General features: G+C 45.7%; 1 protein-coding gene across 1 annotated transcript; it reads left to right on the top strand.

Annotated features, from left to right (window-relative positions):
• The first annotated feature begins 99,283 nt into the window (after positions 1-99,283).
• Positions 99,284-250,581, top strand: LOC138302026 (lectin). The gene is made up of 5 exons (XM_069242443.1): positions 99,284-99,347; positions 124,477-124,586; positions 139,505-139,645; positions 192,145-192,256; positions 250,502-250,581. Exons 1-5 carry the CDS (start codon positions 99,284-99,286, stop codon positions 250,579-250,581), a joined length of 507 nt encoding a protein of 168 aa, XP_069098544.1.
• The last annotated feature ends 37,777 nt before the right edge of the window (positions 250,582-288,358 follow it).

Here is a 288,358-nt window from a genome sequence, read left to right as displayed (position 1 = left end):
CAATCCATCCACACCACCCCAGCCCATTCCACTCAATAGGATCTACCCTAATCCAACCTACACCAGTCCAATTCACCTCCCTCCAAACCACAATATTCTAACCCTCTTCAATCCAATCTACCCTTCTCCAATCAATCTACCCCTCACCAATTAAATCCACCACACACTAATCCAAACCAATGCACCCGACTCCAATTCAATCCACCCCACTCCAATCCAACCTAAGAACACAATCTACCTCACTTCATTCCAATCCTCCACAATCCACTCAACTCCAATCCTTCCGCCACTCCAATCCACCCCATCCCAATCCCATCCAATCCACCCCATTCCAATTCAGTCCACCCTATGACCCTGCAATCCACCCCAATCCAATCCATCACAGTTAATCCAATCGTCCCCACCCTCATCCACCCACTTAATCCAGTATACCCCACTCAATCCAATTCACATGACTCCAGTTCCATCCACTCCACTCCACACCACCCCAATCAGATACACCCCAATCTGATCCACCCTACTTCTGTCTACCCCACTCCTCTCCGCCCTACTCCAATCTATCATACCCCAATCCACCCCACCACAATCCAATCCACCCCACCCCACCCCAATCCAGTACACCCATCCAGTCCACCCCACCCTATTACAATCTGAACCACCCACACCAATACACCCCAATCTACCCACTCCACTACCCTAATCTAGCCCACCCCATCCCAGTTCAGTCTTCCACACTTCGATCCAATCCAGCCAGTTTATCACACTCCAAACAAATCCACCCCACTCCAATCCACTATACTCTATTTCACCCCACTCCAATCCACCCACCCCCACCCCAGTTCAGTCCAACCCACTCCAATCTAATCTATCCACCCACCACACTCCAATTCTCTCTTCCTCAATGCAATGCATCCCACTCCAATCCACCCCAATCCACATCAATCCAACAAACCTTACTCTACTCCAATCCACCCACTCTCTTACAATCTACCCCACTCACTTCAATTTACCACACCTTAATCCAATCCATCCACCCTATCCCAATCCAATCCACCCTCTCAAATCCAGTGAAACCAATCCACCCCATTCCAATTAAATCCACCCCAGTCCAGTCCAATCTAATTCTCCTCACTCCACTCAACACCAATCCAATCCAATCCACCACAACTTCATACCAATTCACTCTACCCCAGCTATGTTACTCCAATCCAAACGGCCCACCCCAATCCAATCTAATCCAAGCCAGTCAAAATCACTCAAATCCCATCCAACTCATCCCATTTCAGTCCACCCCCTCCAATTCTATCTACCCTAGTTAACTCAATCCACCCACTCAACCCCAATCCAATCCAACCCAGTCCACTCCAATCCAACCCAACCCACCTCACTACCTCAATACACTCTAACCCACCCTAATCTATTCCATCCCACTCCACTCTACAAAACACTTTCTGCCTCTGAACAACTGAACTCTACTCCCCTTTACTCAACTCTATGACACTCTACTCCTCCTACTCCACTTTATGACATTCGAACAAATCCACTTAGCAACACTCTATTCCCCCACTCCATGCCACTAACTTTTAGCTATGCTTAACAGCAGCAACACTAGTGTGCAACATGGCAAACATATTGCCAAAGCCAATAGTTCTAGTATAGTCAAAACCTATAGGCTTTGACAATGTTTGTTTGTTACTGAAGCTCGTGTCTTCTAACTTTATGGCAACCTTTGTTCAGTGGAAAAATGTTGTTGTGGAAGGCAGCATGGCTGGTTCATGATCGCAGAATGGATCCTCCAGCAGTTGAGGTCTCCCAGGCAGATCAGATTCCCAGTGGTAAGGTGAAAATATTGTTTGATGCAGGCAGTAGGAGATTTAAAAAATATTCAAGAGAATATATTTCTCTCACTGACTTGACTATTGAAGAGATGGCGATTTCAGATGAGAGCAGGGCCATAGCCACTGGAGGAGGAGAGACATTTAAGGGTTGAGCCATCCCATATTTATTTCTGCCTCCCAAAATGACCAAAGCAGCTGGCTGAGTATTTCTGAAAAAAAAAAACACTGCATTCACAGTTGAATGGATGCAGTGTAAAAGTAAAAGAAACAGCTGATTTTCAGAAGGTAAAGACTCAAGAAAAAATCCTTTTTTATCTTGTTACAATTTCTGCAAGGTCAAAGAATGAGTTTAAATGACAGGCTATGTATTCTGAAAAAAATTAAATGTGGAGATGTTGTATACCTTTCTTTCTCTGACTGCAAAGTGAGAGGATATTGTAAAGTAACCCATGTGAGCAAGCATGGGCAATAGAATTATGTGACAGGGGAGGCCCAAATTATTCAGCAAGGTTGACTAAATTATGCATCAAGAAATCACAAATTATGCGGTTCAATGCAGCACACTTTGTGATTTGTTGACATTATCTTGTATGTCAGCACTGTCTGGCCAAAAGTTTCACTTCATTAGTATCAGTTCTATTTAAAAATCTAAGAAAAAGTAACTGAAAGGTGACCAGTCAATCTGGGTGACAGATTTCTCAACTGCGCAGTAGCATGTTACATAATTTTTTGTTTGTAACTTTTAGTCCTTTCATACAAGAAAAAACATTTTTTAGGTTAAAGTATACAGATTATGTGGCAATTTATTCATGCAGCGAGTCGCATAATTTCAGTGACCCCGCTTACAGAGAGTGCATAAAGAAAAACTGTAGGATTTGAATTTGTTTCTAATATACAAAAAGTGTGAGAGTGTGAGAACCTGTAAATGAACTGTACAAATATTTAAACAAACATCAGTTATGAAAGCACAAATGAAGCACATTTTGTTTTATAATTCTAAAGTATGATGGAAACAATGAATTTCATAGAATCAAAACAAATGCAACATATTGCATTTTATTGTAATGAGCATTTGTATACCACTTACTACAATATGTATGGTCCTTAAGCGCTTAGGTGCAGCAGACTACGCCAGGTAGGATGGTATATGGTTGGAAAGGTGTTGTCTTTCTTTTTCATGTTTTTTCATGTTGTGTGTATTTACCACTGAGGTGGGATTATCGTGTTATGGGCCGCAGCACATAGCAGTGTGGTGGATGATAAGGTGTGAGAGACACATACATATAGTTTATGGTTTTTCAGTATTCAGGCAGCTTTTAACAGCTCTGCAGGGCTTGTTATGCTATTTCTTATGAATATAGTCTTCTTATATAGTTTCTGCAACGGTTGTTTAATCAGAATTTTTGTATGTAGTCTTGGGATTGAGCTGGCTTTGTTTTAAGGGAGACAGAAGTGGAGGGATCTGCTGTGATGTACATTTTTACTATCATCCCATATCTTAGTGCCATTGTGAGATGTAAAGAAGTGATCACAATGTATATACATATATTTGGAACCTGCAGTTGTGGACTATATGGAATTCTTATAATTGACCCACCATGTGTGACAGATCTCTTCAGTTATTCATTGCGTGCTCGTTTAGTGATGGCTGGTTTATTGACTGCACAAAACCAGTGATAACCAACTCTCATATCAGATATGTCTTATGTCTATGTAAGAGGTGTAAGTTACAGTTGGCTGTCAATCTGTGAGTGTTATGGTATTAATATTAGTGTGGGACAGAAATGTTATATATGAAAATATATAATTATATAATACTCAGTGCCCCCTTAAATTATCTACCTATTAAAAGTAGTTTGCTGGTTGGGTTGTTTCCAATCTGTTGATTGTCAGTTGAAGACTGAAGACTGAGCTTCAGGGTGTGACTGTCTTTCAAGGTGCAGATTGTATAGTGCTGCAACCTTCTTCTGAAGTGTATATGCATGTGGATGCTTTGAATGTTGGCTGGTAGTGAGTTCTAGAGCATGGCAGATTGTACTGAGAAAGCAGTGCCTCCTAGGGATTTAATATGGTAAGGTGGAATAGTAAGTTTTGCAGGTCTGAAGCTGAGTGCCTTCTCCTGTTTGTATTGACTGAATTTAGTGAATAGGTATAGCAGTCATTTTTCTTGGATGTTCTATGGACAATGCAAAGTACCTTGACCATTTCCCTTTTTGCTATAGGTAACCAATGGAGTGTTTGCAAGACTTGAGTCATGTTTTCTCTTGGGGTGAATGCAGAGAAGAAGTCTTGCAGGAGCATTTTGGATGAGTTGTAGTTTGTGTATGAATAACATGGGTGTGCCAGGGTATAGGCTGTTGGCATAGTCAAGCTTGGAAATTACAAGTGTAAAGATGGCCTGCAGTTTCTGTTGGTATCCAAGGTATAGGAGGATGCAACCTAATGTTTTCATTGAGAAGAAGGTACTCTGACATTGTTAACGTGGTATGATACAGGGGTCTGAATCCATAGCTACGCCTAGGTTTCTGACATTGCATGATATTGTTGAAGGGGCCTCATGTTTTTTAGGCCATATTGCAGTAGGCAAGCATTTTTGCCATTGTTGGCTGGCTGATAATAATCTCTGTCTTTAAGCTACTTAGGTCCTAATTATGGCATTGGCGGTAAATGCCGCTTACCGCCACACTGACGACTGCCTACATACTGCGCAGTGGCAGATATCCATTATCCATTTCATGACACACACATACCAATCTGACAGAATACTGTCACACACACAAATCCACCAGGCCAGAGGTCAGTGTTAAAGTGATGGTACCAATACCCATGCCGTTATGCCAACAAAACAACGCCCACCACATTATGACAGACAAATCACCAAGGCGGACATTCAATGGCGCTAAAACATTGGCAGTACATACCGCTGCGCTCAGAATGGACACCCAGAGACAAAACAACACTACATTGGCCAATACTAAAAACACCCACCTGACATTCATACACACACCACACCCATGCACCCACACAATGATGAAACACACACCCACATTACCCACAACCCTTTGCCAACTCCAAAACACTGCTAGAGTTAGCCAACGACATCACAAAGACAACTACACACACACCACTGACATCCATACATCCCTCACACACCCCACATCACACACCCCACCACATTACTTAACACACTCTCACCAACACACAACATACAACACCCATGGCATCACAAAGGCACCCCCGTTTCACTGAGGAGGAGTTAAGGGTCATGGTGGAGGAAATCGTCAGGGTAGTGCCACCGCTGTTTAATGCACAGGTACAGCAGATTTCCATTGCCCGGAAGATGGAGCTATGGCGTAGAATCGTGGGCAGGGTAAACGTCGTGGGACAGCACCCAAGAACAAGGGACGACATCAGGAAGAGGGGGAACGACCTACTTGGGAAGGTATGTTCCATAGCAGCAAGGCACCAGCTCGCCATACAGGGAACTGGTGGTGGACCCCCACCTCCTCCCCCACATCTCACAGCATGAGAGGAGCAAGTACTGGCATTACTGCATCCTGAGGAACTCGTTTGAGTAGCCGGAGGACTGGACACTGGTAAGTCAACATTTACTACCTATCACCACCCATACCTGCATGCCATCTCACGCCCTCACCCTCACTCCTATCACTTAGTTCCATCCCAAACACTGCAACTACACATATGACTAACCCCAATGCCAACCTCTGCATGCTATACCAATGCATGGACACCCCTCCCAGCCCTGAATGGACACCCATCACCAACGCATGCACAGCATAGGGAAACTAACAATCCCACAATTTATCACCATACACAAACAAAAGGTGGCAGGGCAAGAGCAACCACAGAGGGGAAGCCAGGGAAGTACAATATGTCATTCACAAGAAGAAGAATACATCACTTACATCCCCCCAAGTACCCTTGAGTAGGAAAGTACCACCTTGCCTGGCATGTTACCCCCAATTTTACTGTATGTATGTTTGTTTTTGCCTGTGTCAAAGGGATCCTGCTAGCCAGGACCCAAGTGCTCAAAAAGTATGCCCTGTATGTGTTCCCTCTGTGGTGCCTAACTGTATCACTGAGGCTCTGCTAACCAGAACCTCAGTGTTTATGCTCTCCCTGCTTTTAAAATTGTCACTGCAGGCTAGTGACTAATTTTACCAATTCTCATTGGCACACTGGAACACCATTATAATTCCCTACTATATGGTACCTAGGTACCCAGGGTATTGGGGTTCAAGGAGATCTTGAATCCTTGAAGAAGTGCACAGAAGCCGGAGCAGCTGCAAATCATGCAGTACACAGGTTTGCAGTCTAGCGTGGGGAGGGAAGGACTTACCTACACCAAACTTGGACTGAAGGATCACTGGACTGTGGGGGTCACTTGGATCTAGCTCCCGTGTTTCAGGGACCATGCTCGTGAGGATGAGAGGGGACCCAGAGGACCAGTGATGCAGTCTTTTGGTGCCTGCATTAGCAGGAGGAAGATTCCGTCGACCCACTGGAGATTTCTTCTTGGCTTCCAGTGCAGGGTGAAGGCAGACAGCCCTCAGAGCATGCACCAACAGGAAACAGTCGAGAAAGTCGGCAGGATGAGGCGCTACAATGTTGCTGGTAGTCATCTTGCTACTTTGTTGTGGTTTTGCAGGCGTCCTGGAGCAGTCAGCGGTCGATCCTTGGCAGAAATCGAATAGGGAAGTGCAGAGGAACTCTGGTGAGCTCTTGCATTCGTTATCTGAAGAATACCCCAGAGGAGAGACCCTAAATAGCCAGAAAAGAAGGTTTGGCTACCAACAAAGGAGGATTGGCTACCAAGAGAGGTAAGAGCCTATCAGAGGGGGTCTCTGACGTCACCTGCTGACACTGGCCACTCAGAGCAGTCCATTGTGCCCCCAACACCTCTATATCCAAGGTGGCAGAGGTCTGGGATACACTGGAGGAGCTTTGGGCACCTTCCCTGGGAGGTGCTGGTCAGGGGAGTTGTCAATCCCCTTTCCTTTGTCCAGTTTTGCGCCAAAGCAGGGCTGGGGGATCCCTGAACCGGTGTAGACAAAGCATTTCCAGAGGCTGGGGGAGGCTACTCCTCCCCAGCCCTTCACACCTATTTCCAAAGGGAGAGGGTGTAACACCCTCTCTCAGAGGAAATCCTTTTTTCTGCCTTCCTGGGCCAGGGCTGCCCAGACCCCAGGAGGGCAGAATCCTGTCTGAGGGGTTGCAAGCAGCTGCAGTGGAAACCCTGGAAAGGCAGTTTGGCAGTACCCGGGTTCTGTGCTAGAGACCTGGGGGATCAATTCCATAATCTTAGACATGTTACATGGCCATGTTCGGAGTTACCATTGTGACGCTATACATAGGTCGTGACCTATGTATAGTGCACGTGTGTAATGGTGTCCCTGCACTCACAAAGTCTGGGGAAATTTCCCTGAACGATGTCGGGCACCTTGGCTAGTGCCAGGGTGCCCACACACTAAGTACCTTGGAACCGAACCTTCACCAGGTGAAGGTTAGACATATAGGTGACTTATAAGTTACTTATGTGCAGTGAAATATGGTTGTGAAATAACGTGGACGTTATTTCACTCAGGCTGCAGTGGCAGGCCTGTGAAAAAATTGCCTGAGCTTCTAATGGGTGGAAAAAGAAATGCTGCAGCCCATAGGGATCTCCAGGAACCCCAATACCCTGGATACCTAAGTACCATATACAAGGGAATTATATGGGTGTACCTGTGTGCCAATGAGAATTGGTAAATTTAGTCACTAGCCTGCAGTGACAAATTTAGAAAGCAGAGAGAGCATAAACACTGAGGTTCTGGTTAGCAGAGCCTCAGTTATACAGTTAGGCACCACACAGGGAACACATACAGGGCACATACTGTGAGCACTGGGGTCCTGCCTAGCAGGATCCCAGTGACACAAGAGCAAAAACAAACATACATACAGTGAAAATGGGGGTAACATGCCAGGCAAGATGGTACTTTCCTACATGCAGTACATCCCACTGCAATTCACTCCAATCTCCCCATGTTGCCCCATACCAATCCACCCCATTCCAATATAAACCACTCACCCTAATTCAGTCAAACCCACCCCACTCCATACTCCCAACCAAACCCACTCCACTCTAATCCACCCCACTCCAATTTGCCCCGTTCTAATCCAAAACAATCTGCAGCACTCCAAAACAATGTGGCCACTCTACTTCAAAACAACTTTCCCCACCCCAATTCAAAACAATATGCCCAAATCCAATCTAAAAAATATACCCCACTCCCATCTACCCTATTCAATATGCACCACTCCAATAGAAAACAATTTGCCCCACGCCAACCCAAAACAATCTATCCCAATTCAATCTGCCCCAATCCAAAAAAGTCTGTCCCACTGCAATCTGCTGCACTCCAAAAATGGGGGTAACATGCCCGGAAGATGGTACTTTCCTACAGTAGGGTAACTTTACTCCTACTTTTCAGGGTCTTGGGGTGCGGTATCTTGGACACCCATAGTGTTTTCTTACACTCCCAGCGACCCTCTACACACTACACTAGGCCTGGGGTCCATTCGTGGTTTGCATTCCACTTTTGGAGTATATGGTTTGTGTTGCCCCTAGGCCTATTTCCCCCTATTGAATTGTATTGTGTTTTACAGTGTTTGCACTACTTTTCTAACTGTTTCTTACCTGATTTGATTTGTGTGTGTATATTTTGTGTATATTACTTACCTCCTAAGGGAGTATATCCTCTGAGATACTTTTGGCAAATTGTCACTAAAATAAAGTACCTTTATTTTTAGTAACTCTGAGTATTGTGTTTTCTCATGATATAGTGCTAAGTGATATAAGTGGTATAGTAGGAGCTTCGCATGTCTCCAAGTTCAGCCTAAGCTGCTCTGCTAAAGCTACCTCTATCAGCCTAAGCTGCTAGAACACCTCTAATCTACTAATAAGGGATAACCGGACCTGGCACAAGGTGTAAGTACCACAAGGTACCCACTATAAGCCAGGCCAGCCTCCTACACCGAGTCAATGTCAGTGTAGAGGAGGTGCCACAACTATCCAGTCACCAAAAGAAGATGCCCCCAGTGATGACAGTAACTCTGGACCTCTAAATCTGGATGACCTACCTGGCCCATCAGGGACCACTGGTCACCCAGGCCCACTCACAGACCACCACAGGTCCTCCCCATAACAATCCAACACCACAGCACCCACCTACCCAGCGTACCCCCATCTGTGTCCCCAGGACACGTCAATCAGCAGTGTGCCACCTGTACAAGGACCCCAGGCCACACCTTGCCCCCTAGGCAATCAGGGACCTGGGGTCAGTGGCAGTGGGCACATCATTCAGGGGACAGAGGCACAGGTCAACAGTGACACTGGGAGGACTGCTGTGTACCAGGGGGAGGACAGGAGCAGAGAACCGACTCTCCAGGAGGCACTCTCTGACATCCTGGGACCAACATTCCCAGGACACAATGGGCCAGATCCTAGACAACGTGCAGGAGGACAGGAGGCTGCAGGATGGACAGTATCATGGGATCAGGGAGGACTTGCAGGCAATCAACACCACCCTGATTTCCATAGCAGGGATGCTGGCAGACATGGCCAACATCATGAGGGAGGCATCAGCACGCCAGCGCCCCCCTACCACTAGCCAATCCATCGACCAGACCTCCACTTGTGCTGCCGCTAGTGGGCAGGAGGGCCAACCACATGACCCACAGGCCACCAGCATCCCTCTTCCTGCAGTAGGTGAACCACCTCACAAATGTTCCCTGCGATCTAGACAGAAGCCAGAGACACTTGCCAAGACCACCGCCAGGAAATGAGACTCCCCTGATTGTCCCCCTTGTTTCCCACCCAGTCACCTTGTCCACTTTGAACTGCCATTGCTCCCCTTCCTATGGCCCCTTGGACATTGGACCTCTGCTACAAACCCACTGGAACAATAACCTGGACTTTCCTCCATCTTCACCCCTTTCCATTGCACTTTCCCATCAATTTCTTAGCACTACAATAAACACCCTTGGATACAACTCGGCTACTTGTATGTCATGTGTTGAAAATGTGTATTTGTGGGAACAGTTACATCCATTTCAAATGTACTGTACATTGTGAGAGCATAGAAATAACGACCTGCAGCTGACTGTAGTCAGCACATCAGTACACAGTTGTAATATCACAAACATCTGCAAAATGACAAAGGTGGCAGTAAGTAGAAGTAAAAGGAAGTGAATGCCATCATGCCACAACCACACAGAATACACCAATAGTCATAGAAATGTTTATCTGCACTGTCTCACATGTGTGTCATTGAAAGTACTGATGGATAACTGATGTTTGTTTTCCTCATCCTCAGCCTCTTCATCCTCACTATCAGCAGGGTCTACTGCTGCCACAGGAGCATGTCCAGTCTCCTCCTCCTGCAGAAAAGGTACATGGCATCTGAGGACCAGGTTGTGCAACATGCAGCATGCCACTACTATCTGGCAGACCTTCTCGGGTGAGATGCACAGGGATCCACCTGTCAGATGGTGGCACCTGAACCTGGCCTTCAGGAAGCCGAAGGTCCTCTCGATGATCTGTCTGGTACGCCCATGTGCCTCATTATAACATTCTTCAGTCCTCGTCCTGGCAGTTCTCACAGGGGTCAGCAGCCACAATAGGTTTGGGTAGCCAGAGTCACCTGCAAGTATTGCAGGACAACATTTAGCCACACAAAATCCTATGAGGTTGACACCAGAGGCATACACTAACAAATAATGGGTGGGGACCAAGGCTCAGCTATTGAACACACCCTGTGCCTCTGTAGGTGGCCCATCACTTTTGGGATGCTGATATTCCTCAGAACAAAGGCATCATGCACCGACCCAGGAAACTTAGCATTGACGTGGGAGATGTACTGGTCTAGGCATCTCATCTGCACATTCATTGAGTGGAAACTCTTATGATTCCTGAATACCTGTTCATTCTGGTGGGGTGGACAAACTCAATATGTGTCCCATCAATCGCACCAATAATACTGGGGATATGTCCCATTGCATAAAATCCGGCCTTCACAGTGGCCAAATCTTCCATCTGGGGAAAGCTAGGTAGCTGCACTTGTGTTTTACCAGGGCAAGCAAAACTCTTGCCAGCACAATAGAAAACATTGGCTGTGACGTTCCTGTTGCCAAGCCCACTGTCACTTGGAAAGAATCATTTACCAAAAAATGGATCACTGATAGAACTTGCACAAGAGGGGGGATCCCAGTGGGAAGACGGATAGCTGATATCAGGTCAGGCTCCAACTGGGCACACAGCTCTGTGATTGTGGCCCTGTCCAGTGTATAGATGAGTATTATGTGCCTGTCCTCCAGTGTAGCCAAGTCCACCAGAGGTCTGTACACCAAGGTATGTCACCACCTCGTACTCATCTGCTGCGGTAGGTATCAAAGGGACACAAGAGTGAGTAGGGTGTCACAATTGGAACAACAAAACCACAACTGCAGACCACATGGTGCACTTATGTATTGAGACAGTGTAAATGGTGAAGGATGTGTCAATCTAATCTGTAACTCAGTAATTGTCAATAGGTCTGTTTCACCCCCCAGAAATGGTGACCACCTGTCCTGCATGGAGGGACAAGTGGAAGTGAGGTAATTCAGCTGATGTTGATGTTGTGATGGAAGGCGGTCTTGCACCGCCATGCAATTCCTCATTGGATAATATGGGGCTCTATGGACTACAGTGGCCAATGTGGATCTACGCCGGTTGTGCCGGTGTACACCGCCGCAGACGTGACCGCCATTTTCCATCTGATTTCTCACGTGTTTCCTTACCTTCAACATGAGAACACCTACACTGCGTGTGCTGCTGTGATCTGTCTGGAACTTACCATGGCCCGTGTGACTGGGGAAAGGGCCCCAGCCTTCACTTCAGAGGAGTTGGAGCGACTGGTGGATAGGGTCCTACCCCAGTAAGGACAGCTGTATGGGCCTCCAGACCAACAGGTTAGTACACTTTGGGCACAATGCATGTTGGAAGGATGCACAGATATGTGTGTGCAAGCATCGTGTAAGGGTGGGTGGGGGTGGGGAGAATGTCTAGTGGCAGTGTACATGTTGTGCGCTGCGATAGGTGTTTGCCAATGGTGATGGGAACGGGTATGGTGGGGCATTTGTGTGACAGGCTGGACTCTTTGTCTAATGATGTTCTCCTGTCTGTATTGCCTCTGCAGGTCAGCGCCCATCAACAGAAGGGAATATGGCGTGCCATCGCCAAGGACATCCGGACCCTGGAGGTCTACTGCAGGTAGAGCACCCACTGTCGGAAATGGTGGGAGGAACTGAGACGCTGGGCACGGAAGACCTCGGAAGCCCCGCTGGGATGGCCTCCCAACAAGGAAGGGGTGCCCGTCGGACCCTGACCCCCCTGATGGCCTGCATACTGGTGGTGACCTACCATGAGCTGGATGGGCGCTTGAGGGAATCACAGCAGCCAAAAGGGGGTGAGTACAGTGGGTATCAATACATATTTTGGCTGGTCGGGTTGTATCCGGGTGGTGGATGTGTGTTAGTGGGTGCCCCTAAGGCCGGCCAGACATTTCAGCGTGGGTCAACTGAAGGGTAATGGGTGCATGGCAAATACAGGTAACCTAGTTTGTTAGCAGTCCATTTTAGACAGGGCATCGTGGATCCCAGGAGTGCTGCAGTTGGCGGTGTGTGGTCCTCATCATGCCATAGTAAATAGCCATGTCACTGGTAGTACAATGCATAGTTCTTAAGCCTGTTCCCTGTTGTGACGGTGATGTGCATGCCAATAGTGGTGTTGGTGCAGTCATTAACCCAGTGTATCATTTGTCTCCCCCCTTTCTTGTTTTGTCAACCTGTCCTTGTGTGCATTAGCATCATCTGGCGGAGGAGCAGGGGTACCAGTGACAGAGGGAGCTGCATCCCACAGGACCCAGGAGGCAGACTCCACCGACGCCGAGGTAACCAGTGGGATTGAGGGCAAGGGGAGCACCATGGCGGAGACTGAAGGAGACAACACAGACTCAGATACCTCCTCCGATGAAAGCTCCCTGGTGGTGGCAGACACCTCTGTAACCACCCCAGCTGCAGGTCCAGTCGCCACCCCCGTACCAGCACTGCCCTCCCAGTAGCCCCTCAGTGAGTTGCCCGTGCCCACTCACACAGGAGGTTGGGCATCTCCTTCACCCCAGGCAGCTGAGGCCCTGCCCCAGTGAGCCCTGCTGCCTGAGTGAGGAGGCTATTGACATCCTGAGATTCTTCTCCGTAGGGCAATCAACCATTGTGAATGACATCCAGGGGCTGGCACCCCAGATGCAGCAATGCAATGCATTCCTGGTGGGCATTCACTGTGGATTGGCGGCCCAACAGTGATCGATTCAGACTAGGGCCTCCTCTCTGATGGCAGACATTGCTCTGGTTTCTACCATCCCCCCTCCAACTAATATTTCCCAGTCCCATTCTCCTCCACCCCAACCAATCCCAGGCACACATACAGATGAGCATGCACACAAGACAATACCCAAGAGTGTCACAGGCAGACACAAGCTCCACACTTCATCCCGCAAGCACTCACACAAACACCATACAATAGCAGACACAACCACATCCATTACCTCCACTGCCTCCCCTTCTCCTCCACCTCCCTCCCAGTCACGTCCACACTCACACCTGCAGGCACTGCCTCAACATCCACCATCAGACATCTCTACAACATCCATCTACTTTTCCCCTGTGTCCTCTCCCACCGTGTCTGTACTCCCCTCCTAAAGGACCCAAACGCAAGCGCTCAGACACCCAACAGCCATCCACCTCACACAGACACACACTGCCCATGCTCCTGCAACCAAGTCCAACAGACGTACACCTCCAACAACCACTCCTTTAACCTCCACTCTCATCCCTCCTCCTACCCCACTGTCCCTAAGAAGCTTTTCCTTCCCCAACTTGAACTCTTCCCTCCCCCTCATCCTCCGTCCTGCCCATACTACCAGGGTGCCAACCAGCCAGCCCAGCACCTCAGCCAGACAGTCCATGGGGACAGTGGAGGCACCTCCTAGTCATGGAGACAGGACTGTGAGGGATTCCACTCCACCACCCAGAGAGGGGAATGAGCCCACAACACCTACAGCCAGGAAGGGGAAGGAGCCCACAACACCCTACAACACCTACAGCCAGGAAGGGGATGGATCCCACAACACCTACAGCCAGGAAGGGGAAGGAGACCACAACACCTACAGCCAGGAAGGGGAAGGAGCCCCCAGCACCTACAGTCAGGAAGGGGAAGGTGCCCGCACCTCCTTCCATGGACAGAATGAAGCCCTCAACTCCATCAGAGGCTCAGAGCATGAAACCACCACCACCACCGCCACCACCTGTGGTCACGGGGTGCCCTCACTGCCAGCAGAGGCATGTCAGGAGGCACCATCACCTGTTGCCACAGAGCAGCACTCAGTATCAGTTGAGGTAGTGCAGCTATCACTGCCAGCAGAGGCAGGCCAGGAGGCACCATCACCTGTTGCCACAGAGCAGCCCTCACCACCAGCTGAGGCAGTGCAGCTATCACCCCCAGCAGAGGCAGGCCAGGAGGCACCATCACCTGTTTCCACAGAGCAGCACTCACCACCAGCTGAGGCAGTGCAGCTATCACCACCAGTGGGGGACATCTAGGCCACCCTCCAGGGACTGCTGCACAAGGGACCCCCTCAAGAACCAGTGGGTATGTTCCCCAGATCAGAGACTGTGACCTTGCACTCCCCAGCTAAGACAAATAGGCATGGAGCCCCCTCCAGAACCAGTGGGCCTGTTCCCCACCTGAGAGACTGTGGCCTTGCACTCCCCAGCAAAGACAAATGGGCATGGACCCCCCCGCAGAACCAATGGGTTTGTTCCCCACCTCAGAGACTGTAGCCTTGCACTCCCCAGCAAAGTCAAATGGGTATGTAGCCCACTCCAGAAGCAGTGGGGAAGTTTCTGTATTCATCTGAGGTGCCCCCATTCCCCCGAGGTGCCTGCCCACTTGCAAACTGATGCGCCTGCAGTGTTCTCTCAGGATGATGTCAGGATACAAGTTGGGCCTTGGATGGTGCCCTGTGGCCCTGTGTACCCTTATGACTTTGGACTGGGCATTGGTCCTTTGTGAACATTTGTATATATTTGGTTCATGTGGTGGGTTTTGCTATGCTAATACATTTTCTTTACATCAGCACTTTGGTCATTGTGTTATTCTGCCGTGTGTTGTGTGCTATTGGTTTACATCTGTAGCTGGTTGTGTGTATGGAGTGTGTGTGAATGGTGTGAGTTGTGCGTGTGTGTGTGTCACTCTCGTTTTCCTCCCTCCCTCTATTGTGTGCTACGCAGCTGCACTCACCGTCATCGTCTTTTTCGGCATTGATGTTCCAGGTGGAGCATAAAGTAGAAGATCATTGGTAAGACTTGCAGTTCGGGTTCCATGGCGGCGTTGTTCTTCCCTCAGTCTCCGATGATGAGTCCTTTCGCTTCTGAGCTCTTTTTCCACCAGGCTTTTGATGGTGTTGATACCGCTCCAGAAAATGAGGCAGATTTGTGTGTCATGATATGGTGGGCGGTACTTTGTCTTCCGCCTGGCTGTTGATGGCTACCTCCATGGTGAGTGTTGTTTCCGCCCTGGCAGTTGGTGTGGTACACTGGCTGTCTATGGTAATTATCACTGCATGGTCATAATTTGGAGGTAATTACCACCAGCCTGTTGGCGGTATTACCACCACTTTATCACTCACCGCCAGGGTCATAATGAGGGCCTTAGTTTTAGGTGGTTATTCACCATGCGTTTATCGCACAAAGGCAGTCAATCAGGTTTTACATTATAAAGGTCTTCCAGACCATCCGTTCTCCAAATGGTTTGGGTGTCATCTGCATAGCTGGTATAGGGGAAAGGGAATGATTTAATCAGATTTGGTATAGGGATTAGGTAGATGTTGAATAATAGAGGTGACATGATGGATCCCTGAGGGTTGCCACAGCATTTTGTATGAGAAGCTGATATCAAAAGTAATGCAAGCAATAGTTCAAAGTCACAGCTGAAGGGTCATACATTCAATGGCATTAGCTGAACTCCATCTCTCCTCTCACACAGTATGTCAAACAATAATTTGCTATGTGAAAAGATTGAACTGTACAGGATATCCAGTCATGTTGTTCTTAAACCAGCAATTCTTAGGACCTTTCTCATTCCTGATACATAATACCAGTCAGCACCTATACCTACAAACCATTCAGAAGCAGTGTCCACTCAGGAAAAGGCACATTCCAATATGACATAGTGATTTGATCAGACTACTGGGCTAGGGCAGATCATCAAAAATCAGGCACAACTTACATTAGACAGTTAGTGGTCCAAACTACACCTGGTGTAAAATTGAGCCTTGCGAGATAATGTGACTGCGCTAGAAATCTTCATTGTGTTTGCAGGAGCCAGATAATTTGTTAGGTTAGTGTGCCTCCTGCAAAGGGGTCTAAAAATACCATTACTAGCAGTAGTGTGAGTCTGAAATAACCCAACATTGTCTGTCATGTCACAAAGGGCTGGCTAGCTATCTTTCTAAAATAGATGAATATCTAGATAGCCCTGCTAGGGTCAGCACACTGAGGATTCACCTGCTTGAACCAAATATTGTGGAAATAATAATCAGGGCATTTGTATTATAATTGTCCTCTATCTCTAGTCATTCCCACAGAACAAAGATTAACATTTTCAGAATTGTATGTATTGTAATTTAAAATCTGTGTACAATGAATTTGCTTTTTGAAATGTATTGACTCTTTAGAAATTCTGTTTTATCTAATCCAGCTCAGCTTTTTTTGCAAATAAATTGCTGTTTTGAAGTCCTATGCAATTAATGCCCTAAATCTATAATACGTGGTGAACATCTGGATTAGAGTTTTTATTGGAAGAAGTGTGGGAACAATGGATGGTAGAAGTTTGATGGATCATCATAGATACTGGAATCTTCCTTCATAGAAATATGATGGAGATTTGTGATTTAGCAAACATTTGGGGCCATATTTATACTTTTTGACGCAAAACTGCGCTATCGGAGTTTTGCGCCAAAAAAATTAGCGCCGGCTAACGCCATTCTGAAGCGCCATGCGGGCGCCGTATTTATTGAATGGCGTTAGCCGGCGCTAGCAGACCGGCGCTGCCTGGTGTGTGTGGAAAAAAACCACGTACACCAGGCAGCGCCGGCGTTGGGGAAAATGGCGTTAGGGCGTCTTAAAATGGTGCAAGTCAGGTTGACGCCAAAAAATCGCCTCCACCCGATTTGCGCCATTTTTAACGACGCCCAGATGCCATTTACATGACTCCTGTCTTAGTAAAGACAGGAGTCATGCCCCCTTGCCCAATGGCCATGCCCAGGGGACTTATGTCCCCTGGGCATGGTCATTGGGCATTGAGGCATGTAGGGGGGCACAAATCAGGCCCCCCTATGCCAATTTATTTTTTAAAAAAAATACAAAATTATACTTACCTGAACTTACCTGAATGTCCCTGGGATGGGTCCCTCCATCCTTGGGTGTCCTCCTGGGGTGGGCAAGGGTGGCAGGGGGGGTCCCTGGGTGCATGGGAGGGCAGCTGTGGGCTCATTTTGAGCCCACAGGTCCCTTAACGCCTGCCCTGACCCAGACGTTAAAATCCGGCGCAAATGAGGGGTTTTTTGCCCCGCCCACTCCCGGGCGTGATTTTTGCCCGGGAGTATAAATACGACGCATTTGCGTCGCAGTCATTTTTTTAGACGGGAACGCCTACCTTGCATCTCATTAACGCAAGGAAGGCGTTCACGCAAAAAAATGACACTCTTTCCTCATACTTTGGCGCTAGACGCGTCTAACGCCAAAGTATAAATATGGCGTTAGTTTTGCGCCGAATTTGCGTCGCGTAAACGGAGTATAAATATGCCCCTTGATGTTTGCAGGGCACTCTGGGTAAGAAGAGATATTAGGATCCATGGAAGCCACACCACATCAGACTACCCCAGGTGCTTTGTTTTAAAAAATATCTGGGCTTGACGGGTTTCTCTGGGTGCCAACCGAGCCCTGACCTAAATAAGGGAGCACTCCATATCACCAAAATGGGTCATTTTGCAGGGCTAAAGTCTTGGCATTTCCATGTGTCTTAGGAGGATTAGGGAGCTTTTATTTTCATGGGCCATAGCCAAGTCACACAAGTGGGGCACTATTGCTATCGAGAGAAGTGTAGGAAGGCTTGTGGTAGGACATTTGTTGATTCCTGAAGATTCCATCACTCTGGCCTGCTATCACCTTTGTTTTGCTCTGTAACATCAGCCTGCTGCACAATACAGCAAAACAAAATATCAGACTAGAGGGAAGCATTACACTCATGTCTCAACTTTGATTTTGGAAAACAAAATGTTTCTGGTATTTTTACCAGAATCATTTTCTTTTGCAATACTGTGGAACATGAGTTGCAGTCCACCCTGTTGTGAAGGTAGTGTGGTGGACGTCAATGAGTCATCTGCCTTGAAGCATGTAAAACTCACCAAATCCATACAGTTTGATATTCTGTCTAACAAGAACTGACAACAAGCTGCAGGGATATGATGGCCATATTTCAATAACATTTTTGTTCCATGATTGTAGGGGCCTTCTCCAGGTCCAGATGGTCGCAGGATGGTGGGCCTCTGGTACTGAGAACCAGCAAAAAGCACAGTCGGCAAAGAAAGGTGGCAGGTGCTGCTTTGGCCAATCACAGTCAAGAGAATGTTTTAGTTGCTATACATTGTCTATCGAGAATAGGGCTAACAAGAGAAATGCTGTGATGGTTGAGAGAATGAAAGGTGAGTAAATAGAAAAAGCCAGCGAGCAGGAGAATTGGGGATTAAAATGTAGATGGAGCAGCAAACAGAACAGGGGTAGCGGGGAAAAGGTTGCAAGAGGCAGTCGGGGCACATGATCAGCATCAGGAGAAAACAGAGGAATTAAGAGAGAGAGATAAAAGGAGCAAAATAACAGCTAGGTACACATGAAGAAAAGGGGATTAGAGATTTCAAGTGATATGCATAATTTATCATGTTTTAGCCAATACACCTGTCCTAATGTGACTTAACTGCACAATTTTGCCCTTTAGCCATTGTTACTTGATCCACATTGTGTTTTGCAAATTGCTTAACAGTGGCACCCCTTGTTGTCTGTTACTATATGCTCCTGGTGAGATGTGCTTATGTCTTCTCTTTTAATGCATATCAACCATCTGTACATTTGCTGGTATAGACACTGAAAAGTACAACCTAGTTGCTGAGAAGCTCAAGTTCTACCAAGTAGGTGAACTGGCTTTCTAGTGTACATTTAAATATGGCAGTCTCTAAACTGTTTCATAACAAGAAGCTTGACTTTTATTTTCATCTGTCATAATGGCAAAACAATCCTGCTGCAAGTAAATATTTTCAGTTTCTAGGAAACGTCTGGCTTCCATGTTTTCTACATTCCCCACTCTGAAAAGTATGTGCTCAGCCAAGCAATATTTGTCACATAAAGGGTGCCACCTGAAGGCTTATATGCAAAGAGTCTACTGCATGTGAAAGAGTGGAGAATGTCCATAGTTATGGACGTAGAGGACTGTCAAGCATCCAAATGGGATGTACCATGTAAGCAGCATCAGTGAAAGATGTTACCACGGTATACTAGGTGCAAACCTTAAAACCACAACTCAGAGCTTTAGAGGGAGTGCTGCTGCCTGCCCATCTACGTCTCCTGTAACTGGAGATGAAACTAATGTCCTCAGCCAGGGCACAGGCTTGAAATGAACCAATCCCAAGTTCACACAGCCAACTTTCCATTACCATGCCCACCTGTCTACTGGTCGATGTCTAATAATGGTCTCCTTTTGTGCATCATCTTTCATACAACATCCTTGTAAGTATGAGGGGTGTATGGCAATGCCAGAGTCTGCTTCAAGTCCATGCCGTTTTGACTGGTGGTTTTGATGAAATATAATTGAACTATCCATCTTTTTTCACCACCTGACAGTGTAATTCATTGTGGGATCTTCCCTTGTAAAATTACATCTAAATTATATTTGTTTTTCACCATTGTTATAGCCCTAACATGTTTAAGACACACCGTTCACTGCTAATTTCCCAAAATGTTCTTGATAGATATGCTCCAAGCTCTCTATAAAGTTATTTTAAATTAACAGTGAGTTCAATTAAAACTTCACTTATGAAGCTCAGCGAAATTGGTTAATTCCATACATTATATAGCAGATTAAGGCCCTCATTACAACTTTGGTGGTCTTTCACCAAGACCGCCAAGGCTGCGAGCGCCAGTATACCGCCAGTGCTGGCGGTATATCTGGCTCCCTATTATGACTTTTCCGCTGGGCCAGCGGACAGTAACAGTGTTTCCGTCCGCTGGCCCAACGGAAAAGTCACATCAACATTGCCGCCGGCTTATAATTGAGGGGCACCCCAAGTCTCTCCCTTACCGCCAGCCTTTCCATGGTGGTGTTTATCGCCATGGACAGACTGGCGGTTGAGGACTCATAATCCCCAGGGCAGCGGTGCTTGCATCACTGCCCTGGGATTATTACCGCCAGGCGGAAACCTGGTGGTATGTTGGAGGGACCGGCAGTATGGCCGTGGCTATTGCGCCACGGTCATAATAGCTGGCGGAATACCGCCAGCCCGTTGGCGGTGTTACCGCCAGCTTACTGCATGCCGCCAGGGTCGTAATGAGGCCCTAAGTTTCCTAACATTAAGTGAGGAAAGTTTTGTGCTTTTGAACCTTCTAGGTGTGATGATTTCCATATGGAGAATGTTCCTGGTAGGACATCCTCCATTAAAAAATGTTGAGGTCAGCAGCTGCACTTCCAACACCTGTGTTATGGGTTGTAGTAGGGAGGGAGGGCTCTGAGCTGAAGTCAGCTTTTTTTGTTTTTAAACACAGAACTTAATAAGTTTTTCATTTGACAAAGCTTGAGCAGTTTAGAAATTTGTGAGAAGATTTTATTAAAGGCAACTTCAAAGATGTATTCTTGCAGAACCACCAGCATGCTTTATCGCTTAGAAACCTACCATAATAGGCACCTAGCAAGGGCCCAGTGAGCACGTAGTGCAGGTGTTCCCAGTACATCTCAATATGCAAGGGTGGCACCTGGTAACCCTATTTCTACCTACATACAGTAACAGCTCACCAATAGAGCACTGAATTAAAGAAGATAGCAGTTTCTGCTGTGAATGCCTTTTCCAGTTGCCATTTTAGTTTTGAAAAGAAAAAAAATACAAAATACAACTTTAAAAAATTCTAAAAAAAGTTTCAGAAAACAAAACATCTGAACAGCCTTTCACGCTTAAAAAAAGGTAAACTATATCTATTTATGAATGTATAAGAGAAAGTGCTTTCAAAAGTAAATGAAATGTAAGAGTATGTGAGTGGCTACATGTGATTGAGTGTGTTAGTACCTGCAGAACTCAGTAAGTGCTTGCATGAGTAGAGTATGGATGATGGAACACGTATGATAGAATGTATGTATGAGTGAGTGAGTGACTGCACAACTGATGCATGGGTAACTGACTGAGTGATGAGTGCATCAGTGAGGCAGTGAGTGCTTGAGTGGGGTATGAGTAATTGACTGAGTGCTTGAGTAGTGGATGGGTGATTGAGTATATGAGAGGTGTATAGTTGACCAAGTACATAAGTGGTGTATGGGTATGTGTATGAGGGCATGAGTGCATATATGGGTGAGTTACTGATTGCAATTATGGCTGGTTGACTGCATGAGTACATATATGTATATTGACTGAGTGTATGAATACTGTATGAATGATTGGCAGAGTATGAGTGCATGCTTGGGTGATTGACTAAGTGAATGAGTGAATGCATAGATGATTGACTGTGTACATGAATGTATGTTTTGAATAGTGAGTGCATGAGTGCTTGTATGGGTGACTGAGTACATGTATGGGTTTATGACTTAGGCCCTCATTTCAACCCTGGCGGATGGTGTTAAGTTGGCGGTAGCACCGCCAACAGGCTGGGCGTAATTACTGCTAAATTATGACATTGGCGGTTTGGCACATGCCAAACCTCCAATGTACCACACCGTAGTGGTAGTGACCGCCAGGCTGGAGACAACGGTCAACCCAGCATCCATCACTAGTCTGCCGGCGGTATAATGACCCCGCATACCGCCATGGTTTTCGTGGTTTCTGTACCGCCACAAAAACCATGGTGGTAGGCACTATCAGTGACAGGGAATTCCTTCCCTGGCAGTGATTGGGGTCTCCCCTGAGTCCTCCCAGCAGATACGAACCCCCCTACCACCCCACAACGGTGGTAGGGCCCCTTCCCATCCCCCGCCCGAACCCCATGGGCCCCCCCAGACATTCCCCCACCTCTCCATTCATGCATGCACACACCACTCAGACTCAAACATGCGCACACACATGCACACATGCACACACACATACATGATACACCCCGACACACATCACACCCCCTGCATACATACACGCACTCACACACACCCTCTAAACACTCACAGTCACACCCCCATTCACACACACACCACACAACATACCCTACCCCCCTCCCCTGTCAGACGATCACCTTACCTGCCTCGGTGGACATCCGGGAGGGAACGGGTTCCATGGGGCCTGCTCCGCCACCAGCACCCCGTCACCAGAACACTGCCACGCCGAATAATGAAACGTAATTTGGTGGGCAGTGTTCTGATGATGTGGTGGTCGCAGAGGAGCAACCTCCACTGCACCGCCGACCGGCAGTGTGGCTGCTGGCGGCTCTCCGACCAATATATGGCCGAGGGTCGCCAGCAGTCATAATATGGTTGGCGGAAGACGACCAACACTGGCGGTCTTCAGTCTGGCAGAACCTCAGCGGTCTTCTCTGAAGACCACCAAGGTCATAATGAGGGCCATATTGCATAAGTGCATGTATGGATTTATGACTGAGTGCTGGAGTGCATGTATGAGTGATTGAGTGAGTGCAAGGGCATGTGAAATTGTGAGTGAGAATATGAGTATTGTACAGGTGCGTGACTAAGTGCATTAGACTATGGGCCTGATTATGACCCTGGCGGACGGCGGAGGCCGTCCGCCAAGGTACCGCCGCTGAATGACCGCACCGCCATGGGGGATTCTAAGGGCAGCGGTAAACCGGCGGGAGACCGCCGGTTTGCCTCTTCTGACCGCGGCCGAACCGCCGCGGTCAGAATGCCCTGCGGGGCACCGCCGGCCTGTCGGCGGTGCTCCCGCCGACCCTGGCCCCGGCGGTCTTAGACCGCCGGGGTCAGAATGACCCCCTATGTATGGTAATTGAGTGAGTGCATGAGTGCTTTATGGTTGATTGACTGTGTGCCTGAATTCATGTATAGGTGATATCCTGTACATTTATCTAAAAGGACTCAAACCACTGAAGTTCTGTCACATATTGAACATTAAAGCAAATTATATAATCCTGAAGACATTCTCTGATCTAATTTATGTTCAATTTGGTGTACCACTTGGGATAAATGGAGCAGCACATTGACAACAAATTTTGCTTATCAGTTGACACCTGAACTGTTTTCGAACTGGTAATCAACATTTTCACCATCTTTTTCCAGTTTTCTCTTCTTAGCACTCTCTGTGTTCTCTTTTCATCCTTTCTTTTCTTGATGGTCTGTAGACTGCTTTGTAATCTATCGCTTTGGGCAGAATATCTGATCCTCATAAATAGGATACAGGCCAAATTGAGGAGCATATAAAGTTCTTAAGCAATTTTAACTCTCTTACACATCTTACATCAGCAGTAACTTTTGTCTCATCAAAGTCAATCGAAAACACACTGGTCAAGGTTTGAATTCGCGACAATGTTATATGTGGTGTTCCTTTTTTAAATATACAACTTCTAATAATAACTAAAGTTGCATCTACACTTAAACCTTGTGATTTATTGATCGCTACAGCATATGCTAAAAACAGAGAAAACTGTTGTTGTCAGATATATAAGTCATTTACAAGCAAAAAAAATACCTACCAATATTTTTCAAATCAGCTACGTGATCAAACCTTATAGCCAAATATTCTACCTCACCTCTATTTGAAAAATGAATGAAAAACATTACATTTACCTATTGCACCATTAGCTAAGCCTTCCTTATCATTAAAATTGTGTTGTAAAATAACTTGACAATTTTTTCAGAAATGTAAATGCTTTTCTAATCTACTGATTCCACCAAAGAATCCAATTTGGCTTGTAGTTCATCTGTCAGTAGTATTGTGACTCCGTCATATTCCATTTTATCAAGAGCTGTAATTGCCAACATTTTTCCAGTTGTAGTAATTTTTCATTACATTATGAGCACTCTTGAAGTGTTGGCACTAAACACACATAGAGTTTTCCTCTTTAATTAAATTGAACATTAGTAGTGGTGCAGTAATCTCAGATGGTAATAGACTGTTGATTAGGAAAGTTTCCAAAGCAGGTTTCCCCTCCTTTGTGAGGAATCCTGCTCTAAAGTCTCTCAATATCTCTCCATACTCTATATCAGTGGCTTGACACATGTATTCTTTACTAATACTTTGCATTCAAGGTTTAACCTAAAAATCACATTACCAATACTTCCTAGAGAATTCCTTGTTTCATTGTGCAAAAGTGTTTATAAAATTGGTTGTCCTGTTGTAGGGGTAAGTTGGAGTAGGTCTCCAAAGACAATTGAATGCTTTCCTCCAAAAAGTACATCCTAGCCTGTTCTTAAAATCTGTTACATTCTGAAGTGTATGAAAGCAAGCATTATGTTTGATACCATGCTAACTTCATCAATAATCAAAAGTGTCATTCTTTTCAATACTCTTGATACTTCATGGCAAGCATCACCAGATAACTTCCGATATTCTACTTTATTGTCATATTCAACAGGTAGCATTAGTAGTCACTGGAGGGCAATTCCTTTAATGTTATGTGCAGTTAATCCTCTTCTTGATCTAACTACACATGAAAAAGTTGAATCTGTAGTTGTCTGCAGGTAACTGGGTAAGAACTTTAGTAAGTAAGCTTTGGAAGTACCAGATGTCCACTGATGAACAGTATTAGTGGTTTATATATAGAACATTCACATAGTTTTTTCTCATGCAGAAATCTATACTCTACTTAAGTTTTAAATTTGTTGTAAATATATCTCTGTTCATTATTCAGATGTTCCAGAAACTGTTCATAGTCCACAGTTTCCTCTCTTGGTTGCTGCATAGAAATCTCCACCTCATTCATAGTTATAGCTGCTTTATTTTGAATTACTGGTTCTCCAAGAGGATCTTGACTTGCGTGTTCATAACATTGGCTGCTTTGAGAACTCTCACTGGCTATTAGGTAGCAATGGTTTCTTCCTGTTGAATCTCATCTTTCAACATCTGCAAGTACGTTGGAAATATAGAGCACTTTTACAGTGTTGAATGAGTCTTCATAACAATCATACTGTCCAAGAAAATCTGATTCACTACGCCAAGACATGAAGAGTTGCAAAGGTGCCAACTAGAAAAATGCTCTTCTCTCTTTGGCAAGCAAGCTTTCAGTGGTTAATTAGGTTTCTTTAGTTGTGTCTCACCAATCATCACATCCAATGTCTGTAATCCTTCCTTCTTCTATAATTTCAGTTGTATTACCTCTATATTTATAATGCTGAAGTATTTCATTAAGACATATGTTTTGAAGATGATGACTGATAAGTAGATAGTATGGATCAAGCATATTATTTTTTAGGATGTCTGTACTCTTGGGATCAACTTCTACAATGTACTGTAGTTCTGGGAAAGACTTCAATACTCTATTATGACTGCTTGCAAGGCATACTCACCCAGTTCCCTAGACATGGAGAACACATTTGCAGAACTTAATTTGTCTGCAAATTCATAAAATCCACTTTCTCTTTGGGAAAGCATTTTCAACCTAAAACTGTTCAATTTCTTTGTCAGACTCTTTTCTGCAGAAATGTCCTCCCACATCTCTTTCATCTCTGTCTTTTCTGGAAGTCACATATCTAACAACATCAATAGAGTTATCTTCTTCAAATTGAACATCAATATTTGCATTCCACATCTTCAGAATAACAGGGTTGTAGTCATGCTTCTGCGCTTTTGAGATTGTTAGCATTTTTTTGTGATTTCCTTGTTATAGTGTGTCTCACTGCTGACAAAAATCTGTTCACTATTCCCTCTGAAATTACATGTTATTGGAATCCAAAATGACATATTGGGGGTCATTCCGACGCCGGGGCCGGGGTCGGCGGGAGCACCGCCAACAGGCTGGCGGTGCCCCGCAGGGCATTCTGACCGCAGCGGTTTGGCCGCGGTCAGAACAGGAAAACCGGCGGTCTCCCGCCGGTTTTCCGCTGCCCTCTGGAATCCTCCATGGCGGCGCAGCTTGCTGCGCCGCCATAGGGATTCCGACACCCCATACCACCATCCTGTTCCTGGCGGTTCGCCCGCCAGGAACAGGATGGCGGTATGGGGTGTAGTGGGGCCCCTGGGGGCCCCTGCAGTGCCCATGCCAATGGCATGGACACTGCAGGGGCCCCTGTAAGAGGGCCCCACAAAGAATTTCAGTGTCTGCTGAGCAGACACTGAAATTCGCGATGGGTGCAACTGCACCCGTCGCACCTTCCCACTCCGCCGGCTCCATTCGGAGCCGGCTTCCTCGTGGGAAGGGGTTTCCCGCTGGGCTGGCGGGCGGCCTCCTGGCGGTCGCGCGCCAGCCCAGCAGGAAACACAGAATCACTGCAGCGGTCTTCAGACCGCGGAGCAGTGTTTTGTCGGGGGAACTCTGGCGGGCGGCCTCCGCCGCCCGCCAGAGTTAGAATGACCCCCATTGTGTGGAATTGTGCTTTAGATCTTTATTTTGGACAACAGTAGTTACCACAAATTGTAGAACTTGTTGACATCTGTTGGGATGGCACATTACATACTATTCTGTGAAAGACATTCCAAACTCGTCAGAGTCTGGGCCATCTTTTACACATAACAGCATGTGAATATGTGGAGCATCTCTAGCTTAGTACTCTTTGCACTAAAATAAATCGATCACTTCGCCAAGAGGAGGATTAGTTTTGTTGCAGATAAAAGCCTTCTTTGCTTGAAACTTGTGGTTCAAACATCTGCACACATTTGCTGGATCCAATGAGCAGAGTTCCCCAAGTGTCTTTAGATTGATGTCTTTTATATTCAAATGTGCTTCTCTTAAGAAATCAAGCAGATCATCCCATTTATACTTAGTACAACTCAGTGTTAGAAACCAAATAGGTGCTCCTAGGTTTCTGAACGTGTACTTAATGTCTCATTGGTATCAAGTTGACATGCCATCAAATTAATTAAGTTGTATTTCAGATTATCAGAGAGAGAATATTATTAAATGTGTCATATAAGCCAGACAAATCACTCTCAAATAGCAGATATATAGGAAATACACTGTCAAAATCTTGGGTCCTCTGAGTAAAGTCTGGTTGATCTGTACTCTGCTGCTGGTATTTGTATATTCAGCTTATCATATCTTCCACCTACTCCAGTAGGAAAAAGTTGTGGGACACATGTTAGCTTGTAAGGCTTCTTCCTACACTTTAAAGGGAGCATCTTTCACTTTTTTTTATCTGAAAGTGATCAATAGCATCTCCAATAACTATTTGGAATGTAGAGGATGGCTACTGTAGTGTTAATAAATTTCTTCTCATATTGTTCAAACTATCTTTTCAATTTGACGTCTTGATGAAATTATGGCATTCTCCAGGTGTGTAATATCTTGACAATCATCTATATTTCTATAGTAAATATTAGTTTGTACCAGATATAATGTAGTTTTCTTTACTTTACTAACATTGACTAACTCTTGCCATATCTTTTTACTCTTGGTTGGGACACCATTGACTAGAATTACAAGTCCTTCTTCCAACTCATTCTGCACCCCTACAGTTTCAATATTCTGTTTGAAATCTTATGGTAAATACACAATTCTACCTTCAAGACTTTTCTGGAGCTTTCTTTACTTTACTAACATTGACTAACTCTTGCCATATCTTCTTACTCTTGGTTGGGACACCATTGACTAGAATTACAAGTCCTTCTTCCAACTCATTCTGCACCCCTACAGTTTCAATATTCTGCTTGAAATCTAATGGTAAGTACACAACTCTACCTTCAAGACTTTTCTGGAGCAGAGTTTGAGGTAACTTTCCAGTCCTTGGTTCGATAAGGACCACAGCTTGAAGTAGATGTACTCATTGTATAAAAAATAGTCTGATAAACATTCAAATCTTGAGGCTCCTCTGGAACTGAAATTAGTTGCAATTTGTTTTACAATGCTCTAGCAGGAATTTTACTGTCCTCTAACAAATTATAACAATAGTTACATATAGTTTGATGTATAAAACAATCAAAGTGTTTTTCTTCAAACAAATAAGCTGCATATTCTTGCCACGTATCTCCATTCTCTTCTTCAGTTTTTTAACCCCTTCGCTGCCAGGCCTTTTCCCCCTCCTGTGCCAGGCCTTTTTTTGCCTATTTGGGGCAGTTCGCGCTTAGGCCCGCATAACTTTTTGTCCACATAAGCTAACCAAGCCAAATTTGCGTCCTTTTTTTCCAATATCCTAGGGATTCTGGAGGTACCCAGATTTTGTGGGTTCCCCTGAAAGAGGCCAAGAAATTTGTCAAAATACCGGGGAAATTTTGTTTTTTTCAAAAAAAAATTGAAAAAGTGGCTGCAGAAGAAGGCTTGTGGTTTTTCCCCTGAAAATGGCATCAACAAAGGGTTTGCGGTGCTAAACTCAGCAGCTTCCCAGCTTTCAGGAACAGGCAGACTTGAATCAGAAAACCCAATTTTTCAACACAATTTTGGCATTTTTCTGGGACATACCCCATTTTTGCAATTTTTTGTGCTTTCAGCCTCCTTCCAGTCAATGACAGAAATGGGCATGAAACCAATGCTGGATCCCAGAGACCTAAACATTTCTGAAACGTAGAGAAAATTCTGAATTCAGCAAGGGGTCATTTGTGTAGATCCTACAAGGGTTTCCTACAGAAAATAACAACTGAAAAAGAAAAATATTGAAATTTAGGTGAAAAAAACATAAATGTTTCTCTACGTTTTACTCTGTAAATTTTCCCTGCAATGTCAGATTATCGAAAGCAATATACCGTTACGTCTGCTGGACTCCTCTGGTTGCGGGGATATATAGGGCTTGTAGGTTCATCAAGAACCCGAGGAACCCAGAGCCAATAAATGAGCTGCACCCTGACGTGCGTTTTCATTCTATACCGGGTATACAGCAATTAATTTGCTGAAATATAAAGAGTAAAAAATTGCTATCAAGAAAACCTTTGTATTTCCAAAAAGGGCACAAGATAAGGTGTTGAGGAGCAGTGGTTATTTGCACATCTCTGAATTCCGGGGTGACCATACTAGCATGTGAATTACAGGGCTTTTCTCAAATAGATGTCTTTTTTACACACTCTCCTATATTTGGAAGGAAAAATCGTAGAGAAAGACAAGGGGCAATAACACTTGTTTTGCTAATCTATGTTCCCCCAAGTCTCCCGATAAAAATGATACCTCACTTGTGTGGGTAGGCCTAGCGCCCGCGACAGGAAACGCCCCAAAGCGCAACGTGGACACATCCAAATTTTTGGAAGACAACAGAGGTGTTTTTTGCGAAGTGCCTACCTGTAGATTTTGGCCTCTAGCTCAGCCGGCACCTAGGGAAACCTACCAAACCTGTGCATTTCTGAAAACTAGAGACCTAGGGAAATCCAAGGAGGGGTGACTTGCGGGGCTCGGACCAGGTTCTGTTACCCAGAATCCTTTGCAAACCTCAAAATTTGGCTAAAAAAACACATGTTCCTCACATTTCTGTGGCAGAAAGATCTGGAATCTGAGAGGAGCCACAAATTTCCTTTCACCCAGCGTTCCCACAAGTCTCCCGATAAAAATGATACCTCACTTGTGTGGGTAGGCCTAGCGCCCGCGACAGGAAACGCCCCAAAGCGCAACGTGATCACATCCAAATTTTTGGAAGACAACAGAGGTGATTTTTGCGAAGTGCCTACCTGTAGATTTTGGCCTCTAGCTCAGCCGGCACCTAGGGAAACCTACCAAACCTGTGCATTTCTAAAAACTAGAGACCTAGGGGAATCCAAGGAGGGGTGACTTGCGGGGCTCGGACCAGGTTCTGTTACCCAGAATCCTTTGCAAACCTCAAAATTTGGCTAAAAAAACACATGTTCCTCACATTTCTGTGGCAGAAAGATCTGGAATCTGAGAGGAACCAACAATTTCCTTTTACCCAGCGTTCCCCCTAGTCTCCCGATAAAAATGATACCTCACTTGTGTGGGTAGGCCTAGCGCCCGCGACAGGAAACGCCCCAAAGCGCAACGTGGACACATCCAAATTTTTGGAAGACAACAGAGGTGATTTTTGCGAAGTGCCTACCTGTAGATTTTGGCCTCTAGCTCAGCCGGCACCTAGGGAAACCTACCAAACATGTGCATTTCTGAAAACTAGAGACCTAGGGGAATCCAAGGAGGGGTGACTTGCGGGGCTCGGACCACGTTCTGTTACCCAGAATCCTTTGCAAACCTCAAAATTTGGCTAAAAAAACACATGTTCCTCACATTTCTGTGGCAGAAAGTTCTGGAATCTGAGAGGAGCTACAAATTTCCTTCCACCCAGCGTTCCCCCAAGTCTCCCGATAAAAATGATACCTCACTTGCGTGGGTAGGCCTAGCGCCCGCGACAGGAAACGCCCCAAAGCGCAACGTGAACACATCCAAATTTTTGGAAGACAACAGAGGTGATTTTTGCGAAGTGCCTACCTGTAGATTTTGGCCTCTAGCTCAGCCGGCACCTAGGGAAACCTACCAAACCTGTGCATTTCTGAAAACTAGAGACCTAGGGGAATCCAAGGAGGGGTGACTTGCGGGGCTCGGACCAGGTTCTGTTACCCAGAATCCTTTGCAAACCTCAAAATTTGGCTAAAAAAACACATGTTCCTCACATTTCTGTGGCAGAAAGATCTGGAATCTGAGAGGAGCCAACAATTTCCTTTTACCCAGCGTTCCCCCAAGTCTCCCGATAAAAATGATACCTCACTTGTGTGGGTAGGCCTAGCGCCCGCGACAGGAAACGCCCCAAAGCGCAACGTGGACACATCCAAATTTTTGGAAGACAACAGAGGTGATTTTTGCGAAGTGCCTACCTGTAGATTTTGGCCTCTAGCTCAGCCGGCACCTAGGGAAACCTACCAAACATGTGCATTTCTGAAAACTAGAGACCTAGGGGAATCCAAGGAGGGGTGACTTGCAGGGCTCGGACCAGGTTCTGTTACCCAGAATCCTTTGCAAACCTCAAAATTTGGCTAAAAAAACACATGTTCCTCACATTTCTGTGGCAGAAAGTTCTGGAATCTGAGAGGAGCTACAAATTTCCTTCCACCCAGCGTTCCCCCAAGTCTCCCGATAAAAATGATACCTCACTTGCGTGGGTAGGCCTAGCGCCCGCGACAGGAAACGCCCCAAAGCGCAACGTGAACACATCCAAATTTTTGGAAGACAACAGAGGTGATTTTTGCGAAGTGCCTACCTGTAGATTTTGGCCTCTAGCTCAGCCGGCACCTAGGGAAACCTACCAAACCTGTGCATTTCTGAAAACTAGAGACCTAGGGGAATCCAAGGAGGGGTGACTTGCGGGGCTCGGACCAGGTTCTGTTACCCAGAATCCTTTGCAAACCTCAAAATTTGGCTAAAAAAACACATGTTCCTCACATTTCTGTGGCAGAAAGATCTGGAATCTGAGAGGAGCCAACAATTTCCTTTTACCCAGCGTTCCCCCAAGTCTCCCGATAAAAATGATACCTCACTTGTGTGGGTAGGCCTAGCGCCCGCGACAGGAAACGCCCCAAAGCGCAACGTGGACACATCCAAATTTTTGGAAGACAACAGAGGTGATTTTTGCGAAGTGCCTACCTGTAGATTTTGGCCTCTAGCTCAGCCGGCACCTAGGGAAACCTACCAAACATGTGCATTTCTGAAAACTAGAGACCTAGGGGAATCCAAGGAGGGGTGACTTGCAGGGCTCGGACCAGGTTCTGTTACCCAGAATCCTTTGCAAACCTCAAAATTTGGCTAAAAAAACACATGTTCCTCACATTTCTGTGGCAGAAAGTTCTGGAATCTGAGAGGAGCTACAAATTTCCTTCCACCCAGCGTTCCCCCAAGTCTCCCGATAAAAATGATACCTCACTTGCGTGGGTAGGCCTAGCGCCCGCGACAGGAAACGCCCCAAAGCGCAACGTGAACACATCCAAATTTTTGGAAGACAACAGAGGTGATTTTTGCGAAGTGCCTACCTGTAGATTTTGGCCTCTAGCTCAGCCGGCACCTAGGGAAACCTACCAAACCTGTGCATTTCTGAAAACTAGAGACCTAGGGGAATCCAAGGAGGGGTGACTTGCGGGGCTCGGACCAGGTTCTGTTACCCAGAATCCTTTGCAAACCTCAAAATGTGGCTAAAAAAACACATGTTCCTCACATTTCTGTGGCAGAAAGTTCTGGAATCTGAGAGGAGCTACAAATTTCCTTCCACCCAGCGTTCCCCCAAGTCTCCCGATAAAAATGATACCTCACTTGCGTGGGTAGGCCTAGCGCCGGCGACAGGAAACACCCCAAAGCGCAACGTGGACACATCCTAAATTTTGGAAAAAAACAGATGTGTTTTTTGCGAAGTGCCTACCTGTAGATTTTGGCCTCTAGCTCAGCCGGCACCTAGGGAAACCTACCAAACCTGTGCATTTCTGAAAACTAGAGACCTAGGGGAATCCAAGGAGGGGTGACTTGCGGGGCTCGGACCAGGTTCTGTTACCCAGAATCCTTTGCAAACCTCAAAATTTGGCTAAAAAAACACATGTTCCTCACATTTCTGTGGCAGAAAGTTCTGGAATCTGAGAGGAGCTACAAATTTCCTTCCACCCAGCGTTCCCCCAAGTCTCCCGATAAAAATGATACCTCACTTGCATGGGTAGGCCTAGCGCCGGCGACAGGAAACACCCCAAAGCGCAACGTGGACACATCCTAAATTTTGGAAAAAAACAGAGGTGTTTTTTGCGAAGTGCCTAACTGTAGATTTTGGCCTCTAGCTCAGCCGGCACCTAGGGAAACCTACCAAACCTGTGCATTTCTGAAAACTAGAGACCTAGGGGAATCCAAGGAGGGGTGACTTGCGGGGCTCGGACCAGGTTCTGTTACCCAGAATCCTTTGCAAACCTCAAAATTTGGCTAAAAAAACACATGTTCCTCACATTTCTGTGGTAGAAAGTTCTGGAATCTGAGAGGAGCTACAAATTTCCTTCCACCCAGCGTTCCCCCAAGTCTCCCGATAAAAATGATACCTCACTTGCGTGGGTAGGCCTAGCGCCCGCGACAGGAAACGCCCCAAAGCGCAACGTGAACACATCCAAATTTTTGGAAGACAACAGAGGTGATTTTTGCGAAGTGCCTACCTGTAGATTTTGGCCTCTAGCTCAGCCGGCACCTAGGGAAACCTACCAAACCTGTGCATTTCTGAAAACTAGAGACCTAGGGGAATCCAAGGAGGGGTGACTTGCGGGGCTCGGACCAGGTTCTGTTACCCAGAATCCTTTGCAAACCTCAAAATTTGGCTAAAAAAACACATGTTCCTCACATTTCTGTGCCCGAAAGTTCTGGAATCTGAGAGGAGCCACAAATTTCCTTCCACCCAGCGTTCCCCCAAGTCTCCCGATAAAAATGATACCTCACTTGTGTGGGTAGGCCTAGTGCCGGCGACAGGAAACACCCCAAAGCGCAATGTGGACACATCCTAAATTTTGGAAAAAAACAGAGGTGTTTTTTGCGAAGTGCCTACCTGTAGATTTTGGCCTCTAGCTCAGCCGGCACCTAGGAAAACCTACCAAACATGTGCATTTCTGAAAACTAGAGACCTAGGGGAATCCAAGGATGGGTGACTTGCGGGGCTCGGACCAGGTTCTGTTACCCAGAATCCTTTGCAAACCTCAAAATTTGGCTAATAAAACACATGTTCCTCACATTTCGGTGACAGAAAGTTCTGGAATCTAAGAGGAGCCACAAATTTCCTTCCACCCAGCGTTCCCCCAAGTCTCCCGATAAAAATGATACCTCACTTGTGTGGGTAGGCCTAGCGCCCGCGACAGGAAATGGCCCAAAACACAACCTGGACACATCACATTTTTTCATAGAAAACAGGGCCTACCTGTGGATTTTGGCCTCTAGCTCAGCCGGCACCTGGGGAAACCTAGCAAACCAGCGCATTTTTGAAAACTAGAAACCCAGGGGAATCCAAGATGGGGTGAATTGTGGGGCTCTGACCAGGTTCTGTTACCCAGAATCCTTTGCAAACCTCAGATTTTAGCTAAAAAAACATGTTTTCCTCACATTTCAGTGACAGAAAGTTCTGGAATCTGAGAGGAGCCACAAATTTCCTTCCACCTAGCGTTCCCCCAAGTCTCCCGATAAAAATGATACCTCACTGGTGTGGGTAGGCCTAGCGCCCGCGACAGGAAATGGCCCAAAACACAACGTGGACACATCACATTTTTTCATAGAAAACAGTGCCTACCTGTGGATTTTGGCCTCTAGCTCAGCCGGGCCCAGGGGGGGCAGAAATGGCCTAAAATAAATTTGTCCCCCACCCCCCAACCCCCCTGCCCCCCCGGGAGTGACCCTTGCCTATGGGGTCGCCCCCCCTTGCGTGACATTGGTGCCAAAAAAAAAATCCCCGGTGCCTAGTGGTTTCTGCCCCCCTTGGGGGCAGATTGACCTACAATCGGCCAATCTGCCCGCAAGGGGGGCAGAAAAGGACTAAATACAATTTGCCCCCCAGGGGAGCGACCCTTGCCTAATGGGTCGCTCCCCATCTCTACAAAAACAAACAAACAAACAAAAAAAAACACAAAAAAAACAATTTGCCCTGGCGCCTAGAGGTTTCTGCCCCCCCCGGGGGCAGATCGGCCTAATACCAATAGGCCGATCTGCCCCCAGGGGGGGCAGAAATGGCCTAAAATAAATTTGCCCCCCCAACCCCCCCGGGGAGCGACCCTTGCCTGCAAGGTCGCTCCCCTTGCGTGACGGCGCAAAAAAAAGATCCCTGCTGCCTAGTGGTTTCTGCCCCCCTTGGGGGCAGATTGACCTACAATCGGCCAATCTGCCTCCAAGGGGGGCAGAAATGGTCTAAATACAATTTGCCCCCCAGGGGAGCGACCCTTGCCTAATGCGTCGCTCCCCATCTCTAAAAAAACAAACAAACAAAAAAAAACCCACACAAAAAAAAATGTGCCCTGGCGCCTAAAGGTTTCTGCCCCCCCCGGTGGCAGATCGGCCTAATACCACTAGGCCGATCTGCCCCCAGGGGGGCAGAAATGGGCTAAAATAAATTTGCCCCCCCACACCCCCCGGGGAGCGACCCTTGCCGGCAAGGTTGCTCCCCTTGCGTGACGGCGCAAAAAAAAGATCCCTGGTGCCTAGTGGTTTCTGCCCCCATTGGGGGCAGATTGACCTACAATCGGCCAATCTGCCCCCAAAGGGGGCAGAAATGGTCTAAATACAATTTGCCCCCCAGGGGAGCGACCCTTGCCTAATGCGTCGCTCCCCATCTCTAAAAAAACAAACAAACAAAAAAAAAAACACAAAAAAACTATTTGCCCAGGCGCCTAGAGGTTTCTGCCCCCCCTGTGGGCAGATCGGCCTAATACCAATAGGCCGATCTGCCCCCAGGGGGGGCAGAAATGGCCTAAAATAAATTTGCCCCCCTCCCCCCCCCCCGGGGTGCGACCCTTGCCTACAAGGTCGCTCCCCTTGCGTGACGGCGCAAAAAAAAGATCCCTGGTGCCTAGTGGTTTCTGCCCCCCTTGGGGGCAGATTGACCTACAATCGGCCAATCTGCCCCCAAGGGGGGCAGAAATGGTCTAAATACAATTTGCTCCCCAGGGGAGCGACCCTTCCCTAATGGGTCGCTCCCCATCTCTACAAAAACAAACAAACAAACAAAAAAAAACCACAAAAAAAACAATTTGCCCTGGCGCCTAGAGGTTTCTGCCCCCCCTGGGGGCAGATCGGCCTAATACCAATAGGCCGATCTGCCCCCAGGGGGGCAGAAATGGCCTAAAATAAATTTGCCCCCCCAACCCCTCCGGGGAGCGACCCTTGCCTGCAAGGTCGCTCCCCTTGCGTGACGGCGCAAAAAAAAGATCCCTGGTGCCTAGTGGTTTCTGCCCCCCTTGGGGGCAGATTGACCTACAATCGGCCAATCTGCCTCCAAGGGGGGCAGAAATGGTCTAAATACAATTTGCCCCCCAGGGGAGCGACCTTTGCCTAATGCGTCGCTCCCCATCTCTAAAAAAACAAACAAACAAAAAAAAAAACCACACAAAAAAAAATGTGCCCTGGCGCCTAAAGGTTTCTGCCCCCCCCGGGGGCAGATCGGCCTAATACCAATAGGCCGATCTGCCCCCAGGGGGGCAGAAATGGCCTAAAATAAATTTGCCCCCCCACCCCCCCCGGGGAGCGACCCTTGCCTGCAAGGTCGCTCCCCTTGCGTGACGGCGCAAAAAAAAGATCCCTGGTGCCTAGTGGTTTCTGCCCCCATTGGGGGCAGATTGACCTACAATCGGCCAATCTGCCCCCAAAGGGGGCAGAAATGGTCTAAATACAATTTGCCCCCCAGGGGAGCGACCCTTGCCTAATGCGTCGCTCCCCATCTCTAAAAAAACAAACAAACAAAAAAAAAACACAAAAAAACTATTTGCCCAGGCGCCTAGAGGTTTCTGCCCCCCCTGTGGGCAGATCAGCCTAATACCAATAGGCCGATCTGCCCCCAGGGGGGGCAGAAATGGCCTAAAATAAATTTGCCCCCCTCCCCCCCCCCCCCGGGGTGCGACCCTTGCCTACAAGGTCGCTCCCCTTGCGTGACGGCGCAAAAAAAAGATCCCTGGTGCCTAGTGGTTTCTGCCCCCCTTGGGGGCAGATTGACCTACAATCGGCCAATCTGCCCCCAAGGGGGGCAGAAATGGTCTAAATACAATTTGCCCCCCAGGGGAGCGACCCTTGCCTAATGCGTCGCTCCCCATCTCTAAAAAAACAAACAAACAAAAAAAAAACACAAAAAAACTATTTGCCCAGGCGCCTAGAGGTTTCTGCCCCCCCTGTGGGCAGATCGGCCTAATACTAATAGGCCGATCTGCCCCCAGGGGGGGCAGAAATGGCCTAAAATAAATTTGCCCCCCTCACCCCTCCCCCGGGGAGCGACCCTTGCCTACAAGGTCGCTCCCCTTGCGTGACGGCGCAAAAAAAAGATCCCTGGTGCCTAGTGGTTTCTGCCCCCCTTGGGGGCAGATTGACCTCAAATCGGCCGATCTGCCCCCAAAGCGGGCAGAAATGGCCTAAATACAATTTGCCCCTCCAGGGGAGCGACCCTTGCCTAAGGGGACGCTCCCCATCTGTAAAACACAACAACAACAAAAATCCCTGGTGCCTAGTGGTTTCTGCCCCCCGTGGGGGCAGATCGGCCTAATAAAAATAGGCTGATCTGCCCCCATGGGGGGCAGAAATGGCCTAAAATAAATTTGCCCACCATGGGAACGACCCTTGCCTAAGGGGTCGCTCCCCTTACGTGAAAAACAAACAAACAAAAAAGACTCCCTGGTGTCTAGTGGTTTCTGCCCCCCTTGGGGGCAGATTGGCCTCATAAAAATAAGCCAATCTGCCTCCAAAGGGGGCAGAAATGGCCTAAATATAATTTCCCCCCTATGGGAGCGACCCTTGCCTAAGGGGTCGCATCCCACACCTAAAACACAAAAGAAAACAAATAAAAAAAAAAAAGTATCCCTGGTGTCTAGAGGTTTCTGCCCCCCCTGGGGGCAGATCGGCCTATTATTAGGCCGATCTGCCCCCAGGGGGGGCAGAAAAGGCCTTAAAAAAAAATGACCCCCTGGGAGCGACCCTTGCCCAAGGGGTCGCTCCCTTCTGTCAATTACATCTAAAAAAAAAAAAATCCCTGGTGTCTAGTGGGGTTTCAAAAGCCGGATTGTAAGCAATCCGGCTTTTGAAACCCTCGGAGAGACTTCAAAGGGAAGGAAATACATTTCCTTCCCTTTGAAGCCACTCCGGGCCTCCCCCACGTGATCGAAAGAGAAATGCTGAGCATTTCTCTTTCGATCGCGCTGGAAGCTCTGCTGTGTGAGGTCACAGGGGGGGTGGGGGGGTCGGGGTTGAAGCGGAAGGGATTCCCCTGTCAGCCCTGACCTAGGGGGGTGGGGGGGCGGCCCTCGGGAGGAGCGCTAGCGCTTCTCCCGAGGGCAGCATTCAGGACGTAATGGTTACGTCCATGGCGCCACATGGGCGCTGCCATGGACGTAACCATTACGTCCGTGGCGGGGAAGGGGTTAAAGACACAATAACATAACAAATGTGTTTCCTCCCCAGTATGTTAGGGGTCAATCTGGAGGATGACATTCAGAGAGTCCATCGTGATCCTTTCAAGAAAAATCCAGGAAGGAAAAACCCCAGGAGGATTTTGATAAATTTCAACACATACTCTATTAAGGAAAGAATCTTGTCCGAAGCTCTCAAGGTTGGGGCTTTTCCCAAAGGGGAATGGTCTCTTAGGATAAGATCTGATGTGTCTAAGGCAACGTTAGATAGGCAGTGGGAGCTGGGAAGTTTTATGCGTGAGCTCCGTGAGCTAGGGGCGACGGTCCAACTAAGGTTCCCGGCAGCTCTCCGTATAATGTGGAAGAATAAAATGTACAATATGAGAGATCATGGGGAGGTCAGTATATTTATAGAGCAGATTAAGGCGTCTCAATAAGATCTAGTGGGAAGCCCCCGTCCGGCGTGGGGTTCGAATATAGGATAACAGGATGGTTATCCCAGTAGAAAAAGGGAGGGTTCCTCTGGGGGGGGAATGGGGTTTGGGGGGCACGTTGGTGGTGGTGGTGGGTGTAGGGGTGGGTGACACGGGGAGTCTGGGTTTGTTTTGGGTTTGGTGGGTTGAAAGGGATAAAATAAGAAAGTCCTCATATGTTGCTAATATAGGTCGGGGGGTTGCTGTTCTCCCTTTGTTTTCCTTCTCGCTATGAATGAGCATGCAGGGTATTGAAAAGTTGAGATTTATCTCATGGAATGTGAATGGGTTAAGGGTGTCTGGTAGGAGGAGGAAGATCTTTGAGTACTTACGTTTAGTTGAAGAGGAGATTATTATATTGCAGGAAACCCATCTTCACCAAACTGAATGGGAGACCTGGCTTAAACAGCTGAATTGGGTTGCGTTTAGCGTATGCTCTTCTCAAACTAGTACAATAAAAGGTGTGGCAGTTTTGATTAAGAAACCCATGAGGTTCAGGGTAGGAATAGTACATGCTGATCCTAGAGGGAGGTGGGTAGTGGTAGAGCTGTGTGTAGGTGGTCATTGGATTACAGTGTCGGGTTACTACGGGCCGAATATTGACGACCCATCGCCATTTCAAGACTTATTTAATATTCTACTCTCAGCTAGGTACCCAGTGGTGTTGGGTGGGGATTTTAATATACTGCTAGACCCTGTACAGGATAAGTCAACCCCTAGGGGTACGGTTAATTCACCCAAAACAAGGGCAGTAGTGAAGCAAGCAATGCAGGATTTAGGCTTGGTAGATGTCTGGCACTGGAGAAGGGGTGAAGGAGATAGATATACATTCCACAATAAAAAATATGGGCATAGATCTAGAATAGATTTTTTTTTAATTCATAAAAGTTTATGCCCGGAGGTAAGAAGGGTAGCTCACAACACAGCACACTTGTCAGACCATTCTGCAGTAATACTACATTTAGATATTAGGGTGAGTAACAGGACAATTAGGAGCACGATCAATCGTGCTCTATTTTTAGACGACGCATCAGTAGAAGTGTTAAAAAAAGATACTAGAGAATTTTTCCAGTTGAATCAAGGAACAGCAAGTTTGGGGTGTGTTTGGGATGCGTTCAAGGCTTTTATAAGAGGGAGGCTAGTTAACCTTGCAGCTTATAAGTATCGTGAAGAGCGGGAAAAGTTGGGAAACATGGAGTTGTCATTGAAAACCTTGCAGGTTGCAAGGTATAATGCGCAGTTAGAAGGGAAAACGGATTTAGTAATGGAGCTGTCTTGTCAAGAGGAAAAGGTCCGGTCTAATCTAGATGCTTTTTTGGAAAACCGCTGTAGGTTAAAATGGGAAAGTAGTCAATATGCTCATTTTGATTATGGAGAAGGCTGCAGTAAACTGTTAGCGTGGAAGGTTAAGTCAGACTTTTCCAAAAGGCACATTTTATCAGTCAAATTAGAGCCTGCGAATCAGGTCTGTACGGAGCAAGAGGAGATTGAGGGGGCATTCGTATCTTTCTTTCAGGAGATATATTCAGAAAGTTCGGTTAACTTAGAAGAGCCGGTAAGAGAATTTTTAGATAATGTAGATCTTCCAGTTTTAGAGGAGTCGAAGAGGCTCCTACTGAATGATAAGTTAAATGAGGCTGAGTTGGCGGAAGGTCTAAAGGCACTAAAAAAAGGTAAGGCAGCGGGGCCAGATAGTCTCCCTAACGAATTATATAGGGCTTTGGGGGAGGAACTTATCCCTTTTTTATTAGAGTTATTCAACTCTATGTTGATAGAAGGGACCCAAATTCCCAATTCCTGGAGAGAGGCGACAATTTGCTTATTGCTAAAGCCGGGTAAGGATTCCACGTCTTGTTCCTCCTATAGGCCCATCTCTTTGCTGAACGTAGACTATAAACTTTATTCAGGACTTTTAGCCAAGAGACTGGGGAGAGTTGCTGGCAATCTAATCCATTCGGACCAAAAGGGCTTTATGAAGGGGAGGCAGCTTCACGAGATAACTCACGAGTTATTTGCTGCAATTGATTTGGCGGTTCACGAGAAGGCGCCTCTGGCGATCTTGTCTTTTGATGCGGCCAAGGCCTTTGACCGTGTTAATTGGTTGTTTCTAAAGGTGGTTCTGGAAAAAGCGGGCTTGGGAATCCCTTTTATCAGGGCAATAGGAGAACTGTATAGATGTCCTCTTGCGAGAATTCTGGTAAATGGCCATTTAACACAAGAATTTAGGATTTGGCGAGGTACGAGACAGGGATGCCCCCTATCTCCTTTGCTTTTTAATTTATACATTGAACCCTTGGCAACTTTACTCCGGTCTTCTAAAGAGATTATCCCATTTCGAACTGGGGGATGGGAAAAAAAACTGGCTTTATACGCAGATGATTTGATGATATATACGAGTGATGTTAGCTCTACTCTACCTAAGGTCACTGCTTTGATGGAACAATTTGGAAGACTTTCTGGGTACAGCATAAATGCAGAAAAGACAGAAATAATGTGTTGGAATTTGATGTATGCTTCCCCTTTAGTTAAACAAGAGATCAGATATTTGGGTATTCGGTTAACAGCTGCTTTTAACGAGGTAGCTAAATTGAACTTTGATATAGTATATAGGGAAACCAAAAAACTGTTAAAAGCGTGGGCTGCTCTTCCTCTTACGATAATTGGGAGATCTAATATTTTGAAGATGTGTATCCTTCCAAAATTTACTTTTTTGTTCAACACTATCCCATTAGAGTTTGAGAAGAGTTGGTTTAAAAAACTACAAGGGGAGTTATCCTCATTTATATGGGCTTCCAAGGGAGTTAGGATTGCTTGGAAGAAGTTGAGTAGAAAAAGGGAATGGGGAGGTATTGCGTCTCCAGACCTTTTTAAGTACTATTTGGCTTTTCACCTAAAAAATATTAGAGTTTTATTGAATAAAAGGACTGAGCACGATTCAGTCTGGGGAGCATTAACGGCTCACCTTGAAGAAGGAGCAGATCACTTTTTATATAAATTTGGACACCCCAGTTACTTCAAGAAAGTTCGCTTGAAACTCCCCAGACATGCATGTAAAGTTTGGATGCATTTTCGGAGGGCGTTAGAGATACCTTATTTTTGTAGCTCAGCTCCCATTTGGGATTCGCCTGGCACTCCGGAATGCCTCATAGACAAACTATCAACTCCTTTGAGATCAAGTGGGGTGGAAAGATGGGGCCAATTGATGGAAGGAGATGAAGTGTTAAGCTGGGGCGCATTCCAGGAAGGTACTGGCAGGACAGTTTCTAGATTTAAGTATCTTCAAATATCTAGTTGGGTAAAGTCCCGTCGAATTGGGGAAATAGGGAGGAGTATATGGGAAGGGAAGCTAAATCAGGGAGCTATCAACAAAGAGGTTGCATTGTGGTACCACGCTCTGTTAGAATCATCAGATGATAGCGCTTCCCTCCCCTTGTCGAAGTGGGGAGCAACTTTCCCAACTTTAGATGTTAAAACATTGTGGCAAAAGTCTTGTTCAATACTGTGGCTTACTACTAGTCCTGCAGGGCTGAAGAAAAATCATTTGTTCACACTCCATAGGGTTTACTGGACTCCGGCCAAATTAACAGCTATTGGGAAATCTCAGAAAAATTGTCCAAGGTGCGGGGATGATAAGGCGGATGATATCCATATGTTTTGGCATTGCACTAAGTTGTTGAATTATTGGGGGGACATAGACAGTATTTTTAAAATAATTTTTAATGTAAACTTAGTTGTAAATCCAGCATTGGTGGTGTTTGGGGTGTGGAACCAGGATACAAATTATCAGAAATTGTCAGTTCAGCAAGAGCATTTGCTGTTCATATTAATTCTTCTAGCTAGGCGAGAAATTTGTCGTAAATGGATTGATCCTCTGCCTCCTCGGGTGTTGGATTGGCAGATAGCTGTAAATCGAATCTGTACTTTGGAACAATGGGGCCCCTTGTCTAGAAAAGATAATTTTTGGTTATATTGGGAAAATGTGTATCAATAACATATTATTATTTTTTTTTTTTGTTGTGTCATATAAACTTCGTATACTTTAAAAAAAAAAAAATAATAATAATAATTTAAAGTCCAATGATTAAGATCTCCCCCTCGTTCTCTGGAGGTGCTGCTTTGGCTACGATTGAAAGTGATAACTTTGGATCAATGACTCCCGTACGAGAAAGTACAATCAGTAGATTAGAGGGGATGATCTACTGAGGTTTGGTGGCATGTTGTCGTTTGTTGTGTCATTGCCTTTTTTTACTTAACCAAAGCACGGGGGATGAATATGAGGAAAAAAAAAAAAAAAAAACACATCAAATTGCTAATTTTATTTGCTAATTAACTAGCAGATATCGCGTATTAGCCAGAAAATAAATTTAACACACTGTGAAAAAAAATAAAATAAAATAAAATAAAATAAAAATAACAAATGTGTTTTTTTATAGTGAGTGCGTCTACAGCATTTACAAACAAAGTCTGATTTCTCAGAGGAGACTGTGTTAAACTTTTTTATCTCGTCATGAAATTTATCAACAGTAATTCCTATTTCCTGTTCTGCTACACCTGTATATTCCCAGTGTTCCTTGTTTCTGTATTCTTTTTCAAGTCAAAGAAAGAAAACACATCATCACAAACCTTTTGTACCTCTGCCACTGTTCCATGCAAAGAGCTGTATTAATTTCTTGTAAACATAGCGCAGGACTTTTCACATGATAAAACCTCCTAAGTAATGTTTACATTTGCTAGTGGTGTACAGCTAACATTCTAAAATGATGAAAGGTGCTTTGGTACACTTTCTTCGATAAGCATGCTAGTTACGGTTCCTGTAAATTTGTATATTTTCTTACTTTGTCTGGATCTAATCTTTGCAAAATGGTAATTTTCTGTTTAAGACTTTTGCAAGTAAACTTACAGAAAACATTTCTGTGTGTCAGTTGATTGCTGACGAATGCTACAAATACTGCTACTAGTCCACTCATATACAGGAGCCTGTCTACACCTTCCCTGTACCTCTTCAACTAGAGGTTCCTCAACATTTCTCGCTACCATAACCTCTTTTTCAAAAGAAAAAACATCTTTCATCTCATAACACTATCCAGATTCATCAAATGCATGACCTAGTCTGTTCTCTTCCAAGCAGCTTTCTTCAATAAAGATAGGCTAGTACTAGAAGTATGTCTCCATTTCCCACTAAAAACTTTGCAGACGTTAGTACTGTTTATAAGTCTTTTCTTTTGGCTTTTTCTCCTCAAACTCAACACTATTGTTTTTAGTGTTTTCATTTTGTTTACAAAGAAAATAAATAGCTTCCATTTCAAAACAAAAGCCTTATTACCTATACCCTCTATACATTCCTTTTGTATGACAGTTTCTCTACTTCTTCATAGTACTCATTAAATTTTTGATTATGCTGCTTCAGAACATTATAACTCTCATTTCCTTGAACTAGTGCTGCCTTCTACTTAACCCCTCATGTGCCTTGGATGCAATGGTTACGTTCAAGTAGGGGTCCTTGGGGGGAAGCACTAGCGCTCCCCCTGGGGGCCTCTTACCCCCTCCCCTCCCCTGGGCAGAGATGGAAGGGGAATTGCTTCCCCTTCTACCCCGCCCACCTGACCCCCCGTGGCATCTGATGACGATGAGCTTTCAGCGCGGATCGGACGAGAAATTTCAAAAGCATTTCTCCTCAGATCACGTGGAGGGGCCGAGAAAGGCATCAAAGGAAACAAATGCCTTTCCTTTCCTTTGATGTATCTCTCTGCATTTTTGTTGCCCGATTGGGATGCGATCGGGCAGCAGAAATACCCACTAGACACAAGGGAATAGTTTTTTATACCATTGAATGAGGGGAGCGGCCCCTTGGACAAAGGCCGCTCCCAGGGGGGCAATTTATTTTTAGGCCATTTATCACCCCCCTGGCGGCAGATCGGCCTTTTATAATTAGTCTAATCTGCCCCCGTGGGGAAGAAACAGCTAGACACCAGGGATCCATTTTTGTAATTCTTTTTTTTTTATATATGTGGGGAGTGACCCATTAGGCAAGGGTCGCTCCCTTGGGGGGAAATGTACTTTTAGGCCATTTTTGCCCCCCTTGGAGGCAGATCGGCCTATTTTTATTAGGCCAATCTGCCCCAAGGGGAGCAGAAACCAGTAGACACTAGGGAGTTTTGTTTTTTATTTATATTTAAACTTAAGGACAGCAGCCCCTTGGGCAGGGGCCGCTCCCCAGTGAGGTAATATATCTTTAGGCCTTTTCTGCCCCGCCTGGGGGCAGATTGGCCTATTATAATTAGGCCGATCTGCCCCGGGGGGGGTAGAAACCACTAAACACTAGGGATATATTTTTTTATGTTTACTTTATTTTTTTTATATATCAGGAGTGCCCCCTTAGGCAAGGGTCACTCCCCTGGGGGGCACATTTGTTGTAGGCCATTTCTGCCCCCAGGGGGGGAAGAGAACCCTAGACACCAGTGATTTTGTTTTTTTGTTTATTTAATTTTTTTTATATGTGGGGAGTGACCCCTTAGGCAACGGCCGCTCCACTGTGGGCAAATTGTCTTTAGGCCATTTCTGCCGCCCTTGGGGGCAGATTGGCCTATTTTTATTAGGCCAATCTTCCCCCAAGGAGAGCAGAAACCACTAGACACCAGGGTGTTTTTTTAATTTGCGTCTATTTCACGCAAGGGGAGCGACCCCTTAGGTAAGGGTCATTCCCCTCAGGGGCACATTTATTTTAGTCCATTTCTGCTCCCCTTGGAGAGCAGATCGGCCTATTTCTATTAGGCCGATCTGCCACACTGGGGGGTGGGCAGAAACCACTTAGGCACCAGGGATTGATGTGTGTGTATGTGTGTGTTTTGTTTGGGGGGCAACCCCTTGGACAAGGGTCACTTCCATTGGGGGCACATTACTGTTGGCCATATCTGCACAAGGGGCAGATCAGCCTATTTTTGGAAGGTCCAGTTACCCCCAAAGGAGGCAGAAAGCCCATGAGAGACCAGGGAAGATTTCATTTTCAAAATAAGACGGTGGGGGTATGGCCATATCCCCACCCCAAATAAATGGGGCAAAAGTTGTTCTGCTCACCAGATGGGGCAATTACCCCCAATCTACACCCCAGGAGGGGGGCAGAAAGTCTACTATATGCCAGGGAATTAAAAAAAAAAAAATAGTGGGGAGGTGGCTACCAACCAGTATGGGCCTGGTTATACCCCCCACCCCAAATGAAGGGGGTAACAGTCTTTCAGCTCTCCCCCCACACACTAAAACATCCTATCCCACGGCAAGCAAGAGGTCATTTGATTATTTTGGGTTTTGGTTTTACATTTGGGCCATGAGAGCTTGGCTAACTCTCAAAATCGTCCCAATTGGAATGGTGAGGGCTGTACTTTTTGGACTGTCATGTAGAAAAATCCACAAGACCTAGACACATCTGAAAACTAAACATCTAGGTGATTCCAGGGTGGTGTGCTTCACATGCACTCCACCATTTTCTTACCCACAATGCCCTACACACTCCAACTTTGCTGGAAATTACACATTTTTCCCATATTTTTGTGATTGAACCTTCGGGAATCTGCAGGAAATCACAAAATTCCTACCACCCAGAATTGTCTCTTCTATACCGATAAAAATTCTGCTCCACTTTTCAGACTAAAAATTTTGTTTTTCACACTGTCCTTGTGGACCCGCTTTGGTTCCCCCTCACTTTTGACATGTTTTTGGCTCTTCCCTGTCACAGGCACTTGGCCCACCTACACAAGTGAGGTATCATTTTTACCAGGAGACTGAGGGGAAAGTTGGGTGGTAGGAAAAGTGTCCCGGTGCAGTGATCCCACACAGGAAGATGGGAAAAATTCGATTTTTTTGCTAAAGTTGTGGTTTGCTGAGAATTCTGAGTAAGAAAACATTGGGGGATCGACGCAAGTCACACCTCCTTGGATTCCCTCAGGGGTCTAGCTTTTAGATATGTTTGAATTTGGTAAGTTTCCCTATATGACTGCTGATCCCAGGGCCAAAAACGCAGGTCCCCACCCCTCCCAAAAACAGGTAGTTTAGTATTTGATAATTTTGATGTGTCCACATAGTGTTTTGGGGCATTTCCTTTCGCGGGCGCTAGGCCCACCCACACAAGTGAGATACCATTTTCATCGAGAGACTCAGAAGAAAGCTGGGTGGAAGGAAATGTGTAGCTTCTCTAAGATTACAGAACTTTATGTCACCTAAATGTGATGAAAAGGTGTTTTTTGACCAACTTTTGAGGTTTGCAAAGGATTATGGGTAAAAGAATGTGGTGCGAGCCCCACAAGTCACCTCAGACTTATGGTCTGCATCATTTATTTTGCCACCCATAAGGAGATCCAACAAACCATTCCACAGGCCTGCCATTGCAGCCTGCGTGAAATAGTGCACACACTAGTTCAGAGCCATTTTCACTGCACTTAAGTAACTTATAAGTCAACTATATGACTAACCTTCATTTACTGAAAGTTAGGTGCAAAGTTACTAAGTGTGAGGGTACCCTTGCACTAGGAAAGCTGCCGCCGCATAGTTCAGGGCCACTTCCCGGGACTTTGTAGGTGAGGGGACACAATTACACGCGTGCACTACATATAGGTCAATACCTATATGTAGCTTCATAGTGGTAACTCCGAATATGGCCATGTAAGGTGTCTATGATCATGGAATTGTCCCCATTCCAAATCTGGTATTGGGGAACCAATTCCATGCATCCTGGGGGCTCCACCATGAACCCCCAGTACTGCCAAACCAGCTCTGTGAGTCTTGCAATGCAGCTGCAGCTGCTGCCACCTCACAGACAGGGTTCTGCCCTCCTGGAGTCTGAGCAGTTCAGTCTCAGGAAGGCAGAACCAAATATTTCCTTTGGGAGTAGGGTGTTACACCCTCTCCCTTTAGGGATAGATGTTACAGGCTGGGGAGGGATAGCCTCTGCCAGCCTCTGGAAATGCTTTGAAGAGCACAGATGGTGCCCTCCTTGCATAAGCCAGTCTACACTGGTTCAGGGACCTCAAGTCCCTTCTCTGGCGTGAAACTAGACAAAGAAAAGGGGAGTGACCACTCCCCTGTCCATAACCACCCCAAGGGTGGTACCCAGAGCTCCTCCAGTGTGTCCCAGACTTAAGCCATCTTGTTTTTGAAGGTGTGGGGACACTCTGGAGGCCTGAGTGGCCAGTGCCAGCAGGTGATGTCAGAGACCCCTCCTAACAAGTCCATACCTCATAAGGGAGCCAATCCCCCTCTCAGGGCTATTTAGGGTAGCTCCTGTGGATTTCTCTTAAGATTCTACTTGCAAGTTTCCAGCAGGAATACAACTACTACTTCATCCACTGACCTTGGATCAACCACAGACTGCTCCAGGAACCGCTATAACAGCAACAAAGTATACAAAAGGGGTACTTTTCCTCTGCAACTTCAGCTCCAGCCAGCAACTGCAATAGTTTCACAGTGTGCACACTCTGGGGACTCCCGGTGTTCACCCTGCACCAGAAGGACCGAAGAAATCTCCAGTGGAGTGACGGAGTCACTTCTCTGCTCACACAGGCACCGTCTAAGTCGACAACTAGTTCTTTTGGACTCCTCTCCTGGCGACAAGTGTGCTCCTTGGAACACAGGTAGTAGACCCCTTTTACAGTGACTGTCCTGATGTCCTGCTGTCCCAATTTGGAGAAGGTAAGACCTTTCCTTCCCTGAGTACGACAGTACCCCGGTGCACAGCATCTTCTTCACCTCCTGAGGCCTCTGTGTACTGTTTGCAAAATTCCTTTGTGCACAGCCTGGCCCAGGTCCCCAGCACTCTATCCTCTGATGCTCAGCTCGCTGAGTTGACCTCCGGTGCCGTGGGACCTTCCTTTATAGTGCTGCACCAACTGCATTTTGCACCTCCTTTGTCCCAGAATCCTGGGATTCCTGTGGGTGCTGTCTGCTGTTCTGAGGGTTCTCTAAAGTGCTGAGAACCCCCTGTTCCTCCTCATACAGAGTTGAGCCCCCCATGTCCCTCCTGGGTCGAGATAGCACCATTTTGACTTAAAATGCGACTTTGCTGGAACCAAGGCTTGTTGGACGAAGCCAGTGCCAAAACTCACCCGCATCCAACATCTCTTCGTGGGACATCCATTGCATCATGCAGCAACCCGCTGACATCTTCCTTGGGTGCATTCCTGCAGTATTCGTTCAACTGGGGACTCTTCTTTTACACCCTCTTCTGGGTTGGCAGGGGCTCCTGTCCTTCCTCGAACTTCTTCCAACTTGTGGACTTGGTCTCCTTCCTTTGCAGGTCTTCAGGTCCAGGAATCCATCATTTGTTGTTTGTAGTCTTGCTTGGTTCTTGCTGTAATTTACTCCTACTTTCCTGGGCTCTGGGGAGGGTAATCTACTTACCTTTACTGTATTTGTTCTCTCCCACCGATTCTCTAAATGCCACACTTGTCTAGGGGGGAATTTGTGATTCTCATTCCACTTTCTTAGTATATGGTTTGGGTATTGGGTTTGGTATTTTTCTTCCATTGCATTCTATAGCATTTACTATTGTTTGCAATATCCTATGTCAAGTTACTTCCCTTATTTTGGTGTTTAGTGTATATATTGTATATAGTACTTACATCCAGAAGGAGTATTGCCATTAAGATATTTTTGATCTTGTGTCACCCAAATAAACTACCTTTATTTTTGGTAACACTGAGTATTGTCTTTACATGGGTATAAGTTCTGTTTAACTATAAGTGGTATTGCAGGAGCTTTGCATGTCTCGTAGTTTAGAATAAGCTGCTCTGCTATAGCTACCTCTACCAGCCGAAGCTGCTAGAACACAACTATATTTCACTAATATGGGATAACTGGAGCTGGTATAAGGTGTAAGTACCCAAGGTACCCACTATAAACCAGGCCAGCTTCCTACATTGGTAGTGCAGCGGTGGGATAAGAACTTGCAATTGCTTTACCACTTTGTTACTAGTGCCTTTCACAAGAAAAGCTTGCTCCAATACTTAGAGCTATACATAATCTATGCCTATAATTAATTTCTAACTTTCTAAAAAGTTATTTAAACTTTGAAAAAAGTTTTACAAAGTTTTTGAAAAGTTTTCTTCTTTTCTCTTAAAAGTTAGCTCTGTTAGTCTACTAACTTTTTACTCACTTTCCTAAACTTTTTCTCTTTCAATATGTCTTCTGTAGAAGCTACCCCTAGAGTTGTGAAAACAACCTATGAGAATCTTAACTTTAAAGGTTTGAGGGGTCTCTGTACTGAAATACGTTTTTGGATTGGGAAGAACCCCAATAAAGAGTTGCTCTTAAACCTTCTCCTGAAGGATGACCAGGGACTTAGCACTGGTCCAGATCAGCCAGATAGGGGAGTAGAGGAAGATTCCTATCAGGCAGGTTCAGAGGTGCACACTGATAATCCTGGGGAGGGTCCTTCCACTGATCTTTCTGTTAACAGGCCCCTTAGTACAACTGGGAGTGGGAAGGGTTCCCACACTAGTAGGACTCCCTTCACACCTACTTGCCAGGTCACTAGGGTAGCTCAAGTTAGGGAAATGTTACTTTTGTCTCAGATATATCCCACAATTATAACCCTGAGGACCAGTCCCTAGCTAGGGAACTCAGAAAGCTGAGTTTAGAGGAGGCCAGACTGAGGCTACAGCAGCAACAGTTGGCCTTAGACAGGGCTGTTGGCTATGGAAAAGGAAAGGCAGGGTTTGGGGTTAGTTCCCCATGGTGGCAGCAGCAATTTCAGGTATTCTAATGCTAGAGAACCCTCATTTGATTCCAGAAATCTGCATAAAGTTGTCCCTCCTTACAAGGATGGAGATGAAGGATGGTTTGCTGCCCTTGAGAGGGCCTGTAAAGATCAGAGGGTCCCTCAAGTTCAGTGGGCTGCTATCCTGTGGCTATCTTTCACTGGCAAGGAGAGAGAAAGACTCCTTATTGTCAGGGAGGATGATGCAGATAACTACTACATTCTTCAGACTGCACTTTAAGATGGTCTGGGATTAACCACTGAACAATACAGGATAAAGTTGAGAGAGACCAGAAAGGAGTCATCACAGGTTTGGATAGATTTTGTAAACTGTTCAGTGAAGGCCCTAGAAGGTTGGTTAAATGGAAGTAAGGTGACTGATTAGGAAAGCCTATATAACTTAATTCTGAAGGAGCATATGTTGAATAATTGTGTGTCTCATTTGTTGCATCAGTATCTTGTGGACTCGGATCTGACCTCTTCACAAGAATTGGGAAAGAAGACAGACAAATGGGTGAGGACAAAGATGAACAGAAAGGTTCATACAGGGGGTGAAAAAGACAGCAAGATGAAGGATGGTAAGTCACATGACAAGGGTGGGGACAAAGATAAAAAATCTTCTGAGTCTTCATCAGGTCCACAAAAATCCTTTGGGGGTGGTGGGCACAAATCCTCTTCTCACAATCATAAAACGCCATGGTGTTATCTCTGTAAAGCCAAAGGTTATGGGGTGAGTGATCCCACTTGTCCAAAAAATCCCACCAAACCTCCCACCAACACAACCCCAACTGCTTCCACTAGTGCCCCTAGTAATAGCAGTGGTGGTGGGGAGAGCACAACTAATAGCTAGTCAAAGGGTGTAATGGGGCTCACCACTGGTAATGGAGTGGGGTTTGGTCTAGTTAGGGAGACCACTGAGGCTGTTTTAGTCTCTGATGGTGGCATTGACCTTGCCACCTTAGTTGCTTGTCCCCTTAATGTGGATAAGTACAAGCAACTACCCCTAATAAATGGTATTCAGGTTGAGAGCTACTGGGACACAGGTGCCAGTGTCACTATTGTGATGGAGAAACTGGTTGCCCCTGAGCAGCACCTACTTGGTAATCAGTACAAAGTGACAGACACCATTAGCAACACTGTTAGCCACCTAATGGCTGTTGTGAATCTCAACTGGGGGGGGGGTTACTGGTCCAAATAAAGTTGTGGTTGCCACTGACTTACCTGTAGAATGGCTGCTAGGAAATGATTTGGAGGCTTCAGCTTGGGCTGAGGTGGAATGGAGGCCCATGCAGCATTGCTGGGCATTCCTGGGCATATCTTTGCTCTTTCTAGGGCTCAGGCCAAGAAGCAAATAGGACAGGGAGACTTGGATCCTGGAAAAATGGACCAAGTGCTCCCAAAAACTAGGGATAGGAAGGGCAAACCCTTGTCCACTATCTCTCCTCTCCAGTTGATTCCTCTTTTGAGGACGAGGAATCCTCTCCCTGTGCAGAACCTACACCAGAGGAGCTGGAAGACAATACAGCTGAGCTTTTAGGTGCAGGGGGGACTGCCAGGGAAGAACTGAGTGTGGCACAGTAGACCTGTCCCACACTAGAGGGTCTGAGACAGCAAGCTGTCAAACAGTAGAATGGGGATGTCAATAACAGCCACAGAGTTTTCCGGGAGAATAATCTCCTCTATACTGAAGCAAGGGACCCTAAACCTGGTGCCACCAGGAGACTGGTCATCCCCCTCCAGTATAGGGAATTCCACCTAGCTCTACCTCATGACATTCCCTTGGTTGGGAATTTAGGCCAGAGTAAAACATGAGACAGACTTGTTCCACATTTTCACTGGCCCCATATCTCAGAAGACAGAAAGGAGTTTTGTTGCTACTGTGTCACCTGCCAAGCCAGTGGCAAGACTAGTGGCCCCGCAAAGGCCCCCTTAATCCCACTGATAGTGGTTGGGGTGCCCTTTGAAAGGGTAGGGGTTGACATAGTTGGCCCCCTTGACCATCCAACAGCTTCTGGCAATTGATTCATCCTTGTGGTAGTGGGCCATGCAACAATGTATACAGAAGCTATCCCCTAAGACCACTACAGCACCTGCAGTGGCAAAAACCCTCCTGGTAATCTTTTTCAGGGTGGGTTTCCCAAAGGAAGTTGTATCAGACAGAAGTAGTAACCTCATGTCTGCATACCTCAAGGCAATGTGGAAAGAGTATGGTGTTACCTACAAGTTCACCACCCGTTATCATCCACAAACAAATAGACTGGATGAGAGGTTTAAAACTCTCAAAGGCATGATCATGGGACTCTCAGGGAAACTCAAAAGGAGATGGGAGGTCCTCTTGCCATGCCTCCTTTTCACCTACAGGGAGGTACCCTAAAAAGGAGTGGGCTGCAGCCCCTTTGAACTCCTATTTGGTCACCCTGTTAGGGGACACTTTGCTATTGTTAAGGAGAATTGGGAACAACCTTTAAAACCTCCAAAGCAAGACATTGTGGACTATGTACTTGGCCTAAGATCTAGAATGGCTGAGTACATCAAAAAAGGCCACAAAAAACTTTCAGGCCAGCCAAGAGCTCCAAAAGCAATGGCATGAACAGAAGGCTATCCTGACAGAGTACCACCCAGGACAGAAGATGTGGGTATTGGAGCCTGTGGCACCAACAGCACTCCAGGACAAATGTAGTGGTCCCCATTTTATTGTGGAGAAGAAAGGTGAGGTCACCTATCTGGTGGATCTGGGCACTGCCAGAAGCCCCCTTAGGGTGCTTCATGTCAATCGCCTGAAACCTTCTATGACAGGGCTGACTAATCCCTGCTGATGGCCACAGATGAGGGACAGGAAGAAGAGAGTGACCCTCTCCCTGAGCTCTTCTTCAACACTGAAGCTGATGGCTTAGTGGAAGGAGTAGTTCTTGCAGACTGCCTCACTGCTGAGCAAAGGGAGGACTGCAAAAATCTACTAGGACAGTTTTCTGACCTCTTTTCTCTCATACCTGGTACAACTACCTGGTGTGAACATACAATTGATACTGGAGACCGTTTACCTGTGAAGAGTAAGATTTACCGGCAGCTTTACCATGTCAGAGATTGCATAAAAACTGAGGTCCAGAAAATGTTAGATCTAGGTGTTATTGAGGCTTCTGATAGCCCCTGGGCCAGCCCAGTGGTGCTTGTCCCCAAACCGCCTAGCAAAGAAGGAAAGAGAGAAATGTGGTTTTATGTGAACTATAGGGGTCTTAATAGTGTACCAAAAACTGATGCTCACCCTATACCCAGGGCAGATGAGCTAATAGATACACTGGCTTATGCCAAGTATCTAAGCACATTTGATTTGACTGCAGGGTATTGGCAGATCAAATTGTCAGAGGATGCTAACGCAAAAACTGCTGTTTCCTCCATAGGAGGGCATTATCAATTCAATGTTATGCCCTTAGGTTTGAAAAATGCACCTGCCACTTTTCAGTGGCTGGTGAATACAGTCCTTGAAGGTTTGGAAGCTTTCAGTGCAATATACTTATATAGTATTGCTGTCTTTAGCTCCACCTGGGATGACCACCTGGTCCAGCTCTGGAAAGTTTTGGAGACCCTGCAAAAAGCAGGCCTAACTATCAAGGGTTCAAAGATAGGGCATGGGAAAGTGGTTTACCTGGGCCACCTGGTAGGTGGAGAACAGATTGAACCACTACAGGGGAAGATTCAGACCATTTTGGACTAGGCTCCCCCTACTATGCAGACCAATGCCAGAGCCTTCTTAGGTCTCACTCGGTATGATAGGAGGTTCACTAAGAACTATGGCAACATTGTTGCCCCTCTTAATGACCTCACTTCAAAGAAAATGCCTAAAAAGGTATTATGGACAGCTAGCTGTCAGAAAGCTTTTGAGGAGCTTCAGCAAACAATGTGCTCTGCACCTGTCTTGACGAGCCCAAACTGCTCCAAACAAATTCATTGTCCAAACAGATGCTTCTGAATTAGGGGTATGGGCTGTACTATCACAACTTAAATTAGAGGGCCAGGATCAACCTGTTGCTTTTATTAGCAGGATGTTGACCCCTAAAGAATAGCGTTGGTCTGCCATAGAGAGGGAGGCCTTTGCTGTGGTCTCGGCATTGAAGAAGCTAAGACCCTACTTGTTTGAGAGTCACTTCATTGTTCAAACAGACCACAAATCTCTATTATGGCTTAAACAAATAAAAGGTGAAAACCCTAAATTGTTGAGGAGGTCCATCTCTCTACAGGGTGTGGACTTTACAGTGGAACATAGACCTGGGAGTACCCATTCCAATGCAGATGGACTCTCCAGATAGTTCCACTTAGACAATGAAGACTCATCTGGGCAAGGTTAGCATTATTGTCCCTCGTTTGAGGGTGGGTTGTGTAGGAAAGTTGCACCCTCTCCCTTCGCCAATAGGTGTTACAGACTGGAGAGGGGTAGCTTTCCCCAGCCTCTGGAAATTCTTTGAAGGGCACAGGTGGTGTCCTCCTTGCATAAGCCAGTCTACACCGGTTCAGGGACCTCCAGTCCCTGCTCTGGCGTGAAACTGGACAAAGGAAAGGAGAGTGACCACTCTCCTGTCCATCATCACCCCAGGGGTGATGCCCAGAGCTCCTCCAGTGTATTCCAGACTTCAGCCATCTTATTTTTCAAGGTGCGGGGACACTCTGGAAGCCTCTGAGTGGCCAGTGCCAGCAGGTGACGTCAAAGACCCCTCCTGATATGTCCGTACCTGATAAGGTAGCCAATCCCCCTCTCAGGGCTATTTAGGGTCTCTCCCGTGGGTTTCACTTCAGATTCTACTTGCAAGTTTCCAGCAGGAACCCTCTGCAACTATTACTTCATTCTTTGACCTCAGATCGACTGCAGACTGCTATAGGAACTGCTGTAACAGCAACAAAGTATCCAGAAGGGCTACTTTTCCTCTGCAACTTCAGCTCCAGCCAGCAACTGTGTGCATGCTCTGGGGACTCCCTGTCTTCACCCTGCACCAGAAGTACCGAAGAAATGTCCAGTGGAGTTACTTCCCTGCTCACGCAGGCACCTTCTAAGTCAACAGTTCTCCTGGACTCCTCTCCTGGAGACAAGCTTGCTCCTTGGAACACAGGTGGTGGACCACTTTGACACAGACTGTCCTGAGGTCCTGCTGACCCAATTTGGAAGAGTTAAGACCTTGCCTTCCCCGAGTACGACAGTACCCCTGTGCACCATATCTTCTTCAGCTCCTGAGGCCTCTGGGAACTATTTGCAAAATTCCTTTGTGCACAGCCTGGCCTAGGTCCCTGGCACTCTATCCTGCGATGCTCAACTCACTGACTTGACCACCAGCGGCGTGGGACCTTCTTTTGTAGTGCTGCACCAACCTCATTTTGCACCTCCTTTGTCCCGGTGTGCTGGGACTCCCGTGGGTGTTGTCTGGTGTTCTGAGGGCTCTCCAAAGTGCTGAGAGCCCCCTTCTCCTCCTCACACAGTGTTGAGGCCCCCAGGTTCCTCCTGGGTCCAGATAGCGCCATTTTGATGCAAAATGCGACTTTGCCGGAACCAAGGCTTGTTGGACGAATCCAGCGGCAAAACTCGCCTGCATCCAACATCTCTTCTTGGGACATCCATTGCATCATGGAGGAACCCATTGACATCTTCCTTGGGTGCATTTCAAGTGTCTTCATCCAACTGGGGACTCTTCTTATGCACTCTCTTCTGGGTTGACAGGGGCTCCTGTCCTTCCTGGAACTTCTTCTGACTTCTGGACTTGGTCTCCTTCCTTGCAGGTCTTCAGGTCCAGGAATCCAACATTTGTTGTTTGTAGTCTTGCTTGGTGTTTGCAATAACTCTAATCACGACTTGCAGTGTGTCCTAAGGAAACTTGCAGTACTTTACTCCTATTTTCCTGGGCTCTGGAGTGGGGCAATTTACTTACCTTTACTGTACTCTTACTCTCCCAGCGATTCTCTACACACTACTCCTGTCTAGGGGGTAATTTGTGATTCCCATTCCACTTTCTTAATATATGGTTTCTGTTGACCCTAGACCCATTTTTTCCCATTGCATTCTATAGCATTCCCTATTGTTTGCACTATCCTATGTCTAATTACACTGAGTATTGTCTTTACTTGTGTATAAGTACTGTGCAACTATAAGTGGTATTGCAGGAGCTTTGCATTTCTCATAGTTCAGCCTAAGCTGCTCTGCTATAGCTACCTCTGTCAGCCTAAGCTCCTAGAACACTAATACATTTCACTAATAAGGGATAACTGGCCCTGGTGTAAGGCGTAAGTAGCGAAGATACCCACTGCAAACCAGCCCAGCCTCCTACAGGCGGCCAGCCCCTTGGGCAAGGTGTAGGAAAGTAAAATCTTGCCTGGTGTGTTACCCCCATTTTTAATGTATGTATGTTTGTTTTTGCCTATGTGTCACTGGGATCCTGCTAGCCAGGACCCCAGTGCTCATAAAGTATGCCCTGTATGTGTTCCCTGTGTGGTGCCTAACTGTATCACTGAGGCTCTGCTGACCAGAACCTCAGTGTTTATGCTCTCTCTGCTTTTTAAATTGTCACTGCAGGCTAGTGACTAATTTTACTAATTCTGATTGGCACACTGCAACACCCTTATAATTCCCTAGTATATGGTACCTAGGTACCCAGGGTATTGGGGTTCCAGGAGATCCCTATGGGCTGCAGCATTTCTTTTGCCACACACAGGGAGCTCAGACAATTCTTACACAGGACTGCCACTGCAGCCTGAGTGAAATAACGTCCACGTTATTTCACAGCCATTTTTCACTGCACTTAAGTAACTTATAGGTCACCTATATGTCTAACCCTCACTTGGTGAAGGTTAGGTGCAAAGTTACTTAGGCCCTCATTACAACCCTGGCGGTAAATCCTGCTTACCGCTGTGCAGAAGACCGCCAACATACCGCTGCGGCCGCGGAATTCCGCTACAGATATTACGACCCACAGCTCGGAATCCGCCACAATACAGACACCCACACAAGTCCGCCACAACAAAGGTCAATGATAAACTGGCGATAACAAAACCGACAACGTCACGCCAACAAGAATACGCCCACACTATCACGACCCACGAATCAACGCGGCGGTCTTTCAACCATGGTAAACCATTGGCAGTACACACCGCCGCACTCAAAATACACACACATATACAAAACACCACCACATTGGACAATTTGAAATACACACACATGATACACATACACACACCACACCCAATCCAATATAAAACACACACCCACATTACCCACAAACCCTTACTAACAGAAATTTGAAAGCAGGCCAGAGAGAGACACTACCCTAAATGATACCAGCATCCACAGAAACACAACACCATCACTTACACAATATCCACGCACCTCAAACAACACACAAGAACACATCCCCTCACACATCACAACACACACCATCTCACACATCACCCACACCACATCATGGCACCTAAACGACACCCCAGGTTCTCTGAGGAGGAGCTCAGGGTCATGGTGGAGGAAATCGTCCGGGTAGAGCCCCAGCTATTCGGATCACAGGTGCAGGAAACATCCATTGCAAGGAAGAGGGAGCTATTGCGCAGAATTGTCGACAGGGTCAACGCAGTGGGACAACATCCAAGAATTAGGGATGACATCAGGAAGAGGTGGAACGACCTATGGGGGAAGGTACGTTCCGTGGTCTCCAGACACCAGATTGTAGTACAGAGGACTGGCGGTGGACCCCCACCTTCTCCCCCACAACTAACAACATGGGAGGAGCAAGTCTTGGCAATACTGCATCCTGAGGGCCTTGCCGGAGTAGCAGGAGGACTGGACTCTGGTAAGTCAAATCTTTACTACTTTTATCCCCCACCCTACCTGCATGCCATCACATACCATACCCTTACCCTCACACCCATCACCCCAACAACCCACAGATACCCCACCAACACAACCCACACATCCCAAAAACAAGCCCTGCATGTAACACCAATGCATGGACACCCATCACCAAAGCATGTCCTGTATAGATACCCACACAGACCCCAAACCAACTATCACACAAGGACCAAGCCAGGAATGCAAGCACTGGAGTAGAGGGTCACTCACCCATTGCAAATGATGGCACACACAGATGCAATAATCATTCTTTTACACCCCTACAGGACCCCTACCCAATGTCACCAGACAGAAGGTGCCAGACATATCCAGTCCCCCCACAGAAGAGACCCACAGTGATGACAGCAGCTCTGCACAACTGGATCAAGATGACCAGCCCAGCCCATCAGTTCCCCTGACACAGTCACAAGCCGCCACAGACCCTCCCCCCTCAGGAAACACCAGCACAGCACCCACCCAGAGGGCCCATCCCTCTGTCCCCAGGACACGTCAATCAGCAGTGTGTCCACCACTACAGGGAACCCAGGCAACCCCACTAACACAGGACGATCAGGGATCTGTGGGCAGTGGTAGTGGGCACATGGTTCAAGGGACAGAGGCACAGGACAACAGGGAAGCCTGGAGGAATGCTGAGCGACAGGGGGAGGACAGGTCCAGGGAACCCACTCTCCACGAGGCCCTCTCCAGCATGATGGGAGCATACCATAATTCCCAGGAGACAATGGCAGCGGTAATGGCCAAGTCTCAGGAGACCCAGCGGCTGCAGGAGGAACACTACCTTGGGATCAGGGAGGACTTGAAGTCCATTAACAACACCCTGGTCACCATTGCAAGAACTTGTCAACACCAGGAGGGACACAGTGGCACAACAAGGGGCCCCTGACACTAGCCTGGTCGATGAACAGCCCTCCACCTCCGCCGGCACTAATGGACAAGAGGCACCGCCACAGGAACATGACATCAGCACCCCACCCCCTGCAGATGTAGAACTACCCCCCAAATGGTCCCTGAGATCCAGGAACAAGACAGAGAACATTGCCAAGACCCCCACCAGGAAATGAGACCCCCGGAATGTCACCCTGCTGTCCCACTTTGTCACCCTGTCCATCCTTCAACTGCCATTGCTCCACTTCCTATGCCCCCATGGACAATGCACCTGTGAAACAAATAGACTTGACTCTGCAATGGACATTCCTCCACCATCCCCCCAACACATTTTACAACCCCCTCCACTTAGTAGCACAGAAATAAACACACTTCAATCACAAACAATCTGGAGTCAGTCTGTGCTTTCACAAATGTGTAATTGCAATAACCATGGAATATAGCAATGTCAATTTACTTGTGCACATACTGATGTAACACAGCTGTAGGCCAGGAGGAAATATAGCAGAGGGCACAAAGTGGGATCCACATCTGTGAAATGGAAAGGCAAAGTGACAAGTCAGGGTCCATACACTGAGTGAAAATGACAGACTTATGCTAGCTCCAACAATTGTATGAGATGTGGGAGGCAGTGACATCTTCTTACCTGTGTCTCACTGGAAGTATTGCATGATTATGTTGTTTCAGCTGTTGATATCCTCTTCTTCTGCCTGCTCTTCTTCACTGTCCACAGGCTCCACAGCTTCCACAAGACCACCAGCTGGCCCATCCTCGTGCAGAAAAGGCACCTGCCGTCGCAATGCCAGGTTGTGCAGCATACAGCAGGCCACGTTGATCTGGCACACCTTCTTTGGTGAGTAGTAGAGGGAAGCACCTGTCATATGGAGGCACCGGAATCTGGACTTCAGGAGGCCACAGGTGCGTTCGATCACCCTCCTAGTTCACCCATGTGCCTCATTGTAGCGTTCCTCTGCCCTTGTCCTGGGATTCCTCACTGGGGTCAGTAGCCATGACAAGTTGGGGTAACCAGAGTCACCTGCAAATATCGAGGGACAACTGTTAGACACACACTAACCCTTAGGGACAACCCCATACCCAGACACCTATTCCCACTGTATTGGGTCCTTGGCCTCACCTATTAGCCACACACGGTGCCTCTCGAGTTGCCCCATCACATAAGGGATGCTGCTATTCCTCCAAATGTATGCGTCATGCACTGAGCCAGGAAACTTGGCATTCACATGGGAGATGTACTGGTCTGCCAAACACACCATCTGCACATTCATCGAATGGTAGCTCTTCCTTTTTCTGTACACCTGTTTACTCCTGCGTGGGGGTACAAATGCCACATGTGTCCGATCAATGGCACCAATGATGTTGTTTGGGGATATGTCCCAGGGCATAGAAGTCACCTTTCACTGTGGGCAAATCCTCCACCTGAGGGAACATGATGTAGCTGCGCATGTTTTTTTCAGCAGGGCAGACAACACTCTGGACAAGACGTTAGAGAACATTGGCTGGGACATCCCTGATTCAATGGCCACTGTTGTTTGAAAGGAACCACTTGCAATGAAATGGAGTACTGACAGGACCTGCACTAGAGGGGGTATCCCTGTGGGATGGTGGATAGCTGACATAAGATTTAGCTCCAACTGGGCACACAGTTCCTGGATTGTTGCACGATCAAGTCTGCATGTGACTATGATGTGTCTCTCTTCCATTGTCGACAGGTCCACCAGGGGTCTGTACACCGGAGGATGCCACCATCTCATCACCTGCCCCAGCAGACGTGCCCTATGGACGAGAACAGCGAGCAGAGAGTCAGCCAACACTGAGGTATCACAAAATGTAATTTGCAGAAATGTATTGATCCGTAATGTGCCTGTAACTGTGTGAATTCCAGGCCTCGATAGGTGTGACGCAGTTATTATTAATGCCATGTGGCCCCCTGAAATGGCGGCTACCTGACCTGTAAGGTGGGACAAGGAGATATGAGGTAACTACAGTGGCTTTGTACACCGTTGCAGTGGGCGGTCGAAGACCGTGGCACAATTCAGCATTGGTTAACATTGGGCCCTATGGGTCCGAGGAGCTAATGACGATGTATGCCGGCGGTGACGGTACGCACCGCCGCGGACGTGACCGCCATTTTCTGTCTGTTCACTCACTTGATACCTTACCTTCAACAGGAGAGGACCTACACTGCAAGTGCTGCTGTGACCTGTGTCTGGAAGCGACAATGGCTACAGTGTCTGGGGAAAGGGCCCCTGCCTTCACTATGGAGGAGCTGTAGAAACTAGTGGATGGGGTCCTCCTCCGTTACACTCAACTGTACGGTCCTCCAGACAAACAGGTGAGTACACTGTAAGCATAGTGAATGGGCAATGTCTGGTTTGAGTGGTGTGGCTGGAAGATACATGGGGGGTGGCTGAGGCCTACATGTGCAGATGGTGAGTGTATGTGCAGCATGGCATGGGTGGAAACTGGTGGGCAATGAGTATGACGGTCCGGCCGGGTGAGTAATGTCCTTTCCTCCTGTGTCATTCCTCTAGGTCAGCGCCCACCAGAAAAAGGGTTTTTGGCGTGCCATCACCAAGGATGTCCGGACCCTGGGGGTCTACCACAGACGGAGCACCCACTGCTGGAAAAGATGGGAGGACCTGCGCTGCTGTAGCAAGAAGACGGTGGAGGCCCACCTGGGGATGGCCTCCCAACGTGGGAGGGGTGCCCATCGCACCATGACCCCCCTGATGTTCCGGATCCTGGTGGTGGCCTATCCAGAGTTGGATGGGCGCTTGAGGGCATCACAGCAGCCTCAAGGGAGTGAGTACACTCTCATTCAGCTGACTCTGCACGCATTACGAGATGTCTGGGCAGGGGAGCTGGGCAGTGGGTTCCCCTAAGCCAGGGTGATCTTGGTAGGCAAGGTCCCCTGTGAGGCAGGCTATGTGGCACCCCAACCCCACTAGTGGTAAGAGCCATCTACACCTAGTCAGGCTCCTGTGACTTCCAGGTGTGCAGCATTGGCCTCGTACCCCATGGGCATGTGAAAAATCTAGGAACTATAAGTGCATGGCGTAGCCAGAGGGCTGCTCACTGTCTGTTGTGTCTGCCAACAGTAGTGGTGTTGCATGCACTGAACATGTCTTTCTTCTGTCTCCCCCCCACCTTTTTATGGTCTCCCTGTTCTTGTGTGCAATAGCATCATCAGGCGGAGGAGCATTGGCACCGGAGCAGGCAGGAGCTGCATCCCACTTGGCCCTGGAGGGTGAAGCTACGGAGTCTGAAGCCACCAGTGGGACGGAGGGCGAGGGGAGCTACATGGTGGGGACAGGAGCAGACCAGCCACATCGACTCCTCCTCTGATGGGAGCTCCCTTGCAGTGGCTGGCCCCTCTGTGCCCACCGCATCAACAGGTACAGCCACCACCTCACCTACCAGCACCGCCCTACCAGCAGCCATTGTACTTGTGTCCAGCCTCCCCCCTCCAACCTCCTCCACCCAGACCCAATCCCCTATACCTCAGCCTATCCCAAGCACACCATCACACCAGCATGTACACACATCAACACACAAGAGTGGCTAAGGCAAACATAAGCATCACACATCCCACAGGCACTCATACAAGCAACATACCCATGCACACATACCACCATCTACTTCCTCCACTGTGTCCCCCTCCTCCACGTCTCCCTCCTCCCTCCCAGTCTCGTCTCCACTCACACCTGCATGCACTACATCCTCAGCCACTACCTCCATCACCAGCACGCCCATTACCACACACCGCTCATGTGCAATCACCACCCCCACTACCATTCACACATCCCCAGTGTCCTCTCCCACTGTGTCTGTGAGCCCTCCTCCCAAAGTACAGAAATGCAGGCACACACCCACCCAACAGCCATCCACCTCACAACAGCCTCCAGCCCATGCACCATCACCCGAATTCAGACGTACACCTCCGACAACCACTACCTCTTCCTCCACTCCCAAACCCCCTCCATCTACCCGTCCCAGTGTGTCTAAAAAACTTTTCCTGGCTAACATTGACCTCTTCCCTACATCTCCCCCCCCCCGTCCTGCCCCTTTCCAGGTCCCAGCCCAGCACCTCAGCCACCACATCCCCAGGCACAGTAGTGCCAGCAACAGCGGGGTCATGGAGTGCGCCAACCATCAGGGCTGCCAGTGTGCCACGTAAGGATTGCAAGGACATTCTGCCACCTGCCAAGGTGAAAAAGGTGCCCACATCCCGGAGGGAGAAGCCAAAACCACCAGCCACGAAGGGGTCAGCATAAATGAAAGGGGATAGTGACAAGTCAACTGCACCCCCATCAAAGGTGGGGAAGGGCCAAAAACAGAAGGGCAGGTCAGGAGAGGGCATGGTGGCACAGACTGAGGGACCAGTGTCACACCTTCTGTCCACGTCCACGCCAACATGTATGGCGGCGAACACCGCCACCTGCACCACCACCTGTACCGCCACCTGCACCGCCACCAGCACCGCCTCTGGCACGTCTACAGCCGCTGCGACAATCCCCGGCCACTTCCCCGGTGGGCAGCCGCCCGAGGCTGCAGGAGGCATCCTGCTTTCTCCCTCAGCAGGTGCTGACACATGCCCCGCCGCCAAACCCGCCACCACAGACCCCGCCGCCAGCACTGCCACCATAGACCCCGCCGCCAGCACCGCCAGCACCGTCCACTACAGACCCCGCCACCAGCACCGCCACCACAGACCCCACCGCCAGCACTACCGCCGCCAGCACCGCCACCACAAACACTGCCGCGAGGACAACCAGCGGCCCCTCAATGTCCTCGGACAGTGGATCCACTGCAGACATGCCTACCATCCCCAGTGGTCAGTCGTCCGAGACTGGTGGTGAGTTCCAGGACCCTGGGCAGCTTCCATGAAGCATTACTGTCATCACTGTTGGCGACCTGCCAGGTGGAATGCAAAAGCACAGTAGTGTGGGGTATGTTGCTGCCTCCATGGCATATCATGCGACCTGTACCTCGCCAATGTTGTGCCACGCACACCCAAGTGAGTGAATTGTACCGGCCACACTGCACATGGAGCACTCTGGGCACCAGGCCCGCTCCAGAACCAGTGGAGAATGACATCCACTACCTCAGTCCTTGGCAGGATGAAGCACTCTGGGCACCAGGCCCCCTCCAGAACCAGTGGAGAATGACATCCACTACCTCAGTCCTTGGCAGAATGAAGCACTCTGGGCACCTGGCCCCCTCCAGAACCAGTGGAGAATGACATCCACTACCTCAGTCCTTGGCAGGATGAAGCACTCTGGGCACCTGGCCCCCTCCAGAACCAGTGGAGAGAAACATCCACTAACTCAGTCCTTGGCAGGATGAAGTACTCTGGGCACCAGGTCCCCTCCAGAACCAGTGGAGAATGACATCCACTTGAGAGACTGTTGCTTTGCACTCCTCTGAATAAAGCAGTGGGCAAACCACCCACTGAAGAGACTTGAGAGACTGTGGCTTTGCACTCCCCAGGATAAAGCAGTGGCCAACCCACCCACTGGAGAGACTTGAGAGATTGTGGCTTTGCACTCCCCAGGATTAAGCAGTGGGCAACACACCCACTGGAGAGACTTGAGAGACTGTGGCTTTGCACTCCCCAGGATAAATCAGTGGGCAACCCACCCACAGGAGAGACTTGAGAGACTGTGGCTTTGCACTCCCCAGGATAAAGCAGTGGCAAAACACCCACTGGGGAGACTTGAGAGACTGTGGCTTTGCACTCCCCAGAATAAAGCAGTGGGCAAACCACCCACTGGAGAGACTTGAGAGACTGTGGCTTTGCACTCCTCAGGATAAAGCAGTGGGCAACCCACCCACTGGAGAGACTTGAGAGACTGTTGCTTTGCACTCCCCAGGATAAAGCAATGGGCATGGAGCTCCCTCGTGCAGCAGTGGCGTCATGCGTTCATCTGGCTGAGGTGCCCCCCCTTACCCCCCCCCTGAGGTGCCTGTTTCATTTTGATCTGATGCCCCTCCAGTGTTCTCTCCGTTTCCAGTCAGGTATCATGTGTGGGCTTCGCCCATGCATTTTGGGCCCAGTGGTCCACGGACAATGATTGGTGCACTATCCGGACTTGTGTAGCTGGTGTACATAATTGAATTTTACTAGATTTCGAACTTTGAAAATGAGATTTCACATGATTACATGCGTTCAAATCATTTCCTTTTGTCCTGGCGTGCTTCCAGGGGTTGGCGGGGGGGTGTATGTGTACTGTTGCTGCATGTATTTGTGTGTATGGTGTTGTGTGTGAGGGTGGAGGTGTTGCATGTTGCATGTGTGTGTCACTCTCTTTTCCCTTCCCCCGCCCCTGTATTGTAGGTGCAGTACTCACTGTGGTCGTCGCTGCCGTCTTTGGTGCTCCTGCTAGAAGATAAGGAAGACCAGAATTGGCAGTATCTGCAATTCAGGCTCTATGGTGTCCTGGTTCCTCGTGGGGTGTGGAGAAGTGAGTGTTTTCCCTTCTGTGTACTGTTTACGCCGTGTTTTTGTACACACTGGTTCCATCCCGGAAAAGGTGGCGGATAGGCATCTTGTGATAGGGTGGGCGGTGCATAGTCTTCCGCTTGTCTGTTGGCGGTTACCGCCGCTGTGTTTGTTTCTACCGCCGTGGCGGTCGGAGTGTTAAAGTGGCTGTCTACGTTGGCGGTATCTGCCATGGTCATGATTCCATTTATTTTACCGCCGGCCTGTTTGAGGTATTTCCGCCGCTTTAACACCAACCGCCAGGGTTGTAATGAGGACCTTAGTGTGTGGGCACACTGGCACTAGCCAAGGTGTCCCCACATTGTTCAGGGCAATTTCCCCGGACTTTGCGAGTGCAGGGACACCATTAAACCCGTGCACTACATATAGTTCAATACCTATATGTAGCGTCACAATGGTAACTCCGAACATAGCCATGTAACATGTCTAGGATCATGGAATTGTCACCCCAATACCATTCTGGTATTGGGGGGACAATTCCAAGCATCCCTGCGTCTCCAGCATAGAGCCCGAGTACTGCCAAACTAACAATCCGGGGTCTCCTCTGCAGCTACCACTGCTGCCAACCCCTCACACAGGTTTCTGCCCCCCTGGGGCCTGGGCAGCCCAGTCCCAGGAAGGCAGAACAAAGGATTTCCTCTGAGAGACGGGGTTACACCCTCTCCCTTTGGAAATAGGTGTGAAGGGCCTGAGACGAGTAGCCTCTCCTGGCCTCTGGAAATGCTTTCAAGGGCACAGATGGTGCCCTCCTTGCATAAGCCAGTCTACACCGGTTCAGGGATCCCCCCCAACCTGCTCTGGCACAAAACTGGACAAAGGGAAGGGGAGTGACCACTCCCCTGACCAGCACCTCCCAGGGGAGGTGCCCAGAGCTCCTCCAGTGTGTCCCAGATGTCTGCAAATCTTGGATGCAGAGGTGTGAGAGCACAATGGACAGCTCTGAGTGGCCAGTGCCAGCAGGTGACGTCAGAGACCCCTCCTGATAGGTGCTTACCTTTCTCTGTAGCCAATCCTCCTCTGTGCGCTATTCAGGGTCTCTCATGTGGGTATCTCACCAGATAACGAATGCAAGAGATCACCAGAGTTCCTCTGCACTTCCCTCTTCGACTTCTGCCAAGGATCGACCTCTGACTGATCCAGGACGCCTGCATAACTGCAACAAAGTAGCAAGAAGACTACCAGCAACATTGTAGCGCCTCATCCTGCCAGCTTTCTCGACTGTTTACTGGTTGTGCATGTTCTGACGGTTGTCTGCCTTCACCCTGCACTGGAAGCCAAGAAGAAATATCCTGTGGGGCGAAAGAATCTTCACGCTGCTAACGCAGGTACCAAACTTCTGCATCACCGGTCCTCTAGTTCCCCTCTCATCCTGACGAGCGTGGCCCCTGGAACACAGGAGCTGGGTCCAAGTGTCTTCGACAGTCCAGTGGCCCGTCTGTCCAAATTTGGTGGAGGTAAGTCCTTGCTTCCCCACGCCAGACAGTAATCCTGTGTTCTGCGTGAACTGCAGCTGCTCGGGCTTCTGTGCATTTTTGCAAGACTTCCTTTGTGCACAGCCTAGCCCAGGTCCCCAGCACTCCGTCCTGCATTGCCCAACTAGCTGACTTGGACTCCGACGTCGTGGGACCCTCTTTTGTTGCTCTGAGTTGACCGTCGTCTTCAGATCTTCCAAGTGCCTGTTCAGGTACTTCTGTGGGTGCTGCCTGCTTCTGAGTGGGCTCTCCATGTTGCTAAGCACCCAAAATCCTCAATTAAGGCTCTTGCAGCTATCAAGGCTTGTTTGCGGTCTTTCTGTGTGGAAACAACTCTGCATCCTCCAGCACACCGTGGGACATCTTCCAACCAAAGGAGAAGTTCCTGGCATCTTCCACTGTTGCAGAATATTCGGCTTCTTCCACCCAGAGGCAGCCCTTTTGCACCTTCATCCGGGGTTTAGTGGGCTCCTGTCCCCCCTGGACACTTGCATGACTCTTGGACTTGGTCCCCTTCCTTTACAGGTCCTCAGGTCCAGGAATCCATCTTCAGTGCTTTGCAGTCAGTTGTTGTCCTTGCAGAATCCCCTATCTCGACTTTACTGTCTCTCTGGGGCAGTAGGGTAACTTTACTCCTAGCAGGATCCCAGTGACACATATCAAACACACTGACAACATAGGGTTTCCAGTATGAGCACTGGGGCCCTGGCTAGCAGGATCCCAGTGAGACAGTAAAGACACCATGGCATATACTCACAAACAGGCCAAAAGTGGGGGAACAAGGCTAGAAAGAGGCTACCTTCCTACAGGTATTTTGGACACCCTTAGTGTTTTCTTACACTCCCAGCGACCCTCTACTCACTACACTAGGCCTGGGGTCCATTAGTGGTTCGCATTCCACTTTTGGAGTATATGGTTTGTGTTGCCCCTAGGCCTATTTCTCCCTATTGCATTCTATTGTGATTCTACATTTTGTGCACTTGTTTTCTAACTGTTACTTACCTGATTTTGGTTTGTGTGTATATATTTTGTGTATATAATTTACCTCCTAATGGAGTATATCCTCTGAGATACTTTTGGCATATTGCCACTAAAATAAAGTACCTTTATTTTTAGTAACTCTGAGAATTGTGTTTTCTCATGATATAGTGCTAAGTGATGTAAGTGGTATAGTAGGAGCTTTGCATGTCTCCTAGTTCAGCCTAAGCTGCTCTGCTATAGCTACCTCTATCAGCCTAAGCTGCTAGAACACCTCTAATCTATTAATAAGGGCTAACTGGACCTGGCACAAGGTGTAAGTACCACAAGGTACCCACTATAAGCCAGGCCAGCCTCCTACATTGGTGGTGCAGCGGTGGGATAAGTACTTGTAACTGCTTTACCACTTTGTCATTGGTGCTCCTCATGACAAAAAACATATACCAAATACTTCAAGATATACACATTGAACCAAACTGTTTAACTGTCCTTCTCTAAAACTTTCTAAAAAGTTTCTGAAAAGTTCTGAAAACTTTTTAAAGTTTTCTAAAGTTTTGAAAAAGTTTTTTCTCTGTGCTTTCAAAAGTTCTAAAACTGTTTCTCTCTCTGTCCTAAACCTTTTCTATCATGTCTGCAGTAGATCTCACTCCCAAAATTGTTCAGGCAAACTATGAGAGTTTAAACTTTAAAAGTTTGAGGGGTCTCTGCATAGAAAGAGGTGTAAGCATTGGCAAGAATCCTCCCAATGACTTTTTCTTTAACCTTCTCCTTTGATCAGAATCAGTCTGGCCCATCCCAAGAACAGGAGGTAGGAGGGGAGGGTGCCCAGTCAGACTCAGAGGAGTTCCCTGAAGAGACTGGGGAGGGTTCTTCCAAAGACCTGCCAACTAGCAGGCCACCTAGTGACACTGCTAGTGGCAGGGGGTCACACATTAGTAAGGCACCTTTCACTCCTAAAGGCCAGGCTACTAGGGTCCAGCCAGTTAGGGACAGGTCTCTCTCTGTCAATTCCCATATTTCCTCTGTGTCTCACAATTCCCAAGGCTCCCACCCTGAGGATAACTTAATGGAAAGGGAACTCAGAAAGCTGAGGTTGGAAGAGGCCAGGCTGAAGCTTAAACAGCAGCAGCTGGCCTTAGACAGTGAATCTCTGGATGTAGAGAGGGAAAGGCAGGTGTTGGGGTTAGTTCCCCATGGTGGCAGCAGCAGTGTTTTTGATAGCAATCCTGTTAGAGAGCAAGATTCCAGAAACTTGCATAAGATAGTCCCCCCTTACAAGGAGGGGGATGACATTAACAAGTGGTTTGCTGCACTTGAGAGGGCCTGTATGGTACAGTTGGTCCCTCAAAGGCAGTGGGTTGCTATCTTGTGGCTATCTTTCACTGGTAATGGTAGGGATAGGCTCCTTATTGTTGTGGAAGTGGAATTAGAGGGGCCTTTGGAGTGACACCAGTCTTGCCACTGGCTTGGCAGGTCATACAAGATTTACAAAAGTCTTTTGTGTCCTCTGGCATATGGGGCCAGTAAAACAAGGGGACAAGTCTTTCCCAAGTTTTCGTCTGGTCCAAATGCCCAGCCAAAGGAATGTCATGTGCTAGGGTGAGAAAATGCTCTCTGTACTGCAGGGGAATGGCCAATCTCCTGGCAGCTCCAGGTCTTTGGTCCCTTGACTCTGTGTACAAGAGGTTGTCTTCCCAGTATATACCCATTCTGCTGTTTGAAAGATTGCTGCCTGATACCCTCTAATGTGGGACAGGTTTGCTGTGCCGCACTCAGTTCTTCCCTGGCAGGCCCCCTCCACCCAAAAGCTCAGCAGTGTCTGCTGCCACCTCCTCTGGTGTAGGTTCTGCAAAGGGAGAGAATTCCTCTTCCTCAAAAGGGGAATCATCTGTAGAGGGAGGGATGGTGGGTAGGGATTTACCCTTGCTACCCTAGCTTTAGGGAGCACTTGGTCCATTGTTCCAGGATCCAAGTTACCCTGTCCTTTTTGCTTCTTGGTAGAAGTCAAAGAGGGAAGTGCAGAGGAACTCTGGTGAGCTCTTGCATTTGTTATCTGAGGAATAGCCCAGAGGAGAGACCCTAAATAGCCAGAAAAGGAGGTTTGGCTACCAAGAAAGGAGGATTGGCTACCAAGAAAGGTAAGAGCCTATCAGAGGGGTCTCTGACGTCACCTGCTGGCACTGGCCACTCAGAGCAGTCCAGTGTGCCCCCAACACCTCTGTTTCCAAGATGGCAGAGGTCTGGGACACACTGGAGGAGCTCTGGGCACCTCCCCTGGGAGGTACTGGTCGGGGGAGTGGTCACTCCCCTTTCCTTTGTCCAGTTTCGTGCCAGAGAAGGGCTGGGGGATCCCTGAACTGGTGTAGACGGGCTTATGCAGAGATGGGAACCATCTGTGCCCATCAAAGCATTTCCAGAGGCTGGGGGAGGCTACTCCTCCCCAGCCCTTCACATCTATTTTCAAAGGGGGAGGGTGTAACGCCCTCTCTCAGAGGAAATCCTTTGTTCTGCCTTCCTGGGCCTGGGCTGCCCAGACCCCAGGTGGGCAGAATCCTGTCTGAGGGGTAGGCAGCAGCAGCAGCTGCAGTGGAAACCCTGGAAAAGGCAGTTTGGCAGTACCCGGGTTCTGTGCTAGAGACCCGGGGGATCATGGAATTGTCCCCCCAATACCAGAATGATATTGGAGTGACAATTCTATGATCTTAGACATGTTTCATGGCCATGTTCAGAGTTACCATTGTGACGCTATACTTAGTTAGTGAACTATGCATAGTGCACGAATGTAATGGTGTCCCCGCACTCACAAAGTCAGGGGAATTTGCTCTGAATGATGAGGGGGCACCTTGGCTAGTGCCAGGGTGCCCACACACTAAGGGCCAGATGTAGGAAGCCTTTTGCGCCTCGCAAACTGCTAAAAATGCAGTTTGCGAGGCGCAAAAGGCTTAACGTGATGCACAACCTCAAATTGCGAGTCGGTACAGACTCGCACTTTGAGGCTGCGACTCGCAAATAGGAAGGGGTGTTCCCTTCCTATTTGTGACCGCATCGCCATGCTGAGTTGGTTTGTGACCGCGAATGCGGTCGCAAACCAACTCGCAGTTACCATCCACTTGAAGTGGATGGTAACTCATTCGCAAAAGAGAAGGGGTCCCCATGGGACCCCTTCCCCTTTGTGAATGCCCCAAAAAATATTTTTCAGAGCAGGCTGTGGTCCTATGGACCACTGCCTACTCTGAAAAAAACGAAACTAAATGGTTTCGGTATTTTTTCTTTTTGCAGCTCGTTTTCCTTTAAGGAAAACGGGCTGCAAAAAGAAAAAAAAAAACTGCTTTATTAAAAAAGCAGTCACGGACATGGTGGTCTGCTGTCTCCAGCAGGCCACCATCCCTATGAGTGCCTTGACTCGCTATGGGGTCGCAACACCTTTCTGCATTTGGTTTTGCGAGTTGCAATTTGCGAGTCGCTATGACTCGCACATTGCAAGTCGCAAAACTATACTTACCTACATCTGGCCCTAAATAACTTGGCACCCAACCTTCACCAAGTGAGGGTTAGACATATAGGTGACTTATAAGTTACTTATGTGCACTGAAAAATGGCTGTGAAATAACGTGGACGTTATTTTACTCAGGCTGCAGTGGTAGGCCTGTGTAAGACTTGCCTGAGCTCCCTATGGGTGGCAAAAGAAATGCTGCAGCCCATAGGGATCTCCTGGAACCCCAATACCCTAGGTACCTAAGTACCATATACAAGGGAATTATATGGGTTTACCAGTGTGCCAATGAGAATTGGTAAAATTAGTCACTAGCCTGCAGTGACAAATTTATAAAACAGAGAGAGCATAAACACTGAGGTTCTGGTTAGCAGAGCCTTAGTGATACAGTTAGGCACCACACAGGGAACACATATAGGCCACAAACTTATGAGCACTGTGGTCCTGGCTAGCAGGATCCCAGTGACACATATCAAACATACTAGCAACATAGGGTTTTCACTATGAGCACTGGGCCCTGGCTAGCAGGATCCCAGTGAGACAGTGAAAAGACCCTGGCATATACTCACAAACAGGCCACATTTGGGGGTAACAAGGCTAGAAAGAGTCTACCTTCGTACACAACCCCCCCCCCAAACGAAGGACAATAAGGCTAACCTTGGCCAGCTGAGTCTTTATTGGCTAAGTGGTGATAAGTAGAGAGTAGCTCTGCAATAGCTTGGTTACTCCCTTTATCATCCACTATATGGTTACTTCCCTGTGGGGATGTAAACCACCCTGTTTGAAGTTTCTTAGGTAGCCAACAATGTGAAGTCATATTTTCAGAGTTCCTATTAGTATGTTTTAGTTTGGAGCAGTGGGAATTATCTACTGGACCTATATCAAATGATGAGGATGCCAGACAGGGATGCTGTGTCAGTAAAGCCATAGCTGGGCAAACACTTTGTCCATATGGCTGTAAGAGAGAACAGGGTTGCTGTTTCTCTTGAGTTGTAGCAGGGCAGGGATGCTGTCTTATGAGCTCCACACTAGGGCAGGGCTGCTGTCCTAAGTGTTGTGAGGCAGTGCAGTTTTGCTGCACTAAAGTTTCTCTGGGAGGGTTAGAGGGATGCTCCATATTAACTAAAATGGTGCACTTTTTCTCACCAATATTAGTTATCCCACAGAGAGGTACTTCTACCTCAGGGAGTACAGCTGTGATAGCTGATGTTTCCCTTGGTACAGGTGCCACCCCAGGAGAGGTTTCTCCTACGACAGGAATGGTATCCTGAATAGCAGGGTGGGCAGGGGATACTGTGATGCCCTTTTTACCTGTTGTTGCAGAAGGATCCTGAGTTTTCAGGCCTTTTTCTCTCCTTTGCTTTTTTATTTCAGCTGAAACAAGAGGAAGCAATTCCTCAGGGATATCCAGCATGGCTGCATGGGTCTTAAACTCTACCTCAGCCCAACCTGAGGCCTCTAGGTTATTACCTAAGAACAGTCTACAGGTAAGCTAGGTGATACTACCACCTGCTTACGGCCAGTAACTCCACCCCAACTAAGCTGAACTGTAGCTAAGGGAAGAAACTTAGTGGAGTTATGGACATCAATAATCTTGTGCTGTTGTCCGATGATGTGTTGTTCAGGAGACACTAGGTTTTCAGTCACCAAAGTGATACTGGCACCTGTGTCCCTGTAGGCCTGAGCCTCAACACCATTTATTGAAACTGTCTGCCTGTACTTATCCATTTTAAGGGGACAAGCAGCCAGTGTGGCAAGGCCAGTGCCACCAGGTGTGACAGAAACTGTCTTGGGACTGACTATCCCAGTTTCTATGATGGACCGATAAGTGAACACAACTACACCCTTATTTTGACTGTTGCCAGCAGTCCCACCACTATCAACACTACTGCTAGGGGCACTAGAGGTTGATGTATTAGTGGTGGTAGGCTCAGGGGGATTACCTGGACAGGACTTATCCACTGGCCTATGGCCTTTATTTTTACATACAAAGCACCAAGGCTTTTTATTGTGTGTGGGTTGTGAGGAAGAGGAAGAATTTGATTTAGCCCCACCCCCGGGAAAGTGTTTAGGATTTGAAGAAGGATCTTTGGTTTTACCCTTATCCCCATGCTTATCCTGAGATTTCTCACCATCTTTCTTCTTACCATCCTTGTCACCTCCTGTATGAACTTTTCTGTGCACTCTTGCTCTAACCCATTGACTGCCTTCTTTCCCACTTCTTGGGGAGAGGTCAGATCTGAGTCTATCAAGTACTGGTGTAACAAATCAGACACACAATTGTTAAGAATATGCTGTCTCAGAATAATATTGTACAGGCTTTCATAGTAAGAAACTTTACTTATATGCAACCACCCTTCCAAGGCCTTCACTGAACAGTCCACAAAACCTGTCCAGTCTTGAGAAGACTCTTTTCTGGTGTCTCTGAACTTAGTCCTGTATTGTTCAGTGGTTAAGCCAAATCCATCCAAGAGTGCATCTTTCAAAACTTTGTAGTTATTGGCTTCACTTTCTCTAACAGTAAGGAGCCTATCCCTACCCTTTCCAGTGAAAGATAGCCATAAAATATCAGCCCACTGCCTTTGAGGGACCAACTGTACCATACAGGCCATCTCAAGTGCAGCAAACCACTTATTAATGTCATCCCCATCCTTGTAAGGGGGGACTATCTTGTGCAGATTCCTGGAATCTTGCTCTCGAACATGATTGCTAACAGGAATACTGCTGCTGCCACCATGGGGAACTAACCCCAACCTCTGTCTTTCCCTCTCTATGTCTAGGGATTCCCTATCTATGGCCAGCTGCTGCTGTTTAAGCTTCAGTCTGGTCTGTTCAGCCCTCAACGTTTTGAGTTTCCTTTCTAACAAGTTATCCTCAGGGTGGGTGGGTTGGGAATGCTTTGACACAGAGGAAATGTGGGATGTTTCAGAGGGGGACCTGTCCCTAACTGTCTGGACCCTAGTAACCTGGCCTCTAGGGATAAAGGATGCCCTACTGTTATGGGAACCTCTATCACTACCAGGATCACTAGGTGCCCTGCTGGAGGGCAGAACCTTGTAAGAACCCTCCCCAGCTTCTCCAGGGGACTCCTCTGAATCAGACTGGGAAGCTTCTCTCTTTTCTAACCTCTCCTGAGATGGGCCAGGCTGGTTCTGGTCATCTACAATGAGCATGTTAAAGAGAAACTCTTTTGTAGGGTTCTTTCCTATACTCAAACCTCTATCCAGGCAGAGACCCCTCAAACATTTATAGCTTAAACTCTCATATGTTGCATTAACAGTTTTGGGAATGGGCTCTACAACAGACATGATAGTATAGGTTTAAGGATAGCGAGAAAGAAAAATATTTTAGAACTTTAGAAAGCACAGAAAAAAACTTTTTCAAACTTTGGGAAAACTTTTAGAAGTTTTCAAAAACTTTTCAGAACTTTGTTAGAAGTTTTAGAATAGAAAAGTATACTTTGTTGGTTAAGTGTACATATACTGAACTATTTGGTATATGATTCTCTTATGAAAAGTACAACATGACAAAGTGGTAAAGCAGTTGCAAGTACTTATCCCACCGCTGCACCTCAAATGTAGGGGGCTGGCCTGGCTTATAGTGGGTACCCTGTGGTACTTACACCCTGGGCCAGGTCCAGTTATCCCTTATTAGTAGAATAGAGGTGTTTCTAACAGCTTAGGCTGATAGAAGGTAGCTATGGCAAAGCTCCTTAGGCTGAACTAGGAGACATGCAAAGCTCCTACTATACCACTCATAACATATAGCACAATATCATAAGAAAACACAATACTCAGAGTTACTAAAAATAAATGTATTTTATTTTTATGACAATATGCCAAAGGTATCTCAGTGAGTACCCTCAGTTAGAAGGTAAGTAATATACTCAAGTTATATCTACACAAATCCAAAACAGGTAAGTAAGAGTGAGAAAAGTAATGCAAACAGTGTAGAATTACAATAGGATGCAATAGGTGAACATAGGTCTAGAGGCAACACAAACCATATACTCGAAAAGTGGAATGCAAATCACGAATGGACCCCAGACCTATGGGAGCTTGTAGAGGGTCGCTGGGACTGTAAGAAAACAGTCAGGGTGTCCAAGATACCCCACCCCAAGACCCTGAAAAGTAGGAGTAAAGTACACCTACTGCCCCAAAAGAACACAATAATTGTGATAGGGGGATTCTGCAAGAACCACAAACAGCAGCAACACACTGAAGATGGATTCCTGGACCTGAGGACCTGCAAGGCAAGGGGACCAAGTCCAAGAGTTGCGATAGTGTCCGGGGGGCAGGAGCCCAGGAAACCCCAGATGAAGATGCAAGGAAGTTGCCTCCAGATGGTAGAAGCTTAAGATTCTGCAACAACGAAGAGAGCTAGGAACTTCTCCTTTGGATGGAAGATGTCCCACGGCGTGATGAACGTTGCAAAAGTGTTCCCACGCAGAAATACCGCAATCAAGCTTTGCTAGCTGCAAGGGTCATGGCAGAGGTTTTTGGGTGCTTCTGGGGACCAGGAAGGACCAGGATTTCGCCCCTTGGAGGAGTAGATAGAGGGGGCAATCAGCAACTCAGAGAGCCCCCACAGAAGCAGGCAGCACCCGCAGAAGTACCCGAACAGGCACTTGGAAGATTTGTGAACCAGAGCTGGCTCAGAGTCACAAAGGAGGGTCCCACGACGCCAGAGGCCAACTCAGAGGGTTGAGCACTGTAGGATGGAGTGCTTGGGACCCTGGCTAGGTTGTGCATGAAGGAAATCCTTGAAGAGTGCACAGGAGCCGGAGCAGCTGCAAATCACGCAGTACACAGGTTTGCAGTCTTGCATGGGGAGGCAAGGACTTACCTCCACCGAACTTGGACAAAAGGATCACTGTACTGTGGGAGTCACTTGGATAGAGTTCCTGTGTTCCAGGAACCACGCTCGTCAGGATGAGAAGGGACCCAGAGGACCGGTGATGCAATCTTTTGGTGCCTGTGTTAGCAGAGGGAAGGTTCCGTTCACCCACTGGAGATTTCTTCTTGGCTTCCAGTGCAGGGTGAAGGCAGGTGACCCCCAGAGCATGTATCACCAGGAAACAATCAAGAAAGCTGGCAGGATTAGGCGCTACAATGTTGCTGGTAGTCGTCTTGCTACTCTGTTGCGGTTTTGCAGGCGTCCTGGAGCAGTCAGCGGTCGATCCTTGGTAGAAGTCAAAGAGGGAAGTGCAGAGGAACTCTGGTGAGCTCTTGCATTCGTTATCTGAAGAATACCCCAGAGGAGAGACCCTAAATAGCCAGAAAAGGAGGTTTGGCTACCAAGAAAGGAGGATTGGCTACCAAGAAAGGTAAGAGCCTATCAGAGGGGGTCTCTGACTTCACCTGCTGGCATTGCCCACTCAGAGCAGTCCAGTGTGCCCCCAACACCTCTGTTTCCAAGATGGCAGAGGTCTGGGACACACTGGAGGAGCTCCGGGCTCCTCCCCTGGGAGGTACAGGTCAGGGGAGTGGTCACTGCCCTTTCCTTTGTCCAGTTTCACGCCAGAGCAGGGCTGGGGGATCCCTGAACCGGTGTAGATTGGCTTATGCAGAGATGGGCACCATCTGTGCCCATCAAAGCATTTCCAGAGGCTGGGGGAGGCTACGCCTCCCCAGCCCTTCACACCTATTTCCAAAGGGAGAGGGTGTAACACCATCTCTCAGAGGAAATCCTTTGTTCTGCCTTCCTGGGCTGCCCAGACCCCAGGGGGGCAGAATCCTGTCTGAGGGGTTGGCAGCAGCAGCATCTGCAGTGGAAACCCCGGAAAGGCAGTTTGGCAGTACCCGGGTTCTGTGCTAGAGACCCGGGGGATCATGGAATTGTCCCCCCAATACCATATTGGTATTGGGGGGGTATTGGGGTGACAATTCCATGATCTTAGACATGTTACATGGCCATGTTCAGAGTTACCATGGTGACGCTATACATAGGTAGTGACCTGTGTATACTGCACGTGTGTAATGGTGTCCCTGCACTTGTTCTGAGTCGACAGTCTTCCTCAGATCTTCTAAGTGCCTGTGTCAGGTGCTTCTGTGGGTGCTGCCTGCTTCTGTGTGGGCTCTCTGTATTGCTGAGCGCCCCCTCTGTCTCCTCCGCCAAGGGGCGACCTCCTGGTACTTCCGAGGCCCTGGAAGCACCCAGAATCCTCATTGCGACTCTTGCAGCTAGCAAGGCTTGTTTGCGGTCTTTCTGCATGGAAACAACTCTGCATCCTCCAGCACGCTGTGGGACATCTTTTGAGCAAAGGAGAAGTTCCTGGCACCTTCTGTTGTTGCAGAATCTTTGGCTTCTTCCACCCGGAGGCAGCCCTTTTGCACCTTCATCCGGGATTTAGTGGGCTCCTGCCCCCCCTGGACACTTGCGTGACTCTTGGACTTGGTCCCCTTCCTTTACAGGTCCTCAGGTCCAGGAATCCGTCTTCAGTGCTTTGCAGTCAGTTGTTGTCCTTGCAGAATCCCCTATCTCGACTTTACTGTCTTTCTGGGGTAGTAGGGTAACTTTATTCCTACTTTTCAGGGTCTTGGGGTGGGGTATCTTGGACACCCTTAGTGTTTTCTTACACTCCCAGTGACCCTCTACACAATACACTAGGCCTGGGGTCCATTTGTGGTTCGCATTCCACTTTTGGAGTAAATGGTTTGTGTTGTCCCTAAGCCTATTTCTCCCTATTGCAATCTATTGTGTTCTACATTGTTTGCACTACTTTTCTAACTACTACTTACCTGATTTTGGTTTGTGTATATATATTTTGTGTATATTACTTACCTCCTAAGGGAGTATTTCATCTGAGATACTTTTGGCATATTGTCACTAAAATAAAGTACCTTTATTTTTAGTAGCTTTGAGTATTGTGTTTTTATATGATATAGTGCTATATGATATAAGTGGTATAGTAGGAGCTTTGCATGTGTCCTAGTTCAGCCTAAGCTGCTCTACTATAGCTACCTCTATCGGCCTAAGCTGCTAGAACACCTCTAATCTACTAATAAGGGATAATTGGACCTGGCACAAGGTGTAAGTACCACTAGGTACCCGCTATAAGCCAGGCCAGCCTCCTACATTGATGGTGCAGCGGTGGGATAGGTACTTGTAACTGCTTTACCACTTTGTCATTGGTGCTTTTTATGAGAAAAACGTATACCAAATATTTCAATATATACACATTGAACCAAACAATCTAACTGTTCTGTTCTAAATCTTTTTACAAAGTTTCTGAAAAGTTCTGAAAACTTTTTAAAGTTTTCAAAAAGTTTGAAAAAGTTTTTTCTCTGTACTTTCAAAAGTTCTAAAACTTTTTCTCTCTCTGTCCTAAACCTTTTCTATCATGTCTGCAGTATAACTCACTCCCAAAATTGTTCAAGCAACCTATGAGAGTTTAAACTTTAAAAGTTTGATGGTTCTCTACATAGAAAGAGGTTTAAGCATTGGCAAGAATCCTCCCAAATACTTTTTCTTTAACCTTCTCCTAGAAAGTGACCAGAACCAGTCTGGCCCATCCCAGGAACAGGAGGTAGGAGGGGAGGAAGCCCAGTCAGACTCAGAGGAGTTTCCTGAAGAGAGTGGGGAGGGTTCTTCCAAATACCTGCCACCTAGCAGGCCACCTTGTGACACTGGTAGTGGGAGGGGGTCACACATTTGTAGGACACCTTTCACTCCTAAAGACCAGGTTACTAGGGTCCAACCAGTTAGGGACAGGTCTCTCTCTGCCAATTCCCAAATTTCCTCTGTATCTCACCATTCCCAAGCCTCCCACCCTGAGGATAACTTAATGGAAAGGGAACTCAGAAAGCTGAGGTTGGAAGAGGCCAGGCTGAAGCTTAAACAGCAGCATCTGGCCTTAGACAGTGAATCTCTGGATGTAGAGAGGGAAAGGCAGAGATTGGGGTTAATTCCCCATGGTGGCAGCAGCAATGTTTTTGATAGCAATCCTGTTAGAGAGCAAGATTCCAGAAACCTGCATAAGATAGTCCCCCCTTACAAATAGGGGGATGACATTAACAAGTGGTTTGCTGCACTTGAGAGGGCCTGTAAGGTACAGTTGGTCCCTCAAAGTCAGTGGGCTGCTATCTGCAAAACATAATTTTGCCAGAACCAAGGCTTGTTGGAGAAATCCAGCACCAAAAGTCGCCTGCTTCCAACTTCATGTCATGGGACATCCTTTGCATCATGCAGGAACCCTCTGGCATCTTTCTAGGGTGCATTTCGGTAGTCTTCATCCAACTGGGGACTCTTCTTTTGCATCCTCTTCTGGGTTGGCAGGGGCTCCTGTCCTCCCTGGAACTTCTTTCGACTTCTGGACTTGGTATCCTTCCTTTGCAGGTCTTCAGGTCCAGGAATCCACCATTTGTTGTTTGCAGACTTGGTTGGTTCTTGCAGTGACTCTAAGCACGACTTGTAGAGTGTCCTAAGGAAACTTGCAGTACTTTGCTCCTGCTTTTCTGGGCTCTGGGGTGGAGCAATTTACTTACCTTTGCTGTATTCTTACTCTCCCAGCGATTCTGCACACACTACACTTGTCTATGGGGGAATTTGTGATTTGCATTCCACTTTCTTAGTATATGGTTTGTGTTGCCCCTCAACTTATTTTCTCCCTTTGCATTCTATAGCATTTCTTATTTCTTATTGTTTGCACTATCCTATGTCTAATTACTTGCCTTGTTTTGGTGTCTAGTGTATTTATTGTGTATACCACTTAATTCCAGAATGAGTATTGCCTCTAAGATATTTTTGGTACTGTGTCACCCAAATAAACTACCTTTATTTTTGGTAACACTGACTATTGTCTTTACTTGTGTATAAGTACTTTGTGACCATAAGTGGTATTGCAAGAGCTTTGCATGTCTCCTAGTTCAACTAAGCTGCTCTGCTATAGCAACCTCTATCAGCCTAAGCTACTAGAACACTACTACATTTAATTTCACTAATAAGGGATAACTGGACCTGGTACCCAAGGTACCCACTACAAACCTGGCCAGCCTCCTACTTTGGCATAGAAAAACATTTGGATGGGACAATAGTGGGATATCCATAAGCCTGGGGCACAGGCTGGGAGAGTGTATATTAGAATGGGAACAGAGGTGTATGGAACCATGAAGGTAGCTGGCTAATGGAGTGCAGGAGGAGGGCATGAGTACAGGACATACGTTATGGGATGGAACTGTCTACCTGAGTGATTACAAGCAGGAAGGCAGAAATTGGGCAACACAAGGACAGCAATAAACTTGTAACTGTTCTTTCTCCTTTTCTCTTTCCATGCGGTCCTTTTCATGCCCTCCATTGTCTGTATATCTCCTCTCTCTCAGCATAGACTACTCTGAGTCGAATACCTGTCTGCCTTGTTCTCTATTACTGAGTGTCTGCAAACTTCCCACACATTATTTAATAAAACATGTCTCCTTTGAAACCATATCCCTGCAATCTAACAGTGCCTAAGCTCCCCGAGGCTAGCTACTAATCTCATCAACAACTTGCATGTACTCATATAGCCGAAACAAGTGGTCAACTCCTAACTTCTATTAATTTAATCAACCTTAAAGAAATTGGAGTAAATGCTTGGAATGATTTCCTTTGGAGCATAGGGCTAATTCCAATACCCATTGGATTAACCACTAACCCTTGCTTCTGAAGTAGCATGGTACTCACATAAAGTTCTTCAACTCCTTGCCAGGAGAAGTAAGTCCTATTTAAAAGCATTTACAATGCATCATCTACTAAGATGTTGCTCTGTTGCTCTCTCCTCCTAAATTAGCCTACTTTAGGCTACTATGTTCCACTCAAACACCCTTGAAACATATTGTTTGACTGTGGATCTGATTTTTAGCATTGGGCTTGTAGTGGAAGGGTACCTTTTCAGTACAAAAGTCTATGTTTAGACATAGTTTCAACATAGTCTAAAATGTTTCTAAGTTGATATGTGAAATGTACAATTCAGCACAGAGGCAAAGTTGGAAAAGTTCAGAGGAAAGAAAACATTTCTACAACTTGAGGAGGCATACTTTCTTTCATTTTACATAAACACCAGTGTTTTACCCATGTGACGCCCCTTGATGCAAAGACCCACAAAGTAGTGCAATGCTCTGTTTTTTTTCTGTTGGTCCACTTTTCAGCTCAAATCAGGATTTGTGCTGCATAGTAAATAGTATATCATCAGTTCGCACTGGTTTGTATCACATTTTTTGACTTTATACTGCCGGATAGGCTTGATAAATCTGAACCAAAGTAAACAGTGAACTTTACTACAGGATTGTAGAAAGTGAGAATGATAAAGGTTAGGTTATTACTAGAGGATGGTAAAATATTCAGGTAAACTTTGAAAAAGGCAAAATGTTCCCATAGAAATGAAAGAAAAGGAAAAGAATGTGTGCGTACCATTATCATAGAAATCTGTCTGAAAGCAAACATAGGATAAGACTTGCAGGTGAAAATGAACAAAGAGAATAGAAGGGAGCCTTAAAGAACACCTCACGTACAAAAATACCAAGCAAAGGCACCAACACAGTGTGGGCTGAACAACAAGAGTGAGCCCCATGAAGTTCCCTGATGTCTCCAAGATAGAAAATGAAATTGCACGGAGAAGGAAATGGACCAGTGTGTTGAGATCTGCAGGTGAGTGCAGAAGACATGCAATACCGGATAGAAACTGAAGGCACCAGCAAAGGGCCTAGGTCACCTTGTAAAGCACGAGACAGACCTGTGGTGCAATGTGTTTCTTGTGTATCAGCGCTCAAATAGCATGCCTGGCTGGGTCCACATCCTTAGATCTTGCAGAAAACAATGGATAATATACAATGGTTCACAGTATAATGACAAATGTCTGCGTCCAGCAAGCGCTCCAGGACTCCTTAACCCAGCCCTACACTCCCATTGCTGATGATTAATTTGATTGAGTATACATCTCTTTCACGTTTCAAGTCAAGTCCTTGGCATTGTCCATAGGCGCAAGCATGTAACTTAAATAAAACCTTTTCCAATAACGCAATATAAGCTGTATCTGAGTGCAAGAATAATAGAAGTGGTTTCTCATCTACGTTTCACTTAGGTGCACAAACACCTATATTTAAGGGCAAGTTAGCATTCCTGATTCAAACACCCTGCAAAAGTGGGAAGATGTACTATAGATGTGATTTAGAACATGAAACCCTGCCAGTACAGTGAATTTTCACTGTGAACAATTCGGGTATTAGAAGCCAGTTTCTACATGCCCTGAGATGGACAAAAACCAACAGTTGTAATTCTAGGTCCAATTCTTCTGGTAATCGCTAATATTGCTTCAACTAAATGTTTAGCAGCCAGTATCTCCACGAAGACACTAAACAGATCCATGTTATTCTTGATGGGGTAGGTATCTGTAATTACCAATCCCTTCACAATTAGAGGCCACTCATAAAGGGAGCCTTAATCGAATCTTTAATATCTTAACTAACTTAGGGGCATATTTATACTTCTTTTGCGCTGAATTTTCTTAATTTTTGTTTACGCTAATTCACTGCAAAACTAACTCCATATTTATACTTTGGTGTTAGACCCGTCTAGCGCCAAATTTATGGAGCTACAGACTCCAGGTACGCCATATTTAACCCCTGTGCTAAAATCATGCATGGAAGGGAGGATTGCACCATTTTTTAATGGCTAGGTCAGGGTAGGCATTAGGGGACCTGTGGGCCTATTTCCATGGTGTAACACCATGGAATAAGCCCACAGATGCCCTACACAGGGACACCCCTACCCACACCAGAGGGACTGTGAAGAGTGGGGGACCCCAACCCAGGTAAGTATAGGTATGTACAGGGAAGTCTTTTTTTTTTAAAGTGCCATTGAAGTCCCTGGAATTGGCCCTCTACATGGCACTGGGTGCAATGGCCATGCCCAGGGGTCCCTGGTACCCTGTGATGGCCATTGGGTTGGTGGGCATGACTTCTGTCTTTTCTAAGACAGGAGTCATGTGGAATGGATGTTGTTGCATCAGAAAATGACTCTAGGCAGGTTAGAGTCATTTTCTTTTTACCCTAACCTGCCTAATGTCATTTTTTGGTGTAAAACCACCTTCTTCCATACCGCCTGCCCCACCCACTAATGCCATTCTTTTTTACGCTATTCTACCCTTTGCCCAGCTTGCACCATTCCATAAATATGGTGCCCGGCTGGTGCACAGAAATGGTGAAAGCCGATGCTAAACATTTTGGTGCAAAACTGTGTTAGTGCAGTTTTGCACCAAAAAGTATAAATCAGGGCCTTAGGTCCTCATTATGAGTGTGGCAGTCTGAGGACCACCACACTCGCGTCGACTGTCAGACCGCCTTATCTTTGGCGGCCTGACCGTCCAATTACAACCCCGGGGGGCCTACTCGCCAGGGGACCGCCGTCCCCGCTGGGAGCATGGTTCCCAATGACATGACGGCCATCAGAGTTGTGCTCAGCCAGGGCAGTGCTGAACTCAGCACCGCCTGACTGATTACACCAATATGGAAAGGTTGGTGGTGAGGGTGTGCTGGGGGACCCCCTGGCCAGCAAAATTTGCAGACAGTGCGTATTCTGCGGGTGCTGGTTGGCAAAGTGGGGTGTTTGGTGCTTGCGTGGTGTATAATGGTGCAAACAGGCTTCTTGACAGTCAAGCATAGGGAATTGTTTTCCCGTCAAAGCTAAAACTGGAGTTAAAAGAGGGGGGGAACAAAATCTAGTACAAATAATTCTGATAAATCATTTGAAATTAGTAGTGTCAATATCAGCACATAAATACAAGTCAATGGATAACTATTTTTTAAATAAAACATAGAATTAATTCATTTCACAACTGTGTTGCTAATTAGCAAACAAAAAAGAAGAAAGGAGACAGCCTCAAGTATAGTCCCAGCTTTCAAATTTTTTAATTTCTTACCCAGTTTAATTTCTTAATCAGTAAACACAACCATCGTAGTAATAAATAGGTTTTTCCTTGTCTGTCCTGATTGCTGTAACGTTTTCTCTATTCCCTATTACATAAGCAACAAAAGTGGTGCAAGTGGATTTGCAATTTTTCGCACTACACAGTATAGTCCTTAGACTGCTGCTGATTTTGGAGCATGACAACCAGATTGTAGCAATGACAGTGTGGCTAATGGAATTATAGCTGAGCAGTACCCTTTTTTAGGTGAAAAAAAGTTTTCTTAAATAAGAATTAATATAGAGAATAGCATCAAGATATAGGGAGTAACAATACAATTGATTGGACACAGTAACAGCAAACACAAAATCAATAACTTGCAAGCAGAGGAAAATTGAAATAACAAATGTTAAATCAATATAATAACAATATGAGATGACTCTAATATAAAGGTAAATGTAAGGGTGTGAGCAGTATCCGTTGGCAAGCTTTTTTAATCGAAGTCTGTAGCCTCAACGAGATGGATATCTTAAACAGTATTAATTTAACTGACTGCAGAACAGGTCAACCAGTCTTCTTAACCACATATTTATTTTAAACTATGGACTGCATGAGCTTGGAGGATCAAATTACTAAGGGACTGATTATGATACTGGATGCTAGACCACCAGCCTGCAGCGCGGCAGTCAGGTGGACGTCGCCAAGCCGACGGCCTTCCGACTGCTGCATCATGACTTACCTGCAGGGCTGGTGGCGCAGTCACTGCAGTCATTCAGCATTGGCTCTGGCTGTAAAAGCATGCTGACACCAACCGACTGCACTAGCTGTGCAGCCAACAATTCAGGCACACTGTTGCAATGCACCATGTCATGCATGGAAAACCGCGCCTGCACCGACAATGCTGGCAGGGTTGCCAATACAATGTCCAAAAAACAAGCATATTCATCCTGAGACCCATCCTATGGCCCTTTCCCTGCCTTTCCACCAACCTTTTCATGGCAGTGATCCTACCATGAAAAGATCAGCAGAAAGGCAGGCCACAATATGCACAGCTGTGTCACTGCCAGCACCACCTCCAATGTCCACCGCCATCCTTACTGTCGCTGCCGCGGTGGGTCAGGAGTCGGTGGTGGCAGAGGTCTTGTGGTGGTCTGACCTCTACCATGCTAATCAGGCAGTCAGACTGCCATCATTGGCACAGCAGACTACAGTACTCGTAAGCAGGACCTTAGCAATGGCTCCGATGCCAAGGGAGAGTTATACTTGCCCCTTGATATATAAGACCACAGGACTATAGTAAATCCTACAGGATCTCTGATGTTTGATGTAGTTGATTACATGGCTCCCATTACTTACCAGATACCATGTTAATTGTGACCCAGCAAAGCGTGCCTACCTGTGATACAAGTGTAGACCAGCAAACAAAATGGAAAGGTTACGTTTCTCAAAGTGGACCATTTTAATTGGACTTTTATGGGCCAATTGATCTACTTAAAAACAATCATACACCTTGTTATCTTGAGTTTTTCTCTGGTCCCTCTGTCCAAACGCAATCTTTAGCCAGGAAATAAGTCTAATTTTTTAATGTTTTTTAACAGACATATGACTTTGAAGAAAGCCAAAAACGAGGGGGCGTGGCCGGGCCACAAAGCAAGATGGCCACCTAGAGTGCGAGCTCCGTGCCGCGGCGATTCCAAGGGGGTGTCGGGGGTGCGGAGACAGCTGAAGAAACTACCGTACCCAGCGCTAACCTGTTCTACAGCTGCCGTGCTCCCGACCCTTGCCAGGAGAATCTCTAAATGCGAGTCTGAGGGCCTGTAACTTGCGACTCGTCCCCTGCAGAGAAGGCCTGCCCGGGGGGCGGAGTCGCGCTACCTGAAAGCCGATGAACGAAGCGAGGGCAGAGGCTTCATTGGAGAGGTGGGGCCGCGCCTCTTGAGCCTGAGGCAGAGAAGCCTTTCCAGCGAGAGAAAACCATCGGCAGTTCAGATATGGCTCCCCCCCTCCTTCTCAGCGACGAGAGACACTGTACCACACTGCTGATAATCCCTCCATTGGGATATTGAGTCAAACCCCCCTCCTTCCCTCCCACAAAGCAGACAATACCAACAAAGAAGAAGGAGAGAGGGGAAGAACAGGGGAGGAGGAAGGTAGAGAGGAACGGAGGGGAAGAAAGGAGAGGAGACGGGGAAACAGAGAGAGAGAAAGACCAAAGGGGGTGGAGGGAGCGGGAGGAGAGAGGAGAGAGGTGAACAGAAGGAGCTGGAGGAGCAGAGGGACAGGAGGGCGAGGAAAAGAAGAAGAAGTAAATTAACCGCATCCAGAGAGGGGCGAACATCCTATACCCCTCTCCCCACAGGACATATCGGAGGGAGGCGAGGAAAGAAGGAGTACGACAATGAAGCTATAATTAGAAATAAAAAGAGGGGGAAAAAAAGGAAAAGAAAGAACAGGAGGAAAAGAGGGAAAAAAGGGGGGACCAGAGGACAACGGGAGTGTACCAAAAATGCCCAAAGTTAAGATGGAATAACAACAAAAGAAAGATGAGGCAAGCTACGCAAGGGGCAGGTGATCCAAGCTAGAACACCGAGGTGGGCCTCATCATCACTTACCTCTCTCCTCCCACCCAGGACACTTAGGCCCAGAAGCAGGAGCTAACGCCTTCACCGCAACCCACACACGTCAGGGGGATACCGGCGACGACGGATGGAGAGCACAGTCATACATACCCTCAACCAGGTTGGACAACTGGCAAAAGACTTGGAGAAAGGTACGTCCACCCCTCCTCCTAATGCTCCCCACAATCCACCCCAATCTCAGGAGAGTTACACACGGCGAATAGAGGACATAGCCTTCTTAACACTCTAGGCTACAGCAGGCCTTCCACCGACTCCACTACAGCGGAGCCTTTATTGCCGTAACCTCTCCCCCTGCCTGATGACAATGACAGATTGCCACAACCCGCAACAGACGCTATGTGGATATAAATAAAGGGGGAAAAGGAAAGAGGGGAACAATAAATAAATAGGCGGAAACAGATACAAAAGGGGAAAAAAAAGGAGAGACGGAATAGAAACAAGAAATGGCTGACACAGAAAACTTATGCCCCTATCGGACCTTGAGGAAGGAAAACCTTTAATTGGCAGCCTCTGCAGACCGCTGAGGCGATGCCCGGTAGCAAACCGAATCATAAACCCACCAGCAAACCGGCACGACAGCTATTATTTTCAGAAGCGCTCCATCACAAACGCCTAACCCCTACAACAACAGGCCCTCACATATCGCCACCTCCAACTGAGCCTACCACGATGTCTGACAAAGACCAATCCACAACTATGGACCGGATACTATAGGAGATCACCACTGTCAGTCTCCGCATAGAGGGTATGGACGCCTCTATAACTTTACTAACACTGGAGACCAAATCCATGAGATCTGACATTGCAGGCTTCCAATCTAGAGTTACGGGACTGGAACAACGCATTGGATCACTAGAAGCACTGGCTACCATGTCTCAGGACCGAGAACAAGACCTCCTCTACCTTAGGAGTAAACTAACGGACATGGAGGACAGAAGTCGAAGAGATAACATCCGCCAACTTGGGATCCCGGAAAACGAAGAAGGCACAGATATGCAGGCCTTTTTGAGCTCCACCATCTCAAAACTGATCTCATTGGACTTCGACCCACAGTTAGAATTCCAACGGGCACATAGGGTAGGACCAAAACGCTCCGTCAACACCTCAAGGCCCCGATCAATCATCGCCTGCCTGCTACAGCATAACCAAACCCTTCAAATACTTCAAGCGGCGCGCAGCCATGGTCCTTTCCGAGTAGATCAGCATGACATCCGAATAACTGCCGACTATTCCAAGGAGACCAATGAACGCAGAAAGGCCTTTCTAGCCCTACGACCCCGGCTTCGCCAGCTGGAGATGAAATATGGCCTCTTCGACCCTGCAAGAATGTGGGTTACCAAAAACGGAGTATCCAAGGACTTTTACAATCCCGAAGAATTGAGAATCTTCCTTGACTCCTTCCAATCCCAACCTACGGACTCCACTAGCACAAACTGCCCGCACGATATCGCAGGGGACAATGAAGGTAATAGAACCTTCCCCTCAGGAAACGAGAAAGCGAATACGGCCCTAAATGACACTGAAGTCAGTCAAAGAGGCAGAGACATGGAGAGGCTGGCCAGATCGCATGATGACAGGGGTCAGGTCTTACATGCCGTAGCAACCCACACTCAGCTATTAGAAAGAGACAAATCTCACTCCCCTTTAAAACCGACGACTGCATCTTCTTGAGAAGGCGACGCAATGTTGTGTATGTGAGAGACAATTGCTTAAATATCGAAATACAGCCGGCGCCGAGGACGGATGAGTACCTATTCAGATCATATATGTGTATTTTTCCCATAACTGTTTAAGGTCGTTGGTGTCGTTGTTAAATTCAGGCGATTAACAAGCCCATGTTCTCCATAATACGATATAAGGTCTTATAATATGAAACTATCAAGTAAATTGTAATTTGTTTTTAGTGTAAGACAGAGTACGCACACCAATGCATGGACTAGACTCCACCGTCTCCCGTAAGCTGCATAAGAGTCAAGACCTGGCTTTACAATACTGCACAAGGGTTATCAAATAACTATTATAGAGACTGACACGCTCCCACCGTACTACAGAATACCCCATAGCAGCAAGCAATACAGTACAACCTAAACTTGCCCCAACATGCAACACATAAGATTAATGCCAATACCGGAACTAATTAACCTCCATAGCTATCCCAGAGGCCGATATCAGGTCAAACAAAGATAAACTAACCCAAACTCTGGGGTACACAACACAACACGACCCAATGTACATTAGTACCCCCTCTAATATAATATAATATAATATAATATAACATAATATAATATGATGTACCATACTACGATATCACAACATAAATTGTTAATTACCCCCATCGACCACACGCACCCGTCCCCAGACTAACTATCGCTGACACCCGTAATCCCCATACAGGACAGGACGATCATGATGGTATCACATGCTAAACTAGTAAATTGCCAATATCTGAATACATTCTACCTTATAGCATTATGATGTAATAATACATAACATGGTATTTATAATGGAGTGAGAGACACACATTGCCCTCGCATAGCCTAGGCCTCGACAGCCCTCATTACCCACTCTGCGATAAATAGCCTGACACCTAGTTTAACAGTTAATAGTATAACAGTGTGATAAGGCATTAGGACATATTATGTTATTAGAATTAACAGGTTACAGAAATGTTGTAGTATGTGATAAAGCCACGTTATAGATGAAAAGAAGTATTCAGGATGTACCATCTGCACTTCTAGGTACCTTCGCCAGTACTAGAATTATATTGCCCCACCCACCTCCTTCCTCCCCCTCTCCAACCTCCCCCACCTGTCTATCCTCTTCTTTCCATTTACTCTGTCCTTACCTTACAATACTACCTTACAATCCCACAACACACTCCACACACCCTGCACCATCATGCATTAAGCATCACACATTAAACATCAACCTCTTCCCCCTCCTCTCTCACCAACTCTCCCGCACAGCCAATAATACCTCACGAAAGTATCACCCAGGCGCGACAACGACCCTCTATCTCAAACCGGTAAACACCTTAGTTATATAAACACTACAATTGTCATAATTCGTCGTCGAATAGACCCATCTCTATACACAATCATGAACCCTCCACTTCTCCTCATCATCGTCATATTGATAGCCGGCTGCCTGTTACCCCCCCCCTCAACTCCCCGGCAAGGACCACCCCAAGTTGCAAGAGGAACAGGACCTGCCATTTACAGATCTAATTAAGGAGGCTGGACTCCTAGCTTCCCCATCCCTCTCTTCCTTATTTCCTCTTTCAGCACCCTTTCTCGTTATTTCATTAATCTTAATATATATATCGATCTTTACACTCCCCTTCCTTCTCTTTGCTTTTCTTCTCCTTTCTTCTCTAATCTTTTCTCCTTTTTCCTCTACATTCCCCCCGGCTCTTTCTCTACCTGTTCTGTTTTCTCTTCCTTTACTCCTGCCTCCCTCACTTCCCCTTTTCTAGAGAGCACTCCCGGCCTCCGCCAGCTGCCCCCCCCCACAAGCCATTGTACCATAACAAACATAACCCCTACCCTAACAGCTGAGGTAACCCTCCCTCCCGCCAGCGCAAACCCGAAACAAGTGTGATTCTACACAACCACCCAGAATGTCGTGGAACGTCTCCCAAGCGACACGACCATTACGGATTCTCTCCTGGAATGTACATGGCTTGACGAGTTATGTTAAACGGAAAAAGATATTGTCCTATCTTCAATCCAAAAAAGCAGATATCGCCCTGATCCAGGAAACCCACCTTGACATTCTGGAATCCAGTAAACTTAAACGGGAATGCATAGGGAAGGTTGCTTTTAGCTGCTGCCCAGTGAACCAAGAGCCTGGAAACAGCGCGCCCCGCAAATGCGGAGTGGCGATACTAACGCGCAAATCCCTTCCGATCACAATCATTAAAACATGGAATGTTGCAGAAGGAAGATATATATTTGCCAAACTAAATCTGGGGAATACCTTCTTATGCATGGGCTCCGTTTACGCACCAACCTGCTCAAAACGCCCATTCCTCCTACAACTAAATCGCCTCCTGACAGAAATCGGAAATACTCGTTATGTAATTGGGGGAGACTGGAATCTCGCCCAAGACGCCATAATGGACAGGACAGGCCCCATTGATGTAGGCAACATGACAGGGCACTTCTGACAGACTTAACTACAGATGTCGGTCTAGTTGACTGCTGGAGAATATAACACCCGAAAGATAAGGAATATACTTTTCTATCTTCTGTCCATGGCACCCAATCGCACCTGGACTATTTTTTGGTATCACACACTGTAATCCCTCACATGCTGGACACCTGTATCCTAGACAGTGGTCTCTCAGACCACTCCCCAATACTAATTCTGGTCCAGGTAGGTTTATCCCCCCCTGGCCGAAAACCATGGCGCCTCGCCGTACACAGATACTGCTCTCCCCTAAGGAAGGAGCAATTAAGAGCCCACGTGTCCACATGCATGGCAGAGAATACGAGTACTGTAACCTCCTAAAGGTTTCTATGGGCAGCGGCAAAGGCAACCCTGAGAGGGAATATGATGTGACACATGGCACTAGCCCACAGGGACAGAATAGCCCGTCAAACTACCTTAGAAACCACAATTCAGACCCTCACTAAACAATATACTGACCAACCGTCTCCCAGGCTGTGCTGTTCCTTGGAACAGGCCCAAATGGCACACAATGAACTCTATACATCTAAGGCGGAATACGCACTGCAAAAATTACGCGACCGCCATTACGAACAAGGAGACAAAGCAGGACGTCTCCTAGCGGCTCAGCTCCGACAAAGAGAGGCTGCCTCTGCCATCCGGGCCATAACATCTTCCTCAGGTGCAGTACTGACCCGCCCGCAAGACACTGTGAACGAATTTTCCATGTACTACCGACATCTCTATAGCCGTTAAACTGCGATTGATCAGACACAGACGGAGGCATTGCTTAATGCGGCTAACCTACCTCATTTGTCGGAGGCAGGTAGAGCCCTCCTCGTCGGCGATATAAGCAGGAAAGAAATAACGCAAGTCATAACAAACTTCCCCTACCATAAATCTCTGGGAGAAGACGGATTCCCTGCGGAATTTTATAGATGGGCCGGGGAAGAGGCAATCACGGCAGTACACGAAGCACTAACGGAAGCATGTCAGGAAGGCTCCCTGGGCGCTTTGTCCAACAAGGCCGCGATTGTCGTCCTGCCCAAGCCAGGGAGGGATCCCCTTCTCTGTGGCAGCTATCGTCCTATCTCCCTTCTGAATGGAGATGTTAAACTCCTAGCCAGTGTCCTAGCAGCACGCCTACGCAAGGTGATACCGTCTTTGATCCACAATACCCAGGTGGGGTTCGTACCGGGCTGCAATTCCAGAAACCATATGCGTACTCTCTGCCATACACTACTGGAATCTCTACAATTACCTGAAGAAGCCCTAGCCCTATCTCTAGGTGCGAAGAAAGCATTCGACCGCATCGAATGGTCCTATCTGTTTACTACCATGAAGCACTTTGGCCTTGGAGAACAATTTATTTCAAAGTATGTCTATTGTAGGACTACCCCACGGCACAGGTTAATTGTGGGGGCTTTTTATCAGATCCATTCCCCATCGGAAGAGGCACACGCCAGGGCTGTCACCGCTCCTATTCCTATTGGCCATGGAACCCCTGGCAGCTACCATACGGAACTCCTAACAGATAAAAGGTATCCATATAACCGGGGGCTTATCCAAAATTTATCCTGTCCGAGCTAGAAACCTCCCTACCCGCACTGCTCTCTACCATAGAGGGCTGCTCACCCCTATCCGGATATCACGTAAACTGGGACAAAAGCGAAGCACTACCACTATCCCGCATAACTACGAGAGCCGCAATACATGGTCTCCCATTTAAATGGACCCCGACCCGCCTTAAATACCTAGGAACATTTATTAATTGAGGCCTGGAACACATGGTCAGGGACAACCTAGACCCCCTTATATCCAAGATGAAACAGGACTTTGTCAAATGGTCGCTATTAGGCCTGTCCAAGTGGGGCAGGACACAGGCGGTCAGAATGGTTACCCTACCATGCTTTACATATGTATTAGGCATGCTTCCCTTACTGGTACCCATCTCTTTGCTCCGCTTGTTTGATGCATCCATAAGGACCTTCGTCTGGTGTTCCTTACGCTCAAGGTTGAAACCTGCAACAATCCTGGCACGACGACCCTATGGAGGCCTAGGCCTACCCTCAGTAGAACAATACTCATTAGCCTTATAACTGTCACAGCTAGTGTATACGCTCCCAGATACACCAGACCCACCGCAATGGGTAGCCACAGAGAAACTCCTAAGAGGACAGTATACAGAGATGGGAGGGATATACGCTGATCACCCCCCCTTATCTAACCCCATCCTCACGGCCGCAAACACAGCATGGCACAGAGCCCACCGCTTGCTGGGTGTGCACCCTTTCCTGCATGCCCAGGCTCCTATAGCAGGGAATAAAAGCATAAAAATAGGGGGAAATCTTCTCAGATGGCCCCAATGGCTCGAGCCAGGTATCCAAAATATATTGCATATCATAGACGGAAATAGCTTTCGAACCTTCGCCTCTCTCCAGGAAGAGTTCGGCATCCACAGTAATCAAGAGTGGCGATACATGCAGGTTAAGCATTGTATGCATACAGCATTAGGAGCCCCCCTGTGGACGCTTAAAACTTCACCCATTGTCACCTACCTCCAGAAATGGGGCCGACACAGAGGTGTTATGGCTGGTCTATATGCAGAGCTAACATACCTTCTCTATTCGCAGCCTCTTCTTGAACGGCTGCACTTAAAATGGCAGGATAGACTTGCCTATACGGAAGAAGAATGGTCGGATACACTAGAAGCCCTTGACAGGGGAGTACGCGAAGCCCGCCTGGAATTCTGTCTATTTAAAGTTCTTCAAGAATGGTACTGGACCCCCGTTAAACTTCTCGGAGCAGGCTTTATGGCGCAAGTGAAATGTTGGAGATGCATAGAACTCCATTGCGATTTACTTCATATCCTATGTCATTGCCCGACAATCCAGCCCTTATGGGAGGCGGTACGCTACGCCCTGATAGACTTCATACAGATACCAAGTCCGACTCCGCCATCACTTATTCGTTTACACGATACACGTCCGTACCCTTCCCTATCACGAGCCCATAAAAAGTTACTTCATACGGCAAATGCCACAGCCAAAATATGCATACTCCGCCATTGGAGGTCCAGTATTGCCCCTACACCGACAGAATGGATGACAGCCATATTCCAAACTGCCACCCACAAACGAGTAATCTATAACCTGTAGGATCAAGCGGCGCTATTCGCGGAAGTCTGGGGCCCCTTCCTGACAAGACCATGAAGCAGCTGGCGGATGGTCAATGGCCAACGGCCGATGAGCATCAACCGCCCTCTCTGAACCTTTCAATTCCCGTTCCTCCCCCCTCCTGCTCTCCCCCTCTCCTCTCCCCCTTTCTCTCTTTTCCTTTTCTTCTACTCCCTAGATCTCCCGCCTTGACAAATACTCTGGACCTCGGACTGAGCAACCAGACACCTCTCCTTGCCTTCTCATTCGACTAGTGTCTGATAACTTAACATATATAAGAAGAACCCATTCTTTAAACGAACCCATTTCAACTTGCATGCCCCCATGGACAATTTTTTTGTTCACTCCTTTCCTGGTGCTATCTTTCCGCAGGTGTTGGAACCTCTACCTCTACTCAGCCTCATATCATAACAATTTAGGTACATGTGCTACACTGTCCATTTCCATGCGACAACTCACATTAGATGGGGAACAATGGTACAACTCACACTCTGGTCCTGTCAGTCTAGCTCCAGGGCCCTTGGCCCCCTTATTCCCCTATTCATTTATTCATCTATCCACTTATCAATCCTCTCCTCAACCTTCTTCTCCTATCTCTTAGTTTACGAGACATCTCTATCTTTTTCTTACCCCATGATTAACCTCTCTCCTTGCTCCCCTCTCTCTTCTACATACTCTCTCTTAAAAGTCTATTCACAATCCTTCAACCAATTAGCCGGAACATCTGTTAGATTGTATAAGTTTATATTTCTATTATGGGACCACTTGCTGTAAAAAAAAATGCTTTGAAAGTATATTTCTATATATTATGTATCACCCTGTATTCATAATAAAACAATTCAAACAACAACAAAAAAAAAGAAAGCCAAAAATGATTTTTTTTAGTCTGTCTGCAGACACAGAGAAATGTGAGTGAATCGGTTCCAACAATCTTAACATAAGAGTGCCTTAGAAATTGTAATTTTACTATGAAATAGCAAATTGGCAAGACATTGATTTATCTGTGTATATTTATTCATCTATAACATCACGATAAATGAATGAATCAATGTTCAATTTATTGTGTGAGGGAGAAAAACAATTATGTAATGAAAGATATACAAAATTGTTACTAAGAAAGCATCAATCAACTGAGATTAAACAACAATCATAAACCAAACTCAAATTAAAATGAGAATTTGCGAAATAGCTAATTCCATGTAGAACTGATCACTGGAAGAGAGTTTAAAGGGGCTCATGTGATTTATTTATACGAAGGTAAAATATAACAAACATTTATGATTGAGCATGTATGAAAATAGATTTCTAAAAAGTGAACTTTCCGATCTCAGGTCCCCCTTTGGTTTATATAACTGGGAACTATTGAAATGTGTGGTGGCCCTCGTTCTACATGACAAGGCAATGCTGTGCCTGGCTCTGATGAACTGTTATTTCTCGGGTATCATTTGCAAGACTATGCTTGACTGGGCGAATCCGGCCTTTGAAAAACACTGAACAATGAGATAATTTGTTAAAAGCCCAGTGGCTCTTTGTGACTGCTGTTCCAGGGCACTCCACTCCAGCTGATACGATAATGCCGGGATATTGAGCCTTATATTCAGCAAACAACACAAAGTCCTGTAGAATAAACTAAAACAAACCAAGCATGAATTATGTGTTCGACAAACAAAGCAGTGCACTTTAGTTCCTCCTTGGGCAATATGGTATGGACCAACACAGACTTAACCTCAGTTTGGTGAAAGATTGCTTTATTTGGTACAGGAGTAACCTCATACAATTGACTTTTTAAGTCCATGTGTCATACAAAACAGTATAGTCCTCAGCCTTTATATGTAATATGTAAACCTCATCACATCCCATAAAAGAACCTACTCATCTCTTGGCTATAAAGCTACTAATCCAGTCCTGTGTTGTTATAATTCCTTCCCTTTTTCGCTGCCAGGTCTAGCTGTAATTTTGTTTGTTTACCTTTCCTATAATGGAAATGCCTACGCGACTACCTGCTTGCCTACTTAAAAATAATTTATGCTCTCTCTTATGCTTGATACCCTAACCCTAGTACACAAAGAACAAACTGCATGAACCAGACCTTTACACACAGACAATATTCCACTTTAAGGCATTCAGGGATAATATTTCACTCATATTGACATATTGCGAACAGTGTATAATGATTAATATTCCAGTCATTCCATCCTCAAAAAAGGGAAAACCAGTAGATCACTGCACATAAAACCCCTGTCTTAGGGTAAGGTGTTGACAATTTTGAGTCAATTCAGAGGAATACCATTCCTATGCCTATTCCTACACCTGTCTAAAGGTCCATGGAAAAAAATAGCTCTTGATTTTGCTGGACCCATTTCAGCATTAACGGTCAAGTTGAGGTATTTGATAATTGAAACTTATTATTTTCCCAAATGGATTTACCATGACTTTGTGGCTAAGATCTTTACCTAAGCGGTTATTAAATTTTTACCCTACTACCAGCTTAAATGGTGATAGTTGTATAACGTATCCTTTAGTTCTTTTTCATCCTCAGCAACCTCAAAAAGAAGGCTGCTTAACTCAGCTCAACCCCTTGAGGTAAAAGTTTAGTGAAGTTGAAAAAAAATAGTAAAAATATTTTTATGATAAATATCAAGGTAAAATAATTGTATGTATTTATTTTAATCAAAATAAAATATATTCAAGCATTTTTGCCTTCATTCTAATTTAATATATGTTAAAATATTAAATTATTCAATTAAAATGAAAACATATTTTTATTCTGTAAAAAATATTGAAGGTGATTTAGAGAATTAATGAAACACAGTTTAATTATATTTTCATAAAAATATATTTACAGGTTTTAATAGAGAATAATATATTATATTTTTCTTTGTTATGATTAAGTAGTTTAAAATAGTTTAAGTTATTTATTTTAACATTAGCTTATGGGGTTTGTTTTAAGTACCTACCTCCATTTATTCTTAGGGAGGAGTGGAGGTGTAGATTTACACTCATAGGTTTGTGAATTGCATTTTATTAAGTAAGTAGTACTATTGTAATACTACTTCACGTGCAGCAAAATGTAGTGAATCGGACCCATAAATACTGAAAACTCAAAATTAATAAAGTGCAATAGTAAACATACATGTGTAACTTAATCACAGGTGTAAGTTACTTTAGTGAATAGCTACAAAAGTTATGGTTACAACTAAAGTAATGTGTGTGTGGTAACAGAGTACAGACACATTGGTGAGAAGGGACAAATAGAACCACAGATTGCTTCTATTTTGCACATATTTACAATTTGAGCTAAAACCACTAGGGCTGATGTGTATCATGCATTTTTGCGGTTGCAAATGGAATCGGGCCGTTTGTGACCGAAAAAATGCATTTGGTATGTATGAATTCTGATTTACAATTCCGTAGCATTTTACTTACCGAATTGCACTTTGAAATTGTGACTATATACCGATTAGGTATCAGGAAGGGGCGTGTCAAAGGCGTCCCTTCCTAATACAGAACTGCAGTGGTATGTAGGAATGTTTTGTGACCGAAATGCGATCATTAAACATTCACCTTTTACCACCTACTTCGAGTAGGTTGTAGCCCATTCACAAACAGGAAAGGGCCCCCAAGGGACCCCTTCCCCTTTGTAAATGTATGCAAGAACATTATGTAAGAGTAAGTAGCGGTCCCTCGGACCACTGTCTTCTCTTAAAAAATGAACAGAAAACTTTTCATTTTTCTTTCTTAAATGCATAAAGTTTTCCTTTAAGTAAAGCAGGTTGCATACTAAAAAAAGGATTGCTTTATTTAAAAGCAATCAGAGACATGGTGGTCTGCTGCACCCAGCAGACCACTATCCCTATGATTTTAGCATTTCTTAATGGGTTGAAAATTGTGAATTACTTCATAAATATTAATAAGGTAGTTCGATTTGCGGGCTATTAGGAAATGCTAAATGAAACTCCTGGTGGTTCATACATTCAAATAGAGATTACCTAATTGTGATTCACAGAAAATCGCAATTGGGTAATCACTATTCAAAATAATGATACACCTGGCCCCAAATTACATTTCACCCCTGAGATAAGGTCTCAGCTTTTGTACAAATTATCTTCTTGACAGTGCCATAACGAGGTTTACATGGACCCTAATGCAATTAAGGAAACTGGCCCCAAATCTTTTGATGAACAGTAAAAGACAGCCATAATCTGGGTGCAGAAAGCCCATCATGCCACTGCACCAGCTGTATTATTGATAACCGCCTCCCTCTTTAATACCATATATCCAGGACTTGCATGGGCACAAAGGCAGGCATTGTATGCTGTTCTAGACCATGTACCCTTTGACAGTTCAGCTGCCCACCCCCCTTCTTCCAGCATACTTTCCACACCATAAAACGAATTTTCAATCATAGGACCTCCTCCTGTACCAACTCACTTTATCTCTGACAGGTTCACCCATGGCTATCAGCTTCCCCTCTCAAAAGGCCTTTCACCCTTGTTCAAGCCTCACCCATTTTTCCTAACCCTGCACATCTTTCAGGCCCCTCCCCACTGGGCTGTTTCCCTCTGTCAGATACTTCTCCTAGACACTCCTTTAGAGGGAAGAGCCTCTTGTTTTTATCCTAGGGTATAAATATGAGGCACGTTCCTCAGCTGCTCCAATCCAAGCTCAGTATGGCAGACTTGCGAGCCTACGTACTGGTTCTGCTGGTGATCTCAGGATTGTACCAAGGTTCAGGTAGGGTGCTATGTGAACTGAGGTCTATATATTATTGTTTTGCAACTCCTGTGTCCCGATTTTTTTTTACCATTGTCATAAAGTTCAAACCTCATCCATATTGTTGCCATAAGTTGAACAATAAAACTGTGTATACTTTACATGCAACCATACCGTTGTTTTAGATTTCCAATTTAAACTCTTTCTTAGAGATGGTACACAACACAATAGCATGGAGGATTAGAAACCTGCAGTTCTGGGTATTGAGTATATGTCAGAAAGAAGCAGGTTTAGCGAAAGATTAGGAGTAGAATAGTTAGTGGGAATTTGCAACATTCACAGCAGAGTAGGTCTTCATTGAACTAACATACTTGTCAGAGGTTAGTAACTTGATGGGATTTTTAATCCAAAGTTAAAATTAATTAAATTAAGTTTATACATGTATTTAACAAATTTAAATACATTAATCTAACATGAGATTTATTTACTATTTTGTTTTATTTTAAGTTCCTACCGCCATTATTTTCTATGGGAGGGTGTAGCAGTACAAGTGGTTGTCCATGTGTAGTTATGAACATACTCCAGTTGTGAGCTGAAGTACATTTATTACTGTTTTTGATCCTCTTTTCTGTAGTAAATTTAGAAGTGCAGTTTTCAAATAACAAAGGTCTTACTCTTTTGTGGGTGAGTGCATGTTCCTTTGTAAACCCTTCTGTACCCTTCCCTAAATCCTTCCATACCACTTCTGAAACTCCTTCCATTTCATAGTAAGTATGCCTCTTTTTCCAGCTACTCCTTCTACTTCTTCCTACATTTATTATTAGGTAATATACTTACACATGTGAGAATCTTCTCATGTGAAAGAGAGAAGGGGAAATTGAGATTTACACTCGTACATTTGTGAATTGTATTTGTAATAAGTAATATTTCTTCTTTACATATTACAAAAATGCAGTACGCGACTCACACCAGTGATCTGAACTTTGCCCTTTGGCTTTCTGGCAAACAGTTCAGTTTTAGTAGCACTTGCAAGATAAAATCAAAATTCAGAATTTTCAGGACCAATCTCATAGCAGTGTTCTAGAGGATGCCTCACAATTCGGCAGGTAAATACTAATACAGGACATTATAATTCTCCAGCCTGGATGACACAAAAGCATTATTAAGTTGCATATTTTGTTAAAAATCAAAAAAGACAGATAATGTGTTCTACCAGTTGAAGGAAAAAGGCTGCACAAGGGAATTTATCTGATCATTCGGAGGTAGCTTAGAATTCAATTTTGTTTCCAGATTCTTGACAAGTTTCCCTGGTGTGGGTCTTTGACCTAATGTAAAGGGCCACAATTTTAGGTTCCATACTGATTTCTGGCCATAGGTAAGAAGGATTTCTCTTTTACTACCATTTAACATAAACGAATTCACTGTAATCCAGAGTTGAATCTTGGGCATGCAATGGTTAGAATTAGCAAAAGTTGATACTAGGATCTCTGTCAATGGATTAGAATTTGTGTGTCATCAGCATACATCAATGCTGAAAAGAGGAATGATTCAGTTAGTTGCACAAGTGGTTTCATATATAGATTAAACAGGATTAGCAAGAACACCGACTTATGAAAGACACCGCAGGACAGCTTTGTCTTTTCAGAGACCAAGCTTCCAAGTTTCACCTGAGTCTCCCTATCATTCAGAAAGCTGTTGATCAAACTCCAGGCCACCCTTCTATCCCCAGTTAATCCGTCCAGTTGAACAGTAACTTGTGGTCTACAGTGTCAAACACAGCCAAAAGATCCTATGAAACCAGTAACGCTGAAATATCTGTGTCTGCAAGCAGCGGAAGGGTATCAAGAATAGCAGTCATTACAGTTCCATGCTGTATCCTGAACAAAAGATCATCTGTATCATAGTTCAATACATTTTGGTCTTCTACAACACTGACAAGTTGGTTAAAGTCTACCATTTCAACCATTGTTTCCAAAGAAGGTCACTGTAAGACTATCTAAAGTTGCCTACAGCCCGTTGATGGTTCATTAACAGAGGAAAGATTTCACCTTTTTAAAAATTGTCTAGAACATTTCAAGTGCTCAAAGAGGCATTAATAAAATATTGGAATGTTGAGAGGTCTATGGAGGCAATGAAGTGTCCCAGGGGTAATAATGTCTAGTATATGCCTTTGGTTCCCTGTGTTTCTACCTTTTCTACCCTCAGTGTGTGAAATATTCTAAGCTCTTTATAGCCCTTTTGCCTCAGGCTGTAGTGATCATTAAAGGCTCTCTGCCTTGCTATATAACTTAAGGTTAGGGGGGTCTTTTACAACTGGCATAGCCCTCAGCAGTGGGCTGTATAAAGAACTTTAGATGGGTAACAGTCAGTTAGGGTGATGTTTTTCACGAAGGGATTCTGAGCAACATCAAATAGAGGTTGTATGACAGATCCATGCATGCCAGAACAACGTATGCCTTAACAACGCAGTCGGAACCACAACAGCGTTGTTTCCACGCATGCTTTTACCACTTATGCCTCTACAACAAATTTTGTTGTAAAAGCATGCCTAGTAAAGGCATATGTGGAAATGGTATGCAAAACTACATGTGTGCTTCTGTCATAAAACTCCCCCACCTGCCCTGAGGCCCAAAACTGCCCCCACCTCCATGGCTAAACTACACTGACCCCCCCACCTGCCAAAACCCTAAAAACAAAAATACCCTGACCCCTTCATCCCTGCTCCATAAGGCTAAATTACCCCAACACCCCCCCATCCTAGAAAAACTACCAGACCCCTCCCCCTAAAAACTAAACTACTCCAAAAAAAACACCTTCCCTGAGCCCTGAAACCTTCCCCCAATAAGTAAACTAACCTAAAATCCCTAAAAAAGCAATCTCGACCCCACCACTGCTGCCCCTAAAAACTAAATTACCCTGACTCCCCCACCCGCCCTGAGCCCTAAAAAAAGTACCCTGACCGCCCATCCCAGACTCTAAAAACTAAACTACCCTGACACCCCACCCACCCTAAGCCCTACATCCACCCCACCGCTAAAAACTACCCACCAACCCTGACCCAACCCCACTTACCTCACCACGTCCTCTCCTGATCCTTCCTCCTCTTCTCTCCTACCTCCTCCCGCCCTACCTAAAAGATTTCCCTTTGTTCGCAAAATGTTGTTAAGGACGCTTCCCTTAAATAGACAATGAGACATAGCTTGAGTTGCCTGTGATGTCACTCAGAACCCCGAGGTGAAAATCATCCCCGTAATTTACTTTTTACCCAACTATAATTTTATGACCTGTATGGTGCCCAAAATCATCTGGCCCTGCTTTCAACTGCTGTGCAAGGGCAGAAGAGTAATGAGGTCCATACATAAAATAGCTGCTCATCCTTGAGATAAGTGGCCAAAATAAATACCCTACTGGCCATATTCCCTTCCCTGCGTTCCTTCATCCTCCTGCAGCTGTGCTTTCTGCTTTCAGACAGTCAGCGCTGCCTTGTCATGCTCTCATAGAACCCTACCAGTCTGGCCAGGAATAGGAAGGCCTGTGTGATGTAGCAAGAGTGGGTAAAATGTTTTGTTAACAACTTTTGCTAAACCATAGCAGTGAGTTACCTGATTTAGAATCTGGTGTAACGATCGAGGTTCTCAGTCAGAGTCATATATATCATATTGAATTATAGATGGGTAGTCAGCAGTTAAGGGGATAGTTTTCATACACACACAAGTACCCACCCTCACACACACAGACACACACAAACATGCACACACACCTTATATACTTGCCATGTGTGGTAAAGATATAAAGGCACTTCATGGTAAAAAGGCTATGTTAGTGAGTTAAAGTGCAATTATAATTGCACCTTTGATTTAATCACAGCAATATATGCCATGGTCTCCCTTAAGCCCATTGAGAACTTAAACAAATTTTTACCTGCATTGCAAGAGAAATATTGTTTACCAGAGCTGTGAAGGAGCCACCATTGGCTGGGGAACTGCTCATATGTTTACTTTCCAACTAACCAGACGTACAGATATTTTTACACTAAAGAGTATATCAGACATGTATATATTTTACACTAAAGGATAATTTCAATGCTCCTTTCACTCAGACTATTTGGACAGGTCACACTCAGATCATGACTGTTGTTTGCTACTGTATTAGTAGCCACATATTCCATAGCAATGCAATTCTAGATGTGTGAGGAATGTGCCCTTCAAGAGTGAAATGAGAACCATCATTAACCCCTTAACTGCTGCACCTTTCCCCCCAGTGGGGAGCCCTTCTTTAGCTATTTGCGGTGGTTTGCACTTAAGGTTCCATAACTTGTTTTCCACATATGTTATCCATGGTAAATCTGTGTCCTGTTTTTCAAACATCCTGGGAATTGTAAAGGTACCCAGGGTTTGTGGATTCCTCTAGCAGGTCCTAAGAAAATTCTCAGGATACAGCAGAATGTTGAGTTGTTTTTAGAAAAATAGGGAAAGAAAGCTCCACATAAAAGTGTTTGCTTTTTTTTCTAAGAATGGCATTCACAAACGGTTTGCTGTACTGAAGTCGCCATATTCCCAGCTTTTAGGGACTTGCAGAGCTAAATCCAAAAAACAAATTTTGTACCACAGTTTTGGCATTTTTCTAACAGGTAGTCTATTTTCCTTATTTTGTTGTGCTAGAAACCTACATACAATTTATGGTTGAAACCAGTATATAACTCATAGCTGATCCAAAAAGCTATAGATTTCGAAAAAGTAGACAAAATTCCAAATTCAGGAAGGGGTCATATGTGTAGATCTCTCTGGGTTTTGCTAAGGAAAATAATTGTTGACAAAGAATTATTGAAAATAAGAAGGACAAAACAGGCATCTATGATAACATTTTCATCTGTAACTTTTTATCACAATGGCCAATTGACAGAAGCAGTATACCATTACGTCTTCTAGACGCAATGGGGATATACAGGGTTTGTAGGTTCACCAAGAAACCAAGGTACCAAGAGCCAACAACTGAGCAGCACTGTAAAATGGTATTTCATTGACTACTGAGTATAGACCAATAAGTGAAAAATGGGTATCAAGGAAACATATGTATTTCTGAAATGGGCACAAGATATAGAGTTTAGGAGCAGTTGTGATTTCTACATCTCTGAATTTGTGGGTACCCATACTAGCATATGATTTGACGATTATTTTTCAAAATGTCATTTTTCTTATACACTGACTTACATTTGAAAGGCATAAATGCAGTGAAATCCAATAGATAATGACTAAGTTTCTACTGGGGGTGAGTGTTTTAAAAGTTTTTTTTAAAGTGTTTTAAAAGTTTCAGCTCTCCGTCCATCATCTTGGTGTGTTTCTATATTCACCCTAAGTGGCATGAGTATGCCCAAACGTGGGTCCCTTGCTCACTGTACCACTGGATTCAAGCTGGCCTGGCTGATGACAGGTAATACCACGAAACCGGTCCCAGATGCTTGCTTCTGGTCCAGGGAAGACCAGGTCTGGCAGTTCGGGTTAGACTGTTCCCAAGGGGACAGTGTCAAGACTGATATTCATATGGCTGGGTCCTTTTTTCCATTGTGGGTAGCTCGAGGTTTTAGACCCTAGCTCAGCCGGCACCTACAGAAACCCAGACAACCTGAACATTTTTGAAAACTAGCCACCTAAGGGTATCCAAGGTGGGCTGACATGCGAGGGTCACACCACGTCTTTGACCCAGATTCCCTAGCAAATCTCAAACTTTGACTTTACAAACATATTTTCCTGACGTTTCTGTGGTGAAAAGTACGGGACTCTGAGGGGATCATCCAACTTCTTTCCACCTGGCATTCCCACAGGCCTCCCGGCCTTTTGTGGGTAGGCCTAGTGCCCGCACCAGGCGAAGGTACCAAAACGTATTGTGGCGATACTGATAGCTAAGGTGGCTATAACTATAATTGGGGACCATTTAGGGAAACCTAACAAACCCAGACATTTCTGAAAAGTACACATAAAGGTGAGTCCAGGGAGGTATTGCTTGTGTGGATCCCCCAAAGTTTTCTTACCCAGAATTCCCTGCAAAGGAGAAACATTGAATAAAAACACTAAGGCCCTAATTATGAGTTTGGCGGGCGGTGGAGGCCCCTCGCAAAACTAACCCCTCTGGCCCTAATTTGTGTTCCACGCTGGGCCGGCGGGCAGAAACAGTGTTTCCGCCCACTATCCCACCAGGGAACAGGGCCTTAACATTGCAGCCGGCTCCTAATGGAGCCGGCGGCAATGAGATGGTGCAGTGGGTGCAGCAGCACCCATTGCACATTCCACTGCCCATAATTCAGGAAGTGGAATGCACGACAGGGCTGTGCATGGGTGCCCCTGCACTGCCCATGCCAAGTGCATGGGCAGTTCAGTGGACTCCCGGGGCTCCCAGAGTCCCCAATTCTGCCAGCGTTTCCATGGAGGTGTAAATCACATAATGGTAACTCCGAACATAGGCATGTTTGGTATCAAACATGTTGGTATCCTAACCCAAGTCTTTTGCAAGCATTGGTTGTATCATTCCATGCACTCTGGGAGCTCCTTATAGGACCCCTAGTATTTCCATTCCAGCCTTCTGAGGTTTTCCAGGCAGCCCCCGCTTCTGCCACCTCTCTGACAGGTTTCTACCCTCCTGTTGCCTGAGCAGCTCAAGCCCAGGAAGCCAGAACAAAGGATTTTCCTTGGGCGAGGGGTGTTACACCCTCTCCCTTTGGAAATAGGTGTTACAGGCTTGGTAGTGGTAGCCTCCCCAAGCCATTGGAAATGTTTTGAATGCACCTTTCGTGCCCTCCTTGCATAACCTTGTCTACACCAGTTCAGGGACCCCCAGTTCCTGCTGTGACGTGAAACTGGACAAATGAAAGGGTAGTGATCACTCCCCTGTCCATCACCACCCCGGGGGTGGTGCTTAGAGCCCCTACAGAGTGTTCCTGTGTTTTGCCATCTTGGATTCCAAGTTGGCAGGGGACTCTGGGAGTATCTTAGTGGCCAGTGCCAGCAGGTGACATCAGATCCCTCCCCTGATAGGTGCTTACCTGTTTAGCAGACCAGTCCCCCTTTCAGGGCTATTTAGGGTCTCTCCCTTGGGTGGTTCTTCAGATTCGGATTGCAAGACTCCAGCAGGAATCCTCTGCATCCTTTACTTCACCTTCTCACCGAAGAAACTGCATCACCCTCCAGGAACTCTACAAACTGCAACAAAGAAGCAAAGACGACTTCTGCAACATTTTATCTTCAGCTCCTGCCAGCAAGTGCAACTGTTTTCTGGTCATGCATCCTCAGAGTACAGCCTGTCTTTAGCCTGCACCATAAATGTGAAGGAATCTGCCTTGCAGTGAAGGAGTCACTCCCCTGCTTCAGTAGGCACAAAACTGCATCGACGACTGGCAGCATGGGTCCCCTCTCCTGACAAGTTGCGTTGATTCTGCATTAAGGGTGGTTGACTGACGTGGTTGCGAAGGTCCTGACGTCTTACTGTCCAACTTTGGTGGAGGTAGGATTTTGACTCCCCACGCAAGACACTACCCATTTGAACCATATGCTTTGCAGTTCCTGAAGCTTGTTGGCATCCTTCCATTAAGTTCTTCAAGCACCGTACAGCTCCAGCCCCCTGAACTCTATCCTGCAACGTATATCTTCCTGAGTGGTTTTTCCAGCAGCATGGGATCCTTTGTTGTAGTGCGACAAGGGGCTCCTTTCGCACCTCCTTTGTCCCCATGCTGTGGGATGCCTGTGTGCACTGCCAGGTCTGCTGTGGGCTCTCTGAGTTGCTGAGAGCCCCCTCTGTCTCCCCATCCTGGGTAGAGTCCACCTTGTCCGTCCTGATCCCGGGCAGCGACATTTTCCACTAAACACAAGTTTTGCATGTGCCCAGTTTTGTTGGTGGACTCCAGCAACGTAAACCAGACTGCAATCCTCCAATCGGTGTGGGACATCATCTGCATCAACCAGGAACCTGCATCCATCTTCTTGGGTGCAGTACTTACTGTTCTTCTTTACTGGTAGTTCTTCTTTTGCACCTTCATCAGGTTTAACAGGGGCCCCTGTTCTCCCTGGACTCTTCTGTGCTTTTGGACTTGGTTCCCTTCTTCCACAGGTCTTCAGGTCCAGGAATCTATAGTTGGTGTCTTGCAGTCTCTTCTGGTTCTTGCATAATCTTCTTTCTCTTGTTTCTGTGTGCTCTGGAAAAGTTCCTTTATTTTACTCCCACATTCCTGGGTTCTGGGGTGGGTTCTAGTACTTACCTTTGGTGTTTTCTAGCACTCCCAGCGACCCTCTACACACTACACTTGCCTAGGTGTGACACCGACATTCGCATTGCACTTTCTTAGTACATGGTTTGTGTTCCCCCAGGCCCATTTGTACCTATTGTGATTTTCTAACTATTTGTACACCTTTTTTTGCATACTAGTGTATATGATTTGTGTATTACTAACCTCCTAAGGGAATTTAGTCTCTATGGTAATTCTGGTATTTGTGTCACCAAAATAAAAGTACCTTTATTTTTGTAACAGTTAGGCCCTCATTACGACCCTGGCGGTGGTTGAGAAAGTGACGGTAATACCGCCAACAGGCTGGCGGTAAGTGCCACCAAATTATGACCATGGCGGTGATATCTCGGATAGACAGCCAATGTACCACACCAACCACCAGAGCAGAAGCAACAGCCACCACGGCGGTAGCCACCAAGAGCCAGACGGAAGTCAAAGTTCCGCCTACCATATTAAGACCCTGTAAACCGCCACCTTTTCCGGGGCAGTACAGACACCAACAAAAGCCTGGTGGAAACAGAGCACAGAAGTGAAAGGATTCACCACTGGAGACACAGGGAAGAGCCACACTGCCATGGAACCCAACCTGCAAGTTTTCCTGATGATCTTCCATGTTATGCTCCACCTGGAACACCAATGCCGACGAAGACAATGACGGTGAGTACAGCCGCCTAGCACACAAAGGAGGGTGGGAGGAAAACGAGAGTGACAAACAAACGCACAACACACACCATTCACACACAACATAGACACAACCAGCTGCAGAAGAAAAACAATTTGACCCCGTAAATCGGCAGAATAATTCAAGGACAACAGTAATTGACGAAAGTGATTGTAATCAGTTCAACATCAAAATTAATAATCCGATTTGGTTATAAAACAAATATGTGCACTTGTAAAAAAGGGACACTGCCCAGTCCAAAGTTCAAAGGGCCCACATGGCAACAGGCACAGTCGAAGGCCCAACTCGAATCCTGAGCACATCCGGATAGAACACTGCAGGGGCATCAGTTTGCAAATAGACACGCACCTCAGAGGGGGGGGCACCTCAGCTGGATGCGGGAACAAGACCACTGGTTCTGGAGTGGGCAACATGTCCATTGCTTTGTCCTGGGGAGTGCAAGGCCACAGTTTCTCAGGTGGGTGAATATCCCACTGGTTCAGGAGGGGGCAACATGCCCATTGCTTTGTCCTGGGCAGTGCAAGGCCATAGTTTCTCTAGTGGTTGACTTGCTCACTGGTTCTGAGGGGGCAACATGCCCATTGCTCTTTGTCCTGGTGAGTGCAAGGCCACAGTCGTCCAGGTGGGTGACTTGCCCACTGCTTCTGGAGAGGGTGACATGCCCATTGCTCTTTGTCCTGGGGGTGCAAGGCCACAGTCTCTCAGGTGGGTGAATATCCCACTGTTTCGGGAGGGGGCAACATGCCCATTGCTTTGTCCTGGGGAGTGCAAGGCCATAGTTTCTCTAGTGGTTGACTTGCCCACTGGTCCTGAGGGGACAACATGCCCATTGTTCTTTGTCCTGGGGAGTGCAAGGCCACAGTCTCGCAAGTGGGTGACTTGCCCACTGGTTCTGGAGGGGGCAACATGCCCATTGCTCTGACCTGGGGAGTGCAAGGCCACAGTCTTCCAGGTGGGTGACTTGCCCACTGGTTCTGGAGGGGGCAACATGCCCATTGCTCTGACTTGGGGAGTGCAAGCCCACAGTCTCGCAAGTGGATGACTTGCCCACTGGTTCGGGAGGGGGCAACATGCCCATTGCTCTGACCTGGGGAGTACAAGGCCACAGTCTTCCAGGTGGGTGACTTGCCCACTGGTTCTGAGGGGGCAACATGCCCATTGTTCTTTGTCCTGGGGAGTGCAAGGCCACAGTCTCGCAAGTGGGTGACTTGCCCACTGGTTCTGGAGGGGGCAACAGGCCCATTGCTCTGACCTGGGTAGTGCAAGGCCACAGTCTTCCTGGTGGGTGACTTTCCCCACTGGTTCTGGAGGGGGCAACATGCCCATTGCTTTGTCCTGGGGAGTGCAAGCCACAGTCTCTCAAGTGGGTGACTTCCCCACTGGTTCTGGAGGGGGAAACATACCCATTGATCTGTCCTGGGGAGAGCTAGGCCACAGTCTCTCAGATGGGTGAATATCCCAATGGTTCTGGAGGGTGCAACATACCCATTGCTCTTTGTCCTGGGGAGTGCAAGGCCACAGTCTCTCAAGTGGGTGTCTTTCCCACTGGTTCTGGAGGGGGCAACATGCCCATTGTTCTTTGTCCTGGGGAGTGCAAGGCCACAGTCTCTCGAGTGGGTGACTTGCCTACTGGTTCTGGAGGGGGCAACATGCCCATTGCTTTGTCCTGGGGAGTGCAAGGCCACAGTCTCTTAAATGGGTGACTTGCCCACTGGTTCTGGAGGGGGCAACATGCCCATTGCTCTGTCCTGTGGAGGGTAAGGCCACAGTCTCTCAGGTGAGAGAATACCCCAATGTTCTGGAGGGGGCAATATGCCCATTCCTCTTTTCCTGGGGAGTGCAAGGCCACAGTCTTTCGAGTGGGTGTCTTTCCCACTGGTTCTGGAGGGGGCAACATGCCCATTGCTTTATGTCCTGGGGAGTGCAAGGCCACAGTCTCTCGAGTGGGTCACTTGCCTACTGGTTCTAGAGGGGGCAGCCCGCACAGTAGCCCCTGGAGGGGGGACTACATGGTGTCCACCGGCTCTGATGGCTGCATGCTGGTGGTGGTTGGGGAGGCTCCTGGGCAGCCCCTGCACTCACTGATGGCTGCAAATTGGTGGTGTTGGGAGAGGCTCGTGGGCAGGCCCTGCCTTCACTGATGACAGCACATACACGGCTAGTGATGGGGGCCCGAGACAGCTGCTGATGGTGGCAGTGTTTGCCTGACAGCTTCCGCTAGCATATACTGCCTCTTGTCCTCCTGGTAATTGGTCGGGGATCCCTTACTCTTCCTGGCAGGGGTGGATGGGCTCTTCCCCTCTCTGACTGGTGGCGCAGATTCCTTCCTCTTCCTCACAGCTTCTGCAGGCTCCTTCTCCTTCTTCACAGCTGGTGCAGGCTCCGTCCCCTTCCACACAGCTGGTGCCAGACTCTTCCCTTTCATCCCAGGTGGTGCAGGCTCCTTCCCCTTCCTCACAGCTGGTGCCAGAGTCTTCCCTTTCATCCCAGGTTGTGCTGCCTCCTTCCCCTTCTGTGTTGTTGGTCAGGTATCCCTACCACCATGAGTAGGTGGTGCTACCACTGTCCCCATGGACTGTTTGGCTGAGGTGCGTGGCTGTGTCCTTGGTACCCTGCCCATACATGCAGAGCAGGGGTAGAGAAGAGGTCAATCTAGGAAAGGAAAAGCTTTTTAGGGACGTTGGGGAGAAAGGGGGGGAGTAATGGGAGTGAAGGATGAGGGAGTGGTTGTCGGAGATGTATGTCTGCTGGATTTGGGTAGAGTTGAATGGGCTGTATGCTGTTGTGAGGTGGATGGCTGTTGGGTGTCAGAGTGCTTGCGTTTGTGTCCTTTAGGAGGGGGGACAGACATGTTTGGAGTGGACACAGAGGACGCGTGCATGGATGTTGTGGAGGCGTCTGCCAGTGAGGTGCGTCCCTTGCTTGGTGTGGTGATGATGCTGGTACTGGATATTGATGTAGTGCATGCAGGTGTGAGTGTGGACATAACTGGGTGAGAGGTGGAGGGGGGAGACAGCGGAGTCAGTGGATGTTGTTGTGTCTGCAACTATAGGTGGTTGTGTACCTGTGGGATGAAGTGTGGTGCTTGCGTTTGCCTCTGTGTGTTGTCTTGTGTGCATGCTCGTCTACCTGTGTGTTTGGGATGGGATGGGATGAGGAGAATGGAACTGGGAAGTGGAGGGGGGCGGTTGCAACAGGGACAATAGCTGCCATCAGATAGGAGGCCAGAGCCTGATTCGATCTCTGTTGGGCCGCCAATCCACAGTGAATGCCCTCCAGGAATGCATTGCACTGCTGCATCTGGGATGCTAGCCCCGGGATAGCATTCACAATGGTTGATTGCCCTACAGAGATGGATCTCAGGAGGTCAAAAGCCTCCTCACTCAGGGCAACAGGGCTCACTGGGGAAGGGCCTGAGGTGCCTGGGGTGAAGGAGATACGCACCCTCCTGGGTGAACGGGCACGGGCAACTCGCTGAGGGGCTACTTGGAGGGCATTGCTTGTATGGGGTGTTGCGGCTGTATCTACAGCTGGGGTGGTCACATAGGTGTCCACCAGGGAGGTCCCATTGGAAGAGGTATCAGCGTCTGTGTTGTCCCCTTCAGTCTCTGCCGTGGTGCTCCCCTCACCCTCCGTCCCCCTGGTTCCCTCGGCGTTGGTGGACTCTGCCTCCAGGGTCCTGTGGAATGCAGCTCCCTCTGTCGCCGGTGCCTCTGCTCCTCCACCAGATGATGCTAATGCACATAAGGACAGGATGACAAAACAAGAAAGGGGGGAGAGAGACAAAGGATACACTGGGTCAATGACTGCACCAACACCACCGTTGGTGTACACAACAACCTCACACACAGTGAGCAGGCCTACGCACTATGCATTGCACTTCCAGTGAAATGGCTAGTCATCAGGCCATGAGGAGGAGCACACACCACCAACTGCAGCACACCTGGGACCCACGCAGCAATGCCTAGAAGTGAATACTAACAAGCTAGGTAACCAGTATTTTCCATTCAACCCTTAGACACCAGAGACCAATGCTGCTATGTCTGGCCTGGCCTAGGGGCACCCACTAATACACAACCACCAGCCAGATACCACCAAACCAGCCATAAGATGTAATGATAGCCACTGTACTCAAACCCTTGTGGCTGCTAGGATGCCCTCAAGCACCCATCCAACTCAGGGGAGGCCACTGCAAGTATGCTTGCCATCAGGGGGGTCAGGGTCCAACGGGCACCCCTTCCTTGTTGGGAGGCTGTCCCCAGCTGGGCCTCCGTGGTCTTCTGTGCCCAGCTTCTCAGGTCCTCCCACCGTTTCTGACAGTGGGTGCCCCGACTGCCATATTCCCTTCTTTTGATGGGCACTGACCTGCAGAGGCAATACAGACAGGAGAACACCATTAGACAAAAAGTCCAGCCTGTCACACTAATGGCCAAACATACCCGTTTGCATAAGCACTGGCACACACAGCGCCCAGCGCCCACCGCCAAGAGGACATCCACCCCCCATTACACGATGCCTTCACACATAAGTCCATGCATTCATGGCACATGCATTGTGCCCACAGTGTACTCACCTGTTGGTCTGAAGGCCTATACAGCAGTCCGTACTGGGTTAGGACCCCATCCACCAGTCACTCCAACTCCCCTGAAGTGAAGGCTGGGGCCCTTTCCCCGGTCACACGGGCCATGGTAGGTTCCAGACACAGGTCACAGCAACACATGCAGTGTAGGTCCTCTCCTATGGAATGTCAGGAAACAAGTAAAGAATGTGAAATAAAATGGCAGGCACGTCCACGGCGGTGCATACCGTCACCACCAGCGTAGATCCTCATTGGCCACTGTACCCCATAGAGCCCAATATAAACCAATGAGGACCTACCTCCACAGCGAACAACTTTGGCGGCATTATCTAACTTCCACCTGTCCCTCTGCACAGGACAGACAGCAGCTATTTCAGGGGCCTGAAAAGGCCTTTCGATTATTCCTGCGTCACAGGATATATAGGCACATACATTTAAATTACACTGTCCCAAAACATGATTGCACAACGTGGACTGCTGTTGTGGTATAGTTGTTCAAATTGTGACAGCCTACTCACTCTTGTGTCCTTTAGATACCTACCACTACAGATGAATGGAGATGGAGACATACCCCTGTGTACAGACCCCTGGTGGACTTCGCTACACTTGCGGACAGGTACATTATACTCACCTATAGACTGGACAGGGCCACAATCACAGAGCTGTGTACCCAGTTGGAACCTTACCTGATTTCAGCTATCCCTCATCCAACTGGATTCCCGCCTCTTGTGCAAATTCTATCAGTGCTCCATTTCCTGGCAACTGGTTCTTTCTAAGTGACAGTGGGCTTGACAGCAGGAATGTCACAGCCAACATTCCCAATAGTGCTGGCAAGAGTCTTGTCTGGCCTGATAAAACACATGTACAACTACATTACTTTCAACCAGGTAGAGGATTTGGCCACTGTGAAGGCTGGGTTTTATGCAATGGGACATATCCCCAATACAATTGGGGTGATTGACGGAATACATATTGCATTTGTCCCCCCCCCGGTAAAATGAACAGGTGTTCAGGAATCGTAAGAGTTTCCACTCCATGAATGTTTAGATGGTGTGCCTGGCGGACCAGTACATCTCCCACGTCAATGCTAAGTATTCTGGGTTGGTGCATTATGCCTTTGTCCTAAGGAATAGCAGCATCCCAAATGTGATGTCCCAACTACAGAGGCACAGGGTGTGGCTTATAGGTGAGCCTTGGTCCCCACCCAGTATATGTTGGTGTATGCCTATGCTGATGGCCATATAAGATACTGTGTGGCTAAAAGTTGTCCCTCAATATTTGCAGAGGACTCTGGTTACCCAAACCTATCATGGCTGCTGACCCCTGTGAGGAATGCCAGGACAAGGGCAGAAGAATGTTATGATGAGGCACATGGGCGAACCAGAAGGATAATTGAAGGTCAGGTTCAGGTGCCTCCATCTGACAGGTGGATCCCTGTGCTACTCACCCAAGAAAGTCTGCCAGATAGTAGTGGCATGCTGCATGTTGCACAACCTGGCCCTCAGATGCCATGTACCTTTTCTGCAGGAGGAGGAGACTGGAGATGCCCCTGTGGCAGCAGTTGACCCTGAGGACAGTGAGGATGAGGAGGCAGAGGATGAGGATGTGGACTACAGAACATTGGTGATATGTCAGTACTTCCAATGACACGCAGGTGAGATTGTGCACCTTCACATTTCTATGGCTATTGGTGTATTCTTTGTGGTATTGGCATGCTGGCGTTACCCACTTCTTTCCCCCACTTACTGTTACCTATGGATATACATTTTTACTGATGTTGGTGATATGACAACAATGTCCTGATGTGATCACAACAGCCAGCAATAGGTCATTCATTCTATGCTCATACTATGTACAGTTATTTTGCAATGATTATAGCTGTTTCAATCGATACAATACATAAAATACTAGTAGTCGAGTTTTATCCAAGGGTGTTTATTGTTGTGCTAAAATATAGAGGGGAAAGTGCGATGGAATGGGGTGATGATGGAGGAAAGTCCACGGTATTGTTCCACTCTGTTTTGTAGCACAGGTGCAGTGTCCATGGGGACATAGGAATGGGAGCAATGCAAGTTCAAGGTGGACAAGGTGACTGAGTGGGACACAAGTGGGACAATCAGGAGAGTATCATTTCCTGGCGGTGGTCTTGGCAAGTGTCCCTGGCTTCTGTCTGGTTCGCAGGGAACGTTTGCCGGGTGGTCCACCTTCTTCAGGGGGAGGGATGCTGGTGGCCTGTGGGCTCTGTCGCAGGACCTCCTGGCCACTAGTGGCAGCGAAAGTGGAGGGCTGTTCAGATGTCTGGCTAGTGGTAGGGGCCCGCTGGTGTGCTGTTGCCTCCCTCATGATGTTGGCCATGTCTGCCAGCACCCCTGCTATGTAGATCAGGGTGGTGTTGATAGCCTGCAAGTCCTCCCTGATCCCCAGATACTGTCCCTCCTGCAGCCGCCTGTTCTCCTGCGCGTTGTCTAGGATCTGGCCCATTGTCTCCTGGGAATGTTGGTAGGCTCCCAGGATCGCGGTGAGTGCCTCCTGGAGAGTCATTTCCCTGGGCCTGTCCTCCCCCTGGTGCACAGCAGTCCTCCCAGTGTTCCTGCTGGCCTGTGCCTCTGTCCCCTGAACGGTGTGCCCACTGCCACTGACCCCAGGTCCCTGATTGTCTTGTGGTTGAGGTGTGGCCTGGGGTCCCTGTACAGGTGGGCACACTGCTGACTGACATGTCCTCGGGACAGAGGCGTGGGTACGATGGGTGGGTGCTGTGGTGTTGGTTCCTGATGAGGGAGGCTCTGTGGTGGTCTGTGAGTGGGCTTGGGTGACCGGCTGTCCAGTGATCCTTGATGGGCCAGGTAGGTCATCCAGATCCAGAAGTCTAGAATTACCATTATCATTGGGGGCCTCTTCTGTTGGGGGACTGGATAGTGGTGGCACCTCCTCTCCACTGACATTGGCTGGGGTACCTCTGGGGATTTAAATGATGTATTATGCTTCAAGTGTATGACATTCGTACTTCTGTTGCTTCCCCTTTATGGTTGGTGTTACCCTGACAGCTTTTGCATGTTGGTGTATTGTAGGCTTGTTAGTTTCCCTATGCTGTGCATGATTTAGCGATGAGTGTCCATGCAGGGCTGGGAGGGGTGTCCATGCATTGGTACAGCAGGCAGGGCCTGGCATTGGGATTAGTGAGATGTGTAGGTGGAGTGTGTGGGATGTGGTGGAGTGATGGGAGTGAGGGTGAGGATGTGTGATGGCATGCAGGTATGGGGGTGATAATTGTAAAATGTTGACTTACCAGTGTCCAGTCCTCTGCCCACTCCAGCGAGTCCCTCAGGATGCAGTATTGTCAGTACCTGCTCCTCCAATTCTGTGAGCTGTGGGGGAGGAGGTAGGGGTCGTCCACCAGTCCTCTGTATGGCACGCTGGTGTCTTGCTGCAGTTGAACGTACCTTCCCCGTAGGTCCTTCCACCTCTTCCTGATGTCATCCTTTGTTCTTGGGTGCTGTTTCACGGCATTGACCCTGTTCACGATTCTCCGCCATAGCTCCATCTTCCTTGCTATAGATATTTGCTGTACCTGTGCACCAAAGAGCTGTGGCTCTACCCTGATGACTTCCTCTACCATGACCCTTAACTCATCCTCAGTGAAACGGGGGTGTCTTTGTGGTGCCATGGGTGATGTGTGTTGGGTAAAGTGGTGGGATGTGCGATGTGGGATGATTGAGGGGCCTATGGGTGTATATGGAGTGTGTGTCTAGTTGTCTCTGTGCTGTTCTTCTCAGTCTCCTGGTGGCAACTGTTGTATGTAAGGGGTTGTGGGTAATGTGGGTCTGTGTTTTATAATGGTGTCAGTGTGTGGGTGTGATGTGTGTGTACATGTGTCAGGTGTGTGTATTTGGTATTGTCCAATGTAGTGTTGTTTTGTATGTAGGTGTCCATTCTGAGCACAACATGTGTACCGCCAATGGATTACCGCTGTTGAATATCCACCGTAGTGATTAGTAGGTCATAATGTGATGGGCGTTGTTCTGTTGGCTTAACGGTATGGGTTTTGGTACCGCCACTTTAGCACTTACCTTTGGGCTGGCGGATTTGTGTATGTGGCTGTATTCTGTCGGATTGGTGTGTGCCATAATATGGTCAACGGATATACACCAGCGCAGCGGTAAGTTGGCTCTCCGTCAGCGTGGCGGTAAACGGGATTTACCACCAATGTCATAATGAAGGCCTTAGTATTTTCTTTCATGTGTGTGGGTACTGTGTGACTACAGTGGTATTGCATGAGCTCTGCATGTCTCCTGGATAAGCCTTGGCTGCTCAGCTACAGCTACCCCTAGAGATCCTGACTTCTAGACACTGCCTAAATTTCACTAATAAGGGTGAACTGGACCTGGTATAAGGTGTAAGTACCATAGGTACCCACTACAAACCAGGCCAGCCTTATACAATATGCATGGATTCACAAACTTCTTACCACTCCAGGAGGAAGGATAAATATGGCAGAGCTGCACCCACTCCTCAGATCCCTACAAGGAACAACATCAGAAGAAGAACGACTGCCCTGCTGGACACCTGACCTGCACCTGGACACTGCACTCTGAACGACTGCACCAGCTGCGCACTTGGGCTTCACCACAAGAAGGATTTTGCTAACCAGAGTCCCCTGTATCGAATCCTGAAGAAACTGACCAGCTGACCACTGTCCAGTGGTCATCTTGGAGTTTGAGCTAAGTGCATTCTGGGAGTTGGAGTCCTAGCCCTCAAGAAGCAACTCAGGGCTTCTGGAACTTTGGGGTGATCTGTGGACTCCTAAAGCATCTTTAATTACTTTCTGGAAGAAGATCTAGAAGTTTGGAGAAGATTGGAGAACTTTTGGTAAAAAGCTCCATAAAGGGACCTACCCGCCATCGAGAGTTAAGATGACTTACGTTGACTGCTTCCGAGCCTGACTTGCAGGTTCGCCCCGCTGAAAAGCTCCGGAGCCCCAGACTTCCAGGATTTCACCAGGGGCTCCTGGAAAGGCAATCCGATGATGTTGATTTGAAATCGGCTCTGACGCCAGAGACGGAAAGCTCAAAAAATGTGACTAAGTATTTTGCATGTTTGTGGGGATTTGCGTAAACAATTACACAAATCCGACGCAAGCAGAGTATAAATATGCCATTTTGTCTCCTAAGTTAAACCTCACTGCTCATTACCAAGCTACCAAGAGTGGACCGAGGTTTAATTTATTGACACCTACCTGAACCCAGTGGTTATTAGTGGCCTATTGTTAAGTGTAGGTACTTACCTGCCCTTACCAATAATCCACTTTCCAACACAGAGTCACCAGTAAAAGGCAGAATTTGGAATGGAACTAAATTGAGAGGCTGCCAAGGGAGCACTCTATCTGTGCCTGCTACTGCTTGTGCTTTCTCTCTGGGTTAGGCTAACCTGCTACTGTTGTCCCGCTGGACATTGTGTGCTTGTGAAGGGACAGCATGACTATCATCATCATCTCCCTGGAATCACTGGAAGAGCAGTCATCGAATGGGACTCTGCCAACTGAAAAATCACTTACATAATCAGCTCCATTGTCCTCTCCCTCAGATGCTGTGTCAGTATCTGCTGTCTCGCCTCTGTTATTGCCTTAGAACTGTCCTCTGTAACCCGAGTTAGGGATTGAGCAGCAGTCATCCAATGAGATGCCATCTCTGCTACTGGTTAAACGGTCCTTCTAAACACTATCCTAAGTAGAAGGCAGATATGTTGTTCACAAAATGTTGGTGGGTGAGTGTGTGAGAGATGTGTGCAGCAGTAAATAACGTTGGTCACCTTACTTTTTCTCCTTTCCTCAATCAGCAGGTTCTCCAAAGACACTGATGAAAAACAATGAAGACACACGCACAAACTAATACTTCACCACACCACATACCCGTCATCACAACCTTTAGGGCTGGTGGTGCCAAGAGCTGCAATCTTTTTTGACACTTCCCCTCCCCTGACCTCAACTTTGGAATCCCTCACTACCACACAGCAAAAGTGCCCCTTATCTTTCCATAGCCCCCTCGCACTAATACCAACTGGATTTACTAATCTAATTGCTATCCACATAAAATACAGATCTGTTCTTTCCAGCATGCATAATAACCTTCTGTGCTACTTGATGGTGTCAAAACTGTCATTAAAGTCTGATCTCTCTCTCAAGCAGGAACAGAATTGCATGAGTTATCTTGACATTTTTATTGCTGCCTGAAAGCTGTAGAATTATATATATAGATATATACGTATATATCTGTTACTCTCTTTATATATAGAGTGTCTCTCACTCTTTCTCTGTCTCGCTCACTCTCTAAATATTTACATATATATATATATATATATATATATATATATACATATATATATACATGTACATACATATATATTTTTTTATTTCATATGCATCTCTTTTATTTATATGTGTGGTTAGGAAATAAAATTTAGAAGAACCTTGGAAATTCAATTAAAGAACCAAAGTTTACAGGGATTTTATAGTTAGGCTCACATGTTAAACCTACCAAACCACTGAAATGTACATGTGATAGTCAGAGTTATCTCAAGTAACTATAACTCGTGTGCTAAGGTAACTATAACTCGCGCCCCCACCATGCACAGCTTTTTCATCAAAAATGTTACTGCAAATATTACATTGAATTGTCAATGAATGTCCTGAGTGCCATAATTTGTGGGGTAATTAGCATTGCAGGGTGAGGGGCAGTGAATTTCCACTTTTTTTCATATAACATCATTTTCATTACTATACGGTAATCCAACCACAGCAGAAGGCTGTGCATGGTGGCAACTGGCTGAAGGGCCTGCAGCCAGCCCCCATAATTACCAAAACCCGTGCTGCACATGGCTGAGGGCCATGTGCAGCACATGGTTGGGCACAGGGGCTGGCCTAGGGCTAGGCCCTATGGCAAACCCCTAACCACCCAACCCCAAACTGAGTACAGCATTTGGAGATGCACAGCAGTAGTTGGCTGCAGGTCTGCATACCCTCCTCCTCCAGTCAATTTTGGTCCCTGGGACCACATTCCCTGGGGCCCAGCATTCTAAAATGCTTTTTTTTGGTGCAGGTGGTGCTGTGCAGGCCCCCTCCCCTGGCCGATCTCGTCCCAGGGACTCCATCCCTGAGGTTGGGTCTAAATATATATTTTGTTTTCTGGGGAGTGGTGTTGCGTACCCCCCCCCTAGCCGATCTCGGCCCTGGGGACCCTATATCTCACAGCCCGGCCATGTGACCTGTGTGTCCCCCAGGGTATCAAGTGACAATGCCGGAGATCAGAGGGGGAGTCTGAAGAGCCCCTGTGGTCCCAAACAGCTCGCCACCTCCTGGGGAGAAGGCATGGCTGGAATGGAGAGGGAGCCTGCATCTCCGTGGGCAGAAACACACAGGGAACTTCCATTCGCATGAAGTGAGAGCTGTTTGACAGCTCTCACTTCATCCATACAGAGTGTTTCCAGTGGTTTGGGCACCATCACTATTCCAAATCCCTATGAAAAAAATTAATAGGGAAAAAGTGTTTTGTCAGCCCCTGCTTGACGGATGACCCGAAAATGTTTAAAAAAATTAATATATATATATATATATATAAATAACTATACACCAGGAGATAGTTATAGTTTGGACCATGTTTCCATAGAAAACGTGTTTTTTTACTTGTCTAGGAGATAGTTATAGTTTGGACCATGTTTCCATAGAAAACGTGTTTTTTGACTTGTCTATATAATTGAATCTTTGACACCATTTAATGACTCTTCAAAGAAATATGCTGGTTATTCGTGTTGCCCGTGGAAAGTTTTGGGTTCATCTGTTAAGTGTGGCCAAGAAAAAGAGGGAGTAAAAAAACATGCGTTTCTCTTGTTAGATCCCATAGGAGTTTTGAACATGACTACAGTCCAAACCACTGAGGAGAATTTCACCAAATTTGGCAGAAAGGTAGCTTTTGGTACACAGATTATGCTTTTCGTTATTTAATGTAAAACTGTTCAGAGGTTTAGGAGAAATTATGGAAACCAAATTTTACATTTAGGGATGCGGACCATTGTAAAAGTTTTTGCAATTAATGCAATTAATTTGCGGCTGTGCGTACCAACAGTAATGCCGTGATTCGCTTGTCTCAACCTGACCAGACAGTTGCGGCTGCCATTTTAGGTAATGGCACATTGTCCCACCGGGGCTGAAAAATAAAATGAAAAGTGTCATAAGGGTTCAGGTTTGAGGTACCTGGACCCCAGGGCTGTGATATAGGGGTCTTTGAAGGTGAAATTATGACCTTAAGATTACTTTTTTCACATCAAACTATATTCGCAAATAGGTGGTGATACTCAGCGTGCCCCCATGTAATGTTGCAACGAATTTGCAAATATTGTTAAAAAAAACTCATTCATACACTAAATCATTCACTCATAGAAGCAGACAGACACTCATGCACCTAATCACACGCATAGGGCCTTATTATGATTTTGGTGGACGGAAAAGCCTGCCTGCCAAACTCCCAACGGGTAAGTTGCCACCATGTTGGCAGCCTCCCCACTAGGCCCATTATGAGTTTCCTGCTGGGTCATCAGGCAGAAACCTCAGTTTCCACCCTCTGGCCCAGCAGGAAATGGCCTACAGCATTGTCTCTGGATCGGAATAGAGCTGCTGTCAATGCTGTAGTGCACAGTGTGCACCAGCAGCCTTGCAATGTTGACTGTCTGCAAAACATTGCAATGGTGCTGGCAGGGGGGCCCATGCATTGCCCATCCCAAGAGCATGGTGCGGGGACACCCTTGGGGCCTCTTGCACCCGTTCTCTGCCAGCCTTTTCATGGTGGTGCTACCACCATGAAATCACTGGTGGAGTACAAAGTCGGAATCCCCAGGGCAGTTCTGCCTTGGCAGATTAGGACCACCATGACGGCCCATCCGTCGGGACAACTAATCCTGATGGTGCTGGTAGGCCGACCGTGGCACAATCACCGTGGTTGGAATGTGGCACTCGGACCGTCGCATTGGCGACGGTTCGACCGCCATCGCAAACTTATCGGTTATGAGACCGCCAGGTTCGTGATGAGGTCTATAGTGTTTTTATCAAGATGATTTTCAAGTTTATATTATAAATGTATTGCAGTAGGCTTGAAGCACAGCTGTTTTTATCTCTGCTACAATAACAGGTGTATTTTTAGGGGGGAATACGTACTGTCAATATATAGGTTTGTACAGGGCATGGAGGAAGTTCATAAGAGTGCTTTTGCAGAACAAGGCTATTACCTTCCTGTTTTTGCATATGGCATATCACCCAACCCCCATGTGATTTTGGTAGTTGACCAGGGCCACAGTATTTGTAATATCTAGGCACATGCATGATGAAACACCTCAAGTTACCACTATGCACTTAGATATTCATAAACAAGCAGCTATGGGATTATTTGCATACAGATTTAAGACTATAGTGCTGAAATCAACTGGTTTTATAGTAAATGTTTTAATTATATTCTTCTACTGAGTTATGAGTCACCTTGTATATTTTATACTGTTTAATATGATAAATTGTAATGGTTTTAAATGAGCAAAAACAATAAATGAATTTACGTACTCACTAGTTGTTCAAAGGGTCTCAATTGTGCATGAGTGTCCCCACTTGTTATGCTACAAAAACACTGGTCATTGTTGATGCCAAAATCATGACCAACATTCTTACACTTAGGTTGGCTCCATTGTAGCTGAAAGTGGGGCACCCAAGCCCCAGTGATTTTGTCTCAGAACTCCCTGAGGTTCCCTAAAGTGTGGACTTCTCCTGTACCCTCTTGACAAAAAACAAACACAACCAAATTTGCAAAACACAGACCATTATAGCAGATCATAGAAATCTAGAGCTGATGTGCTTCTTTTGGAAGATAAGTTCCTAAATGTTACATGAAAACCAAAAGCAGGAAAACAAGGAAAAAGACAATCGAAAACAGCCAGTCCTAGTGCCATAGAGCAGGTTGGTGGACATGTAGTAAAAGCAAAAAGTGCATTAGATTGACCAGTTGAACTTTACATCAATTGTGAGTGGGCTATTAATCACCACTCCAGGGATTGCTCAAAAAATACCTCCTATTGCCTGCCTACTGGCAAATAAATTAAACAACCTCCAAGGTACCTAAAAGAGAAAAGCCAAAAAACAGAAAACGTTATGTCTGATCACAATTTGTACAGTACTGCGGTAACTGTAAAATCAGAAGTGATTTTACCATTCCTGTGAATCCCCATCATTACTGTGCAATTACAAGTAAAACCCATGGAATGGGGAATTACCATGTGGGATTGATTATTGCACTCGTAAAAACCATATATATTTCCAGAATGCATGTGGGTTTAATACATACATATTCTGCCTGCTCTGAGCAGATGGTAAATTTATGCTGGAACCTGTGGCTGGTGTGAGGGACGAGAAATGGAATGATGAGATTAGGGAAGGCAAGGCAAGGTTGTATTTCTGCAGAAGGGCGGTTAGGCTTGGCTTTGGGTGCAGCAAAGGCCTAATGCATTTTTTCCAGTTGGAATTACCAGCCAGAAAAAATCCGATAGGTACTACCCATCTCAGAAAAACTGGGTGTGGAAAAACCTACCCACTTTGAATCAGGCAGAATCAGAATAGCTACCTAGGAAGCTTCTAAGTTATTGTAGGGTCCCTCTAGCCCTGGATTATTTAAATGATTACGACACACACAGAGGTCTATAGCAGACATCTTTATTCCTCAGCATACAATCAAACACTGCACTCAGATTAAGTCATAACTGTTACTAACCACACACTAACTCCTCCCTGCAAGTTATGTAATTCCTCTCACGGGCCTGTATAGAATTTCAAGGGTTCTAGCACACATAGGCCCTCATTCCGACCCTGGCGGTTTCAAACCGCCAGGGTTGAGGGCAGAGGAAGCACCGCCAACAGGCTGGCGGTGCTTCCCGGGCCATTCTGACCGCGGCGGTAAAGCCGCGGTCAGAAAAGGGGAACCGGCGGTTTCCTGACGGTTTTCCCCTGGCCCAGGGAATCCTCCATGGCGGCGCTGCTTACAGCGCCGCCATGGGGATTCCGACCCCCTTCCCGCCAGCCTGTTCCTGGCGGTTTACACCGCCAGGAAGAGGCTGGCGGGAACGGGTGTCGTGGGGCCCCTGGGGGCCCCTGCACTGCCCATGCCACTGGCATGGGCAGTGCAGGGGCCCCCTAACAGGGCCCCACAAAGATTTTCAGTGTCTGCTTTGCAGACACTTAAAATCGCGACGGGTGCCACTGCACCCGTCGCACCCCTGCAAATCCGCCATCTGCCATTCGGAGCCGGCTTCCTCTTTGCAGGGGTTTTCCCGCTGGGCCGGCGGGCGATCTTTTGGAGATCGCCCGCCGGCCCAGCGGGAAAGTTGTAAAGACCCCCGCGGTCATTTGACCGCGGTGCGGTCTTTTGGAGGTTTCCGCCCGGCGGGCGGTGCCCGCCGCCCGCCGGGGTCGGAAGGACCCCCATAGTCTCATGACACTACATCCCCCCTTGTTAAATAAAAAAAAGGATAAACAACAGCCACATTATATTTCTTCATTAAATCATCCAGTGTTTGACAGCTCAGTCTTGTTTTACAGATCAACTAATACCAGAAAAATGTGGGGAAGACTGTACCCCTGGATGGGATTGCCACTTCAACAGTTACTACAAATACATTCCAAATGCGAAGAGCTGGACTGATGCTGAGGTAAGACACAGGAAAGCTCTCTACATTCTGCCCAGTTTCCCCATTAATTCTCTTTACCTGTTATTTATCTATTCACCTATATCTTACCCACACTTTAATTTATCTAGCTCCTGTTTTGTCAAACAATCTGAAATCCTCTCCTGGCATTTTTCAAGAGCTTGCTGTTGTAAAAAAACAAAAACGATGACCCTGACAAGCTGGGTGTTTTCTCCCAGATTCTTGGTGTCATTTATATTTTATTCTGTTTGGGGACTGTCAGGCTTTTTTTGTGATCTCAAACAGGAAAAATGTACCTCTGAATGTCCGCCCTGTTTAGGACGGACATTCTGAGGTAGATTCATGAGCAGTAAAATTAGGATCTCTTTGACTCTAAATATAGCTTGTAAGCTGTCATTTTGGCTGACAGGGTACTCTGCCATGTCTGTGTTGGAGTATCCTGTCCTCCAAACTCTAAACGAAGCCCATTGTGGTGAGGTGTTTTCTAGAGTATCGCCCTCTGACTAGTCAATGTATTGAATATTATTTGTAAATCTCCGGTCTAATTGAATAGGGTAGCGTATTTAATATCTGCTTGTTAATTGAAATACATTAAAAGAGCAGGCAGGATAATCACGACCGGCCAGACTGAACAGCAAGACCTGCTTTTGCTTTATGCTAATACTACTCTTGCAAGTAATATCACATTCAGATACTGAATATGTGTTCTTTATTTGGTGTTTTGCATTGGACGGAGTAGTGTGGGGAGCCTTAGATTCTATCCTCATAAAGTTCCCAAAGCAACTCTCTTTCTTCATGTAGACAAGATAAAGATATTTAATGAACTGAAACGTGTCTCTGTCTTGGTAGGAGACTGACAGAGGTACATAAAAAAAATAATGGTAGTCCCCCATGAAATGTATGTAATAAGGTAAACAAAAATGTCAATGAAGCATTGCATTGCAGTGCCCATGGCTTTGTCTGTTTAAAGAGATCAATAATGGCTGCATGTAAGCATTTCACAGTTATACAAGGTTTATGGGTTTTATCCCCTTTTAGTGACATACTGGCACTGTCAGACCATCTAGATTTTTATTGATTTACAGTGAATGTAGCCCTGCAACTCCTCCTATCTGACACACGACTGTGAGGATGCGCTCCAAAGAGCACAGAAAAAATATGAAATTTGGGTATAAGTTGTGGGTTATTAGTTGAAGGAAGTGAGTAACCACCTCATGCAATAACCATAACCCATGTCAGGGTGAACCCTTAAAGTCACTACATTAACCTGAGCTATGGCACAGAGAAGACAGGCTTAGCTTAGAATAAAGTGTTTATGGAATACCAAAACAAAAAAAAACAAAAAATAAAACCTCATCAAAATCCCCCAAAAATTCAGCAAAAATACTGTAAATTTTAACAAATAAAATGAGTGCACCAAAATGACAAAGATTCAATAGGGGATACCGGATGTATTAATTTCTAAAGTTAAAATCTAAAAATATTGCTGAAAGTGTAAAGTGGACTGTCGGTCATCTGGCTGTGCTTGACTGTTACCTAAATGCAAGTTAAGGCTGAGTGCAATGGATCTCAGGTCAGATAGAGAAACTAGGGGCTTCATTTACAAGGTCTTTGCGCCACCGTTGTGTCATTTTGTTTAGATGCAGCAGTGGCGTTAGCTGTCTTTCACACTGCTCCAGATTTACAAACTGATGCATTCAGCCCAATCCATTAGTTTGTAGACCCTTGGATTACATTATACCTGCACCAGGTATGATGTATGCAGGGTAGGCATTCCCACGGGAAAAGCCACACAGAATTGATGCAGGTCAATTTACAAAAGTTCACTGTATCATTCTGCGACGTCACTGTATCAGAACTGTACTGCCTGCTCAGAGCAGGCATAAAATTAACGCAGGGCTTTTCTCTATGGGGCGTCCTCCCATTGCTGGAGAAGTGTAATATTTTTTACACTAGTCCATCAATGCTTGAGTTTAGCACCAACAGATGCATCTGAATTTCTGACGCATCTGTAAAAACATGCACCATGGAGCTCTGTATTGTAAATACAGCTATCCATTGTATTGTTAGTGGATCGTAAGGCAGTATAACAAATCTGACGCTTGGGGCCAGTGCGTCATATTCATGTAAATGATGACCTAGGTTCTGGAGTGCTGGGCATATTACAAATTACATATTACATATTACATATTATTTATTACATATTACAAATATCACTGCCTGTCTCCGATCCCCCTGCCGCTGCCTCCCCTGCGGCCCCACCCCCTGCACACACCCATTGGCCCTCTCTTCCTCCTCCCAGCTGCTCCACCTTCCCACCCCACCCTCTTAATGGCAGCTACTAGCACGCTGGAAGCGTGCCAGAGGCAAGCCCGTCGGCGCCCGTCCACGCCCGGACCGCACCCAGTGCCAGTCCCCCTGGCCCCCCAGTCCAGACCCCCCCAGACAACACTATTCCACAGACACACTCCGCTCCCTCAACCCAGGAACACGCCCCGCATGCACCTGAACCAACCCCACACACACACAAGGACCCTTCACCTGTTATGCCTGTTGTTTTTCCTGCTCCACCTCTCACACCTCTGACACCCACAAGCCACACACCACCCCCACACCAAATACCACAACCTCAATACAACAGGCTCACGCACAACCCCCACACACCCCAACAGGCCCCACCTAAAAAAAAAACAAAAAAACAACTCACCCACTACAATACCTTCAAAACCCACAGGCACCCACACCAACACCACCGCACAACACAACAACAAGACCCCCACAACCATCTCAACTGCCTACTCCTCAACACCCGATCCCTACATAAGCACGCCATAGAACTCTGGGACCTCATCACATCACACTCACCTGACATCGTCTTCCTCACAGAAACCTGGACAAACCACTCATCTGAGCCCCACATAGCCACAGCCACCCCTGACGGATACAAACTCCAAAGCAAAGACTGCCTAAACAAACCAGGGGGTGGCATTGCCATCCTGCACAAAGACACCATCAAGGTCACCACCAACACACACAACACCCTTGTCAGCGCAGAACACATGCACTTTCTAATCCACATAAACAATGATACCACCCTCAGAGGCACACTCATATACAGACCCCCAAGGGCCACGCCCCCATTCTGCGACACCATCGCCGACACCATCAGCCCTCACGCACTCATCTCCACAGACTACATCCTCCTCGGTGATTTCAACTGTCACCTGGAGAACCCCCAAGACCACAACACCTCTTCCCTCCTAGACAACCTCACCAACCTCGGACTCAAACAACTGGTTACAGCACCCACCCACTCAGCAGGACACACTCTATACGCAATCTTCACTTCAAGCCAGCACATAACCTACACCCATACCACCGAACTCCACTGGACCAACCACCACTGCCTCCACTTCTCCTTCGCCAACACAGCACCAACTACACACCATGCCCTACCGCTTGTGGGACAAGATCCCCTCAGAACACCTGAACTCCTAACTGGCACAGAACCCCCCCCGCCCACACCAACAACCCCAACACTGGTCCCCACAACCTCACAAATTGGATAACCACCTGCGCAGACACACTCGCCCCCTCAGAAAAAACATCACCACTGCAACATCAAGAATGCCCCATTGTTCATCACTGAACTCCACGACTCCAAACGCAAATGCCACAAAGCTGGGAAAGCCTGGCGACAGGAACACTCAATCACTAACTTCTCCACCCTCATAACCACCATTCGCACTCACCACCAACTCATACGCACCACCAAAAGAGCATACTACAAGCATCCCCCCCTTGCAATCCACCGCCACCAAAATCATCTGCGGTGTCCCCCAGGGATCCTTCCTCAGCCCCACCCTCTTCACCATTTACATGACCGCGTTCGCCAACATCCTCCGACTGCACAGAATCACCACCCTCTCCTACGCAGACGACACCCAACTCATCATCTCTCTCACCCACAACTCTACTACCGCCAAAACCAACCTCCACTCCGCACTCCTTGACACCGCAGCCTGGATGACAGCCAACCATCTCAAGCTCAACTCCAACAAAACCAAAATAATAATTTTTGGACCCAACAAAACCATATGGGATGACTTCTGGTGGCCCACCACCCTAGACCCCGCTCCCACCCCTGCTAACCACGCACGCAACCTCGTTATCATCCTTGACCCCTCCCTCTCCATGACCCAGCAGATCAATGCCGTCACCTCCTCCTGTTTCAACACCCTCCGCCCGCTGAAAAATACCTTCATATGGATTCCCTTAGAGACCAGAAAGACCGTCACCCACGCACTCATCAGCAGCAGGCTAGACTATGGTAACGCCCTTGACGCCGGCATCACACTCAAACTCAAACACAAACTCCAGAGAATCCAGAACACAGCCGCACGCCTCATCCTAGTTCTTCCTCGCCAAGAACACATCTCACCACACCTCAGATCCCTTCACTGTCTCCCCATCGACAAGAGGATCACCTTCAAAATCCTCATCCACATGCTCAAATCCCTCCACAACGACGGCCCAACCTACCTCAACCATAGAGTGAACTTCCACACTCCCATCCGCCACCTCCGATCTGCCGACCTTGCCACAGTCCCCCGCATCAAACGCACCACCACAGGAGGCAGATCCTTCTCCTACCTTGCTCCCAAGGCCTGGAACTCCCTCCCCACCGACCTCCGCAAGACCAAGGATTTCCTGAGCTTCAGAAGAAAACTGAAGACATGGCTGTTCGAACAGTAACCTCCTCCCCCCCCAGCACCTTGAGATCCTAGCGGGTGAGTACCGCGCTTTATACATTTTTTGATTGATTGATTGTTTCAACAACATGGTTTATGTTTTGCCCTTCAGCAATCCACAATTATATCTTTGACCAAGATGTCAGTGAGTTGAGTCCTGTAGAGAGATTTGCTGAGAAAATGGGGATAAGAAACACATTGAGGCTCTGATGAGAACGGTGTCATCGAAAAAATATGTGAATCAGCCTTCTAAGAGCAATACACTGAGAAAAATAAATTATTTAATCTGTAAAAATGAGACCATTTTGGATCCATCCATTCTTTTTATTTTTCCCCTAGAAGTAAGCCAGTAGCAAAAATATTTGTGAAAAGGTCAGGCAAGGCATGTAAGACATCTAGCCTACACAGACATTCTCCCTCTGTTGTTACAAATATGAGCATCATCATGGCGCCTCTTCAAATTGAGGCATTGTGCAAACCAATTCCTGCTTCTGTTCGTTGTGAACCTACTGTGGTTTGTGAAAATTGCTTTGCCATATTGGCTGAGCCAGATCTTGTTTATCCTGCTAATCTCACCAATGCAAATAGCTCCTCCTCTTCTAAAAATGTCACCCAACAAAATCCGTTCTACTGATATAGTTGAGGTCATGAATGACCTTAAGATCGGCATAGCAGAACTCAGGGCACAGGTCAAAATAGTAAATAACCAGCCTGCAGCACTTATACAGCTGCTTTGCCTAAATCATCAACCTACCATAGGTGATGATAGTCAAGGTACAATAGACAAGAACTGCCTTTAGCTTTTTGATGGCCACTCGGAATATCTGAATCCAGCTCAAGAGGTGATGTCACCATGGAGGAAAACTCCTAGTACTGACAAAAGTTAGACTGCATGTAGAAACCCATTTCTTATTCCCTACAAAATATCCCACTCGTCTATGAAGGCTGACAGGATTGCTGTTGCACACTGGCCTGAATCTGCTGCTCAATATCCATTAGAACATGGCACTACCACTAGCCCACGACTTAGTCTTGTGCATCTTGCCAGAAAACACCTCTTAAACACTTTTGGGATTATAATCTTGGTTCAGGTGAGGTTGTATATATGCACAATGTGGGCAGATTTTCACATGGAACAATAGAAGATAGAGATTCTTTGAATAGCAAAGTGATCTATTGTAATGTTCATAAATGCATTTTAATGATTTGCTTAGACGTTGTGAGGGACACACGCTTCTCAGTGCCCGCAGGCAAATTTGATTATGTTGAAATATTATTGTCATCAAGAGCCCTGGCTGACGGGCTAATAACTTTGGAGGCTCAGTCATATGTCCTGTACCCACAACTGTTTGTTTGAGGTACCTATGCCTATGGCAAGAGATGAATGTCAAGATGTTAAAATCATCACCCCAAGACCTTTCAGAGGAACTTTGTTCAGTTGTGGAAAGAGCAGATTGACTATGTACAGTGGTATTTCGGGAACCTCCTTCATTACCTCTCACTAAAATGTATGATTTATGGAATATAATTTCCTGGAACATTGATGGCCTGAAATCTAAATTGTTAGATACAAGCTGGGGGAATTTTATTGAGACATTAGACATTTGTCTATTTCAGTAAATTTGGAGCATGGAGGTAGATTATAGATCCGGTTTAATTGCTTTTGTATTGAAGCTATTTAGCAGGGGAAAAGGAGACCAGTAGGTGGGCTAATGAGCTGGATGAATACAAAATTTCATTGTAGAATCAGGAGACTTTCTATTAACTTCTCTGATATTCTTAACCAATTGATCAATTCAACTGGCTGTAAGAATCTTTGTATTTTCAAAATTTACCACATGAACAATGATCAGAATAAGGAGTCCAGTATGCTCACTTGCCTTAAGTCTTATAATTATTGCAACCATTCATTGGGGCCTGCGATAGTTGCAGGTGACTTCAATGACACATTTCAGCCATTTGATAATTCATAATCCACCAATACATAGGAAGAAGATGCCATATGGGGTAATCTAAAACTACACTGTGCACCAGCCCTTTCTACCGAACTATTGGGGATTAAAATTAATTTGGGTCTTAGAACCTGCAATGGCCTTTCCCCCTCTGATGTAGTAAGTGTTCACTCTTTTAAGTGGTTAAATCTATCAAGTAGAATAAACTAAATTATGATTGCTATTCAGTTGTGACGATACACGATTTACATGAAGATCCTCAAGAGATTTGACAGCGACCACAACTCCCTAGGCCTAACAATTAAAATAAACTTTTCAATTACCTACTATGTACATAATTCTACACTCTTTGGCAAGATAAGTCTCTTGAATAATAAAGCGCATTAAAGTGGCCCCATCTAAAGTCAAACTAAGTTTAATGTCCCAAATCTACAGCAAAGTGACAGATACCATTGAACAAATGGGAAACAGAGGAACGTCTCATTGAAGTATCACAAAGATTTATTTGATTATCTTCTTAAGTCCTTCACTGGGAAATGAAAAGACACATCTAAAAAGAAACCCAACCACCCTTGGTACAACAAACATTTTAGTATAGCTGAGACAGCCTTAATAAAATCTATTAAGGACAAAGATCAGGCACACATACATTTGACAAGGAGAAATAATCATTTAGAGTTATCCAAAGATCTAATTGGGAGACTTAAATATGGAATGACCTGATGATCACAACCAGAAAAAGAGATAATTACTCATTTTTAAACATAGCAGTTCATGGTAGCAGTTGGAAATTGGGTTATTAGTTGTGTGGCCAGCACAAATATTAGTTCTGCAGTTGTCTTGAGTGGGAACCAAACACCCCATTGTAGCGTTTGTGTCTCACAGGATAGCGAGGTGGAGCAGTTGAAGGCCTACTCCAAGGAGATGGTGTTGGTTAGCAATCTCCAATCCCTGGCATGCAATAACAACACCCAATAAATGATTGTCCAGTCAGCCCTTTTTTTTTTAGAAAAGAGAATACATTTACTATGCACACACTACTAAATACTACGCAATAATTTACAAATATACATTGATAGATGGTACATACCATGGCTGGCCTTGTACAACAACTGGTGGCCCCTTAAGGGGTTCACCCAAACACTTGAAGAGTGTTCATACAATCATGGTGTAAAAAGGATATTACCTTGGCATGAAACATTGTCATCATTTAAATAATGATGGATCAATTAAACATATGCAATAATCATAAAACTTATGCAATAATCATGTAAACCCAATAAAATCATCTATCAGAAATAAACCTTGCATTTGGACATTCTTTCTACATTGTAATGGTCGGATCAGCCCAGAGAGGGTAGCACAATAACAATAACAGTTTTATAAAGCATTGTAATAAAAAAACATATTCAACTCCTAGAAGGGTAACCACATAAGATATCATTGAAAGGCAATTACATCCAAAACATTACAGTATAATTATATATTCAACCCCTAGAGGACACAATGCACACATTCTCAAGCCTTTAAGGCCCACAAATAACAACTACTCCCAGCTGAATAGCAAAAGCTGCAGCTATAGGAGATCTTGAAGAAAAAAATAAAGGAAGCTGACGTTTTTGGGATTTCTCCCAACCTTGGGTGGGGACCCAGAAGATGATCTAGACAGAGAGAGCATGTTGTGCTGAAGGTTTTGGTGGAGGTCCCATCATCCTAGGACCACCACAGGCAGATTAATGAGTGACAGTATAATTCCAGAGAAAGGCCCTGCAATGCATTATGGGACAAGCTTCCTGAGTGCAGTGAATATTATAGTAGCAGCTCTCCCACTTTGCCGGGGAGAGCTGTGGTTTGCCCCGCTTTGCTTTTATGAAGGGGATGCCCAGAGATGGTCACAGTTGGAGGGAAACAAGGGGAGCTCTCCCCTGGCTGCCTTCGCCAGCTCCCCTGCTGAAAACATGACCGTTACAAGAGCCGGCAGTCATTGGGTTGTGTCTGGCCACTTTTGTGGGCAGGAGTGCTTGAAGGTGGCCGCCTTCTGCTTCCCCCAGACATGGCCATGGCAAGCGGGGAGTGCAGGTCATGGGGGGTGGGGCTGTGGTGGCCCTCATCCCATCCTTCAGGAATGCCATGGGGCTGGGAATGGGATCCTGGCCCCTAGAACAGAGATTCACCTAGGGAATGAGGTCCCAGACTAAATAGGCAAGCGGGGAGGTGGTCCCACGCAAGACCTTTCCCCAATTTTCAGACTATAGCTTCCTTACACTGTCCCTAGGCCTGGAGAATTTTACCAGTCCTGCAGCAGAGCCCCACGCGCTTCTTAGGAAAATTAGGTCAAAGGTCCTAAACTTTAGAATGCCATAACTCCGGACCCATCAGGCTGATTTGGACGATCCTTGGCTTATTGTACTCCTGGTGGTGAGCTCTATCCAGTTGCATTAATCCTCCTCACCCTCAAAGCACTTTAAGCCTTCAAAAGTTTTTCCCCCTGGCTCCCTGCATCAGTTCTCCTTTGTGGCTTTGTTGGTGGGTGTAGAAACATCCAGGGCTTCCTCCACCTGGTCCTCAGGGGGGGTTAGGGGCCAGCTTCACTGACCCTTAGGAAGACACACTCATCTTAGGGTAAACTGGACAGATTCCTGGGTCCTAGGTTGGGGTTGGGGTTCCTCCTTCCAGTGCTCCATGGCAGTCCCAGGATCCAGCAATGAAGCAGGTAAGAGAGAGTATACCTCTGTGCAAGAGTTATAAAGGTGAGAGAGGGTTGTAGAAGACAGGCACCCCTAACCAATCCTGAGGTGCCATATCCCTCTCCACCCCTCTCCCAACCGTCCTGCATGGTATGTTGGGACAATTCAAAATGGTGTCATCAAGGAGCCACTGGTCACATTAGATCCTCTACCCTTCGCTGACATCACTGCCAGGGACGTGTACACTAGTACATCACAGGTGACCTGCACACTAGTACATCAAAGGGGGCTTGGAGAAGTGCGACAGATATGCGATTGATACAGAGCATTCTACCCACCCCTTTCCTCCTCAGGAGCAAGGAGAAGTCGGGCTAATTGCTCCTTTTGTGTGGGAGCAGTCTTTGTTCCTGCTGCTGAAGAGATTTTAATTACTGGACACAGCAGGGCGATAAGAGGCCTGGACTCTGATCCTGAGCTAAGCCTGGGGAATATGAAAACTCTGAATACCCCACAAGATGTACAGTTAGTATTTTGGAAGTGGCAACTATGATTTTCTTGCACAGGTTATACTTTAGTTCAATACGTCAATGGTCTCTCCAGGCCCAGAGGATGGGCTCTAAGGCAGTTCGCTCCCTAGGTGTATAAGAGAGTGGCACTATAGGTAAAACAGTAAAGCACACTGACTTCTCCCCAATAGTGTACACTTCACTACTGAGGCCTTTTACAGGTGAATAGCTATACCTACAGTGTCCCCACTGCTCCAAGCTACCTGTGCACTGTCACAGGGCTGCACCCAACAGTCATCTCCCACATGCAGCCCACATATGAGTGCCCATGCGTGAGCACACATGTTCATCTGTGCCCAGCCAACTGCCCCTTACCCTTGCTGTGTCGCAGTGGCCTTACCTTAAAAGGCGGGCATTGGAGGTAAACATGTGCAGTCCATTTAATGTGTGATTACCATGGGTGAGACACCGGTAATGAAGCTCACCCACAGTAAAAAGTACAAAAAACGGGTGATCAAAAAGGCAAACAAATCTGGTCGTACTGCTGAGGCAGAACCTGTTGCAACAGCAGCCGTCACTCCTTACCAAAGTTGATCATCACCTTCAGCCCCAAGATTGGATTGAACATTTTCAAGGTCTGTATTTGGAAATTGGCAAGTTGCCAAATGCTAATGACATGTTAAGACCCTTAGACATTACCCTGAAGAGCTCCCCTGATGCCCTTGCTTCGATAATTCTTGGGCAGGCCCCTGGATCAAATTCCGTAGTCGGAGACCTGTATGCTTCATAATATCTTATATGGAGCCCATATCTCAACCTGCTTATGAGTTTCATTTTGACGGGTGGTGAGCTATATAAACCCTAGGCACAATGCATTGATTATCCCCATCCACAAGAAAGGCAGTCATGATGACCCTTGAAATTATAGGCTGATTAGTTTAATTGACTGGTTACAGAAGCTTTTCTGTCACCAATTTTTGGGGAAATTTATTGAGTGGGTTAATCATAATAAGATTATATTTGATTTCCAAACAGTCTTTCGTTCGAAAACCAGCACAATCGACCAGATATTTCACTATACTTTTTTCACTGGAAAGCAGTAATATAAGGAAAGTTCCCGTTGTATGTGGCATTTGTTGACCTTAAAGTAATGTTTGAATGAATTCCTTTGTCACAAGCTCTGAGGAGTTCTGGTGACCATGAGAGTCCCTGGCAATATGTTATCAATCTCAATAAGTCTACAGGAGACAAATTATGGCCGAGTAAGAACTAATAGGACTAGTCACCAAGTAGGAGATGACTAGTCCTATTAGATTAGGGGAGGGAGTTTGCCAGAGATGTATTTTGGCCCTACCTCTCATCTCTTTATAGATCAATGATGTTGTGAAATATCTAGACTTCCCTGGCAATGACTCCCCGACAACAAGAGCCTTATGCTTACCAGTGCTATTGTGTGCAGATGATAGACTCCTCATCTCTAAAAATCCTGCAGGGCTGCAAGCTTTTACTGACCATTTTTTTTTTTACTTTGATCAGAAAGGGGGATGGAGTTGAATGCTAAAAAACAAAGAGCCATGGAAGAAAAAGTTGTGCAGCGCGGTGCTGCACCAAAATTTGCAGCACTGCGCTGCTTCAAGTTAGAAATGCAGAGATGCGCTACATTTAGGTGAATATGGGGCACCCCTGCTTGTGTCCCTTCCTGCACTATCATAAACACTAATCGAGCTTTGGCACTTCTGTGTGTGCTGCACAATGTAGCACACACAAAAGTGCCAAAGCGTCATTTTCAAATGATTGTTTATGTGCAGGAAGGGACACTTTCCCGCACAGAAACAATCATTTCTGGCATTTTGCTCATTCTATGCAGCACGCATCGAAAAAGCAAAAAATTAGGAGGAATAAAAGTATTCCTCCTCATTGCGCCCTGGTAACGTCACCCCTGGGGTGGCGTTAGATTTTGGAGCTGCCTCAGGTTTACGAAATCTCGTGAAACGGAGGCAGCGTTGAAATTGCATGCCCCTTCCATGCACAGTGCTGCATGCAAAAGGGGCCGTATTTACAAGGTGGTGTTAAGCCACAAAAAGTGGCTGAATGGCAACTTGTTAATAGGGTGCAGTGCTTAGCGCCACAGGAGCCCTCCTGGGATCAGTCTCAGGGGAGGAAGGAGATGCCCCACAACCTATTTTGAACGGTTGATTGGGAGAGCATTGCCCATTACCATAGGAAAGTTGTGCCCTGATCTCTGTCCAGGGCAGAAGGGTTCTGCCACATTGGAGTTTACTCAGAATTGTGCACTGCATGATAGTTTTCAGTCAGGCAACTAGAATGTGTTGTAAAAGTGGGAAAGACTGCCCATGGAATCTTTTTTACACATTGGTCAGGGAGTAACCCCTCCAACTGGTAAGGAAATTAGCACTTTAACCCCAGCTTCTCAAAACACTTTCTGGATCGATGGCAGACCAGAAGATTTGACCTGCTGTCCATGAACTTTCTGGAGACCTTAATGGCTGGCCCTGTACCCACGCGTAACCAATGATTAGAAGTGGACTATAAGGGTGAGATTGTTGACCTCCTTTGTGGAAATATTATTGAGCTGCAGAAAACTTGTCACAGAAGCCATGTTAAGAGCCCTTACGGTACACCCTTCCTCCCTATGAGCTAAAAACATTTTTTTACTCAATCATTGGTTTGGAGGAAAATCTTATCAGGAAAATCAAAGAGAGTGTTTAGGCCAAGATCATAACAATTGTTCTTAACATATGCCACCCATGGGATAGCTTTCCAATTGTCCAACTTTAGGCAATCTGCTAAGACTAAACTGGAAAAAGCAGCCTTTAGTGTGCCTCAAATTTTAATTCATAATAACAGGGGGGCCGTGCTCATGAGGTCCTCGATATAGTCTACTTCTAATTCTAAGTGGAGAACCAAGCTAGCTGTGCTTTGGAGTAATGTCAGCAAACAGCATAAAAATGTGTTCTCAGCAACTTGTAGTCACCCTGAAGGAGAACAGCCCTGCACGCCAGCACCATGGACCCCAAGAGAGAGGAATTGGCTTCTTTACAGCTGCATCAATTCCCTAATGGGTTTGCAACCAAGCTGATTTGCAAATCTAAATAGGGCATCAGATACTACCCCCAATTTAAGTGCTCTTTGGGCAATCATTCTCTTCCCTGACCCACGTACATCAAACAGAATGCTCAAATAGCTAAAGAAATGCACCCTCATTACGTGGGTTCTCCCTATCTGAAAAACCTTTGATTTTGTAGTTTTGGGACCACGGGTCAATAAGAATGATTTTTTAAAAAATATCCATGAGCTTTAAATTAGACATGAAATCATAAAATCCGTTCAACAGATTTTGTGTGCCATTAGCTGTTAGTGCCAAAAGAACTGTTTCATTTGCACAGAGGAGGACCGGGACTGCTTGTAGACCAAGATGTGTAATGTCCAAACTATATGGCTCTAGATAAGTATCGACGGAGTTGAGCACAATAAGAATACAAAATATGCAAGAATGTAACCTTGTCTCACACCTCTGGATAACCTGATTGAGTATGTACATTCCCCAGAGAGTGTGTAACGCACCTTTGTAGTTGTATCTGTATGTAGTCTTTGCACCAAATCCACCACTGTGTGTTCAATACCAGTCTGGTCCATATGGTCCAAAAAAATTGCCTAGTCCACTATATCAAAAGCACAGGAGAGGTCCATAAATGCCATATGGAGGGCACCTCTCCTGGCTTTGATGTACGTGTCCCATATAAGAGTTAGATTTAGAGCTAGGTTTACTGTTCCTAGACTAGATCTGAAGCCATATTGTAACAGCCTCTGCCCAGGTTTCCAGTTTATCTAGAATCACCTGACCAAGAATCTTTACAGTGGAATCTAATAGGGAGATTGAACGATAACACATGGGAGAACTCCGATCTCCTTTTTTAAAAATTGGGATAATGATGGCCGCTTTCTATGAGTCCCTCAAATTGCCTTTAATGGCCGCCCTTAGGACATTGGTCAATAGAGGGGCCCAGAAATCAATATTATGTGTATACAAATAAATTGGTATCCCATGTCAAAGGTACCTTATTTGAAGAAAACTTCATCAGATGCAACATCAGTCTTGCTCTGTTGAAGAATTTGCAGCTCCAAAAAACAGACTATGGTGGAAATCTTCACTGAGAGAACGCATGAAAAGTATCCACTAAACAAGAGCACTTCAGAAAAATTAGAATTTTCCTGCTTGGAGTTCCTACCAAAACCAATTGCAATACAACTTTGTGAGAACTTGGTTGGATACAGACTTCAACCTGTCCCACTCGAGGATTTTCACTACAATTAAAAAGACTAAGGGCGAAATTCATAAAGGACATCTGCACTTATGGCAGAGGCCCTGCAGTAGTGACAGGAAAACCACACTTATGGTGGGACCTTCATACAGCTTTTACTCATTGAGGACCTCCGGCAAAAGTACAGGCACCCATCACAACTGTGGGGTCTCAGCTACGAGCACAGAGGCCCTTTGTGAATCAGCCCCAAAGGAAGAATGTATAAAATCTAACTGGGAAGGGCCCCCCTTAGCGTAGCCCTCTTTCCATCATGATTGCCCATAAATTACGCTGAGGTACTAGTCAACCATGAACATTTTTCTGCCTTAAAACTTTTTAAAAAATCATATCCCAGTTCCCCTCCTTGGATTTTAGTGGTTTTGGTGTATGCTTGCTAATCAAATGTTTTTTATTTTTTAGAACTTCAGTGTGGGAGTTGTGTTTTGACTTTTGACTGTTTTCCTGATATTTATCTCTCTTGTGTGCCATAGCTACCAATGTTTGGTCCCAGGTTTAACTTGTTGAAACAGTCTGTTTGACTTGATAGGCTGTGGGGACTTATTCATTGGGTAGGACTCACATTCTCCCCAAATAAAAAATAATTTTTTTTTACAATCTGCATATACTAGCTGGCACTGCTTATTGAACAAAAAAGCACAATAACCCACCATATAAATTATTAAGATATAATTATTTTTTACAGTTTTACTGCCAGAAACTCTACCCAGGTGCTCACCTGGCATCAATCCACTCTGAAGACGAGAATGACTTCCTCACAGAAATCACTTTCAAGAACAATAGTAATTACCCTGTCGTCTGGGTTGGTGGCAGTGACTGCTACAAGGTAAAACATTATTTTTTGTCTTAAAAAGTCAAGTAGTCATTAGATTTTTTGCTGATACACTTGGAGTTGCATGTATAAGCAAGATTCATTTGAAGTGCTCAAGATTGTGGATATCAGTATAGAATAATCAAACATTATACAGATGTGCGATCTGGGAATTCAGGTAGATACAGTAGCTAAACATTAATTACTGTAACACCTCTTACTAAGAGGCATATTATAGTCAAAACATGATTGAGAATATAGTACCCTGGACAGGATAGGAATGAAGTTTTTATTTTGAAGCTCAATTGAACTTTTGTTTATCTTATATCATACCTGACTTAATACACTCTAAGGAAGTCAGCCTTGAGGTGGAGAAGTAGTGGGAGAGTGTCTCAGAGAAAAGTATAGAGTAAAAATATATTCTGCCAACAAAATGTTTGCATCTCCCCAATTAAGATATCATCAAGATGAAAACGTGCATACAATAAGAATATCTGTGAATAAGACTCAATTTTGAGAGTCTCTGTCACAGTTGTTTCATTACAAATGAGTAGATGGTCTACTGAGCACATGTGAAGCACTTAGGGGCATATTTATACTCTGTTTGCACCAGATTTGCGTCGTTTTTTTTACGCAAATCCGACGCAAAGCTAACTCCATATTTATACTTTGGCGTTAGACCCGTCTAGCGCCAAAGATCTTGGAGTTAGCGTCATTTTTTAGCGTGGACACCTACCTTGCGTTAATTATATGCAAGGTAGGCGTTCCCTTCTAAAAAATGACTCTAAGGCATGTGCGCATTATTTAAACTTCCGTGCATAAATGACGCACAGGAGTGGGCGGGCCTTAAAAAATGGCGTCCAGCCGCTTTTGCGTCATTTTTTAACGCCTGGTCAGGGCAGGCGTTAAGGGACCTGTGGGCTCGGAAGGAGCCCAGAGGTGCCCTTCCATGACCCCAGGGACACCCCCTGCCACCCTTGCCCACCCCAGGAGGACGCCCAAGGATGGAGGGACCCATCCCAGGGAAGTTAAGGTAAGTTCAGGTAAGTATTTTTTTCCGTATTTTTTTTGTGGCATAGGAGGGCCTGATTTGTGCCCCCCTACATGCCACTATGCCCAATGACCATGCACAGGGGACATAAGTCCCCTGGGCATGGCCATTGGGCAAGGGGGCATGACTTCTGTCTTTGCTAAGACAGGAGTCATTTCAATGGGGGTTGGGTGTCAAAAAAAATGGCACAAATCGGGTTGAGGCCAAAATTTTGCCTCAGACCTGACTTGCCCCATTTTTTGATGCCCAAGCTTCATTTTCCTCTACGCCGGCGCTGCCTGGTGTGAGTCATTTTTTTTTTACGCACACCAGTCCGCAGCGCCGGCTAACGTCATCCAATAAAGAAGGCGCCCGCATGGCGCTTTGGAATGACGTTAAAATTTTTGACGCACAACTACGTTGGCGCAGTTGTGCGTCAAAAAGTATAAATATGGGCCTTAGTGTGAGATCTCTGTGATATGTAGGGGACCTAGTTAAGTAAAATTATAAAAACAACAGTGGTCCCTAGGGGAGAGTAGGGAGTATCATATATAATGAAATTAAAACAACATTTTAATATTTAAATTTATAGTAAGCCAGTAATAAGTAAAACTGCAACAACAAGTATACAGTGGGGTGTATGCAAGCATGAAGTGGCATAAGTGAGGAAGTAAAGAGAGTATTAAGGCAAAAGTGTGATACATGTTATTCAAACTTAAACTATGTTCAAAGACTACCAAAGCCACTGGCGCGTGAAGACCGCCAGTGCTGGCGATCTTCCTCCCACCATATAATGGGTACTGTCGGATTTCTGCCACACTTTCGGCAGAAATCTGACAGTAGTCGTGCTAGTGGGCAGAGGCTATCTGGTGGTTCTACCACCTGCCCTACCCCACCCCACCTGCAGTACACCACCCGCTTTATTATGGACCATAATATGTCCTGGCAGTGTCCTGCTGGTAGGGCGCTTCCGGTAGTGAAAGCGCCCCTTCCTGTTTCTTGCCGGATGACCTTCTGCCAGGAACAGGTAAGGTGATCATCCGACAGAGGAGGACGTGGGAGGTTGGAGGGTGTTATGTGTATGAGTGTGTGGTGTCTGCGTGTGTGCATGAATGTGTACATGCATGGTTGTATACGTTATGTGAATGTTGAAGTGAGTGCATGTCTACATGTAATTGTATATGAAGGTGTGTATGCAAGTGTTGAGGTATATGCATGTTTGTCTTCATGTTAGTATGTGTGTTTGAATACTTGTATGAATGTTGTTGTAAATGCATGTATGGATGCATGCTTGAATGGATGTATGAATGTTGTGATTGTGTGTATGGATGCATGTTTGAATATGTGTATGAATGATGTGAATGCATGTATGGATGTGTGTGAGTGAATGCATGTATGTAAGTGTAGGCATGTGGGTGTCCATGTGTATGTATGCGGGGAGGGGAGCGCTGTGGCTGAAGGGATTGGGGGTGGGGGAAGGGGAGTACTGTGGCTGAAGGGGAGGTGGGGGTCTAGTGCTTGCTGGGGGAGTGGGAGGGTGGGGGAGGGAGAGTCTAGTGCTTGCTAGGGGGTGGGGGAGTCATCTACTTGTGACAGGGAAGAAATTCCCTATCATCGGTAGCCTTTCCACCATGGTTTTCATAGTGCTGCTACTGCTGCGGAAACCAAGGTGGAAAGCTGGCTCCTAATACGAAAGGCGGTCTTCTGTGGACCGCCGGGTCAGATATGATCGTCTCCGGCCCGGTGGCTTTGACCGCCATGGCGGTATGAGTGGGGATGTGGCGAATTGGCGGATGGCAACCTGCCACACGCATGTGGTTTTCTGCACCGCCAGTCTGTTGGTGGTGGGACTGCCACATTTACCCTGCCGGTCAAAAGCCCGCCAGTGTCAAAATGACTACCTACGTGTATCACATTTCCATTAGCAAAGATAAACCCCATAAAATCCAACATATTTCAGTATAGGCTGTGTCTGTATATTCCCAATAATGGTTCAATCATTTAAAATGGAAAGATCATCATCAGGACCCGCTTCATGTCAGCCTAAGTAATTGTCAATCCATCAGAAGGATGTCTGCCAATGAGTAATTCAAGAAAGTGGAGGGTTACCCAAGTATAACCTTATCAGAGGTCCGAGGGTCCAAAAAAGCATAGCTTCAAAGGAAGACTGAAAACAATGTCAGGGCTGCAGGGTGCAGGATCCACCCTGCCAATTCTTAGAGGTCTCTGATATTTCTGCAGAGATACCACTGTTCAGCAAAGCTCCAACATGTGCCTTTGTGGTGACTTGAAATAGGCAAAATTTCCAACAGTATGCACAAAGGCGAAGCTGCCTGATGCAGAGGTAAAAACAATCTAAAGATGAGGTAACCAGAATATTACTCTTTGGAACTTGAATATCATCTTACCTAAAAAACACTGCTACATTACGGCAATCTCTCAAGGCAAGAGAAGGAATGGCAGGCTTCCTCTATAGTTTCACTTGAGAAAATTCGATAACAGTCTTATTTAATGTTTTTGGAGAAGCATGGAGTTTTGAGACACAGCAGTGTCATACAGTTTGTTGACCTCTGGAAATTACCAGCTTGCTTGACAGATATTATTTTGAAAGTTCAGGGAGCTTTAACTAGTAGCCATGTTAGTAGTCATAACTTACTTGTTGCATGTGGATTTCTTTTAGTATCAGATATGAATCTTCCTGCTGCATGAATACACTTTCTGAAAGTGAGTTGATCCGATTAGTAGAATCCTGTGAGGAGGAACTCCCACAGACAAAGTGGAAATGACAAGACATGGCATGGTTTGAAATCCTTCTTCAGAAAGAAGAGTATTATGGTCCTGAGTAGCTTCAAATAGTGACAAGCAACATTTCCAAAAATTTGAATTCATCGCATAGCCTACAGTTCTGCATAATTATTTGGCATTTGTAATGTTTTCATCACCCATTTGTGCTGCTTGAAGATGTATTGAAACATATACCAGACATGGTTTCTTTAGAGTCTATAGTGGGAATCTTTGCTTTTAGATGTTTCAATTTACTTTGTCTATGTGCCAACTAAAGTTGTAATTAGCTGAGACATTGATTAAGGAGTTGAGCAGACCTCATGGAGTCTATACAATAATATGGGCATGTATATGAAGAATATAATGCTAAAAAGAAATCTATTGGTTCCTAATATATTTTAAAAGGATGGATACTACAGTCTGTTTCTGACAGGATAGAAAGGATTCTCTGTATTTATCATGTTGGCATCATCAATAGGAATTGTTCTATGCTTTTCCTTGATTCTAGCATGCCACACAGGCTGTTGCCAGGCCTACATGGATGAGAAGGAAACCATCTCCCTACATCATTATCCACTACTTTTAGCACAGATGATTCAATGCTATGACCTCCAATAACACTGAAATTGAGTATGTGCAATAAGTGATTCTTTTTATCTGTTGTTTTAGTAGCCCAGCTACACACTAGGAGTTTTGCACAAAAAAAAGGGGGAAAGGGATGTGGAGGAACATTAACTTTTCTTTTTTGGTGAAGACTGCTTCGGAGGTATCTATTTTCAGAATAGCTGTAGGTATAATTGATAGGGATCAATTTAATTATGCTTAGCCAGTGTGACAACGAGATGGTGCATAGAAATAAGGCATTATAAACAAGACTTTAAGGGGTAATTGGCCAGAGTTGTCATTTTGCCTGGCAAAGGATAGTTGACAAGAAAGAAGGTAGAATGAATGTTGGTATATTGGACATAGCCCAACAGTAATCAGTAGTGATGGGTGTCACTATTTTACTATAAGATCTTGATTTTTGATGACCTAAAAAAGCTGTTATGTTGGTTCATTACATTAAGTACATTTTCAGCTATATTAAGTGGTGTACATAAATTGTATATTTGAGTTCAGATTACTTAAATCCCATTCGATAGAGCTGCTACGTTTCTTTCCTGTTTTACATAAAGGAGCTTTTATCTTGTTCAAAGTACATAATAATAATCACCTATATTGGTCTACTAAAAGAGTTGTTCTATCAGGCTATGATTTACCTTTAAGGAGGAGCTATATTTCGAAGGGAATATACTAAAATAGAGATGTGTAGAAGGGTTAGGTTTGGTTCAGTGTTCAAAATAGAAGTGTTAGGCCTGGCCCTTTATGCAGGGTCATCCCCAAACCGTATCCTTCCTCCTCCAATGTCCACTGAATATATTTTTGATGGCTTTAGGACTCTGCAATTTACCACTGCTACAACCACTAAAGTGCTTGTGCTCTCTTCTTAAAAGATGGTAACTTTGGCTTATCATAAATTAACATATTTGATTTGCTTATGTCTCTAGTAAAGTGCACTACATGTGCCCAGGGCCTATAAATTAAATGCTATTTGTAGGTCTGAAGCACTAATTCCTCCACCCACTTAAGTAGCCCTTTAACCATGTCTCAGGCCTGAGGAGGCTATAAGTGCGGTTTACACTGCTTTGCCGACCAGACCCAAACCTTCCCTTTTTATGCATATAAGTCACCCCTAAGTTAGGCCCTAGACTACCCACGGGGCAGGGTGCAATGTACTTAAAAAGCAGGGCTTGTACTTTTCAATTTTATATGTCCTGTTGGTGAAAATTTCCAAAGTTATTTTTGATTATTGCTAGGCCTACCTTTCTGATTGGATAATATTGAAATTAACTTATTACATTTTATACGTGTAACTCACAATCTGGAAGAGATACATTTTTTGATGATGTTAGTTTTTAAATTGCAATTCTGTAAATGCCACTTTCAGAAAGTGAGCATTTCCTTACTTTAGCCATTTGATGCCTAATGCCTGTCTCTGATCACTTGTCTGGGGTGGGTGACAGGTTGGCTTTATGTATTTCTCCTGGACAGCTAAACACAATGGGAGCTAAGATGTGACTTGACGAGCCATGATGGGCCATCTTGACATGGAGGGAGGGAGGTGGTGGCTACAGCCTCAAAGGTACACCTGAATACACTGTGTTCTGTCACCACAAAGGCCTGTATACCCACCCCCCCTCTGGGGTGTGTCTGGAGTGAGGGCGGGAAGGGCAGGACCTCTGTGCACTTCAAAGACCCACCTTTGAACTTGTCCCCACTTTAAAGGCCTAACTGGGTGTAAGTACTTGACTTCTGACACCATCAACTCAGTACACTTCTGAACCTGTTGATAACCTGTCAGGAAGAAGGACTGTTGTGCTGATGCAAGGACTGCCACTCTGCTGGACTGTTACTCTGCTGGATTCCTGATTTGCTGTGCTGACTTGCTGCCTGCTGCTATCTTGGCTGGGAGTGAGAAGGACTGGACATGCACCTCTCTATCTTAGAACCCAGAGTGACTCCAAGGTCCAGCTGACTGGTCTCCTAATTTGAAGTCTCAGGGACATAAAAGACTTCCACCAGCCTACTTCTGCACCTGGACTCTGCCAGTTATGAGTCTGCCCTACCAAGTGGTGCCACTCCAGTCCTGGACTCTTGGAAGTGGGCTTAATGTGCATGCTGCAGCAGAGCTGATGCATTCTCTGGCAACCCAACCCATTGTCATTGCTGCATGGATCGGAAGCGGAATATGTTGCCTCCCACTGCATGGGGGAAATCAGTGAATCTCATCCATTGTGGAGATGGACACCAGTGCATTGTTTCAGTTGCACCCGGCGTCTTTGTTGTCGAAGCAACCAATATTAAGGTACTTTTGTTCAGTGGGCCTCACTGGGTTCCTGTATCTAGCCTGCGCTCTATCGTGGTTGGTCCTGAAATTTTGACCCTGTCCCAACCTGCCCTGACCAGATATCCCCAGTTGACCCTTCTTGCTTCTAAGTGCTATTGTACAGTTTATTCTTTAAACATTCACATCTCAAGTTCTACTTACTTAATTTTCTTCCTTTTAGTCTTGTTTATTTATTAAAGTTTGCTCTATTTTTCTAACATGGCCTGAAATCTCTTTGTGTGCTGTCTTCACCTTTTTACTATTTGAAGTGTTGCACAAATACTTTACACACTGCCACTAAGTTAAGCCTGGCTGCTCTGTGGCAATCTACCAGAGGGTGAGCAAAGGTTATTTTAGGGTTTGTTTGACACTTACCCTGACTAAGGTTATGGTTGCTGTTTGACAAAGGGTTACACCCGACTCAACCAACAACCCAATTTCTAACAAGGGGTATTTAAGTGTAAAATAGTTTTGATCTGACCAGTCAATGACAATGGAGTTATCAGCTAAAAGTGTTGAGTACTGCTAAGATTAAGAGTTTAATTTAGAGTTTGACAAAGGAGTTACTTCATCACAACTGTGATGGATATCCCGTCAGTCCAAATGTAAACCCCACTATCTCCTAACGGATTTGTATTTCAGCAAACAGGATATCCATTGCCACTGTGGCAGAGAAACCCCTCTGTCAAACTCTAAATCAGGCCCTAAATGTCAAGTGCCATCTTTATATGTGCTGGGCATTGGCTGCATTGGAGCATGTTATGTCTCAGAAGAAGGCCATAAGTCCGAGGACCTTAGGAAGTCATTCCATTATATAATTAGATCACAAATTACGATACATTTATTTGATGTTAGCATTTGATAAATGTTATGCCCTATTATATGCTCTATTAATGGACATACAAACTAGATCTTCACAAGGTGGGTAATAAAATAGTTTATTTGTATGTATGTATGATGATATATAAATGTCTTTTTTAAGACATTGGAAGGTAGAATATTGATAGGTTTATATAGGCCTGAAGTGTATCAAGTTTCTATGCTTGGTAACTGCTTCTTGCCTGTAATGCCATCCTGGTCAAGTGTGGTAAAAGGTTACAGTGTTGGAAGGATGATATCTGTCAGGAGTTGTGGAGCAGAAGAGAACCATGCCTCTACCACGAGAAACAAATACAGTTTTTTGTCTAGGAGCTTAGCTGAAATGGTTGCAATGCTTGCCACCCAGGATGCACTTTTTAAAGAATGCAATTCATCAACAGTTAGCAGTCAATGAGAGACTGCCCAGGTTCCTGTTGGGTATAAATTTACTGAAACTTGTCATTACATTCTTTGTAATGTTATTTGTTCTATGGTGGCTTTTTCTCACTTCATTTTACAACCAACAACACTTTGAATTGAGACAGAATCAGGCTGGGAAGAATGTTTATTCTAAATGCAAATCATTAAAGAGAGTGGAGGCAAAATGTAGCTTTATACCTGACCATTAAACTATACATCTTCTATAATTTTGAATTCTGATGTGTATCCCAGAGTCCTTCTCCCGAATTGCTAAAACAAGTATTTTTTGTGATTTTTCAATTGTAGTTTGTCTACACCTCTGTGTCTAAGGTAAAAATGGCAAGTGTTGATAGCAACATCTATTTGCAATTATTTATTGCTTGATGTACAATGTTGTTTTTTCAGGTTTTTGGTAGCATTTGAAATACTCCAAAAGGGAAGATAACTTCATGATTTCATGAGTGTTGCATCTAGTGCCATATAGCCTGACCTGGAGCATTGGTATTTGTGTGTTATAGTATCCATGTGCTTAATTTGAGCCTGTGGTTGCCAGTGTGTCCCACTGGCTCTCATTTGTGGGTACATTCACATATTATGTTTCATGGGCTATTGACCAAGAGCAAGACAGAGAAAACACAGAAACAGCAAAGGAGTAAGAGAAAGGCATAAAAAAATAGCACAAAAGAAACAAGTAGGAACCAGAAAAGTGAGAAAAAGGGGCAGCAGTGTCTGGTGGAATTTTAGATTATTACTTTGTTTAAGTTTGAGAGTTTGTTGCTTCCTCATAAAGATTGTGGGTGTATGGGGTAACATATGATGGGTTCCTTAGGCACTTCAGCACTGCAGCACATCCAGGTAATACTGAAACAGGCCAACAATTAATTAATTCATTCACAATAAATAAGACAGACACATATATCTGTATTAGAATCACTTTTTGTTTGCTAACCTCAAGATAGGAGATATGTTCACAATTTACATGTAACATCACATTTGCCATGAATATTCTGTATTAGGAATCTATTTGTTCACTCTGTGTAGAATCTGTCATAGAACACCAGGGAATCGACTAACAAGCCTTTGCTGCTGTAGGAGCCACATGTCTTATTCAGCTTGCCAGGCTTTTCTCACAATCTGCAGAAGGTATCTGCAAACCTAAAACAAATATGTCTGGAGTACATTCAATACTTTCTTTTTTTAATTTATATTTTTATTTGGAGAAAACTTAGCCATTCTATTTGTGAATGCAACAGATCAGTCTCCTTCAGTGAGTAGCTCATGAGCTACTGGCAGCTCTCAGTGAACCCAATTAGAAGCTTTTTCTTGGTTAAATTAATATAATGCACTAACATTGAAAAGCATGTATTTTAAACTATATGCCTGAATTGTCAGAATTATTAGGTTGATATTTGAAGAAAATGGTTGAATTTTCAAAATATATTTAACGCTGATATTTGAGTAATAAGTTCACAGTGATGGGGAGACTATTACTGATAATATTAACTTGATGCTGAGTACACTACATTTAACTATTACCCATGTAAAGGCATCCCGCTTTGACAAAGCATTTTTTCACTTTACTTCTGGCAACTATGCCTAATGCAGGGAAGTGATTACTGTTAGTAATCATTCATATGGTGACCACTAATGTAATCTTGACTGATGTGGTTACCACTGCTTCACTAATATTAGTAGCTAAGGAGGATTTTCATTTAACACAAGTAACACGTGTTGGAATGTGGATTATTGGTAAGGGCAGGTATGTACCTACACTTAGAAACAGGCCACTAACCCCCACTTAGTTCCAGTTAAGTCTCAATAAATTAAACCCAGCTCAATCCTTGGTAGCTTGGCAACAAGTGACAAGGCTTAACGTAGGAGACAAGTGTATAAAGCATTTAAAAATCACAAAAGAGTAAATAAGTGAAACACAAAACACAATACAAATCCAATATGAATTTATAAAACTAAAGTACATATTTTTGTCTTAAAGATTAGACCAAAACAATTAAAATCAGATAAGGGGAACAAGAGATATGATTTTTTAAGAATTCATATTTTCTAGCGCAAAGAATCTAAAAGTGCCAATCTGGTGATCTGGTCGAACTAGACCAGTGCAAAGTCGAACTTTGAGGCTGACTGCGATGGCGCCGTGCTCGGCTACAGCACGCAGAAGGCCATGGTCAAAGCTTTACCTTCAGACTTAGGCCCTCATTACAACCCTGGCATTCGGTGGTAAAGCGGGGGTAGAACCGCCAACAGGCCAGCGGTAAAAAAAATGGAATTATGACCATGGCGGAAACCACCAACATAGACAGCCACTTTAACACTCCGACCGCCACGTCTTTACAAACAAACAGCATGGCGGTCACCGCCAACAGACAGGCGAAGGACAATGTACCGCCCACAGTATTATGACAGGCCAATCCGCCACCTTTTCCGCAGCGGATTCAACGCAAACAAAAATACGGCGGAAATAGGACTTGGAAGGGAAAACACTCACCTCTACATACCCCACGAGGAACCAGGACGCCATGGAGCTTGAACTCCTTGCGATTGTCTTCCTGCTCCTCTACCAGGAGCACGACCGACGGCGGCGACGACCACGGTGAGTACAGCACATACGACACAGGGGGAGGGAAAAGAGAGTGACACACACACGCAACACCCCCACCCCCACCCCCACCATAACCTACAACAACACACACACCAATACATGCTGAAACATTACATTTACACCCCCGACCCTCCCTGGAAGAACGCAAGGACAAAAGGAAATGATTGTAACAATTGTAATCAATAAACATCCATTATTCAAAAATGTATATACACTATAAACAAATATGTACACCAAGACATCAAGTCCAGGTACTGCACCTATATAGTCCGTGGACCACTGGGCCCAAAATGCATGGGTGAGGCCCACACAAGATACCCAAATGAAACGGAAAGAACACTGCAGGGGCATCAGATCCAAATAAAACAGGCACCTCAGGGGGAAGGAAAGGGGTGGCACCTCAGCCGGATGAGTGCACGATGCCAGCTCCACAAGGGGGCTCCATGCCCATTGATGTATCCTGGGGAGTGAAAAGCCACAGTCTCTCAAGTCTCTCCAGTGGTTGGGTTGCCCACTGCTTTATCTCTCAAGTGGATGCCTTTCTCCACTGGTTCTGAAGGGGGCTTTGTGCCCAGAGTGCTTCATCCTGCCTAGGACTGAAGCAATGGATGCCTTTCTCCACTGGTTCTGGAGGGGGCTTTGTGCCCAGAGTGCTTCATCCTGCCAAGGACTGAGGTAGTGGATGCCTTTCTCCACTGGTTCTAGAGGGGGCTTTGTGCCCAGAGTCCTTCATCCTGCCAAGGACTGAGGTAGTGGATGTGATACTCCACTGACGGTGGGGCAACATGGAAGCTGCCCAGGTCCCTGGAACTGACCACCAGCCACGTACGGATGACCACTGGGGATGGCAGCCATGTCTGCGGGGGTGCCACTGGTTCAGGTTGTCGCGGGGCCGCTGGCGGGGCTGGCGGCGGTGTCATTAGCGGCGGTGCTTGCGGCGGTCATTGTTGCGGCAGTGCTTGCGGTGGTCATTGTGGAGGCGGTGCTGGTGGTGGCTTCACTGACTGCGGTGCTGATGGCTGGCTCACTGACTGCCGTGCTGGTGGCTGGCTCACTGAGCGCGGTTCTGGCGGCGGTGCCAGTAATGGGGGTGCTGGTGGCGGGCTCACTGACCGCAGAGCTGGCGGCGGTGTCAGTAGCGGTGGTGCTGGTGGTGGGCTCACTGACTGCGGTGCTGCTGAAGGGCTCAGTATCTGGGCTCCTGGCGGAGGTGTCCTTGGCGGCGGTGTCCTTGGCGGCGGTGCATGTGGCAGTGCCGGTTGCGGTCTTGTCCGCCGTGCAGGTTGGCGGCGACATTGACTTGCCTTCTGCTTCAGGCCCTTCGCCACCTTGGATGCTAGCGCAGCTGTCTTGCCACTCCCCACACTTGTCTTGGCTGAACCGCCCTTGGTGGCAGGTGTTTTGGCCTTCTCCCTCCGGGATGTGGGCAACTTTTTTCTGTTTTGGAGGTGGAGGAATATCCTTGGCCTCTCCTTGGGACACTGGCAGCCTTGGCTCACTCCAAAAACCGGGTATTGCTGGCACCACTGTGCCCGGTGATGTGGTGGCTGAGGTGCTGGGTTGGGACCTGGAAAGGCGGGCCCTAGAGGACGGACGGGGGGGGGAGGTGTAGGGAAGAGGTCAACATTTAAGTTAAGAGGAAAGGTTTTTTTGACACACTGGGATGGGTAGATGGAGGGGGTTTGGGAGTGGAGGAAGAGGTAGTGGTTGTAGGAGGTGTTCGTTTTCTGACTTTGGGTGAAGGTGCATGGGCTGGAGGCTGTCGTGAGGTGGATGGCTGTTGGGTGGGTGTGTGACTGCGTTTGTGTAGTTTGGGAGGAGGGCTCACAGACACACTGGTAGAGGACACAGGGGATGTGTGAATGGTAGTGGGGGTGGTGAGTGCAAGTGAGAGGTGTGTGGTGATAGTCGTGCTGGTGATGGAGGTAGTGGCTGAAGATGTAGTGCATGCACGTGTGAGTGGAGACGTGACAGGTAGGGAGGAGGGAGACGTGGAGGAGGGGGACAAAGTGGAGGCAGTGGATATTGGTATGTGTGCATGGGTATGATGTGTGTGTGAGTGCTTGTGGGATATGTGGTGCTTATGTTTGCCAGAGCCACCCTTGTATGTTGAGGTGGGTGCATGCTGGTCTGATGGTGTGCTTGGGATAGGATGAGGTACTGGGGATTGGGTCTGGGTGGAGGAAGTTGGAGGTGGGAGGCTGGACACAGAGACAATGGCTGCCATCAGTGCAGAGGCCAGAGCCTGAAATGCTCTCTTTTGGGCTGCCTGGTCAGAATGAATGCCCTCCAGGTATGCATTTGTCTGTTGCAACCGCCTCTCTACACCCTGGATGGCATTCAGAATGGTAGACTGCTCAACAGTGAGGGATCTCAGGAGGTCAATAGCCTCCTCACTGAGGGCAGCAGGGCTGACTGGGTCAGGGTCTGAGGTGCCTGGGGCGAGGAGATGCCCACCCACCTGGGTGAACGGCCACGGGACAGACGCTGAGGGGCTGCTGGGAGGGCGGTGCTGGTAGGGGGGGTGGCGGCTGTACCTGTAGATGCGGGGGGCACAGAGTGTCCCGCCACCGCAAGGGAGCACCCATCAGAGGAAAAGTCTGTGTCGCTGGTTTCAGCTCCTGTCCCCACTGTGGAGCTCCCCTCGCCCTCCGTCCCACTGGTGAATTCAGACTCCGTTGTCTGGCCCTCCAGGGCCATGTGGGATGCAGCTCCCTCCTGCTCCGGTGGCACAGCTCCTCCGCCTGATGATGCTAATGCACACAAGAACAGGGAGACCACAAAAAGGGGGGGAAGAAAGAAGAAAGACATGTTCAGTGCATACAATAGCACTACCGTCAGCGGACACTACAGACACAGCAGCCCTCTGCACTACGCCATGCACTTGGAGTTCCCTAATTAATCACAGGGACATGGGGTACATGTCCTATTCCCGATTGCTGCACACATGGAAGTCACAGGACCCTAACTAGGTGTAGATGGCTCTTACCACTGGTGGGGATGGGGTGTCACTTAGCCTGCCTCACAAAGGGTCCTTTCCTACAAAACTCGCCCTAGCCTAAGGGAACCCACTGCCCACCTCCCCCACCCAGACACCTCCAATTCGCGCAGACTCAGCTGAATGAGAGTGCACTCACCCCCTTGTGGCTGCTGTGATTCCCTCAAGCGCCCATCCAACTCCAGATAAGCCACCGCCAGGATCCGGAACATCAGGGGGTCATGGTGCGACAGGCACCCCTCCCACGTTGGGAGGCCATCCCCAGCTGGGCCTCCGCCGTCATCTTGCTCCAGCGGCGAAGGTCCTCCCATCTTTTACGGCAGTGGGTGCTCTGTCTGTGGTGGACCCCCAGGGTCCGGACGTCCTTGGCACTGGCACGCCAAATATCCTTCTTCTGGTGGGCGCTGACCTTAGAGGAATAGTACAGGGGAAAATGTAAAACTTTTACCGTCCGGACCGTCACAGTAATTTTCCCACGTTCCCACCCTTGCCCTGACGCACATACACTCACCATCCGATCATGCAGGCCTCATCTCCCCCCGTATCTTCCATCCACACCTTTCCAAACAGGCATTGCCCATACAGCATGCTCACAATGTACTCACCTGTTTGTCTGGAGGACCGTAGAGTAGCGTGTACAGGGGGAGGACCCCATCCACTAGTTTATCCAACTCCTCCGATGTGAAGGCGGGGGCCCTTTCCCCAGACACATGAGCCATCGTCGCTTCCAGACTGAGGTCACAGCAGCACTTGCAGTGTAGGTCCTCTCCTGTCAATGATCAGGTGTCAAGTGAGTGAACAGAGAGAAAATGGCGGTCACATCCGCGGCGGTGCGTATCGTCACAGCCGGCGTACATCGCCATTGGCTCCTGGAACCCATAGGGCCCAATGTTAACCAATGCAGGATTGTGCTGCGGTCTTCGACGCCTACCGAGACGGTGTAGAACGCCTGCGCCGTTACCTCATATCCCCTTGTTCCACATTACAGGTCAGGCAGCCACCATTTCAGGTGGCCAGATGGCATTATTTTTTAATGCGTCACACATATATAGGCCTTGCATAAACACAGAGACAGGCACATAGTGTATTGACAAATGTGTGCAATACAATTGCTTTTTTCCTACCTCAGTGTTGGCTGACTCTGTGCTCCCTGTTCTCATACATATGGCACGTCCTCTGGGGCAGGTGAGGAGATGGCGGCATCCTCCGGTGTGCAGACCGCTGGTGGACCTGTTGACAATGGAAGAGCGACATGTAATAGTCACCTACAGACTAGATTGTGCCACATTCCAGGAACTGTGTGCCCAGTTGGAGCCAGGCCTGATGGCAGCTATCCGCCATCCCACATGAATCCCCCCTCTAGTGCAGGTCCTGTCAGTTCTCCATTTCCTGGCAAGTGGGTCTTTTCAAACAACAGTGGCCATTGCATCAGGGATGTCCCAGCCTATGTTCTCCAACGTGTTGTCCAGAGTGTTGTCTGCCCTGCTGAAACACATGCACAGCTACATCGTGTTCCCTCAGGTGGAGGATTTGCCTATAGTGAAATGTGACTTCTATGCCCTGGGACATATCCCCAACATCATATGTGCCCTTGATGGGACACACATAGCCTTGGTACCCCCCGCCCCCGCAGTAGTGAACAGGTGTACAGAAACAGGAAGAGCTTTTATTCTATGAATGTGCAAATGGTGTGTTTGGCTGACCAGAACATCTCCCATGTGAACGCCAAGTTTCCTGGCTCAGTGCATGACGCTTACATTCTGAGGAATAGCAGCATCCCTTATGTGATTGCGCAACTCCAGAGGCACCGTTTGTGGCTATTAGGTGAGGACAAGGACCCTATATCGTGTGAATAGTTGTCTGGGTCTGGGGTTGTCCCTAAGGGTTAGTGTGTGTCTAACAGTTGTCCCTCGACATTTGCAGGTGACTCTGGGTACCCCAACCTGCCATGGCTACTGACCCCAGTGAGAAATCCCAGGACAAGGGCAGAGGAACGCTACAATGAGGCACTGGGCGGAGTAGGAGGATTATTGAAAGAACCTTCGGCCTCCTGAAGGCCAGGTTCAGGTACTACCATATGACAGGTGGTTCTCTATGCTACTCACCAAAGAAGGTGTGTCAGATCATCGTGGCCTGCTGTATGCTGCACAACTTGGTGTTGCGATGACAGGTGCCTTTTCTGCAGGAGGATGGTCCAGAAGGAGGTCTTGTGGCAGCTGTGGAGCCTGTGGACAGTGAAGAAGAGGAGGCAGAAGAAGAGGACATAGACAACAGAAACTCTGTGATCCAGCAATACTTCCAGTGACACACAGGTAAGAAGACATCACTGCCTCCTACATCTGATAAAATTGTTAGACCTATCATCTGTCTGTCACTTTCACCCAGTGTATGGACCCTGATTTGTCACTTTGCCTTTCCATTTCACAGATGTGGGTCCCACTGTGTGACCTCTGCTATGTTACCTCATGGACTAGAGCTGTGTTACATAGGTATGTAGACATTAGAATGGACATTGGGTATTTCCTCAGTTATTGCAAATACACAATTTCAATAGTGAAAGCACAGACTGACTCCAGATTGGTTTGTCATTCAAGGGTGTTTATTTAAGTGCTAAATAGTGGAGGGGGTTGTAAAATGGGCAGGGGTGATGGTGGAGGAAAGTCCATGGCAGAGTCCAGTCTATTTGTCTCACAGGTGCATTGTCCAAAGGGGCATAGGAAGTGGAGCTAGGGCAGTTTAAGGATGGACAGGGTGACGAAGTGGGACAGAAGGATGACATTCAGGGTGGTCTCATTTCTTGGTGGGGGTCTTGGCATTATTCTCTGTCTTTGTCCTGGATCTCAGGGACCGCTTGCAGGGTGGTTCTCCATCTGCAGGGGGTGGGGTGCTGGTGTCAGGGTCCTGTGGCGGTGCCTCCTGTCCACTAACACCGGCGGAGGTGGTGGGCAGTTCATCATCCAGGCTAGTGTCAGGGGCCCCTTGTTGTGCCACAATGTCCCTCTTAGTGTTCACAAGGTCCTTCAGCACCCCTACAATGGTGCCCAGTGTGGTGTTGATGGACTTGAGTTCCTCCCTGAACCCCAAATACTGTTCCTCCCGCAGCCGCTGGGTCTCCTGAAACCTGGCCAGTACCGTTGCCATTGTCTCTTGGGAATGATGGTACGCTCCCATGATGTTGGAGAGGGCCTCGTGGAGAGTGGGTTCCCTGGTCCTGTCCTCCCCCTGTCACACAGCAGACCTCCCAGTTCCCCAGTTTTCATGGGCCTCTGCCCCCTGAACCGTGTGCCCACTGCCACTGCTCCCAGGTCCCTGCTGTTCTTGGGGAGGTGGATTTGCCTGGGGTCCCTGTAGTGGTGGACACACTGCTGCTTGACATGTCCTGGGGACAGAGGTATGGGATTGCTGGGTCGGCGCTGCACTGGTGTTTCCTGAGGGGGGAGGCTCTGTGGTGGCCTGTGACTGTGTCAGGGGAACCGACTGTCCCAAGGTCCCAGATGGGCCGGGCTGGTCATCTAGATCCAGTTGGACAGAGCTGCTGTTATCACTGTGGGCCTCTTCTGTGGGGGGAGTGGACATGTCTGGAACCTCCTGTCTGGTGACGTTGGGTAGGGGTCCTGCAGGGGTGTAGAGGCATGATTATTGCATCTGTATGTGCCATGGTGTGCAATGTGTGGGTGACCCTGTACCCCAGTGCTTATATTCTTGTGTAGGACCTTGTGTGATAATTGTTTTGGGGTCTGTGTGGGTATCTGTAGTGGACATGCATTGGTGATGGGTGTCCATGCTCTGTTGTTGCATGCAGGGCTTGGTGTTGAGATGTGTGGTTTGTGATAGTGGGACATATGTGAGGAGTTGGAGTGATGGGGGTTCGGGTGAGGATGGGGGTATGTGATAGCATGCAGGTAGGTTTGACTTACCAGAGTCCATTCCTCCAGCTACTCCTGCGAGGCCCTCAAGATGCAGTATAGCCAAGACCTGCTCCTCCCATGTTGTTGGTTGTCGGGGAGGAGGTGGGGGTCTGCCGCCAGTCCTCTGAACCATAATGTGTTTTTTTGAGACCACGGAACGCACCTTCCCCCATAGGTCATTCCACCTCTTGCTGATTTCATCCAGTGTTCTTGGGTGCTGTCCCACTGCGTTGACCCTGTCCACGATTTTGCGCCATAGCTCCATCTTCCTAGCTATGGAGGTGTGCTGCACCTGTGATCCGAATAGCTGCGGCTCTACCCAGATGATTTCCTCCACCATGACCCTGAGCTCCTCCTCAGAAAACCTGGGGTGTCTTTGCGGTGCCATGGGGTGGTATGGGTGATGTGTGAGGTGGTGTGTGTTGTGATGTGTGGGGTGATGTTTAGGGGTGTGTGTTGTTTTGTGGGTGGATGTGTATGAGTGATGGTGTTGTGTGCCTCTGTATGCTGGTGTGATCTTTCCTTTTCTGTCTCTCTGCTTCTTCCAAATTTTTCATTGTAAGGGTGTGTGGGTGTGTGTTTTATATTGTATTGGGTGTGTGGTAGTGATGTGTGTATGTGCATCAGGTGTGTGTATTTCGATTTGTCCAATGTGGTAGTGTTCTGTGTGTATTTTGAGCGTGGCGGTGTGAACCGCCAATGGAATACCGCGGTTGAAAGACCGCCACGTGGATTCGTGGGTCACGATAGTGTGAGCGTATTCCTTTTGGCGTGACAGTGGAGGTTTTGTTATCGCCAGTTTATCACTGACCTTTGGTGTGGCGGACTTGTGTGGGGGTCTAGATTTTGGCGGATTCCGAGCTGTGGGTCGTAATAGCTGTGGCGGAATTCCGCAGCCGCGGCGGTGTGTTGGCGGTCTTCTGCACGGTGGTAAGCGGGATTTACCGCCAATGTTGTAATGAAGGCCTTAGTCTTTTTATTGAAGATTTTCTTCAGCAGAATTAAGTCACCAATCTCGGATACACATTGCAAGAGGCTTCAGTGAAGAATTCTACCTTCAGATTTAGACAGTTTTTCAGGATGGAAATCTTCATCTGGGCCAGAATTGAATCTTGATCCGATGTCCCTGGATCCCTCCTCGGATACGCTGTGTGGGGAGTCCTGTTCAACTTTTATGTTCATAGTTTGTCACATTTTTGGAGCTTTTTCCTTCTGACGAGGGTCAACCCTCCACAGCAAACCTATTTCGATGCAAGGTCATCGGATCACCTTTCCAGGAGCCACAGGCTCCAAGAGCCACAGCGGGCGAACCTGCGAGTCAGGCCAGGTCAGCTCACAGTTGAGGTAAGCCGGCTTGACTCACCACGTGGGTCGGTCCCTTTATGAAGCTTTTTTCAAAAAGGTCTCCAAACTTCTTCAAACTTATGGATCGTCTTCCAGAAAGTCTTTGAAGATCATTTAAGAGTCTACAGCTGACACTAAAGTTCCGGAAGCTCTGAGTTACTCCTCGAGGGTTAGGACTCCAACTCTCAAAATGCACCAGGTTCAAAACTAAAAATGACCACTAGCCACTGGTCAGCCAGTCAGTTCCTTCAGGTTTTGATGCAAGGGACCCTTGATAGCTATTTTTCACATGCAGCAAAAAGGGAGTCCCTTCTTGAACCAGTTTAAGACAGGCAAAGTCCTTATAGTGATGAAGCCCAAGTGTGCAGCTGGTGCAGTCCCTCAGAGTGCAGTGTCCAAGTGTAGGTCAGGGGTCCAGCAGAGCAGTCCTTCTTCTTCTTTTGTTGTTCCTTGTAGGGATCGTAGGTGTGGGGGCAGCTCTGCCAAATGTATCCTTGCTCCTGGTATGAAAAGCAGGGGGGAAGCTGTCCTATCATAGGCAGGCCACTACCCTCTTGGATGGCCATTTCCTGGGGAGTGTTGCAAAAATCAACCCCAGGGGGCAACATTCCTTAAAATTCCAAAATGGCAGAAACTGAATTTTGGAGGTTAGGTCTGGGCCCACTCACGAATGTGGCTAAAAATCCTTAACACATCCCTCTCCAAACATCTCCTAATCTAATCAAGAGGGCACCTGGTTGTCTGGGTTTGCAGGAAATGGGTTAGGTCCTGAGCTGCATCAACTGCCCTTCCATTCTTTGACGACCAGTTGTTCTGCTCTCCCCCATCCTGTTTCACCATCTGCTGAGGAAGTTTTTATTTTTTTCCCAGGCACTTTCTTTGTGTTCAGCCCAGGCCACTTCACACCTCATCAAGCCAGCCTGGCCAGGCTGCCAGAGGCTGGCCAATCAGAGAGGGGCACTACGAAGCTGAAACTGGTAACTTTTAGGAAGAGTTCTAAAACTGTTCTAGGTGAAAGTTATATTAAATTCAACACTGTAAGTTGATGTTTATTATACTATTAACTTTGATACCAAATCTGACAGGTATAGATCCTTTAGAGATGTTATTAGTTAAAATAAAGTCTCCCCATTTAAGCCTATGGAGCCTATTCACTACAATGAGGGAAAAACAAATGTGGCTATTTTTCCTCACAAGGGCTTATAAAACACATTTTATAAGGTCCCTGCTTATAGTTACACTGCACCCAGCCATAGGGGCACTTAGGGCACACCTTATGGTTGATTTAAATGTACAAATAGTGGTGGTTAAAGACTTTGGAAGTACTTTAAATTCCAAAAGTTGAATTTATATGTAACTTTAATTTAAAAGCAGCCAGCAAGGCATGCCTACCTTTGAATTGACCCTGGGCACTTCAATAGAGCACCTATGGGTGCACCACCTATGCTGGGGTCCCTAATCCTACATGCCCTACCATAGACTAGGGATTTATACCTAGGTTAACCATTTATAATTAGCCTAATTTGCATACTCATTTTACACAGAGCACAAGCCCTAGGACTGATTAGCAGTACCCAGGGCACCATTAGAGTCAGGAAAACACCAGCAAAAAGTAAAGAATGGGGTAAAACATTAGGAGGCCTCTGCAATCTGCCTAATCTTCCCACAATTCTTATTACAGAAAGGTTGGAGAACTCTGCATAGATCATATATCATTTTGAAGGCTATAAAATAAATAAATAGTGGATTTTATATACCAAACCAACACATATCAGTGATCTGAGTTTGCTCCTGTTTTCAGTAGTTGACAATACACTTGTTTTGCATACAGTTGAATTAATATCCTAATTAAAAATCATCCAATACCTTCACAAACATCTTAGTTGAGTCTACCCCTACTGCATACAGCCTCTAACATGCTTTTACCTTTAACATTCATGCTTTTCATTACTTAAACAAAGGCACTAGAGATGTTGTTCAATTCGGAAATGTTATTGATTGTACTACCAATGTTGTTGCATACATTTTTTGGATTGTCTTAGCCTCAGTTCAGCATAGGTTGTACACACCTATAGTATTAGTTGAAGGTTTTCGAGGAGGGTAAAACCCAGTGTTGCCTGGCAATCTAAGGCATTTTCTGTATCTAAAAAGACGATGTGGACAGGAATCTGTTTATTGTTGAAGAACTTATAGGATATAATACCCTATTGGGTATTTTTGATCTATCCATCCTCGCTGCATTGGTTACTTCCTCCTCTGGACATGCTTTGGGGGTTGTGACTTGCTGCTTGGCAGTTGAGAGGCAGTCCCTCTTAGAGCTAGGATGTTCTTTGGATAACGGTGCACTAATCCAGCAGTCCCAGCTGTTGTCTGTCCTTTCAACGTTTGACCATCCTTAAGGACCTTTTTTCATTTGGTATCAGGACTGCTCATACGGCAGTGTTGCAGTACCTTCTGCAAGTTTTGCCTGGGTTTGGCTATTTTTGTCATCTGCCTTTAGGGGGCTACAGACCAGGCTTTTTGTGGTGCTAGTGTCTTGTCTGTTGCTCCTCTGGCACCACGCTTGTTGCACAATTGTTTGGTGTGGCATCCACATGTTCCTTCCCCGGTGACTCTGTAGGACGTGCCTGTAGTTCTGCAAGGTTTGCTGATGGTCTATTTTGGCTTCTGCAATCTGCTGGATTTCCTTTTCTGTCGGCCCTAGTTGTGTTTCTGGTGGCCATTACCTCTGGGAGATGGCTAGGGGAGATTGGGGCTTTGTTGTCCTCCCCTCCGTTCCTTATGTTTTTCTCAGACTCTGTGGTGCTGCTTCCTTTTTTCCTTGTGGTAGTTTCCTGATTTCCTTTGGATTCTCTTATTTTTTTGTCTCTTTATTGTTCCTCTCCTATGTCTGAAGAAGTGGTACATTTGCATTCTCTTACTTTCCTTTCTATTTGCTGCACACTGCTTTATTTTACACTTCTGACACCTTGTGTGTCTCCTGTGGTCTGGCTAAATGGGGTCTCGTGCTTTTGCCTCAAGGGTTCCTGCCCATTTGCCCTTTTGCAATTGAGTGGAGGTGTATTCTCTGATTTTGCCGCTGCTCTTTTGAGTTCTGTGGGTTCTTCTGAAGTGTACTGTTTTGGGTCTTCTTTTCCTTGAATGCCCCTGTTTTTGTTTTCTCATGGTGTGGTTTGTTTGAAATCAGTTTTGACTTGGGTACATACTCATACATGAGAACTGTTAGACAGGCAAGAAGGTAATGCTCGATTACTTACCTGTAATTTTCACTACTCTAAGTCCATGTTTTCCTTGTCACAGTCTAGAATTTTCACTGGCCTCTCCCTGATTATTTGACTGATTTATTTCTTTGCTTGATTATTTCAGTAAGTCATTCACAGGATGTCAGTTATTTGTACTCATACATATGGAGCCATCATGGACTGGGAAGGAAGTCAAGTTCAGTAATTAGGTTTTGCATGAATGGAGATAAACTCCAGAGGGATTAATGGAAGTATAAAGTATGTGTGCACTCATTTAGTGAGCCACCGTGTCAGGTGATCTGTTCTCTTAATGTGAAGACATTGAACGGTGAGGTGCATTGGGCGCTCTTGTTGCATGCCGCCCCAGTCTATTGCTTCCAGTATAGAGTTGTGTAGAAGGTAGTAGGTAGTAGGAAGCAAGCAGGAGGCAGTCCTTCATTTGAAAATAGGGTCTCAAATGGCAGGAGGAAGCTGTTGTGGTAAAAATCCTCTATTGTGTGCAGAACGACGTCCTGCCAGTCTGCAAATTCCCTTGCCGTGGTGGTCCATTCTCCTCTTTGGGTGCCCAACAGCAGCAGCATTGGAGTGTATAACTGGGTTGCCTCAGTGAGCAAAAGGCTCTGTTTATAACAATAGTGTGCCACATGTAGCAGTGCAGGTTTGGGGGTGAGCATTTTAGTACAGGGGTGGAAAAGGTGCAGCATGCAAGACAGACTCCAAGCAGGGGGAATTGTGACAGTGTGGGATAGTTGGAGACCTGCCAACTAGTGTGCATCCCATTGGAGATGGGACGCCAGATAGTAATTCTTAAAGTTTGGAACAGCAATCCCACCTTCAGTTGTTGGTAAGTACAATTTATGAAGTAGAGGCAAGAGCAAGTTGTCAGCATATAGTGAGATGGAATGTAACTTGTCTCCTAACAGGACGCCCCAGTTCTGGCCATCTGTGCAGAGAGCAGCTGAAAGATTCAATGACAAGGGAGAAGAGCTGGGGGGCAGTGTGCAGGCCTGTTGGGTTCCTCTGTGTATCTGGATAGGGCCAGAAATCAGTGCCCCAGTTTTGACTCTCGCTAGTGGGCATCTGTAAGGTAGTTGAACCAGTTGGATGTCTCTATGGCCCAAACTCCAAACTATAACGGGGATGACCGCAAATAGGAAGGCCTGTTCCAGGGAGTCAAACTTCTTCTCTAAATCCAGCACAGCCACGAATGAGGGGCATGCTCCTGGATCCCCAAGAATTTCCGCAAGTTAAGAGAGATATTTCATTAGGGTGTATCAGCGTTGGTACCAAGGGTACCAGGCAATTGTGAGTATTTTGACCAATATTTTATAATCTGTGTTAAGAAGAATTGCAAGTGGGTGATACAACCTTAAAGCAGTGGGGTCCCTATCCGGCTTGGGCACCTAGATAAGCAGTACCTTATGAAGTGAAGTTGGCAAGCAGGCGGCGAGTAGGGTCTTATAGCACAATGTCGGCTGTTGGGGGGGATAAAAGAAGTGTGTACACTTTATAAAATGCAGTTCGGAGAATATCAGGGTCCGGGGTCAAGAGGCTGTATAGTCTCATGAATCTCAAATGGGGTGATAGTACCACCTACTTCAAGTCTCTGGGCACGGGATATGTGGGGAAAAGGAATGGAGGCTTAAAAGGAATTAATGTCATCTCAGTTGATAGGCTTGACTGAATTGTACATGGAGGTGTAGCGATGTGTCATTTTGATGTGGAAGGTCTTTTGGTTATGAAGGAGAGAGCCTACCTCTGATTGAAGTGTCAAAATGGGGTGTCTTGGATGTTCTTGGTAAATGAGTCATGCTAATTGTAAGCCTACCCTCTCTGCTTCCTCATTTGTTTTAGTTTTGTGTACAGCATAATTAAGGCAGTGGGGCATTCAAGAAGTGCTACATGCTCCTGTGGCACCAGGAGCAACCCCTTCTTATGCTAAGGGGCCAGGAGAGCTAATGATTCATGGCAGAGTAAGTCATGTTCCATATGGGCAATGCTCCTGTCTACTGTCCAGCACAAGTTCCTGTGCATCCCAGGCAGTGACCTCTAATGAACAACTTAAAGGCGTCCCATTAGATCAAATGAGTTGGAGCTGTGCTGGTGTTAATGTCAAAAGGTTCGGCAATAGTGATCGAAATAGTGGATCATCCAATGCTTCTGGCTACAGCCTCCATGTGGGGAATGGAGGGGTCAGTATCCCAGTTCAGTTGCAGGTGTTGAAGGTTGTGGTCTGAGTGGGAGCAACCTAAGTAGTCAATGTGTGCTATATGGGGAGAGATGTCTGGTGTGACGACCTGGTGATCTATCCAGACATGCAGGTTGTCTGGGTGTAAATAAAATGAGTAGACCCTGCACTATGCAGATGCCATGTGTTGGACTGCAGCCAGCGTCCAAGCCAAGCAATCAGTTTAGGAATGTACCCTCTTTTTGGCACGTTACATCCAATTTCTGCATGTTGTCAGTGTGCTTGTCTCTGTCACTGGGATCCTGCTAACCAGGACCCCAGTGCTTATGCTCTCTCTCCTCTAAATGTTGTCACTGCATACTGGTAACCCACTATTTCATCCCAAATTGTACATACCGGTCACCTCTTATAAGTCCCTAGTATATGGTACTTAGGTGCCCAGGGCATTGGGGTTCCAAGGGATCCCTACTGGCTGCAGCAGTACTTTTGCTACCCATAGGGAGCCCATGAAAAGGCTTCTACAGGACTGCCATTGCAACCTGGGTGCAAAGCACATGTGTGTCCAGGACCATTTTCCCAGACTTCGTGAGTGCGGGGACGCAATTTTACGAATGCACTATACATAGGTCACTACCTATATACAGGTTCACAATGGTAACTCAGAATATGGCCATGTTTGGTATCAAACACTTTTGAATCATATCCCAAGGCTTTCGCAAGCATTGGTTGTATGATTCCATGCAATCTGGGGGCTCCTTAGAGGACCCCCAGCAATGCCATTACAGCCTTCTGAGGTTTTCCAAGCAGCCCCATCTGCTGCCACTTCACAGACAGGTTTCTGCCTTCCTATTGCTTGAGCAGCACAAGCCCAGGAAGGTAGAACAAAGGATTTCCTTTGGTAGAGGGATGTTAAACCCTCTCCCCTTGGAAAAAGGTGTTACAGGCATGGGAGGGGTAGCCTCCCAGAGGCTCTGGAAATGCTTTGAAGGGCACAGATGGTGCCCTCCTTGCATAATCCAGTCTACACCATTTCAGTGACCCCCAGTCCCTGCTCTGGAGCAAAACTGGAAAAAGGAAAGGGGAGTGACCACTCCCCTGTGCATCACCACCCCAGGGTTGGAGCTCAGAGCTCCTCCAGAGGGTCCCTGGGTTTTGCCATCTTGGATTCCAAGGTGGTAGGGAACTCTGGGAGTATTTGAGTTGCCAGTGCCATCAGGTGACGTCAGAGCCCTCCCCTGATAGATGCTTACCTGTGTAGCTGACCAAACCCCTTTCAGGGCTATTTAGGGTCTCTCCTCTGGTTCAGATTGCAAGACTCCAGCAGAAATCCTCTGCATCCTTTACTTCACCTTTTACCAACGAAACTGCATCTGGACCCTCCAGGAACTCTACAAACTGCAAAAAAGAAGCAAAGACAACTTCTGCGACATTAGTCTTCAGCCTGCACCAGAAGAACAACGGAATCTCCCTTGAAGTGAAGGAGTCACTTCCCTGCTTCAGCAGGCACCCCTTGGCAGTGACAACCGGTAGCTTGGGTCCCCTCTCCTGAAATAATGTGTGGATCCAGCAACATGGGTAGTGCATTGAAGTGGTCCCGACGGTCCTGAAGTCCAGCTGTCCAACTTTGGTGGAGGTAAGAACTTGTCTCCCCACACAAGACAGTACCCTGTGCACTGCGTTTTTTGCAGCTGCCAAAGCTTGTTGGCATCCTTTCACTAAGTTTTTCATGCACCGCGCAGCTCCAGCCACCAGCTCTCCTTCCTGTGATACACATCCTCCTGTGTGGGTCTCCAGCGTTGTTGGATCCCTTTGTGTGGTGCTGCGTGGGCCTCCTTTTGCTCTTTCTTTTTCCCCGTGCTGTGGGACTCCTGTGTGAGCTGCCTGGTCTCCTGAAGTCTCTCTGAGTTGCTGAGAGCCCCCTCTGACTCCTCCTCCTGGGTATAGGCCACCAGGTCCCTCCTGATCCCAGGCATCACCATTTTCCACTAACCCTGAGCTTTGCGTGTGCCAAGGCTTGTTGGCAGAATCCATCAATGCAAACCAGACTCCAATCATCTATCCAGCATGGACATCATCTGCACCAACCAGGAACCCGCATCTGTCTTCTTGGGTGCAGTACTGACTGTTCTTCCCTGATGGCTCTTCTTTTGTACCTTCATCCAGGTTAGCAGGGGCTCCTGTTCTCTCTGTTCTCTTCAGTGCTTCTTGGACTTGGTTCCCTTCTTCCACAGGTCTTCAGGTCCAGGAATCCATTGTTGGTGTCTTGCAGTCTCTTCTGGTTTTTGCATAATCGTCTTACTCATTTTGTTCTGTTTAGTTGGAAAGTTCCTGTGATTTACTCCTCCTTTCCAAGACCATGGATTGGGTTCTATTACTTACCTTTCGTGTTTTCTAGGACTCCCAGCGCCCCTCTACACACTACACTTGACTAGGTGGGAAAGCAACTTTCGCATTCCACTATTTTAGTACTATTGTGATTTTCACTATTTGCACTGCTTTCTCACTGTTTTTACAACTATTTTTGCATTCTAGTCTATATATTGTGTATTTTACTTACCTCTTAAGGGAGTATAGTCTCTATGGTATTTTTGGCAATTGTGTCATCAAAATAAAGCACCTCTATATTTGTAACACTGAGTATTTTCTTTCATGTGTGTGAGCACTGTGTGACTACAGTGGTAATGCATGAGCTTTGCTTGTCTCCTAGTTAGGCCTTGACTGCTCATCTACACTACCCCTAGAGTGCCTGGCTTTTAGACACTGACTACATTTCACTAATAGGGTATAACTGGACCTGGTATAAGGTGTAAGTACCTTAGGTACCTACTACAAACCAGGCCAGCCTCCTACAATCAGTCCCTGGTCATTTGACGCGACTGTGCAGGGAAGAGGAGGAAAGAAGCTTTTAATGTTGACGTCCAAGACACTGCTGAAGTCCCCACCAAGGAGTCATGGTATCCCCTTCCAGTGGGAGAAAACCCTGCTCAGTTGGGCCAGGAATGCTGATTGGTCTGCGTTAGGAGCATAAATGGAGCCAATCAGTATACAGAACCCTTCCAGGTGCCAGTCCAATAAGACACGGCGGACCTCGGGGTCACTAACCATTGTGTCCACTGTGAAGAGAACTCATGCCTTAATCCATACCAAAATGTCCCTACTGTATTTATAGTAGTTTGTAGGAAATAACTGACCACACAAACGTCTCTGCAATTCAGTGCCATCCTTTGTTATAGGAAGTTCCACTCTCCTTCCATCATTTGGCAAGACCATCTGAAAATAGGAGCATCAACTGCTCGAACTGAAGATCCTTCATTGGACACCTAGGAATATCCATGATGTCTGGTTCAGATTCAGCTGAATAGATACCTGAGGAGGTTGCAGGACCAAGCCGCTTAGAAGCACAAACACCAGACAAGGACTCCCTTGTTTGAGAATGTTTAGACATTTCAGAAAAAAGTCTCAGCCAAAATTGTGACATGTAAACTATGTCACAAGGAGTTCTAATGGGGTACCAAGAAACAGTACAGCTTTGGGGCCACAGGCATGTGGTGCCATATGCACTCTTTGCATCTCACCACATTCATAAAGTACAAGGGGCACAGGCTACTGCAATAACATCACAGCCAGGAAAACTGCTCCACATTAGGTGCAGACACAGGAGTAAGACTACATACAATTCAGCTTATTTAATAAAGTGCTGTATTGCAGCATTTGCAAAAAAAAAGATTCTCAGAGCTCAGCAGAGCAGATCATGATAAGCTTGTGCAAGAGCACAAGTGTCCTCCTCAGTCCTATTTTTATTCTTCCAAGTTAACACTTCCTAGCTTTACAGATTTTCCACATCTCCTTTTATAACTCTAATAACAAAAATACAAAAAAAAAAAAAAACACAAAAAGGCACTTTTTAAAGCTACCCTATACTCTCTTTAACTACTGTATTTGTATTAGTACTTCCCCCTTTTTAAATAAAAAAAAACACTCCTGTAAAAGTCCAGTAGAAGCTCAAATACTTTACAAACCTGACATGCAACCCGAATTAAAAAAAATTCCCATCTTTCTCATAAAGTAAGTTTTTCCCAAAAGAGCCTTTTTTGTTTTTTCAAATGTTTTTTTTTTTTTGGGGGGGTGGTTATTTGGAATCAATTTTTTGGTTTTGTTTTGTTTTTTGCATACTGCAAAACAGAAGTAAGGGGACTTCAAAAAATGATATATTCTAAACTGAGAGTAAAACTATGATATGATGCTCAGGAAGCTTTGGTCATCATTTTACGTTCGGACTTATAAATTTTTTTGCAGCTTTTTCTCTCTGATGTCGGACGACCCTCCACAGCAAGCCGATTTTGAGTCTACGTCGTTGCATTGCCTTTTTGTGAGCCTTTGGTGAAATCCTGAAAGTCTGAGGCTCTGAAGCTTTTAAGTGGGACAAACCTGCAAGTCAAGCCGGGTGGCGGTCATGTAAGCCGGTTTTCCAAAGTTGCTCCATAATTCTCCAAACAGTTTGTTCTTCTTCCAGAAGGTCTTTGAAGGTCCTTTCGAAGGCCACAACTCACCTCAATGTTCCAAAAGCTTTGAGTTGCTTCTTGAGGGTTAAAACTCCAATCTCTCAGAATGCACCTGACTCAATTCCAAAAATATCCTCTGCTCACTGGTCAGCAAGTCAGTTTCTTCAGGGCTTGATGCAAAGGACTCTGGTCAGTTAGTCTCTACCTGCAGAAAACAGGGAGTCCCTTCTTGAAGCAGTTGAAGACAGGGAAAAAAGCCTTTTAGTGGTGAAGCCCAAGTGTGCAGCTGTTTCAGTCCTTCAAATTGCAGTGTCCAGGTGCAGGTCAGGGGTTCAGCAGGGCAGCCCTTCTTCTTCTTGTCTTTTTTCTTGTAGGGATCTGAGGTGAGGTGCAGCTCTGTCAATTTCATCCTTGCTCCTGGGGTGGAAAGCAGGGGAGCCTCTTGACCAATCATAACCAGGCCACTACCCTCTTGGGACTGCACTTCCTGGGAAGTGTGGCAACAATCAATCCCAGGGAACAACATTCTCCCAAAATCCAAGATGACACAAATTCTATCTCCGACGTTCCGTCTGGCTCAGCCCTAGTACTGTTGTGGCTAAGTTTCTCTTAACACTCTCCTTTCCAGCCCTCTCATAATCTTATCAGGGGGAACCTGGCTTGTTTTGTAAGAAATCAGGAACGTCCACTTGCTGGCCCAATTGTCCTTCCCTCTTGTGAAGTACAGCTGGGCTGCTCTCTCTCTATCCAGTTTCACCATCTGCTGAGGAAGTTCCCCAGTTCTCCTTCCCAGACCAGGTACTTCCTTTGTGTTCAGCACAGGGCACTTCACACCTCATCAAGGCAGACTGGCCAGGCTACAAAAAACTGGCAAATCAGAGAGGGGCACTACATAGCTGAAACTGGTAACTTTTAGAAAGAGATCTAAAACTCTTTCTAGGTGCAAGTTATATTAAATTCAGCAATGGCAAGTTTTTGGATTTAATATAACTTTTAATTAGACACTACACATGCCATACTTTGCTCCTTTCTGTGGAAAATAAGACTTTATTATTTTAAAATAAAGTCTCCCCATGTTAGCCTATGGAGCTCAATCACTACAATGGGGAAAAATGAATTTGGCTATTTTTCCCCAACTAACGCTTATAAAACACCTTATAGTTACACTTCACCCAACCCTAGGGGCAACTAGGGCACACCTTATAGGTGACCTATATGTAAAAACAGGTTAGCTTAGGACTTTGGAAGTACTTTTAATTGAATAGTCAAACTTGGGGTTAACTTTAAGTTAAAAGAAGCCAGAAAGGCAGGCCTGCCTTTAAAATTACCATGGGCACCATAGTAGTGCACCCATGAGCGCATTACCTATGCTGGGGTTCCTAAACCTACATGCCCTACCATATACCAGGTACTTATAGGTAGGCTGACACGGCCAATTATAATTAGCCTAATTTTCATATTTAACAGAGGACAGGTCCTGGGACTGTTGATCTGTGCCAAGAGCTCCATCAGAGTCAGGAAAGCACCAGCATAAGTGTAAAATATGGCCCAAAATTAGTTTTCCCACAGTGCTTTATGCAAGTAGACTGGGTTGTTTGTAGTCTGACTTGCCACAACTTGAGATGGTGTTGGTTGGCACGGTTAGAAAGATGTAGAGGCACCTCATGAGGCATCTAGCTTTGCACTCCTCGGTATCTTTTCATGAGCTAAATGCTGGGAATAGATTGCCCTAAGGTGACACAACATTCCTGTTGTCCCCATTCTGTGCTGTTTTTCTGTGCCCCTACTGAACTCCTTGTGGCACAGTTTGCTTTTAACTTGCTTCCCCTCCAGGTGCAATGCAATGGATTTCCTGGGTGGTTTTGGAGGTTGAGATGGTCCAGTTTTTCTTTGATCATCAGTGTCAGGCGAAGGCATGTCAGCAAACCCCTGGGCAATAGAAGAGAAGATCTTCCTAGGGGTTGATAGAGGTTTCCACATTCAAGACCTGCTACTAAATGAGAAAACAAGAGTGTCTACTCCCTTCAATAATTCATGGCATTAGTTTTAATCAATCAAATGTTTTTTTCCTGGGTGTGTTTCTACTCTCGCAGGACACTCATGAACCTCTTGTGAAAGGCTTGAGAGATTGTATACATATTGACTCAGCTTTATACTGCTGCAACACAGATTATTCATCACTTGTATGTATATGTAATGCAGATATTGAAGAATGGTGTAATTGCTCTGTCTATATTAATTTTATTTCTATTTGATTAGAGTTGATGACTCTTATGAGAGGCTTGTGAAAGTCAGGCACCCAATCCTCTACCTGTAGTCCAAGGGGCAGAACATCCTGTTTTACTCTCACTACTGGCTCACAAGACTGAATTTAGGAGAAGGAGTTTATACTAGTATGTAATAGAAACACTGAATGAAGTTTGATACTACTGTTCATACAAAACAGTTATGATAGAAGTCTACATGACAATATTACAAACGTACAATAACGTTTTCTCGATTTTTACACTGCTGTGATCTTCTCCCGAGACACTCACAAGAGGACTGCCTGAGAAAACCCATATAAGACAGAGGACCACCTGAGACAACCCATATAAGAGATTTGATTGGTTAATATTAATGTCTTACATTATTGCAGGATGCACACACGCTACTTTCCTCATTTGGAAAAATCGTTTGGATGTGTTCGCATCTACTTCTGGTCTCAGTATTTCATTTAATTGTTTAGTGGATAGATCAATACTGGAGAAAAATTGTCCAAACTGATGTTTTCTTCTAGTTCCTCAAATCAGAAGTCAGGAACATCTACTTCATCTGAGCCTCCAAAGGCAATTCAGCAATTTTTCACACTTCCCAAAGGAGACAAAAAATCTAATCAACAACATTGACATGTAAGTTGTTCCACAAGGAATTTCCTCGTGGCACATGCAAACAATAGGATTTTACTACCACTGGGATGTGGTGCCATATACGTTCAGTGTAACTTACTACATTGGCTAGAGGAGTGTTGGACCTGGCTTTTTTGACAGGGTCATCCCCAAACTTTTTGCCTCCTTCCTCCTGTTTTTTCTGACCTGTTGTTGGCTTTTGAACTCTGGGCACTTTACCACTGCTAACCAGTGCTAAAGTGCATATGCTCTCTGTGTAAATGTACTATTGATTGGTTTATCCATGATTGGATATTTAATTTACTTGTAAGTCCCTAGTATAGTGCACTATATGTGCCTAGGGCCTGTAGATTAAATGCTACTAGTGGGCCTGCAGCACTGGTTGTGCCACCCACTTCAGTAGCCCCTTAACCTTGTCTCAGGCCTGCCATTGCAAGGCCTGTGTGTGCAGTTTCACTGCCACTTCGACTTGGCATTTAAAAGTACTTGCCAAGCCTAGAACTCCCCTTTTTCTACATATAGGTCACCCCTAATGTGTGCCCTAGGTAACCCCTAGAGCAGGGTGCTGTGTGGGTAAAAGGCAGGACATGTACCTGTATAGTTATATGTCCTGGTAGTGTAAAACTCCTAAATTTGTTTTTACACTACTGTGAGGCCTGCTCCCTTCATAGGCTAACATTGGGGCTGCCCTCATACATTGTTGAAGTGGCAGCTGCTGATCTGAAAGGAGCAGGAAGGTCATATTTAGTATGGCCAGAATGGTAATACAAAATCCTGCTGACTGGTGAAGTCGGATTTAATATTACTACTCTAGAAATGCCACTTTTAGAAAGTGAGCATTTCTTTGCAGTTAAATCTTTCTGTGCCTTTTCAATCCACCTCTGGCTAGGTTTCGCTGACAGTCTCTTGTGCATTCACTCAGACACACTACAAACACAGGGTACTCAGCCTCAATTGCATACATCTGCATTTTGAATGGGTCTTCCTGGGCTGGGAGGGTGGAGGGCCTGCCCTCACACAAAGGACTGCCTCGCCCCCTACTGGGACCCTGGCAGACAGGATTGAACTGAAAGGGGACCTGGTGCATTTCTTAGCCACTCTTTGAAGTCACCCCTACTTCAAAGGCACAATTTAGTATAAAAAAGGGCCTCTGCCCTACCTCATCAGACACTTGCTGGAGAAGAAACCTGAACCAGAACCTGCATCCTGCCAAGAAGAACTGCCTGGCTGCCTAAAGGACTCACCTGACTGCTTTCTACAAAGGACTGCTGCCTTGCTGTTGCCCTGCTGCCTTGCTGAACTCTTGTCTGGCTGTAAAAGTGCTCTCCAAGGGCTTGGATAGAGCTTGCCTCCTGTTCCCTGAAGTCTCAGGACCAAAAAGACTTCTCTTTTTCATTTGGACTCTTCGTGCGGCGAAAATTTCTACGCACAGCTTGCTCCGCTGCGAGGAAATCGCTGCACACCGACGCTGAACGAAGCGACGCCTTCGGAGCGACCGGAACTTCGACGCACGGCCTCGCAAGGACAACACCGCCCGACTTCCAGAGGGGAAATCGACGCAACGCCTGCCGTGAGAATGAGAATTCCACGCACAGCCTCCCGGAACGACGCGCACCCGGAAAATAAGCCAAAGAGTCCACACACAGACCCCGGGACATTTGGTAATCCCGCTACCCACAGAAAGAGACTGTCCGCGCGCCAGAAAAACGACGCACAACTTCCCCGTGTGAAAAATAATGACGCAAGTCCGTGTGTGCAGGGGAGAAATCGACGCACACACCATTTTTCCACGTATCTCTTTCCACTTTAAACCAGGTACTTTGTGCTTGAAAGAGACTTTGTTTGCTTTTTAAAGACTTAAGACACTTTATATCACTTTTCAGTGATATCTCTACAATTTCACATTGCATCTTTATTCGTTTTGACCTACAATTATCCTGATAAATATTATATATCTTTATAAACACTGTGTGGTGTATTTTTGTGGTGCTATATTGTGTTATTGTATGATTTATTGCACAAATACTTTACACATTGCCTTCTAAGTTAAGCCTGACTGCTCGTGCCAAGCTACCAGAGGGTGGGCACAGGATAATTTTGGATTGTGTGTGACTTATCCTGACTAGAGTGAGGGTTCTTGCTTGGACAGAGGGTAACCTGACTGCCAACCAAAAACCCCATTGCTAACAAGGAGAGATGCAGAAATGTTTTGAGGCATCATCTGGCACAAGTACTACATTAACTGCACAACCTGGAGATGTTCTACCTCCAGAGGTTTGGGCTAGGGTGGCAAGCTGAACCACTACCTATCTGAATAAGGTGTTTTACTGTCAACCTTGTGGGAGAATTATTTTTGCCTCTGAATTGAGCAGAAACACTTTAGACAACCTTATGCCAGCTCACAAATGCCCACCAGAAAAGTAGATCTTTTTTTTTTTTTTTCCTTTTTTTACTTCCAAGTTTATATTTCCTGTTTACCTTCATATCTCTTTGGTGAAGATATTTGTTTTGTTTTTCCCAGAAATATAATAAACAATAGAAAATCCCCCAAACTATTTAAAAATAAAAACGGTGCTTTTAATAGGTACCTTATATTGTCATTATTATCTGAACATTTTCTTTTAAACCACCCTTTTTTGTGAAGGGTTAAACTCCAGTAAGGCCCTTATGGGAGTTGCAGCCTTTCACAAGCTCATACATTTCACTGTGTGTAGCAGACAGTGGGGATGAACCGCCTTCTTTCGTGACACCTCCTCTGAATTCATGGATGTATATGGAGAGGTACTAACCTATTTGCTGACATCTCCTCTCAGGGTGACCTTTGTTTTTCCCTTAGTGACTTTCTTGTGTTTTTTAAATATAAAGTAATATTTTATTTTCAAGGTGAGTATACTAGGATGTGGAGAGGAACATCCTGTCTACAAACATTCCTACTAAAGGGAATGCATTAGTATGATAGTGTATGATAAAAGGATGCACTGCCGGCGATATGTAAGTATAATAGGGTGTGAGGAAGTATTTTTCTGCTTGAACTCGTTCCCTGAATGATATGTGTATATGTCGCAGAATGTTAACACATGGTGCTCAGTGGTAAAATCAAAGCCTTATGAAATCAGTGTACATATTACAGTGTAGGAATAAAATCACCTTTATACACCATGTTGGGTGATGGCTGTGTATGGTTGGGTCCTGGAGGAGTCTTATCTGTCTGCTTTCTGGCTTATATTTCACTACTGAAAATTATATTAGTTGTTGTAGGCCTCAACCACTGTTCTAATGCTGAGCTACACATGAAGGCCTATAAAATTGAGAGGGTCTTTAATAATTAGTATACCTCAAGACAGAACAGCTGCAGGGACACATCTGTAATGTGCTAGTCTTTCACAACAAGAAATGTGAAAGGGTTCTGTTCTCCAGGTCAATGATGAATGAATATAGTAGAGTAGGTAGAGATAGTAATATCTCCTGAGAAACATCTCACCAGTGTGATCATTGTATGTAGAACAGTTAGTTAGTCATTGCTATCTCTGTTGAAAAAACTGTCTGTTCAATCATGCATGTACATAGAAGAATGGCAATAGACTCTGGGGGTGATTCTAACCTTGGCGGGCGGCGGAGGCCGCCCGCCAAAGTTCCCCCAACAGAATACCGCTACGCGGTCAGAAGACCGCCGCGGTTATTCTGTGTTTCCCGCTGGGCTGGCGGGCGACCGCCAGCCCAGCGGGAAACCCCTTCCCACGAGGAAGCCGGCTCCGAATGGAGCCGGCGGAGTGGGAAGGGTGCGACGGGTGCAGTAGCACCCGTCGCGATTTTCAGTGTCTGCAATGCAGACACTGAAAATCTTTTAGGGGCCCTCTTACGGGGGCCCCTGCAGTGCCCATGCCATTGGCATGGGCACTGCAGGGGCCCCCAGGGGCCCCAGGACACCCCTCACCGCCATCCTGTTCCTGGCGGTGACGACCGCCAGGAACAGGATGGCGGTGAGGGGGTCGGAATCCCCATGGCGGCCCAGCAAGCTGCACCGCCATGGAGGATTCCTCAGGGCAGCGGAAAACCGGCGGGAGACCGCCGGTTTTCCGTTTCTGACCGCGGCTGTACCGCCGCGGTCAGAATGCCCTTGGGAGCACCGCCAGCCTGTTGGCGGTGCTCCCCCGGTCCCCAGCCCTGGCGGTCAATGACCGCCAGGGTCGGAATGACCGCCTCTGTTTCTTAAGAAGTCTCCCAAGTAAATTAGACATATGTTGAAGGTTGGACATAGAGATTGTGTCGCCGATGACACCTTCTTTCAAGGTGATGGGTGTTCGTACTAGTGTGTGAAGAAGGAGAAATTTCTCTTCTAAATATTTCCCAGTCACAAATAATTGTATAATATGGTATTATAAAGAACAATAGTGAAATATGAGTTAATTATATTGTCTGGGTAAGAGGTTTTGAGTGAGTAGTATGGGTAGTAGATTGTAGTAATATACGCACACCATTGTTTTGTGTTTTTATGTGAGTTGCACAGTGTGCAGAAAGGCTTGTCTCTCAGCTGAGACTTCTTCCCAGGGTGATGAAGGGTTCTAATCCTGTATAGGATTGTCTCTGAGACTTGCTATCCTGATAGTGAAGAAGAGAGCATATTATTTTTAGTATATGTATCTGTATTTATCTCTATCCTATTTGTATGATGTGAATATTAAATGTATCTAACTTTCTTTAAAAAAAACCTTTTTTGTGGTTCTCAAAATTTTTATTTACAATGAAAATATCGTAATGTAATAAATGTCATACATACCATGATAAGGTATAAATAGAAGTATTAGTTAATTAAGATGCAATCCATCATTGAACTGAGGGGAGAACATAAATCAGTAAGATTTATAAAACAAACCCACACATTTTATATGCATCAAACTAGCATTTGCATTTTCAAATTCAAGAGAACATCATTACTAAAGTGATGTAAGATGTTTCTAAAGTATGCAATGATATCGATTTATTTTTTACTAATAAAAAAAGTTCCATCATTATATAGTCGCTATCCTTGGTAGGCCAGATAACGTTAATGAGCATTAACTTTAACACTTTGGCCCTCAAACCACCCAGACAGACAGACACTTTAACACACCGATCGCCACGGCAGTAGCAACAAGCACTGTGGCGGTAACTGCCAATAGCCAGGTGGAAGAGAATGTACCGCCCACAGTATTACAACAGGCCTCTCCGACACCTTTTCTGGGGTGGTACTAATGACATTAAAAGCATGGCGGAAACAGAACACAGAAGGCAAAGAACTCACCTCTGGAGACTCAAGGAAGAACCACAATGCCATGGAGCCCAAGTAGCACATTTTCCCCATGCTTGTATACCTCTTCATGCATAACAAACAGCAACGCTGATGAAGACGACCACAGTGAGTTTTCTGCCTAGCACACAAGGAAGGAAAAAGAGAGTGACACACACATGCAACACCCCCAACACCATACACACAAACAGATGAAATAACATCACTTATCTACCCCGTACGACTCAGGAATAATGCAAGGACAAAAGGAATTGATTAAAGTGAGTGTAATAAGATAAAATAGTAGAAATTTGTGCTTCAAAATCAAAACAGTGTATACATATATACAAATGGAGGGACACTACCCAGTCCTCAAAGTTCGTAGGCCACAGGGCCACGACAAACACATAGACCAAGACCCCACTTGACTCCTGCAACAACACGGAGAGAAGACTGCAGGGGCATCAGGTCAAAAATACACAGGCACCTCAAGGGGACGGGGAAAGGGGGGGGCACCTAAACCAGAAGATGGCACAACACCACTGGTCTTGGAGGGGGCAACATGCCCATCACTCTGTCCTGGGGAGTGCAAGGCCACAGTTTCTCAAGTGGGTGGTTTGCCCACTGCTTGGTCCTGGGGAGTGCAAAGCCACAGTCTCTCAAGTGGGTGGTTTGCCCTCTGCTTGGTCCTGGGGAGTGCAACGCCACAGTCTGTCTAGGGGGTGGTTTGCCCAATGCCTGGTCCTGGGGAGTGCAAAGCCACAGTTTAACAAGTGGTTGGTTTGCCCACTGGTTCTGGAGAGGGCCTTGTGCCGAGTGTGCTTCATCCTGGCAAGGATGCAGTGAGTGGATGGCTTCTTCCACTGGTTCTTGAGGGGGCCTGGTGCCCAGTGTGCTTCACCCTGTCAAGGATGCTGGTCTGAATGTGTACTTGGGATAGGTTGGGGTAGAGGGGAATGGGACTGGGTAGAGGAAGTTGGAGGGGGGATGCTAGAGACAGGGACAATGGCTGCCATCAGGGAGGACGCCAGAGCCTGGATTGATCTCTGTTTGATCTCTGTTGGGCCGCCATGCCACAGTGAATGCCCTCCAAGAATGCATTTGAATGTTGCAAATGGGCTGCCAGCCCCTGGATTGCATTCACTATGGTTGACTACCCAATCGAGATGGATCGCAGGAGGTCAATAGCCTCCTCACTCAGGGCAACAGGACTAACTGGGGCAGGGCATGAGGTGCCTGGGGCAAAGGAGATGCCTACCATCCTGGGTGAGTGGGCACGGGAAACACGCTGAGGGTCTGCTGGGAGGAAGGTGCTGGTAGGGGGGTGCCGGCTGTACCTGTAGTTGGTGTCCGCCTCCACTAGGGAGCTTCCATCAGAGGAGGTATCACTGTCAGAACTGTCCCCTCCTGTTTCCGTCGTGGTGCTTCCCTCGCCCTCCGTCCCACTGGTGCCCTCACCGTCTGTGGATTCGGCCTCCTGGGCCCTGTGGGATGCAGCTGCCTCCCTCACCGGTGCCTGTGCTCTTCCACCAGATACTGCTAATGCACATAAGGACAGGGTGACAAAACAAAAAGGGGGGAAGAGACAAAGGATACAACTGGTCAATGGCAGCAACAACACCACAGTTGGCGTACACGACACACACAGGGAACAGCCCCATGCACTAAGAAAAGCACTACTAGTCATAATGCTAGTCACCAGCTCATGACTAACGCCAAAAGCAGCATACCTGACACCCACAGACCCCTGTCTAGTAGTGGATGCCTACTAGCTTGGTAGGAAATGGTGTTCATCAGCCCCTGCCAGACATGGGACCTACCCTGCAATTTCCGGCCTGCCCTAGGGACACCCACAGGCCCACCTCCCCCACACGGAGACCACCCCACCACACACAAGTAGTATATTGGGAAACTGTACTTACCCCCTTGTGGCTGCTGTGATGCCCTCAAGCGCCCATCTAGCTCTGGATAGGCAACCGCCAGTATGTGGGCCATGAGGGGGATCAGGGTTCGATGGGCGCCCCCTCCTCGTTGGGAGGCCCTCCCCAGCTGGGCCTCTGCCGTCTTCCTTGCCCAGTGTCTCAGGTCCTCCCACTGTTTGTGACAGCGGGTGCTCCATCTGCCGTAGACCCCCAGGGTCCGTACGTCCTTGGCGATGGCACACCATATACCCATTTTCTGATGGGCACTGACCTGCAGAAAATAAAACATAGAAAAAGGTATCAGTCATACCGTCCAGCCTGTTACACTCATGGCCCACCATAGCCCTCACAACCCCTTACACACAGACATTGCCCCCCATACATGCAGCAAGCTGCCCAAAACCCCTCCACCAATGCCCCTCACGAGGCCCTCACACACAGCACTCCATGCATCCATGCCCCTTGCATTGTGCTCACAGTGTACTCACCTGTTGGTCCGGAGACCCATACAGCATTCGGTACTCTGCAGCGGTAAAAGCAAGGGCCCTTTCACCAGTGGCACGAGCCATGGTAGGTTTCAGACACAGGTCACAGCAGAACATGCATTGTAGGTCCTCTCCTGTTAAAGGTCAGGTAGCAAGTGAGTGAACAGATAGAAAATGGCAGTCACAACCGCGGCGGTGCCTACCGTCACCGCCGGCATACATCACCATTAGCCACTGTATCCCATAGGGCCCAATGACAACCAATGAGGAGTTGCACAGCGGTACTCGACTGCCTCCCGCAACCGCGCACAACGTCAGCGGCATTACCTCATTTCCACATGTCCATCCACACAGGACAGGTGGACGCCATTTCGGGGGGAGGGCAGGGGACAGGCCATGGCACCTAACTGCATCACAGTACACCTAGGCACCATTTGGGCCTATCCAACAGCATACTGTTACAGTCAAAACATGCCATGCAGTGTAGTGTTTGGAAATGTGGAATACTGACCAGCTGCTCACTGTTTTTCCCCCTAGATTACAACCGCTGCGGATGAATAGGAGATGGAGACATCCCCCCATGTGCAAACCCCTGGTAGACTTGGCATCAATGGAGGACAGGCACATTATCCTCACCTATAGGCTGGACAGGCCCACAATCACAGGGCTGTGTGCGCAATTAGAGCCAGACCTCATATCTGCTATCTGTCAGCCCACTGGTATCCCCCCTCTTGTGCAAGTCCTATCTGTGCTCCATTTCTTGGCAACTGGCTCCTTTCAAGTGACAGTGGGCTTGGCAGCAGGAATGTCTCAGCCAATGTTCTCAATAGTGCTGACCAGAGTGTTGTCTGCCCTGATTAAACACATGCACAGCTACATTGTTTTCCCCAACGTGGAGGATTTGGCCACAGTGAAAGCTGACTTCTATACAATGGGACATATCCCCAACATTATTGGGACTATTGATGGTTCACATATTGCATTTGTCCCCCCGGAGAAATGAACAGGTCTTCAGAAATCGAAAGAGCTTTCACTCGATGAATCTGCAGATAGTGTGCCTGGTTGACCAGTATATCTCCCATGTCAATGTAAAGTATCCTGGGTCTGTGCATGATGCCTATATCCTGAGGACTAGCACCATCCCATATGTGATGGCCCAACTCCAGAGGCACCAGGTGTGGTTCATAGGTGAGCCCATGGTTACCACTCAGTAAATGTTGGTGTAAGGGTATGGTGTTGGCCATAAGGGTTAGTATTTGGCTAACAGGTATCCCTCAACATTTGCAGGTGACTCTGGTTACCCCAAACTCTCATGGCTACTGACCCCTGTGAAGAATCCCAGGAGAAGGGCAGAGAAATGTTACAATGAGGTACATGTGTGAACAAGAAGAATAATAGAGAGGGCATCTAACAGGTGGATCCCTGTACTACTCACCCAAAAAGGTGTGCCAGATCATCGTGGCATGCTGCATGTTGCATAACCTTGCCTTGAGACGCCAGGTGCTTTTTCTGCAGGAGAATGAGGCTGGAGATTGGCGTGTGGCAGCAGTGGACCCTGTGGACAGTGAAAATGAGGAGGCAGAGGATGAGGATGAGGACAACAGAACAGCTATTATACAACAGTACTTCCAGTGGCACACAGATAAGACCCTGTAACTTCACTTTGCATTGACAGTTTTGTATTTGACATTGTACATGGCAGGCAGATTCTCCTAATGCTGTGGAAACTTACTGTACCCTTTGGCATCTCTATTTTCAGATATCTGTGCCCCACTCTGGCACCTGGTGTGTTGACTGCAGCCAACTACAGGTCATTCCTATGTTTCATTACTGTAGTGTTGCATTGCAGTTTTTAAACCTTGCTAAACGAATACATACTTAAATAATTTGACATACTCCATACTTCCAATCATACAATCAGGGTTGGTTCTCCTTTTGCAGGGGGTGGAGTATCGGTGGCATGTTGTTCCTGTGTTGGAGTCTCCTGTCCACTAGCGGCAGCGGAGGTGGAGGGCTGTTCATCGGTGTGGATAGTGTCAGGGGCCCAGTGGTGTGCCACGGCCTCCCTCATTGTGTTGGACATGTTTGCCAACACCCCTGCAATGGTGACCAGGGTGATGTGGATGTCCTTCAGGTCCTCCCTGATCCCCAGGTACTGTCCCTCCTGCAGCTGCTGGGTCTCCTGCAACTTCTGGCCAATCGTCTCCTGGAAATGGTGGTATGCTCCCAGGATGTTAGTGAGTGCCTCCTGGAGAGTGGGTTCCCTGGGCCTGTCCTCCCCCTGTTGCACAGCAGTCCTCCCAGCTACCCTGTTGTCCTGTGCCTCTGTCCCATGAACAGTGTGCCCACTGACCCCAGGTCCCTGATCCTCCTGTGCTTGTGGGGTTGCCTGGGGTCCCTGTAGTGGCAGACACACTGCTGATTGACGTGTTCTGGGGACAGAGGTATGGGCCCGCTGGGTGGGTGCTGTGCTGGTGTTTCCTGACGGGGAGGCTCTGTGGTGGTATGGGACTGTGCCTGCGTAACCGACTGTCCGGAGATCCCAGATGGGCCAGGTTGGTCATCCGGATCCAGGCATCCAGAGCTGCTGTCATCACTGTGGGCCTCTTCTGGGGGGGAGACTGGATGTTGCTGGCACCTCCTCTTTTGTGATGTTGTGTGGGGGACCTGTGGGGATGTAAATGCAGTACTATTGTTTCTGCGTGTGACATCTTGTGGGTGTGTTGCCCTGTATTGTTGTGATTGCCTTATCAGCTTTGCCTTGTGTGAGTAGTGATTTTGTGGGTTAGGTGATTCTCTCTAATATGCATGCTTTCGTGTTGGGTGTCCATGCAGGGCTGTGAGTGATGTCCATGCATTGGTGGTGCATGCAGGGCTTGATATTGGGATAGGTGGGTGAGATGGTGGGGTATATGTGAGGTGGTGGGGTGATGGGGGTGAGGGTAGGGGCGGGGTATATGATGGCATGCAGGTAGGGGGGGTCATAGTAATAGATATTTGACTTTCCAGAGTCCAGTCCTCCTGCTACTCCTGCCAGACCCTCAGGATGCAGACTTTCTCCTCACATGTTGTTAGCTGTGGGGGAAGGGGAGGGGGTCCACCGTCAGTCCTCTACAGCTATTGGGTGTCTTGCAACCACGGAACGTACCTTGCCCCATAGGTCATTCTACCACTTCCTGATGGCCTCCCTTGTTCTGGGGTGCTGTCCCACGGTGTTGACCCTGTCCACGATTCTCCGCCATAGCTCCATCTTCCTAGCAATAGATGTCTGCTGCACCTGTGATCCGAATGGCTGTGGCTCTACCCTGATGATTTCCTCCACCATGACCCATAGCTCCTCCTCTGCGTACCTGGGGTGTCTTTGTGATGCCATGGGTGTAGTGTTTGTGGTGTGTGTGAGTGTGTGTTGGGTGATGTATTGGAGTGTGTGCTGTAAGGTGCATGGATGGTGTATGGGTGATGGTGTTATGTGGCTCTGGTTCTGTTGGTGCTCTTGATGTGTCTCTCTCTCTCTCTCTCTCTGTTGTCAATTTATTTGAGTCATAAAGGGTTGTGGGTAGTGTGGGTGCATGTTTTATAGTGGTGTGGGTGTGGTGTGTGTATGTGTGTCAGGTGTGTGCAGTTTGAATTGTCTAATGTAGTATTGTTTTGTTAGTGTGTGTGTATTTTGAGCATGACGGTATGTACCGCCAATGGTTTATCATGTTTGAAAGTCCGCTGCGGAGATTCGTGGGTCATAATGCTGTGGGCGTAGTTCTGTTGGCATAACGGTGTGGGTTTTGCTACCGCACTTTATCACTGACCTTTGGGCTGGCGGACTTGTGTGTGTGTCTGTATAGTGACGGATTGCTATGTGTGGGTATTAATATGGGTAGCGGTATACCGCCACGGCGGCGGTATGTTGGTGGCAGTCGGCATGGTGGTAAGCGGGACTTACCGCCAATGTCAAAATGAGGACCTTTGTTTCTATTAATAATTTGAATTTTGAAAACATTATGGGGGTGATTCTAACCCTGACGGGCGGCGGAGGCCGCCCGCCAAAGTTCCCCCCTCCAGAACACCGCTCCGCGGTCATAAGACCGCTGCGGTGATTCTGGCTTTTGTACTGGGCTGGCGGGCGGCCGCCAAAAGGCCGCCCGCCAGCCCAGTGCAAAAGAGCCTTCCCACGAGGACGCCGGCTCAGAATTGAGCCGGCGGAGTGGGAAGGTGCGACGGGTGCAGTGGCACCCGTCGCGTATTTCAGTGTCTGCAATGCAGACACTGAAATACAATGTGGGGCCCTCTTACAGGGGCCCCTGCAGTGCCCATGCCATTGGCATGGGCACTGCAGGGGCCCTCAGGGGCCCCACAACACCCCATACCGCCATCCTGTTCCTGGCGGGCGAACCGCCAGGAACAGGATGGCGGTATGGGGTGTCAGAATCCCCCAAGGCGGCGCAGCAAGCTGCGCCGCCATGGGGGATTCCCAGGGCAGCGGAAAACCGGCGGGAGACCGCCGGTTTTCCCTTCCTGGCCGCGGCTGAACCGCCGCGCTCAGAATACCCTGTGGAGCACCGCCAGCCTGTTGGCGGTGCTCCCTCCAACCCTGGCCCGCCGGGGTCAGAATGACCCCCTATTTGTCTCTAGAATTTCGGTTCCACAAATATGAGATAGGAGTTTGGAAGTTTCCACAGTATCCAATGCTTAACTGTAAAACATGTCACATTCAGTCCAACCACATTAATATTTAAGGTAGACAGTGTATTGGCCAGAGATGATTGACTGTCCATGGTGAAAACTAATGGCAACAGCAATGTATGTTTTCCTACACATTGACATCTGACCAGTTTTAAAGTTGTTGAAATCAATATTGATTTTATCGCCCTCTGCTCTACTTCTTTGTTGCATGAGAATAAGATATTTTGATCTGTGTATCACAGCAATTACAGACAGCAGTTCCGATGTGCAGTCTGGGTAGCAGTTATTCTGCACAGCTAAATAGGAGCATTTAACACACTTGTGGTTCTATGAATACATTGTTAATTGCAATTCCCTCATTTTCTAACACAATTAGCCTCACAATTAAAAACTCCTGTGCATCCTGTTGCACATTCAAAGTGAACTGAGCACTACTACCACAGTAGTCAACAATATCACATGGAAATGCAGTTGAGGTACACAAGTGTTTTTCAGTGCTTTGACAGCTGCAGCCAAGTAACAGCATATAATCCACTTGTTCACAGCGGGACCTGTCAAACAGACTCATGCAGGTGGCGGGAGCCGGCTGGGACCTCAGAGGAAGCCTTGAGGCTCCCCCACAGTCCCAGATACCCCTAAAGGGCACATAATAAAAAACATAGTCAGAGTCAGTGGGGGAGGCCTGGAGGCTCCCCCACGGTTCCCCCCACGGTCTCAGATAGCCCGTAAAGGGCATCTAATAAATTTTAAAAAATATAGCCCATGAAGAGCTGAAAAATATATGTATTTGAAAAAAAAAAAGAATAGCTCAAGTGTGAAGGTTACAGAACTTCACACTGAGTGTTGAGGGTTTGAGTCCAGCCTGATTTGTTTCCAAATGTTTAAAGCTCGTACTCAAAGGTGATCTTACTGTTTTTATGACAAACACATTTCTCTTTTCAAATTGTGCAGACATATCTAATTCTAAGTATTACATACATCAAAGCCTAAAAATCTCTCTATCTCTCTCCCTCTCACTTTCTTCCTCTCTCTCTTTCAATCTTTCTCCACCTCACACACCCACTCAGACATTTACGCAGCCACTCACAGACCTACTCAGACACTCACGCACCCACTCACAGATCCACTGAATCCCTTGTGCCCTCACTCACAGCCCTACTCAGATCTTCATGTACCCACTCACAGACCCACTCTGACAGTTACATACCCACTCAGACTCACACACCCACTCACAGATCCATTGTCACCCTCATGCACCCACTCACAAACCCACGCATACAATGACACACCCACTAAAACACTGATGTATGCACTCTTACACCCAGACAGACACTCTCACAGCCACTTTCACCCCCAGATATACCCTCTCACATCTATTCTCACACCCAGAGAGGCCATGGCCTACTCCCGCCATGCAAAGTCAAAGGGCCATGCACAGCATGGGTTTTGTTGGTTACCTGCAAGGTCTAGCTGCAGGCCAGATCTTGCAGGCAACCTCCGCTGTGCACGCACGGAGACCGTGCATGGTGCAAGGCTGGGTGCTTATAGGGGTTGGCCTCAGGGCCTGGCTGCAGGCCATGCGTGGCAGAGGTTGGATTAACATATAGTAATAAAAATTACTATACGTTAAAAAAACATAGAAATTCACTGAAAAAAAACAAAGTTTACAGGGACATTATAGTTAGGAAATAGAATAAAAAAATAACATACAAATTCACATAAAAAACAAAGGTTACATGGAAGTTATAGTTAGGCTAACATTTTAAACGTAAGAAAGCATAGAAATTCACCAGTTATAGTTAGAGTTACTTCTAGTAACTATAACTTGTGCCCTAGGATAACTACAACTCACGGCCTCGACATGCACTGCTAATTACCCCACAAATTCAGGCACTCATGACATCTTCGATAACCTCATTGATGATATCAATGGAATATTTGCAGTAACATTTTGTATGTGTGTATATTTATATATATATGTATATATATACATATATGTATATATATACACACATATATTATAGATATATATATAGATATATTAGCTTGGTATTCTTTTCTCTAGAAAAAGTCCCAACCTCACCCAGTGGTGAGTTCTTTTTGTCACAGATAAAAGATAAAATGGAGCATGGCTTCAAATCTGTGCTAAAATGATTTTCAAACATTTGCAAGATCAATGGAAAACAATTCACCATGAGTCTCAAAATGAATTCCTACAATGGATGCATTAGCTTGCCTGAGAAACCATGTCCCTGTTATCATAACATGGCCGACAGCATAAGAAAGCACTGACAGATCACCGTAAAATAAAAGTGGAAAATATGTGAAATATTTGGCTTAACTCAGGGATCATCAGAACATAACACTTGACCCATATTCTGATGAAAGGATCTGTATTGAACATTCATCATAACGACCACCTTCACCTGTTGGGAAAAAAATAGAAAACACCATGCTTCTAAGCTTGTTTCCCACACATTTACTTGTTCTCCTTTTGCTTGCCTCATTTGGTACAATTCTGAAGCACAGCCCATCATATCTCCTGTATGTAGATGATGAATGCTGTAATGTCCATATATTTCTTCTGCTTTATCTGAGTCTTCAGAATGATGCAGAAGCAGCTGAGGTGGGACTTTGTGTTCTGATATAGGTTACATATTCTCCCATATCAACATCTTTGTAAAACATATTTTGTAATGTACTTTAGGATATTGCAATGCTTTCTTGACTCTATCCGTGCTCAGAGGTTCCTGCCATGACTTTTAATCTTTAGTAGGCACTCCATCTCCTGAACCACTAGTGGTTCCTCTTCTTCTCAATCTACACCTATAGTTTTAATATTTTCCATATTCAAAGGCAAGTATACAGCTACACCTTTTTGACCATTGCTTGGAAGGGATGCACTACCTGTATGAGAATACACTCATACAGATTTAGGTTTTGAAGATCAGGAAGAATTTGAAAACGTCCACTTTAATATGAACACCTCTAGCATGCTGTTTACTGAGTTCCACATTGTCAATTCAATGTTTACATACAATTTGTCTGATTTACTAGTCAAATGAATCTTCAGCTATCAAATAAAGAGCCAGTTTAAATCATTGTACTATATCACTTTCTTCCATGCTTTCACAAATATAATTTTTTTTGGTTTGTGATCTGAAATGAGTGGCTACAACAAACATAGACTTTGTCAGGAACTTCTGCAGTTGTTGAAAATGCATCAATTTCATTTTTAGTTTTTTTCTAAAACTGTGCTTGCTTGTATTAGAATTTTCAGTTGGTCTCCACAACCATCTCATTCAAATCAGTTGACCTATCTGAATATCATCTAGAACGGAACTAACTTCATAAGGACTGCCTCTCAATAACAAATAATTTAGGGGGTCTTTACGAGTTTGGAAGGTGGAAAAGGCTGCCTGCCAAACTCCCGCAGTCAGGTTGCCACCAGTGCGACCGCCTTCCCTCGGGCTCCATTACAAGTTCCCCACTGGCACAGAGGGGAACACCCCACAACATTGACGCCAGCTCATAATGGAGCCCGCAGCAATGTTGCAGTGCAGTGCATGGGGTGCACCAGCACCGAAATGCTTTTCACTGTCTGTATTACAGACAGTGAAAAGCGTGACAGGGCTCTCCATGAGGACCCTGCACTGCCCATGCTAAGTGTAAGGGCAGTGCACAGGCCCCCTGGGGTCCCCTGAACCCCATCTCTGCCAGCTTTCATTAAAAAAAAGCTGTCGGAGAGAGGGATCGCTATCCTAAGGATGGTGCTACAATATCATTTAAAAAAAAAAAAATTGGGTACAATTCCTGAATATTCACAAATTTCAATGTGATTTAAAAAATAAAAAAACAAGCAAAATCTCCTGTGCTTGCTTTTAATATTGCCCCTGGGTGGGTCAGGTCCCGGGGGCATTACCAAAATATAAAGGAGGGGGGTACACAGGGCCCACTACTGGGGCTCATTGAAACTCCGGGGACCACCACCTTGTCTGGGCATTATTTGTTTGATGATACAGGGAGGACCGTGAGGACCCCCTGGGCCACTGGCACCACCACCTCCTTAGAGCTAAAACTAAGTATGCGAGGGGCTTCACAGGCCCCCATGGGCACTGCATACTAACACCTTCCTGGGGCAACATCATTATAGTTATGCGGGGGCTGCATGGATGCCCCCAGAAACCACCACCTTTTTGGGGCTAAAACAAATTTTGCAGGAGGGTGTGTGGAACCACTAGGCCCTGGGATCCATCAACATCCCGGAGCTGCCCTTTTTTTAAAAAAAGGAGGGTGGGCAGACACCCCTGGACCCTGAGGACTGCCACCTATTCAGGACCACACTAAATTGGAGAGGTGAGGCACACAAATACCCCCTGACCCCATTTAAAAATGATGGAGGGGGGAGCCTCCTTCCTGGAGCCATACATGGCCCTGGGTACCGCCAGCCTCCAGGGCTGGCTCATGCTACTTCTGGAGCTTCTGCCAAGTGAAAGCAAACATCACTCTGTTCCCAGAAAGCAAGAGCGCTTGCTGAGAGCAGAGTTTTTAGCTCTTTACCTGCCTGCTATCATATGGGCAGGGAAAGAGATGAAAAGATTGCTCCCACACTCAGAGAGCTGCATTTCCAGCACCTTCCTACATGTGGGATCAATGCTGACTCGCGCAGGAGGAGGGGAGACAGTTAGGACTTTCTCTCTCCCTTAATGGGATGGATGAGAGAGAGAGAAAGAGATTGTAATTTCAATGCTTGCTCCATACTGTGAGAGAACAGGGCTGATTGCAGAGGCCCCCTAACTTTTTCCCCCATTTTCCACTTCTTGATGGTGTTTTCCTGACTCTGATGGTGCCTTGGGTACTGCTGACTAGTCCCAGGGCCCGTGCTCTGTGTAAAATCAGTATGCAAATTAGGCTAATTATAGTTGGCTAAGTCAACCTACCTATAAGTCCCTAGAATATGGTAGGGCATGTAAGTTTAGGGACCCTAGCATAGGTAGTGCAGGTGCACTGCTGCGGTGCCCAGTGTCATTTTAAAGGCAGGTCTGCCTTGCTGGCTGTTTTTAAATTAAAGTTACATGCAAATGTGACTTTGGAGTTAAAAGTAGTTCTAAAGCCTTAAACTGCCTTATTTTTACATATAAGTCACCCCTAAGGAGTGCCCTATGTGACCCTATGGCTAGGTGCCATGTAACTATAAGCAGGGACCTTATAAAAATAGTTTTATAAGCCCTGGTGAGGTAAAACAGCCAAATTAGTTTTTCCCTCATTATAGTGAATGGCCTCCATAGGGTAGAATGGAAAGACATTATTTTAATTGAAAAAATCCCCTTAAGTAATAGATACCAGACGTTTGGTATCAAATTAATTGTTATGATAAATCCCACAACTTCCAGTTGTGGGATTCAATATCAGCCCTGCAGTGTTTTTGCTGCTGTGCTATGATTGGTCAGCCTCTGGCTGCCTGGCCAGGCTGCCTTGATAAGGTGTGAAGTGGCCTGGCTCAGCACAAAGAGATGTGACTTGGGGAGGAGATCTCCCCTCAGCAGATGGGGAAGCAGGAAGGGGCAGGGCGGCCAAACTGGTCGTCAAAGGCAGAGAAGGACATTTGCACAACCCAGCAACACCCTCACATCCTGCAAACCCAGACAATTAGGTGCCCCCTTGATTAGATTAGGAGAGGGCAGGAGAGGGGGGTGTTTAGGATTTTTAGCCACACCAGTGGGTGGGCTCAGCCAGATGTAACCTCCAAAAATCACTTTCAGCCATGATTGATTTTTGAGGAATGTTGCTCCCTGGGATTGATTTTTGCCACACTTCCCAGGAAGTGTTCATCACAGGGGAAAGGACCCTGCCCCTGATTGGAGAACCAGGACCCCCTGTTTTTCACTCAGGGGCAGGGATAAAACTGGCAGACCTGCACCCACACCTCAGTTCCCTATCAGATTCCAAAAAGGAAGAACTACAGGAGAAGAAGGACTGCCCTGCTGGACCCCTGACCTGCACCTGGACACTGCACTCTGGAGGACTGCACCAGCAGCACACTTGGGCTTCACCACTAAAAGTCTTCTACTGCTTCAAGAAGGGACTCCCTGTTTGCTACAGGTACAAAGGAGCTGCCCAGAGTCCTCTGCATCAAGTCCTGCAAGCAAAGCCCAGCTGACTAGCGTCCAATGGCCATTTGAGGGTTCTGACCAGGTGCATTCTGGGAATTGTAGTCCCAACTCCCAAGGAGCAGCTCAGATCTTCTGGAACCTTGGATCAAGTTGTGGACACTTTAGGGACACAAAAAGGACATCTGGAAGAAGATCCAGAAGTTTGGAGACGTTTAGAGCAACGCCATAAGTTGAAGAGGTGCATTGTGGGAGTTGTAGTCCCAGACCCCAAGAGGCACACCAGAACCTCTCAACCCTTGGCTGGTGCTGTGGACCACTTTCCTGAATCAAACACTTCTGAAAATAAGTGTGGCAGTGCTACCTCGTGGGTGGCCTGAACTCTGGACTTGGTCCCTTTCCAGTGTGACCTTTTTTTAACCCTTTGAGCGCTAGTTGCTTCTATGTGCTAGAAAGCATTAATTCTTTAAGAATTCATATCTCTGGTTCCCCTTATCTGATTTTATTAGTTTTTGTGCCATTTTCTATTTTTAAACTGTTTCCTGTGTTTTATTTAATTACTGTTTTGTGATATTTGAATGCTTTACGCTTTGTCTCCTAAGTTAAGCCTTGTCGCTTGTTGCCAAGCTACCAAGGGTTGAGCTGGGTTTAATTTACTGAGAGCTAACTGGACCTAAGTGAAGGTTAGTGGCCTATTGCTAAGTGTAGGTACTTATCTGCCCTTACCAATAAAGCATCACACTATCATGATGTTTGGTACAAATGTTATAGTTATATTTTGATGAACAGCAGACATACTGGTAAATTCTTGGACTGGCATTGAAAAGGTTAAAGGTTCAAATACTGGTATCCTATGGCAGTGTGTTTATTTACTTGTTACTTTTTCCGCATCAATAATCTTTGGCTCAAATGTCATAGAAATATCTGGACAATGCACAGTAAGGAGTCACCTGTGGCCTAGTAATTTAGTCTCAGACACTCACACAGAAGGTTGCAAGTTTCAGTCTAGATATGTCAGTTGTCATTTCTCAGCTTTAAATTGTTTACATCTTTAAATATATAAGGCGCTTAGAGAAAGGAGATTTACTTGCCATAGCATTTTTTTTCAATTTGTAGTAACTATTTCTCATTCTAAGTGGTGTTGTGTTGTATAGGGTGTAGGAATTGGCTGCCGGCCATTAATTGCAGCCAACCTATACCACGCACAGCCAAAGTCCATGTGTAGTGGTGGGTTGGGTGGTTATAGGCGGTTGGCTGCAGAGTCTTCCTACAAGCCAGGCCCTGGAGCCAACCTCCACCTCTTATTTCATTTAAGTTGGTGCCCGGTGCCCACTTGAGGCACCAACAAATCCTAAGAATGGGGGCTGAAGGGGAAGCCCCGCAGCCCACAAGGCACAAGATGGCTCTCACATGGGACCCAGGATTGCTCCCGCTCCAGTGGGAGCAGCTGCTTCTGATTGCTCTTGCCGAGTGTGAGAAATCAGAGTTTCCCTGCCTGCAAGAGCATGGGCAGGGAAACAGCAGTGTTCTCCCAGCTGGAGGGAGCATTTTCAAAGCTTTGGCCAGGAGGAAACATACTTCTATCCCTGCCCACAATCCTGCAGACGGGTAAAATCACTGTGTCTAGGGGTGGGCTCGCAGGGACAAGGGTACAGAGCTAGCACTTTGTAAGGCTCGGAGAGAGGGTGTACTACTTATTCTTTAGCCCGGGGGACGCTAAATGGGAAACATTCATGCATTTTGATCAAAGTTCATCAAACTTTCCAAAACATTTTTCCATCTCATTCCCTTGTTGGAAAGTTTTGAGGTGATCCATCAGGTGGTGGGGCAAACAAACGATGTATTTTGCCCACCTCCCATAGATATTTTAAGAAGCTTTTTCAATAAAAAATGGCTAAACAGAAATACACAACATTTTGCAGAAGTGTAGATCTTCATATAAAAAACATGGTTTGGTGTAAATCTATTCCACAGGTTTTAAGAAATTAAGTTTAAAAAGTTAGTCACATCTGGATATGTGTAACTCCTGCAGTACCACCATCAAAAAATAGCATTTTGATTGGCTGAGAGGAGTTCTTTTACCTGTCGCCCATCTCAACTGAATGAGCTAACTGGATGGCCGCAGAATTAACTGAAAAGTTGCATCCACCATTACAGGACATGGGGACAAAGCATATTAATAGGCCTTGTTCACCATTATAATTGGTGACTGCACCACATGACTGATCAAAATGTTACAGTCAATGATTTTGAAACTTTGGTAGTGAAAACTTGGTATCTTCTTTCTAAGATGCTCACATGTATGAAGGATGATTCTCATTCATTTATTGTCTTTTTGTGTGCTTTTAGGACAGATCATTTGTATGGACTGATGGCTCACAGTGGGATTATCAGAAATGGCGCCAAGGGGAACCCAGCAACACTGGTGGTCGTGAGCCATGCATCGACTTCAACTTTGCCAGTAAGTCAAAGAAAAAGCCTGGGGGGTCCCTAACTACAGACAGGAAATCCACAGGCATCAATATGTCAGTCTTTTATTTGTTATTTTATTTTTTATAATATTACATATTTTAATTCCCATTCAATGCAGATAAACAAATGATGTTTAGGAGATGAATTACAATACATAATGTGCATTAGCTCGTCTGTTCTGCAGTGAAAGTTCAGTCTTCATTTCCTACCGACTGCATATCTTCAAATAAAGTGCTTTTCCACGCCACCAACACTATTATTTATCTTCTGTATTGCTCATCAGATAAGCATAATTAAAATATTTGGACATTGATCCATTGCACTGTTCATTTTTAGGCCAATTACCCATGAGTAATAGGATTAATTTTGGTAATTTTGTGTTACTCTTTGATATAGGATTATCAATAATAGCTCAATTACACAGCCGCAACACTACTTGTGCTTCTGTTTATTCTGCTTATGTTCTTTTGAATTTCGCCACCAAACAACGAGAGAGCTTGCTACATGTGTCCTAAACAACCTTTGAACAGAACAAAGGGGACTCCTAAAAGCAGTTTCCTTATGATCTTGGCATTTATCATTACCAGTGTATTACATGTATTTCAAAGAACCACGCTGAAAAAGTCAGACCAATTGACCTACATGAAATAGTGTTGACCGTATCCTTATAGAGCCGTGGAGACAGACGGCGCTTGTAGTCACACACTGGAGATGGAGTATATGGATTAAGATCTTTCTTTAAATTACCTGTGCCTCTCACGGAGACACTAATCTATCTGTAAGAAGCCCCATCCCTTCACCGATACTTACTTCGTCAAGCCAATGCGCCCGGTAAAGTTCTGCTTGGTATCCTGTAAGTTGTGCATGTTAGCTCTTGCCTGCAGTTGAGAGTTTAATAAGCATCTTCTGGGTGAGATGTTTAGCAGTGAGAAGTGTGTTACATGTGTCATTGTGTCGCAACGCTATACCAACCGTAGCTCCCAACCAGAGTGAGGACGGCAGTTCTAACAGATAACTGCTGGTCTTAATGCACGAATGACTTCAAGCATCACAATGCTGTGGGCTTAGCAGTGGTACCCAAAGCTAGACCAGGGGCATTAAGTCTCAAAAGTAGAAGCGTTTGATTATTTCTTTACATTGTCTCTATCAAACCAAATAAAAGATTGGGAGCACAATACAGCTTTCATGAGAAAAAACATGTGTAAAAACATACTTCTTATCCACGCAATGTAGTGTGTGGATCAAAAATGTGCAGTGAGTCAAAATAGAACAGTAGTGTTACAATTCACCATTCATAGACAAAGGGAAATTGTTGAATTGCAGATATTAGGCAAAGAATAGGAAAGGTACAGAACTGCAGTGTTTGGATTGTGGTGTCTATCCACTTTGCAACGCCTACACTCCTTCATCATATACAGTGCTAAAAATCTGCCAGATCTTTAATCAGTGAGAATATCAGTGAACATTGGTGAAACCCCACTCTCCCATTGTATATTCATCCTAAATTAGAACCATGTTCCAAGGGGTATTGTCAGTTAATCCAGCTTTGTGAGTGGATAGATGATAAATACATTTTTGCTGTTTCTCGAACAATAACTTATCTGGATTCCTTGTGGCACTTTCAAGTTGTTCAATAATCATCCATGTCAGGTCATTTGTGGTGTGTCCAGTGGACAGGAAATATTCTGTCATCTTGGTGGTGCTTCTCTTTCAATGGATGTTGCTTATGTTCTCACATATTCAAGGTTGTATTTATTTTTCTGCTAGTCATGCCAATGTACTATAACCCACAGGGGCAAGGTGTCATATAAATTACTTGTGTAGAACTGCAATTTGTATGGTTTATAATAATCCAATTCTAGATCCAGAGTCTTCGCTGTGACTGTTAGGTGGCAAATACTACAATTTCCACGGCGATAGTGCCCTGCAATGTCTAGGAGCCCCCAGCAGTTTAGGACCATGGTTCTAGTATTCCTGTACTTCTTTACTCTAGTGGATATCAGCATATCCCTCAGAAGTCTTGCACAGTTATAAGAAAACATACGTTTTCCCATTTATGTGAACCTGTGTAAAATATTCACCAATCTTTGTTTATGATTTTTTTTTTCCTGCTTGGAAACTACATTAAAGGTTTTAACACAAGCTAAAGCAATCTCTGCTGCATTGTGTGTTATGTGTGTTATGTCCCAAGAGTGCTTTTCTGTTCTCAATTTCAGGCTCTTTTCAGGGTTTTTTAATGATGTTCTGCAGGTAATCACTGGCCTACAATTTTTCCAAAAGGGGTTTGGCTTGTTGGTTAAAATCTACTATCTTACTACAATTCCTCCTAAGCTTTAGAAATTGGCCATAGGGTAGCTTTTCTTTGAGTGGACGAGAGTGAAAACTATTGAACTTAAGAAGTGTGTTTTTATCTGTAGGGTTTTGAGTTCTTGTCTGCATTCTTATTTGAATATAGTCACGTCAAGGACCGTGTGTGTAAACTTTAAAAACTTGTCCCAACCATTTGGCCACAGGAAAAAAGGCAAGGTACACAAAAGATCCCCTGACCAGATCACCAGCACAGCATCAATATATATTTTCCGTAACATTATGCTCATCTAAAAAGTGGTGTTGGACTTTAAAATAAATCTGCTTTCAAAATTGTGGGTATAATAACAGGTCACACTTAGGGGAAGGTACTTCTCATTGAAATTCCATATATCTGCAAGCAGAGTGTGCCATCATACTCAAGCAAATTTTTGGTTATTTCTAGCATGAAAGATATTGGTGTTGTGTATTCCCAGTCACCCTGCTCTAGGGTATCATGTGTGACTTTAAGGGTTTTGTCCCGGGGTAGAATTGTATGTAGGCTTTCAATGTCTAAACTCATTAGTAGATTATGGTCAGGATAAAACTGAATCTCCTTCAATATATTGAATAGATCGTAAGTATCTTCCATTTATGCTGAAGTCTTTTGAATCAATCCCTGAGACTACTGAGGCAGCGTTCCTGCTCTTATGTAGTTTTGGAAGAGTGTAGGAATATGGTGTGACAGGGTTACTGATATAAAGGAATTTCGTCCCCTTAATGGATATAATCTTATAATTTTTAACTCTATCAATTGTTTTATCTCCAACTTCAACTCTGGTGTAGGGTCAATTTCTAGGATCTTGTTGTTTTTTGGGTACTGAAGAAGTCTTATACATTAATTCATTGTTGTAGTCGACAACTATGCCTCCCCCTTGTCTACTGGTTTAATGACAATAACAACGTGGCTTTCAGTAAATTCATGGTTTTTGTCTCCTCTCTAGTCATGTTGTGAAATACCTCCATGATATTACCTGTAAGGTCTTTACCTCTCACTATTTGCTAATATTTTAGACTGACAATTACAAATCTCTTGGCTACATAGCTGAGGAACTGTAGGTTCCAAAACAAACAAATGTATAAAAGTTTGCCATTCAGAAAATGAAGTGCAAAATACAGAATTGTTGCAAGAAGATTTGGCCAGTGCTGCTAACTCTCAGGAGATCTGGTAGCAGCCTATGATACTGTTGAACTGTGTGGAAAGTTGGACTGGCATATTAGGCAGTCAGGTAGTGCCCGAGGAACTGGTCTGATAGTGTGAGTGCCCTTTTTTTTTTTTTTTTTTTTTTAGGATTTTGGCCTTGTGGGCCCGTTTTTACTATTGATTTAACTAATATTAACACTTACATTGACTGTAACAAGCACAAATACATGTAGTCTCCTAAAGCTGGCAAAAAACCTATCCAATGTGTCATTACAAATTCAAAAAAGACTAAATATGGATCACTTATTTACCTATCTGATTCACTAATGATGCCCATTTTTAGTATGTTGCCAGGGCCTATATTCTGTTCCAATCTAATGATGCTTGTTTGACTTACTCGTAATACTCCTAGGGCCTGATTTAGAGTTTGGCAGATGGGCTACTCCATCACAAACATTACAGATACCCAATCTGCCATATTACGAATTCCATAGCATATTATGGAATCGTAGTACAGCGGAACGGATATCCATGACAGTAACCCCATCCACCAAACTCTAAATCAGGCCCCTAATAACAAGCATCTGCTCACTCACAGGATACTTGCTAACAGCTTATGGTAATCCAGGTTTGTACTACTCACTCACTTACAAACAGCAAAAGCCACTGGAGTCTTGCAGTGCTCACTCTCGGCACACCCATCGTTGACACTTCTAATAGGTTTGACTTTAACATGCTAATGCATGCAAGCATGATTTTTGCATGATTTGTGCATGCCTTTGTTTGCATGAGTTAGCACATCAAAATCAGGACAACAAGCTAGTCCTGTTGCTTTTTCAATTGCTACATTTTTATGTACTGCCATTTTTTGTAATATAAAGTCAAAAATCAAAATGAAGAGAACATATATCCACCAATCCTAAAATTCAGATGCTAAAATGTATATTTTCTTCCTGGGCTTGGCAGATTGAATACTGAATGGGGGACACTATAATATGCCCTGCTCCCTTTCTGAATTATACAAGGCATCCAACCAGTTGCAGATCCAGGATGCACAATTCACCAGTAAGGTTTCACAGTAGCATAATTTCTCAAATTTTGTTATCAGATGTGTGCTGTTGACCTAGGGCTAATTAAAGGGTAAATCTGTAAATACATTGTCTCCACTGGTCGAAAGAAGCGATGATCACAGGATAGGTATTGGAAGACACCAGCAGATCTTCTTGAATATGGATCTATTGGGATGAAATTGAAATATTGTAAGTACAGATTTTTATTGTATAAACATGGGTGCAAACTTAATTACCTATACTAACCCCATGAAGACTCCCTACAGTATTAAGAAAATAGATGCTGTTTATCTATTAGAAATATGACCAAAATGACAAAAATCCAATCAAGCTATTTCAGTTTTGAAATTAATCAAAAGGTGCGCCATGCAATCTCAGGGCTTCATTTACAAGGCCCTAGTGGCACACTGAGCCACCGGAGCATTATTTCTTTTATGCTCCAGTGGCGCAGTGTGCCAGCCCATATTTACAAGGCCACGTAATAAAGCTACCATGCATGGCTTTTCATGGGCCATGTAATAAAGCTACCATGCATGGCTTTTCATGGCCTTGTAAATATGGACCCCTTTCATGCATAACACTGTGTGAAAGGGGCATTCTATGGGTGTTGCCTGAGGTATTCCCCCACAACACCCATGGAACCCAACGGAATCTGATGCATTCCCAGATTTACAAGTCTGGGAATGTGTCAGATTTCAAAAGTTGATGCTCAGGAAAGCGCACACAGCCAGAGTTGCGCTAAGCCGCTCATGCACTCCCACAATGCGTCTGTGTGTCGATGTCGCTCTGCACCAGGTTCAGCCACACTGGGCCGCATTGGAGGTTTTCCTTTGATGTGGTGAGGGCAGGCACAGCTCCTCGCTGCATGCAGGTGAAAGGGGCCACACTGGAGAATGATTTCCTCCAGTGTGTAGCAGTGCAAGATGTGAAGATGGGGGCTCCACCCGGTACAAAGGTCAGAAGTGCTGGGACCTTTGTCTAAGTAGAATAAGTTGATTGAAGTCTGATAAAACTGGCAACTGCACAGTGCGCATACCACGCTCACTTCCCAGCTGTAAATCTGACACGGTAGTACCAAGCAGAGACCGGAGACAGGTTGAGATAATGGAGAGAGCAGCAATCATGCTGATCTCAAGATCTTTGATGTCCCTGAGATCCCAGGAAGAACAGGGGGCAAGCCAGAAAGTCTGTGGAGTAGCTTTGGAAGTGGTTGTTGGTACTTTCTTTTTTTGTGCGTTTTGCAATTCTTTTTTATGGGGAGCATCACAAAGGGATACATGGGGTACAAAAACAAATGATGTAATGATGCAAGAAAGAAACATGAGGAGGAGCATATTAAAGCAGGAGGACAACAGCTGATGCATCCTATCACAGTTCCAGCATGCAAACATGTCCAGGTGCTGTAATGGCACACATTTTCAACTGGGGGTAGGACATACAGTGTGCTTAGTAGGAAGGTCAAGTAATGAAAGTAGGGATGCCTGAATTCGGCCCTTGGATGTATAAATGGTGCAGAAGGGTAGGGTGGGTTGGGTCATACAGGGATACACTGGGTCGCCATGAGGAGCAGGCTGTGGTCACATAGGGGTGTCTCGTGTTTGCATCCATGGGGAAGTGAGAAAGTGGGTGGGTGGGTAAGCAGGTAAGTAAGTGGGTAAGTGTCCAAGGCGGGATGAGGGTAAGGGGAGGATTAAGGAAAAGCAGGGATTAGGGGTGGGTGAAATAGTGCAAGGGAAGGGTGGGGGAAAAAGAAAGAGGGGAGAGGAGCGGGGTGGGGCGTTTATTTGCAGCAGCAGTGAGGGAAAGGATGGATGTGTCTAAGCAGAACCATGTCAGATCCATTGGCCACATCCATTGATGCTGCATATGGAGGGGGACTTGGGCTGAGCTCAGGGTGGATGTGTGGCACCCCGGAGGAAGGGTGCCAATATTTGAAGGCTTCCATCCTGTCCTGCAGGCTATAAATGACTCTCTCATGGGAAGCTGTCCAATACTTTGCCGACAGCCATTCATCACGAGAAAGGGGTGTGGGGGAGCACCAGTGATGAAGTAAACAGAGCTTAGCTGTAGTAAGTGCCATGTGCAGTAGATGGGGCTGCAGGCATGAGAGGTCTGGGGGCTCCATCATATCATGGAGAAAGATCAGATGACAGGAGAGAGTGAGTGCAACCAGTAGGGTCTCACGTAGTATATTCCCGACTGTGTCCCAATAGGCTCTGATGGGAGGACAATCACACAGAATGTGCACATGATCGCAGTGGGTAAAAATAAATCGCAGTGGGTATGGGGGCAGCACCAACAATTCACTTGGTGCAATACGCCTGCTGCCCCTAGTTTCACCAGTGTCCCATGCCAGTCTTGCAGGGTTTTGAAGAGTCTGAATTTCATGCAAGTCTCACACGTTCCATGGTCGAGGGCCTCCAATACTTTGGTCCAATCCTCCGCTTCATAGTCCATCTGTAAAATGGTCTGTCATTTAGTGTGGAGGTTAGTCTGTAGGAGAAGGGAAAATAGCTGATATGTCAAAAGGTTGTAAAGTACTCCACAGAAGCGTCCCCACTTTCTCAGATAGGATACCACTGGTGAGGGTTAGATGACCCAAGGTTTAGGCCTCAAACAGTGGTGAAGGCAGTGCTGCCGCTGAAGATATTTCCAAGACTGGTGCTGCAAGAGACTGAACATCTCCCGAAGTGATGCAAAGGACTTAAGGGCACCCCCAGTGAGAATCTGACTGATACTGTCTATGCCCGCTAGGCACCACTCTTTCCAGTTCATTGGCTGGGCACCGATGCATAGGTTACCATTGCCCCAAAGGAGGGCATGCTCCTGGAGGTTGGAGTTCACACTGAATAGGTGGTTGGCCCAATGCCATGACTTTCTCATCACACTCAGCATTGGGTTGACAGGATGAATTACAGTGGCTCCATTCCCATATAGTGGGTTCAGGCCCCAGGAACACGCCGGAAGCATACATTCTACTTGTACCCTCAATGACTAGTCCTATCTCCTGCATAGCAGGTAGGTCAATCGAGAAAGGTGGAAAGCTAATGCGTAGTCTTCCACTGCGGGAATTCCCAAACTGCTACTTATGCGATGAGCCAAGAGTTTGGTGCTGGCTAGGCGTGGTTGGGAAATCCTGCAGATTAAGGAGTATATACATTTGTCTTTAAAGCGGAGCAGGGGTATAGGGACCAGTAGGGACAGTTTGCCCAGCATGTAGGTATACCATGGTAATGTCACCATTCACACTGCTTGGAACCTCTCCCAGAGAGAAAGGCCCAGGTGTGACCATTTCTCAAAATGAAGTTTCATGTGTGCTATCAAGGGGGTGAAGTTGCCCGCTACCATTCAATCTAGGGCTCTGTCAACATGTAGTCCCAGATATCTAAGGCAAGTTGGGGTCCATCACAACAGGAAACCGTAATTAACCATTCTTGTAGTGATTCATGAAGGGGTAATACCTCACTTTTGTCCCAATGCACTCTATAGCACAAGATCACCGAAAAGTCCATGAGGATATTTTGCAGATCCGGGAGGCAGCGAGGAAGGGCTGTGAGAGTGAGTAGGATATCATCCGCATAGAGATATATCATTGATGTGCCACCTGAAAGAGGGACTTCATGTATAGGCGGCAAGTGTTGGATTGAGGCTACCAAGAGTTCGATGACCGAGAGGAACAACAGTGGGCAACCCTGTTGCGTCCACTCCCGTGTATAGGGAATGGGTCAGAGAGAAAGCCTCCACAGCTCACCTTGAACGTAGGTGTGTCACAGCGCCAGCGAACCTTGGCAATACAATCATCCCGCAGCCCAGAGTAGAATAGGATTGCAAAAATGCACTACCACTCAATCCTGTTGAAAGCTTTTTCGGCATCTAAAGAGAGTGCAAGGGCATCTTCTTGGAGATATGCAGGATGATTTCTGCAGGAGTGACCCAAGACGAAGCCCACCTTTGTACGTACCAGTAACTCTCCCAGAATTCTAATGTCTCCATTGAGCAAAAAGATGGTCCTATAGCTTTCACAGAGGTAGGACTGATATCACTGCTCTGTTTGAAGTGGAGCCCAGAGAGCCCATACATTCTGTCTCGCAGAAGGCTTCATATAAGGAGTCCACTGTATCCTTGCCTGTCCATTTATAGAACTTCGTGGGTGCTTTGTGGTAAGAGAGCCTAGAGATGGCCTGCGCTATCTCAGTTTTGCTTATTTCCCACTTGAGTAGCTTCTTGCCATCACTATTGAGGCAAGGGATAGATATGCCATCAGGGAAGGTGGCTAAACATCAAAAAACAACAACAAGGAGGGGCGAAAGTGGGAGATTCGGAGGAAGAACTCCTGGTCCTGTGTGTAAAGCTCCCGACAGTCAATAAATCAAAAAAAGATACACACAGTTCCAAAATTACCAATATTTTTCTTTCAAACTAAATGGTTCTGCATTTGACGGAAACCAAAAATGGTCGAAGCAAGGGCCCTCACTCACCTACCGGTGACATGCTTCATCATAGGGCCAAGCTCCTCGTCAGGCCGGCACTGCAATGCCTGACAGGCCCCACATAGGGGCTCTTTGCCGGAGATCTTTTGGAAATGATGTATAACCGGTCAAAAATCGTGAAGGATTGGTGTGAAAATAGTTAAAAGTGACTAGAGGTAACAGATCTGTAAATTTATTCTAATAATGAAACCCCTGACATGATTAAAAACAATACTCAGGGATATGGTAGATTAATCCCATCCACACGTTTAGACTGCAGGTAGGACAGCCCTTTTTCTGTTTTATATAGTGAGTCAGTCAATTAACATTCCAGTATATGGTGCACAACAAGGTGGAATCCATGGGAGTTGGGGAGGCCATTGAGCTGGCCAAGGGCGTGTGGTCACATGGCTCACAGGCTGTGTAGATCAGGCCGGGAGATAACAAAGATTGGTGGGCCGGAGGAAGTCCAGGGGTGGATAGGAGGCACCTGGTGGGGGCTAGGGGGGCAGGAGAATGAGTGGGGGAGAACAAGTATGGAGAGAAGGGGCAAGGGGAGGAAAATGCAAAGAAAAGGCATGCAGGGGATCCCTCTGACTCTGTGGAGAAGGATGCTTCTGTTGTTACCGGGGTCTGGGGTGATGGGGAATGAGGTGGAAGGTGGAGGGGGAAGGGAGAGAAAACCAGAAAAAGAGTGGCACCAGACCTAGGAGGTCCTCATTGGGGGCCAAAGACTGTAAACAGCAGGTACTGTGAACAGGTCTAGACTTGTTCCACCAATGCTCCTGGAGTCCCCGAGGGGAGGGCAGCCTCAAAGGTATACAGGGGTAAAATAAAGTGATTTTAGAGCTGGGTATGTGGACTAAAAACAAAAAAGGATGGGTTCACTGGGAATGGATAGGGTCTCAGGTATTCATAGTCATGGGGGAGGGATGTGACCAAGACGGTATGTGGGAGGACGCCTGTCAGTCATGCAGGAAGCATCTATCACCCTCCTGAAGGGTAGGGCCAGTAACCATGTAGAGGGGGAAGTGGCAATAGGGATATGAAGGAGGGGAGACTGCAGAGAGGAGGGGGTGTTGGGGAAATGGTCAAGCAGAGCCACATAGACAATTCAGGAGGTTCGGACAGACACCATGAGACAAAACAACATCAGAGCAGCGGGTATACCAGTTCAGAAAACAATGTTGAACAAAAAACAGTAATAAAATCCTATGAGACTATAAGTCCCATAACAATGAAGAGGCATGTATGAGCAAAACATGAGTCACTGTTACAGCTTGGGAACACGACATGTGGAAGTCTCATATGAAGGATCTGCATCAGGTGCGACAATGGGGATCACCAATGCCAGCAGGGAGGAGACCACCATGTTCGCCATCCTTTGTGGTCTAACAAAAGGTCATAGAGATTTGGCTATGCTGGGATGTATAGCAGGACATCCCAATAATAAGGCAAACAGTACCCCCCTCAAAAGAAGCACCATGTGCACCAGTAGTAATACTAGCCAGATGTGATCAAAGGAGGTGTCAAACGGATAGGCTGTAACCAGGCATTTGCAGGGCAGGGCAACCCTTTACATTTCAGAGAAATAGAGATACATTACAATAACCCTGAATACGTCCCTGGAGGGTGCCATGCAGTGAACGTTCATGTTAGATTAGCAAGAGGCAGGACAGTGTGAAGCATGAACAAACTTAAGTAGTCCAATGAACCACTCCCCTTTGTCACACATCAGTACACAGAGGTTTAGTCATAACTAGCATATTTTCATTGTGTCTCAAGATAAGGCATTTAGTGGGCATCCCTGAGGAATCAGTTGTGGGTCAAAAAGTTTAGGCTTCATGGGAAATCGACAATGACATTCAAAGGATATACTCAAGTGCTCCTTCTATGGGTGACAGGGGCCACAATCAGTTTATTGCTAAGCCTCAGGACTAGGGTCAGGCTGCAGGCTACATATTAGCCCTTGGTAAACAAAGGTTTCAGCAGTGATCCAGACTTGTCATGACCATGGACAGTCAGGGCCACCATCACTTGGAGAGTCATTTCTCTGCCATCCTGGGATCTCAGCAGTTGATCCAGGACCATGGTTCACTTGAAGGTGTCTTCCAAAGTTTGGTTGCCTTTGTAGATGCAAGGCGGCATGAATGTATCCACATGATGAAAGATGGGAGACGGGCCATGCGGTGCATGATGTACTGATTGGTGTGAGAGGCCACCTAGAAAGAGGAGGTGCACATCAAGATCTAAGAAATCCCTGGAGCTGCCGTCGTTAGTTATCCACATCCGGGCAGGCTCAAAAAAGTCCAAACCTAATACCCAACTGGCACAATTAGGGTCGTGGGGCCAAGTACACCCTCAGTTTATCATTAGTTTCACAGGAAAAGTCAACAACAATGTGTATTTTGTGTCCTTTGAAAACATACAGGCCATGGGGACAGGCTGCTACCGTGATCTGCCAGACTTGTTGTAAGAAATGGGGTCTCTGGTTGGCAGTCAGTACGCACTCTGTCCAAGCCTGGACTCTCACTCTAGTCAGTATAAGGGAGATACACAGCTCAGATAAGCCTGGCTCAACCCCTTGGTAGCTTGGCACAAGCAGTCAGGCTTATCTCAGAGGCAATTTGTACAATCACACGCAGTAACAGTGTGAAAACACCACAAAAGGACTTAACACCAGGTTAGAAAAATAGCCAATATCTGATCTATCTGAGTAAAACATGATCAAAATGACAAAAATCCAACATACATAAGCAAAGTTATGATTTTTTAAAGATTAAACTTCAATATAGTGCTTGGAAACACACATGCTTTGAATTAGTGATATCACAGTGTTGTGACAGAGTAGTTCCCAACAATCTGAAGCTAAAAGAGCTGGTCACGGAGTCACACGGACCCCCAGGTACAGTACCTTGTGAAAATGCAGAAACAAATCTGGGATCGAGGTGTCGCTGGATCCAGAGCAGCGTTGGTTCCGGTGCACAGAACGAAAGAGCAGATGCATCTGGTCCTTGTTGTGGGGGTGAGGCACCGTCGGTGCGAAACATTGGATCAGAGCACTTCTGGCAGGGTCGTTACCCAGCGGTCATGGCATGGTGCATCGAAGTCGGGTGTCATGGACGACGGTCATACAGCACTTCGGGGCTCATAGAGTCATGGACTTCAGCAAGGCTGTGGCGGCATTGGGCCTGCGGGGTCATCACACTCCAGCAAGGACCACGGTTTCAGTTGCAGGTGGGATCTGGCAGTGGCATCAGTCCGGAGTCGTTCAAAGTCAGTCCACTTGGTTCTTCTTGGTTTTTCACCAGCTTCTCCTTCCAAGGGCCCAGGGACTTGATTAGGCAGCTCTTGGCAGAGTAGGAGTTTCAGTAGAAAGTCCAGGGGCTGGGAGAGAAAGTTGTTGATTGCCCTGAGACTTCAGAACAGGGGGCTAGTTCAGTCCAAGCCCTTGGAGAAACTTCACAAGCAGAATACACAGCAAAGTCCAGTCTTTGTCCTCTCCAAGGCAGAAGCAGCAACTGTAGGCCAACCCAGCAAAGCACACACATCAAAGGGTCAGTACTCCTCCTCCAGTTCTTCAGCTCTTCTCCTTGGCAGAGGTTCCTCTTGGTTCCAGAAGTGTTCTAAAAATCTGGGGGGGTTGGGTCCACTACTTATACCCCTTTCTGCCTTTGAAGTAGGCAAACTTCAAAGGAAAGTCTCCGTTGTTCACCAGATCCTGCCTTGTCCAGGCCTGGCTCCAGACTCACACCAGGGGGTTGGAGGATGCATTGTGTGAGGGCAGGCACAGCCATTGTGAGTGTAAATGACCACTCCTGCATCCATTCTATGGCCCATACGGCTATGCAGGCTACTCACCAGATCCCTTTGTGTCACTGTCTAGTGGAGATTCACAATCAGCCCAACTGTCAGTCTGACTCAGACAGACAGACAAGGAATACACAAGCAGGCAGAGTCGCAGAATGGTTTAGATAATAAAATTATAACTTTCTAAAAGTGATATTTCCAAACTGACAGTCTAAAAAACAACTTTACCAAAAGATATATTTTTAAATTGTGAGTTCAGAGACGCCAAACTCCAAATTTCTATCTGCTCCCAAAAGGAAACTACACTTAAAAGTTATTTAAAAGCAGCACCCATGTTAACCTATGAGAGAGATAGGCCTTCCAACATTGAAAACCGAATTTGATAGTATTTCACTGTTAGGACATGTAAAACACACCAGTACATGTCCTACCTTTAAAATACACTGCATACTGTCCATGGGGTTACCTAGGGCCTAACTTAGGGGTACCTTACAGGTATAAAAAGGGAAGTGTTGGGCTTGGCAGATGGGTACACCTGCCAGGTCGAATTGGCAGTTTAAAAACTACACACACAGACACTGCAGTGGCAGGCCTGAGCCATGTTTAACAGGGATACTCATGTGGGTGGTACAGTCAGTGATGCAGGCCCACTAGTAGCATTTGATTTACAGGCCCTTGGCACCTCTAGTGCACATTACTAGGGACTTACTAGTAAATCAAATATGCATATCAAGGACAAGCTAATTACATATACAATTTACACAGGGAACACTTGTACTTTAGCACAGGGCAGCCGTGGTTAAGTGTCCAGAGCTCCAAAACCAGCAAAAGTAAAGTCCAGCCCACAGTCAAAAAATGGGAAGTAGAGGTAAAAAAATACAGGGGAGACCACGTCAAGCATGCCAGGTCTAACACATGTTTATGCCAGAGGAAGCATGCTATTATGGGGCTTACACGGTCCATCAAGTGTCTACATATAGGACGCATTCTGTGTACTCCTTAGAACTCCAAAGAGGGAATACATTTGAGTCCTGTGAGGGTCAGGAAAAGATCTTGAAGGAAGGTTCTGACATCTGTTTCCTCAGCCTGTTCCGGAATGCCAAAAAAGCAGATGTTTCCCTGCAGCTTCTGTCCTCTAGGTCCTTGAGTTTACCTCAACCATAAATTTTAATACCACATTCCTGAACTTAGGGGTAGGCAGGGTCTCTGTATAATGAAATGTATCCTAATTTCTCCATCCACGCACCATTAACTGGGTTAAATATTTTACCCTCTAGATAAGATAAATTCACTTCTCTGGCACCTTTATTTACCATGTGTAGGAAAGTACCATCCTGCCTGGCATGTTGCCCCCATTTTTACTGTATGTATGTTTGTTTTTCCCTATGTGTCACTGGAATCCTCCTAGCCAGGACACCAGTATTCATAAAGTATGCCCTGTATGTGTTCCCTGTGTGGTGCCTAACTGTATCACAGAAGTTCTGCTAACTAGAACCTCAGTGTTTATGCTCTCTCTGCTTTTAAAATTGGCACTGCAGGCTAGTGACTCATTTTACCAATTCTGATTGGCACACTTGAACACCCTTGTAATTCCCTAGTATTGTCATAGTTTGAACTCTTGCTCTGGGCAAGACTGCTGGTTTAAGGATGACAGTACTTTTGTTTGAAGGCGACTGCGTCTTTCCTACAACAAGTCGTAACTGTTATCCCAACCTTACCGGCTCACTAGCAGCATCTCACCAGAAACACACTAGTAAAAGGTGATTTATGGCAGCCGTTTACGCATGGACTCAAAAATAAGACATCTCAGGGAGTGTTGTGGTTAAACGGAGATTACCCTTTTCTCACAGATATTTTATGTCTCATACAAACACAGGCAATGTAACAGATGCAGTAAAGTTATAATAGCTTTTTATTTAACAGAACTGCAATTTGCGATAAGTTGCATGGACTGCAATGATTAGGATAATCATGAATATATATATATATATATATATATATATGAATATAGCAAGTAACAGTATTGTGAAGACAAGAGTCATTGTTACGAAGCCCCCACCATTTTGCAATACATAGAAAAGATATATGAGATGTAAGATTCCCTACTATCCTAAGAAAAAGGCCTAATCTCCTACCTAAAGGAGAGCTGGGTTTGTTAAACCTAATCTGCCAATGCTGTGTCCATGAGAGGAGCCCCAAACCCTTGTTACCTTGGAATGAGGTCTCTATCTCAGACTCCGCAGGGACACGAAGACTGGGTCAGCGTCAAGATGACTGCAGCATCGGTATCAGCGATGGTGGCGATGCCCTCTGGTCGGAATCCCTCTGATTATCTGTCTAAAGTGTGATGTATTTATACAGATCTACAAGGTCCCCTGACGTAGGTGTATTCCTAAACAATAGATAACAGGCATGCTTGGGACGGCAATTAATATCAACAATCCCTCTAAAGTATAGAGAGGGAAAATCCCTAAGTGTGAACACCTACTGTTTGTTTGTCTTTGGTGCTTGATCTTGACGCCTTGGCACGGTGACACTGATAATGTAACTCATAACAAGTGGCCTAACTATAAACAAGACAGCCATCTTAGAAGAAATAAATAATTAAATGGGCAAAGACAGAGCAAACTAAGTAGGTTAAAAGTCATTAGGTGACAGGGGCACGAGTCTACAAGCCAGAGGCTAAGTTAACTCCTGCTATCCCATTAAATGAACTAGGATTCACTACACCCAGTGCTATCGGCACTGTGTCATCCTCATTAAAGGTGACATAAGTAAATCCAAGTGCACCAGCAATTATTCTGATGATCAAATTTGTTTTATTGTCACGTGTGTGTAAGTGTTCAGCTTCTAGCATGTCCCGTTGCATGTCCCTAAGGATGTGTGTGTGTTCAATCGTCCATCATCTGCTAGAAAAATTGGGCTGAATTAAGTCATAAAGTGGTTGATGCTTTCTGCATAATCTGGAATGTATATTCTGTCAAAATTGAAGAAACCCAGTAATGACTGTAATTTCTTAAGTGTGTTTGGAGGCTGTAGTTGAGCACACTTTTCTAGAAAGTGCGGGCCAGGCTCTTCCCTTCGTTTGATAGCTCATATCCCAGGAACAACACACTAAGAAAGGCTATCTTGCTTTTCTTAAAATTAAATTTATAACTGAGGTCTGCAAATCCCAAAATGATCCGATTGACCCTCGCAAGATGAATGTCAAGGGCGTTGTCAGTGAGATAGATATCATCCACATAGGACAATGCATCGGAATCAACCTCGTGTAAAATTGATGTTACACGGACTGAAAACAGGCCTGGGCTATTTTTATAGCCTTGAGGTAAACGACAAAAGCGTTTCTGAGAGCCAAATAAAAATACACTTAGGTCCCTACTTTCACATGCTAAATTTTGGCAGAAAAAACCTTTAGATATATCCAATGTAGTTTTATGTTTTTTACGCACTATATTGTTTATCAATGCTGTGCTGTGTGAGTTTTGTATAGCATATGTGCATGTATGACTATTTAAGTGTCTATAATCAACCACTATTCTATATGAATGATCTGGCTTTGCAATGGGGAATAATGGATTATTCATTGCGGACGTACATGGCTCAATTACTCCCTGGTACTCAAGTTGTGATAGTATCTCCTTCACCAGAGCTTTTGCTTCATGTTTAACAGGGTATTGTGGCTGCGGTTGAGGTGTAGACCTAACAGGAATAATATGACAAGGAGACTCCTTGTCCCAACCTACATGATTACGGTATAGTGCAGGTGCCTGCGCTAAAGCCCATTCAGCAGCATAGGCTTCTTTTGCTGCTTCGGGAACAAGATCGGAGAAAGAAGGCAAAATGACATCTTCCCCATGCGGGAGCTTGCAGACGTGTTCAGGTGGCCAGTCTCTCTCGGCCAATAGGATATCACTAGTAAGTTCATCCCAAAATATTACACTAATAGTGCGTTTCATGTCTCCCTCTATCTGAATGGTTAAATCATAAACCCTATCGGGGGAAGAACGTGGCCATCTGCTGTTTCAACCGCGATGTAATCGCTAGTTGCTGTCGCATCCAGATGATCTTTCAGACTCCGGCGACATATCGTGACCTCTGCCGCGCTGTCCAACAGAGTCACTCCCCACCTTTTGTTCCTCAACAGTATTCTCAATACTACTGGCATTTTTAACTGTCAGTGCTGCCACTTTCTTCTTTTTAAACTGTGGCTTTTGCTGAGGAGTCTTTTCTTCTTTTTTAATGGTAGACTGTGGTGAGTCTTTCTTTTCTTTCACATATTCCGGACGTTGATCTTGACGGCACCCTCTCTCGCTACGTCTATCCGGTGCGTCCTTAAAGGAACGAGAGGGACGTGAATCAGTATATCTGTCTGGAGTTCTAATGGGGCACGAGTCTACAAGCCAGAGGCTAAGCTAACCCCTGCTACCCCATTAAAATGAACTAGGATTCACTACAGTATATGGTACCTAGGTACCCAGGGTATTGGGGGTCCAGGAGATCCCTATGGGCTGCAGCATTTCCTTTTCCACCCATAGGGAGCTCAGGCAAATCTTACACAGGACTGCCACTGCAGCCTGCGTGAAATAGCGTCCACATTATTTCACAGGCATTTTGCACTGCACTTAAGTAAATTATAAGTGACCTATATGTCTAACCCTCACTTGGTGAAGGTTAGGTGCAAAGTTACTTAGTGTGTGGGCACCCTGGCACTAGCCAAGGTTCCCCCACATAGTTCAGGGAAAATTCCCCGGACTTTGTGAGTGCAGGGACACCATTACACGTGTGCACTACATATAGGTCAATACCTATATATATAGCTTCACCATGGTAACTCCGAACATGGCCATGTAACATGTTTAGGATCATGGAATTGTCACCCCAATACCATTCTGGTATTGGGGTGACAATTCCATGCATCCCCGGGTCTCCAGCATAGAATTTGGGTACTGCCAAACTAACTTTCCGGGATCTCCTCTGCAGCTACCGCTGATGCCAACGCCTCAGACAGGTTTCTGCCCCCCTGGGGCCTGGGCAGCCTGGTCCCAGGAATGCAGAACAAAGGATTTCCTCTGAGAGAGGGTGTTACACCCTCTCCCTTTGGAAATAGGTGTAAATGGCCTGGGAGGAGTAGCCTCTCCTGGCCTCTGGAAATGCCTTGAAGGGCACAGATGGTACCCTCCTTGCATAAACCAGTCTACACCAGTTCAGGGATCCCCCCAGCCCTGCTCTGCCGTGAAACTGGACAAAGGAAAGTGGAGTGACCACTCCCCTGACCAGCACCTCCCAGGGGAGGTGCCCAGAGCTCCTCCAGTGTGTCCCAGACCTCTACCATCTTGGATGCAGAGGTGTGAGGGCACAATGGACAGCTCTGAGTGGCCAGTGCCAGCAGGTGACGTCAGAGACCCCTCCTGATAGGTGCTTACCTTTCTCTGTAGCCAATCCTCCTCTGTGGGCTATTTAGGGTCTCTCCTGTGAACATCCCACCAGATAACGAATGCAAGAGCTCACCAGAGTTCCTCTGCACTTCCCTCTTCGACTTCTGCCAAGGATCGACCACTGACTGCTCCAGGACACCTGCATAACCTCAACAAAGTAGCAAGAAGACTACCAGCAACATTGTAGCGCCTCATCCTGCCGGTTTTCTCAACTGTTTCCTGGTGGTGCATGCTCTGAGGGCTGTCTGCCTTCACCCTGCACTGGAAGCCAAGAAGAAATCTCCTGTGGGTCGACGGAATCTTCCCCCTGCCAACGCAGGCACCAAACTTCTGCATCACTGGTCCTCTGGGTCTCCTCTCATCCTGACGAGCCTGGTCCCTGGAACACAGGAGCTGGGTCCAAGTATCTTCAAAAGTCCAGTGGCCCTTCTGTCCAAATTTGGTGGAGGTAAGTCCTTGCCTCCCCACGACAGACAGTAATCCTGTGTACTGCGTGACCTGCAGCTGCTAGGGCTTCTGTGCACTTTTGCAAGACTTCCTTTGTGCAAAGCCTAGCCCATGTCCCCAGCACTCCGTCCTGCATTGCCCAACTCACTGAGTTGGACTCCGATGTTGTGGGACCCTCTTTTGTTGCTCTGAGTCGACCATCGTCCTCAGATATTCTAAGTGCCTGTTCAGGTACTTCTGTGGGTCCTGCCTGCTTCTGTGTGGGCTCTCTGTGTTGCTGAGTGCCCTCTCTGTCTCCTCCTCCAAGGGGCGACCTCCTGGTCCTTCCTGGGCCCTGGCACGACCCAAAATCCTCAACCACGACCCTTCCAGCTAACAAGGCTTGTTTGCGGTATTTCTGCATGGAAATAACTCTGCATCCTACAGCACGCCATGGGACATCTTCTGACTGAAGGAGAAGTTCCTGGCACCTTCCATTGTTGCAGAATCTTTGGCTTCTTCTACCCAGAGGCAGCCCTTTTGTACCTTCATCTGGGGTTTAGTGGGCTCCTGCCCACCCCGGACACTTGCATGACTCTTGGACTTGGTCCCCTTCCTTTACAGGTCCTCAGGTCCAGGAATCCATCTTCAGTGTTTTGCAGTCAGTTGTTGTCCTTGCAGAATCCCGTATCTCGACTTTATTGTCTTTTTGAGGTAGTAGGGTAACTTTACTCCAACTTTTCAGTATCTTGGGGTGGGGTATCTTGGACACCCTTAGTGTTTTCTTACACTCCCAGCGACCCTCTACACACTACACTACCTGGGGTCCATTCGTGGTTCGCATTCCACTTTTGGAGTATATGGTTTGTGTTGCCCCTGGGACTATTTCTCCCTATTGCATTCTATTGTATTCTACAATGTTTGCACTACTTTTCTAACTGTTTACTTACCTGATTTGGTTTGTGTGTGTATATGTTGTGTATATTACTTACCTCCTAAGGGAGTATATCATCTGAGATACTTTTGGCATATTGTCACTAAAATAAAGTACCTTTATTTTTAGTAACTCTGAGTATTGTGTTTTCTTATGATATAGTACTAAGTGATATAGTAGGAGCTTTGCATGTCTCCTAGTTCAGCCTAAGCTGCTCTGCTATAGCTACCTCTATCAGCCTAAGCTGAACCTACTAATAAGGGATAACTGGACCTGGCACAAGGTGTAAGTACCACAATGTACCCACTATAAGCCAGGCCAGCCTCTTACACCATGCCACACAGCTCCTGCTAAGGGATCTGATGTTCTCTGTTCCACTGATCGACAATTAAACCCAAAGTAACACAAATCTTCTCCAGCCCTCCTCTCACTTGGGAGGCCCAATTCAAGGCACTTTTCCTTATTTCCTTTTTATAGAGGCACACAATTTTGAGGATACCTTCTTTAGTCAGTCTCAGCCAGAACTTCAATGCTGCTTGCATTTCTAAGTAACTCCACACCTCATTTGACATTCACCCTTCATAGCCTGGATCATACTTGGAAAGGGAAGTGCAAGCAGCCGTTTCACATACTTACACTCTACTGCGTCCGATTCAACTTCCCAAGGAAAGTAAAAATTCCACCCCAATTGGAATTGTGGCCCCACCATGTCATTAATGGAGATAAGTATAGGACGGAGAGATGGGTCTTCATACTTCAGGCTAAATTAATTTAGTCTCCGAACTGATGATAATGCTGTAGATTTTAATGGCTCAATATGTTCTCTCCATCTTAATTTGGAGTCAAACCACATACCCGAATATTTGTATTTATCATCCATTTCTACCTCCCAGGCACCAGGAAAACACCCCTTCTTTTTGACCAACACCATTATTTTCATCGTACCTAGATTAACTGTAAGCTTTTTACTATGACAGTAGTTATAGAAGATATCTAATTTTCTTTGCAATCCCAACTCTGTCATCTGAACTATTACTAGATCATTAGCGTATAATAAGCAAGAAAGACCCATCTATTTTTGGGCATAAACTCTCAGCCTCATTTAATATGTTTGGCAAAACAAACAGGAATATAGCAAACAATAGCGGGACAAGACATAACCTTGTTGCAGCCCATTCATTATTGGTATTTTCTTTGATAAAGTCCCATAAGTATCTAAAATCACTTGCCATGACGCACATGCACTCACCGTTGTATCATGCACGCCTCATTCTCCCCCCCTATCTTTCATCAACACCATTCCAAACAGGCATTGCCCATATAGCATGCTCACAGTGTACTCCCCTGTTTGTCGTAGAGTAGCGTGTACTGGGGGAGGACCCCATCCACTAGTTTCTCCAACTCCTCCGTGCTGAAGGCAGGGGCCCTTTCCCCAGACACACGAGCCATTGTCTCTTCCAGACTGAGGTAACAGCAGCACTTGCAGTGTAGGTCCTCTCCTGTCGAAGATCAGGTATTAAGTGATTGAACAGAGAGAAAGTGGCTGTGACGTCCGCGGCGGTGCGTTCCGTCACCGCCGGCGTACATCGTCATTGGCTCCTGGGACCAATAGGGTTCAATGTTAACCAATGCAGGACTGCGCCACGGTTTTAGACCGCCTACTGCGACGGTGTACAACGCCAGCGCAGTTAATTCATATCTCCTTGTCCCACATTACATGTCAGGCAGCCGCCATTTCAGGGGGCCACATGGCATTAATTTTGACTGTGTTACACATATATAGGCCTTGCTTAAACACTAATACAGCCATATGTCGATTTTCAAATATTTTCCGATAAAGTTGTGTTTACCTACCTCAGTGTTGGTTGACTCTCTGCTCGCTGTTCTCCTCCATAGAGCACGTCCGCTGGGGCAGGTGAGGAGATGGCGGCATCCTCCGGTTTACAGACCGCTGGTGGACCTGTTGACAATGGAGGAGCGACATGTACTTATCACCTACAGATTTGATCGTACCACAATCCCAGTACTGTGTGCCCAGTTGGAGCCAGACCTGATGTCTGCTATCCGACATCCCACAGGAATCCCCCCTCTAGTGCAGGTGCTGTCAGTACTCCATTTCCTAGCAAGTGGGTCTTTTCAAACAACAGTGGCCATAGCATCAGGGATGTTCCAGCCTATGTTCTCCAGAGTGTTGTCTGCCCTGCTGAAACACATGCGCAGCTACATCGTTTTCCCGTAGGTGGAGGATTTGCCTACAGTGAAAGGTGACTTCTATGCCCTGGGACATATCCCCAACATCATAGGTGCCATTGATGGGACACATGTGGCCTTGGTACCCCCTGCAGGAGTGAACAGGTGTACAGAAATTGGAAGAGTTACCATTCTATGAATGTGCAGATGGTGTGTTTGGCCGACCAGTACATCTCCCATGTAAATGCCAAATTTCCTGGCTCAGTGCATGACGCTTACAGTCTACGGAATAGCAGCATCCCTTATGTGATGGGGCAACTCCAGAGGCATCGTGTGTGGCTATTAGGTGAGGACATGGACCGAATACAGTGTGACTAGGTGTCTGGGTATGGGGATGTCCCTCAGAGTTAGTGTGTGTCTAACAGTTGTCCCTCACCATTTGCAGGTGACTCTGGTTACCCCAACCTGTCATGGCTACTGACCCCAGTGAGGAATCCCAGGCCAAGGGCATAGGAACGCTACAATGAGGCCCACAGGCGGACCAGGAGGATTATAGAGAGGACCTTCGGCCTCCTGAAGGCCAGGTTCCGGTGTCTCCATATGACAGGTGGTTCCGTATTCTACTCACCAAAGAAGGTGTACTAGATCATCGTGGCCTGCTGTATGCTTCACAACTTGGCTTTGCGACGACAGGTGCCTTTTCTGCAGGAGGATGGTCCAGATGGAGGTGTTGTGGCAGCTGTGGAGCCTGTGGACAGTGAAGACGAGGAAGCAGAAAAAGAGGACATAGACAACAGGAACAAGGTGATCCAGCAATACTTCCAGTGAGACACAGGTAAGAAGACAACACTGCCTGCTACATCTGATTTTATTCTTCTATCTCTCATCTGTCTGTCATTTTCACCCAGTGTATGGACACTAAGTTGTCACTTTCCCTTTCAAATTCACAGATGTGGGTCCCACTGTGTGACCTCTGCTTTGTTTCCGCATGGACTAGAGCTGTGTGACATAGGTATGTTGACATTACATTGGATATAGCATTTTACCACAGTCATTGCTAATACATATTTTCGAAAGCACAGACTGACTCCAGATTGCTTTGTGATTTTTTAAGGGTGTTTATTTAAGTGCCAAATAGTGGAGGTAGTTGTAAAATGGTCAGTGGTGATGGTGGAAGAATGTCCATGGCAGGGTCCAGTCTATTAGTCTCACAGGTGCATTGTCCAAAGGGACATAGAAAGTGGAGCTAGGGCAGTTTAAGTATGAACAGGGTGACAAAGTGGGACAAAAGGATGACAATCAGGGTGGTCTCGTTTCTTGGCGGGGGTCATGGCATTGTTCTCTGTCTTTGTTCTGGATTTCAGGGACTGCTTGCGGGTGGTTCTCCATCTGCAGGGGGTGGGGTGCTGGTGTCGTGGTCCTGTGGCGGAGCTCCTGTCCACTAGCGCCGGCGGAGGTGGTGGGCAGTTCATCGTCCAGGCTAGTGTCAGGGGCCCCTTGTTGTGCCACAGTGTCCCTCCTGGTGTTCACGAGCTCCTTCAGCACCCCTACAATGGTGCCCAGGGTGGAATTGATGGATTTGAGTTCCTCCCTGAACCCCAAATACTGTTCCTCCTGCAGCCGCTGGGTCTCCTGAAAGTTGGCCAGTACCGTTGCCATTCTCTCCTGGGAATGGTGGTAGGCTCCCATGATGTTGGAGAGGGCCTTGTGGAGAGTGGGTTCCCTGGGCCTGTCCTCCCCCTGTCGCACAGCAGCCCTCCCAGTTCCCCTGTTTCCCTGGGCCTCTGTCCCCTGAACCGTGTGCCCACTACCACTGCCCCCAGGTCCCTGGTGTTGTTGGTGTGGTGGGTGAGCCTGGGTTCCCAGTAGTGGTGGACACACTGCTGCTTGACGTGTCCTGGGGACAGAGGTATGGGCCCGCTGGGTGGGTGCTGAACTGGTGTTTCCAGAGGGGGGAAGCTCTGTAGTGGCCTGTGCCAGTGTGAGGGGAACCAACTGTCCCGAGGTCCCAGATGGGCGGGGCTGGTCATCTAGATCCAGTTGGACAGAGCTGCTTTCATCCCTGTGGGCCTCTTCTGTCGGTGGAGTGGACATGTCTGGACCTTCCTGTCCGGTGACGTTGGGTAGGGGTCCTGCAGGGGTGTAAAGGCATGATTATTGCATCTGTGTGTGCCATGGTGTGCAATGGGTGGGTGACCCTGTACCCCAGTGATTCCATTCTTGTGTGGGACCTTCTGTGATAATGGTTTAGGGGGTGTATGGGTATGTGCAGTGGCCATGCTTTGGTGATGGGTGTCTATGCTTTGGTGTTACATGAAGGGCTTGGGTTTGGGATGTGTGGTTTATGATAGTGGGACATGTGTGAGGAGTTGGAGTGATGGGGTGAGGGTGATGGTGGGGGTATGTGATAGCATGCAGGTAGGGTGGGGGATAAAGTAGTTAAAGGTTTGACTTACCAGAGTCCATTCCTCCAGCTACTCCTGCGAGGCCCTCAGGACGCAGTATAGCCAAGACCTGCTCCTCCAATGTTGTGAGTTGTGTGGAGGAGGTGGGGGTCCTCCGCCAGTCCTCTGAACCGCAATCTGGTGTCTTGAGACCACGGAACGCACCTTCCCACGTAGGTCATCCCACCTCTTCCTGATGTCATCCCTAGTTCTTGGGTGCTGTCCCACTGCGTTGACCCTGTCCACGATTCTGCGCCATAGCTCCATCTTCCTAGCTATGGTGGTGTGCTGCACCTGTGATCCGAATAGCTGTGGCTCTACCCGGATGATTTCCTCCACCATGACCCTGAGCTCCTCCTCAGAAAACCTGGGGTGTCTTTGCGGTGCCATGGGGTGGTGTGGGTGATGTGTGGGGTGGTGTGTGTTGTGATGTGTGGGGTGATATTTAGAGGTGTGTTGTGTGAGATACGTGAATGTTGTGTGAGTGATGGTGTTGAGTGCCTGTTGATGCTATTGTTCTTTCTGGTGGTGTCTCTCTCTGGCCTTCTGTCGCAATTGTTGTCATAGGGTTTTGTGAGTGTGTGTTTTACAGTGTATTGGGTGTGTGGGAGTGGTGTTTGTATGTGTATCAGGTGCGTGTATTTCGATTTTTCCAATGTGGTAGTGTTTTGTAAAAGTGTGTGTATTTTGAGCGCAGCGGTGTGTACCGCCAATGGAATATCGTGGTTGAGAGACCGCCACGTGGATTCGTGGGTCGTGATAGTGTGGGCGTATTCCTGTTGGCGTGATGTGTCGGTTTTGTTATCGCCAGTTTATCACTGACCTTTGGTGTGGCGGACTTGTGTGGGTGTCTAGATTTTGGGGGATTCTGAGCTGTGGGTCATAATGGCTGTGGCGTAATTCCGCGGCCGCGGCCGCGGCGGTGTGTTGGCGGTCTTCTGTACGGTGGTAAGTGGCTTTTACCGCCAATGTTGTAATGACCCCCTTAATCTCCCTGTTCCTACAAATCAAATGTGTCCTGTGTAAAGTGCTTTACTAATACAGTCTAGTGGTGTTCTCGCTGTATAAAACTGTACTGGAAAAAAAAGACTGAGAACTAGTGAACTGAAAATACGAGAACTCTATGGAGTGCTACAAGACAAAAGAAAAAAGTAGTTCCTCAAATAGTATCTGTGGATGTTTACATGTATTTGGTCCATGCTCTGGGAGGAGGGACAAACACAGGAGCGGCATGATGTATTTCTGCAATGGAAAAATGGGGACAAAGAACTTGAGAGCGAGGATGGATCAAGCAAATTTAAAGCTTGTGGGTAGGCTGAAGACCACTGACTGAACACTACACGTCTCTTTGAGACAGTGCATGCACTGTCTAGCTGGAACCTAAAAAGTACATTAGATATTCTACACTTAGAAGGGTGGCTAGTCTGATGCACCTACACTGACAACACCAAATCCATAGACAATCAGTGTATTGTTTCCCCCAGCAGAGCGATTGGGAGTACCACTGTGAAAAATATGACAGTCCACCCGACTCAAAATAGACTGAGCAGACTATGGGGGTGATTCTGATTCTGGCGGGCGGCGGAGGCCGCCCGCCAGAATTCCACCCCCATTATACCGCTCCGCGGTCAGAAGACCGCGGAGGGTATTATGAGTTTTTCCCTGGGCTGGCGGGCGGTCTCCAAAAGACCGCCCGCCAGCCCAGGGAAAAACTCCCTTCCCACGAGGATGCCGGCTCGTAATCGAGCCGGCGGAGTGGGAAGGTGCAACGGGTGCAGTGGCACCCGTCGCGTATTTCAGTGTCTGCAAGGCAGACACTGAAATATTTTGCGGGGCCCTCTTACGGGGGCCCCTGCCGTGCCCATGCCATTGGCCATTGGCATGGGCACGGCAGGGGCCCCCAGGGGCCCCGCGACCCCCCCTACCGCCATCCTGTTCATGGCGGCTTTCCCGCCATGAACAGGATGGCGGTAGGGGGGGTCAGAATCCTCATGGCGGCGGAGCGCGCTCCGCCGCCATGAAGGATTCCCCCGAGCAGCGGTAAGTCGGCGGGAGCCCGCCGACTTGCCGCTTCTGACCGCGGCTGAACCGCCGCGGTCAGAATGCTCGTGGGAGCACCGCCAGCCTGTTGGTGGTGCTCCCGTGGTCGGTGGCCCTGGCGGCCACCGGCCGCCAGGGTCAGAATGACCCCCTATAAGTTTGATGGACATAATATTCAACACTCTGGGCACTAAACTCAAAATCAGTCTATAAGTATAAAGTTAGAAATATTGACCAATAAAGAAATGCAAAGTAACCGCCTGATGAGTGAACTTTAGTAGATGTGAAATTTTATAATGTTCCAGGTCATACTTTTTTCTTGCCAAAACTCATAGCTTCAAAAGGACCTCATGCAGTGACTATTTGACTTTGAGAGAACTTAATAAGGCACGGCTTTTTACCTTGTCCCACTAGAGGATTTTGAGTTTCATATAGAACAAGGGCCTGATTTTTGAGTTTGGCAGAAAAGGTTCACTCCCACAAACGCACTGGAGTACATTGGCCACCAAACTGATGGTCTGCCCACTCTGTTTTGAGTCAGGCAGACCATTAGACACAGCAGGCTCCATTGGTAGATACCCTGTACTGACATCTCAATGTGGTACATCAGACCAGCCGCCTTATTTAGAGCGGACAATCTGATGAACGTTTTTCAGTACCTTGCCACCAGAGCTTTCATATGGATGTGGAACAAAAAAAATTGAAATTAACTCCACACCTTCGGAGTAAACTCCCAGGGTATCAAGGCCACCTGACACTCTGGTAAGGATTAGGGCAAAATATAGACAGACTAGAGATAGGGGTATGGCTAGGGTTAGGATAATGATATTGATAATGGTAAGTTAGATTTAGGGATGATATTTTTAATGTTATGGAATCTGTAATTATGATTTTTCCTTTATGGTGAATTAAGGGAAAATTGCACAATTCATGGTAATAGTTATATGTTGTATAGTGCTTTGCATATGCTTAATCCGATTAAAATGGAAAATATGTGACATTTATTCTATTCATCATGGTTTTCTTTTTTTGGCATTTTGTTATTTTCACATCGATCCATTGGGGACAGTCAACAATACAGAAGTTTATTTTACAGCACAGTCTAATTAGACCATTATATTTTCACCATAGAGTGTATATTTCGGTTCCTGGAGCAGCCTTCACGTTGCAATGCTAGCAAGAATATCAAAAGGCTTGGGATTGAAATTGTTGAATGCGTAAGATGAGGACCAGTGAATGTGGTATAGATTTGATTCAGCATTTTGTCTGTTTTTATTTGTGGGGTTGATATTGTTTCTGCATTGTCCTTATTAATATTGTATATCATTGTGTTTTGACCCATTTATTAATGGAAATGGCTATAAATAAAATATTTTCCAAATATATGGCTGTCCCAATGTATCATTTGAAATTGTAGTATTGATAAAAGATGAGTGACACACACACATATATATATACACATATATATATGTTCAGATTTGTGATATAATCATTCTTCAACATACTTATCAAGATTACATTCATTCATTTTTGTTATGCATTGTATATCTAAGAAGTAGGATTGAAGAGTAGCTATACTCATTTGCGTATTGTAAATTCCCCTTGGTTAGTTACTTTGTTACTAGAGACACCCTCTTAGGGACCCTCTTCTTTGTTCACATTACTAGTTTGGAATGGGGCCGCTGATGCAGGAGTGGTCCTCCCCGCTTGCTCCCCAGAGACTGGTAAGGCAGGCACACGTCTTTGTCTAAAAAGGTCTTGGGTGACATACCAGTGGTGGGGACTGCCTTCTTATCACTGGCTGCTTTCTTGGTAGCAGCTTTCTTTGGGGCGGTCTTGAAGCTGTCAGTTGGCAGTAGCACTTAGTTTCACAAGCTGAAAAGATGGCCATGTGGTTGTGAGTGTGGTTGCGTGTAACTTCAACCACAGGCTTTCTGTCTGGCAGTACTGTGGGTGATATCTCTTTCTTTTCATGCACCTAAAAGCAAACATGCAAGAAGGATCAGAGAAACAAGGCATTGTTCTTGCAGTTGCAGTAGTAGTAGAAACAAACAATATCATAGAATGGTTACTTAAATAACCATATAAATAATTATGAAATACAATGTATTTATTTGTAAACACACCAATATTAACTTTCATTATCATGCACAGTCATGGTCAGGGTAAGAAAGAGCAACAACTACAACATACAGAATGTAACCAATATCATTATCTGTCTGCATCAAATTGACTTGTGCCACTCATGGAGGTGCTGGTGACCAATGGAATAATAATCTTTGAATAATGTAACGGTATGTAATGTAGCCTATGCGCCTATGACAGACATGGGGCTAATGGGAAAAATAGGAAAAAAAGTTTAATTTATCTATTTATTTTTTATCTAAAAGCATATATTATTATTATGATTATGATTATTATGATTATTATTATTATTATTATTATTATTATTATTATTATTATTATTATTATTATTATTAGACTGTTATTAAAAATGTAAATAAAATAAAGGTTTTGAAAATAATTAGATAAAAAGTGCATTTCTTTTAAATACATTTCAAATTCTGCTGTACTAGGGGAAGGAGACTAGCATGAAAAATCACAGGGATGAGGAAGCAAGGGGCAGTGGAGGTGAAAAATGCAAAACAGTATATAATAAAATACAACAAACTGCTCATACAGTACATTTAGTAAGAAGCATTGACCTACAAGGCATGATTAGCACACAAAATGGCCACCTGCCACATGTTCAAACAACAACCAGCAAGGAAACATGGCCACCACAATAAAGAAGAACAAATGCAGACCTAAAGCACACTGGCTTCATACACAAAATGGCCACCAGCCACTTGGTCAAACAACAACCAGCAAGTAGGGATGGCCACCACAAAAATAGAAGAACACATGCAGGACTACTAGCTTACTAAAAACAATGGCCACCAGCCATATCAAACAACAAGCAAGATGAATAGAAAACAAAAAAACAAATATAGGTTTAGGACTATAACTTTGATTATACAAAAAGGGCCCATGTTCAAATGGCAGGGGGAGCAAATACAAATGATGACCTATGACAAACACTCTCACTCACTGGCCAAACAAATAAGGCATTGGTACATGAATAAAAACAGCATTAAGTCAGTAGTAGTAATTCCAAAAACTAACATTAAAGAGGCTAACATTTTTACAACAACAACACACATAGAAGTACAAAGGCATCAAGTACTATAACCTCACCATACACTGTTTTCAGAAACAAAAATGTAAAATACCGCCAAACAACATTTTGTTATCTTTAATCCAATGGCATTCATGGTGTTCCAGTTCCACAGGGACCATAAACAGTTGTTTTTACTTCATGCGCCCCTGACTAGTACTGAGTCTACAGCTAGACGGCCTATCCCATTATCAGGCTATGCCTCTTAACATTAACATTCAATTTGATGAATATTGCAAATTTACAAAACAAATCATGGAGAAAACGTAGTGGACTGTTAAACATTTTTCCTTTATAGAACAAAAATTACAAGTGAAACTATAACTAGTCCCCAAATGCAGGCTACCCACCAGAATAAATTCAAAAAATAGAATAACGGTCAGGATAAATCATGGTGCATAAACTGTATCAAACAAGCAAGTTGTACAAAACCCTTTTACAAGTGTTTTTAACTTACTTTTGAAATCTCAAATACAACAAAGTCCTTACATCTAATGATATATCCAGGGGACAAAAAAGTGACCCTTTCAGCTTGAAATCCAAGTGAAAAGTGACCTTAGGATGGACAAAACAGTGGGAGGAGCCTGCTGGACAGGAACAGGAATTTGGAGCCTCTGGGGCACTTCCTGTTGTGGGAAAAAAATAAGGAAAAAGTACTCCTCATAAAACAATAGCAACACAAACAGTCAATAAGAGAAGATTTTTCAAACAAAGTTGTAGATTATAGCTGCTTCTGCATCACCAGGTTGCAGCAGCAGTCGATTGTGCTCACTCGTGCTCGCCTACGTTAAAAAAGAACCACTGAAAGTAGCTGGCCCGGTGCTAACTCTTGCAAGCGGGTGAAAATTTTTGTTTGTGCTCGCAAGAGAGCGTAAGTCTTCCGTTTCACTTCTCGTCCATGTGAAATGACAGAAAGTGCGCATGAACAGGGGAACAACAGAAAAAAACTCCTGTACGTTGCAGAGTGCGGTGTCAATTGGTAACTCGGTGGAGTGTGGAGTTGTCGGACTCCGCAAACTCTGCTAGCAAAGATTTTCAACCAGGCCTAGTCTGAATGTAGAAAATTCACCATGGCTTTGACCGAAATACATCTGAAGCTCCTTCCACAGAAACCTCTTGCAGCCTTGCCCCACTGAACATTACCTTCTCGTACATTATGTTTCAAGAATTCCGAAGGTAAGTTCTGACAGCATCCAGTCTACTTCTTACAGCTGAACCAAACTCCTTCAGGATTGACCTTAATTTTCATATGTGACTCGGTTGGCACTTTAATCTTTTACCACTAATTTGAACCCTAAACTTAAAAAATGAATTTGGGCTATCAACTGGGATAATGAGGGCGTGGAACTGAACACAGCCCCACTTGCATCTGAATAGGCTGCATCCTGCCTCTTCACAATTGGCCTAACAACCAAGTATTGTCAGTGCAGGCAGCTTGGAGCCAGATATGGTGAGGCAGGAACCTTCCAGAACTTCAAAGAACCATTCCAGAAACCTCTCCTGACTACTAGGAGTAGGGCACCACAGTATAAAAATAGGGCTCTCAGACCCACACTTCAGTACACTTCTGGACCTGTGGCCACAATAAGGTCCTGACCGGCAAGCGGTGCCTCTGAGGCCCCGGGCTCTTGGTATAGCTCTCAAGCTCTTAAAGTCAAGCTTTTGGGCTCTTGACGATTGGGAAAGGCCCCTTTACATTGGAATTGTCTGCTTGCATGGAAAATCAGCTAAAGCCACTGCAAGTCTTTTTTTTCTCACACTGAGCATCTTCAGCCTGTGTGGATCACCAGCACCAGGACCCAAGTAGCCCATTTGTGTCACCCAGCTTGCTTCTTGCACGTGCCACACCAACCATCACCATTGATGCTGTCCTTAGTGAACTTCCTCCATACAAATGGGACTGTTGGCACAAAACTAGAGAAGGTAAAAATTCAGCAGGACTAAGGAGGGATTGTGTCTGACCTGCACTCCATAGCGGTTTGATCTAGTCTAGCATGAACCGATATCCCCGGATGGTGGTTTCTGCTTTTGGGTGCTGTCCTACAGTTTATTCTTTAAAAAATCATAACTCAAGTTGTATTGATTGAATTTTTGTGGTTTGGGTGTCACATAATTTATTAAAATGTACTCTATTTTTCTAAATTGATTTTGGATTTTCTTTTGTTGTGTTTTTCATTTTATTACTTTTTGTGTGCTGCATAAATATTCAATATTTTACACATTGCCTCTAAGTTAAGCCTGAGAGTTTTTTGTGCCAACCTAACCAGGGTTAAGCACAAGTTTGTTTAGTGATTTTATGTGGTTCATACTACAAGGAATTGTGGCTGTTGTTTGACCACAGTTCACACCTCAGTCAACCAACAACCCAATTTCTCACAGGGGTGAACATCTGTCATCATTCAGTGGACTTTTCCATTCCAACATGCAGTGAAAAAGATAATGGATTATGGCAATTTTGTGGTTTTGTTGTTTGCAACATTTTCCACATAATTTTACATTTACTAAACTTGCCACATAATTAGCAAATTTTACAAAAATGACGTTTCTATCTCAGATGGAACAAAAAATACTATAGGGAATGCACCATATAGTGTCTTAACATTTATATTTATACTTACAAACAAATTAAAACATACCATTTTACAATCAAGATTGTGAAGTAATGGCACTTCTGATATAGTAATCATCATGTATGTAGTATGTAGTAACCAAGAACAAATTTCAGATTTGTGTAGGCATGGTTGATGTTTGTTGTGCAAATAAACCAGGTTTAAACCAGTTTTAATGAATAGACTGTCTAGATTGTAATGGGTGAGTAGATTAATAATGGTATATGCATGACCATGCTAAACAATATTTGATAAGAATAGGTGTAGGACGACTAGAGGGTTTTAGAAATTTAGGGCGTTTGTTTTTGTTTTGAAATTGGAAAGATTATTATCATATGTGCAGCACGCATGGGGTTGTTTGATACAAGTATTGACATTTGATGAGTGGCAGAAGAGGCGGATAATTATGCATAGCAAAATAATGCACACAAACTCTATTCAGTGAGTGAACGAGAAAGTATGGGTTTATGAAGAGCAAACCTAGGTACTTTAGAAGAGATGAGATGACATTTCGAGGGAGGAAAGTACATAATGATGAGAAATAAAAGGTTCATAGAGTGAGAGCACCGTTTTTTGTTGAAAATACTAAGGGAGAAAGATCACCTATTATGTACTATATACAGGAGATTATTGATAGGAATTCTAACAAAACATTTAATAACCTTTATTTAAAAAAATGGATTATATTTTGAATTGGGTGGTTGCCCAACTCAAAGAACAATGACACTACCTTGTCAAGGTGATCCTCAAAATCACTAAATTAACCTGAACTCACTCTCCTGGTAGCTTTGGCATAGAGCAGCCAAGCATAGCTTTGGGCAATATGTAATATACTTATGGAGTGCCAGGACAGTTAAAAAGTTAAAACACCAACATACAAATCCCAAACAGAATCAGAGTAAAATTTAACAAACAAAAGGACATGAATCAACCAAATATCCAATAGCGAAAATGAGATATATAAATTTAAAGCTTTAAGTAAAAACAGCACCAAAAAAGCAATATGCGCCTATGACAGTCCATGAAAGTGGTAGACCAGGACAAGGCATGGTTTTAAGCCAACCACAACGAACTGCGTTTCATACACACTAAGTGGACTTGTCCTAGTGAAAGATTTTACTGTGTAGGTATAAGAGAGGACTTTACTCTCACCATGCTGATGGTCCCCCACCTACCACCTGCCAGTCCTGCAGATTACTCTAAATATTGTCAGGAAGTACCATCACAGTGGTCTCTGTTAATGTTGTAAAAGTTTGAATGCTGGCTTTGTCAGACATGATGACTGCCTGTCAAACCTTTACAAACTTTTACATTTTTAAAAAGCAAACTCCCAAAGTATGAGTCTGTTATTGAAAATATAAAACTAAAGGCCCTTACACCATCTTAGTTGTCTCCTGTGGTGTAAGGGTTAAAAAGAAAATAACTGTCCCTCACTGTCAAAATTCCACATAACACTAGCCACTCTAAATTGTACGTGCTGCGTTATATGTAAACATCTGACAGCCCATATTCAGTTAGTCTGTCAGAGGAGTGTGTTCGCAATAGAACCTGAGTGGGCTCCATCGCTGACATACTTAAGATCCACCTACCTAGTGTACAGAGGTCTTGGTGAGAGTTTGGCAGTGCCCCATATGCCAACCTCTAAATAATGCCTTTTACCTTTTTTAGGAAGTATAAAACCCTCCAGTGTGACAAGCCTGAATAAGACACATTTGCCACAATGTTCCCCTGGTGACTGTGGAACTATTGGAAGTCCATCATCTTTTTAGATTAACTTGCTACCCCATTGATTCAGGATTTTGTTAAGCAAATTATTAGCAAATGGGTCTGTTCGCAACATTCTACTCAGGGTGCAAAAGAAATGGTTGACATTGCAATCAGTATTTTATGACTACAGTCTCCTACATTTCGCCCAAAATCGTTCTGATACATGTTTATTTTTAAACATAACTAGTGTTATCCTTATTCATACACCCTGTTAAAAAATGAACGGGATTCTAAAATTCTTTCTATGGCACAACACACTGGGAAAGAGAGAGCATGCTTTGCCATCTCTCATGTGTAGAGTGAATTTGATAATGAGCACCATATACTGAATCAATTTAAATGGAATGTTTTCACCTATGACATAGATAGTCACTACTTAATAAAATCTAGCTATGAAATGTGAATCAAATAGAAACACATATAGCCACTTTATTGTTAGATTTTTTGGGCCACATACAAGTGTTACTCTCTTAATTTTTGCATGTGATAAATATCTTTGCTCTTTGGAACACGTTGTCTCATAGTGAGCACACACGTTGGGCTAATGGTTAGAATATATCTTTTGCCCATAAATTGTGTAGTTGTAAAGCAGCTGGGTGCATGATCTGGGTAGAATCTACTAATTTCGAGTGGTGTCACATGGGCCATTTGATAATAATTATATTGCAGAAATGTGAATGTTATGTTGCAAGATACTCTTTTAATGCAATCACGAGGCTTGTTCCATTCTCGCTCAGTTAGTGCTTCATCTAAAATGTCCTGCCACTTCCCTTTGGCTCCATCATGAAACCCACATTGTTGGACTTAAGTGCTCAATATTTGTATTAGCTTCTTTTATTGGGACAGTTTCAACAGTGTCCCCACTGTCAAGTGTCCTTGGTCCCTTTGAGAATGTCGCTCAGACTTCACTGGCTCTTTCTGTCCAGAAATAAAAATATGCAACCAAAACTTTACAAAGAAGGTTGCAAGAATAATTTGACACCATCAACTTGCTTCTGATTGAAGAGAGTTTGAAAGTTCTGAAAGCATTTCATTGTGAAATGCCAAAAATACATTCTCATAAGAAAGAGAAAAAGTCTGACTTTCATATAGTGCACACATCACTGGCCAACAATGTGTAGTGTGAATATATAGCATTGTTTTTCTGTGCATGCACTATACAACCAATGTATGAGAAAGTGACATGGCTCTATAAAATAAAGCCCTGCAAGGGACCGGATCACATGAAGCTGAAGAAATGCCGTCTTAACCCCTTGTCACGTAGGCTCTCATTATTCTAATGAGACTACTGGAATTTGAGAGGCAAAATCGTCCACGGTGTGGGAGACTAAGGGCCAGATGCATGAAAGCATATTGCATTTGCAAATGGTGCAAATGCCCGTTTGTGAATACAAAATGCCATTTCAGAATGTATGAAATACATTCTGAACGCAATTCTAAGGAATCGCTAAAATAGCGATTCCTTAAGATTGAGACCCTGTTTAGAGAGTCGCAAATTGCGACTTTCTAAATTAGAAATCACAAATAATCCTTATTTGCAATTCCTTAGCAATTTTGCACATGTATGAAGCAATTCCTAAATGCGATTTTGGCATTTAGGATTCGCTAATTACCACCAAGTTGAACTTGGTGGTAACCATGTGCAAAATTAAAAAATGCATTTAAAATGCATTTTTAAATCGTACATGTAAAGCACACATGCCCTTTTGGCATGTGTGCACCTTACATGTCCCCCCAAAAAATGTTGGGGTGCAGCAGAGGGGGCCGCACCCTGGGGTTTTGCATTTCCCAAATTGCAATTTCTGGTTCAGAAATCGCAATTTTGGAAATGCAAAAAATTTGCAGATATGGGCCAACAGGCCCATAGCTGGGAATGGGGCCGGTATCGCAATTTGTGATTCGGAAATAGCATTTGCGATTTTTAAGAAATCGCTATTACCGATTCGCAAATGTGATACATGGCACTTTGCGAGTCGGAAATAGCGATTTCTTAAAAATTGCTATTACTGAATCACAAACGGCCTTGATGATACATCTGGCCCTAAGTCTAATCTACTGAGAGTGACACCTGTCGCTCAAATCCTGTTTGAAGTGTCCAACCCAACTGCATAATGGACCTTAGTTGACTTTGTCCATGATATAAGGTAGACATATCTGTTTGTACGATGTCTATAGCAGAGGAAACAATGTTACTTAAAGTATATATCCGGTCAGACAAGGTATTAGTCCCATTATCCACAACAGCTAATGCCTTTTTCAAATTTTCCTGGTCTATTTGCCTTAACCAGGCAGCTGCTTCTTGTTGGGAAAGCTTCCAAATTTCATTATATACTGCACAAAAGAAACACTTCCTACGGTGTTTGCTGGGGCCAAACAGGAAGTCCTGTAAATCGGTGTTATGGGACAGGAGACTGAGGTTTTCTCTAACCGCATCTAGTGAGGAAGTTCTTAATCATTGTGGCATAATTTCCCTACACTATGGGGGTTATTCTGACCCCGGCGGACGGCGGGAGCCGCCCGCCTGAAGGGAACCGCCAGAATCCCGCTGCGCGGTCACAAGACCGCCGCGGGTATTCTGGGTTTCCCACTGGGCTGGCGGGCGACCGCCAAAAGGCCGCCCGCCAGCCCAGTGGGAAACAGCCCTCCATGAGGATGCCGGCTCCGAATGGAGCCGGCGGAGTGGAGGATGTGCGACGGGTGCAGTGGCACCCGTCGCAAATTCCAGTGTCTGCAAACCAGACACTGGAAATCAAAGTGGGGCCCTCTTACGGGGGCCCCTGCAGTGCCCATGCCATTGGCATGGGCACTGCAGGGGCCCCCAGGGGCCCCACGACACCCCTCACTGCCATCCTGTTCCTGGCGGTCGGAACCGCCAGGAACAGGATGGCGGTGAGGGGGTCGGAATCCCCCATGGCGGCGCAGCAAGCTGCGCCGTCATGGGGGATTCCCAGGGCAGCGGAAAACCGGCGGGAGACCGCCGGTTTTCCTGGTCTGACCGCGGCCAAACCACTGCGGTCAGAATGCCCTGCGGGACACCGCCAGCCTGTTGGCGGTGCTCCCGCATCCCCGGCCCCGGCGGTCCTTGACCGCCAGGGTCGGAATGACCCCCTATATGTCGTAACTATACCCGCATGTTCTGATGATATATAGCGAGGGTCCGGTCTACTAGTTCTAAAACACCCCGAGGAGTTAATAAAACGTTGATGACACCAATTGGTATCTACTGGCCACAATAACCACCCGCCAGGACGTGTCAGTGAAACATTAAATGTACCATTCTGGACCCATTCATCGAGCTGATCTTCAGTTGCATTTGTATATTTTTGCCACTTATAAAACTTTGCAGGAGCAGGTATACTGGGCATTTTTAATTCCTTAATTTTAGCTAAGCCTAAACAACTTGTTTGTTGTACTATTTCATTTAAGAATATCACTTGTACAGGTATGAGGCATGCTCTAAATAAAGCTTCCTTTCCCCTTATTTGCCAATGTCTAGTTCCACAGACACTTTTCAAATCAATCGATTTCAGCCAATATTCATAGCCTTCTATAGACAATCTGGAAACAAAGGATTCCGAATATATAAATTTAGTATTTGTCAATAGCATATGTATATCTTTAGTAGGTGGCACTTTAAAGTAAAATGACTCAGCATTTTTTACATTGTGCCCAGAAAAATATGTAAACTTTTAAAAATATGTTTTGGAACTCCCTTGTGGTGGAGTCGGACAATGTTCCCATTGTGTATAGTTAAAAACAGTTATGGGACTGCTCGCTCTATGTATGAAATGGTGCCCATAATAATTTTAGCAAAACATATCACCATAATTCTCTTTAGATTGATAAACATCTTCGTTTTCAAATACAGTATAATACTGCAATTCATTCATCATAGAATCGACTGTTTTCACATCCTAATCATCAAAAACAATGCCTGGTATTATAATATCATTCATTGATAGTTTGAATACATATGGTATTTCAAATACTTCTGCATGATCATATATATAAAATATTACTGTCCCAAACAATCCCATCAGGAATTGTTACTGCGGAAATGTGCACAAATGATAAGTCTCTTCGGACCTTATTTGATGAAAAATGTGGTTTTAAGACCTCCTCCACCAATCCGACTGTTGATTTTTCAGGGAGAAAATGAACATGTATTAACAAGAAAAAGTTGATAACAAAACCAATCCAAATTAAAAAAGGCTAGGGCAGTCCAAGAAAGCCATAGATAGTTCCATGGAAAAATAAAATATGTTTTTTTAAGGCAGTTCGTTAGCTTACGTGTTTTTGACAATTCAGGTGTCGAAGAGGTGAATGAGTCTGAGACGTCATCATTAAAGTCAGCAAAATATCCAGAAGCAGTACGTGCAAAGGCTGGAGTCATGGTGATTGGTGGAGTCGGTGTTTCCCATGGTGGCACACAATAGAGAGCACCATCCGTTTGTGTTGGAGTCAAATTTAATCCGTCACTTATTTCTGTATTGTTCAATGTTAGTGGAACCAATGCAAGATCATCTTCTACCCTCCCCAAGCTCGGAGGGGTGTCAGTGTTGGTGCAAACAATATGTAGAGGGACTTCTTGACCAGTAGTGAGAGGGATTCAGAAACTACTGGATGTTCCTCTTGGTCTGCTGTGCAGAATTGGCCACATGGTGTAGTTTGACATTGTTGATGGAGACAAAACGATTTTCTTTGGCACCTGGCAACAGTGGTAGAATTACAGTTCTGGTACCGTGTATCCCCTATACTGGGACTGGTGCTCAAAAAGAAGGGCCAAATTCCATTTTTCACAGCAACCTTTTTACGTATAAGATCCCCGACACTGGGAATCCACCCGGTAGATGTTACAGGTACATCCTTAATTCCTGTGGAGGCAGCACTGATAGAAGAATTATTTTCAATGAACTGTTGCAATTCCTGTAAGACAGTGACACGTTCATTTATGTCAAAAGATATTTCTGCTGCCTCCACGCCAGGACCATCAAAATCTGCAACATACATTTGAGTTCCAAACAGGCACACATATGAAGTACGACCCCCCCAGGGACCTTCTAGGCAGATTGTTAAGTGCTCTCGGGACCTTCTAGGCAGATTGTTAAGTGCTCTCTGGACTCCATACAGGTGATTAAGCTAACTACGAACCATACCTAAGACTCTGGCTGTTAAGGATTGCTTTAAATCACAATTTAAACACTCCACAACACTATTTCCCTCGGAATGAAATTGAGACGAGTACTGGAGTTGGACCCCCAATGAAGCCATGGCGTCCCTGAATGCCCTTGAGGTGAAAGCAGGGGCCTGGTCCGACTAAAAGCCGCAACCGCATATGCACCGATAAAGGCTCACAAATCTTTAATAACAGTCTGAGCATCAGCGCAGCATTGTGGCCACACCCAAATAAATCTGGAGCATGAATCAACAGTGAATAATATATATTTGTATGCACTATACTGTGTTTGGGGACCGCAATGGTCCAAGTACACACATTGCAATGGTTTGTTTGAAAATAAGAGGGGTGTCTACGGTGGGCACTGGGCAGTGGAAACTATAATTTGTTGGCAGATGTCACAGCAAAGGACATACTGCTTGGTTTCTTTATAGAGGCCTGGCCACCAATAACGGGCTTACAAGATCGAAATTGTAGCCGCCACACCAGCATGGGCAGATGCCACCCCCTCATGAGCTGCTTTAATCAATTGTGATCTTATATCTCTATTGGGAATGTCTCGTACCCCTATGCCTGGTATCTTAACCTCCGCATTCAGCATACCTCCCATTCGGTAGAAATATTTGTCAGGAAAACCTTTTGGATAGGGTGTACCATCAGCCGTAGCTGTCACGGCATCCCATATGTCTGTGTCCGGTTCTGAACTCGAACGAGTCACTGCAGCTACAGCGGCCACAGCCACTGCTGACTTTGCGGCTTCATCAGCCAATGTATTTTCATCAATGTGTATCCCAACGCGCTGGTGTCCAAGTGTATGTACAACATGGACATTTGGTAGCATCTCTTTCAGACCTGCTACTTTCCCCCACAGAAGACTGTGTTTAATGGTGTTGCCTTTGGAATCTCTGAACCCATTGTAACGCCAGTAATGCAGATATTCTTTGAAGGACTTGACAAAATAATATGAATCACAAAGAATCAGCGTAGGCTGTGCAGGATCCGTATGTTCCAGTGCCATCAACAGTGCTTTTAGCTCTGCCAATTGTGCTGTGCAATCCCCTAGGGTTTGCGTAAATGTATGTAGGGGACAATATTTATTGTCCTCCATGTTGCCGCTTACGACAGCGCAAGCAGCAGATTATTGGTGTTTAGTGCCAATTGCAGGTTGTGCTAAGCCATCGGTGTACATGACTCTATGATATTGTTCAATAGGCAATGTATTTGCTGGAACTGGGTATTCTATTTCATACTGCAAAAATTCTGGAGTTTGTAATTTTGGGTCAAAGATGTAGTCTACATCAGTGGCTGTCAGGAAACGTAGTCCGTATCCAGCGTGGAAGTAATGCTTTTGCATTTGGAACACTGGCTTTTGTAACAGCCTCCAGGTCTGGGATCGGAGAAAGGACAATAATGCATTTTCCTTGGGCAAGAGGTTGCTCTTTGATGACAGCCATCTGTACAGCAGTGAGAATTTTCTCAGTGGGAGCAAAGTGCTGTTCTGTCACTCAATCTTGTGCAAAACTGCTGTCACATGAGCTGTGAACAGTCCTGGACTGTTCTTATACCCCTGAGGTAAACAACAGATTTTTTTCTGGGAGCCTAGTGCACTGAAACTTGTTAAGTCTTTACTCTCAGGTGCCATATTCTGGCAGAAGAAACCATTGGAAATATCCAGTGTTGTTTTGTATTTTTACGCACTATGGGCCAGATGTAGCAACTTCTGCATTTGCGATTCGTAAATTGTGAGTCTGTGCGACTTGCAATTTCCGAATCGCAAATGCAGATGCAGAACGGTGTCTCAGACACCGTCTGTGACTCGCTATGGGGGTCGCAAAGACCCACCTCATAAATATTAATGAGGTGGGTCGCATTTTGCGACCCCATAGCGAGTCCCTGCACTCACAGGGATGGTGGCCTGCTGAAGTAAGCAGACCTCCATGTCTGTGACTTCTTTTTAAATAAAGGAGTTTTTTAAATTTATTTTGCAGCCCGTTTTCCTTAAAGGAAAACGAGTTGCAAAATAAAAAAATTAACGAAACCATTTGGTTTCATTTTTCAGTGTAGGCAGTGGTCCACTGGACCACTGCCTAGTCTGAAAAAACCTTTTGGGCAACATTCACAAAGGAGAAGGGGTCCCATGGGGACCCCTTCCCTTTTGCGAATGAGTTACCACCAGTGTGACACTGGTGGTAACTGCATTCGCGGTCACAAAACAATTCTGCATTGCGATGCGAGTCGCAAATAGGAAGGGAACACCCCTTCCTATGTGCGAGTCGCATTCACAATTTGCAAGTCGGTACCGACTCGCAAATTGTGAATGTGCATCGCAGAAGGCTGTTTGCATTGCGCAAACTGCAATTTCCTAAGTTTGCACCATGCAAACAGCTTACTACATCTGGCCCTATATTGTTAATTAGTGCTGTGCTATGTGAGTTTTGTATAGCATAAGTGCATGTATGGCTGTTTAAGTGTCTGTAGACCAAGACTATTTTATATGAATGGTCTGGTTAAGCTACTGGGAACAATGGATTATTCATTTGGGAGATACAAGGTTCAATCACGTCCTGGTACTCTAACTGTGTGAGTATTTCTCTCACAGGTGCTTTTGCTTCATGTTTTATTGGGTACTGAGGTTGAGGTTCATTTTTGATTGGAATTACATGGTAGGGGGATTCTTTATCCCATCCTATGTGATTTCAGTATAATGCAGGTGCCTGTGCCAAAGCCCAATCGATGGCATAGGATTCAGCGAGTTCCTCTGAAGCAAGGGGCGAGAAGGAAGGCTTAGTGACATCTTCTCCATATGGGCAGGTACGGACAAATTCAGGTGGCCAATCTTGTTCGGCCAACAAAACATCATATATGTTTACTATGCGATCCCAAAAGATTGCGTCAATTATGTGCTCAATGTCTCCTTCTAACTGTAGCGTTACTGTACACACCCTATCAGGCGTGGAGACACGCATGTCTGCAGTTTCTATTTGTATAAAGTCATCAGTTGCTTTCACCTCCAGATGCTCTAGAAGACACCAGCGTACTGTTGTGACCTCTGCCGCGATGTCTAGCAGTGCTAGTGCCCACTTCTTGTTCTTCAGGAGGACCCTCTTCCTGAGTGGCATGTCGGACTGCGACTACTGCCACATTTTTCTTTTTGAATTGAGGTTTTTGTTGGGCGGGTTTCTCTTCCTTTTTAACAGAAACCTCCGATGAGCGTTGTGATTCCTGGCTCGGTGTCACATACTCTGTTTTTCGCACTGACCGCCCACATCTCTCATTTCTTTTTTCGGATGAGTCCTGAAAGGAATGAGATTGGCCTGTATCAGCATATTGATATCTATCAGGTGTTTTTATATTATCTCTATTTCTGAGGTTATATATATTTTGTGGGGTCTCCATCCGTGGAGATTCTCCCCTCTCTTTTTTAGGAGTTTGTTGTTTTTTATCCCAGCATTTCTTATTACCTTCAGGAGCTTACTTGGGAAAATCTTTATTAGATTTGCCCTGAAATTGTGCTTTAGATGGTCAGGCCCCTAAACTGTCTCGACCAATGCTCGAATAGGTCGCTGCGATAACCTTAGGCAGCTCGCATTCCTGATCCTGTTGCGGAATGTCACAGAGCTGCATGCGCATTGTCAGTGCAACCGCTTCCCCTTTAAGGTTAGTTAGAATGATTGAAGATACTGTGGCAAAATTGCCCATCAATTACATCCCCAAATCTAGGGCGGGGGAAGCCCTGTATTCATCTTGAATTTGTTTCAACACCTTGGGTAAATTGGCATGTGTCGGTGTACCGTGTGCAGTAGTATAGAGTGTGGCAAATACCGTGCCCCAAGTATTGCAGTTATCTACTGTAGGGACCATTCGAATTGGCAAGCACATCATTAGAATTATATGTTTATCCTGAGGTCCCGTATGGGGAAATACTGTTTCCAGTGCATTTATTTTTTGTGCTAACCAAAACGGAGTTTCCTCTCATTTGGCGGGTACTTTACCCATAATTGAATGTAAAGTCACATGGTCTATACCTGGCGTTACTGCATGGGGATGTGCTGGAGAAGCATGTGCTGGGTTTGTATTTAATGTTTGCATTACGAATTGTACTAATCGTCTATATATCGCTGTTAATTCTATATATAAGCGACGAACCTCAGCTACCGCTAAATTAGCATCTGCAGGATGTGGTGTACAGGTGGCCAATAAAGGCCAGGTATGACCGTTGTTACTTAGAGGACCTAACCTTACTGGTAAAATTGTGTGGGGAACGGCGCCATCAAGCTAATTATTATGTTCTTGATAAGATAATGGTATTTCTAAATATGCGTATGCTCTGTATTGTCCAGGTGTATTTGCAAGTGTATAATGATGAAATGTATTTGTGTTCCCATCAACTGCTGGAAATGTGACCAAAGAATAAAACAGTTCTGTTCTATCAACTGCATGGGCATCCACCACAAATGCAACTGGACCCACCGGACTGTTAGGCCATTTGCTAATAAATGTGCAGTCAAAGGTTGTCTCATATTAACTGCTATTTGTATCTGCTGTAGACATTATAGACAGACTATATGTTCAGAGAAGGCACACCAAATAGGGTTTTCCTTTAAAAGTTCAAGCTTGAACAACATCCAGCCTCAGATAGGGTAACCTACGTAGCTGGGGTGGAAATTCTTAGCACCACGGATATCTCTGTATACAGTATTGAGGCGTCATTGTATATTATGAGACAGGGATACTCCGGAGGTCCCGAAAATAGAGCCTGACCAAACGTTGGTGGTGCCATGTCGCATAGGTTTTCATTATTCTGATGAGACTACTGGACTTTGAGTGGCAGAATCGCCCACAGTGTGGGAGACTAAGTTTAATCCTCTGCGGATGATATCAGTCGCTCTAATCTGGGTTTTGCTCCGGCTAACTAGCAGTGCCTCATCTCTACCTGAGGATAGGGATGACTGCACAGCCGAGCGCATGACATACCTAGCTTCGCGGGGAAGTCGTGGTCACTCCGGTCTCATCCGTTTCTCTCATTTACAATTTAGTCCCATGTATAAATGGCGAACAGAAGCAGTATATGTTTCAATAATGAGTTTAATAAAACAACTGCATCTTAGATAGCAAAATGTGAGCTGCAATAACCAGGACGACACAACATGACAGTATTAGAATTGTGACGAGAAGAGTGAAGCATAAAAATAACACTATCATATTGTCACTATAATCAATGGACTAGCTCCTACCTAGGCTATGATAGAGCGCAACATATTAAGCTCTAATTCTGCCCTTCAGGTTCCCCTGGGACGACATCAACCCCCATACCTGAGCAAAGGCCTGCAGTCTGCATTAGCATCTGTAGCAAAGCATTCAGCAATCAGCATACAGTTGTGGTTCTCTGGCTGGAATCTCCCTCTAACCTGTAAGGGACAAGGAAGTGTTTTTATAATAACACAGCTAATGTTCTGAGAAAATGTCCCTACGTAAAGAGGTGTGTTTTCTATGAATGTTGGAGATTAAACTTCTACCACGTTCACCGGCAATGTACCGTGCTGTAGCCTTGGAAGAAGCACAGAGTGATCAAGAATGTCTTGTTTGAGAACAGAGCGCTGGCCTAGGCAAAAACAGTTAGATAAATGGAAAATAAAAAAAGACAGTAAAAATGGTTATTGTAACAATAATAAGACGAAGCTGAATAAAATATATCTAGGTTAAAGTCCACAGCCGCCTAGTGTGTTAAAATAACGTGCATGGAGCTATAACTAAAATGGCTACACAACACCCTTACATGAAGCTTCTCCTCCTCATCCATTTTCATAACCCTGAGCACTGAAAGTGCATTGCATTGATGGCAACTTCATTTCTGCTCTGTCCGTCTATAAAAACAATATTTAGGTCTCATCTGCGACAAAACATGTGCTGCATCTGCTGTCGCTTATGGGAAATATTGTATACTACAAGTAGCTTGCAGCCCCCCCATTGCTTAACATCTGTTTGCTTCATTGTATCTCCCATTTGACGCCTTCTAATTGGCCCGAGCATGTTGGGTTCACTTTCTCTTTTTCTAGTTGGAGCATGGACCAAGTACTGATTGCTTCAGCTTGATTGCAGTCTTTTCACTAAATGCACTGTGATTGAGGAACTACTTTTATATTTCTTGTTGAACCACTTGAAATTTGTACCTATGTTTTAATATGCCACGGGCACTTCAAAGGGATCTATTTCAGCTGGCTGTATTAACTGAATTTATCTTAATAAAATGTATCTTTAAGCTTAACTGTATCCCTGTCCTTCTCCAGGCCTATTATTTCAGCAATATTATTTGTTCAGACATTTAAATGCCTCAAATACCTGTTTTATTAATGAATTTGCGTTGGTCTGTGTAGGAGGCTGGCCCGGCTCATAGTGGGTACCTTGTGGTACTTACACCCTGTGCCAGGACCAGTTATCATTTATTAGTAGAATAGAGGTGTTTCTAGCAGCTTAGGCTGATAGAAGGTAGCTATGGCAAAGCAGCTTAGGCTGAACTAGGAGACATGCAAATCTCCTACTATACCACTTATATCATATAGCACAATATCATAAGAAAACACGATACTCAGAGTTACTAAAAATAAAGGTACTTTATTTTAGCGACAATATGCCAAAAATATCTCAGAGGATACCCTCACTTAAGAGGTAAGTAATATACACAAATTAATTGTACACAAACCCAAAACAGGTAAGTAACAGTAAGAAAAGTAGTGCAAACAATGTAGAATCACAATAGGATGCAATAGGTAAACATAGGCCTAGGGGGCAACACAAACCCTATACTCCAAAAGTGGAATGTGAATGATGAATGGACCCCAGACCTATAGGATATTGTAGAGGGTCGCTGGGACTGTGAGAAAACAGTAAGGGTGTCCAAATTACCCCACTCCAAGACCCTAGAAAGTAGGAGTAAAGTTACCCTACTATCCCAGAAAGACACAATAGTCGTGATGCGGGGATTCTGCAAGAACCACAAGCACCAGCAAAACACTGAAGACGGATTCCTGGACCTGAGGACCTGAAAAGGAAGGGGACCAAGTCCAAGAGTTGCAATAGTGTCCAGGGGGGGCAGGAGCCCAGAAAACACCAGATGAAGGTGCAAAAGGGCTGCCTCTGGGTGGAAGAAGCCGAAGATTCTGCATCAACGAAAAGGGCTAGGAACTTCTCATTTGGATGGAAGATGTCCCACGTTGTGCTGGATGTTGCAGAAGTCCTTCCACGCAGAAATTCCACAAACAAGCCTTGCTATCTGCAATGGCCGCGGTAGAGGTTTTTGGGTGCTGCTGCGGACCAGGAAGGACCAGGATGTCGCCCTTGGAGGAGGAGACAGGGGGTGCTTAGCAACTCAGACAGCCCCCGCAGAAGCAAGCAGCATCCGCAGAAGTACCGGAACAGGCACTTAGAAGATCTGTGAACACAGAGTCACAAAAGGAGGGTCCCATGACTTCAGAGTCCAACTCAGCGGGTTGACCACTGCAGGATGGAGTGCTAGGGACCGAGGCTAGGCTGTGCACAAAGGAATCCTTGGAGAGGTGCACAGAAGCCAGAGCAGCTGCAAATCACGCAGCACACAGGTTTGCTGTCTGGCGTGGGGAGGCAAGGACTTACCTCCACCAAATTTGGACAGAAGGGCAACTGGACTGTGGGAGACACTTGGACCCAGCTCCTGTGTTCAAGGGACCACGCTCATCAAGATCAGAGGGGACCCAGAGGACCGGTGATGCAGAAGTTTGGTGCCTGCGTTGGCAGGGGGAAGATTCCGTCGACCCACTGGAGATTTCTTCTTGGCTTCCAGTGCAGGGTGAAGGCAGACAGCCCTCAGAGCACGCACCACCAGGAAACAGTCGAGAAAGCTGGCAGGATGAGGTGCTACAATATTGCTGGTAGTCATCTTGCTAGTTTGTTGAGGTTTTGCAGGTGTCCTGGAGCAGTCAGCGGTCGATCCTTGGCAGAAGTCGAAGAGGGAAGTGCAGAGGAACTCTGGTGAGCTCTTGCATTCGTTATCTGAGGAATAGCCAAGGGGAGAGACCCTAAATAGCCAGAAAAGGAGGTTTGGCTACCAAGAAAGAAGGTTTGGCTACCAAGAGAGGTAAGAACCTATCAGGAGGGGTCTCTGACATCACCTGCTGGCACTGGCCACTCAGAGCAGTCCAGTGTGCCCCCAACACATCTGAATCCAAGATGACAGAGGTCTGGGACACACTGGAGGAGCTCTGGGCACCTCCCCTGCTGGGAGGTACTGGTCAGGGGAGTCGTCACTCCCCTTTCCTTTGTCCAGTTTCATGCCAGAGCAGGCCTGGGGGGTCCCTGAACCGGTGTAGACTGGCTTATGCAGAGATGGGCACCATCTCTGCCCATCAAAGCATTTCCAGAGGCTGGGGGAGGCTATTCCTCCCCAGCCCTTCACACCTATTTCCAAAGGGAGAGGGTGTAACACCCTCTCTCAGAGGAAATCCTTTGTTCTGCCTTCCTGGAACTGGGCTGCCCAGACCCCAGGAGGGGAGAATCCGGTCTGAGGGGTTGGCAGCAGCAGCAGCTGCAGTGGAAACCCCAGAAAGGCAGTTTGGCAGTACCCGGGCTCTGTTCTAGAGACCCTGGAGATCATGGAATTGCCCCCCCAATACCAAAATGGTATTGGGTTGACAATTCCATTATCTTATACATTTTACATGGCCATGTTCGGAGTTACCATTGTGAAGCTACACATAGGTAGTGACCTATCTGCAGTGCACGCGTGTAATGGTGTTCCCGCACACTCTGCCCTGAACAATGTGGGGGCACCTTGGCTAGTGCCAGGGTGCCCACACACTAAGTAACTTGGCACTTAACCTTCACCAAGTGAGGGTTAGACATATAGGTGACTTATAAGTTACTTATGTGCACTGAAAAATGGCTGTGAAATAACATGGACGTTATTTCACTCAGGCTGCAGTGGCAGTCCTGTGGCAGAATTGTGTGAGCTCCCTATGGGTGGCAAAAGAAATGCTGCAGCACATAGGGATCTCCTGGAACCCCAATACCCTGGGTACCTAAGTACCATATACAAGGGAATTATATGGGTGTACCAGTGTGCCAATTAGAATTGGTAAAATTAGTCACTAGCCTGCAGTGACAATTTTAGAAAGCAGAGAGAGCATAAACACTGTGGTTCTGGTTAGCAGAGCCTCAGTGATACAGTTAGGCACCACACAGGGAACACATACAGGGCATACATTATGAGCACTGGGGTTCTGCCTGGCAGGATCCCAATGACACATGGGCAAAAATAAACATACATAACTACAGTGAAAATGGGGGTAACATGCCAGGCAAGATGGTACTTTCCCACACTCTGTGTGTGATCTGATGTTTTTTAAATTACGAAAGAGAGTGCTTAGGATGTGAGAAAGTGCTGCTTTAAAATTAGTACCTGCTGCATTGAGTCCAAGTGGGGCCCGGCTAGTGTATGTTTCTTCTGTGCCTCCCTCCCTAAAAAGTACTCTGGGTATTGAGTAAGGGGCCAGGCTGGGTGGGGACTGGCCTCCAAGATTGAAGAAAGGCCAGTGAAACCATGCATGTTTCCCTCTGGTCCCAGAGTAGAATACAAACTGAGGAGAGGCAGAGGAGGAGCTGTGGGACGTGCCCTCCATGACCCTTGCTTGCAAGCCTGCAATGAAATCATCATCCTGGATGTGCAACTCCTGTATAAGTGTGCTGCACAGCTCAGCGACAGCTAGTTTCCCTGGAGGACCCTAAGCCGGTGCTGCTTTTTAACACACCTATGGCCTGGCCCGTGTATGCAGCATATCACCTTCCACCAGCTTCCAGAGCCCCCTCTCCCTATAGCATTTGTCATCCATGCATTGCTTTCTGCTGGCACAGAGCTGCAGGGCTGCCTTGACCTGATCCCCCTAAGTCCTACAGGAGCTGTCATTGTAGTATTTGCAGCACACCCTTGTACACCTGCATGGTATTGCTTGGAGCTCCAGTAACAAGGGCAGCTTTGGGCAGCGAAGGCACTGCAGCCGAACAAGGAATCTGCGGCCAGGCCCTTGGAAGTGTAGAACTGGTTAACAAATTCCCTCTCCTACTTTTCAATTAGGTCATGGACACATAAAATGAGAAAGGACCCCTTTCTCATAAGAGGTGGATGAGCCAATAAATTGAGCAGAGAGCCATAAAAATATATGCAGCAATATAAAAATATGATACTTTATGTCAAAAATGTGCATTTCCTAAACATGCTTAAAGGGTTTCACCTTTAAATTATCAGATTACATCTCTGCAGTGAGAGGAATTTGTTGAAACTTATGATTTTTAACTTCAAACTAGAAACATTAATGAGCCCCCACTTGTTCCCCACCGATGCAATGCCCTTAGTATACACGAACCAGTGGGAAACTCTTAATGTATCCGGTGGGTAGGTAGCCAGTGTGGCAGCAACCTCACCGAATTCCTAATCATTCCCTAAGAGTCAAGTCAGTTGTGATATGTGCCCTATATTGTTACAGATGGAGCAAAATGATGGCCTAATAAATTAAATCAAGCTCAAGAGGTTTTTGAACAGTTTGATCAAGTGGAGAAGCCAAGATTCATCTCAGGCTTCATAGCTTTACAATGGGCTGTTTTAAAGCTAGATGGGAATATCTTTCTCTCATCTGTCTGTTTTACATTAATGCTCGATGATTTGCCTTTATTTATCAATTCTGGAAAGCAGAAGAGATTCCCTTTACTCACTGGATTTTGAGGCATGTATTAAAACTTCAATGTAAACATTCTTGGCCCATGGCCAGATGACAATGCTGTTAGTAAACACTAAGAGGTAAGTCAGTTGTCCTGATTGCTCTATCTTCTTGTTGTGTGTGGAGCAACATTATAGCCTACTCAATCAAACACAGTAGGTTTTTTATAACACGCATACTGAGATCCCATATTTTAAGGTGTTCTGATATGCGATAATAAAGAAAAATTTGGCACTGTGAAACAAAGTCTTTGTCTAGAATCACAGAATTTGGTCAGGTGAAGACGCTAAGAATGACCTGTGTTTGGTAGTTTTACAATAGCCCCTAGATAGGAATTTATCTCACCAGTTTTTCATCAAAGGCTAATATGTTGGCTTTAATTCTTGGTGCCTGGCTCAAAGCAGGGGTGAAGTCAGAAGCTACAATAAAGATCATCTAGCACAAGTGTGGCTTCAACTCTTAGTGGCTCACCTATATCAGTTTTCTCACCACTACAACCAGAAGCAGCAGGTAGTGTCACTGGTTGCCAAAGCTTGCTCTGCTGTTTCTTTAAACTGGTGGTATCTTCTGAATACTTTGAAGCTATTATGTGATGCGCAGAGTGCTACAAGTATAGCAAAATACATTCTTTGATATTAGCTCTATCCGGTGCATAATTTGTATATTAATAAGTGGTGGGTCCAATATTTTGCTCAGAAGCCCACAGCCAGCACTAAGGTTGGGGTGCTGAATAAGAAAGGCTATGTAGAGTTCTTTTCAACCCTTCTTTCTCCCTTTGTTACTGTTCTTCCATCTTCCTCCTCATCCTACTTTTCCCCATTGTGTTTTTGTTTCTCTTGCCCTGAATCAAAATCTTTTGAGGAAAAAGAAGGGCCATCCCCACAAATGGTGCCGGTGGCCTCAACCTACAATCACTGAGTCAGATTAAGCACTGACTGGATCATGCCTGTCACTAGGTAAGGGAGATGTTACACAGGCATGATTCTGAGGTTGCCTGTCCCAATCTTGTTACTTCCAGTAAGGGTTTAGACCACATTTATTTCTTCTAATTGTATGATCACCAGGCTTTTAAAACTAGAACAGGCAGTATGTGTTAGCATATGAATATAACAATGAGTACTGAGAGCACAGGCACTATTGTGTTAAACAGCTCTAGGGGCATTACTATTGTTTTTTGCTAACGAAATACTAAAAAAAGTAATTGAAAAGGTTGGACACTGCTTTAAAATTGATCATTTCAGCACAGACATATGGGGTTGTCAGGGTTGTAAGGGAACCTGGTTTATGAAATCTGCTGAGCTTGGAATAGTATAATACCTGCACTGATTTTCTGTGTGCTCACATTTAGTCATTTTCGCCAGCGATCTAACACTCTGTAAACATAGCATGAAACAAAAACATAATTGCAATGACATAACTTGAAAAGCAAATCACAAATGTTTAGCAGGCTCAGTTTTCACCCTTTTATGCAGCAATGGTTCGAAAAGGCAGCATCTCTGCTTGTACCCGGTCCATATGTGACTAGGCGATCAACACCAGTTTTTGTCTTTTCATTCTGTGACTTCGAGCCCTCATTTTACAATATGATCAGCAAGACTGAAAGTACCAGAATGCCAAGAAAAAATCTAGTCTAGAGCAGCTAGTCATGCACACGCCTGGGAAAATTGGTAGGGCTGCAGTAGAGAGATACTCATCCTCTTACTTTGCTGAGTATGAAATCAGGCCTGATAGATGTGTGAGACACATCATTTTTGTGCTCTTCAGACCTTACAAAACCAACTCGTGAAAAATGTCAGGACACAAGGACAAATTAAAAAGGGGACTATTGCAGCAACTATGTGACATCTGGGCACCCTACATGATATCTCCATTTGCCGTAGTGTACAGCGAGGTCTGCTGAAACCCAGTTTTCTGCTCCTTCCTAGTGCACAACCATTTCATTTTAGTTAGCTGTTTTACATGGCTCTAACAGTCACTTCAGAGCGCTAGAAGATACAGTGAGCTAATAGTAATACCAAATCAAAGAGGTGTCTATGCAGTCATGGTGAGCAGAGGAAGCCTTGTGAATCATGTAGTATGTGCTGAGAGGCAATGCTGTCTCACTGATGATTCATAATGCAGACCAGGTGGCTGTTCACAGTCCATCAAATCATGACCCACATTTAAGAATCCATTCATTTAACATGCTTTCACCATGCACAATGAATTCAGAATTGTCTGCTGTTACCACATATTCATTTGTCCACACATCCTTTCGGGCACTTGAAACAATACTTCAGATGATGTACTAATAATACAAATAGCAGCGGGTTAAACAAAACATGCACCTAACCCCTATCACCTGTTTTATATTAAAAAAAGTCACAAGTTGGATTTTTGCTTATGTATGCACACATCACAGCACCTGCCGCCAAAGTACAATCCTTGAAAAGGGAACTATAAAGTATATAATTTTCGATGGTGCTCCAATTTCAATAAATTTAAGAAAGTCCAATCAATCAATGTCATTTAATTTTTGTCTTCTCTTCATTCTTCTTTTCTTTCACAATTAAAGCATATTTATAACAACATCAGCCAACACATTTCGTCCTCAAAACAGGAGTTCTTCAGGGCTGTAATACAAGAAATGTAGTACCCTTACCTTATGAACCCACATAGAAATCATACATTCAAACACAAACATAAAACAATTAATATTAATTTATCACATTTAACCAGTAACTTAACATACAGACAAGGGATACCCACAATATATACAATCAATATTGGAAATAAAAAATAAGCGACATACCTCAATAAAAATTCGACATACCTCTACCATATAAACATATATACACTCACCTTTTTGGTGACTATGCACAAATGAAATGGCACAGGCCGACTATGGAAAGGATAATATTGCATTGAACATAAATATGGCTAAAGCCATTAAAAACAATACTATTATTCGTGGTAACAGTTAGTTGGGAGTATTGCCGAGTTGAAAAGAAATATATAGATGTGTGTTTTATAAGACTTACTGGTTACTTCTTTGTTTACCTTCTTGTTACGTCTATAATGTTTTATTGTTGTAATAGTGTGTATAGTGTGTATATATGTTTTATGGTAGAAGTATGTGGAATTTTTCTTAAAGTATGTCTCTTATTTTTGATTTCCAATATTGATTGTATATATTTGGAAACAGACAAAAAAATCATATATGGCCCTTAAACTTGAAAAAGGTGGTTTAGTCACCAGACTGAAACACAATATTGTAGAGGCGTCCTTTAAAGAATTGAGAAATACTCTCCTGTTTGGGCTTTAAGCAGTAAGACTAAGCTCTGGTCAATGAGCCCAAACTATAGTCCATGCAGTGGATGAGGATGGAAGCAGATTATTTGGAACATGAGAGCAAGTCACTTTCTCAGTGTATCTTTTCTCCTAAGTTGTGTAAATAGATCAAGATTGCAGTCCCATTTGGTGTGAATCTGGGGGCAAAATATTCCCACATCACAGAAATTGCATCAGATGGTTATTTATATAGATTTAAATAGATAGAAAAAGGGGGGAGTAAATAGCTCTAACAAAAATGAAACATGTCAGGAGTTACATGTATTCATGTCTGGTTGTCTTGAAAGGTATTTTACCAATCCAAAGTGCAATACAGTGCCTGGTGTGATAAAAGGCATTTGGCATTTTTCAAATTGGCATGGGTGGCTCTGGCTATCCCTTCGCTTACAGACTTTGCTGAAAAATGGCACAAGACTTTGGCACCTTTTACCTTGTTGTGGATGGCACTATGCTAACCCTATAATTAAAAATGATGTTAAGAAACAGACATTTGAGATGAGCAGATTCAGAATGTTTGTGGTTTTGAAGGGTGCAAATCAAATCCCATTTAAATTTAAAGGAGCTGCTTTCCACCTAAACTTGGGAACTACCTAGAGTTCCCTGTTTCTTTTATTGCGCAGATCTGAGTAATATGGTCCAATACTGGTGGGGGGGGGGAGTTTGGTGACATTATAAACCTCAATGTTTAATGCCATCAGAACCCTGCAATAGTAAAAAAAGACTATGGGGGACATTATGACCCCGGCAGTCGGCGTTACTTACCACCACATCATAACATTGGCTGGTTGGCTTCAGCCAATGTACCACTCTGACCGCCATGGCGGTAGCAGCTGCCGCGCTGGAGATAACCATCAAACTATGACCCCGCGGATTATGACCCCGCTTACCACCATGGTTTTCGTGGCATTCGTAATGCCACGAAAACCATGGCGGTAGGCCCTATCAGTGACAGGGAATTCATTCCCTGTCACTGATAGAAAGCCCCCACCCCCAAACCTCTCCAAACACACCCTACTCCCAGTACCTCTCCAAACACCCCAGAACCCCTCTACATCCACGCCCCCATTCAAATACACACACACGCAGACACACACTCATTCACACATACATACATGCATGCATTCATCCAATCACACACACATCCGCACACACTTCAAAACATACTTGAAGACATGCATTCCGAATTACATACATTCACGCACTCACACTTCCATACATTCACATATGCAGTCAACATTAAACACACACCGGCATTCACGCACGCAATCAACACTTAACACACACTCGCATTCCCGCACACACTTACACACACATGTACAACCCCCCCCACACACAACAACCCACAACCCCTTCCATGTCGGAGCCCCGACTTACCTAGATCCAGGGGGTATTCCAGCAGGAGACGGGATGAGGCGGTGCTACCACCAGCAGAACACCGCCAGGCCGTATTATTTGTCATAATATGGCTGGTGGTGGTCTACTGGCGTGGGGCTGCTGGTGGCAGCAGCGCCACCTTACCCCCATCTGCCAATATGACCACAGCCGGATTTCCGTCCTTCTTGTGGCAGAAATCCAGCTGTGGTCATAATATGGCCGATGGCTGGTAGCCGCAGCAAAGGTCTTTTGATGGCCGTCGCCGCAGTGGTAGGCGGTTTTTACTGCCACGGTCATAATGAGGGCTTATATTACTTATGTTATCCCTTATGTAGTTTGAAGAGTTGGTTTGAAAAACCTTTGTGATTCAAAGTGCATCTAACAACAGCTACTGATTAGAAAGGAAATGTTATGGTTTAGAGTTAATGAATTAAGAGCTAAAAAGGCAATTGGAAGGATCAGTGGAGTTTTGCAATTTAGAGGCTTCAGCATTTACAACGTAATTATACATTTACCATGCTTGCCACTTAATTTGCTGCATCATTTCACAATTTTCATATTTCACAAAAATGGTTTCTAGCCTAACGATCTTAAATAATACTACCAGAAACCAGCATATTTCACCTTTTTTGCTACATAAGTTAAATAACCTTGCCACATCATTCTAGTGGTCCTGACAATGATTTGTTTGGGGGCCACCATTATGATGAGCAGGTTGATATACATGAATAGACAACTAGTGATAGATGGACAGACATACAGTTAGATATAGATACAGATGCCAACACAGAAAAGATATAGGGCCTGATTTGGATATTGGTGGATGATTTACTCTGTCACAACGATGATGTATATTCTGTTCCACAAAATCCAAATCACACAGGATATAATGGGATTTAGATTTCGGCAAACTGGATATCCATCACTGTTGTGATGGGTAACTTGTCTATCAATATCTAAATCAGGCCCTAAGAGAATGATAGAGATAAAGACACATATCAACAAACAAAAAAAGGTAGCTATATTATAGATAGGCAGATAACTAGATGAAAATAGAAACAGTTGTCTCTTCCTGTTTCTTCCTCAATCCCTCCATTTTTAGCTCTCCAGACCTTCTTTCTTTATACCGTTGACTTTCCCTCTCTCACTTTCTGTCCTGCAGGTTCCATATTCTGTCTCTCTGCCTGTCACCTCTATCTCCTCCTGTCTTCCCCTGCTTCTCCTACCATTTCTCTCCTTAGCCATTGTCTCTGTTGCTGTCTTTATTGTCTGACTTTCTTTCTCTTGTCATCTCTCTCTAAACTTTTCTCTCTGTATGTCTATGTCTCTCACTGTCTTTCTAACCATTAGGTCTCCTGTATTTCTCTCTCTCTGTATCGTATTCTGACTCCACCTTAATCTGTCTTTCCCGATCAGCATCTCTGTCCACATGGCTTTTTCTGCCTCCTCGTTTCACTCTCTTGATTTCTTTCTAACACTTTGCTGTCTGTTTTTTTGACTCTACTGTTCCATGTCTCTTCTGCTGTATCTCTCGGTCTGATCATCTTTTTGCCTTTCCTTTTTTTCTTTCTCTACCATCTTTCCCTACCTCTTCATCTTTCTGTCTCTCTCTCTCTCTCTAGTTATATATTTTTCTCTCACTCTCCTAGTCTCTACTTTTCATCCCTCCCTGTCTTTATCTGACTTTGCCTCTCCCTATTGTTCTTTTTTCTCTTGTTTTTTATCCCTACCCTTAACCCTTCACTCTCTATTGCCTCCGCTCTATCTCTTCCATTGTTCCCTGTCTTTCTCTATCTCCTTCTCCTCTGTCATTTTTAATGTCGTGGATAGGTGCCTTTTACAGTCTGGCAAGTAGCTGGACAACATGGACGCATATCTATTTGATCTCTAAGAAGCACTAGTAGATGTGATTCCTGGCTCTCTTGCAGGCCTACAGAAATTATGATATGCACAACAGAATTACAATATTTTTGATGTACAACAGTGGCAAGGTTTTGTTTTTTAAAAATTGTATTTGAAATTGGTGCATCATTATACATTAAAAAAGAACGTAAGAATGAAAAGAACAATAGTTACATAATTTCTGATTAGGCGTGCAATCTAGGGATTCATGTGTGTTGTGCTGAACAGGTTCAACATCGTCACTGAGGACAGAAAATAATAGCAGTCAGTCTATTTTAAATGCTAGCAGAAAAAACACCTAATGTAGCCAATAATGTATTTTCTTTCCTTTCTTTAAACAGGTATATATTGAGACCCCTTGAGACTACTTCAAAATATAGGTCATTATTATATGTCCCGGACAGAGGCAACACAGTCTTTCATCCTTCTGAGGATGATAATTTGAGTATGGTTAAACCTTCAATAGCTACAAATATGCTAACAGAATAAAACAACTACAGACATCCAGGCACACACAGACCAAAATGCCTACAAAAACACATGCACAAGGACCAGGCACACATTTATCCATGGCCACAGACCAATAGTCTCTCAATAACATAGGCCACCTGCCACTCAGTCACTGATACACATGAACCAAGAGTAATATTGTATGATATACTGGTGGCTTATTTAGCACTTCAGGAGGGCTGTATAATGTGCCAGACCTCACATGTGAGAGGACTGAGGGAATGAGAGAGAGAGGGGGGGTGAGGAATCAGTCTTATAAACAGCACATCTGTACTCAAATTGGAGTAGTAGGTGTTAAGAGTTTGCTTGTCATGGAAAGCAAAACAGCAAAATATGCTACACTATAGGAAAAACGAGAGTAAAGTAGGCAGAAGGTATAAATAAACGGAGAGGAAACAAACAGTGTGAGGTATAAGGTCCCTAACAAATGCTTAGGAATGGTAAACATTTAAAGAGATGCAGAGATAGCTATGCATGATGACCACTAACTAGAACACAAATAAGTGCAAACACAATTTGCATCTACAGGTTCATTTAACACCAATAAATATCGTCAGAGAACAGGCTATTTATTTTTAGTTTTAGTTTTGAGAAAAATCCTCAAATCAAATTTTAATTTTGTGAATCAGGCCCTTAGACTTCAGGTCTAAACTTAGACTTCAGGTCTAAGTTTAGACTTCAGTATTACGTTTGCCTTTGGGAATTGTCCATTAGACTTCAGGTCTAAGTTCACATTTGTGAATTGGGCACTTGGGGCATTATTTATGAAACGTTAGTGCCTCCTTTACGTCATTTTTTGACGCAAAAGCGTCATAAACTTATATTACTATATTTTGTAAGTTTGCGCCGCTTTTGCGTCAAATAATTACGTAAAGGCGGCACTTTCACTTCATAAGTCAGGCCCTTGATGTCTAGCTCTATATTTATAATGGAATCATAATGGTTTCATGTTTATCTGCACAATTTTGTAGACTCAGGGGTTAATATGAAACTATATATTTGAATTGTCCCACAAACTGTAAAAACAATATTCAGCCCTCAAACTGATAACTGCCCTGACATTGCTAGAGGTAATATATCACCGGAAATAAATGGTAAAGTTTTATGGTAGTAAGATTATTTTATATCTGCAATCTCTAGGTGGTAACTATCGATCCAACTGACATGTCCAGTGTTTTTTTTAAAGTTCTTTGGAGATATATAGTTCGTGTTCATGTTAACCGTCAACACCAATGCTAAAATCACAAAAAGTCTGTAAAACAATGACCAATAAAACATACTGTACTTTTTTAACAGCTCCTGGTCTTTGGAATGATGAACACTGTGATCAAAAGTTTCCATTTATCTGCAAATATACCACACCTTGCCGTTATTGATGGAAATCTGTCCTGGAGGATCATTACCACAACGTCCAGAAGGAGCTGTACAGGCTTTACAATAAGTGATCTATTGTAATGTAATGAAACAAATTATCCACTGATGAGAAGAGACAAGTACATCCGTGGCTTTAGTGTGCCACCTTAAAGCACTGAAGACTTGTGTTCTATTTCCCTATATTATCAACCTTTCTCTGCATGGACTGTTATACTTAATGTTCAGCTACTTGAATCTGATGTGAACAATGAAGCTCCTTTATAGCTAAACATAAATTGATTGTCTACTGCCTTCATTACAAATATGATGACGTTACATTCGAAATCACAAGTCACTGCTGTAAAAAAATACAAAGGCACCCCTTTGCAATGAAAATCTCAACCTATCATGCTCCTTGCAATGAGCCTTGATTTAAGACATTGATTAATCATTTTAAGTGTTAAGAAGTAGACGTATTTTAATCAAAACTGCAGTTTTTACTAATTCAATACTTGTATGCCATATTGTTAAAATAGAACATATAAACAATAAAGACGTTGAAAAATCATAGAAGCATGCTTCCCCAATCATATCAATGTTATTCTCTTTACAATTAATAAATCAATTAATTTTGTTTGAATGAAGATAACAGTAGAGCACCCACTGTAACAAGATGCCATTGTCTGCCTGCAACTAAACTCCTCTCACAAGGAGATATGGGCACATTTGCAATTTCAGGGAGTGGCTAACAGAAGATAATTAGTAGAGTTGATTTGAGAGACCTGACAGGACAGTGCATCTATAGACATCGGAGGCCTAGCCACGGGTGAAGTAGCACTTTATGTAATCTTGTTTTTGTGCGAAAGTAGTGGTCTTTAAAATGTGATGCACACTCACCAGGGGTCCCAGTTAAAAACTGTGGATAGGCCTTTACAATACACCCAGGATTAACTAAAAAAAACCCTGTCCACTCTTTGATTGCTCAACATCAATGGGTTTTAAAGGTGATAACGCGTCCTTTCATGTTAATTTATTACACGTTAGGTCTCGTTTTAGGCCAATGAATCTTGTGACCCAGTGGAGAGACACCGTAGGACGAGATAACTAATCAATATGTCAAGTAATATATCAATAATGTCATCAATCTTTATCACCACAATACACTTTACTTTGGTTAAAGACATTAATCAAATTGTCGACGCAACCATGACCTTTCAGCCATGAATAACCACACCTTTAACAGAATTTTATGTATTTTATTCCCTATTGGTTACAATCTACAAGCAAAAGAGTTAATCTCAACACAAAGAAGCATAACAGCATAGTCACAATATGGCAGCTGTGATAAGATTTAATTAAAGCAAGAATCACAAACATCAATACATAACACAGCGTAAACATAGATCAGAATACAGCAAATGTCATATATGTGTCAGTTCAGCATAGCATAACATCAGTCATTTGTCTATCTGCGTCAATCGAAGTGAACTCCTATCCTAACCACTAATTAGCATCAGCATGTTGGGCTTCATGCAAAAGAATTTAGAACACCAATTTGGAAAACTTCTAGCTATGGTCTCTATCAAAATGAGCAGTTGGTACCTAGAAAGGAAAAGCAAACAGACAAATTACAAATTGCATTGTCATAATTACCCTCCAAAGGTTAGGTCAGCACACAGGATCAGTCTTCGTCTTCAGGACATCAGTCAAAACGCCATCAGTCTAAACTCGACTAAAGGAACAGGGGGAAATTCCCTCGTAAGGAGGAGAAGTGTAAAATCGAGCAGTCTATGGGTGAGGATGGTTTTAATAAGTCTCAAAATCACCAAACAGAGTGACAGAGTTTCTGGATTCAATCAATAGCATTCCCTACCTATTTCTCCCGACCTTTCTGTGACATGGGTTTTTATCCCTTTTTCGTAATACCTTCCCCCAAAATTCTATTGGACATTTACTATACCCCACTATCTTTCACCTATCAAATTATACATTAGGTAATTCCAATTGTCACCCCACATTTATTCATAACACTTTGATTGGTCTTCATAATTGACGTCTTCGGAGGTGGCACACTCAGGGATTACTTCACATCTTGGCACGTCTTCTCGGGTCATGAGTTCCTTTGTCCATGGTTTAAACGTCCTTGTACATTACATTAATCTACATTTGTTTCAATCTTGTGTATAAAACTGAAACTAAGGTAGCAAGTATGCGGATGAGAACAGAATTGCAATGATACATTCATCTTCCAAGTTGAAGAAAAGAACATTTGCAGGGTCATGGCCCTTTGCGAGTCAGCACACTGAAAAACAGAAAAATGCTTTTAATATGAGAGCCAGGCAGCTAAAACCCACAGCTCACGCTAACTTAAGGCCTATGAGATTTTCAATATAAATGCAATATCGTAATCGTTAATATAACTTAATTAACCATAGCATTAATAATTTTATTTATGAGTCATTCGTTCGTGTATACATTGGTGGCCACACACATTATAGTCATAATTCAAATGCACTTTTAAGTTTAAGCATAATCACTATTATTATCGTTTTCTATGCAGCATCATTGAGCATTGATATAAGCAGTAGTTTTTTAATATATGTATTATTTTAACTACGCTCTCTCAGTCCCTCCTCTGATGATGCTCGTCATCACACAAACCTTTCCCTTTGACCTTTCATTTTTAATTTTTCACTTTGCGCATAATGCGCATTTCAACATCTTGCCCTTTATGTGAACTTTCCCAAATCTCATTGAACATTTTCTCTCTTTCACTTTCTTCATTTCTTCTGGTTCTTTTAGTCCAGTTTTTCTTGATGTTATCATTGATTTTGCATGCCCCCCGATAATCCTAATAGACAAGCCAGAACAATTAACAGACCCATTAATATTTTTGCAAGTACCCCATTCCAAATATTGGTAAACCAGCTCCCTACTCTGGCAATTCCTTTTCCAAAATTGTCCCACACACCAGGTTCCTTCAAATCCACGCTATCTTTAGTTAGGTTAGTAAGCATACCTCTAATCTTTTTGCTATTATCCGGAATGAACGAGCAACAATGGCGCTCGTTGAGCATTTTGCAGACCCCTCCACTCTTTGCTAAAAGAATGTCTAAAGCAAGCCGATTTTGAAGAGTCATAGCTCTTTCTGCAGCAAGTTCAGTATCCATCAGGAGTATAGCCCCTGTGAAGTTTGTCAGCATGTTATCCACTATAGTAGACAACTTTTGAATCTTCATAGAATTCAAGATAACCCCCACTGAAGGGATTATAGCCTAAAATATGTCACCAATGACAGCAGCCACTGATTCTCGTTTTTGTCTAGCATGTTCTAATTCAGACATTTTAGATATTTGTTTTAAGTCATCAATCTGGTAAATCTTTGTTAAAACTATTCCCAAATAACATGTCCCATACCATCCCTTAGGGAGACGGTAATAAGCATTAAGCCCACAGATGTAGTATATCCCAGAGATCGCTGCATCCTGTCCATTCAACATCAATGTCCACTTGCTCTGAAACAAAAATTCATGTCTGCATTCACTCGTTCCCACAAACAAATTGTCCTGCTCAGATTTTGTCCTATATATACAAAGCCTGCCTACATGTAATGCATCTATAGCTAAATTGCCTTGTGTTTTAATTGCAGTGTGAGCATAATCATTTGCATATGTGCGTTTTACTAATCCTTTTTCTAATCTTTCTTTCAATGCTTTGCGTCTATCATCAGTATGATCTAAAAAGCTTTTCTCCACAGGTGATAGTAAGCAAGTTAAATTATTGCGATGTGCATAAGCGGTCCCGAATGTAAGCGTCGGCTCAAAGAATCCTCTAACTATTTTTATATCATGTTCCTTAGCTAGTTTGTTCAGGAATTCGATCACAGGCACAAAAGAAAACACAACATCCAAATTTGAATAAAAGTACTGTACATGCTCTTGATTGTAGAATCTGGTTAGTAGTAAACTACAGCTAATCCCGTAAGATAAAGGAAGGCTATGGTAGGTAACCCCTTCTTGTACAGATGAAGGAATCTTGGTGCACACATAACAGTTTTTCGCATCCATGGTCTCCACATACTCATTCAGCAAGCGATAAAAGACATTAATAGAAAGTGTCTTGCATCCTGCTCAAATCTTTCCCACGGTGTTAGTGTTGTAGTTTCAGGTTTTGAAGTAATGTTAATAGTCTCTTTCTCTAACCATGGCATTCCCACAATCACTACCACAATTATTATTGTACACACAATACCTATTATAAGACCTAGCCAAACACACACCTTACTCCCTTTGTTACTACCTCTATTGTAAGCCATGTCTGTATAGAATCAGATAGCAGATCAATAATCAACTTAAGGATGATTTAAACTTTTCTCTTGCTCTTTGCGTATATTTACAGCATCTTCACTCACTCCAGGACCCCTTTGTCAAATCAGGTTAGCAGCTTGTCATAATCAGGTTTCTAAAGTTGAATCCGGTTCTAATGTCACATTCGGTAATTTATAAGTCCCTTTTTTTCAGTTTTCAGATTTTCAATTTTAACCAGGTCTTTCCTCTGGATTAGTTCAGGTACCATAGTATTGGCCTGGTATTTCTCGATCAAAACAGAATGCTAGGAATTCTTGTTGCCATTCAGATGTTGTAGCATATGCCCATTCAGGACCTGTATATCTTCTGTTTGTGACTCTCTTTCTTTTCAGCCTTCGTTCACTTTGCTGTTCTCCTTCACTTAGGTCTTCCACTCGGGATGTATCGTTCTCCTCTGTTATTGTTTCATTTGGTATGTTTCTTATTCTTAAGAGTGGTTTCTCTGGCCAGTTATCACCCTTATGCGTCTTCTTTTGATGTATCTTTTCAGGACGTTGGACAGCACCCTCCTCTTGTGATATGGTGTTTTCACTTGATGGACCTGCAGCTGGCTCAGGGGATGCTGGCACACTCTGATCTCTTTCTATTATTTCTCCTTCTTCTTCTTCTTCTTCTTGATCTGTAACGGGTTCAAGTTCTAACCCGTATCTGTCTACTTCTGGGAGAACCTCTCCTTGACTTAGTTCTCCTGCTGACTATACTGAGATAGGCACTCTGTCACCTCTCTCGAACTCATGCACTGTTTGAGGGACGAGGCTGTTCTCAGTGGGCTCTCCTGTAGTCTCAGTTCCTTCTTGGCTGTTTTCTGGCCCTGAGACTTCTCTTTCTGAGACTGTTGTGCCGGAAACTTCAAGTTCCTCATCAGCAGGACATGTCACTTTCTTTGTGTGACTGGCATGTATCCAATTTGGAACTCCTGCACACTTCACGGCAGTGGTAGTTGTCAAGATTACTTGATATGGCCCCTTCCAGCGTGGTTCCAAACACGACTTTCTCACGTGCTTCTTGACAACCACCCAGTCACCGGCTTGTAGGGTGTGGCCTGGATCTCCAATCGGTGGCAATGTGTTAGCTTCTACCTGGTGAGAGAAAGAGCGAATCACATCAGCCAAACCTTTGCAGTAGTCCAACACCATATCGTCTGTGATATTCACTAGAGCATTTACAGGTACTGCTGGCAACCTCGCAGTTCTACCCATGAGGATCTCATGGGGGGATAGTCCTGTTTTCTTGTCAGGGGTGTTTCTCATTGACATCAGCACTAAGGGCAATGCATCTGGCCATTTCATATTGGTAGCTGCGCACATCTTTGCCATTCTCGATTTCAAAGTACCATTCTTTTGCTCTACTAGTCCTGATGCTTCAGGGCGGTAGCTACAATGCAGCTTTTGTTCGGTGTCTAGTGCGGCACACAGAAGTTTAATCACGTCATTGTCGAAGTGTCTGCCCCTATCTGACTTTATAGAGTCCGGAAACCCGAACCTTGGTATTAGTTCCCTAAGTAGCAGCTTTGCAACTGTAAGACTGTCATTTCTACGTGTGGGGTATGCCTCAATCCATTGACTGAAAACACACACAATCACCAACGCGTACTTCAATCCTCCACAAACAGGCATTTCAATGAAGTCCATTTGCATTTTGCTGAATGGACCGCCAGCTCTCCCAATGTGGCTCAAAGTTACCACCGTCCCCTTTCCAGCATTCATCTGTTGACAGATGATGCACCTGTGACAAATAACCTTGGCAGCATGTCTGAATTTTGGGTTGAACCAGTCAATTTTAAATGACCTGATCATTGCATCCCTCCCAAGGTGAGCCTGTCCATGATATAGTCTGGCAAACTGAAACAGAAGACTGTTTGGCAGGACTAATTTTCCTTCCTCTGAGACCCACAAATCATCAGCCCTCTGAACGCATTGCAATCTCTGCCAGGAACATTTTTTCTCTTTGCTTGCACGCCCTTGTAATGTTTTTAACTCATCTAGAGTATCAACCACCCTTAATGCAAGGTTCAAACATGTGTCATTTTCAGTTTGCGGTAACAATTCCGACTGATCCTTGAACGATATGCAGTTCACTGCGCAAAACCTTGCGACTTGATCTGCATAACCGTTTCCCATGGACACAAAGTCTTGCGACTTAACATGAGCATTGCATTTCACCACGGCAATTTCAAGAGGTAACTGAATTGCATGTAACAAATCCTTTATTTGTTCACCATTTTTCACAAGGGAACCAGAAGAGGTCATGAAACCTCTCTGTGACCAAAGTTGGCCAAAATCATGTACAATTCCGAATCCGTATCTGCTGTCAGTATAGATAGTGACTCTCAAGTTCACAGCTGCGTGGCATGCCTTAATAAGGGCAATTAATTCTGCCACTTGTGCGGAGAACACTCTCTCGAGCCAGGAGGCTTCAATGATACCAGCTATGGTGCATACGGTATATCCAGCTCTCAGTGTTCCAACAGAGTCTCTTAAACAGGACCCATCGACAAACATGATACAGTCATTTTCTTTTAGCTGTGTGTCCTGAATATCTGGTCGAGGTTTGGTACATAATTCTGTTACCTCAAGACAGTCATGTTCGAATTCTTCTTCATTGTTGATTTCAGCATTCTCAACAGGAAGTAAAGTTGCCGGGTTTAATACAGTACATCGTTTTAGTGAGACATTTGGTACCCCAGTATGATTGTCTCATACTTAGTGAGACGAGGATTTGTCATGTGCTGAGTTTTGGTTCGAGTCAACAAAATTTCAACTGAATGCGGAACCATTACTGTTAGGGGATATCCCATGACTATGCCTTCACACTGTGTAAGGCTCTGACCAACTGCTACAACTGCGCGCAAACAACCCGGTAAGGCTGCTGCGACGGGGTCCAAGGTAGCTGAAAAATATGCTACAGGGCGATTTGCACCTCCATGGACCTGTGTCAAAACAGACAAAGAACAAGCATCACGTTCATGACAAAACAGTAGAAAAGGTTTCGTATAATCAGGCATGCCTAACGCTGGTGCCCTGCACATGCATTCTCCCAATTCCATAAATGACTCAAGCTCTTCTTTGGACAAGGCTATGGTATATGGCTCATCCTTGGTTTCTTTGCCTGTCCGTCTTATTAAAGGTTTCGAGATGATTGAGAAGTTGGGTATCCACTGGCAACAGTAGCCCACCATTCCCAGAAACATCCTGACATCCCTTTTTGTCGTTGGAGGGTTCATCTGCAAAATGGCTGTTATCCTTTCTTTTGATATTCTCCTGGACACCTTTTCAATCAGATGCCCTAGATATTTCACCTCTTTCTGACAGTATTGCAGCTTTTAGGTGACACCTTGTGTCCGTTCTTTCCCAAATGATTCAGTAAAGCAATGGTATTGTATTTACAGTGGTCCCTAGTTTTAGATGCAATCAGCAAATCATCAACGTACTGCACTAGGGTTGAGGTAAAGGGCAGTACTAAGGATTCCAAATCCTTTTTCAGTATCTGTTAAAGATGGACGGTGATTCGGAAAACCCTTGAGGAATTCTGCACCAACTGTACAACTTATCCAGGATTTGAAGCTGATCAAAAATTGACTGTCCTCATGAAGGGGTATCGAAAAGAATGCTTGTGACAAATCTATAACGGTGAACCATTCAGCATCACGTGGAACCTGAAACATGAACACTGCTGGATTAGGCACTATAGGGCAACATTTTACCACAATCTCATTTATTTTTCTCATGTCCTGCACAATTCTAACTTTTCCACAGGGCTTTTTCAAACCCATTATTGGAGAATTACATGGACTGCTCAAGACTTCTTTCAGGACTCCCTGTCTCAGAAAGTCTGCAATTATCTGAGACACTTCGATAAGGACATCTTGTGCCATATGATATTGTGGCACCTGGGGAAACACCGCATTCGGCTTTACCTGTACTCTAACTGGGTCCACGCCTTTTATTAGTCCCACTTCCTTTCGTGTCAAATCCCACACCTTCTATGTCACAGTTCCCTGCAACTCGGCAGGTAGATCAATCATTGTAAGCATTGGGAACAAGGTAATTAAAGGATAATCCTCATTTGTTTTTCCTGTTTCTTCCTCTGAAAACTGACCTTCATCTCCTTCATCGTCACTATTTGTCTGTACTTTGATTCCATCATTGGAACAGGTAATCAAACATTTTGTCTTGCACAGTAAGTCCCTTCCCAGTAGGGATAGTGGACTTGAATCACAGACTACGAACTGGAAGTTGCCGATCTCAACCTGTACTGGATCTGTAATCGGGTTTGTCAGATACTGATTTGCTACTCCGACTACCCTTATGGTACGTCCCGAAAGTGGTAATTTTGGAACTTCTGCACTTCTGACCGTAGAGCGTGTAGCTTCGGTATCGACCAAAAATGAGACTTTGTAACCCATCACCTTTCCTTCCACATATGGACCCCTCTGATCCACCTCTAAGGATGCTGCAAGCCTACATTCTTCGCTGTCTGAGCTATCATCTGACCACTCTCCATTCATGCCATTTTCACCTCGTAATGGAAACTGTTGTACTGTGTTATTTTGGCTCATTACCTGACCTGTGACCTGTTGAGGAAGCATCACCTGTTGCTGTCCCATCAGAGCTATTGGTATTTGCATTTGCTGTCTAGGTACCATGGGAATCTGCTGTTGTACTGGTTGCATTTGCGCTGGCTGAGAACACGGCATTTGCATCTGCTGCATGGGCTGTACCCCTTGCATTTGTACGAGATTGTTCTGAAAATTCGGGTTTTGGTGTCTTATTTTTGGGCCTCTTACATTTTGCAATGTACCAACATTAGCACTTTGCTGAACAACACCATCCTGCACCATATTCGTGCACTCCCGTTTCCAGTGCCCCACGCCCCCGCACGCGTGACATGGTGACATCCTTTTCACCCCTTGTACATCATTTTGAACCACAACGGTATTCAAGTCCGTACCGCGATTCACAAACCCCTGACCTCGGCCTCTCGGCAGTGTCTGAAATGCACCATTCATTTGCGGTTGTTGCTGTATCATTTGTTGAACTCCATGTCCCTGTATTCCTGCCTGTGCAGCCCTTATCTGAATCACCATCACTTTCTCTTTCAGCTTTTTCTGTTTCAGCTCAATCTCATCACTACAGTATTTTGCATACTGCAACACTTCATCAATCGGCTTCGCTTGCCAACAAATCAAATGATTCTTAATCATCTGGCTAACTTCTGGTCTCAACCCTTCGACGAACCTAAACACAAGATGGTTCATGTCTTTCGGTTCAATAGTATCAGTACCACTGTAGTGTATGAATGCCTTTAGCAATCTCTCATAGTAAGCATGTATTGATTCCTTAACCTCTTGAGAGGTCCGGTCGATCTTCTGCCAATCAGTCACCTTCGGCGACACCTTTTGTTTCAAAAACACAATCACCTTATGATAATACTTCATCACTTCTTCAGAGGTTGCCCCGGTCACCTTATCCCTTGTCGGCTCCTTCGTCGGCCAAATTACGCCTCTCTTGCACTCAAGCCACAAATCAGGCGGAACAATTATTTCAAATAAAGTATTCAAGTCTTCCCAAAGACACTTTGCAAGTTTCACGAACCTGTCTGTCTGTTGGTAACACTCGATCGGTTTCTCCCTCAATCTAGGATAATCATTAGTAAAAGATAGGATGTCTCCTCTGGACCATGGCACGTGAACTAAGACACCACCAGCTGTTTCTCTCATGGGTAATATTTTTACTGATTCCACATCGGGTGAGGCCTTGGCTTGATTTGACCCTGGACTGTCACCCTTTTCCTTATCTCTTTTCTTTGCCCATCTGCCTTCCCATTTTTCCAGTGCACCCTAAATTTGCGCACTTTGCAACAATTCTTTCAAATGTGCCTTCATTCCCGCAGACCTCATGTGCTCAAAATCTTTAGAGTCAAAATCTAATCTGTAACTTCTTTTCAGGTGTTTAGTGTTTCCGATATCAATATTGTATTTATCTGCCAGATTCGCTAATTTCTGATACACCTTGCCTACTTCTTTGGGAATCTTGGGGCACAGGAATCTCAATTCTGCTTCCGTGTATGACTCCAATCTATTTACTCCCATCGTGCCTTCCACTAATTCAGCAGCTTCTGCCCCTAACCTTACAAAGTTTAGGTACTCATCTTGCCTTTCCTTTTCTGGCTCGACTGTATTCACTGCAGCCTTTTGCGAAGTATAAGTCCTTTCTAGCCATTCGTTTAGATGTTGCACTGTGAAACCCTGCAGTGAGATGTTCCCTGCATGTATCATTGGTGACTGTGAAGTGTTTGTACTCATTGTCTGCGGGGTTAAAACCCCTAGCCCTGCTTGATGCATCGCTTCTATGGGTGCTCCCACTGGACTAAGGTCTATTAAAGACCTCGGCTTTTCAACTGCTTGTTCTCCTGGGGCCATTATCTGAGGAGTTCCCATAGACCCTCCTCTTATCATATCTTGAGTCATTACTCCCTGGTCATATACGCCAGTTTTGCCTTGCGCATACAATGGCACTGGTGGACCCACAGTAATTGGTAATGATATGGCAGCAGGTGTCTGACCTGGTCCCAGACTCCGTGGAGCAGTAACTCCATAGGTCTGTTCCAAAGTACCTTGGACAGGCACTAATGGCGGACCAGCTACTGGGTTGTACCCTGGTATCAGTTGTGGCTGTGGCTGGGACAGCAATTTCGGAGTTGACTCAATCTGCACTAACTTTGATTTTGTATATACAGTATCAGGTCTGGCGGCACTATCAGATTTGTAGTAGTCTCAAGTACTGGGACGTCTGGGTAGATTCTCTGTATCTGCGGTGGAGGCTGCAACTGTATCGGTATGTCTGGTGCAGTGGGTACACTGATACCATTCTGTATCGAAACCGTATCACTAGTCTGTACCGTATCAGCAACTCCCTTTTCCTGCGTCTGGTTCCCAGGATCCATGCTAGTGCTTGGAGCACTGTCGCTCACTGCATAAGGTGGCGGGCGATCATGTAATAACCTGTCCATGAATTCCTCATCATCTGAATCATCTTCCTCTTCCCAAGGTCTTTTATTTTCTTTAGAATTGTTTTGAGTCTTTACCTGTCTTACAGGAGGCTTTCTTTCCCTGTGTGTCTTCTCCCTGTGCTATTGCTGGGAACAATTTTAGTCCGTCAACAATTCCCCTTCTCCACATTTTACTCTCGTTATCCCATGTAGCCTCGGCATAGGATTTTTCTGCCCTTCTCAGTCTTCTCTGAAACTTTTCTTGCCTTTGTTTAAGAGCCATTAGATCCCACACCGCTAAAGCTTCATACTCAGCTGGCCTCGGAGGTGGATTCTGTATGCTTAATATCCACCTCAAATTCTCTAGCACCCTCGTATTGAACGTCCCATGTTCTGGGAATGCTAAACATCCCTCTTTCTCTGTCAATTTGCGCCACTGTTTCATCCATAAGCATGGCGCAACACCTTTCTCCTCCATGACTATATAAGCAGGAGTACCTTCGGGTGGTGTAGGCTCCCCATCAGTTGCTACAATATATGCGTCTCCTTTCAGAGTGCTCTTAAATGCCTTGACAAAATTCATTTTGTAATTTTCTCTTATTTGTATTTTAATAAGAAGTGACTTAGTTCCCAGGACACTCTTCACCCACCTTTCTCAACCTATTGCCTCTCACGGACCGCAGCCAATCCGTGCGCGACCCTTCTCAACAACTGACCTATCTCAGCGCATCACCACTGACGTCACACTCATACACACTGCAGCTGACAAAGTCTTGCGGCTCGTCCGCTCTTCACTGAATCCACACAAACTAATGCAAATTATTGCGAGCACCTTAAATGACAACACAAATCTGCCGGTTTACTACAGGAAGGGTAACTCATTCGCTTCAGAACTTTACAGAGATTTCACTTGAAGCCTCAGCCGCTACTTTCTCCTCATCAGCTCCCGCATACGCAAGTAGAAGTCGACCCGCAATTCCTACTCTCGACTTGTCAATGGCTCATCCTAGTGCACTTTAGAATTTGCCAAATCTCGATCGAAGGTTTCACACATACATTTCAACTCAAACTCGACTTGTCAACAACGCCCGATTGACCTATTAAACCGCACAGATTACAACATAAATCCAAGTGTCTCCTACACTTGTCAACATACTCCGGAGTCTTAGACCACAACGGGTCCGTACATAAACAACCAACCACGTGGATAATTTTGAGCATCAAGCGCCACACTCATGTGAAGTACGCCGACTTCCCTACTCTCATACTGCGGTTTACGCCCACTCCTACTAAAACAACATTTACTTGGCCTAGATACACACAAATTTCACGATCACCTGAAAAAAGGCATAAGCTAAGCAAGCGCAAGAACCTTAAACCACACACATTATGGCACCAAGAACATCCCCAACTCACTTAGGGAGGCTCCAAGATCCCGGGAAAGTCATGATGAACTTAGAAACCCATCATATCTCCAATTTGAATTATCACAAAAAAACAAATTAAACAATGATTCTCCGTCCTAGTGCCCCAAGGGCCAAAACCGTCACTCTGCTACCAGTTAAAAACTGTGGATAGGCCTTTAGAATACACCCAGGATTAACTAAAAAAAAACCCTGTCCACTCTTTGATTGCTCAACATCAATGGGTTTTAAAGGTGATAACGCGTCCTTTTATGTTAATTTATTACACATTAGGACTTGTTTTAGGCCAATGAATCTTGTGACCCAGTGGAGAGACACCGTAGGACGAGATAACTAATCAATATGTCAAGCAATATATCAATAATGTCATCAATATTTATCACCACAATACACTTTACTTTGGTTAAAGACATTAATCAAATTGTCGACGCAACCATGACCTTTCAGCCATGAATAACCACACCTTTAATAGAATTTTATGTATTTTATTCCCTATTGGTTACAATCTACGAGCAAAAGAGTTAATCTCAATACCAAGAAGCATAACAGCATAGTCACAACATGGCAGCTGTGATAAGATTTCATTAATGCAAGAATCACAAACATCAATACATAACACGGCGTAAACATAGATCAGAATACAGCAAATGTCATATACGTGTCAGTTCAGCATGGCATAACATCAGTCATTTGTCTATCTGCGTCAATCGAAGTGAACTCCTATCCTAACCACTAATTAGCATCAGCATGTTGGGCTTCATGCAAAAGAATTTAGAACACCAATTTGGAAAACTTCTAGCTATGGTCTCTTTCAAAATGAGCAGTTGGTACCTAGAAAGGAAAAGCAAACAGACAAATTACAAATTGCATTGTCATAATTACCCTCCAAAGGTTAGGTCAGCACACAGGATCAGTCTTCGTCTTCAGGACATCAATCAAAACGCCATCAGTCTAAACTCGACTAAAGGAACAGGGGGCACTTCCCTCGTAAGGATGAGAAGTGTAAAATCGGGCAGTCTATGGGTGAGGATGGTTTTAATAAGTCTCAAAATCACCAATTCCAATGGTCATCCCACATTTATTCATAACACTTTGATTGGTCTTCATAATTGACGTCTTCAGAGGTGGCACATCTGAGAATTACTTCATATCTTGGCACGTCTTCTCGGGTCATGACTTCCTTTGTCCATGGTTTAAACGTCCTTGTACATTACATTAATCTACATTTGTTTCAATCTTGAGTATAAAACATAAACTAAGGTAGCTAGTATGCAGATGAGAACAGAAGTGTAATGATACATTCATCTTCCAAGTTGAAGAAAAGAACATTTACTGGGTCATGGCACTTTGCGAGTCAGCACACTGAAAAACAGAAAAATGCTTTTAATATGAGAGCCAGGCAGCTAAAACCCACAGCTCACGCTAACTTAAGGCCTATGAGATTTTCAATATAAATGCAATATCGTAATCGTTAATATAACTTAATTAACCATAGCATTAATAATTTTATTTATGAGTCATTAGTTTGCGTATACATTGGTGGCCACACACATTATAGTCATAATTCAAGTGCACTTTTAAGCATAATCACTATTATTATCGTTTTCTATGCAGCATCGTTGAGCATTGATATAAGCATTTCTTTTTAATATATGTATTATTTAAACTACGCTCTCTCAAAGGTTAGGTTTTTTAAGGCATCACTTCCATCTAACAGCCAACCTTAGCAGATCATCAGAAGAAAAACAAATGTACCCAGAGTCCCCGTTTACAGGATGGCTAGATTTATGTGTGCTTATACCATGTTGGCCTAAATACTTTTTCCAGCCAGTATCCCCACACAGAAATCTGTCTATTACAAGAATTTACGATGGAATAGGAAATAACATGTGTGCCTGGAATTACGTGGGCTAAATACTCAAGCACGGAGAAATCTCATTTTATTCACCCCCTTCTCTGCGGAGGGAGTAAATGTAAGTAAGGGAGTGCTGCAGATGGAGAATGTGAGGCTGAAAGACGGGACAGCAGATGCTGTGAGTTGACAAGGGGATGTGTTAGAGATCCCCTTGTTCTGCGGGGTGATGGGGGTGGCAGGGGTGTTAGTGCTAAGGCTGAACTGCACTTGCAGTCCAAAAAATATGATTTTACTAGATGGAATTTCTGGCCAGTAAAATTGGGTCCACTGAGCTGGGTATAATTGGGTACAACAGTATCGCATCCTGAATTACTCTGCCACCCAACACACATTTGGGTCCTGAGTGTCACTTGAAAAGCAGGGTAAGTGATAAACCTGGATATGAACATGTATCAAAAAAGACAAATCATTTACAAAGAAAATTAGAATAATATTGATATTACAAAATAGAATGACCATTCTATAATATATAATGTATTTAAATGAATAAATGCAATCAGTGACATTGCCCACAATACAAAATGTTTGTGGCTCCTAACATATTTGTATAAAGCTCAATCTCATTATTTTTTTCATTGCTATAACAGGAAAAGTTTAACTGAGTTCTGCAAAGGATTTAAACCTATGCCCAGTAGGCCATATTCACGCAAAAATTACATGACATTCTAAGGCTATTGTTGTAACAAGGTGTATGTCAATGAAAAAAATATATAAAAATAAGCCCTATGTGTATCTGTGTGCACATATATTTATATACTAGGTGTGATAAATGTTGCCCAAAAGGGGCACATCATTATCTTGTGGTTAACGCTCCAACTTTAATTTAAACTAAGATGGTACCCTTACAGCTATAGATTATTGAAGGGCATGCCAGGAGACTGGAAGCTCAATTCGCTTGTGTGCTATTGATAAAGTAGTGTCTGGATTGCATTAACTTTGGAACCAGATCCAACATGACCAATGCTAATATCACATTTTCCTGAACCCATTTACAACCATGCACAGGACAGTTATGCTGGTCAGCAGTAGACCCAGGCAAGAGAGGGAAAGACAAATAAAGGATACCTTAATCTTCTCTGTTAAAGAGATACATTGATATCTGCAACAAGAACCAACACTTAGGCCCTCATTATAACAGTGGCAGTAAAACCGCCTACCGCCACGGCGGTGGGCGCCAGAAGACCGTCGCCGCGGCTAACAGCTGTCCGCCGTATTATGGCAACAGTCAGATTTCCGCCAGAAGTATGGCGGAAACCCGGCTGTGGCCATGCCGGCAGATGGCTGTGATGTTGCACTGCTGCCAGCAGCAGCGCCACGCCAGTAGACCACCGCCGGCCGTATTATGACCAATAATATGGCCTGGCGGTGTTTTGCTGGCAGACACTACTGCTGGCAGCAGCGCCCCGTCCCGTCTCCTGCTGGAGGTCCCTCTAAAGGCAGGTAATTGGGTGCTCCGACAGGGGAGATGGGTGGGGGTGTTGTGTGTGTGTGTGGGTATGTGTGTGTATTTTTGTGCATGCACGTATGTGTGTGTGTGTTGCGTGTTGAATGTGTGTGCATGTATGGAGGTGTGAGTGCGTGTATGTTGTGTTCTGTGAATGCGTGTCTGCGTGTATGTATGAAAGTGTGCAGATGTATGTGTGAATGGATGTATGCATGTGTGGATGAATGTGAGATTGGATGTGTGTTTGCATGTGTGCCTGTGTTAAGGGGGGGTGAATGTAAGGGGGATTTGGAGAGGAAGGGGGGGTGGGACTCTGGGAGGGGGATGTGGGTGGGGAAGACCTCTATCAGTGAGTTTTCATGGCGGTAAGGGAGCCATGAAAACCAAAGCGGTAGCGGGATCATAATCCCACAGGTGGTACAGTGACGGCCGGTGGGTTGGAGATTAATATCTCCAGCCCGGCAGCCGTTACTGCCGTGGTGGTCGGTGTGGTACATTGACAGTTTGGCTTCAGCCAAACCGCCAATGTCATAATATGGTGAAAAATACCCCCAGCCTGTTGACAGTACTTTCCACCATATTTCCTCCGACCGCCAGGGTCATAATGAGAGCCATAGTATTTCATCATTTCCATTCCAGTTCTGTATTCTAAATATGATATATCTTATGACAATCTCTTTATAACCAACTCTATATGGTTGGTAGAAGCGTTCTGACATCTTAATGCTGAAACATCAAGGCTTTTTGATATTTATATGAAATATTCTGAACTCATATATGCATTTCTATAGAGACAACTCCCACAGTGATGTGTGCATCAAGTCTGTGATCTCAATGCTTCTCAATCTAATAAGGTAATCAGTTACAATGTAATGGATGTTGATGGTGTTATTTTCTTTCTGGCATTATACATTTCCTTCCCCATATCTAATAACACCTTGATAACATTCATTTCTCATAACAGAATCCAAATAACGTCTACAGATGCTGAGGATTCCTCTTGGCTTTTTTGTGAAATAATAAGTAAACAAGGGTTTTATAGTCATTAGAAAGGATGACTCCAGTACTATTGTGCAAACCAAAATCTTCTAGTGTTGTCCTAAAATACTTCTCTTTACCCAATACATCTCTGATAATTCCAGATGAAAGCACAATGATTTTCAAAATTCTGCCACCAAGACTCTGACTCCAGCAACTAATATTCTTGAAAGTCTAGTAAAGAAAACTTTCAAACTTATTATATTTCATAAATACAAGAGGGCTGCTACCATTGCCAATCTCATGATAACCTCTCAGTGTTTTGGAACATGCAGTCCGTCCAGAATTAACTTGGGCATTTCGTATACTGCAAACTTTCCAGCTATGAAGCCTCACAACAAGCGGTTCACAAACAGTTATTGCACGCCAAACGTGCCTGGAAATGCAAGACTGAAGCAGGAAAGAAATTCAACTGAGCAAGTCTCTACGACCACTCTGTATGTACTGATCAGCTCAGGCCATGGATATTGTCTGCTGATAAGAGCCTTGTGGGTTGTGAAGACTAGGAAAGGGGATTTGGAGACAAACATATGGTGTCTCCTGTGTTATGACTACCTAAAGGACGGGCCATGCATTTATTAAGACTCAAGTTAAGGAGATGAAAGCTAACAGGTGATCTAAGAATGCTCTTTGGGAAAAGGAGTCTGAGAGCCAGCTGACCTATCCTTGAGGGAAGATGATAGTCCAGAAGAGGGAGAAAAAAGGTCTCTTGGGCTTTAAATGATGGAAAGGTAGGGAAGAGAGACAGCTAGAGCTCACTTTGAGCCTGTGTAGGCCATTCAGTAGTTAACAAGGCTAGGTAGAGTGAATGTGTGGCTAGCTAAGGGATTTTCAGGTTTCTGATAAGGGTGCCTCTGGACATTAAAAGGTCTTTAGAGTCTTCTAAGACTGGCATCAAGTGACCCATTATAGGCTGAAAGAAGTTAGGTTTATCTGTGAAGAAGGCTGGGAGATGGGGTTTTGACAGCTTGAACACTGACTGATTTGGTCTGAGCATCTATTGTGTGTGACTGAAGGCCGATGGATAAACTGAGAGCTAGCTAAAAGATTTTACTTGGCCGTTTTAGTGTTTGAATTTTGGAGGTGATCTTTGAGTGCTTGAGAACTGACAGAGGGTCCAAAGTCCTGATTGTGATTGACTGAGGTCATGCCTAGGATTTTCAGTTGTAGTGCTTGAGGTTTGTGGGTGATCTTTGAGTGCCTCCGGACTGGCAGAGTCCAAAGTACTGATTTTGGTTGGCTGGCGTCATGTCTAGGAACATGTGTGGTATGCCTGGGTAGTTAGGGGCTATCTGAACGTCTATGAGGGTTAGATGAGGGATTGTGAATACTAGCCAAGATAATGTGAGTGCTAGCTAAGCCAACACATAAGCTGTGATTGCAAACTGAAGGTCATCTTAAGTGCTGACTGATGGTGACATAGTTCAGTCTGAGGAACTCCCAGTGGCCAGATTATGACCTCTGGGTACATGCAGAAGATAAAAACAATTCTAGATATGTCTGGGGATAACAAAGGGCCTAAAATCTAGTCACAGCTCTGAGCAGCCACTGATCTTAAAGAAAAATAGGGCACTTCCCTGCCCTCTATACAGCATGCTGTTTTAGTGCCAGACTTCCCGGAGAAGGCTCTGTTCCGTCCTTCTCATGCAGATAGTGAGAGCCAAAGGCTCTGCTTCCCACAACTGCATGCATACACGTTCCTGGTTAGAGGCTGCCACATTAGACCTCTGACCCTGTAGTTATCTTTCAAATTTTCCTGCAATACTTGCTTTTCCTGTGAAGAAAGTGGGCATTACTGTCACCCATAATATTCTTCTTTAGTATGTGATGGAAACTTGCAATACAGCAACCACTGCTATACGTTGTTTTTGTTTTAGGAAACAATTATACTTGTGCTGCTCTAGCTGTAGCCATTCTTGTGTGTTTTGGAAGTTTGCACTACTGCCGCATGTGCAGTATATATGGTTTGGAACACTTTACATTTAATATTTGAGGAGCTAGGGGGGAAGGCACCACTCACTGAAAATAGGTTTGCTCTACTATCTCTGTGTTTAGCCCTAAACAAACATCCCTTAGATGGAATGCACTTTGTTAACAGTACTCAACTTTTTCAGTATGTTATGTCAATTATGTGTAGCCTATCGCACACTTTTAGGGTCGAGCCAGCGAGGACATCTGCTAGTGCATGCGTCTCTCTTGTGAGACTTTGCTGTGTGCAGTAGAGGGTTTGGAGCCCACCTGTCACTCACCATTTGTTGGCTTGCTTGGCACTCTTCTTTGCAGCCTCATAATTCATCCACTTCAGGCCTGGCAATGTTTCCATTCCTCTCTTTGGCTCAGGGACCTAACACTGATTGATTCAAATGAATCAATGCCTGTTCTCTGCTCCCAGCGTAATCAAGGTACTATTTTCTTATTTCTAACTTCTAGTACCCTGCAAGCAGAAGGCTTGTACCTGGCAAAAATGTGACCAGGGAAACAAATTTGTAAAGTTTTCTTTTTTTTGGCGAACTTTCTTTTATTTTGCCAGGTCGTATTTTCTCAATTTCCACTCATGTTTGATTTTGGTTTTCCTAGTGGGCACTCTTCTCTGAAGATTATCTAGGTTGAAATATTGCCATGCGATGTTGTTACCTTATTATGTGCAATTTATGACATTTGTGCAGTGTAGGAGGCTGGCCTGGCTTATAGTGGGTACCTTGTGGTACTTACACCCTGTGCCATGTCCAGTTATCCCTTATTAGTAGAATAGAGGTGTTTCTAGCAGCATAGGCTGATAGAAGGTAGCTATGGCAAAGCATCTTAGGCTGAACTAGGAGACATGCAAAGATCCTACTATACCACTTATATCATATAGTACAATATCACAAGAAAACACAATACTCAGAGTTACTAAAAATAAAGGTACTTTATTTTAGTGACAATATGCCAAAAATATCTCAGAGGATACCCTCACTTAAGAGGTAAGTAATATACACAAATTATATGTACACAAACCCAAAACAGGTAAGTAACAGTAAGAAAAGTATTGCTAACAATATAGGATCACAATAGGATGCAATAGGAAGACATAGGCCTAGCGGCAACACAAACCATATACTCCAAAAGTGGAATGCAAATCACGAATGGACCCCAGGCCTACAGGAGATTGTAGAGGGTCGCTGGGACTGTGAGAAAACAGTAAGCGTGTCCAAAATACCCCACCCCAAGACCCTGAAATGTAGGAGTAAAGTTACCCTACTACTCCCAAAGAGACACAATAGTCGTGATAGGGGATTCTGCAAGAACCAAAAGCACCAGCAAAACACTGAAGACATATTCCTGGACCTGAGGACCTGTAAAGGAAGGGGACGAAGTCCAAGAGTCGCGATAGTGTCCGGGGGGAGAGCCCAGGAAACCCCAGATAAAGGTGCAAAAGGGCTGCCTCTGGGTGGAAGAAGCCAAAGATTCTGCAACAACGAAAAGGGCTAGAAACTTCTCCTTTGGATGGAAGATGTCCCATGGCGTGCTGGATGTTGCAGAAGTGATTCCAGGCAGAAATACTGCAAACAAGCCTTGCTAGCTGCAAGAGTCACGTTGGAGGTTTTTGTGTGCTGCTTGGCACCAGGAAGGACCAAGATGTCGCCCCTTGGAGGAGGAGACAGAGGGGGTGCTCAGCAACTCAGAGAGCCCCGGCAGAAACAGGCAGCACCTGCAGAAGTACCGGAGCAGGCACTTAGAAGATCTGTGAACTCAGAGTCACAAAAGGAGGGTGCCACAACGTCGGAGTCCAACTCAACGGGTTGAGCACTGCAGGATGGAGTGCTGGAGACCCAGGCTAGGCTGTACACAAAGGAATCCTTGGAGAAGTGCACAGAAGCCGGAGCAGCTGCAAATCACGCAGTACACAGGCTTGCTGTCTGGCGTGGGGAGGCAAGGACTTACCTCCACCATATTTGGACAGAAGGGCCACTGGACTGTGTGAGACACTTGGACCCAGTTCCTGTGTTCCAGGGACCATGCTCGTCAGGATGAGAGGGAACCCAGAGGACCGGTGATGCAGAAGTTTGGTGCCTGCGTTAGCAGGGGAAGATTCCCTCGACCCACAGGAGATTTCTTTTTGGCTTCCAGTGCAGGGTGAAGGTAGACAGCCCTCAGAGCAGGCACCACCAGGAAACAGTCGAGAAAGCCGGCAGGATGAGGCGCTACAATGTTGCTGGTAGTCGTCTTGCTACTTTTTTGCGGTTTTGCAGATGTCCTGGAGCAGTCAGCGGTCGATCCTTGGCAGAAGTCGAAGAGGGAAGTGCAGAGGAACTCTGGTGAGCTTTTGCATTTGTTATCTGAGGAATAGCCCAGAGGAGATACCCTAAATAGCCAGAAAAGGAGGTTTGGCTACCAAGAAAGGAGGTTTGTCTACCAAGAAAGGTAAGCACCTATCAGGAGGGATCTCTGACATCACCTGCTGGCACTGGCCACTCAGAGCAGTCCAGTGTGCCCCCAGCACCGCTGAATCCAAGATGGCAGAGGTCTGGGACACATTGGAGGAGCTCTGGGCACCTCCCCTGGGAGTGGTCACTCCCCTTTCCTTTGTCCAGTTTTGCACCAGAGCAGGGCTGGGGAATCCCTGAACTGGTGTAGACTGGCTTATGCAGAGATGGGCACCATCTGTGCCCATCAAAGCATTTCCAGAGGCTGGGGGAGGCTACACCTCCCCAGCCCTTCACACCTATTTCCAAAGGGAGAGGGTGTAACTCCCTCTCTCAGAGGGTGTCCTTTGTTCTGCCTTCGTGGGACTGGGCTGCCCAGACTCCAGGAGGAAAGAATCCTGTCTGAGGGGTTGGCAGCAGCAGCAGCTGCAGTGGAAACCCCGTTAAGGCTGTTTGGCAGTACCCGGGTTCTGTGCTAGAGACCCGGGGGATCATGGAATTGTCAAACTGCCTTTCCAGGATTTCCACTGCAGCTGCTGCTGCTGCCAACCCCTCAGACAGGATTCTGCCCTCCTGGGGTCTGGGAAGCCCAGTCCCAGAAATGCAGAACAAAGGTTTACCTCTGGGAGAGGGTGTTACAGACATCTTGGATTCAGAGGTGCTGGGGCACACTGGACTGACACTGGACTGCTCAGCGTCAGTGACCCCTCCTGATAGGTGCTTACCTCTCTTGGTAGCCAAACCTCCTTTTCTGGCTATTTAGGGTCTCTCCTCTGGGCTATTCCTCAGATAACGAATTCAAGAGCTCACCAGAGTTCCTCTGCACTTCCCTCTTCGACTTCTGCCAAGGATCGACTGCTGACTGCTCCAGGACACCTGCAAAACCGCAACAAAGTAGCAAGACGACTACCAACAACATTGTAGCGCCTCATCATGCCGGCTTTCCCGACTGTTTACTGGTGGTGCATGCTCTGACCCTCCTTTTGTGACTCTGAGTTCACAGATCTTCTAAGTGACTGCTCTAGTACTTTTGCAGGTGCTGCTTGTTTCTCCGGGGGCCCTGAGTTGCTGAGCGCCCCCTCTGTCTCCTCCTCCAAGGAGCGACATCCTGGTCCTTCCTGGTCCCCAGCAGCACCCAAAAACCTCCACCACGACTCTTGCAGCTAGCAAGGCTTGTTTGCAGTATTTTTGCCTGGAAACACTTCTTCCATCCAAAGGAGAAGTTCCTAGCCCTTTTCGTTATTGCAGAATCTTTGGCTTCTTCCACCCGGAGGCAGCCCTTTTGCACCTTCATCCGGGGTTTCCTGGGCTCCAGTCCCCCTGGACACTATCGCGACTCTTAGACTTGGTCCCCTTCCTTTACAGGTCCTCAGGTCCAGGAATCCATCTTCAGTGATTTGCTAGTACTTGTGGTTCTTGCAGAATCCCCTATCACGACTATTGTGTCTCTCTGGGGGTAGTAGGGTAACTTTACTCCTACTTTTCAGGGTCTTGGGGTGGGTTATTTTGGAAACCCGTACTGTTTTCTCACAGTCCCAGTGACCCTCTACAATCTCCCATGGCCTGGGGTCCATTTGTGATTCGTATTCCACTTTTGGAGTATATGGTTTGAGTTGCCCCTAGGCCTACGTCTATCTATTGCATCCTATTGTGATCCTACATTGTTTGCACTACTTGTCTTACTGTTACTTACCTGTTTTGAGTTTGTGTACATATAACTTGTGCATATTACTTACCTCCTAAGTGAGAGTATTCAGCCTAAGCTGCTTTGCCATAGCTACCTTCTATCAGCCTAAGCTGCTAGAAACACCTCTATTCTACTAATAAGGGATAACTGGACCTGGCACAGGGTGTAAGTACCATAAGGTACCCACTATAAGCCAGGCCAGCCTCCTTCATTGGTGGTGCAGCGGTGGGATAAGTACTTGTAACTGCTTTACCACTTTGTCATTTGGTGCTTTTTACAAGAAAATCATATACCAAAAAGTTCAGTATATGTACATTGAACCAAAACTGTTTACTTTTCTACGCTAAGACTTTTAACAAAGTTTCTGAAAAGTTTTGAAAACTTCTAAAAGTTTTCCCAAAGTTTGAAAAAGTTTTTCTCTGTGCTTTCTAAAGTTCTAAAACTTTTTCTCTCTCTGTCTTAAGGCAGGACCCCAGTGCTCATAATGTGGGGGCACCTTGGCTAGTGCCAGGGTGCCCACATACTAAGTAACTTGGCACCTAACCTTCACAAAGTGAGAGTTAGACATATAGGTGACTTATAAGTTACTTATGTGCAGTGAGAAATGGCTGTGAAACAACTTGGACGTTATTTCACTCAGGCTGCAGTGGCAGTCCTGTGTAAGAATTGTCTGAGCTCCCTATGGGAGGCAAAAGAAATGCTGCAGCCCATAGGGATCTCCTGAAACACCAATACCCTGGGTACCTAAGTACCATATACAAGGGAATTATATGGGTGTACCAGTGTGCCAATGAGAATTGGTAGAATTAGTCACTACCCTGCAGTGACAATTTTAGAAAGCAGAGAGAGCATAAACACTGAGGTTCCGGTTAGTAGAGCCTCAGTGATAAAGTTAGGCACTACACAGGGAACACATACAGGGTATACATTATGAGCACTGGGGTCCTGCCTAGCAGCATCCCAGTGACACAAGGGCAAAAACAAACATACATACAGTGAAAATGGGGGTAACATGCCAGGCAAGATGGTACTTTCCTACATGCAGTACACCCCACTGCAATTCACTCCAATTTCCCCATGTTGCCCCATACCAATCCACCCCATTCCAATATAACCCACTCACCCTAATTCAGTCAAACCCACCCCACTCCATCCTCCCAACCCAACCCACTCCACTCTAATCCACCCCACTTCAATTTGCCCCATTCTAATCCAAAACAATCTGCAGCACTCCAAAACAATCTGGCCGCTCTAATTCAAAACAAATTTCCCCACCCCAATTTAGAACAATATGTCCAATTCCAATCTAAGAAATATACCCCACTCCCATCTACCTTATTCAATCTGCACCACTCCAATAGAAAACAATCTGCCCCACGCCAACCCAAAACCATCTATCCCACTTCAATCTGCCCCAATCCAAAACAGTCTGTCCCACTGCAATCTGCTGCACTCCAATCCAAAACAATCTTGCCAATTCTTATCCATCCCACTGTAATACAAATCAATCTGCCTCACTCCAGGATATTCTGCCCCACTCCAGTCCACCTCACTCCAATCTGCTCCACTTTAATCAAAAGCAATCTGCCCCACTCCAATCCAAAACAGCCTTTCCCACTCAAACATGCCACACTTCAATACAAAACAAAGGCTCTACTCCAAATCCACCTAACTCCAGTCTGCCCCACTTTACTCCAGAACAATCTGTCCCCTCCAATCCTCCCACTCCAATCTGCCAGACTCCAATCCGAAACAATACACCCACGCTAATCCAGTCTGCCTCAACCCCTCCAGTAGATTCCACTTCTCCACAATACAATCCACTCAACTCCCATCCACTTCACCCTACACCAACCTAATCTACCCTACATTAATCTGCTCCACTCTAATCCAAAACAATCTGCCTCACTCCAGTCTACCCCACCCAATACAAAGCAATCTGTCCCACTCAAATCTACCCCATTCCAATCTGCCCCATTCCAATCCAAAACAATCTTCCCAATTCCACCCTGCCCTGCTTTAATTCCAAACAACCTGCCCCACTCCAACCTGCACTACTCCACCCTGCCCCACTCCAGTACCAAAAAACCTTTTCCAATCCAAAACAATCTGCAACACTCCAATCCACCTCACTTCACCCCAATCAAATCTACCCAACCATAAGGAAACCTGCCTCGACCCCCCGTACTTACCTTGCGCTTGTCCTCAAGTCTACATCGCTGACTCCACAAGCCACCGAAGGAAAAAACTATTGACACCAGCAAAGGACTACCATGTCTTTGAGCAGAGAGGCAGAATTACCATTGGCCAGGACCAATCCAGAAAAGGAGGAGGAGGAGAAAAGGACAAAACCACAGGAAGGACAGAGAGCAAGAGGAGAACTGTAAAAGAAGATGGAGAAACCGAGGCACAAAGAAGGGAGAAGTCATCCAGTGCAACTGACATATTTGAAGACGCTGCCGACCAGGACGAGATCCTTGACTCCTGGAATGAGGACTGGCGGACACTGCCGGAGGAAGCTGGAGAGCTGCTGCATCAAAGAAAACTTGTCACTTAGTGAGTGAGTGTCAGGGGTGTAGGGTTGGTTGTTGGGGTTGGAAAGGGAGCAGGATGGGTCATGGAGTGGGGTTAAACACAGGGGAGGGGGCACTGATGGTTTTTATGTGCCAACTGGGAAACTGTCTTAGAAAGATCCCTGGATTACAAACTAACTTTTTCATACTGTTAGAAAATGGGGTCTTTGGTTGGAAGTCAGGTTACCCCCTGTCCACGCAAGGACCCTCACTCTAGTCAGGATAAACGAGAATCACCATCAGCTAACCCCTGCTTACCCCCTTCGTAGCTTGGCACGAGCACTAGGCTTAACTTCAGAGTGCTAGGTGTAAAGTATTTGTACCAACACCCACAGTAACTTAATGAAAACACTACAAAATGACACAACACAGGTTTAGAAAAATAGAAAATATTTATCTAAACAAAACAAGACCAAAACGACAAAAATTCACAATACACAAGTCAAGTTATTACTAAAAATGAAAAAAGAGTCTTGATGTAATTTTAAACACAACGCTAACGCTGTTAACGTAACAATGGACCTTGGGCAGGTCAAAAAAAAACCTGCACGGGCGATTGTGCATTAAAAAGGGCTTGCGATGCATCAATATCACTCACGAGTGAGACCTTGCATCGTTTCTCCTTTAGTTGGCTCGGCGTGCTTCGTTTCTTCTCTCGACAGGAGAGCTATTCATCGATCAGGTCAGCACTCTCGGGTCCAGGCAGGCTTTGCGTCGTTTTTACACACCCAGCGGTGTTTGCGTCGGAAATCCAGCCGCACAGTGATCCGAAAACCATGCAGCGCAGGTTGCGATCTCACCAGCCTCCGTCAGCGATGTTGCGTGTCATTTCTCCAGCCGCGGGCGTCAATCTTCCGGTCGCGTTGCAGGCGAGCATCGATTTACAGCTGCGAAGCCGACGGCATCATAGTTGCATCAGTTTTTTCCCTACACGGTGGACAGTGCATGTGTGGCACCACTTGGCAGAGTAGGAGTCTCAGCAGAAGCTCCAGGTGCTGACAGAGAGAAGTCTTTCCTATTCCTGAGACTTCAAACAACAGGAGGCAAGCTCTAAATCAAACCTAAGGGGAGTTCTTCACAAGGAGGAAGGCAACACAAAGTCCAGTCTTTGTCCTCTATCACAGGCAGAAGCAGCAACTGCAGGATAGCTCCACAAAGCACAGTCACAGGCAGGACAGCTCTTCTTCCTCAGGTCTTCAGGTCTTCTCCAGGCAGAGGTTCCTCTTGGTTTCCAGAAGTGTTCTAAAGTCTGTGGTTTTGGGTGCCCTTCTTATACTCAGTTTGCCCTTTGAAGCAGGCCTACTTTAAAGGAAAGTCTCTCTTGATTGTGAAATCCTGCCTTCCCCAGGCCAGGCCCCAGACACACCAGGGGGCTGGGGACTGCATTTTGTGAGGGCAAGCACAGCCCCTTCAGGTGTGAGTGGCCACTCCTCTCCTCCCTCCTAGCAAAGATGGCTCATCAAGAAATGCAGACTACACCCCAGCTCCCTTTGTGTCACTGTCTAGTAAGAGGTACAACCAGCCCAACTGTCAAACTAACCCAGACAGGGAATTCACAAACAGGCTGAGTCACAGAAATGGTTTAAGCAAAAAAATGCTCACTTTCTAAAAGTGGCATTTTCCAACACACAATCCTAAAATCAAATTTACTAAAAGATGTCTTTTAAAATTGTAAACTCAGAGACCCCAAACTCCACATGTCTATCCGTTCCCAAAAGGAATTTAAACTTTAATCAGATTTAAAGGTAGCCCCCATGTTAACCTGTGAGAGGGACAGGCCTTTCAACAGTGAAAAACAAATTTAGCAATATTTCACTGTCAAGACTGTGATAGTGTGCCAAGATTGGCACCACGGTGGAAGTACCCCAGGGGCACTTCGCAGATCAAGGACACTGAGACGGAAGAGGCGGAACCACATTGGAGCAGAAGCTGCCAGGAAAACACAGAAATGGAGAGGGTTTTAAGCCTCATAAGGAATGGCAAAAGGCGTCCAGCAGAAGAGGAAGAGAACGGATGGACGGCGGCCTGTGGAGATGAGCAAGCACGAGACAAGGACAAAACCTTGCAGTCTCGAGGGAAAGGAAGACCGGAGGAGGAGGACGGCGGCAGGGAGGATTCATTCGACTAAGGAGGGAGAAGACAGGCAGAGTCCGGCCACGTTCTGGGAAGAATGTGGCCAGTTCAGGTACGGGGGTCTTCATCAATGGGGAACGGGGAGAAGGGCTATAGAGAGAAAAAGGGGGGAGCAGGGAATAGAAGCACGAATGGGTATAACACAGGTTTTAGCACCGGGGCACATTAATATGGAAGTCACAATCGGAGAACATAGAAACTAAGAAAGGCACGAGGAAGGAGGGAGAAAGACGGGGAAATATTCTTCATTACGAATAAATAAAAACAACGGACAAGGAGGCAGAACCAAAAGCAGACCGCAGAGAAATAAAAGTTCTATATCAAAACATAGAACCCAGAGTAGGCCAGAAAGAAGAGTAAGAAAAAGACTTCTAAAAACCTACAAGGAAAGAGAGCAGGGAGACAGGAAAAACAAGAGAGAGATACAGGAAAGGAAAAGAGGACAAGTAAAAAATTTTAAAAAGAGAAGATAAACGGCTTCTTCTTTTCTTCTTCTCCCAAATAACCTCTGCTACTGAACTCCATGATGCCCACTTGAAACGAGAGAAAGAAGAAGAAAAATCAAGAACCAGAAAAGGACCCGGGAAGAACTCCAGACAATTGGTCACAGAATAACAAAATAAACAAGAAAGAAAATAAAGTGTGGAAATAAATAAATAAAAGAAACCTTATCAAACCCATCAATACGCCTTCAATCCTCCATTATTACTTAACCTGTTACAAGGACATATAAAACACATTAATATATGTCCTCCCATAACCATATACTGCACCCTGCCCTTGGGGCTACCTAGGGCCTACCTTAGAGGTGTCGTACATGTAAGAAAAGGGAAGGTTTAGGCCTGGCAAGTGGGTACACTTGCCAAGTCGAATTTAGAGTTACAAATGCACACACAGACACTGCAGTGACAGGTCTGAGACATGAATACAGAACTACTTATGTGGGTGGCACAATCAGTGCTGCAGACCCACTGGCAGCATTTGGTTTACAGGCCCTGGGCACCTCTAGTGCGCTTTACTGGGGACTTACTAGTAAATCAAATATGCCAATCATGGATAACCCAATTACATACTCATTTTGTATAGGAGCACTTGCACTTTAGCACTGGTTAGCAATGGTAAAGTACCCAGAGTAACAAACATAGCAAAAGAGAGTCCAGCACACATCAACAACCTGGGTAACAGAGGCTGAAGGTTAAGGGAGACCACGCCAAGGCTGAAAAGTATAACACGTGTCCCCCCCAGCTGAAAGTGGGGAGCAACTACCCAACCTCATGGGAGTTCTCATCACTAAGGCAGAAGAACCTGGACAGACACCAGCATTATTGTGTTTTGTACCAGGACGGTGTTCCACTGTCAAGTCCATCCCCTGTAGGGAAATGGACCACCTCAACAGTTTTGGATTCTCACCCCTCATCTACATTAACCATCTGAAGGGCCTGTGGTCGGTCTGAACCTGGAAGTGAGTCCCAAACAAGTAGGGTCTTAGCTTCTTCAGCGCCCAAACCACAGTAAACGCTTCACGTTCTATGGCACTCCACCTACGTTCCCTGGGAAGTAACCTCCTGCTAACGAAGGCTAAGGGTTGATCTAGGCCCTCTTCGTTAAGTTGTGAAAGTACTGCTCTAACACCATGCTCGGAGGTGTCTGTTTGCACAGCAAACTCCTTGGAGTAATCAGGTGCCTTCAGCACAGGTGCTGTGCACATGTCAGCCTTCAGGTCATCAAAAGCGGTCTGGCAAGCCTCTGTCCAGATCACCTTCCTGGGTTGCTTCTCAGAAGTCAACTCAGTCAAGGGGGCAACAATGGTACCATACCCCTTGACAAACCTCTGGTAGTATCCTGTGAGTCAAAGGCTCTCACTTCAGTCTGGGTATTGGGAAGCTCCCAAGCCGGAATGGTATCAATCTTTTACTGTAGGGGTGTCACCTGGCCATTCCCCACCTGGTGTCCTAAGTACACCACAGAACCCTGCCTTATTTGCCACTTGCTTGCCTTAATAGTGAGGCCTGCCTTTTGCAGGGCCTCTAACACTCTACAGAAGGTGTTTCAGGTGTTCCTCCCATGTGGAACTAAACACAGCAATGTCATCCATATAGGCGGCACTGAACTCATCCAGCCCAGCCAACACCTGGTTGATCACCCTCTGAAAGGTGGCAGGGGCATTCTTCATCCCAAATGGCATCACTTTAAATTGAAAGTGTTCATCTGGGGTAGAAAATGCTGACCTCTCCCTGGCCCCCTCAGTTAAGGCAATTTTCCAGTATCCAGATGTTAAGTCTAACATACTGAGGTACTTGGCAGCTCCCAACCAGTCAATGAGCTCATCAGCTCGGGGGTTGAGGTGTGCGTCAGTCTTGTTGACCGCATTGAGTCCCCAGTAGTCCACACAGAACCTGAGTTTTGGAGTGCCACCAGGTGCAGCAGACTTTGGGACCAATACCACTGGGCTGTCCCAAGGACTGCTGGAGTGCTCAATAACCCCTAGGCTTAACATTTTGGATTCTTCATCCTTAATGCAAGCCCTTACCCTGTCAGTTTCCCTGTAACATTTTGTTTAATGGGTGGACTGTCCCCAGTGTCCACATCATGTGTGCACAAGTGTGTGAACCCTGGGATCAGGGAAAACAGTGAGGCAAACCGTCCCAACAGGTGGCAACAGTTACCCTGCTGCTCTTCAGTCAGGGAGGGGGAGAGGATCACTCCCTCCACAGACCCATCTTTCTCTCCTGCAGACAGGAGGTCAGGAAGAGGCTCACTCTCCTCCTCCACCCCATAATCTGTCGCAAGGAGAATGGACAGTTCAATCTGCTCAAAGCGCGTCTTGAGGCGGTTGACGTGGAGAACCCTTAAAGGGTTCCTTGGAGACTGCAAGCCCACCAAGTAGGTGACTTCAATCTTGCGCTCCACCACCTCAAATGGCCCAGTCCACTTGTCCTGGAGTTTCCTAGGCTCCGCTGGTGCCATCACCCACACTTTTTGTCCAGGTTGAAACTCGACCAGAGTGGCATTCTGGTCATACCAGCGTTTCATGTCCTCCTGGCTTGCTTACCGGTTCTCCTGTGCGAGACTTCTGAAGCGGGCAGTCTGGTTTCTCAGAGCCAGCATGCAACTGAATACATCCTGGGGGTTTACTAGGAGCCTTTTCCAAAGCCTCCTTGACCAGACTTAAAGGTCCCCTCACACGGTGGCCGTAGATGAGCTCAAAGGGACTAAACCCAAGTCCCTTTTGAGGCACCTCCCTGTAAGCGAACAGAAGGCATGGCAAGAGGACGTCCCACTTCCGCCTTAAGGGCTCTGACAGGCTCATGATCATGCCTTTCAAGGTGCGGTTGAATCTCTCAACCAGACCTTTACTTTGGGGGTGGTAAGGGGTGGTGAACTTGTAGGTTACCCCATATTCCTTCCACAGAGACGTGGATATGAAGTCGGTACTCCTGTCAGATACCACTTCCTTGGGGAACCCCATGCGGGTAAAAAACCCCACCAAAGCACGACCCTCCACAGGCGAAGTGATAGATCTCAAAGGAATGGTTTCTGGGTGCCAGGTGGCATGGTCCACCAAGACCAGGATGAACGTGTTGCCCAGGTCTGTCTTGGGACCCAGAGGCCCCACAATGTTAATACCTACCCTCTCAAAGGGAGTACTAACAACAGGTAAAAGTTTGAGGGGAGCCTTACATTTTCCCCCTCTCTTGCCACTTGACTGACAAGTCTGACAAGACCTTCAGTGTGCATCAGAGTGCCTGCGCATTAGTGGCCAGTAAAAGTGGTGACAAGCCTCTCAAAGGTCTTGTCCTGCCCCAAATGTCCAGCTAAAGGTACATCATGAGCCAACCCCTGTAGGAAGGCGCTGATGCACTGGGGTACCACCAGCACAAGGGCTGACCCAGGCTCAAGAACTATAGACTCACTATACAGGAGGTCATCCTTTCAGTAGATCAGGTGTGATCCTGGCTCCTCGCCAGCCGCCTGGTATGCAGCCTGCTGTAGCAAACCCTACAGAGTAAGGCATGTCCTCTGTGCTGCACAGAATGCTTCCCTGGTGGGCCCCCCTTCCTGCTGCCAGTGTGCCAGCTCAGAGACCTCACCCAGTTCAGCCACTTGCTCCCCTATAGGCTCCACCTCCTCCCGGACCATGGGAACTTCTGGGGCCGGTTTCCCACGCCCCCTGCCCTTCTTCTTCTTAGAAGTCCCCTGGGCCTCTGTTTCAGGCTCCAGGGGCTCTTGACCACCCTGGTGGGCTGCCATTGTCTGGGTGGATATGCATACCCACCTAGGCAGTCCCAACATCTCCAAGTGAGACCTGTGTTCCACCTCCTTCCAAGGGGAATCCTCCAGGTCATTGCCTAGCAAACAATCAACATGCATGGTTGGACTCACAGCTACCTTCAAGGAACCTCAGACCCCCCCCCCCCCATTCAAAGGGAACCTGCGCCACTCTGCACAGGCACTCTGAGTTGTCCACCCCAACTATTTGGTGAAGTACCCAGGGATCAATCTGATCTTCAGACACCAGCTGACTCCTCACTGAAGTCACTCTGGCTCCTGTGTCTCTCAGAGCCTCCACCCTCTGTCCGTTGATGGTCACCCACTGCCTGTACTTTTTAGTGTTCTCAGGAACGAGGGTTCTCTGGACCATCTCACTGTCCCCTACTGAGTCAAGGGTCATCTCAGCTGGCTCGCACCCACCTGGATCCAGCTCCTCCCCAAGCGCTACACTAGCCAAACCCTGGGACAGTGCACCAGTGGGTGCCGGTGTACTTTTGGGGCATTTGGGGTCACATGACCCATTTGTCACATACATAACATTTACGTGGGGATCCCCCTGGCACTGGCCTCCCTTTGGAGAACCATGGCTTCTTCTCACTGGGGGGTTGGGAATCTTTACCCTGGGAATCAGTTTGGGGCCCTTTAGAGAACTCCCCCTGTTTACCCTTACCCCCCCTTTCTTCTGAGAGGGACCTTGCCCACCCTTGGCTGGTAGCCCCCATACTTCTTTTGACGCTGGTGCTCTCCCAGTGGTCCGCTTCCTGTGCAAGCTTCCTGGGATCAGTCAGCTTGCTGTCAATCAGGTGCTGGCGCAGCCCTGGAAAACATAAACTGTACAAGTACTCCCAAGTAATCAGATAGTAAAGCCCCTCATACGTAGTTACCTTACTGCCCTTCACCCAAAGATCCAGTGACCTGCAATAAGAATCAACATATTCTAACCATGTTTGAGATTTCTTCTTCTTATAGGACCTGAACTTGTCTTTATACTGCTCAGGAGTGAGACCATATTTTCTGAGTAGGGCATCCTTCATGATAGTGTAGGTGAGATTCTGAGCATCCCCTAATGCTGTCAGTGTATCCCTCCCCTCTACCTAAAAGCGCTTTTACCAACCCGTACCCCAATGAGCTTCAGTGACAAGATTCATGTGGAGAGCAGACTCATACCTCTTGAACAACAAGCATATGTCATCCTCCCTTTTGTAATCCTTCACTAGGTCTTTTGGGATGTGTACCTCTTCTTTCACGCTGCACTGTACTGTTGCTGCCACCATCTCTACTGAACTGGCTCCTATGATCTAACTTTCACGATTCACCCTTGGCTTACCGTCCGGAACAGAGGGGGATGGTGTGCGACCTCGGTTCTTGCAGGTCCTACTCTGACAGAGGTAGCGGTGACCCCTTCCGGTAGCCTTGGTGCTGTTGACAATAATATGCCACCACAGTCCGTGCCTTCCAGAAGGAGTCCTAGAGGAAAAAAACCAAAAGGGAAAAACCTCCAACAGGAACTCCCTGTAACAGAAAGGAGGACACAAGGAATTAGCACTTACAATCCAGGAAATACTGGAAAGCAGAGGAAAAAACAGGAACAACTGGAGTCCAAGAGAAGACCAGCTGAAGCGTGACCACCACCGCAGAAGTGTTGCAACGCAATGAGAAGAAGAATTGATTCCACTTATATACCCCTAGACAGGAAGTGGCAGACAGGAAGAAGTAACACCACCATCTTGGATTGGGAAGTGGCTATCGCAACAGATAGGAACAGATACCATAGCAAAAAGGGAACAGATGCATGCAGGGAAAAAAGAGAGGTGAATGGTGTGCTGGGACGGAGAAGGCATGGCTCCATTAGCCAGAAAGAGGAAGAAAAGAAAGCCCTGGAATGGGGCACCCTGTAAGTGTGAGAATCGAGTTGGGCGTGGACACCCCACGACAACACTCGCGCCGCGCGCTGTGCGCAGCGAGGACTGACGCCCAATCCTGGGCCTCAGGCCTCGCTGCGGCAAAGAGAACAGCGCGCAGCCCTAAAAAAGAGCCAGCAGTATCTTCCTTTCCTCAATGGCCAACCTTCTCTCTTCCATCTCTAGACTGAGCATCTTCCGCTCAAATTGGTATTCTCTTTCTGCCTGTCTGTCCTGTAACTCTTCAGGTGTCAGACCCTTGGAGGACACACTGCTACCTCCCTTGGAGACTCTCTCCCTAGACCTAACAGACCCACCCACTGCTTCATTGGCAGTGACTTGTACCGCCTCCTACCCTTCCTGCTCAACATCTGGGTGCCCCTCAGCTTCTTTGGCTGTCACCCAGGCCCTCAGCGCCTTTTGCAGTTCCTCCTTCTTGGATGAACTCTTAATGGGACAGGAAAAATTCTTGCAGAATTGTTTCAACTGAGCCACTGTGTAGCTCTCCACTTTCTCTATGTCAAAAGCAACTCCAGCTGATGCATCTCCAGATTGAGACATGATCTTTAAAGTGCAAAGTTCAAAAAGCAGAAAAACAAGTTCCCAAATGAAGTTTAAAAAAAAGTTAATCAAGGGATCAGCAAGAAGTAGAACAAAAAGAAGTCCCACAGATAAAAGCAAAAATCACAAGACAAGTAATATGTGGTCATGCAGTGGTCTGAACTCAAAACAGTAGTGTACGCCTAATTACTGTATGTCAAGTACAAATACAAGTCCAGTCCCAACCGCTGATCACCAATGTTAGAAATGAGGTCTTTGGTTGGCAGTCAGGTTACCCCCTGTCCAAACAAGGACCCTCACTCTAGTTAGCGTTAAAGAGGATCATCCTCAGCTAATCCCTGCTTACCCCCTTGGTAGCTTGCCACGATCAGTAGGCTTAACTTCAGAGTGCTAGGTGTAAAGTATTTGTACCAACAAACACAGTAACTTAATGATAACACTAGAAAAATGACACAACGCAGGTTTAGAAAAATAGAAAATATTTATCTAAACAAAACAAGACCAAAACAACAACAATCCACAATACATAAGTCAAGTTAGTACTAAAAATGCAAAAAGAGTCTTCACGTAATTTTAAAAACAACGCTAATGCTGTTCGCTTGAAAATTTACTTTGGGCGCATCAAAAATATAATTGCATGGGCGATTGTGCGTCAAAAAGGGCTTGCGATGCATCGATATCACTCACGAGCGAGACCTTGTGCCGTTTCTCCTTTAATCTGGTCAGCGTGTGTCATTTCTTCTCTCCGCAGGAGAGCTATGCGTCAATTGGGTCAGCACTCTCAGGTCCAGGCAGGCCTTGCGTCATTTTTACATGCCCAGAGGTGTTTGCGTTGGAAATCCAGCCACATGAGGATCCGAAAACCACGCAGCACTGGTTGCGATCTCACAAGCCTCCATCAGCGATCCTGCATGTCGTTTCTCCAGCCGCAGATGTTTATCTTCTGGTCGCGTTGCAGGTGAGCGTCGATTTTCAGGCGCGAAGCCGAAGGCACTCTGATTTTTCAGCCGCAGATCGGAGTCACGTCGATCATTTCCCCGCACGGCAGTTGGTGCGTGGATTTCTCACTCTTGGCCGGCCAGCTTCTCCCTTCAGGGTCCCAGGAACTGGATGGCCACCACTTGGCAGAGTAGGAGTCTCAGCAGAGGCTCCAGGTGCTGGCAGAGAGGAGTCTTTGCTGTCCCTGAGACTTCAAACAACAGGAGGCAAGCTCTAAATCAAGCCTTTGGAGAGTTCTTCACAAGAAGGAAGGCAACACAAAGTCCAGTCTTTGTCCTCTAACACAGGTAGAAGCAGGAACTGCAGGATAGCTCCACAAAGCACAGTCACAGGCACAGTCACAGTCACAGGCAGGGCAGCTCTTCTTCCTCAGGTCTTCAGCTCTTCTCCAGGCAGAGGTTCCTCTTGGTTTCCAGAAGTGTTCTAAAGTCTATGGTTTTGGGTGCCCTTCTTATTCCCATTTTGCCCTTTGAAGTAGGCTTACTTCAAAGGAAAGTCTCTCTGATTGTGGAATCCTTCCTTGCCTAGGCCAGGCCCCAGACACACCAGGGTGTTGGAGACTGCATTGTGTGAGGGCAGGCACAGCACCTTCAGGTGTGAATGACCACTCCTCCACTCCCTCCTAGCACAGATGGCTCATCAGGAAATGCAGACTTCTCCCCAGCTCCATTTGTGTCACTGTCTAGTGAGCGGTGCAACCAGCCCAACTGTCAAACTGCCCAGAAAGGGAATCCACAAACATACGGAGTCACAGAAATTGTTTAAGCAAGAAAATGCTCACTTTCTCAAAGTGGCATTTTCAAACACAATCTAAAAATCAACTTTACTAAAAGATGTATTTTTAAATTGTGAACTCAGAGACCCCAAATTCCACATGCCTATCCGCTCCCAAACGGAATCTACACTTTAATCAGATTTAAAGGTAGGCCCCATGTTAACCTATGAAAGGGACAGGCCTTGCAACATTGAAGAACGAATTTAGCAATATTTCACTGTCAGGACATATAACACACATTACTATATGTCCAACCTGAACCACACACGGCACCCTGCCCTTGGGGCTACCTAGGGCGTATCTTAGGGGTGTCTTACATGTAAGAAAAATAAAGGTTTAAGCCTGGCAAGTGGGTACACTTGCCAAGTTGAATTTAGCATTAAAATTGCACACGCAGACACTGCAATGGCAGGTCTGAGAAATAATTACAGAGGTATTTATGTGGGTGGCACTACCAGTAATGCAGGACCACAAGTAGCATTTGGTTTACAGGCCCTAGGCCCCCCTAGTGCACTTTACTAGGGACTTTCTAGTAAATCAAATATGCCAATCATGGATAAACCAATTACAAACACATTTTGTATAGGAGCACTTGCACCTTAGCACTGGTTAGCAGTGGTAAGGTGCCCAGAGTAACAAAAACAGCAAAAACAGAGTCCAGCACGCATCAGCAACCTGGGGAACAGAGGCAAAATGGTAAGGGAGACCACACCATGGATAAAAAGTCTAACACATGCATTAAAGACCAAGTGCTCCAGATGGTGTAACAGACAGAATCATGGCTCAAATCCTGGCAGGGTGGGGGTGAAAGACGCGAAAGAAGACATTTTTTCCAGGGGAGAGTAACCTGGTTTATATCACTTAATCTAATAAAAAAGATAGGATAGGCCTTCATGAATAGAGCTAAAGGTGAGATTATATTCACAACCCAGGGATGTGCATGAAGCGCTCGTCCTTGGCATCAAAAGCTCTGGAATACACCCCTATCTTCGTTGTGAAGTTCCACATAAGGGTGTGGTGATAGATAAGGAAAGGAGCAAATTTTTCTCATTCCTCTGAGAACTTGAACAGCGCCACTCTGAGGGGAGGATCCTCTAAAAAAAAAAACAAGATGGACTGATTAATGATCAGCACATCCTAACCTGTATTGGCAACAATCTTTATTCTGTTGCCCTAAGATACAATAAACAGCAACATTAAGAAATATATTCAGCCTCCATGCTTCTATATCTGCCAAGCCCTCCCACCCCCACTCAAACCCAATTCATTCCACTCCAATCCACCACAATCTATCCCACTACAATCAAGTTCACCC

Source organism: Pleurodeles waltl, chromosome 6, assembly GCF_031143425.1.
Source record: "Pleurodeles waltl isolate 20211129_DDA chromosome 6, aPleWal1.hap1.20221129, whole genome shotgun sequence".
NCBI lineage: Eukaryota > Metazoa > Chordata > Amphibia > Caudata > Salamandridae > Pleurodeles > Pleurodeles waltl.
The sequence above is the reverse complement of the archived record's forward strand: the minus strand, read 5'-3'. Positions and strand labels throughout refer to the sequence as shown.

Coding starts and splice junctions, on each gene's coding strand:
- LOC138302026 (XM_069242443.1), top strand. CDS start 99,284: ATGGCAGACTTGCGAGCCTACGTACTGGTTCTGCTGGTGATCTCAGGA. Junction 124,587..139,504: donor AGAGCTGGACTGATGCTGAG/GTAAGACACAGG, acceptor TATTTTTTACAG/TTTTACTGCCAGAAACTCTA. Junction 139,646..192,144: donor GTGGCAGTGACTGCTACAAG/GTAAAACATTAT, acceptor GTGTGCTTTTAG/GACAGATCATTTGTATGGAC.